Source organism: Mus musculus, chromosome 13, assembly GCF_000001635.26.
Source record: "Mus musculus strain C57BL/6J chromosome 13, GRCm38.p6 C57BL/6J".
In the NCBI taxonomy this organism is placed as follows: Eukaryota; Metazoa; Chordata; class Mammalia; order Rodentia; family Muridae; genus Mus; species Mus musculus.
The window spans coordinates 71432082-71715138 of NC_000079.6; the positions used below are offsets into that span (position 1 = coordinate 71432082).

Here is a 283057-nt window from a genome sequence, read left to right on the forward strand (position 1 = left end):
ATCCATCCTGACCAAGTAGGTTTTATTCCAGGGATGCAGGGATGGTTTAATATACGAAAATCCATCAATGTAATCCATTATATAAACAAACTCAAAGACAAAAACCACATGATCATCTCGTTAGATGCAGAAAAAGCATTTGACAAGATCCAACACCCATTCATGATAAAAGTTCTGGAAAGATCAGGAATTCAAGGCCAATACCTAAACATGATAAAAGCAATCTACAGCAAACCAGTAGCCAACATCAAAGTAAATGGAGAGAAGCTGGAAGCAATCCCACTAAAATCAGGGACTAGACAAGGCTGCCCACTTTCTCCCTACCTTTTCAACATAGTACTTGAAGTATTAGCCAGAGCAATTCGACAACAAAAGGAGATCAAGGGGATACAAATTGGAAAAGAGGAAGTCAAAATATCACTTTTTGCAGATGATATGATAGTATATATAAGTGACCCTAAAAATTCCAACAGAGAACTCCTAAACCTGATAAACAGCTTCGGTGAAGTAGCTGGATATAAAATTAACTCAAACAAGTCAATGGCCTTTCTCTACACAAAGAATAAACAGGCTGAGAAAGAAATTAGGGAAACAACACCCTTCTCAATAGCCACAAATAATATAAAATATCTCGGCGTGACTCTAACGAAGGAAGTGAAAGATCTGTATGATAAAAACTTCAAGTCCCTGAAGAAAGAAATTAAAGAAGATCTCAGAAGATGGAAAGATCTCCCATGCTCATGGATTGGCAGGACCAACATTGTAAAAATGGCTATCTTGCCAAAAGCAATCTACAGATTCAATGCAATCCCCATTAAAATTCCAACTCAATTCTTCAATGAACTAGAAGGAGCAATTTGCAAATTCATCTGGAATAACAAAAAACCGAGGATAGCAAAAACTCTTCTCAAGGATAAAAGAACCTCTGGTGGAATCACCATGCCTGACCTAAAGCTTTACTACAGAGCAATTGTGATAAAAACTGCATGGTACTGGTATAGAGACAGACAAGTGGACCAATGGAATAGAATTGAAGACCCAGAAATGAACCCACACACCTATGGTCACTTGATCTTCGACAAGGGAGCCAAAACCATCCAGTGGAAGAAAGACAGCATTTTCAACAATTGGTGCTGGCACAACTGGTTGTTATCATGTAGAAGAATGCGAATCGATCCATACTTATCTCCTTGTACTAAGGTCAAATCTAAGTGGATCAAGGAACTTCACATAAAACCAGAGACACTGAAACTTATAGAGGAGAAAGTGGGGAAAAGCCTTGAAGATATGGGCACAGGGGAAAAATTCCTGAACAGAACAGCAATGGCTTGTGCTGTAAGATCGAGAATTGACAAATGGGACCTAATGAAACTCCAAAGTTTCTGCAAGGCAAAAGACACTGTCTATAAGACAAAAAGACCACCAACAGACTGGGAAAGGATCTTTACCTATCCTAAATCAGATAGGGGACTAATATCCAACATATATAAAGAACTCAAGAAGGTGGACCTCAGAAAATCAAATAACCCCCTTAAAAAATGGGGCTCAGAACTGAACAAAGAATTCTCACCTGAGGAATACCGAATGGCAGAGAAGCACCTGAAAAAATGTTCAACATCCTTAATCATCAGGGAAATGCAAATCAAAACAACCCTGAGATTCCACCTCACACCAGTGAGAATGGCTAAGATCAAAAATTCAGGTGACAGCAGATGCTGGCGAGGATGTGGAGAAAGAGGAACACTCCTCCATTGTTGGTGGGATTGCAGGCTTGTACAACCACTCTGGAAATCAGTCTGGCGGTTCCTCAGAAAATTGGACATAGTACTACCGGAGGATCCAGCAATACCTCTCCTGGGCATATATCCAGAAGAAGCCCCAACTGGTAAGAAGGACACATGCTCCACTATGTTCATAGCAGCCTTATTTATAATAGCCAGAAACTGGAAAGAACCCAGATGCCCCTCAACAGAGGAATGGATACAGAAAATGTGGTACATCTACACAATGGAGTACTACTCAGCTATTAAAAAGAATGAATTTATGAAATTCCTAGCCAAATGGATGGACCTGGAGAGCATCATCCTGAGTGAGGTAACACAATCACAAAGGAACTCACACAATATGTACTCACTGATAAGTGGATACTAGCCCAAAACCTAGGATACCCACGATATAAGATACAATTTCCTAAACACATGAAACTCAAGAAAAATGAAGACTGAAGTGTGGACACTATGCCCCTCCTTAGAAGTGGGAACAAAACACCCATGGAAGGAGTTACAGAAACAAAGTATGGAGCTGAGATGAAAGGATGGACCATGTAGAGACTGCCATACCCAGGGATCCACCCCATAATCAGCTTCCAAATGCTGACACCATTGCATACACTAGCAAGATTTTACTGAAAGGACCCAGATGTAGCTGTCTCTTGTGAGACTATGCCGGGGCCTAGCAAACACAGAAGTGGATGCTCACAGTCAGCTAATGGATGGATCACAGGGCTCCCAATGGAGGAGCTAGAGAAAGTACCCAAGGAGCTAAAGGGATCTTCAACCCTATAGGTGGAACAACATTATGAACTAACCAGTACCCCTGAGCTCTTGACTCTAGCTGCATATGTATCAAAAGATGGCCTAGTCGGCCATCACTGGAAAGAGAGGCCCATTGGACACGCAGACTTTGTGTGCCCCGGTACAGGGGAACGCCAGGGCCAAAGGGGGGGAGTGGGTGGGTAGGGGAGTGGGGGTGGGTGGGTAAGGGGGTCTTTTGGTATAGCATTGGAAATGTAAATGAGCTAAATACCTAATAAAAAATGGAAAAAAAAAAAAAAAAAAAAAAAAGAAGATATCTAAAATGATTTTAGACATGGGGAAACCATCTTTTACCTGAAGATTCAAAATTAGCACACAGGTTGAAAAGCTCCAAGTACTTACAGTGTTAATAAACAAGATTACTTAGTGGGCTGGGGATGCTGTCCAAGGGTAGAGTAAACTTATGTCATTAGCATGCATGAAGCACTGGGTTCCATCCCTACCACCAGGATATAAGCCAAGTTTACGCAGCACCAAAGTATGCGAACATGGAGCTATGGCTTCAGAGGGTTAAAGACGGCCAAATGCTCTAATGGCCTCTAACTGCTGCGTGGTAAGTCTCCTGCAGAATGTCTTCAGCTCACTTCGGGTATTACAGTGAAGTAGCTTGTCATCTACCAGTGACATGCCTCTTTTGTCCCAACTCATAACTCTGTCAGGAAAGCTACATGTTTGTGTTTATTTTGCTCTCTAGCGCTACTAGTGTGTGATTGCAAGACTTTGCTTCAGTGGGATTCTATCCTGGTGACCTAAACGTTTTTAGACCTGACCATTAATCTACTGCAGACGCTTTTATCTGCCAACTTCACTGTGACATTCATTGTTCCCTACCCTGAGTGACCTTTGACACAAATTTGGAACCAAAAATCTCTAGAATAAGCCCCCAAGGACTCATTCATCCTTAATGCATCTAATTACTATCTAGGAAACTGAGCGGTAGTATGCAGACATTGTAATGGAAGCCAGCCTCTGTAGTGTTCCAGCTCGGTGCTATCTTAATTATTTTAGGCTAAACTGTAAATATTTTTCAGCAAGAAATTTAGAAACTGTGACATTTTGTAGAAAAACAAATCATCTCAATCCAGATGGTGCTACTGTCACCTAACGGCATCAGCGTCCCTGAGCTGTGCCATCCATATGTGGTGCCTACCTTTAGGTTTGTGTGCACTTTCTCCAAATTAAAAACATTGCTTCCTTGATGATATTTCCTTCTTTATGATATCTAGGTAGATGAATGAATATATTAAAATTCCATTGGTTTGTTATTATGGAAATAAAGGATAGATGTACTTCAACGTCTTGTTTCTGGAAATACAGTCTGGTGTATTGCCAACCACTCCTATGTACACTGTAATCTAGATTATGTCTGCCTCCCGAATTCCTTAAAAATTTCCCCACAAGACAGTGGTATCAGTAGATGAGCCATTAGATTGGGAGGGTTCCAAGCCTGGGGATTGGATTGGTGCCCCCTTCCTCTGTACAGAGCAAGACTCCATGTGCCAAGAACACAAGACCTCATCAGACACCAGTTCCTCCGGCACCAAGATACTGAAGGCATGGTACCCAGAGATGTGAGGACTGAACTTACAGATAAATGTACTTAGCACAAGCTGTTCTCCACAGCAACCTCCAAATACTCTCAGATGGTCTGAGATGAGGACTCTGGGAGTTCTTTCCAGTTTTAAGGTAGGAAACTGTGTGATGCATGATGTTGCCGGATTACTCTAAGCAGTTTGGTTTTAGTGGCCAAGATGGAAGTTTAGACACGGAATGTTTCCAGGAACATGTCTTCTAACATCTAGGTATCACTACTATATTGGGATATACAACTTCACATACTATCCCTTCCCCTCCCTGAGGACCCTTTTACTCCTCCCAAATTCAAGTCCAGAGAAACTGTGGGAGGAGGAGGAAGCCCTCTGTAATGCAGCCTTCATGACCGTGGCTGCTATTTACATATTCCGCACTGCCAGGTGCTTACTCCCAGTGGCTGTTTCTACATTCAACACTGATGTCCAGTTCAGAGGCTGCTTCGTGACAGTTCAGAACCTGTAGGCCTCAGAATTCATCAGGTGGCAACCAATGCTAGAGGGTTAGAATAAACTGGATCCTGCCTGTGTGGTGATATGCTTTCTCATTGTGTAGAAAGGCTGTTCAATTATCACCTTTAGTTTTCCTTCTGCAGTTTGTTTTTGAGCCTTCCTGTGGCGTGTAACTCTTACAGCCTTTAGAACGTATGGGTAGAATAGACATATGAGTGTATGTCTTGTGTGTGACTGGCCTTAGCCTAGGTATACACGGGACAGGAACAGAACACATAAGCAAATGCCTTGTTTTTTTTTTTTTTTTTCATAGAAGTGGTGGACAGTGCCCCTGAAGCTCAGGCATACCCTAGGATCTGGAAATCATATGTGCTTAGAGTTTTAAGTTGTATTAGTAGAGTGGGTCTTATAAATTGAGTAGAAGAGGTGATGAAATTTGCATGAAGTTATGTGGAGGAAGATAATTACCAAAACTACAGATTTCAGAGGGAATTTCCTAAGAGGCCAGGGTGGCTGGACAAAGTGTCAGAAAGCCCATTATAGAGGCGTGCCTTAAGAGATGCAGAGGCATACTTCAATATAACTAAGAGCACAGTAGGCTTGGCTGGTTGTCACTTTGAGAATGTCCTCGATAAAGGCAATAGAATGCCTAAAAAGCATTTCAAAGACATGAGGATAATGCAGGCTGAAGCCAGGGAGGTGCAACCCAGCACTGCTGCAACTGAAGTGGAAACCACATTTTAAAGGAAGTACAAACAAGGCTTTGGGAAGCCCAGGGTAGAGAATGTGGGAGAAAGCCAGGACCAAAGTGGCCTTGTGTGTGCAGGCCTGTTAGAATGCTAGGATGATGTATCTGTGTTGTCATCATGGCCTGCTCTTCTCTGATTCTGTAATCCTGAAGAGGTCTCCAGATGGCCACAGGGCTGTTCTGCTCAGAATTCTTCCCTGTGTGTACCCAGATGTACTCACTGTATAGCCTAGACAGCTCACATCCTTCCTCTACAGTCTTCTTTGGTGAGACCCTATTCCTCATGGTCTAGTGATAACTGCTTCCCATCCTCCCAGGGACGTCCCACACAAAAGGGCTTCTTATGCTGCTGTTGTTACAAACTGAAGAAAACTCATAGGGATTACCAGAGAGCTTCGGGCCTTCTGCATGACTTGTGCCTTATGTCACAGAACATTCCAAGGATTTTTTAAAAATTGATAAACAACAGAGCCCTGTGCCTGACTCACACATTCTTCTGTGATGCTTTCTAGATGTGGTCTAGCAACATGCTTTCCCTTAAAGTTTTCAGTGTCACCATTTAACATTCTCCTACTGATGCCAATGCTGTTGTTAGGAAAAAAAAAAAAAAAAAAAAAAAACACCTCTTCTTTTGCTGAGTCAGTCAACTAACTGATTGCTCTATTTTATGCTAAGAACTCAGCCAGCTGGTGTGTTCTAAGGAAGCTGTACCTGCACAGTGCCAAAATCAGTATGATGGGCAGTGAACTCGCTTGGAAAATAAAAGCAATCAGTGGCTTGATTACAATGCTTAAGATGGTGGACAATAGGGATCCAGATGGAGGTTCGTGGTTGATAAAATTGAGTTCTCTTTATTTTGTCAATCAACAGCAAGGCAACAATTGCTAGCTGAAACAGTGTTGTTGGGACACTGTGCAGGTATAAGCTATGCGTCCCACTAGAAGATAGAGAGTTGTAAATTCAAGGTGGTTTCAAACCTCCTCTTTACAGTTTTTAGGGAACACATAATAAAGAAAGATGAACAGTGCGAGGCAAAGCTTAGCTCAGCCTTGGCCACATTCTGGAACTTGCCTTAGGGTTAAGCCCCACTCCTAGCATTGATCAGCAGAGCGACAACTGTGAATGATTATCCTTTGTTTAATGAGCTTCTCAGGATCCTGTGAGTAAGCCACTCAGCTATAAGGAAATCCCTCTTCAATAATTTGGTGTTGGCGTGGTCCATAGCCTGGTTTGTTCATAGCCTAGATGTTGAGACAGCATCTCATTATGTAACCCAGAAGCTGGCCTCCGACTGAAGATGCTTTCCAACCTCTGAAATGCTAAGGTTGTAGGCACGGGTACCAGGCCCAGGTGCACAGGCAGTTTTAGAACCTCAGCTTACTAGTTCATCTTACAGGATGTGTGGACTCAGAATCAATCAGTGGATGTGTGGTTCAGAAATAGTCTAAATCCACAGGGGCAGCACAGCCATTTAAGGTGGACAGGGTCACATAGTTATAACAAAGATTCACATAACCCAGAGAGATGGGACTCACAGGCTCCTTTGCTGTCAGCAGACTAAAGCTAGCCTTCCACTGGACACAGGGGGTGGGGGGTCTGTTCTGTGTCAGTCCCTTTGTTGTTATTGTGACTATTGTTGATACAATTATTTGATTGTATTATTTTTTGATAGTCTGAAGACTTTTCAGGTAGTTAACCTATATGTTAGTCCAAGACAATCCCAGACACATTGACACATTGTACCAAAGAAAAAAAAAAACAAAATGACCCACTTTCAAATGTAGTGTGATCTGTGCCAGCAGCCTTCTTTGCAGGAGCCCCCCCCCCCCATAATGATGTCTTATGTTAGCATTGTGCTTTGAAGTCAGGAAGGATAGTTCATGTGCTCAGCATGTCCTTGTGTGAAGATGTACACCGAGGCTGTGGCTCAGTTGCCTATTTCTGATACAACTGCTTGTTACTCATGACCAGGAAGTGCTTGCTCCTAAGTGATAACAAGAGACCATCGTAGCCAAGGCATGCACTTCTCAATATGTTCATCAATACTCATTGTGAAACCCATTAGTTAAAGTATTTATACTTCATTTTGATGTTGACCCAGTCCCAGGTACTTCAGGCACCAGGCAAATAGCAAGCAGATGCTGTGCACCAGGCTCTGCCTAAACACTCTCATCTGAACTAAGACATGCAGTAGCTATGGTCATCTGTTCTGTTTTCAGAATACAAGCTTTCAGGCAGCTTGGCTATCTTCAACCCAGCTCTCTTCTTGCAGAGTTTTCTAAGATTTTTTTTCCAAACCTACTTGGGTTGTGGAGTCTGCACATTCCAATCACACAGTATAAACTGTTCTATGAGATCTTTGTGAACCATCCACACAATGGACAAGGCCATTTTCCCTTTCTTACGGAAGAAGCAGAAGTGAGTGTGTTCTTTGCAAGCAAAGGCAGTGGGGACTTGCTGTCTTTTGATTTGCTAATGGACTGTTGGGGTCTATTTTGTATAGATGTGCCCAGAAACCTCCCCTGGATATGTCACAGCCACAGAGTAGCCCTGAATTCCAGGATATATGCGTCATTGTGGACTAGCCTTCTTCCATCACACATGTACGCTAATCTAGCATAATTAGGGTGACATGTTCAGGAGGATCAGTTCAGGCAACACCTCTGACTAGGCTGCAGTATGCCCCTCTTCTCCTCAGCCTCCATAACTCTTTACCTAATTTAACATGCTTCACATATATTTATCAGGAGAATGTTAATGTTTTATTTTATGATATCTGCCACCTTCTAATCAGTGGGTTTTATTGTTTCTGTTTAGTGTAACATCATATCCTCACATAAGCAATGAAATTGGGTTTAAAAAAAAAAAGAAAGAAAAAAGCAAGCCCTGCGTTCTAGCACTGTCTGGGGAGCCTGTGGTTTCTTGTGTGTTAATTTACACTAAAATCCATGACCCCAGAGTCTGATTGATTGCCAAGGGCAGAAATTCAGCCCCTGGCCTAGTTTATTTTGTGAACTGTAGCCTCAGATATCGCTGTGAGCCACAATGATATTGATTTGATATACACTAGATGGCTCTTTATGCTCTTTGGGAAATTTATTGTGCGGAGTCAGACGCCCAGCAGCCAGGGAGAAGCTGCTGTTTAAATTGAAGAGAGCTATCACAGTTTGACCCCTGGGCCACTCAGGTTACTGAGTGGCCTGGGCGCAGCTAGGTCGGAGCAGGCCCTGGGGATCAGGGCTCATCAGTTCTGAATGTCAAATCCCTTCAGAGGACCTGAGTTATTGCTAATAGGAACTTGCTGGGGTCTATGACATTTGGATGCCCTATAAGTTAAACATCATAGCACTTTCTTCATGTCATAGTTCTTTAAATTATAGCTGAGCATAGCACCTTTGCTCCCGACGCTTAGCATCCGACTGCTGCACAATGGGAGCAACCTGCCTCCAAGGTGCACAGTCAGCGCTGCTATTATCAGAGAAGGGCTTCAGCGGGGAGGACTTCCCCACCTATAAATTAGCGGGCTTGTCACAATTGCAAGCACATTGTTGCCATCTTGTTTCTGCGCCATGGAAACCCCAGAGGCCTTTGGCAACTGGCACAATAAAGGTTAGGATGCAATTTTGACCTTGATCATTTTCACGATTTGTCTTGGGGGAACTTAGCTTGTGCTGGATAGAAGATGGACACACAGAGAGAAACATCGCTCTCCTGATACATCATCCTCATAAAAGAAAAAAGAAATTGTTTCGTTAGAACAATTTTCGATGGTCTCTTTTCTGTGAGAAGGCTGTAATGATTATAGTTTCTAATTTTGGCAGAAAGAAACCGTCCTATAATGGTCTGGGATGACACCGGTAACAGATGACTCAATCTGTCCTCAATTGGCTTGTTATGACTTCTGAACTGTTCTGGAGGTGGCATCTTGAAATCTCCCTGAAAACTATGTTCCAGAGCAGAGCTCGATAAAAACAACCCAGAAGGTAGGCTGGAATGTTGTCCTGCAGGTCGGATTTACAGCTGATTGGAATCCCCACTAATAGAAACTGAAAATGAGGTGGTTTGTACTAGAATAATAAGCGCAGGAGAAGGACACTCAAAAGTGGTGTCCTAGTTTGATTTCTTTTGCTGTGATAAACACCATGACTAAGAGCAACGTAGGGAAGAGAGGATTCGCTTGGTTTATATGTTCATGTCATGTTCGGTCATTCATGAAAGGTAAGGCAGAGTCTCAAGCAAAGCACGGATTTAAAGGTTCGAGCTGAGGCAGAGATTGTGGAGGACTGTTGCTTTATAGGCTTGCTCACTCTGCTTTCTTATACCTCCCAAGACCCTCGCCCAGAAGGTGTACCACTCACAGTGGACTTGGCCCTCCCACACCAAGCACCCATCAATCAAGAAAATACCCAACAAACTTGCCTCCTGCCAATCCGGTGGAAAAGCTTTCTCTACTGAGGCTCCTTTTCCCTGGTGATTGCTGGCTCTGTCAAGTTGACCAAACACTATCCAGCACTAGTGTTTAATAACAGGGTCACAGTGCAGCCAGTGAGTTCTGAATCGGATCCATCCAAGTGCCATATTCCTGTGTATTTTAAGGTCCTGCCACGGTGGCTCTTCAAGGCATTTTTGATTGGCACTTCAACTTAAACAGCAGCTTCTCTTAGGCTGCCAGGCTTCAGATGCACAATGAATCCCCCAAGGAGCCATGCAAGGTATATCAAATCAATATCAGTGTGGCTTTCAGGATATTTGAGTCTACAGTCATGGTGCCCAAAAGAGTTACAGCTAGATTTCCTTCTGGACATTCCCTGGAGATACAAGCGTCTTAAACAGATAGATGAAGAGATACCACATAAAAACACTGGGGAATAATTTCGTGGCACAGATGACACTATTAGTAGAGATCAGATACAAGAAATTAGCTTTGATAAAGAGTCCGGAAACATCCAGAGAACAGCTGATATGGAGGAGGTTGCTGGCATGTGGCTCCAGGCTTGGCCCTATAAGCACAGGAGGTAACTTGGTGAGTCTACTCCAGTGTGCTCCTGTGTCCTTATCTAGAAAAGGAAATCAGTAAGGAGCCTAAAAATCTCCACTAGGAAGCAATGGGCTTACAGAGGTAATTCGCTAGCCAGCAACCCATTCGTAGAATGCTTAATGAGAATACTTGGGATTCCAGCTACTCAGAAGACTGAGGCAGGAGAATCAAAAATTCAGATCCAGCCTGGGCCTTATCTCAAACTGGGAAATGGAGAGGGTTAGACATATTCTCAGTGGTAAAGTGCATCGGGACCTAAGATCAGCACCCAGTACCAAAACCCTTCTTTTAGCCATGACGATGCTTTTTTCGCAAGTTCTGACGGAGAACAAGTGGATTATATCGAACAATTCACATGCCAGGGAAAGGCAGCCAGGCCATGTGGTCACTGCTATCTGATCCCACTTGCTTCGCAGAGTTCTCTTTACTACTCTTCATCAGGAACAGGCTCAGCCCTCCTGGAGGTGGGTGAGCACAGTCTGTAATGGAGGGCAGGTACCTCATAAATGGATTCATAGGAGATAGTGGGTAAACCCACACCTAACACGGCTTCCTTGAGTGTTGGGTTTTCTTGAGAGCAGTAGGGAGAGGTATTAAAGGCTATGCTTTTTATCTATAAGGCTCCTCCTGGCTGGGGAAGACCTGGCTTTGGACCAGGGAGGATTCCTTACATTTCTCTAAAGGACACACAACATCACCTACCAAACTCAGGATATTCCCCTAATACTCAATATCTACATACTTTTTCTAAAATTTCGATAAATTTTATCTTAAATTTCCTTTTGCTCTCTTAATATACAGTAATTTTGAGGACTTTCTACACAAGGTGGCATGTGTATAAGTGGGCGGTACCAGCACTGGGCTTCCAGAATATTTGAGTTACATTTTTTTGTCTGCATTCACCCTTTCTCCCATTTTGTAGCACAGTTTGCCCCTGGTCTCCTGATTCTTGTTCCAGCTACACTTCTAAAAGAGCTGGAAGCATTTTACAAGTGCTCCCCATCCATCAGAAATGCCTGGTTGTGTATCTGTAGGGATGCACCCAGCCTTCCCTACAGACAGCAGAAGACTGGTTCTGTAAATGTAGAGATCAGTGTATATGATATGATTGCCAGGTTGTGTGTATGTAATGATTGCTTGATTTTGTATTCATAATGATTACTCGGTTCCATATATGTAGTGATCATCTGGTTGTATATTTGTACTGACTTCCTGGTCTCATATATGTAGTGATGCATGCATACAGCCTCGTAAAGATTAGCACTTTGGATAGCTGAGTAAAGGGTAAAAAACTTGCCCAAAGTCACTCAAACAAGTTCTGTGGTCCTGGATGGGGACACTTTCCAGCACCAAGCTGCTCCTAACAGAAATACACTTACCTGGATGGTCTATCCATCCAGGTTCTGTTCTGTTCATGAACTTCATACTAGAGTTTTTTGATGTAAAACCAGGCAGGCTGTTCTTCTTCAATGAATACCACAGAGGCATCAGGATCTGCTTTCTGCCAATCCTTCATAGCCCCATGGGGTTGCATCCATGAACTCAAGCAATCACAGAGGGTAAATATTGGAGGGAAATTGTATGTGGTTGAGATATGTGAACTTTCCTTCTTGTTTTCATTTTCTAAACAGTGCAATCTAGCATTGTGTCGGGTATTTTTGGTAACCCGGAATAGGTTTTAGGCATTTGAAACAATTACAGTGGTATCTGGCATCGGAACTTGGGCATCCTACAACTTCAAAATTCACATGGGTTACCTCACTCAGGATGATATTTCTTGTTCCATTCATTTGTCTAAGAATTTCATGAATTCATTCTTTTTAATAGCTGTGTAAATGTATCACATTTTCTGTATCCATTCCTCTGTTGAGAGACATCTGAGTTCTTTCCAGCTTCTGGCTATTATAAATGAGACTGATATGAACGTAGTGGAGCATGTGTCCTTAGGTAGTTCTATGTCCAACTTTCTGAGGAACTACCAAACTGATTTCCAGAGTGATTGTATCAACTTCCAATCCCACCAACAACCAAACCCAGACACGGTTGTAGATGCCAACAAGTGCTTGCTGACAGGAGCCTGATATAGCTGTCTCCTGAGAGAATCTGCCAGTGCCTGACAAATACAGCAGTGGATGCTCACAGTCATCCATTGTACTGAGCGTGAGGTCCCCAGTGGAGGAGCTAGAAAAAGTACCCAAGGAACTGAAGGGGTTTGCAGTCCTATAGGAGGAACAACAATATGAACCAACCAGTAACCCCAGAACTCCCAGGGACTAAACCACCAACCAAAGAGTACATATGGAGGAATCCATGGTTCGAGGCACATATGTAGCAGAGGATGACCTAGTTAGTCATCAATGGGAGGAGCGGCCCTTGGTCCTGTGAAGGTTATATGCCCCAGTGTAGGGGAATGCCAGGACAGGGAAGCTGGAGTGGGTGGGTTGGTGAGCAGGGGAAGGTGGGATAGGATAGGGTTTTTTTCAGAGGGGAAACCAGGAAAGGGGATAACATTTAAAATGAAAATAAAGAAAATATCTAATACATTTTTTAGAAGCCACAGGAGATCCTAAAACTGATAGTCCATGAACACAGGTTGACAGCTACAGTATAATTTCTTTCTTCTTTAACCACCTACTTTTGTTTTCCATTCCTCTGCTCAATATTTGTAATGAGGGCAGAGTTAGAGATGAAGAAAACGTAAATAGTTTTGATTCTTTTCTTTCATTTTCCACGTATAAGGTTCATAATTCTAATTGATAAGTTTTCTCTTAACCTACCTTCACCCCCGAGAAATAGCACTGAAACACATTTTTTCCAGGAAAATAAATTTCTAGAGTGCTAAAAGTACTGCACATTAAACCGTAGAAAAATATATTAAGCAACTGCTCAGGAGCACCTGGCTTACAACCAGAAAGCATGGAAGTTAAACCTTTAGGCCTAAAAATTAACATAGCCTAGGCATTCAGCATCAGAGTTAGAGTGACAGAGGTTCCCTCCAGCTCAGGTCTACACACACTCCTTTAAGCTTTGAGTTAAGAAAGGGAAGGAAACTGTCCTCAGAAGAAAACAGAACTAGAGCAGAGTAGCCAATTCAAGAGATACTGGGCTCTGTGCATGTCTCGGCTTGCTTTTAAACCAGCTCTGCTTTGAGGGACATCTCCATCTTAAACAGTCAGCTCATTGGAAAGCATCCTGACGGTTGAGGTAACCAGGAAGGCACAGCTGTGCTAGAATTGAGGCCTGGGCCACATCCCTGAATTTATTTTCCTAGCCTTAGCAATGTCAGGCTCAGGAACTCTCTGTAGAAGAGTCAGCATGGGGAGAGGAAAGTGCTGCATCCGGTTCAGGGATTTCTTTCTTGTTCAGATGAAAGGAGGCACAGAAGCTGATGACACCTTGGCACAACGTGGCAAACCTGCTGTGGACAGGACTATTGTCAATACTGATGCCTAGCTCCTCATAACCTACTCTTATTGTGTGTGTGTGTGTGTGTGTGTGTGTGTGTGTGTGTGTGTGTGTACATCTGTGTGTCTGTGTGTGTCTATGCACATCTGTGTGTGTCTGTGTGTGTATGTGTATGTGTGTGTGTATGTGTGTCTGTGTATGTGTCTGTGTGTACATCCATATGTGAGTCTCTGTGTATGTGTGTATGGGTGTAAATCTGTGCATGTGTATGTTCATTTGTGAGTCTCTGTGTATGTGTGTCTCTCTGTGTGTGAATCTCTGTGTATATGTGTTTGTGTGTGTATGTGTGTATGTGAGTCTCTTCTGTATGTGTTTCTGTGTGTATGTGTGTGTCTGTGTGTCTGTGTGTTTCTGTGTGTGAGAGTCTCTGTGTCTGTGTGTCTGTGTGTATCTGTGTGTGTTTCTGTGTGTTTGCATCTCTCTGTGTGTGTATGTATGTGCACATGTTTTCAACTGTGCATGTAGAGGCCAGTTGCATCACTGGTCAGTCACCTTAGTTTTGAGACAGGATCTCTCAATAAGCACAGTATTCATCATTTTAGCTAGACCGGTTGCCCATCAAGCCCCAAGGATTACCTTGCCTCTGCCTTCTCAACATGGGAATTACAGGTATGCATCACCTTGTCTGACTTTTCCACATGGGTACTGGGGATCTGAGCTCAGATCCTCACAGTTGCTTTATCTACTAAACCGCTTTGCCAGACCCACACTCCAGGCTCCTCAAAAAGTACCTTGCCATTTCTTTGCAAGAAGAAATTCTGCTTTATCTTTACAACAGTATCATGAGCTTTAGAAAAGGTAGGTTTTCTGATTAAATGCACCTGTGAAAGACAATGGTGATATTTTCAGCGGTGGAAGACGTGGAAGGACAGAGCCATCTGAGCAATCTGCTCCCTCTGGAGGTACCTGAAGCTCTTTTAAGAGATGACTGCATTCTACCTACAGCAGGCTCCCAAGGCAGAAAAATGTCACTGATGGGAAAATACATTGAGATTTCATGAAGTAAAATCTACCCACACATCCAAGAGAAAGTGTAGAAAGGAAGTTGAATGTTTGAAATTGGTTAGAAACTTGACTATTCCTTCATATCGGCCACAGACATGGCTTGCAGCTTATGTTTGCTGATGAATCATTAGATCTTGTCTGCTTTTGAAAAAGCCACTTCCTTGCTAGATCTTCACCTTGGGATGTACACTTGGCTTTCAAGTCTATTTCCCCAGGATCCATGTGTGACTTCAGATAAAGAATCAGGATACCAAGTCTCATGGCCCAATACAGACTCCTTGATGCTCCAGTACACCCGTGGTATATTGGAAATAACTTAGATAAAAATAATCATAACATTAACCTGTGTAGTCCGCACAACTTAGCAATAGACAAGACCACCTATAGAGGCCTCCTTCCGGTCACAGGGCAGAGGGGTTACAGTTCCCTGATTCTGCCTGGTTTCTCAGAAAATGTCAGACCATCATTAGCCATGGAAGGCTCAGAATGCAGAATCTGAAAAACAGGTTGTGCAATGTATCATTCTGATGCCTTCATGAAGTTGGTCAGCTCTAAGTCCAGGTGACTCAGAGATGGCTGTACTCAGCCTGGCGTTCAGTCAGCCCATCAGTGAGCATTGCCCAGTCACTTTGCAGCTCTGTAGAAGCTGGATGTGGCTTTTTACCACACAGCAGCAGGTATACTGTGATTCTGAGTAAGGATGGGACCCTGAGGTCCCTGGGTGGTGACACAGATGACTGCTGACCATCCCAGAATACTTCCAGAATGTCCACCCTGCCCTCCTTCCTGGCTACTTATGTCCCCTTCAGTAATGAGCAATGACTTCACAGCCCCTGTGAGGGATGACCCTTGAGAACCCTCCACACTATTTGGAATTTGGAAATGCTGCTATGTTTATGTGACCAGTAAAGCCTCTACATAGATGGGTGGTCATCCTGCCCAGGGCTGATTTTACCAAGTCCCTTCCCCAGTGGCAATATAAGCTTCTTGAAGTTAATGGTTGTCATGCAGAGTAGGTCTTACTAACCCACGAGGACTGTGTGAACCCCAGGGTTTCAGGCAGGGACATGTTCCTGCTGTCCAGACAGCATAGCCATAATCATGGCTAACAGTGGCTAGGACAACCAGTTTTTGCAACTTCCTGGGGATCTATTTCCAAACACCATTCTTGTTGCAATAATGTTTCATTCACGGGTGGCAAAATCTATTTTGACCATGAACTTTGAGCCTATGGCTCGATAGGAAATCTAGAAAGTATCAGTTTATATGATGCTGATTTAATCACTTTTGATGAAACTAACCCAAATTTCAGATTCAGTTAAAAGAGCAAAGGGCTCCGAAGGATACATTTAAACATTTCTTACATTTTGCCTAGTTGCTTTGAAAATGAGAATTCAGCCAAAGTGGACCATGCCTAAATACATGCTGTCCCATACAATACCAAAGACACTTTTAGCTCTGAGTAAAAGACCTCTCTCAATTAGCTGGAACGGTTACATTTTTCTACCTCTCTTCTTACACTTAGTGACAATTATTTTTCCAATGTCACACATTATAAACCGAAAGAATTTTTAAGGGATGGAAAAAAAAAAAAACCCGTGATGGGGTACGGACTTGGTTACACCCACTTGTGACTGAGGCACTAGATAATTATTCTGGCCCTCTCAACACTCCCTCCTGTTTGCCTTATAATTGGGGCTCTCTATTAGAAACGAGGCAGTAAAGCTACCCTGAAGAATGGCCAAGCTTGTGTGCCAGAATCCTGGGCTGTAAGGGCTGAGTTTTGTTGGATTGTTATTATAACGTGTGCTACATTAACTCAGTCACCTTTAAAAGGGCTTTTCCCTCTATTTGGAGGTTGCCCAAACATTTTTAAGTTGTTTCCTCATTTTTACTGATTATAGGAAAACCTCAATCATGTCCCCAAACTCACATTTGAATGATAATAAAAAAATCATATTTTACTGCTTCGGTGTTGGCAGGAGGCTAAAGTATCGCTTTGAAAAGCACTAACTCACTTGTTTTTTATTTTTCAGAAATCATCAAGGCTAAACTGAGACATGTGGTTAGTCTTAACTTCAATTTGTTTTATTTGAAAAAAAGGGGGGGGGGCTCAATTTGGGTCTGAGAGAATGCAACTTAGGTAAGTCCATAAAAATAAACACAAGGCAAGCGCTATGGGATTTTTAAGATCCAGGGAAATCCTTAAAGGCAAAAACAAAACAAAATGAAAATCCAAGCCTATTGCTCCTCTGTCGCTTCCAAACCCCAGAGGGTGATGGGTCCATGAGACAAGCTGTGCGGACTTGTCCATTTACCTTGCATCGGTGGGGTCAACCCTTCACAGCTAAGGAGGCACTACTGTATTCCATTGTAGGCAGCAGAAATCAGAATCTTGTGTGAAGTTAGCAACCTGGTGTTGAGTGGCTTATTCTAAGGAAGGAGCTGCAGGAAAATGTCTATTCATGGAATGTAGATGGCAGGCAAAAGGAAAGATTCCAGACAAGTATGGCTTGCCAAACCAAGAATTTAATTTTTTTTTGAGCATGGGTGACTGTACCTGTTACAGCACTCAAACATCTTACCCCGAATGCACGATGGCTCAAAAAAAAATCTTCATAGCCGTTGTGGCGACATTTCTAACCAGTCTTCTATATCATGTATTCCAGAACCTCCAAAGACCAAGAGAGGATGGCTGGAATCTGAGGCACTTGTCTGAGGGCATTTCTCCCCTTTAGGAAAGCCTGCTAATGGCTCTTTGCACTGTATTGTCTATTCTGTTACCAGGAGTATGGGGTCAAAGTATTGTGTTGTTCACCACCACAATCTTTGCTCTATGATGGCAATGGTCACTGTACACTCAGTGAAACAGCTGCCCCTCAACTGAGTGGTACCTAGACCTCCTAGACCTGTGCTCCTCGGTCTCAGTCATCTGTGTAAAAGCATACAACATACATTTCTAACACTGAAGCAGGAAAATAAGAAGACAGTGTTTAAAGCTCTTAGAAATTAGGAAAGAGTCAAGGGAACACTAGAGCCGCTTTTGGGTTTTCTGTGGCTACTTGCATGCCCTAGAGATCAGTTCCTGTAAGTGTGTCTATAAAAACTAAATGCAGACAGAAATTTATTTGAAAACAGCATGGCCTTGAATTTTCAAGAAGCCACTCACAACGGTTGGAGTCTTTCATTCCATAGCAGCTAAACCACTTTATCCCTCCCCTCCCTCATCCCAAGTGGTCATATCCACCCCTGATGGTTAGAAAACTTACCTCTGTAGCTCCTAAAGTTCTCTATCCCTTTATTTTATCTACATCCAGGGTGTGGTCAATATATACCCCAATGCTCAGAACCCCTCCATAGTTCCTAAACCTCTCTGTCCCCCTCTTATGAACCCATGGGTAGTATCCATCCACGACCATCATTCCCCACAACTTTTGTCAACTTAAGTCACAGAACATTTATTGAAGGACGGAATCTTGGAAGAGTAGTCACTTGACTGATTTCTTGCTGGACTAAAGGTGTCTGGAACATGTATTCCTTAGTAAGACACACAGCTCTGAGGTTTCGTGCAAGAGAGGAGCTATTCATCACAGAGTTTGGTGAAAAAGCAAAAGGGAAGTTTGGAATATGTTGGTCCTTGTGGGGGAGTCTATAATTTATGCAGAGGACTTCAGTAGGTTGAGGCACAAGTGCTTTGTAGACTTTAATATGTGATGTGAGTACCTGTGATGGTTTGTGTATCCTCAGCCCAGGGAGTCGCACGATTAGAGGTCGTGGCCCCATTGCAGTAGGTGTGGCCTTGTTGGAGTAGGTGTGGCCTTGTTGGGGCAGGTATGTCATTGGTCATTGTGGGAATGGGCTTTAAGACCCTCATCCTAGCTGTCTGGAAGTCAGTATTCTGCTAGCAGTCCAGATGAAGACGTAGAACTCTCAGCTCCTTTTATACCATGCCAGCCTGGATGCTGCCATGTTCCTGCCTTGATGATGGACTGAATCTCTGAATCTATAATCCAGCCCCAATTAAATGTTTTCCTTTCTAAGACTTGACTTGTTCATAGTGTCTGTTCACAGCAGTAAAACTCTAAGACAGTACCTTACAGCTTTCCATCCTGTCTTAAGACCACTCATATATCCTAATCGTACAAGGCTTTCATCGCATGTGGCCTACCATTCTGCCCTCATAGTAGTGAAAATTTCCATCTGATTACTTCAGCTCTTTGACATATCCTACTTTTAAGAATCTCTTCAGGTTCTCACTGAGTACCCACGAGTCCTGTGAAACCTTTGACTGTGAAGAGTGGGTAAGATTCAGTGGTCACTGGGTACTTAGAATCTCAGACCCATTTGCTACCAGGAGAATTCATGGTACCCATGATGAGGTACTAAGAACCCAGGACCCTCTGCTTTCAAAGGAGATGAGTAACCACTTAGTACTCAGGATGCAGGATCCATCACTGCTTTGAGGGATCAATGGTCACTCAACACTCAGCATACAGGATGCAGATTTCTCAGTAGTCAACATCTCTGTGACCCTCGTACCACTGAGGCATAAAATTCCTGTGTGAGTCCTCTCTGCTCAGTCACAGAGGACATACAGGCCACTGTTGGCTGGACTTTTAGCAAAGTTCCCATGCAGAGTCACAGTTCTCAAAATGCAGAGAATGGCCCCTGCGTAGAGAGGGTGACAGGATCACTTCTGACTCTCTGCTTATATGACCTGGAGCTTAATGTAAACAGCATGAACTCCTGCAAGATGACTGGACCCTGGGATTTCAGGGCCCAGTGGTAGTGCCAAATTATGTAATTATCTCAGAGACTTGCTTAGTGTAGCAGTCTCTGCTCATTTTAATCTTGAAAATAATCATCCAAGTCTTTGTTGTTGTTGGTGGTGGTGGTGGTGGTGGTGGTGGCTTTTTGAGACAGGGTTTCTCTGTATAACCCTGGCCCTCCTGGAACTCACTCTGTAGTCCAGGCTGCCTCGGACTCAGAAATACACCTGCCTCTGCCTCCCAAGTGCTGGGATTAAAGGCATGCGCCACCATTGCCCAGCATCATCCAAGTCTTTTAGATTTCACTCCTATAGTAGGCTACAAGATACCACAGAAGCTCTGAGAAGGAAAGCTGTATGACTTGTTAATGGTCATTCTAAAGTCTAATGGGCATCTCACTGGCAAACACTCAGAGGTACAGATAACACACCTTTACCAAAACGCACTCTCGCTGTTCATTAAATTCTCATTTGGCAAGTGCAACATGAAGGAGCCTTGCCTACTGTAAAATGCAGTTCTAGCATCATCTGTGAGCTGTAGGGATCCACAAACATGACAAGGACACGTCCGCACATGCATCATTGTGTGTTGTACGGTGTGAAGTAGAGTGATCAGCCCCATGAGAGAAACGGTAGAGGATTTTTTCTATCAGGGGCGTGGTCACAAAGTCCTTGCTCTTGGAACAGCAAGGCATACATTGTGCAATCTCTCCTTTTGTAGCAGGAGAATTAGATTTCCCTTTGGTCAGGATTTAGTGTCTAGGAGTCATTGATCTCTCTTTGGCATTTCTCTGGGCATTGTTCTGTCACCCTGGATGGCTTTTCTCCTACTTTTTTTGGGAATAGAATCAGTTTTGCTTTCTATGTGGGTTCTCAGCCTCATTCTACAGATCTCACCTTAAGAGATCACTGTCTGGTTGGGGCTTTCAGAAGAAAGTGTAAGGGCATTTTGGCAGGGAGGACTGTGTGAGTCCATTCTCAGCATCGCCATGAAGGAATCCAGGCTTGTGTAGGATCAGGAGGGTGGAGAAGCACAAAGCTGAGGAAGAGACAGATGCGGAAAGAGCAACTGGGAGAATAGGTAGGACCTCAACCTACTCTGTGTGGCTTAAACATTTTAAACCTAAAATAACATTAGAGAGAGGATTGCTCACCATTCCTCTATTCAGACTGCAAGTCTGATTTTTAAAAAATTATTCTCACTCTGGGGCTCACAAAATGTAAATTAAGGCAAGCTGTACCAAGTAGAGGCGGAGTGGAGAGGGCACGTCGGCCCGTGGAAAGTCCACATAAAACTTATAATGTTAACATGACTTCTTTCACCTCAGGTGAATTCATAAATGAAACTTTTTTTTCCTTTTTAAAGCTACATATTCATTAGTATATCCTTGGGAATGACTGATTCAATGCAAAGGACTTTTTAATAATTCTGGTAACTCTAATCTGAACCATTATTTCTAATTTTTTAATATGAATCCAGAAATATTGGTGACCTAATAAGTTTTATAGCACAGCACACAACCTTCTTTATGGGACTCACACATTATGTAATATGTTATAAAGCAGGCTGAATGTTGTAAAACTCATTATTTTTTTTCTCTTAGTTAAAGTGCCTGATAGCCAAAATTTTAAGTGGAAAGCTATTAAAGTTCCAGAAACCCCAACTTTACATGCCTTTTCAAACGTTCTATTTTGCTCGCTGGGTGCCTTGAACTGGTTTTCTGATGCTTGGGTGTACTGAAAGATGGCCGTCCATTACAGAGTGAGGCAGTCAGGGAGCCTGTGAGCTGCCTACCTTTGTCCCTGTCCTTTACTTCCAATTTTGCTCATAAATCATAAATTGAAAAATATAAGATTTTTAAAAAATAGACAACCAGCATTGAAGTGAAGGTTAAATATGAGGAATTAGAGCTCAATTTTGACAGATTTCAGATCAGTCTAAACTTCAAGTGAGCTCTCTGAACAGAGCATCTCGCTGCAGTCATTAGCTGTTCTCTCAGAGCCGACTTAGCCAGGATTCTGCCCACAGATCCATAAAGAGCTGGTTCTGTGGACATGAGGGTTAGAACAAAAATGAGTTATTATTTACCTGATAGTGTCTCTTCTATGCTCCTGGAAGAGCTAGGACAAATGGCTAAGACCAAGTACAAGTGGATCCAGAAGAGAGAAAGCCGACTTGACTCTAAGCATGCTTAGAAGGCACCACCCTTCCTCTACAGCATGGAGGCTTTCAGGTACCCATCAGTCACTTCTCCCTACCCTCCTGACTTGTCTCATTCTATTACCCTTTGCTTCTACAAGGATATTTCACGTCCAAGTTCACTTTTAGCACTCACTGAGAACTCATTAACTAGATATGTAATTAGAACGCTCTCCTTGTCTGCTTTTGGATCATAGGGAAGTCCTTAGGAGAGGAGTCACTTCTGAGAAGGGGCTTGCCATTGACAGATTTGCACATGTGCAGGGATGAGCACTCCTGAGCACGTGTTCAACGTCATAATCCTCATACATCACAATCCACCATCATTTAGTCCCGTGGCATCTGTGTTCATGGTGTTTATGAAAATGATTGTATCCACATGACAGACTCGTGACATGGAACCGTGTCCCCATTTTCCTCATTCATTTTAGCTTTCCTTCAGATCCTAACAAGGATTCCAATAGCAAAGACATTTCCCACGACCCCTCACAAACCAACGGGAAACCAGTGGACTGTGGGAACGCCCTGGTGGGAGTCCGGAATCCTTGTTCATGATAAAGACTCCTTGGGGCGGAGAACAGGTCAGTTACTGAATAAGAGAGGAGAAGAGTCTTGGACTAACAGCCTCCAGTCTTCTCCGGTTGGAAGGAGGAAAAACCCCTGTTATGGTCACACCTTAATTTAGTCTTACCCCTGTTATAGTCATGCTAACACAATCCTAACCTGTACAGTGGCCAGTGAGTAAAAATACCACCTCCTTTCCTTCAACCCATTCACTAAAACTTAATGAGAGAGAGAGAGAGAGAGAGGAGATGAAATCCATAGCAAATTGCCTGGCACAGACCAGGACATCCTGACATGTCAGTTAAGAAGCTTATTGGATCCTGCCAAAAACATGTCAATTCAATAAAAAGAATCAAAATCATTACTTGACTGACTCAGGAGGTGATCAGTCTGAACAGGCCTGTTACACACAATTTAAATAATAAGTGTCTATTAGTGTTCACTTACAGAGCTCCGAAAAATGCTAACTCTGGGCAAATGGGGCTTAGGATCTCTTAGAAAACACAGCTATGAAGGGATTTGGTCTGTGTGATGAGCTCTTCAAAGGATGCCCTGCCCCTGGTGAAGTCTAAGGTCCCCCCAACCCTGTAATTACTATCAGGACTGCAACAAGGGGGTGATATGATCAGAAACACACCAGACACTTTCAGCCTCTCTTCTCCTTGTGCAAGGAGAAGACAAAGACTGACTTAAAGCACCAGTGGCATTGTTGAGTGGTGAAGGGTCTTCTCAGTTATTGGCCAAAGCCTTTATTTTTTATTTTTATTTTTTTGCCTTTTCTTTTGAGGCATAAATGAAAGGACCCACAATCAGGTCAGTATCTACCTAAGAGGCAGGACCCTAAGTGTTACCCTGCCTGTCAATCACTCTCCATCAGCATCCACGATGACCACAGGCTGTAATGCCAATGACTGGTTCTCCATGAACACAAGGGAAGGACTTCCCAGCACTCTATAGCAGGATGGTCCCTGTGCACAGGACAGTTCTGGCCTCTTCTGGAATCTGACTTCAGAAGCTGAGACTCGCCGTGGAGAACATTCTGTGCCTTGTCCCCAGTTTGGATTTTGGGAGAACGATCACGAGATCCCATGCTCAGAGTTGGGCAGGATTATCCCAACATTTTCTGATGAAGAGATTTTGTTCTCTGGATCCTGTGGATAAGAACACTGGCGAGCTACCATGAAAAACCCTGTAGGCTGGATGGGGTCGTGGAATCCCTTCCCGAGAGAACACTTTATGAAATTGTGAATGAAGTACATATACCTTTTTCACCCACATCGATGCTCAGAACAAGGCTTTCCTCATTACCAGGAGATGCTGGACTCCAAAAGCTTCCTTTGCGCACCAGGACCTGATGGACTCAGCTAGCAGTCATTTTTTTCCTGACTTACAATCTCACACGTGCTCACAGGGGTCTTTGTCAGAATTCAGGACTTTCATTTCTGGATCCTTTCTGCAATTCATTTAGGATTATTTCACACAGCATATGTAATTTGTTTACACTGTCACATAAAACTCCAAGGATGAAAACACCAAATAGCATTTGCACTTATTCTATGATTGGTGAGGGTCGTGCTACTAGCTTTAGGCTGTTACTGATGCTGCAGAACTCTGTTCTGAACACAGGTTTACATAGAGCAGGGGCACGAACTGTGAGACCTTGAATGGGATAATTAGGTTCTATGAGCTTCTACCCACCACTAATATTTTCCAAAATGGTTACACCATTTTGGGGTAACAACTGAGGGTTTGTGGGCAGATATTCAGCCAAGTTATGTGACAGAAACACTGCTTATTTGTGTAGCGGCACAGCCTTTGGGACATTGCTTTGGGGTACATTTCCCTGAGACCTGTGAGGCCCTGTTCTTCACTTGTTGGCTGCCATACTGCACTGAGACTTCCTGTGAGCTATAGTTAGCTATGACCCTGACTTATTTTGAATCGGACATTCTTTGTTATTCTGCTGAGGGTAAAGAGTGATGTGATGAAGCCTTGTCAAGTCTTGTAGTCTCCTCAGTTTCCCTCTTGGCTTAGTCATGATATCCAATGAGAGGAGGTGTCTCTTTTTGCTTCCCTCTTCTAGCTGAAGAAGAGGAGGAAGAGACCAGTATGCTCTATTCTCTCCAAATGAAGTAGCAATTATTCCTATGAGCTGTGTAAAAAATGTTGAGATACTTTTAAGAAAAATCTTGAACTTGAACAAATAGTCTCTGCATCCAGAGCCTGTCCTTGCCTCTGCCTTACTTACACTGAAGTGGTCATGGCCTCTGAGTCTGATTCTGCAACTGTGTCTTTAAACACCCTTCGTACCTCCCTCAGATAACCTGTACTGCTGACAGAATCTGAGATGGGTGGCTTTTCTCATCATAGCATCTAGAATAGCCTCAATGTATACATGGCAGCACACACTCTTCCTGCAAGAGCTACAGAGGAAGTCAGAACCCTGGGTTTCTTTGCAGACCCTCTTCTCTTTTGCATCTCAGGTACGTATTTACCTACAGAAATCATAACAAAGGCATTGTTTGTCTCAAAAGAATGAGTGTATGGTGAGGGAAATGTAATGTTTGTTTGGATTTTTGCAGACTTTCAGCAGGTCCAAGAACCTGGGGGATTTTTTTTCTTCCTTCTTTTCTTTCCTTCTTCCTTTCTTTCTTTCTTTCTTTTTTTTTTAAAGAACTTCTCTGAGTTTAAAATAGAAAGTCACTTTTACAACTATGAAAAATAGGGTTCCCTGCCTACTAAGGAGCATGATTAAACCTCCTGCAGCTTCCATAAAACACTTTATTTAGCTGCTCTTTGCATTTTGAATGCCGTCATTCTTTAGGGGCATAATTTGTTTGTGGAAAATATATTTTTGCTTTATATTGGGTTTTATACATTGTTTTTTATAGACCTTTAATTGCACGAATTTCTGTACAAATTGGTCGGGGCCTCTGCATATAGTTCTCTCTCTCTCACTAGTTCTCTCTCTCTCTCTCTCTCTCTCTCTCTCTCTCTCTCTCTCTCTCTCTCATTGTTGTCCAGAATCTGTGAACAAACACCACATTTTATTACAAGTCATTCTTGGAACACATGAACTTCTTTTATAATCACACATCTATGAATCTGTATAGGCGGGGCCAGAGAGATGGCTCAGTAGTTAAACATGTCTACTGCTATTGTACAAGCAAGTCCTTCGGTACCCAGAATCCATGTTGAATGGCTCACAACATGGGATGCTGTGCTCCTGGGGCCACACTCTGGCCTCTGGTAAGTACTACCTGCTACAGACAGGAAGCTGTGGGGCAGCAGCTCCTCCCCTCTACAGTGCAAATGCAGGTCTCCACAGTTAGAAGCACTCTTGGCCAGTGCTATCCTGTAGGGAGGTAAGGGAAAGGCCAATTTTCACCCATGGCCTGAAGGGCAGGGGAAAGTGTGAACGTGTGGAGTGAAACACCCATGTCTGCCCTGCACGGTCACAAGAGGCCCATCTCGCCTTACTGCATTGCTCTGATTGGGGCACAGGTCCAGCTTAGATTAAAGGGTGACAAAGGTGCACAGAATTATGTGCTTCAAAGCCCAACAGAACGTGGAAAATCAGTTGGTTCTACTTTTAAATATCTTCCTGTGTCTCTTTGTTTGAGACTGGCTTGAACCTTCCCTCTTGGGACAGGACACTTAGCTGTGTTTTACACACACACACACACACACACACACACACACACACACACCTGCTTTAGCCTGGCTTGCTCAACACTAACAGATTGGTGTGGTAGCATCACGTCTGGCTTTGGGCTCAGAGGCTGGCAAGTTTCTGTTACAAGCATCCACACAGACCACACATTTCTTTGAAACAGCTTCTCCTTTTTGTCTTTCTTGACTGTGAGAACCTGATTTCCGGTTACAAGCCGGGCACAGCTTAGCTGTAGGGTAGTAGAGGCCAGGATCCTGCCTTGTTGGGAGAGCCAACAACCAAGACTTACCTGCTCTGTTTCAGGGACTGCCAGGCATCTGCAAATACTCCCAAAAAATTCTCTAGGAAGGCAGAGGGAGGAGGAGCGCCCGCGTCGGGGCCGCATTTGCGCATGTCGGCCTGTAGGGGGTGCAAGCGCTCCACTGCGGCCCTGCGGACGCCTGCGTGCAGGGTCAGACCCCACGCTGAATAGGCCTTTATCATGGAACAGAGCCGGCTTTCTAAGGATCCAGCCTTTAAGAAAGGGATCAAATCAGCATGCGTTTTGACAGTGTAAGCTGCAGTCTTCAACTCAAAGCCCTGAGCGAGAACTCAGAGAAGGAGGGAGCCCTTCCTCAACCGTGAAATACCGTCCAAATTCCCCAGCGCTGCATCTGCAGGATCATTCCAGTAGATTCCAAGAGCAGTGGCTCCCCAGCCACGCATTCACAAGCCGGCTGCTTTTTGCAAGTGGAGGAAACACAGCCAGAGGCTGCATCTTTGGAAAAGAGCTGCTTCAAGATCTCTGGGAATGTGGGATCGTCCTGTTTTTCATCGGGTCAGAGAGGGAGGGACTGGGTTTTTTTGAGTCCCTACTTAAAATGACTAAGCGAGTTCTCTATGGTGAGAACCCTTTAGAAGGTCCACTGTAAGTCTCCATCCTAGCAAGCCAGCTCAGAAGCTAGAAAGCCATTTTGGGGCCACACCCTGGTCTCCAGAGTGGACTCCCAGGATGCTGGGAGTCTGCAGGGGCAGAGTCCAGGTTCACCTAACGCAAGTGGTCAGTGGTGCGTGGCTGATACCCGCATAAGAGGCCGCTGGCCCGTGGGCCACCTCTGCTCCTCCTGGACCCTCCATTCAGACGCCATTACTCAGCACATTTGAAGAGCGGGTACTTGAATAAGAGCACTTAAGAAAATGAAGGAAGGCTTTATCTACTCTTGTCTCAAATAACCAGGCAGAGGGGATTACCGTTAGAGAGGACGGAACAAAAGCAGAAAAATCATTTGTGGTGATAGAAATGGGAACTTAAGCAAAGACTCTTAACGTATGCTTCTATCAGATCCTCAAATTAACTTTATTGTTAGGAAAGAAAGGAAAAAAAAACCCCACCATTTAAGAACAGCCTTTCCACAGGGAAGTCATGAGGTGGGGGGGTGGATGGGTGGGGGAGGGGGAGTGTGTGTGTGTGGGGGGGGGCACGCAGTCCAAGAGAACGTTTGGAAGCCACTGAGACTGGTACTTGAGACTGAGGGGTAACAGTTTCCCAGCACTAAAGGGGTGTGCTTTGAAGCTGTCTTAGCACTGGGGGATTTTCATGGAGATCATGTAAACATACTGCAAATTTTTATTTTCAGAGTTTTCCAGGTTGTAGTGCCAGAAAGACCTGCACAGCAGCACACTGCTAATACGGTTGCTAAGTGCGCCAGAGCACCTGGATGTTTTGGAAATGTAGATATCAAAGTAAAAGCAAAGACAAAGACGATGGCAAAGTGTAATGTTTTAGGTCGCCTGGTTCCCTTGCTTTCTTCTACTTACTGTAATCTTGTCCATTGGTTTCCGAACAGAGAGATGATTACAGAGGGAAAGCATGGCCTCCAGGATCCCTGTGTTCACAGGGGCTTCTGAGCTCTGATGGCCCGACCAAGGGCTCTCTGCCTACATGTCCACCTTCATAGGAAAATGACCCTGATATCCAGCCACGGACTGACACTGAGAGCCCCGCGCCCCACCACAGAACCTTCTTTATATTTCTCATAATCTACGGAGCATTGATCCTCTGGGGACTCCGTACATCATACTGACATTCTTTTCTCAAGCTAATGGTTTGTTTTATTATCTGAGAAGTGTCTCTGTTGAACTGTTATTTTAACCCCACTGTGACCGTGGAATTGCATTTCATCCAGAAGCCAGCAGAGGCAAAACCCCAGCGACCCGCTGGTTCAGGGTGGACACTGGAAGCACGCCCCAGAGAATGAAAAATAGGTTTGCATCTTCCTGCCAGACTTTCCTAATTCCACCTCTTTCAATCCAGTGTTTAAATACATTTCTGTCCCTTTGAACTCTTCGGTGACTGAGAATAACATGGGTATATCTAGAATGGATTCTCTTGGGAGTTGAAATCGATTTTTAGGTTTCCTTTTTTCTTTTCTTTTTTTTTTTGTTAATTTATTTATTTTATTTTTTTATTGGTTATTTATTGACATTTCAAATGTTATCTCCTTCCCAGTTTCCCATTCACTAAACCTCTATCTCCTCCCCCTCCCCCTGCTTCTATGAGGGTGCTCCCCCACCTGCCTACCCACTCCTACCTCAGCACCCTAGCATGTCCCTACCCTGGGTCATAGAGCCTGTACAGGACCAAGGGCATCCCCTCCCAGTGATGCCTGATAAAGCAATCCTCTGCTACGTATCCAGCTGGAGCCATGGGTGCCCCCATGTGTACTCTTTGGCTGGGTTTTCTAAGCATTAGTCTTTTGACTTGTCTTCATTTTTTTTTTTTTTTTGTTGTTAGTTTGCTCTTTTCATACTTACGTGTTTTTTTGTTTTGTTTTGTTTTTGTTTTGTTTTTTGTTTGTTTGTTTGTTTGTTTGTTTTACCTTAGGAAGACTGAGTATTCAGGTATTCCCTTAGCATCTCAGAATGGATCCTGCCAATATCTAAGGAAGAAGTAGGATTAAACATTCCTTTTTCTGAATTTACCTTCAAATGTATGAAATGTTGTGGTGAGATATTTTACCTGATCTCATAAGAAGAATACTAATTAAATAAAAAAAGAGAGAGGGGGGGAATACAGATAAAACAATCATAGAAACACAATTTCTGACTCTATTTCTATTGATGGTTCCCTTTGGTAAAGCCCAGCGCTAGGCACCATGGCACAGACAAGATGAAGTCACCATAACTCGCTAGAGATTATCTGGGAACTAGCAGCTCCAGATGCATCCTTCAGTTGCTGGCAGTGATCAGCTCCTAAAGGAATAATTCATAAAAGTTTGCAAATATTTCCCTGTGTGTTGTAAATATTCACAGCTAGTTTGCAGAAACAGTTTGCAATTAGACTGGAGCACAAGGCGCAGAACAAGGAGGCAGAGAAACCAGACAGGGACGTGGAGGAGATAGCATTTCCTCTCATGACTTCCTGTCCTCAGCTCCTTCAGCAAGCTCTGTCCAGAACTGGGAATGTCAAAAGTCCATCATAGATGGGGGGGAGATCAAAAGACCCAGCTCTCCTCCCTCGGCAGCTTTTAGGAAGGAATGGCTTCTGGGAGAGGGTGACTTCATATTTCTTCAGTGCTATAGTCACTGCCAAGTTCTCAAGTGCCAATAAATACACACCCACACATCCAAGCTGGTACAGAAAATCCTCACTATCCTCGGGAAGTCATTACACAAAGACACTGAGACAGGAGAGGTTTGTTTGGAAGAAGGGTTCAGCATGAACGAGGGGAGGGGAGGCACTGAAGGGCTGGATGCAAGCAGAAGACACTAAATGGCTTGGATTAGTTACCTCTCTATTGCGATAGAACACCAAGACAAAGGAAGTTTATAGAAGAAAGGGTTTATTTGAGCTGATGGTTTCTGAAGATGAGACTCTACCAGAGCAAAGGCAATGTGGCAGAAGGAAGCTGAGAAATCTTGAGTTTCAATCAGAAAGCACAGAGGGACTGGGAATCACACGAGTCATTGAGAGCTCAAAGCCCTCCCGCAAACCATCATGTTCCTATAAAAACCACCAAATAAATTAAAACTAGAAAGTAAAAGGCAGGGGAGGAAGACAAGAGGTGAAAACCCTTGAGTTTCCCAGAGGGTGGCTCTGCTTCTGGGTTTGTTCCATGGTCTCTTGGATACTCTGTCCTTGGGCTGCACATCTCATAGCTTCACTGGGCCTGCAGCAAAGTGACTCCAAATGGTATTCTAAGTAGAGGCAGAGAGATGTAAAGAAAATTCTGAGTTTCATGATTTTCTGTATACGATAGTAAACAAAAACCCTAAACCCTAAGATATTCTCAACTTATGATATTCAGAAAAATTACCTCATTCATAACCCAGTACTATGTCACCTGATCAGAGGCTTGTGGCTACGGAAGAAAAGAGCCTTCTGTCGTTCGGGAATCCTTCTGGAAGATGTGTGCTTACAGAGATGCACACCAAAATCACCACAAGCAAAGAAATCAAACAGAGCCGGTAAAGATGGAGCATTTCGATCAGGACCTCTACCCAGTCTTAAAGGTGAAAGCAGCCCCCTCAGTGCATCCTCACAGCAGATTCACTGGACCTCAGTGTCCAGCAATGGCTTCACCCAGGAGCAGAAACCTTCAGAGTGAAAGATGACTAGGCATACTCAGAATTCACGCCTGTTAGAGGCAAGCCGTACACCTCTACCTTCCCAAGCCCGTATAGCTCCTCGACCCCTCTCAATGCTCACACCCACAGGTGGGACTGCATCCCTCACCCCCAGCAAAGGAGCTTCTCTTTGCAGAAGATGAAGACCGTTACAGAAAACCACAACTGGTCAAAAGGCCCAGAACAGCCGACTATGGTGTGCTTCTCTGCCAGTAGATACATCTCATATACAGCACAATTCTGTACCCGAGGCTTAAGGAATAGGGATACAGCAAGATGGTCAGAGCCAGAGGAACACGAAGTCTTCTGCATAATTGTGATGTGCTAGATATGATCGGGAGGCTTCATCTGTGATAACTGGACAGTATTATCACCTAAGCAAAGCCTGATAAAGGACAACACTAGTAGGCATGATAACGTGGACAAGGGAAACCTCATGGGGCACCATAACTACACAAGGTGCAACAGGCAACTAAGGAAATGCCAAGAGAAGGGAAATTAGCCATACCCAAGGATGGCCTCCTAATTCGTTTCCCAGTACCTAATGGTCAGTCCTAAAATCATATATGTACATACAAGCAGCATTAAATGGGTCCAATGGTTTAGATATACGTATTTATTCATTTCTGTATAACATCAACAGCTAAAGAAAAAGAGACCATTAATTTGAGAAGGGGGTGGGAGAGAGAGGAAATGTTATTATATCTTCATTTAAAAATGCAGTTTGCCTTGTGGTTTTTGAGGGCCCAGTCCAATGCGGTGGGAATGTACCTTGGTCAGAGTGACCGGGCACCAGTGATAGGGTCATTAGGCTGCAGCTTCTCATTTTTGTTGACCAGAGTACAAGGCAGAACCAATGGTAGGTATAACCAGCAGTGCAAGCCCCAAGTGATTCACTGCCACCTGCTAGGGCTAGGTTCTACAGCCTCCCACAACAGAACCTCCAGCTGGGTACTAAGGGCTCAAAAACATGGCCTAATGGGTGACAGTTCACACTGAAACCTGTAACAGCGATACTTCCACAATGAAATTATGGTTATTTTTTTCTGTATGATTTTTTTATATTCTTTAAATGCTCTATAATAAAAACTAACTGCATTATGTGGATAAGACTTACCTAGTGCTGAGGTGTCCCTGTGTGTATGGCAAGGAATGGAAGATGTCATTAGGTAGATTTGGTAAAGAGCAGATGATAAAGCTACGGGAAGGACAGATGTGCCCATCAGAGATTTCCTGGTTGGACTTTGTGAGCACATCCAACTTGTGACCCAAAGGCCACAAGTATCACCAGAATAACAGAGATGGCAATGTTAGATTGCAATATCCAAAGTCTGGATGTCCCTGTTAAAATGGACTTAAAGTAAAGGTGGTTTTCCTACTGGAGGATCCGAAATGAATCTTCGCTGAGGCAGAACTCAATGTTTCAACCACAACATTGAATTATAGAAAAGACTCAAGCACAGAGAAACCCCTGCACGTGGTCTCTACAGTGAAGAAGAGTGATTAACGATGGACACTGGAGCTGTAGAGTAAGAAGCTGCAAGGATCGTTTGCTTGACTGTTAAAGCAATCCAGACTGTCTGCAATTACAGAACTCATCTCGTGACGATGGCTTCACGTTTCATTTCTAGAGCGTCAAACGGAGGCAGTGACGGTGCTTCTCCCCATCTGCTTTCATGCTATCAAGCAGCACAATGAAGGAAAATTGCCTTGTGGCTTTTTTCTTTGGGGTTTCACACTGAACTGATCTGAGTCCAATGGATATTTGAATTAAACTTGAACTGAAACAGTGCCCTCTTTCTGGTATTGGGAAGAAGCGATATCCTGTGTGCCTGTGGTGAACTTGTTGTGTTGATGATCTTGACAGTCGGTAGTGTCTAAGGCTGTCCCCCTATACTGACAGTCACATTCAGCAGCAGCTTATGGGGCTGGGAAAGCACACCCCAAGAGTGTATCGCCCTTCCACTGAGCCCACCTTGCCTTAACTGACCCACCTTTGATCAATTAGATCAGAACACCAAAAGTACTTTGAGTTACTAGTTGTCTCAGATAGAGTTTCCGAGGTTGTAATAAAACACCAATGGCCAAAAGGAGCACAGAGAGGAGAAGAATTGATTCCAGCTTACAGTTCCATATTACAACCCATTGCTGAGGGAAAGCAGTGTGAGAAATCAAGGCAGAATCCTAAAGCAGGAAGTGAAGCAGAGGCCACTGAGGAATTCTCCCTACTGGGGTGCCAAACCTGTTTTCTTTTAGCACCTAAGACCACCAGCCCAGGGGTGGCACCACCCACAGCAAACAGCCCTTTCACATCCATTATTAATCATGAATACACCCCACAGGCTCACCCGCAGCCATAGTGGGGGCATTCTCTTAAATGAGGGTCTCTCTTCCAAAATGACTCTGGCTTGTGTCAAACTGACAGGACGCTAGCCAGCAGAATAATTCAACACACACTTTCTCTCCTCATTGTTACCAATCCTCATTTGCTTTAAGGACAACCATGCCAGTGGAACATGAGGGTGGAGAGGTAGAGGAGTTGTTCCTCAGTGTTGGGACAGATGACAAAGAGACAGAAGTCTGTAGAGGTGAGAGAAACAACCGGAGGGATAAGATGGGCGTGCCACAGCCAGGTTATACCTCCATCCACAGCACCCACTCACCACCCTACATGGCCTGCCATGAAGTTTGCATTCTGAGGAGAGAGCTGTTAGGGTTGTTATAACAAGCAAAGCAACCTGAGTGACTGATAGCTAAAGCACAGATCCAAGAAGGCACATGAGCACTCACCAGGAAAACTCACAAACAAGTCTCAGCAAGGAGATGCCTCCCCCAACCCCACTGACACTTCCTTTGCTTTTATTCCATTAATTTACTTATTTATTCACTTTATATCCCAATTGTAGACCCCGTCTCCTCCCAGTTCCCCCTACACCAGTTCCTGGCCCCTGCCCTTTCTGTTCACCTCTGAGAAGGGGGAGGTCCCCCTTTGGGTACCAACCTACTGTAGCACCTCAAGTCACTGCAAAACTAGACACTCATTGAGATCAGACAAGGTATCCCAGTTAGGGGAGCAGGAACCACAGGGAGGCAACAGAGCCAAGATATGTCTCCCACTCCAGTTGTTACAGGACCTGAATGAAAACCAAGCTGTTCATCTGTACATATGTGCAGGGGGCCTAGGTCCAACACACGTATGCTCTTTGGTTGGTGGTTCAGTCTCTGGGAGTCCCCAAGGGTTCAGGTTAGCTTACCCTGTTGGTCTTCTTGTGCAGTCCCTATCCTGTCATGTTCCTCAGTCCTTCCCCCATCTTTTCCACAAGACCTCTTGAGCTCCGTCTAATGTTTGGCTGTGGGTCTCTACATCTGTTTCTGTCAGCTGCTGAGTGGAGACACTCAGAAAACAGTTATAGTAGGTTCCTGTCTGTGTATCCAGGCTGACAGATACAAGCATAGCCTGAGGCTCCAAGGTAGTTGAAGGAGAAAGGCATGGCCCGTCCTTTTCAACTGAACCATTTCACTAGTCCATCTGAGGGTAGCATGCCTTCAGCTTTTAGAAATAACCTGAATTATTCAACGAAAGAATAATTTTCCCTGTGTACATTCCAAGGGTTGTTATCACTTCATGCTTAGATTAGGTCTGGTATATCACGAGTATTCTCCTGGACTCAAATCCAATATTTTTTCCAATCCATCTGCAGTTCAAACATCTTTTGAAAACACAAACATTTCAGTTTAAACACATAAATTAAATCTTTCTGGCGTATAGATCAGAAAAGTTTACTATTCTTTAGAAGCCTCTATAGACCTACACTGAGTTACAGCTGAATCTTTTGCTTATTTCGTTTATTGAGACCGTCTCTCTGTGTAGCTCTGTATAGCCTGAAACTCACATGTCTCTGTCTGTCAAATGCTGAGATCAGAGACTCGAATCTTGACACCTTAGTCTTCATCACTCTGACCAACTTTTCTTCCCATTGAAATGGCATGATGATTTCTGAGAAAATCACTCTTCTTTTCCACCTGACCTGCACACAGGGCCTTCTTCACTGGACTAGCTTCTTAATTTCAATTAGCCCTGGTATGTTTTTATAAGAGTGCATTGGGGGGTTCTGGGTCCAGCAACATTCCTTTGCTAGAAAGAAACCATTTCTAATGTGAACATCTAGAAATGCTAAGATAACTTAGCCATGGTTATAGAATTCCAGGTATGGTTATAGAATGCAGGACATGAAGGGGAATCTGTCAGTATCTGAGAGGTTTAAAATTATAGTTTATACACACACACACACACACACACACACACATACACACACACACACACACACACACACACACACACACACACACACACACACACACTTCAGCATGAGTAGAGGCTCTAGAATCATGGAGAATGCCAAGGATATGATAGGAAGGCCACAGAGTCCTCACAATCAAGATAAGTTAAAATGAGGCCCCTATTCCAGGTCTGGACTTTTGACAATCTGCACCTCAGACAGAAGTCCAACAAAACAAAGGCCAGGTAACTGATCAACTTTGCATCTGTGATGGTTTGTCAATGCTACAACCAGGGAGTGGTACTATTAGAAGGTATGGCCCTGTTGGAGTATGTGTGGCCTTGTTGGAGTAGGAGTGTCACTGTGGGCATGGCCTTCCTCCTAGCTGCCTGGAAATGAGTCTTCTAGCTACCTTTGGAACAACTTGAAGAACTCTCAGCTCCTCCTGCACTATGCCTGCCTGAATATTGCCATGTTCCAGCCTTGATGGCAATGGACTGAACCTCTGAACCTGTAAGCCAGCCCCAATTAAATGTTGTTCTTATAGAAATTGCCTTGGTCATGGTATATGCTCACAGCACTAAAACCCTAACTAAAACAGCATCCTTATTAAAATGTTCATTGAGGATGGAATACAAGAAGAACTAAACTGATCTCATCAAGATGGACAGTTGAATAATAAGTATTTCATCCTGTAGATAAACGGCATTTTCTTTATCCATTCTTCAGTTGAGTGACATCTAGGCTGTTTCCAGCTTCTACTTATTATGAATAAAGCTGATATGAACATATTTGAGCAAGTGTCCCTGTGGTAACTTTTGGGTATATGCCTGGGAGTGGTGTTGAGGTAAAACTATTTATCTCATTTTTCTGAGAAACCACCAAACTATTTTTCAAAGTCATTGTAAAAGTTTACACTCCCATCAACAATGGGGGAGTATTTTCCTTTCTCCACATCATGGCCATCATGTGCTGTCACTTGAACTTCTGTTCTTAGCCATTCTGATGGGTGTGAGCTGAAATCTCAAGCTTGTTTTGATTTCCATTTCCCTAATGAGTAAGGACTTTGAATATTTCTTTAAGTGCTTCTTGGCTACCTGAGATTCCTCTGTTAAGAACTCTGTTTAGCTTTGTATCCTGTTTTCAAATTGGGTTATTTGGTTTGTTGGTGTCTACCTTCTTGAGTTCTTTGTAAATTTGGATATTAGCCATGTGTTGGATGTAAGGTTGGTAAAGATCCATTCCCAATCTGTAGGCTGCCATTATGTCCTGTTCTACACAATGGAATACTATTCTCCTATTAAAAACAAACACATTATGAGTTTTATAGGCAAATATATGGATCTTGAGAGTATTACCCTGAGTGAGGTAACCCAGAGCCAGAAAGAAACATATATGTACTCAAGTATAAATGCGCATTAGCCATAAAGTGCAGGATAGCCATACTATAATCCACAAACCCAAAGAAACTAGTAATAACAAGGTCCCAAGGAAGGATGCCATGAATCTCACTCAGGCAGGGAAACTAAATAGTTATCAGAGGTGAATGGAGAGAGGGAACTGGCCAGAAGAGAGGGGGTTATGGGATGTCTATCAGGAGAGAAGGAGACAGAAAGGGCTAGAAGTGAGAATGTAAATTGCAGGGAACTCTCTCATGACTAGGTGAAGGCCTAGGACAGGGGAGGCTAAGGGGAGTCTATGGGGGTTCCTCCAGCTGAGATTCTTACCAGCAGGGGATACAGAGACTAAAGGGGCCACCTCCTGTAAGACAGGCAGGACTCCTAGAGAAGAGAAGAGTCGTCAATAGACACACAAAACCTTCAACCCCAAATTTGTTTTACCTACAAGATGTACAGAGATAAAGATGGAGCAGAGACTGAGGGAACAACTAACCAATGGCTGTCTCAACTTGAGACCTATATTATGTGAGAGAGCCAACCCTTAACGCTGTTAATGATACTCTGCTATGCTTGCAGACAGGAACCTAGCATGACTGTCTTCTGAGAGGCTTCATCCAGAAGCTGATGGAGACAGATGCAGAGACCCACAGCCAAACATCAGTCAGAGCCTGGGGAGTCTTGTGGAAGAGTGGGAGATAGAAGTGAGCAAGTTAGAGGGGTCAAGGACATGAGAAGAAGATGCACAGAGTCAACTAACCTGGTACCATGGGGGCTTACAGAGATACTGGGCCACCAACCACGGAACATGCAGGAGCTGGACCTAGACCCCCTACAAATTTGTAGCAAATGCACAGATTGGTTTTCATGTGGGTACCCTAACAGGTGGAGTGGGAGCTGTCTCAGTCTGTGTTTCTTGCCACTGGATCCCCTTCCTACTAACTGGACTGCCTGTACTGGTTGGGCCTCAGTGGGAGAGAATGTGCCTAGTCCTCTGGGACTATGTGTCCTATGCTGGGGTGGTACCAAGAGGGATCCCCTTCTCTGAGGATAATGGGAGGGGGCAATGAGGGAGGGATTTGTAAGGGTAGGATTGGGAAGAGAGGAGGGAGGGGTCTGTGATCAGAAAATAAATTGAATAATTTTTTTAAAGATGCACAATTGATGCAATGGTCAGTAGTGTTAACTACTGTGCTATAATCTGATATCCAAACAAACATTGAAGGAAAACCTTATCAAGACAATGACTAAATGGGCTGGGGTATTAAAAATGTTATGGAATGGACAGGTGATGTGTAATCAGAGAAGTATGTAAGGATATGACAATCTGTGCAGAATTTGTATAGCAGAAATACTGAGGGGCTTTGTCCAGAAGGTGAGCTCTGCTCACATCTGGAGTAAGTAGGAGGTCGGACATGCTGGGGGCACTGAGGAGATGTCTTCAGTTTCCCACCTAACTCCTGCCATAAGTGATGAGAAACACTTATCCAGTCTAAGCTAGTTCAGGGGATTCCCTCAACTGCACATGGTCAGAAGAAAGTCCTCTGATGTGCTGGCTTGTGTTCTACATTGGAAAGGAAGCAGGAAAGGTGAGGGAAGTCTAGCCAGGACACCAAAGCAAATAGGGAATGGAAGTTCAGATCTGTGCCAGTCACTAGAAAACAGCACAGTGGAAACAGAAAGAGATGCAAAAGGACTCTAGACAACCTTGAAGGGATGCTAGTTTGTTTGTACATAAAGAGGATTAGGGCTGTTATGAAAGGAAGAAAGAGACATGTCTTAAAAAAATATATGGCATGCAGCTTCCAGAGGTATGAACACGGCTGGCTGATAGAGAAACTGAAGTTAAGAAAGCCAATGCATAAAGGGCAATGTCTGGGAAACATGCACACAAACTCAGACATACACATACATGCCCACAGAGTTATATTATATACTTATGCACATGTATTTCAATGACAACCTATCCCAAGTGATTCATTTGAATTCTCTACCCTTACTAATTAGACATGGGAGCACATGACATAAAGTAGAGTGACGAGCAACAGACAGAATCCAGAGGGAACGCTTATTCTAGGAAAGAATCCATCACATCAAAGCAAGACACTGGGCACCCCCTACCAAAGCAACACCACGGAAGACAGGCAGAGTAGTGGAAAGCATGGTATCCTGCTGATACACACACAATGTATATAATGTAAGAAGTGCATCAGACACAGCACTTTGACAAGCAGAACCCAAGATCCCCTCTGAATATATAGTACTGACTTTTAATGGATGAAGAGAGGGGAAGGGAAAGAGAAAAGCAGGGAAGGAAGGGTAAAGAGAGTACAACAATAAATCCAAGTATCATGGGCTCTGCAAACAGTGACTGGGGAAGTCAGAAGCAATGATTTGTGGGTAAAGAGTTCCCATTGTGCTTTGGTGCAGGCAAAATGAGCACCTGAATGTGTTACGTGGAAGAGAAGAGGACTGACTCCTCCAAGTTATGCTCTTGCCCATACATGTGCTGGGCTGCGGCATGATCTAACATAATGAATAGATAAACAAGTAAAACATGATTGTAAACTTTAAAGGCTTTGTGAAAGTGTTCCTGAGTGATTAGAAGTAGCTTTGTTTGCAAAATCAAGAGCAAAGCAGCAGAACCCAGGATAGAGCTCAGACCGGGACTGGACATGGCTGAATCCTTAGGAACTTGAAGAGTTCCATGATCCAAGCTTTACCAAGTGGAACCCTTGGTCTTTGAGAGCAGTCAGAATAACCCTCAGTCCTCAGGGGCTGACAAACCCATTTCAATGCATGCCAAGGAATTCAGGAGTGTTAATTTTATAAAATCAAAATGAACAAATTGTGTTTAATGAAAGAATACTGAGACCAGAAGTGAATTCTAAATGAATATTATATATATATATATACACATATATATTATAAATATATTATATATATTCACACACACATATATACATATATATGTACATACATACATACATACATACATACATACATGGAGGGTAATCTGGCAGGATTACAAAATTCATTTGTTGAAAAATGGTGTACATTTAAAATCTTGAAGTATAGCCTTCAAATACAAGGAGAAAAATAAACTTGAAAGGAAGGAAAAATCCTTGAATAGACACAGCTAAGGAGAGTATTAATAAATGTGAACAACAGGCCCAAAAGTGTGAAGTAAAAGTCGATCAAGCAAGGAGCAAGTGACACCCACCATTCTGAAACATTGATGGACATGCAGTTTTCATGTTTTTCTTGTTGTTGTTGTTGTTGGTAGTGGTGGTAGGGTTGTTGTTGTTTCAGACTTTTGGTTCACACATAGTAATAATAAGATTAAAAAAAAAACCTGCCTTATTAGGTTAACACCATGACATAAACTGAAATGTAAATAGAAAAATCTTAAAATAAGTAAAAACTTTGGAAGAACAAACTCATAACTGCTAAAATGAATCAACAGAGTATTTCAAGAAAAGCAGGAATACCCAGCTTCAAGTACATAGAACTCTCATGACAAGGCTGCATCTAAACAGAAACGTGGGAAGGAGGTGGGGCTGCAGAGAAAAGCAGTGGTTTGGTCAGTTGGTGATGCTGCACTCAGCATTCCCAGTACTGAACCAACAAGAATAAATTGAAGGTAAGATTTCCTGTAGTAGAGAATGCTGCATAATGCACTGTTGCCTCAACTCTTCTCACCCTGAAGAATTTGTGGGATTCTGGGCATTGCTGCATAACAGTGGCCATGGAAAAGAAAATGACTCAAAACCCCATGGGCTGGTGATAAATGCTTTTAAAATTTGGTAACTTTTTAAAAGATTTTTTTTCTATGCACACATTTCAAAAAATGGGGTAAGTGCATAATTGTGAACATTCCACTTGGTTTTAGGTAATGAACCATTGTTATTGTATTAAGTATTTTTCATGTATAATTACGATTATTGTTTAGTATGTCATCTTACAACTCCAGTTCATTGATAACTCTGTTACTGGACATTGGACAGTTTCTATATACTACATTGAACCAATACCATATTTATTTTTATAAAGTACATGTATCTTTGTGTCCTTAGTGAAAAAATTTTAGAAAAAAATGTTTTCTGAGCTAATAAATACACCCATATTTTGAATTCTATTATATTTCCCTGGAATTTATTAGTTATTATCCCATCAGAAATGAAACAAGTACCAATTTTATTGAACCTGACTGCCAGGCCTACACCCTCTTCTGCAATTGAAGGATTAGATTGTGTAAAGAAACAGGTTTAGGTCCTAAAAGTGCAGTTGCCATGATCATTTCAGATCAGTTCAGCCCATAGCACTTCCATAATAACAAACATTAAGAAACCTGCAGTAGGGATGGTTTCCATGGAGTTCATTGCTAAGAGTACGTCCAGCACTGAGTGAAAACAGAACAAGGCATTTCCAGATAGAGAAGAAATAAAAGAAGAAAAATATACAGAGAGTGATGGGGATAGCCAATTCTATGGTACATGCAAAAATCTGGGAAAAAATAAACATATATCATGAAATATTATAATTGAAAACAAGGCCAATGGGGACCAACAACTGAGCAGCATTGGGGACCAATAACTGAGCAGTAACAGGAACCAACAACTGAGCAGCTATGGAAACCAACAACTGAGCAGTAATAGGGACCAACAACTGAGCAGCATTGGGGACCAATAACTGAGCAGCAATTGGACCAACAACTGAGCAGCTATGGGAACCAACAACTGAGCAGTAATAGGGACCAACAACTGAACAGCTATGGGGACCAAAAACTGAGCAGCAACAGGGAGCAACTGTGCAGTAATGGAGACCAACAACTGAACAGCTATGGGGAACAACTGAGCAGGGAAAACCAACTGAGCAACTATGGAACCAACAACTGAGCATCTATGTGGACCAACAACTGAGCAACAATTGGGAACAACAACTAAGCAGCAACGGGGACCAACAACTGAGCAGCAATTGGGACCCACCTTGCACATAGGGGAACACCAGTTACTATACTTCAACATTTGTATGATCTCTTGATTTATGGATTTCCCACACAGCATATTTGTGCATACAGATGTTCTGAGTGGTCTACTGAACTGGAAATTGACCGATGATGTTAAGTATAAGCAAAGATACCCAAGAGAAAACCCATCTTAGCTCTATCAGAAACAGTTTGCAAACACATTCCAAATAGCTACCTATTCCATGTGCTGGCTATTTGTGTCTGTCATAACTAGCCCCTTTTCACAACAGATGCATCTGTCGTCCTTTCTCATACCTCTTGCGTGTATAGATGCAATGTCCAGTGGCAGGTAAGTAGAATCTGGCATAATGGTCTGTTGGTATAAGGAATGGAGTTGACTCTGATGCTTCCAAGCAGAACACTGCGCTAGAGATTGTGGTTGGCTGTGTGTCTCCATGTTGAATATGAGGACCAGCAGAGCTGGACTTGCCATGAAAGGGGACCATGAAGTGGGTCCCAAGCATAGTGCTCTGCCCCTGTACTTGTGAGGCTACTGTTTTTCCTGCAATGCAGCGAAGACTAATTCTGTCTAGTTTTACTCTGTGAGTCAGGTCTGGAGAAGACGGGGTCATGTGAGTAGTCTACCTCTGAAGGTAAAAGGCCTTTGGGCATAAGGGTAAGTGACAGAGCAAAGACCTACTGGGCAAAAATGACTCTGACTTTAAGCTCCTGGTTCCTTTATTTCTCTGCCAGAAGAGATTAGTGTGTCAGTATAACTTGGGGATGAGGGTACTTGGAACAGCAGAGCATGTGAGTTCAACAAGGAAAGGCTGAACCTTGGGGTTTGACAAGTGTGCTGTTGGAAAGATCCTGACTCCATTGAAAAGTACTACACTTGTGATTGAAAATATATGTGCTTTGCTGTCATTATCATGTGTGTATGTGTGTGTGCATGCATGTGTGTGCATGTGTGTGTTTGTGTGTTTTGAGAACCAACACATATGGAGTCTACAAAAATGGGTTAGTAACACTTTTCTAAGGATGAAAAAGTCAGGCAATCTATCCGGTAAACCCCACCATGATTTCAGTGTCAAGTGTGAGCATTACACCCCATATTTAAGTCAGACCTTAGCCCGCTGTTCGGCACCAGAGGTAGAACATTACAGACTTAGTAAGCAGCCCTGCCTCTGGCTGATGGACTGCAGGAGCAAAGCTCATTTTCTGCTTCTTTGCCTTCACAGTTTATCAACTGAGATTGCCACACATTGGAACATATTTTGTGGTTCGTTGGTCCACAGTGATCTATGGTGCCTACTGCTAAGAATTTGCTTTTGGGTTCTGAGAAACCCTGAGGTAGAGAAGAAAAACGCTACTGGGAGTGGAGTTAACTCCTTTTCACCTTCAAGATATGATATGTGAAAGTTCTGTGCGTAAGTCCTACCTCTATGTGCCTAGAAATCACACGTAATCATTCTCTGGAAGCCAGCCCTTAAACATTACTACTGATATTTCATAAAGTAACATTTATACAAATGTAGAACGCATCTAGTTGAGTTTTGGGGTGGAGGGGACAACCTGCCTCCTATCGTGCATTGTGCATACACTTGCTGTTCTTTGAAAAAACCAAAAGTCATCATTGTCCTGAAGTTCAATGTGACTGACCTTTATCAAGTGAGACCTTCATGCAATCTCAGAGTCAGGTGTCTCTGTTAGACTGTTCTAGTTCCATGTGTACTTTACCTATAGGTCACTTTTCTTCCAGTTTGCTTTATAAGATTTATGCTTGTCCATGTATATGTATACTAATGTTGAAGGAGAGGCAAAGATGAATCGTATGGATTCTCAGAGGTGGCTTCACTTTCAGCTAAGCCCACTATGGTTTACCTCCATGGAGTGGATGACCCTATCCCCAGTGAATGAATCTATGGCTTTAAACTGAAGCTCACCTCAGGAGAACACCGAGGTTGCCCTGCACTTCTCTCTGTGACTCTCCATGAATGTCCAGTCCTGAATGCTAGGGATTGATTAGGCCTGTGCTACTGTCTAATGCCCAGTGATGCTTCTAAAGATACATCTACCAGATTCCATGGGTAAAAAATAAAATAATAAAAAGATTTCCTAAGAGATCTGTGGGTGTGTATTGTATATTATCCACACTAGGGAGGACCCATTAAAAAATAAAACAAGAACATAATTCACATGATCGGTTAACTGAAACAATAGGCCAAGATATATCATTATGGTCTTGCAATCGGTACAGGGACCCATTCTCTTGCAAATATCTGTATTTCACCAAGTGAGTGAACCTGCTATTGCCCCACCCTGGAGCCTCCAGACCCAGTGGGGACTTTTGTTATTTTTCTCTATCTCTCAGTAGGGATGCTGTGCACATCTAATGTAAGCTGGAAAATAGGGTGCTATCAAATATCCTATCATTAACAGAACAGTACTCACCACAGGATTTGAACATTCAGACAGGAATAATTGTGTAAAAAATATCAGTATTTTCTATCTTATCAATCACATCTAGACATTCTTCCAGGTCACTTGAAGTACCCAAGAAAGATATCATTTTCCTAGATTTATGTGTGTAGTTTTGTTTTCAACTTTATGTATTTTTAAATATTAATTTTACACACAATGTTTCATCATTCTCACTTGTAACTGTTGTTCCATGTTATCCTCTTCTTGTTTGTGTTTTCACTGTAATATATTAGTCAGCAAAATTTGTTACTTTTGTGGGTTTTGTTATAATCTTTTAGTTAGTAAAAGCATCTTGTTGATGGTTTTCTAGAGAAGAATCAATGTATTCTTTATGTCAAAAAACAAAATACAAAAAAAAACCAAAACAACAAAAACAAAACAACAAATCCAAAAACTGAGGATAAAATGTACAAAACATCAAATGTTCTAGCACTTGGTCTATAGATTCTCGAATATCTGCACATTGCTTGCATGATGAAGAGTTTTTCTGAGTTCTCTGTTGACTTCAGTTTAAGATTATAGAGCCATGGCAACCTCATGGATGCCCAAACTATGTTGCTTTCTATAACAAAATACCTGAAGGCAGATAACCTTTAAAGAGTGGAATTTTTCTCAGGTCATAGTTATGGGATTGGGAAGTCCAGAACACAGAGCCAGCCTTTGCTCAAAACTAGTACCACCCTTCTGCCACATCATGCCATGGCAGAGAGTATGGAATAGGTAGATGGAGCAAGCTCTAATGCCTTCAGGTTTCTCTTCCATGTCTTAGAAGGTTACCTATATCATCATGAGACCATGAACTCACATCCTTACATAATCCAAGTCATCTCCCAGAGATTCTACCCCAAACACCTTCAGTGGGTGTTTGGGGTAGAACTTCATGATGAAGTTTTCAAATGCGCTTGGCAGGGAACTTCCAAAGGGCATTACCCACTGAGACACACCACACACCATGGCTTTTCCCACCTTTCTGGAGAAGGCAAAAATAGACAAGGGCCAGACTTCCCAGTCTTAGAATACATAGTCCAGAGGCAGATGAAGCACTTATGATCAGTAAGTGAATGATTGGTTTATTTGCATATTAGTCCCATGAAACCAACATGAAATATTTTATACAGGAGAAATTTTGTCAAAGAATCTTTCCATTCTTTTTTTAACTTACTTTCTTTTGCTTCATCCTTAATAGAGAACAAATGAGTGAGAGCATAAGAGGACATGTATGCATGACATGGCACATGCAGAGGACATGTGTGTATGTGACATTGTGCATGCAGAGGGCATGTGTGTGCATGACATAGCACATAAGGAGGACATGTACGTATATGACATGGTGCATACATAGAAGTCAGAGGACTTGTATCCATGACATGAAACATGCAGAGGACATGCATGTGCATAACATGGCTCAAACAGTGGACATGTGTATCCATGACATGGCTCATGCAGAGAACATATGAGTGCATGACATGGTGCATACATGGAGTCAGAGAATGACTTTTTAAGCATTGGTTCTAGTTGATGCAGAGGCTTTCTTGATGTTTCTGCCATTGTACAGTGAGTTGCAGTCCAGCTGGTCCACAGCTTCTGGTTGATTCTCCCATCTCAACCACAGTCTCACTGTGCAAGTCTGGAATGGTGGAGGCAAACTACATTTGCCTTTTTGAGTGACTTCTGGGGACTTAACTCAGGTTATTGGTCCTATGTGTCTGGCTGAGGACAAGCAGTGAGGGAAACAGAGTCCACTTCCTTTGAAAGCATGGCATCTAAGGTACCATTAACTTAATACCTGGAACACATTGGCAGTGATTACCAAATAATGAGTCAAGGTCAACAGGGTTGGATCTAAGAGATAGGATTCTGTGTTGCACACAGTTCACAAATATTTGTATAAAATAATTCTCAAAGTACCTTATAAGCTTAGCTTGTGGCTTGCCGGTCTCTGTTACATAATATCCATTAGTCTTTTGGTAGTGGCTGCACCCCGAAGAAATGTCTTGAGAACGTTATCATTTGGGGAATATTTAAACAAGAACAAATGCCAGCCCTAATGTAACTGCTGCAATCGCCATTTTAATTAAAATAAACTTAGGAACTGTGATTACATCTGCAAACCTAGACAGTGATGGATGGGGCAAGCCCTACCACACAGTTTAGAAAAGGTTAATACAACAATGGGCAAAGTCTCATCAAGGTTTTAGGCACACCTTCACTTTTTTCCCTGTAACATATACACTCAAAATTATTTTAAAAAACAATAAAAAAACATTTAGAGTAAGTGCAAAAACTATAGAATATTCATTCTATCTACAAGTTTGAAAAGTGTCAAATGAATTTAGCACAATTTATCACAGATCTTAGTAGGATGTAGAATTGCTGGTATAAATAGAAATTGTTCATATGCTGGAGGATTGTATTAATTCCTTTTTGTTTTGTGAATAGCAGGATTTCCATGACTGTTCCATCAAAATGAAGCAGTCTTGGGGCTAGGTTGGTGGCTTAATTGGTGAAGTGTTTATGTGTAAGCACGAGGACCTGACTCTACCCCTAGAACCCACCTAAAAAGCCAAGTGCAGAAGTGTTCACTACCAAGAACTACACTGGCAAGGCAGAGACAGGAAGATTCCCTGGGGCTGTGGAATGCCAGTCTGGCCCAATGGGTGTGATCCAGGTCAGTGAAAAATATCATATCCACATACTACGTGGATCATTCTTGAAGAAGGGCTTTTAAGATTGTCCCCTCTGCTCCATACACATGGGTGCACACCGACATAAGCACACAACTACATGTGAGCACACAATGCATACATGGGCACACACATTAATCAACACCTATGTATTTCAGAACCCAGGAGTTGCATTCCAAAGTATCCCACAGACCTCTCTCTGCTGCAGTACAGGAAACGTAAGCTAGAGGTGCAAGCTCACCACCCGGGTGTCTGGCTTCATCAAAGAGCAAGAGATTTAAATTTTCTGCTAGATTTTACATTGCTGCAATTTTAAATTTTCTGCTCTCGAACCTCCAGCCTCTCAGTAAGAAGTCAAGAAAACTAAAGGCATCCAGTTTTCTTGGTGAAAAGAAAATAAAACCAAAATCATATGCAGACCCCCTCCTTCCAGCCTGAGGCCCTTCAAGGGGCTTTGGGGCTGGGCTGGGTTGGGCTGGGATTGTAGCTCAATGGTAGAGCACTTGACGGATCACACAAGGTCTCTGACTGATAAAAGAAATATGGCTAAAGGGAGGAATCATCCCCCTGTTCCCTCCTACTCTCTCTGTCTCTCTCTCTCTTTGTCTCTCTGTCTGTCTGTCTGTCTCTCTCTCTCTCTTTGTCTCTGTCTCTCTGTCTCTGTCTCTCTGTCTCTCTCTCTCTGTCCCTCTGTCCCTCTGTCTGTCTCTCTCTCTGTCTCTGTCTCTTTGTCTCTGTCTCTTTGTCTCTGTCCCTCTGTCTCTCTGTCTCTCTGTCTCTCTCTGTCTCTCTGTCTCTCTGTCTCTCTGTCTCTCTCTCTCTCTCTCTGTGTGTGTGTGTGTGTGTGTGTGTGTGTGTGTGTGTGTGTGTGTGTCTGGATTTCTTAGCTGTCATTCTGAACCAGGAGAAAGTCAATGCAGGCAAGTGTTTCTCATCATAGAATGATTCCTGGTTGTAAAGCTTGGAATGGGGAGTGCCAGGCATCCTGGGTCTACTCAGAGCCTGCAGCCACCACTTCTGCAGGAACCCTGGTGTGCTCTTGCTCATGGGTACTGACATTGGATTCAGGGCCCAGGTCACAAGTGTGTGATGGGGAGGTGGGGCTAATTGCTCAGGTCTACAGTGTCACAAAGGAAGGGGTTGAAAGCACCATGTCACCAACTGTCACTGATGTCACACTGTAGCTGCACACTTGAGCAACAGCAGCAAATTTGTCACAGGTACCACTTTCTTCCTTCAGCACAGATTAACAGTGATGGGCTGGGAAAATACCTTTGTTTCAGGAAGACAAAATTGGTTGCATGGAATGTATTTTGTCCTAATGAGGTCTCCAGAAGTTATTTTAGATCTGACCATCTCACCTGTAATGCTGTCAAAGAATATCTTCTCCCCGGCTTAGCCAGTCCCATGATCCATGAGTTTCCACTGCAGAATCTGCAAAAATGCATGAAAGACTCTGAGAGCAGTGCCACCTTCGGAGTCTAATGATCTGGAGCCCAAAACGAGCAATGATTGATTGTTTATTCTTGGTTTTATCCAATTACACCTAATACGATTTTCCATGAAGATAAAGAAAAATTCATTTCTCATTACTCTACTCAACACATTTGGCAATCACTGAGTGGCTCACAGAAAAGAAAACCCCAGCAGAGAGGCAATTTACATAGGCGGTAATTCTCCAGGCACTGGAGAGAACTCTGGGAGATTAACTGTTTGTGGCAACCTCCTTGCCAGCCTTAATTAAAAACAAAACTAAATTTTCATATTCCTCGAAAGCAAAACTACTTTCTGAGTTTGATAAATAAGACACACTAAAATGATTTTTACTAAAAAGCATTGCTGTGGTATTTTTTCAAAGAAGTAAACTTAAAATGCTACCCCACAACCAGGGTCCACTATGTGCTTCCTGGGCCAGATCTCATTTCCCAGGGTGACAATCTGTGGGAACAGGGCAAGAATTAGACAGTGTGTTCATGTTAGAGAAATCTAGAACACAAGCTCTGAGCTCAGATCAAGATGGCATTTTCATTTTGCTCACTGTGCCCAAGCAAAAACACCACCAACATTTTCTAATTCAGTTAACGAACCTACTTTCGTATAGGCTAGTGTCTAAAATCAGGCAGTCAGTGTGATCCAACTCTGACAAAGTCCCCTTCCCAGAATGCTGTGGTCCACCTTCTTACTGTATGCTAACATGGGAGAGAACTTAGCTAGCATCTCTCCCCTTATATACAGTTCTATCAAATTAGGGTCCCATGCTGATAGCCTCATGTATCCATAATCTTCAGACTCTACCTCTGGATAAAGTTCTAGAAGGTGTCAATTCAACATATAAATTTGGGGAACACGGCTTAGTTTACAGAAGAGAGTTATCATACAGTGCATGTCTGTACTTGGTTTACCCAGTACACAGGAAGCCACTTCCCTGTGCTAACTAGTTTGTTAACTCCAGTACAAGACTTGAAGCCTTTATGGAAGCGATTCTGATTCCTATGTCAGGCTCTGAATTGAACATCTTGAACTGTTCACTTGTATGTCAGATTAACATGTGTTTGAAATTAACAAAATACTAGAAATAACAGAACAAAATTTTAAAAATATTCCTGCGTAGGATCAATCCTAAAAGAGCCCATTCAGTTTATCAGGCAAGGAATCTTTGGGAAAGAGTTCAGACAAACAAATGAAACAACTTTCTCACATTTTGAAAATCTGGCTGAGAAATACAACAAAATTTTGTAGTCTTGAGTGCACATGCAGACCCACAATGAACATGTGAAAAAGAGAAGTGTGACAAAGGTCAGGTTGGAACAGCTGCCTGTATAATCCTCTGGGGCTGTGGGTATGCAGAGAGTTTCCACTAGAGCTGGATAAAGACCACAGCATCTCTGTGCTGTTGTTATAATCTCAAGTGGATCTACCACTCTTCCAATAGAATAGAGTGCACAACACAATACTGCTTGACTGAACAGCCCCTGTAAGCCACTATCCATCTGCAGCCAACATGGCCATTGCTGAGCATACCTTTATTTTTACAATTTTCTTTTCTTTTCCAAATGGCTTGATTTTCTTAATGTTGGTCATTTTTTCCAAAGATGAACTTTGCCAATAATCAAGTCAAGCAGAATGGAGTAAATGTAAGGATTTGCTGTCGCAAAGGTGTGTGTGTGTGGGGGGGGGTACTGTAAGGTGCAGGGGTTCTGCATGAAGCTGGGTCCTCAGAGATGAGTATGATACCTGCAAACAGGCGGCCTAGTAATCCACAGGACTAGTTCAGCTTGATAGCTGGCATCGCGCCACTTTTCCACTTGTGAATTTGTACGTTTCGGGTGAACTGAGTTGAGATAGTTGCCTTTTTAAAGTCTATGATCCAAAAGAGAAGAAGGCAGGGTTTGCTGGTATCCATGCTGAGCTCCAGGCTGGTATAGAAACTACTAAAGGCATAGTATGACCCAGCTTATGAGTCTCAGGATTAAGTGTAAGGAGGGCAGAATGGATGCCTGTAGGCAAGTGTGCATGGCTAGAGCAGTCTGCAGAGCTGGGCAGCCTATCTAGAAATTATACTTCCTCTGACTTCCAGCCCCACTCTGGAGGTTGCCACCCTTACTCTGAAGGAAAAAGTAGTGTTCTGTGGGGACCTTGAACTGGGGGCTTGAGATAACAGGGAAGACTGTCTAACCTCTTTTGTGCTCAGAAGTCATCTAGCTGGGGCTTTATGGAGGTCCATGGAAGATGTTGATGCTGTCTTCAGTACAGAATCCTTGATTTCTAGGGATCTGATACTCAAGTTACAGGACAGTGAATCTTTCAGACATTATGGCCAATGTCAGAGGGAAACTACTTAAGAGGGAGGACTTGTCTGTGCTCACAGTTTCAGAGGTTTCAGTCATCATAGTCAGACATAATGGGGAAGAGCATCTCCATTATGACAGCCAAGAGTAGGGGAAAGATGACACACACATTCTTATTGGGATAATTTCTGAATATTTCTACCCAAGAATCCCATAGAGAGCCCACCTTGTTGAGAAGCAACTTCCTGTGTGGGAACAGCTATGCCCTCGGTACATGGAGCTGGTCAGCTGAGAAATCCAAGGAACATATGGAGACAATCCAGGCAAAACAGGCTAACTCTAGGTCTCCTTAAGCTAGCTGTTTTGACCCTTGTGGATCTGTTATTTAGCTCCAGACCTCAGGGACTGCCAGTCCACACAGCTCATGGGAGCAAGCAGAAGCCAGACTTACAACCCCATGTCACTGTTACCCAAGCTATAAGGAGAGTTCTCTGCCAAGGTTTCCTTCTGTCCTTTGTTAACATGGTTTCGGTGTTTAAAGTTCTTGATTGTTTATGAATGGAAAACACTTGCTTACATAGCTGTCTCCTATGTTACTGTCTATTTCCTGCTCAGACTGAGTGAATATTCCCTCAAGGGATTCCTCCTTCAGCTCCCCAGCAGAGTCTGAGTCTCAGAGAAGCCACAACATTGTCTTCAGAGGTAGCTGGTATCTGTCTTCAAAGATAATAAGATAACTCTGTTCAAGTGGAGTTTTTATTGATCTGAAAGAGAAAGTTTGGCCACACCGAATGTGTTAGATCTGCTACAAGATCAAGAAGAACCTCAAAGAACTGAGGGCCCCGTGAAGACTGGGCCTTCTCTCCTAACCATGAAGAAAGCTACTCCAGAAACTAGAAGATTTCATCAGACTTCACTGCTTCCTGCCACTCCTCTAGTTCTGTGCTGTGACACTTCCTGTCAGATGAAAGAGATAAGAAGTGGAAAGAGATTTCTCCCTGGAGATCATGAAACTAGCAAAAGCCCAATGGTCACACCCGCAGGGAGAAGCTCTGCTGATGGCTGTGTTCTATGTTGACCAGTGGTAGCTGGTGTGTGTTTTTTTCTGATCCACGTGTCTGGTAGAGGGCGAGTGCACAGAGGCAGATGGATGCAGAGGAGGATGTAGAGTCGGGGCACCTGGAGCTGAGGGGTTCACTCCAGATGCCATAGGCAGACAACATCCATGGCTTGAATGTCTCTCTAAGGGCATAATACTCATGAATATGGCACAGGTACCATGCATGAGAAAATGGATTTCTCAAGGCCTAGCCTATGCCTGCTCCCAGCCTCAGTCTTCCTCCAGGATCTGGGAGACACTAATCCTTTCTGAATAAACCATGTATTGTCTTTACCTATAGTTCATATGCCTGTGGCTTTCACTCCCAGCTTCGTGCCCTCCTTTCTAGGGCTCAGGTGACAAGAGCCTCAGGAGAAACATGAACATTTCCCAGGGCTTTAAGAGTATCCTGGTCCTTACAGGTATGAATGTCTGTACTGGGAGTAAGGTGGGGTGTCCTTCTGTCTCACAACAGCCCTTGAGGATACTTTTGATTTCCAAAGACCAATATTCTCAATCCCAGACATAAATAAAAGTTAAGCAGGAAAGTTCATTAGAACTTGAGATGTCAACACTACTTCCCCAGATTCCTGATTCAACAATGTGGGGTATAGCCAGGAAGCTCTCTGCCCACCAGCACCCACTGGTCACACGAGGCATTGAACATCAGGTTGAACATGGAAAATACAGCTACAGCTATAGAAAAGGCTGAGGCATAGACATCTCCAATTCTTCATGGTTGGAGCGCTTCACACATCTGAGGGGTATTTTAACAATTTACTCATTTAAAGCCATATTCAAACATAACTATTTTGCCATGGGGATTGCAGTATTTAATTTTATAGAAAAACTTCAAAGATATTTATTGCAACAATAAAAGGCAGTCGTCCATGTAAGCATCACCCACATACCAATATTTACAACTCATATGAATTCCTAACCCTCTTTGAGACTCTGAAGATAAATCTACTCTGAGCTATAGAAAAGTCTATATGTTTGGTGGAACAGACTAAGCCTGGTGCATATGGAGGAGAGATGCCAAATACTTCCAAGTGAGAAGAAGAGAGTTTGGGAAGATGGGGACTGAAAGATAACAACTATAGCTACCTATAGGCAGATGATGGAAGCCAGTGAAAAGGAATTTATTGGGCAAGATCCTTCCTGAGTGATATAGACACTTAAAACTCACTGTGGAGGAAGATATATTTTCTGCATTGCTGTGGCCACTGCTAAGGAATCTGTGCTCCTGTATGCAAGTCCTTACCTGTGTTCATGTGAGAAACACTAATGAAACTCAGTGAGTTATTAGAATTCAATAAGGAAAGACAAATAGACAGGTAGGCAGACAGGCATGGAAGTAGAGAGACTAGATGGGAAGAAGAAGAAGAATGGAATGGGAGGGGAACAGGAGAGAGTGTGAATAGGAAGGAATATGATGAAATATATTGTAATGTAAAAAAAACACTATAATAAAAACTATTGCTATGCATAAGTAACCTAAGATAACATAGATTTAAATTAGTACACACACATGCATAATGCATGCATACATACATACATACATACATACATACATACATACATACATACATATTTTGGGGTACCATGTGATGGCTCATATGTAAATGGCATAATATTAAATTTAAGGCAATATACTTTTTGTCACTTATATTTCAATAAAGCTGAAAAATAAACCTAAATATCTAAATAAACCTTGAAATAGATGAGAGAGAGCGAGAGAGAGAGAAAGAGAGAGAGAGAGAGGAGAGAGAGAGAGAGAGAGAGAGAGAATCTAAGCATTATACAGAGATACTTCGTGTGCATTTATGGGAACCCCATCCACAAGGCCAAGATGGAGTCCATTGGACAAATTTTAAAAATGTGGAATATTTAGCACAATCTGGTTTTATCCAGCTGTAAAACAAAAACAAAAGACAAACAAACAAACAAAAACAAACAAACAAAAAACAAAAACCATTGTATCTTTTCAGAAAAATGGAATGAAACAGAGATCATGTTTTAAGTGACTCAGACAAATACCTTTTCTTCTCTCTTATGTGAACCTATAGTGTGTGTGAGTGTGAGAATCTGTGTGTGTGAGAGTAAATGTGTGTGAACTAATAGTGTATGAGTGTGAGAGCAAGTGTGTGTGAGTGTGAGAGCATTGTGTGAGGTAAGTAATGTGTGTGTGTGTGTGTGAGTATGTGTGAGTGTGTAGGTGAGTAGTGTGTGAGTAAATTTGTGTGAGTGTGTGTGAACGTTTGTAAGTGTGTGTGTGTGTGTGCATGCATGTGTCTGTATAACATATAAATAGAAGAGGACATGTTTGAGATGAGTAAGAAGAGTAACAGTGGTGGGAAGGAGCGAGGGAACAGGCAGGCAATGGATACCCACCATTCAAAGACACAGTGTCACTGTGAACCCGCTTGAAAAGAACTTAGAAAAGGAGAGCAGAAACCACCTTAAAAACATGCAAGTGCTAGAGACTGCCATATCCGGGGATCCATCCCATAATCAGCCTCCAAACGCTGACACCATTGCATACACTAGCAAGATTTTATCGAAAGGACCCAGATGTAGCTGTCTCTTGTGATACTAGGCCGGGGCCTAGCAAACACAGAAGTGGATGCTCACAGTCAACTATTGGATGGATCACAGGGCCTCCAATGGGGGAGCCAGAGAAAGTACCCAAGGAGCTAAAGCGATCTGCAACCCTGTAGGTGCAACAACAATATGAACTAACCAGTACCCCAGAGCTCTTGACTCTAGCTGCATATGTATCAAAAGATGGCCTAGTAGGCCATCACTGGAAAGAGAGGCCCATTGGACTTGCAAACTTTATATGCCCCAGTACAGGGGAATGCCAGGGCCAAAAAGTGGGAATGGGTGGGTAGGGGAGTGGGGGGGAGGGTATGGGGGACTTTTGGGATAGCATTGGAAATGTAATTGAGGAAAATACATAATAAAAAATATTTAAATTAAAAAAATCTAAAAAAAAAAAAACAAAAAAACCAAAAACCAAAAAACAAAACATGGAAGTGGGTGGGATGAGACCAAAGCCTGCTAACATTTGAGATCTCGGAACCTGCTCTAGCCACTTAAGAGGTGGAGTTGGTTTGATCTGTAAAGTGAGCGATTATTGAGGACTAAGAAGGAGAGGTGTGACCATGGAGACGGGCAAGCCCGGAAAAGTACAGCCTGGAAGTCAACCCTGTCTATGACCACATTCACCAGCAGGGTGTTGGACAGCTTCCTGGGTAGACTGGAGTCTGCTGTTGCTGTTTTGTCTTTCAATTCTGTTCCTTTTGCAGGAGAACTGAATTCAGCCATAGTGGCATGCTCTGGCAATTAATAGAATCAGAATTATAGGAAGGATATTTCCATCTATTTTTCCCTCCGTTTTTCTATTAACAACTAAATAAGTAATCAGTACTGAGTTAGAGCTTCCTCATTTCAACATATTCTCGAATTCATTTGAATTCATTTGCCACCCACTGGCTTAGAGTTATTTGGACAGGTTAAATATTTGAGTTTGAATGGAGCAAACCAAATATTCAAAGTATAGCTCTGCTCACTATATTTGGTATCATTCACATTCCATAGCTTCCATACTGGGTTGCTGTACTACCACTTTCAAGATGAATCTCTTCAACTGATAAATGCAGTCAGCTTTGGCCTTATCTGGAATAGGTGGAGACAGTGTGACTAGATGCCTGGGCTCCTCACTTGCTAAGTGTATGCCTTGCTTTGACTTATATATGCCTCATACGAGGCAGCTATAACAGGGTCCCTTCAGCAAAATCTTTCTGGCATTGTGCGATAGTGTCTGGGTTTGGTGGCTGAATCCCCGGGTGGGGTGGTCTCTGGATAGTCCATCCTTTCATCTTAGGCAAGCAGATTTCTGAGTTCAGGGCTAGCCTGGCACAAAGCAGGCTCTAGGCGAGGTCAATAAATGGTTGTACACCCCTTTAATCTAAGCATTCAGGAGACAGAGCTCATGTAGATCTCTGAGTCTAAGGTCTTTCTACAGAGCAAGTTCCAGGACAGCCAAAGCTTAGACAGTAAAAGATTTGGAAAACAGAACAATGGTGATGATGTAATAGAACAATGGAACTCGGTTCCAGCTCCAGCAAGCAGCAGATCTCAGAAGCTTTGGCAATGTGGCTCTGTCTTTAAAGTCAAGAGGCTAAGGTCATAAAATGCTGATTCGTGGGATAATCGAAAGGAAACCTGGTGTAAGTGATCAAATTGATATGTAATTCTTAAGAAATTACCTTATGCAAAATAAAAGACTGGGCTTTGGTCTGCAAGAGAGAGCTATCTGGAGCAGAGAACCATCTGGGGCAGAACTTAGAACTGTCAGCTTGCATCCATCACTAACTCTGAGTTGTTCTTCTGCCACTCCCAAACACCCCTTCCTCAGGACCTTCTCCCAAGTGAAGGCATGGGCTTGGCAAGAAGAAGTTTCATCTGCCCCTAAGGAACTTAGAATTAAGAATTGAGAAGAGACAGAAACCATCCCTGCCTAGGAAAAGACTTGATAAAAATTGAGACCAGCTCAGTAAAGACTTGTAGATTAGATGAGGAGGTGGCTGCACAGTCCAGGTGGGTAGGAGAGAGAAAGGGAGCATAGGAAAAGGGAATAGAGTGTGTATAGAAGTTGGCTCACATGTAGGGATAGTCTCAAGGAAGGTTTTGGGCCAGCAAAGTACAGTGGAGATATGTCTGGTGAAACTTCAGAAACTCAAAGCCTGTTTCATTTAGTTCAGGGACAGATTACCAAGTGGAGAAAGGCCATTCCAGAGGACTGAATAGTCTTGAAGCCTCAGGACTATAAGATGATATGGTGGTGTAGGTGGCAGATCTTGGAAGGAGATAGCCATAGTGTACAACAGAAAAATTTAGCTCTTATCAGTGTAGAGATGACTGTCTATGGAGAGTGACTGACATAAATACTGCTAGAAGAGCTTTCCCTTCCCAGGATGTGCCACCCAGTGGTTTTTGCATTATGCATGAACATCCAACCCAAGGAATGGACAGGAACACTAGAACAGGAGAAGGCTGTACAGGGGTCCTCAGAGGTATCTTTAAACTTCAGTTGTTGACAATAGGGTCATGCAGGGCTTGCTTGTCAAATCTGACAATTTAGAATAAGTTGGAGCAGGTAGCCTGGGAATGGTACCAAGCCTGTGTTACCAATCTTGATGTTTTTCTCTCTGAAGACATATGGTATTTTGTCTTCATTTGACAATAGACTCATACTAGCTATGTCAGACAGACAATGACTACACTGCTACTGCTGGACCTCACAATCTCTGTCTCTCTCCATTACTGAATTCCTCCATATTTTCTCCTTGTTGGAAAAAAATGGCTTCTATCTCAAAGTATTTGCAAAACAGCTTGTTATCTGCTTGCTGACATGTTCTCTGGAATACAGAGAACCACCACCAGTTTCCACCATGTGTATTGTCTGAGTAGCTGAAAATCTTATCACAGATCAAGATGCCCAAAGCTCTGGGTAGTGCTTTAGGCAGAATTTGACACAGCCACCATTGAAAAGGCTCCAGGAGTAGAACTAGAGCTAAGAAGAACTTTGCAGAATCAGTACAATTTGATATGTTACATGTGTATTAATTACTTTCTGGGCTGTGATCAATCACCATGACCAAGGCAACTTACAACAACAATAGTTTATTTCCACTTACTTTTAGAAGAAAAGTCCATAATGGAAGGACAAAGGCAGCAAGTGGCAGAAAGCTGAGAGATGATATCTTCCACCATGCAGAAAGCAAACATGAACAGGACATAGGACAAGGCTATAAACTTTAAAGGCCACTCCCTGTGAAGTACTTATGTACTTCCTCCAGTAAGTCTCTACCCCCTACACCCTTCCCAAATAGTTTAACCAATCAGGGAAAAAGTGTCCAAATATGTGAGCCTCTGGGGAAGATTTCTCTTCTTACTCAGAGTAATACAGATGGCTATTGCTGATCTTTAAATAGAAAAATAAAAATAAGGAAAGCCAATTATCAGCATTAATTATGCTAATCAACATGACTGACTTCATACATAGACAACATTTCTGATGTTTTGCAGTTACATGATCCAAGTGTGTGATGATGGTTTATGAAGGAAATGTGGTCTTCTCTGGCAGCAGCCACCTCCAGAACATGGATTCTGTGGGCATAAGGGCATGCTAGTCCATAGCCAATGCTATGTTCATAAGTCCAAGATTCATGAATTATCCTTTCCTAACACACACCTTAAAGCAAATCAGCTCACATGTAGTTCACACCCTAGTCATTGACCATTGGATCCCCATTTCAAAGATGGCAGGTGTCTGCTTTCTTCATGTGGGCGTGCAGGGAACGTAGATTAAACGCTGCAGCATTGAATTGTTGAATTGTGTGAGAGGAGCCATTGGGTTGCTTGCTACCTTCCTCTGTCTGTGGCTGTTATAAGTAAGTTGAAACTTACCCAGCAGCTTTGGCATCCTGCCTAGACTGCAGGTCTTCAGTGTTTGGCCCAAAGCTTTGAACTGGTTGGGAGGCTGACAGTATGTGTTTATGCGAGCTCCCCTTGACCTCCAGAGAAATGTCAGAGCAAAGATGATGACGACAGATTAGTACTTACTGCACTCCTCGAAATCTCTGCTTAAAATCTGTCTGCTTGGTGTTTATTTTCATTCTCCCTGAATTTGCTTTTCAAACTGGAGTCTGGGTTCACATTAGTGCATATAAATTATTCTAGTCTTGAATATATATTTACCAGGAGATCAAATCAAACCATGGAATATTTATGGAGCCACTAATAGGGGCAGGGCAGCATGCTCCCAGAGGTCTCTGGAGGGTGTAGGATGGTTGCTGCTCTCCAATGCAGTCCTACTGGTACTGAAGGAGAGCAAGATTGAATAAGTCTTATCTACTGACCTGGCCAACACCCCATTTTCCTTGATTGGAAACTGAAATCAATTACCTTGAACAAGAGCCTTCTTTGAATTAATGAAGTGAAGTGTGGTACAAGTACTTGTGCTTTGCAATCCCTGGCATCTCTGAAGGGTTCTACCACTTGGAAGTCAGATGTCCCTTATAGGCTCTTATTGGAGGTCCTTGTCACAAACAAATGATGGTGATATATTAGGAAGTGCTGTGAGTTTTGAGGTCTGGGGGCTTACTAGAAATAGCAGGTCACTCAATACATCATTGAAACAAGTATGGTGTCCCAGACCTTCTCCACCCCATCTCTCTGCTCCCTGGTGGCCATCAAGTGATGAGCTTCTGTCATGTGCTCCCTTGGCCACAGAACTATATGCTCCCATGGCCACAGAACCAAGTTCTCATATGGCAACAGAATCAAGCTCTGCCATGGCCACAGAACCACACGCTTCTGTGACCACAGCACCATGTGCTATGGGTTTTGCTTTGATGATCTTATATGTAAGCACCAACAATATTTTTTTCTCTCACTTGCCTTACACCCCAATGGCTCCTCTCATGCACTATACATTTCCTCTCAAATTCAAAATCTTTTTTATTTTTCTGAGACAGGGTTTCTCTGTATAGCCCTGGCTGTCCTGGAACTCACTCTGTAGATCAGGCTGGCCTCAAACTCAGAAATCTGTCTGCCTCTGCCTCCCAAGTGCTGGGATTAAAGGCATGCACCACCACCACCCGGCTCAAAATATTTTATTTCATTACTGTTGTTATATATATTTGTAAAATCATTATTATGCATGCATACACAATAATTATCCATATAATTATTATTTTTATACACATACTCATAAACAACTGAATCCATTTAAATGTCGCTTCTGTATGCATGTGTTTAGCACTGACTACTTGTGATCGTATAACCTATCAGAGCCTGGTGCCTGGGACAGATTGATTCTCCCTCCCCTAGCAGCAATTGATTGCCCATAGCTCTTCATCTAGGTGTGGGATCTTGTGAAATATTCCTGTTCACAATGGCATGTCAACTGGTGTTCCCATAATACAGGTCTTTCTTAGTCATCTCATAGTATTGAGACATCATGGGTGCAGCTTCCCTGTCATAGATGTAGCACACTATCTAGGAGTGGAAAACCTTATTCTCTGGCTCCTACAATCTTTTTCTACAATCCCACTTCCATGTTTTCCCTGAGATTAAGGTGTAAAGGTCCCCCGGCTGGGGAGGCGACCTAAGCCACAGCAGCAGCGGTCGCCAATCTTGGTCCGAGACCCGCCGAACTTAGGAAATTAGTCTGAACAGGTGAGAGGGTGCGCCAGAGAACCTGACAGCTTCTGGAACAGGCGGAAGCACAGAGGCGCTGAGGCAGCACCCTTTGTGGGCCGGGGACAGCCAGCCACCGTCCGGACCGGAGGACAGGTGCCCGTCCGGCTGGGGAGGCGGCCTAAGCCACAGCAGCAGCGGTCGCCAATCTTGGTCCGAGACCCGCCGAACTTAGGAAATTAGTCTGAACAGGTGAGAGGGTGCGCCAGAGAACCTGACAGCTTCTGGAACAGGCAGAAGCACAGAGGCGCTGAGGCAGCACCCTGTGTGGGCCGGGGACAGCCGGCCACCTTCCGGACCGGAGGACAGGTGCCCACCCGGCAGGGGAGGCGGCCTAAGCCACAGCAGCAGCGGTCGCCATCTTGGTCCCGGGACTCCAAGGAACTTAGGAATTTAGTCTGCTTAGGTGAGAGTCTGTACCACCTGGGAACTGCCAAAGCAACACAGTGTCTGAGAAAGGTCCTGTTTTGGGCCTTCTTCTTCGGCCAGGAGGAGGTCCAAATACAAGATATCTGCGCACCTTCCCTGTAAGAGAGCTTGCCAGCAGAGAGTGCTCTGAGCACTGAAACTCAGAGGAGAGAATCTGTCTCCCAGGTCTGCTGATAGACGGTAACAGAATCACCAGAAGAACAATCTCTAAACAGAGTCAACTATAACTACTAACTCCAGAGATTACCAGATGGCGAAAGGTAAACGGAGGAATCTTACTAACAGGAACCAAGACCACTCACCATCACCAGAACCCAGCACACCCACTTCGCCCAGTCCAGGGAACCCCAACACACCTGAGAACCTAGACCTAGATTTAAAAGCATATCTCATGATGATGGTAGAGGACATCAAGAAGGACTTTAATAAATCACTTAAAGAAATACAGGAGAACACTGCTAAAGAGTTACAAGTCCTTAAAGAAAAACAGGAAAACACAATCAAACAGGTAGAAGTCCTTACAGAAAAAGAGGAAAAAACATACAAACAGGTGATGGAAATGAACAAAACCATACTAGACCTAAAAAGGGAAGTAGACACAATAAAGAAAACTCAAAGCGAGGCAACACTAGAGATAGAAACCCTAGGAAAGAAATCTGGAATCATAGATTTGAGCATCAGCAACAGAATACAAGAGATGGAAGAGAGAATCTCAGGTGCAGAAGATTCCATAGAGAACATCGGCACAACAATCAAAGAAAATGGAAAATGCAAAAAGATCCTAACTCAAAATATCCAGGAAATCCAGGACACAATAAGAAGACCAAACGTACGGATAATAGGAGTGGATGAGAATGAAGATTTTCAACTCAAAGGTCCAGCAAACATCTTCAACAAAATTATTGAAGAAAACTTCCCAAATCTAAAGAATGAGATGCATATGAACATACAAGAAGCCTACAGAACTCCAAATAGACTGGACCAGAAAAGAAATTCCTCCCGACACATAATAATCAGAACATCAAATGCACTAAATAAAGATAGAATACTAAAAGCAGTAAGGGAAAAAGGTCAAGTAACATATAAAGGCAAGCCTATCAGAATTACACCAGATTTTTCACCAGAGACTATGAAAGCCAGAAGAGCCTGGACAGATGTTATACAGACACTAAGAGAACACAAACTGCAGCCCAGGCTACTATACCCAGCCAAACTCTCAATTATCATAGAGGGAGAAACCAAAGTATTCCACGACAAAACCAAATTCACGCATTATCTCTCCACGAATCCAGCCCTTCAAAGGATAATAACAGAAAAAAACCAATACAAGAACGGGAACAACGCCCTAGAAAAAACAAGAAGGTAATCCCTCAACAAACCTAAAAGAAGACAGCCACAAGAACAGAATGCCACCTTTAACAACTAAAATAACAGGAAGCAACAATTACTTTTCCTTAATATCTCTTAACATCAATGGTCTCAACTCGCCAATAAAAAGACATAGACTAACAAACTGGCTACACAAACAAGACCCAACATTTTGCTGCTTACAGGAAACTCATCTCAGAGAAAAAGATAGACACTACCTCAGAATGAAAGGCTGGAAAACAATTTTCCAAGCAAATGGTATGAAGAAACAAGCAGGAGTAGCCATCCTAATATCTGATAAGATTGACTTCCAACCCAAAGTCATCAAAAAAGACAAGGAGGGACACTTCATTCTCATCAAAGGTAAAATCCTCCAAGAGGAACTCTCAATTCTGAATATCTATGCTCCAAATACAAGAGCAGCCACATTCACTAAAGAAACTTTAGTAAAGCTCAAAGCACACATTGCGCCTCACACAATAATAGTGGGAGACTTCAACACACCACTTTCACCAATGGACAGATCATGGAAACAGAAACTAAACAGGGACACACTGAAACTAACAGAAGTGATGAAACAAATGGATCTGACAGATATCTACAGAACATTTTACCCTAAAACAAAAGGATATACCTTCTTCTCAGCACCTCATGGTACCTTCTCCAAAATTGACCACATAATAGGTCACAAATCAGGCCTCAACAGATTCAAAAATATTGAAATTGTCCCATGTATCCTATCAGATCACCATGCACTAAGGCTGATCTTCAATAACAAAATAAATAACAGAAAGCCAACATTCACATGGAAACTGAACAACACTCTTCTCAATGATACCTTGGTCAAGGAAGGAATAAAGAAAGAAATTAAAGACTTTTTAGAGTTTAATGAAAATGAAGCCACAACGTACCCAAACCTTTGGGACACAATGAAAGCATTTCTAAGAGGGAAACTCATAGCTATGAGTGCCTTCAAGAAAAAACGGGAGAGAGCACATACTAGCAGCTTGACAACACATCTAAAAGCTCTAGAAAAAAAGGAAGCAAATTCACCCAAGAGGAGTAGACGGCAGGAAATAATCAAACTCAGGGGTGAAATCAACCAAGTGGAAACAAGAAGAACTATTCAAAGAATTAACCAAACGAGGAGTTGGTTCTTTGAGAAAATCAACAAGATAGATAAACCCTTAGCTAGACTCACTAAAGGGCACAGGGACAAAATCCTAATTAACAAAATCAGAAATGAAAAGGGAGACATAACAACAGATCCTGAAGAAATCCAAAACACCATCAGATCCTTCTACAAAAGGCTATACTCAACAAAACTGGAAAACCTGGACGAAATGGACAAATTTCTGGACAGATACCAGGTACCAAAGTTGAATCAGGATCAAGTTGACCTTCTAAACAGTCCCATATCCCCTAAAGAAATAGAAGCAGTTATTAATAGTCTCCCAGCCAAAAAAAGCCCAGGACCAGACGGGTTTAGTGCAGAGTTCTATCAGACCTTCAAAGAAGATCTAACTCCAGTTCTGCACAAACTTTTTCACAAGATAGAAGTAGAAGGTATTCTACCCAACTCATTTTATGAAGCCACTATTACTCTGATACCTAAACCACAGAAAGATCCAACAAAGATAGAGAACTTCAGACCAATTTCTCTTATGAACATCGATGCAAAAATCCTTAATAAAATTCTCGCTAACCGAATCCAAGAACACATTAAAGCAATCATCCATCCTGACCAAGTAGGTTTTATTCCAGGGATGCAGGGATGGTTTAATATACGAAAATCCATCAATGTAATCCATTATATAAACAAACTCAAAGACAAAAACCACATGATCATCTCGTTAGATGCAGAAAAAGCATTTGACAAGATCCAACACCCATTCATGATAAAAGTTCTGGAAAGATCAGGAATTCAAGGCCAATACCTAAACATGATAAAAGCAATCTACAGCAAACCAGTAGCCAACATCAAAGTAAATGGAGAGAAGATGGAAGCAATCCCACTAAAATCAGGGACTAGACAAGGCTGCCCACTTTCTCCCTACCTTTTCAACATAGTACTTGAAGTATTAGCCAGAGCAATTCGACAACAAAAGGAGATCAAGGGGATACAAATTGGAAAAGAGGAAGTCAAAATATCACTTTTTGCAGATGATATGATAGTATATATAAGTGACCCTAAAAATTCCAACAGAGAACTCCTAAACCTGATAAACAACTTCGGTGAAGTAGCTGGATATAAAATTAACTCAAACAAGTCAATGGCCTTTCTCTACACAAAGAATAAACAGGCTGAGAAAGAAATTAGGGAAACAACACCCTTCTCAATAGCCACAAATAATATAAAATATCTCGGCGTGACTCTAACGAAGGAAGTGAAAGATCTGTATGATAAAAACTTCAAGTCCCTGAAGAAAGAAATTAAAGAAGATCTCAGAAGATGGAAAGATCTCCCATGCTCATGGATTGGCAGGACCAACATTGTAAAAATGGCTATCTTGCCAAAAGCAATCTACAGATTCAATGCAATCCCCATTAAAATTCCAACTCAATTCTTCAACGAATTAGAAGGAGCAATTTGCAAATTCATCTGGAATAACAAAAAACCGAGGATAGCAAAAACTCTTCTCAAGGATAAAAGAACCTCTGGTGGAATCACCATGCCTGACCTAAAGCTTTACTACAGAGCAATTGTGATAAAAACTGCATGGTACTGGTATAGAGACAGACAAGTAGACCAATGGAATAGAATTGAAGACCCAGAAATGAACCCACACACCTATGGTCACTTGATCTTCGACAAGGGAGCCAAAACCATCCAGTGGAAGAAAGACAGCATTTTCAACAATTGGTGCTGGCACAACTGGTTGTTATTATGTAGAAGAATGCGAATCGATCCATACTTATCTCCTTGTACTAAGGTCAAATCTAAGTGGATCAAGGAACTTCACATAAAACCAGAGACACTGAAACTTATAGAGGAGAAAGTGGGGAAAAGCCTTGAAGATATGGGCACAGGGGAAAAATTCCTGAACAGAACAGCAATGGCTTGTGCTGTAAGATCGAGAATTGACAAATGGGACCTAATGAAACTCCAAAGTTTCTGCAAGGCAAAAGACACTGTCTATAAGACAAAAAGACCACCAACAAACTGGGAAAGGATCTTTACCTATCCTAAATCAGATAGGGGACTAATATCCAACATATATAAAGAACTCAAGAAGGTGGACCTCAGTAAATCAAATAACCCCCTTAAAAAATGGGGCTCAGAACTGAACAAAGAATTCTCACCTGAGGAATACCGAATGGCAGAGAAGCACCTGAAAAAATGTTCAACATCCTTAATCATCAGGGAAATGCAAATCAAAACAACCCTGAGATTCCACCTCACACCAGTGAGAATGGCTAAGATCAAAAATTCAGGTGACAGCAGATGCTGGCGAGGATGTGGAGAAAGAGGAACACTCCTCCATTGTTGGTGGGATTGCAGGCTTGTACAACCACTCTGGAAATCCGTCTGGCGGTTCCTCAGAAAATTGGACATAGTACTACCGGAGGATCCAGCAATACCTCTCCTGGGCATATATCCAGAAGAAGCCCCAACTGGTAAGAAGGACACATGCTCCACTATGTTCATAGCAGCCTTATTTATAATAGCCAGAAACTGGAAAGAACCCAGATGCCCCTCAACAGAGGAATGGATACAGAAAATGTGGTACATCTACACAATGGAGTACTACTCAGCTATTAAAAAGAATGAATTTATGAAATTCCTAGCCAAATGGATGGACCTGGAGAGCATCATCCTGAGTGAGGTAACACAATCACAAAGGAACTCACACAATATGTACTCACTGATAAGTGGATACTAGCCCAAAACCTAGGATACCCACGATATAAGATACAATTTCCTAAACACATGAAACTCAAGAAAAATGAAGACTGAAGTGTGGACACTATGCCCCTCCTTAGAAGCGGGAACAAAACACCCATTGAAGGAGTTACAGAAACAAAGTTTGGAGCTGAGATGAAAGGATGGACCATGTAGAGACTGCCATATCCAGGGATCCACCCCATAATCAGCATCCAAACGCTGACACCATTGCATATACTAGCAAGATTTTATCGAAAGGACCCAGATGTAGCTGTCTCTTGTGAGACTATGCCGGGGCCTAGCAAACACAGAAGTGGATGCTCACAGTCAGCTAATGGATGGATCACAGGGCTCCCAATGGAGGAGCTAGAGAAAGTATCCAAGGAGCTAAAGGGATCTTCAACCCTATAGGTGGAACAACATTATGAACTAACCAGAACCCCTGAGCTCTTGACTCTAGCTGCATATGTATCAAAAGATGGCCTAGTCGGCCATCACTGGAAAGAGAGGCCCATTGGACACGCAGACTTTGTGTGCCCCGGTACAGGGGAACGCCAGGGCCAAAGGGGGGGAGTGGGTGGGTAGGGGAGTGGGGGTGGGTGGGTAAGGGGGACTTTTGGTATAGCATTGGAAATGTAAATGAGCTAAATACCTAATAAAAAATGGAAAAAAAAATTCAAAAAAAAAAAAAAAAAAAAAAAAAAAAGGTGTAAAGGTCAGAGGTCATGCTATAGATGTATCAACTATGGCTGCCCAAATCACTTACTCACTAGACTTGGACTAGTTGTGGATTTCTGTAACAGTCTCCATCTGTTGGGAAAAAAACGCTTCTTTGTTGAGGAATGAGAGATATCCGTATCAGAGTATATGAAGATCACTATCAAGAGCATGGATATTAAGGCCCTTCCCTAGGCCCATTCTGTGTTTATATTTCTCTTTGTTTTCATAAGGGTTGACATGAAGCATGAAAAGAAGATTCATGTAGGCTATGAATTGGAAGCCCTGCCAGGCACCAGTGCTTATGTGTGTGTGTGTCTGTGTGTATGTGTGGGTGCATATACATGTGTGTGTACATGTGCATGTGTGGATGTGTTTGCACACACATACATGAGTGTACTTGGCTTGTGTGTGCCTGTATGTTCCTGCCTGTGTGTTCTCTATTCCAAAATAGGAAATCAATGGTATGTCTAGTTATGAGTACCAGGAGCTGAAAAGAAGGACAATTTCCATACAGATTCTTTTTTTTCCTTCTTCTTCTTAATACGGCCCTGGTTTCATTTCTGCATGTTGACTTGGCCTTTGTGAGCAAAGTAGAACATGGCTGTGTTGTTCTATCCAATTAGCCCAACCTCTGCCTTGCTCATAAAACTTTATGAAAACTACTGTTCACAGGCTTGCCAGTCCAGAGAAACAATGACAGGCTTATAACTCTTAAGAAATTTTTTTGGCAAATAGTTAATAAGAGTTCTCTCTCTCTCTCTCTCTCTCTTTCTCTCTCTCTCTCTCTCTCTCTCTCTCTCTCTCTCTCTCTCTCTTTCTCCTCGCTCTCTTTCTCTTTGCCTTGCTCTCCCTTCTTTGTTTTCACAAGACTTCAACTGATGGAAAAGTTAAAGAAGAAAACAAAACACAAAGCCTGCAGTCTCACTCAGGCAGTGAGGATGGCAGCCCCATTAATAACACGGATCATTAAAATTTATAAAAAGCTATTCTTAATATAGGATATAAGTACATTTCTCAGGCAGAGCTATGAAATTTATACCCGTTTTATTGTCACCAGAGGACTTTCTTACTGTTCCGCCCCCACCACCGTCTGCCCTCTGCCATAAATCACCGTGTGGTTAATAACCTAGATTACAACAACCAGTTGCATTTACGGAATTAAATATTGACTATGTGAAAATGTTATTACATTTTTACTGATCGGAAGACCACAGCACAGCCCTGCAGGACATGTAGCTGGACAGAAATATCTGTGTAATCTTTGTGGGAAATACAGTTACGGGGTGCTCATGAACATCTGATAGGGTTTGGAGCGATGAAGAGGGAAGGGAGAAAATGTGGGTTTCTTAATTTTACACCAGGCCAAACACATCAGGAGGAGAGCATTATATTGAAGCATTGCACCTTATTTTCAATTTAGGAGTCTCCGGGCCAAATGCACGAAGTCATTACTAAACTGTGTGTGGTGGAGCAGGGTGTTGAAATTACAGTTCCCACATGGAACAAAACAGATTAAAAATATTGGAGGAGTTTGGAAAGGATCAGGCATGGCACAGCACTGAAGTGAAAGCACTCAGGTTTCTCATTACAGGGGCCTCTAAACATGTCAGCAGCATCAGTTACTTACAGCAGAGACACTCAGAAACAAACTTTTAATGGTAGACAAGAGATCCCATATTCATAGCTAGGAATGCTAAGCACATCCCTGCCATGTGGCATAGTGTATTGTGAAGAGCTCGCACCTTGACATAGATAGTTCAGATCTGCCTAATAATGAATCACAGTTGGGTTAAAGTCTCCTGTGTGCATGTGCACATGTGTGCATTCACAAGCACATACAGCAAACGTTTGCAAAAAATAAAGACCTACTTTATACACACTCCACACATACATGTTGCATCATGCAATATGTGGCAGTTTGAATGAACTTAAAACGTACATAGAAGGGCTTAGTCTGAAAGATGCCTTCCTGTGCAATCTTGAGACTCAACTCTGGCACCAAGCAGAAGCAGGATGCCCAGGTAGTATAGCTGAATCAGCAAGTGCCAGATTTGGTAAGAGACTCAAACAGTAAGATGGAGAACAGCTGTGTCTGCCATGGGAACACACATCCTTACAGTGTGCCTACCCTGCATGCCCTCACACACGCATGCCATGCTCATAATGAAACTCTGATTGAGACGCATCAGAGTCCAGTTTTGTCCTATTTTTGTTTTCTTAAATTGAGGGAGGATAATTTATTCACCCCATGCACCACATGGCATTTAATTTCATTTTATATGTGGAATAATTCTGATACAGAGTTATTTCTACTTTTTGAATAATTGCAATTTTATTTTATTGAAACTGCCTTGCTTGATTTTTTAGTCTAAGAAACTTTTACTGGTTGTCACTGTGACTAACACGTTTTAATACATACATAAAATGCCTATGCTTATGAAACTTAATTTACAAAGTTTTAAGCTTTACAACCTTGAAAGGAAATGCTAGCTAGTATATTAAATTAAGGCCAATGTGTTCAACCAGGAATCAAACAATGGCCATGTTGTAAACCTAATATTCTAAGTACTGTACACATTAGTACAAAGGGAATCAAGGACTCTCACAGTTTTCTAGTTGGTCCCATCAACACACAGGAAAACAACAACAACAAAAAAGGCTCTCTGAAATCCAAGGTTGCCACAGAGCTGGCTTATCTGTCCAGAAATATTGTTTTGATTGTGTGCACTTATTAAATATTTCTAAAGATATATGGGCACTTGAGGGAGATGTAGCCTTTAGTTGATACTCTTATTTTAATTGGTAATATAAATATTGAATATTTACAAATATTGAAACTCAGTATATGTGTTGGGAGGTACTTTTAAAAAATAGCAATATTCTCTATTCCAGCCCTATCTTCATCCATCCAAAAATATCTATTCTATTTTTCCTTCCTATGGAGATTCACACCTCCTAGTCACTCAACATAGGCTCTGTGGTTATGCAGATTTTAGAATTATTATCTTTTACAAGTATGCTTGCTTCATAATGAAACACAGAAAGGGTATGGATTCATATCAAAGGTACTGTGGGGAGGGAACAGAAATTAATGGTGAGGCAAAACCATATCAGAACATGTTGTATGAAAAATAATCATGTTTAAGAATAGAAATAAAGCTAACAAATATAGAGAAAAATAACAACATTAAAGTTACACTAATAATTTTTTAATGAAAAGAGAAGTATAGAATGGAGAAGATCCTATTATAGCAAGTTTATTTTAAAATATTCCTTTTAAAAATAATTTTTATTTTATATGTAACTGGTTGGTCTGTGCATGTGCCCTGTCAAGAGTGTGTGCTAATCCATTCTCTATTCTCTTGAAAAGGCCCACCAGAAAGGTCTCCCCTACTTTCTTAAGATGGCCTTGAATCTTTAGATGCTATGTTGCTGATTCTGATCAGAGACATGGCACTTTGGTGTTTGTTCCTAAGCCACCTACTCTCCTTTCTCCTTCTCCAGGGCCCCTAAGGAAGTAGCTCCTCAAAAGATCCTGTTAAACTTTTAGTTGTAAGTGAAAGTCTATCCTGGAGACAGAGCGATGGATCAGTCTGTAAGAATAGGAGCTGGGCAAGCAAGAGGATCAGCGTCAGGACCCCAGCACCACATCAAGAGCCATTTGTGTCTGCTGCTAACTCCAGGGCATTAGAGAGCTGAGACAGGAGGGTGGCTGGGCTCTCTGGTTACTAGTGTACCATGTTCAGTAAGAGAGCTGGGCTTAAATAGATGAAGCAGTGATAGAGTTGAACACACGCACACACACAGGAGACTTTATCAGCGTGAGCATGGGCAAATGCTCCAGCACACAGAGCACATGTTCACACTAGCTTCACCCACCAATAAACACACCACACGTGTATCACATGCTCGTTAAGCACACACAAACACACACACACACATACAGAGGCCACATACACACCTCACACACATTCAGTTCTGTTTCCCATCAGAAAAAAAAAAGGTAAAAGCATAAAAGCGTTGGCTTACAAAATCAAAAAAATTTCTATTATATTAAATCTAATTGACAATGTTCCTTTCTAGAATTATTTGTTTTATGTGTATGAGTGTTTTGTCTGTATGTGCATATGTACACCTCATACTTGCAAGTCAGAAAAGAACATGGGGCCTAGATCTGGCTACATAAGGCTCCAATCTGGCTCTCTGATTTTATTTATTTATTTATTTATTTATTTATTTATTTATTTATTTATTGCTATATCTGCATCAGCTCCCATGTGGCTACAAGCTTCATGTCACAGCCTGGACCCACTTCCCAGCCCATGACTCACCGGTGTAGACATAGTCCTACTGTAGATTTTTGCCTAGCCACGGCTGCCTGTAGACTACAGATTGGGAGAGATTCAGAGTCAAGGGTAGATGCTACACCCTCACAGCTGGGAAGGATAGTCACTTGGGGAAAGAAGACTTGCTTACCAGCCCTTGACAGACCTCGGTCCATGCTGCATAGAGGCCAGGAGCAAACAGAGACTGTTGTGATGTTTGTCCCCTCGGCACCCCTGGCTTTTCTAATGGGCAAAGAATATTTTCTGATCTGGAGATTATTAGTCAGCAAAACTCAAGTCAACCAAGAGTCAATCATGATTGTTCCTATTGTCCTTTACCAGTGAGTGCTCTCTCCAGTGGGATAGGAAGTACACAAAGCCCACACAGTGGGGACATCACAGAGTTTATTGGACATGCCAGAATGCTGTGCCCACTCCAGTGAAGTCTGCCTGTTGGGGTGGAAAAGCCGGGAGGCAGTCGCGAGGCAAAGAGTTTCAAGGAAACTCAGCCTCCTGGAACCTTGGCATTCTCATAGCCCATATACTCAAACCCGATCCCCAGGTTAGTATGGTGTATGCTCTCTTTCAGTATTGTTTTATTATAAGTGCCTTTAAAGATTGAATTCTAACATAGGCAAGCCTTCACCAGTGTTCCAATGTCCTACAAAATCCTTGAAGCCAATGAGCTAGGAATTCAGTAAGAATGTTACCTAACATTCAAATTCACTTCTAGTAAAGACAGTGAAACTAATTAGGGATTACAAAGAACAGAGCTAGAATAACTCAGGGCTAGTCTGCAGAGTGATTACTTAAGACAATATCGGAGTCTCACCCAAACAAGGGAAAAAACAATGGCCTAGGGAATAGGTGGGTTAACCATGAAAGAGTTAGGAAATCCCCCTGGGACAGGTTTCTTCAATAGGCCCAAAGGAACAGCATAATCAGGCATTTATTAAGAACTCCTGGTGGTGGTTTTAACAATAGACTAGCATTACACCTGTCCCCATTTTAAGTGGTAAATGCGGCCTGGTCCTCACCATCTTTTGATGTATGCATTCCTTTTGTTTTGTGTCACTGTAACTGTGAGGATGTGTTCGCCTGGCTTTTCTTGTTTTTATTCTGTATAAAAGTCTGGCATTCGTTTGGACAGAAGTCTCAGATTCAACACACTCTCTCGTGTCGTGTCTGTCACTCACCGACTCTATGCCCATCTGTCCTTGATTTGCACGGATTGAGGAGGGCCCATTGTGCCTCCATCCGTGGCACCATACAGCATGAAGCAGACAAAAGCCTGGCTATTCCCTCGTCTTCTGCAAGATACTGTCTTAACAGGCCAGGAGTTTAAGGTGGTAGGTGTGCATGACCAAAAGGCTGTGGACATGACTGACAATGGAGGACTTGGGCCACAGCAGTAACTTCTACACAACAATGATGGAGATGGAGATCAGCAACAGGTGCCACCAGCCCTTCAATCAGGCTTATAGAGTCTGGTCCCCTAGAAAGGCTGAATGTCTTCTCATGTGAGCTCTCTGTGTAGATCCTTGATAGGTGGAAGCCTTGTGCTAGAAACTCTCCTGGATGTACCCTGTGGGTTCTTCCTTTTTTTTTTTTTTTTTTTTGTTGTTGTTGTTTTGCTTTTTTTGTTTTTTGTTTTTTTGTTTTTTTTGTTTTGTTTTTGTTTTGTTATTTATTTATTTACTTATTTTTGGTTTGGTTTGGTTTGGTTTTTTAGTTTTTTTTTTTGGTTTCTTGGGTCACACAGATTGACCTGACACTTACCATGTAAGTCAGGCTGATTTTGAACTCAATGATCCTACAATCTCAGCCTCCCTAATGCTGGCAAGTGGAAGAGTATCCCTGGCTCTCCTCTTCATAATTTGAACCTCTGACTTCTCTCTGCTTGAGGACCTTACCTTGAGTATAGTAACTCCCACCCATTCCCAGAGAATCTCAAAGCCTTTTCTGGTGTATGGTCAGGGCTAATTTTTCGGGAACCTGAAAACTGCCATTGATGTCACCTGTGTCCTGACATCTCCCTCATGGTTGACAGAAGTCTCAAGGAAGTATAGTTAGGAATTCCTTAGGTGCTGAGACTTGTTCTCCATTATTTGTAACCCAACTACATTAAATAATGCACATGGATTTTAATCAGTTCAAAAGGTATGTCCCAAATTAGCAGTTTCTTAACCCTATATAGACTTCACAGTATACACTTGTTATTGTCAGACTTTGTGGCCCACTGCTTGTATATCTTAACAGTGCAGATATGTACTACTAACTTTTCTCCGGAGACTTTACTCTTGTTTTCTAGGGAAATTTGCCATATTTCTCATGTCCACACCCTATCCACCCTTCACCCCATAATCCTGATGTATACTGCCCACAAACTGTATTTTAGACTTTGACTAAAGGTGAATTTGTAGTTTAACGTGTTTCCTTCCCCTGTAAAGAGGGTGAGTTTCTGTTTATTCTGTATTCTTTCCTCCCATCTTCCACTCTTACCTCAGTCATCAGGTTTTTTTTTTTCCTTTCCAAGTACTTCATTTACTATGTGCCAATTTTAAAAGATTTACACAAAACTGTCTCATCTTCCCTGTCAGTTTCTTTGTGACCTTGATGGCCACCCCAGTTACCTTCTTCGGAATGCCCATGGAATGTTACCACCCACATTAAGGATGACTCTTTCCACTTCCATTAGCCTAATCTAGATCATCTCTTAGTGGCACGACCATAGATTGTTTTCATGGTGATTCTAAATCTCATCAAGCTATCAAGATTGACCATTATAAGAATATTCAATAGGGAACTTGGTCAGTCAGCCATGAAAATGACCCAGTAGGTCTAGTAGGACTAGACTGCCCACCTCTTGTACCTGATTTTCACATTTGCCTGGCGCTGAAGACATTTATGCTTGGCCCCTGTGCCTGCTCCATCTCTACATGCAGGGTTCTGTCTTCCTCACCTACATCCCTGTAAGAGGAGAGCACGTTCTCCTGCAGCATCAGATGGAGAAGCACAGTAGGGTTGTGCTGCCCACTGAGAAAGCTTTTCAGTCAGACCCTCCTAGCTCATTCTCAAGCCTGGTGTCAAAATGTCAGTGATGTCAAAATCCTCCCCTTAAACTCAACTAGACCTCCACGTCAAGACTAACTCCCAATAATTATTTACTTATCTTTTCACCCTTTTTAATTGGTGCATCTTTATATTGGTGGGTAGGAGATAATGGAAGTGAATACTTGCTTCTGTCTCCCAGGTTAGTTCCTTGTCTGCCTGTACCTCTTTGGAGGACAGTGTATACCAAGCTAGTCTACAAAAATCAAAATTTGGTATAAGAAGGAGGAATGGCAAACAAAACAAAACAAAACAAAACAAAACAAAAAAAACCAAACAAACAACCTCCTATGCCTACTTAATTTCAATCCAGGAGCCATAGCCTGCTCTAAATGAAATAACAGGAATCTATGCTTCAGGCATGCTGTCTAATGAGCTATTTAATTAATCTAAAGTCTCCTATTAGGTCAGATTATCCCAATTCCCTGCCTCACCTTACTAATAAGCCCTTTGGAAACAGCACTGAACCTAGCTTCTTAACTTTGCCATCTAACGGTAGATTAATGTAAACAGATGGTCTCTACTGTTTGATTTAGCACAACCACCAGAGACAAGGTGCCCAGACTCTACTCCCCACCCTCACTGTGGTCCTTGATGGATGGAGCCTTTGACTGACGGGTAGAACTTCAGTCATCAATTTCAATTGTGAAGCCTGACAGTAGGGAACAATATGGACCATGTGGTCCAGGAGATGATTGGCTTCACAGTTTGTACACAGACATGACCTTACACCCGGGTATTAACTTACATGCTGCAAGAACGTGGTTGCTATTAAATTATGTCAAGTGTTTGGTCTGAGTGATATGTTACAAGGGATTTTGACTCCTTCCTAAAATGCACGCACGGTAAAGCAGCCTCATTCTCTCTGTACCATATGTGTCAATATGTCTTTAAATAAAGTGCAAGAGCTCATAGGGTCCCATTGATACTGCACACCTAGATGAGCATGATGAGAGAGAAAGAGAGAAGAGAGGAGAGGGGGAGGGGAGGAGACCAGGCACAGTTGGAAAAGAAAGCCCATGTATCCAGCAAAGCATTGTAACTGTGACAGAGTTGCTAACATTGTGGTATATTTTTTTCCTAACTAGTAAAACATAGTTACAAAAACCCCATATTTAAAGTTTGTTTGCATTTTCTGCACAACTGAATAGCAGACCTGTGGTCTGGTCCTTGCTTCCTCCTTTCTTGTTTGTTTTGAAGGAGAGAGGGGTCCTGCAAAACCTAGTGAATGATGGTGCATTTTCTAAAATGATCACCTATCCCTACTCACAGCCCGTAACAAACGGAAACTCCCAAGGAACTCTGCCACAAGAGACAGAATGTCTACGTGCCTCTAGAAGCTCCTGGGGAAAGTGCCACATTTCAGTCGTGCTGAAGGATATTTAACTATATACTCACGTTCCCAGAGCCAGGGAGACACTGATGTTGTCACCCTACCGGGTGTGAACACACCCAGCCAGGGACATGTGGCTTACTCACTGCAGCTTCAGGGACATGATGGGATGTTCCTCACATCCCGGTACCCAACAGAGCATTGATAGAACCATGACTACAAATACCAAGGCAAGTGACTTTCCCAGAGGCTTGACCTTCACCATCCCTCCACGCTCAAGAACTGTGAACGGCACAGGGTGCAGAGTAACCTTCCTAAGTTTAGTGAGGGGCTTATCAGCACAGAAAACCACAAACAAAATCTAGCTTGCAATGAGAAACAGGGCTTTCCTGACCTTTATCCAGTTTTAAATCACCCCGAATCCATGTACAGTCTATGAAAAGGTGTTTGAAGTTTCCCCGTAGCTACACGTAAAAGTTCAGAGTCAGCAGCACAGGTAACTTTGGAGGCGGAGTTTGTAGGTTAGTGGTGTTCACTCTGCAGTATAGTATGTGGGAAGGGATGAGAGCCAGCGTGCTCAGTGCGCAGGCGCAGAGCCACAAGGCTGGACAAAACCCAGAAGCCACTGCCCAGCACCCATTTCTTTACAGTTGGGAAACCAGAAGCCCCAGAAATGTTTGCGTTTAAGGAAAAGCCCCAGTAATAGACCTACTCTGTCTGCGTTCCCTCTCTGCTGGGATAGAGTCCCGGAGCCATCTGCCTTCCCAGTGACAGCATGCTGCTTATGCAAATGAGGGCCTACACAAAGGTGGCTTCAGTGGAGGGTGTGACTTGTTTCCCTGGCAGGATCCCCCTACTTTAGGGACTCAGGAGAGAGCTGATGGGCTGAGCACAAAAGGTTACAGTGTAGTCTAATGTATGCGCCTTTCCTGCGGAACCCTAAGAGTGCCCCACTAAAGAGAGTTTACACCAGCCTCATCCGAATTTAAAAGAGACATTTATTGCATTCAGAGAATGTGGTGACTTCCACTGTGTGTCCCCCAGCAAAGGTCTGCTTTGAAAAGGCCTTTTATCATGCAGGAAGAAAGCGTGGTCAGCCAGGGGATAGAGAACTCCAGGGGGGAGGGCACCACTGAGCCCCAAGCAACTTTGGCTGTCAGGTTTTCCCAGTGCCCTGGGCCTGGCCTTTCCATCGCTCCTTAATTGATTGGGTTAATATAAACCCCAGCGTTGCCGAGTTTGTGTGGCCCTCATAATAAGGCTGTTGTGGGCTTCTCTCTGCTCTTGTGTCCCTCGCTTAAGAATGCATCACTCCACACAGTTCCAAAGTGTTAGCAAGTGAAAGGAGGTACAATCACTTCATTAATGATTTGTAAACAGAATAACCAAGCCGCCACCACCTGCACGGGCTCCGGAGTAGGAGACAGCTCTGTTCAAGCTCTGCCCAGTGCCACAGCCGGAATTCAGGCTGCAGAGTAAATAAATGGCCTAGCCAGCCCTTTCACACTGTTGCCAAAGGCTGTGAGTCAAGGAACGACCATGTCTTCATATTTGGAGAGGCATTTCAGAAGGACATGAGATTAGGATTTTTTTTTTAAGGAAAGCAAAGAAGCCTGCCATGAATACTGATAATTTTAGAAACAGAACATGAGTATAGATGAAGCCCAAGCAATGTGGCTGTTCTGAACAGCAGTGTATGTGATAGCAGCCTGTTTCAGGTTTGCTTTTCTCCACCCTGACCACACCCTGTCATGATAACATCCCCTAGGACGTGTCATCCTTCAGGGAGAACACAGAACTCGGGCTGCTGAAGGTGGTAGAGTCAGGGCTAAGTATGAACTCCTCTATGAACCCATGAGAGGACAAACTTCATGTTGTATTTGAAGTCATGACACATCATGGTCATGTGTTCATGGATCATTTCCATCTCTGGCACCTGTGGTCTTTGGAGGGTCAGGAGCCAGTGCTCTATTGTTTGCTTTCTGTGTGGTCCTGAGAACCCAGCTCTATGGGATACACCTACCCTCCTCCACGGCCTCAGTGGATAGGATGGCTAAAAGAGACCGGTCATCCTGTGAAATTAACACCTTCACAGGAGGAGAGTGTAGTAAAGGCGGGAAGGTTAATACCATGAACTTCCAAGCTATGCTTGTGTTAAAGCCCCACCCCACCCCACCCTTGCTGTCCTGATGGCTGCTTAGAACTTTGTTGTTGTGTCTAGAGTGTTGAGATGCTGATGGTCTAGAGGCAGATAGATTGTCTTGAGCTAACTTTAACTCCTTAATTTGGTCACTTGCTGCACACCTCTGCATCTGACTTAGCATCCTTCTTACTGTCACAGCAAACCTTTTTCAGAAGTACCAACTTAAGAGAGCATGTCTTCTTATCCAACAACGAAGAATGACATCAGACTTCATCTTAGGCCTATAGCAGAGATCCTTGCTTTCTGTGACTTGCCTACCTGATGTCCCCATGAACGTGGGAACTATTTAGATTATGACTTCTGCTTTTGTTCTATAACTATAAAAGTGCCATGATTCTGTTAACACATTGGAGAAGGTATTTGAGGCAACCCGAGTCCATGTTTCTTTCTCAACTTGGACCACCAATATTTGACTCCAGAAAAAAATTGTCTTTCACTTCTTCTAGGGAGTGAGCTATGTTTTGGCTGATAAATCAGTGAAATCAGACAGTGTGAAAGGAGGCCTTCTAAGTGGCTGTGAAATTACCCCCCAAAGGAATACAAACTAGTGTGCATTGTAGGAGACTTATGCATTGGCTGGTCACCAGTGGGACTGGACCTGAACAACTGAGGGATTTTTTTTTTAATCAAGGCCCTACCTTGGGCTTGAGGTGTCAATAACTCAGATGTGGCTGTTGAGAAATACCTTCTCTGCGGTCCCAGTAGACCCTCCATTACTGTGATGGTCACCTTCATCACCTCCACACAGCCTAGAATCACTTGGGAAAAGAGTCATTGAGGGATTGTGTGCCTTGGATTGGACTGTGACGTATCCATGGGGATTGTCATAATGAAGTTAACTGATGTGGGAAGGTCAGGCTCACAGTGCATGGTACCACACCCTGCCTTGGAGATCCTGAATTATATAAGAAAGGATAAGGAGAACCTAGCAGGAACAAGTGAGCAGTGAGCTCACCTGTAATTAACTGTATGTAATTGTCTCTCAGGTCTCTACTGTGAATGTCATGTGACCAGGTGCTTCAAGCTCCTGCCAATGGTGCTCCCCTCAGTGGTAGAATATAATTTGGAATTATAAATAAACCCTTGTTTTCCTAAGTCCTTTGTGTCAGAATATGTTACCGCAGCAATGGAAGTACATCTAGAACACTCTGTGATCTGGGTGCTCTTTGATCTGTTCCATGCACAGATAGCACTAATGTCACCCCAAGCCCCTTCCCCTCCCTCTCAGCACCTTACACTTCATGGTACTACAGGAGTATCCAGGAGCAAGCCTCACCCTTCCAGATCACAACACACTCACAGAAAAGATAGGCAATGTTTCTGAAAGTATAGCTGGTATTTATGTTGGCTTTATAATTTTTCGACATAGATCAAGATACTGTTTGTGTAGAGCAATGGTGGTAGTGGTGTGTGTATATGTATGTTTGTAGGTGAGTGTGTGTGTGTTGTGCATGTTGTGAACATGTATGTGGAAGTCAGAGAATAACCTTACTTGCCATTCTTCCTCTAGCACTGCTTATTTTGTTATTAATTAATTTATTTTTTAATGTGTAACAAAGTATCTCCTTATTACCTGGAACTCGGTAATAAGGTTGTGCTAGATAGCCACAGGGAATACCTGTTTTACCTCCCCACAGACGAGACCACAAAAGGGTATCATCACATATGGGTTACCAACTGAGCCATCACTGCAGCCTTCTGTACACTGCTCCCCTGAAACAAAAACTCCCTTTGCATGTAGTACATTATCTGGTTGAGTCTGTGGTTGTATTTATTTAGCAGAGTGAACCAGCCAGGCACTGGCATAGGATGCCCTGTTCAGAGACACCATGCCTTAGGAATTTTTTAATGCCAAGCATGTGTGTGGGCAGTGGGGGGCTGTGTTTGAACACCAGAGAAGCACATGGTTCCCATGTTTCTTCTTCACAAGGGTTCCATCTTTACAGCATCAAAGACACACTCTGTGGATACATGAAAGAGGAACACAGACAATAACCAGACATGGTCTCTGGTCAGAGACACTTGCAGCATATTCTCAAAGGTATGATGAATTCTGAACTCAGAGAGCCACTGCCGATGGTCAGTTTGTAACTTGGAGCCAGCTGATCCTCATTGAGAAATGATGCAATGTGTGCTTTCAACGTGTCTGTATCCTTCACCATGTTACTGGCAAGGAAGAGGCCCCCTTCTCCATACCTGGGAACGTCAGACTATGCAGATGAAGGCTGGAGTAAATCATAGGCTCGCTACCCCTTCAGTGAGCACTGATCAGACACCATGTCCTTAACAATCCAACCTGTGACATGAAACAACAGCCTAGAATACAGCCACCAGCCATTTCCCAGGGGCTGCCTCTATATACTCTGTATGCCCTAAGTTTGGATTCTTTACACTATTTCCATCAAACACATTCTCCATGGATGCCACTAGGCTACCATATCTAGAAGGGGAGGGTGTGGTCATGGTAGGAAGAAAAAGTTCCACCATTTGCTCCACAGAAGCCCACAAAAGACTTCCTCTATACCCCATGTCATTCTCAGGGAACCAGCTCTCTTTGTGCATGGGGCCCTCACTTGCTCTTCAACTGCCATTTAGTAGAAGAAGGGTCCAGTGACTCAGCTGGGGCTTAGGCCCTCAGCAAGCCTCAACCAATCTGGTACAATCACTGAGCCAAACTCATTAACTTAGAATATCCCATCTGGGATCATTCCTAGGACTGAAGGGAGAGACTCAAGAAAGAGTTCCTTTCCATCCCAGGGCAGACATGACCAGGTGGCTCTGCTGAAAGCTAATTTAAGGTGTGAAGTTATGGGAGAGAGATGGACCTTTCTCCACCTGAGAAAGATGAGTCAGTCTAGAAGGGGAGAGCAATCAAGTCAGATAACAGCCACCCCTTCCTCTCGCTAAGTGTGAGTTGTCTTTCCAGAAAACTTTGAGAGAATGAACTAAGCTTTGGAATTTTATAAAATTTAAGCTAATGACAGGGCAAGGAGAAAAAAAATAAGAAAGTTTAAATATAAATGAGTATTTGAAGCTGCCTGTCCAAGTACAGCAAAGTCCAAGGAAGGAGCTATTGTCACTGTGTCACACTCACGAATGCTTACAAGGTTGCATTTAACAAATGTCCCTTCCCTGAACAAATAACATGAAACCTGGGTTTTCACATTTATGCTCCCGGTAATTTCATATTTAACCAAGTCACCCTGGTGCCCTTTAGCCCTTAGCCTGGAGCACTTCACTCCAGGAAACCTTCCCAATTCAGGCCAGAGGGCACAGTACCTCTGCACAGATACAGGGACAGTACCCCTTCACCAGTTTCAGTTTTAGAATCCATTTCATTGGATAACGCTGAGTAAGACGTCTGTGAGCATCCACAGCTCCAGGTCCATCCACCATGACGATTCCTTTCCTTGAATAATCCTTTCTCTAGGGGCAGCTTGGGCGTTGTTTAATTGAGTGTTCCATTTCCTTTACACGTCTGCATTTGTTGTCTTGGATATTTCAGGCTTATATTAACCAGCTCGGAGTATTGAAGTTCTCACCATCTGTAGGAAGAATTTTGAGGCCCACCTCAAACACGGAGCCTGAAATTCCTGTGAGCCTTATTTAAATTTCATCACAAGAATTATCTTCTAAGTTAGCCCTTTAATGATTTGCAAAGAGTAGTAGCACCCGTCACTTCAATCGATATTTTAAAGCAGACCCCCTGTTACACTCAATTATATCCTAAGGACCTGCCTGCCAAAAGCATCTCAAAAGCCAGGGGCCTTTCTCTTCGGGAGAATAAAGGATGTGATGTCTGAGGTTCTTAATAAAGTGGGTGGTAATTGTTAATATAGTAATTCTTATTAGTTTAAATGAAACCAGAGATAGAACTGCTTCAGAATTTAGACATATAACATAAAAGCCAAATTAAAATAAGTCCAAGAAAAAGTCTGTGGATTTAATTTAGTTGATTTCTACATTTTCAAAGCAGAGTGGGTGGTTATTGGTACTCATGGTTGCTTAAAACAATTTTTAAAGCGTGCTAAAATTTGAATTTCTGGAATTATTAGTCTTTCATTAAATCCCCAAGCCAAAGCCAGTGAAAACTGCTCAGAGTGCAGAGAGGAGTTCTGCACTCATGTCACACGCAGGGAGCTTGCCAAGGCCTCCTTCCCAGCTCAGGACAGGCTGTAATTGTGGGCTTTCAAATAACAGCAAAAGGAAATTGCATGCTTGCCTTTCCTAAGGTGCTGGCAATTAGCGGAACACGTAAATTTCAGTTGGGAGTGAAAGGGTCTGGGACCAAGAAACAACACAGCTTTGGTCTGTGCAGCCAGAGTCCAAAGGAGTGTGAAAACCTGCCTTGTTCCCATCAGCTCAAATGAGGGGTGGGGTAGGAAGTCAGGGGAACCGGCCCTTTCTCCAGGAGGTTGTCAGGGTTATCCGTGGAGCACAAGGCACCACACCTAGGCTCAGAGAAGCAGACGTCCCTGTTAGCACTGGCTCAAGATGAAATGCTCCAAACTTTTCACCCCTTTCCACAAAGTGAATTAAAATTCTCTGTGGGGAGATTCTCCTTAATATCCAGTTTGATGTAAATGGAAAAAGTATTGGTCTTTCCATTCACGTTGTGAGCCATGCAGTTGTTTCTGATGGCCATGACAAATCTCTACCTGAACCTGGTACTATGCTAGGGACCTGGGATATCAAAGCTTGTGGACACCAAACATGGCAAAGTGAGGACATGACCCATGCCCCCTCCTTTGGCGGCATCTGGCCGTCAACGCTTCAGAAACTGCTGCTCCTCCAGTCTCAAGTGGGGGCTTTCCCTCGTGACATTTCACATGAGAGATTCTTTCTCTGCCTATCAGAGGGCTACTGCTCAGTGAGTGTCTTGCGCCTTATTCCTCATCCTGTCTTATAAACCAAGCAGGCCAGTGTACTAAACATTAGGCAAACAGAATGAATGGTGTGAACAAACTAAAGTTTTCATGTAATAAAATGTGCTTTGACTTATTAAATTGTTAAAATTATATAATTTTATTTGTTATTTTATCTGTAACAAGTATATATATATATATATACATATATATATATATATATATATATATACATACACACACACACACATATTTAGGGAATATGTGCAACACTACTGTGTATGTATGTATGTATGTATGCATTCATGCATGCTTAGGTACTTTTATATGTGTATGTCCATGTTTGTGTGTGTCTGAGTGTGTATGTATGTATCTGTCCCTACATGTGTCTGTGTATAATGTGTGTATCTTCCTGTGTGAGAGCATGTGAGCCAGCCTGTGTGTAGGAATTAAAGTGTTCGGTTTTGCCATAATGGGGAAACACGTCTGAGGCAGAAGGTTCTCTACATTTGTCCTTCCCCTGTTGTGGCCCCATGAGGATGGGACTGGAAGTAGATGAATCAGAACCATATAATGGCCTAGAGTAGGAGAGTCACAGGGGATCTGGTCTACTAAAAGTGTTCTCTGAGCAGACGACATCCCTCAGTAAAGAAAGAATGATTCAGGCAGTAGCTGATGGACATGAACTTGGGGGAAGCTCACATGGAGCCCGTGATCTTGCCTTAGAGGAACCATCTTTCAGATGCTATTGAAAGCTGCCTCCTAATGTCGACTCCAGAGGATGCTTACAGAGATATATTTTTTTGTTATTTTTAGAATTCACATAGTTTCAGACAGCCTTGCCCAAGGTGGAGTGAGATAGTAGCTGGTTCCTGTTGCAAAGTCAACCAGTAGGGCTCTGGCCCTCTCCTGTCCAGTGGTTTCTCTAGATGGTGTGACTTTTACAGATGTGCCCATTGTGTATATATGTGGAGAAACGATCTCCCTGTTGGTGCTTATATTGTTGGGATGATCACACAGAGTTTTCTTTAAAATTGCAAACTGTATTAGCTCTCTATAACTTCTGACTTTTGCAGAGAAAGCCTCACTTCATCATCAGGACAACAGTGGTAACAGGGCCTGGTGGCTACTTCTGTTTTAAAACCAAAGCTCTTCTCAGGAAAATTTGTAACAAACTTCCAGCAGCAGAAATGAGAACCCTTAAAACCATTCCAGATCCACTCATAAAGCAGGAGGTGGGAGGGGGTTCTCTATTGTCATCAAAAATGATCTACCATTAAAACTGCAGGGACCATACGTAAAACATGAAGAGAAGAGGTTAATAAATTCTGAGGGAAGACATATGTGTCAGAGATGTCAAAAATGAGTAAGCCAGGTAAACATACAATGTAAAGGGAAAGCCGTTAGCAGAAGAAGAACAGGTATGTATTGGGCAGGCAGCATGAGGTTTAAACTATGTGAAGCACACAGGTAGAGGGGTGGGGTACTCTGCGTAAACCCAAGAAAACAGCCATGTGAGAGTGACACAGTTTGAATTGGGACTATAATCTATCATTTAAATGTTAGCAAGATCAAAAGGAATATGCCTATCTTTCTGTGGTTCACATGGCAGGATAGACATAGACTATGCCGAAGATGCCCACACCAAGTTTATGATAAGATTCCAAAGACTCTACACTTGCCCTATGAATAGAGATAGACAGACAGATAGACCAAGAGGCATTCTTAGCATCCAGGGAAGCACACACAGTATGCGTGAATAAATGAATAACTTATTAATCAATTAACCTACCACCTTGGCACAATGAATTGCATTTGGACAGAAGTTAAAACATTTGCCACTTGTTCCTGAAATATAGCAAGTAGCTATATTTCACAAGGTGGCAGAGGCCAATATAGATCAAATGCCAACACTGACATTTAAATGTTTACGGATAAATGAAACATAATTCACTGAAGATTATTGTGCCAAACTTTTAGACAGCTTAATTCAGCTTAATTTAACATAAGTGATGTTTTTGTTTGTTTGTTTGTTTTCAGCTGAGAAGTATTTGTAGGTGCGAGTAGAGAAAGGGAGAGGCCATGAAAGGATTCTAACATAGTGCTTCATCTCACTGAGTACTGGGACATCAGCTGAGGTTTGAGAATGCAGTGGCTGACGTGAGGATGTCACCCAGAACAGAATAGTTTATTCATGTTTCAAACCAGCAGAAGTTGCCATCATGCCAGGTGTGATCATAGGTCAGAAGATCCTCTCTGGTCACGTGTAGTGGTTTGAATATACTTGGCCCATGGGAAGTGGCAATATTAGGAAGTGTGGCTTTGTTGAGGTAAGTATGGCCTTGCTGGAGGAAATGCATTACAGTGGGGGTCGGCTTTGAGACACTCCTCCTTGCTGCCTGTGAGGCAGTCTTCTCCTGGCTGCCTTGAGATCAAGATGTAGAAGCACTTAGCTTCTCCAGAGCCATGCCTGCCTTGACACTGCCATACTTTCTTCTGTGATGATAATGGACTGAAACCTCAGAACCAGTAAGCCAAATCCAACTCAATGTTCTTATAAGAGTTGCCTGCGTCATGGTGTCTATTTATAGCAGTGAAAACCCTAAGGTATCACGTTTCTTCATAATCAATGTGACTGGATTTAAATCTCCTAGGAGACACAGCTGCTTTGGATATATCTGTTAAGGAATTTCTAGAGAGTTTTTAAAAAGGAGAGAGACCTATCCTGACTGTTTTTGGATCCTTCCCATGGGTGGGTCCCAAACTGAATAAAAAATGAAGAGAGTGAGCTGGGTACCAGCATCTATTCCTCTCTGCTTCCTAACTATGGACACAATGTGACTAAACACCTCACACCCCTGCCACCATGCTTTCTCTTCCAATATAAAATGTATGAACTGTGAGCCAAAATAGATCCTTCTTCCATTAAAGTGGTGTTTATTGGAAATTGGACACAGTTCCTAGGAACTTTCTTGGTAGAGGTTCCCTGGAGCCACAACTTGTAGACACAGCAACAAAATAGTGGGGACCATGTAGGTTCTAGAAATGTGCCATAAGTAGTCAATACATCCAAAAGAACAGCCCTTTCTTTATCCACTCACATCCTGCCCTGGGAATATGAGATTTTATTGGCTAGAATATCTTTTTCCTGTGGGATTGCTGACTACCCATCGATTCCCATGTTCTTTCACTAGAAGCTTATAACTGGTCACCCCCTGGTGTCTGGCCTTGGGACATTTCTTAACTTTTGACTTTCTATTCCATTTTCTATAACCCACCATGCAGCCCTCCTTGGACACCTGAGCTTGACTGGCAACAGCTAAGCAAAGGAGAAGCTGTATTGAGCTCAGCCTGCTGCCTTCTGCTGTGCTAGTTCCAGTTGGAGTTGTCTTCCTCCTTTTAGTACAGTGCTCAGTCCTTTCTAGCACCATGGGGCTCTGCTGGCTCTACTAATGCTCTAGAAAAGCTTTGTTCTCAGCTCAATGTCCAATGTCAAACTGTAGATGAAAAGAAAAAAATTGCACAACACTACCTGTAATGGCTATGCCTGGTTGTCAACTTAACTATATCTGGAATGAACTACAATCTAGAATCAGAGGCCTCACCTTTGATCAAGATCATAAGGCACAGTGGCTATGAAAAGCTTAGACCGAGGCAAGGTAGTACTAAGAGATGCCCTAAGGGATATCCTTCTTACCTCTATTGTGGAGAGGCAATCCAATTTTCCCATGGCAATCTGGATCTATCACCCCTTCCTAACACTGTTATTCTTTTCTTAGTCTATTGGTTTAAGGGCATCAGAAGTCCAAAATGACCAGGGGGAAGTCTACCTTTGAGTATGGATAAGGAAGTTAGAGTGCCTTTGGTTTTATACCAACGTTGGTGGATTTGGCTTCTTTAGCTGTCTTCTTGGAGAGTTGTCTACACTTGGTAAAGCATGAAGATAAAGGTTAACTCAATGTTGAGTCTGTTTGTCATTGAGTGGCTTCAAAACCTTTCAATGCAGTGGGGCATGAAACCCAGTACTTACTGTGCTCTGAGAAAACTTTCCATTGAACAGTATGACAAGCAGTTGAGAGCTCATGTGCAGTGGAAGACTACCAGGGAGTGAGCAAAATCTTCTCTAAACTTGATTTTTAAAAAGAAATTCATACCTTAATAGGTCATGTGATCCTAGGAGGAAAGTAGAAAACCCACCAAATCTGGTGTTCTTTACATGTCTGGGGTTGCATGTGTAGGGACAGGAGGCAAGAATACCCATGGACAGTATCTCCATCCTGTGTATATATATCTGCTAATGGTCCAAAATGATTCCAACAGATCCTTGTGCTCCAGGAGCAAATAAAACATATACACCAATGGAAGTTTGATTGTAGATGAGAGATGTATCCCATTCTTCATATACATGTGCATCTATCACAAGTGAATTTTCAATAACCTAACAAGGAAGACACTCCTTGAACATACCCACTAACTGCCTGCCAATATATCTTCTGAGACCTAACTTCTGTCACTATAGTCTAGATCCAATATGATCAGCTCAAGTTCACAGATATCTAGACATGCTCTCTAATTTTATTTCCTCTCTCCAGAATTTGAAAAAGAGAGCACAGTCACAAAGCCATGAGAGAAGGTCAGTGAAGTAAGAGACTAACTTTTCTTTATCAATGTTTATCATCTAGATAAAAAAATTCACCATTACAGACTAGGGTTGTCAGATGACAGCATGGCAGATAATTAATGTTTCTTCAGTAGAAATAAGTATAACCGCATGTCCTTAAAATCACAGCTTTCAATCCAAACTTACTTGACATTGATGCATCAGTTGCTGGTTACTATCTATGCTCACTGGAAAGATCCAGTTGAGTAGAGCCTGTTCACAGGGACACCCTTAACCTCCATAATGCCTGTATTAGAGGAATAGCCTGCCCAAGTGATTGAGCTATGATCCTTTGCATAAATCTGAGAAGAATATTGAATTACTATACTTTTGGTCTTAAAGAAAGGAATTTTTAAAGCATACAGTTAGCCATAGCAAAAGAATAAATAAGCAAGACACATGATAGATAGGCTGGTAGATAGACAGACAGATTACTAGATATGTGATAGATGATAGATAGATAAATAGATAGATAGATATATACATAGATACATACATAGCTAGATAGTATATAGATAGATAATAAACAGACTTATAGGTAGAAATAGAATTTAGATAATAGATGATAGCCAGATTTTAGATAGACAGTAGATTGAATAGACAGATTTATAGATATAGATGGTAAATAGATAATAGACAGATTTACAGATATAGATGATAGACAGACAGACAGACAGACAGACAGACAGACAGATAGATAGATAGATAGATAGATAGATAGATAGATAGATAGATAGATGGTAGATAAATAAAATAGGTAGGTAGATGGATGGATATATAGATAATAAGTGATAGAGACATGAAAGGTAGCAATGCAACAACAAATCAAATACTTAAAATTCTTAGTAAAAATCAACTGACAAAAAGTTGTGCTAAAGGAGTCATATGGAGTTCCTCCTGAAAATACTGGGCTGAGCGGAGTTCTCCCCAGATGGGGAACTCAAATCAAAGATCAGATAGCAATAACTAGAGATGGCATCATCAAATCAATGGCTCCCAACATGCAAGAGAAACTCAGTGCAGAAAGTGAGGCAGTGAGCTGGGAGGAGTCCCAGTCAAGTTTTCTCTTAATGGCTGGGCTTCCCATGGCTAGCCTTCCTGCTTTGCCTTCCTGCTTTGTACCATAAACATGTCTTATAACATGAGCTAAACTATAGTAATTCCTGTTGGAAAGAGTTTGGCTTCTAACCATTCTTGAACACAGTGATTTCATCCTTGGGCTGTTCTGCTATTCTCTCCTCAGTGTCAGAGTTGGGGTGACTAAGTCTTCCCCAAACAAGGAGTCTGTGAGGTAAATATGCTTGTGTCTGGAATGGCAGGGAGGGTAAACCCACTTCCTGAATCAGTTTCTGAGTGAGTTCAAAGAGTACAATGTGCCAATGTAATATATATTACATGGCCACACCTCTCTGTGGCTCTCACTAGACTTCCAGGAAAGGAGTGGTGCCCTTTAACTTCTAGAAATTTATTCCTGATCAATCTGCAAGTGGCTGTCTTTATCATTGAATAGATTTCTGTAGGAATTCAATAATTACTAAAGAAAATTATTAAATGTAGCCCCTAACAAACAGCTTGAACAGAAAGAATACTGGTGATAGCTGGGCTTCACGGTTTTAACTCTATCCCAGCACTTAGGAATCTGAAACAAGAGAATTGACACAAATTTAATGCCGACCTGAGCTACGTAGTGAAATCAAAATTAAGTAATTTAAAATTACAATGAAATTCATTCTTTCTCACCCAGTCATAATGTTTATCTTAGAGAACACACAACCAAAAACAAGGCAATTCCTACCAATGATGTGGGAGAGGCAAACCCTTATTCACTACTGGAAGGGGTGTGCACTGATGCAGCCACCATGGTGGCTGGTATCTAGGTTATGGCCAATAAATCATATCTGAGTATCAGCAGAATTTTTGTGAGAACCTCATGAAGAATACCTGCCCATCTATATTTATTACAGTGTGACTCACAATGGCAAGATATGGAACCAGCCTCGGTGCCCATTAGCAGGGAAGAGAAGGAAATGTGATTACACACACACACTGCATTTCGACCATACAAAAGGCTGCATTTACATCATGTGCAAGAAAATGGACGGAACCAAAGATCATCCCATTAAATGAAAGAAGGCAGATTCAGAGAGACAAGTACTGTTTTCTATCATGCATAGAAATTCATCGAAAATATATTCATGTGTACATAGATATACATGTACACACATATGACATGAAAGCAAAAGGAGGAGTCAAGAGGATTTGAGAACAGCAAAATGCCACAATGAAACTCATGATTGTGTGTTCTAACTTACTTAAGTAATTATCAAAAAAATAAATAAATAAAACACACAAAAAGCCCCAGCCAATTTAGCTGTGAAAGGCCAGGCTCTCCAGTAGCAGTGGAGATGTCCAACACTGCAATATCACAGGAAGTACAGATAGACAATTCACTCTAAACTTGTTCGGACTTTAGAGAAGCTGTGATGCTTTTGGGTTTGGGCATCTGCCATGCCTCCTAAGGAGGAGCAGGTGGAGGAGAACTCACCCGAGGTCACTGCCTGAGTAGCCTGATGCCAAGTTACAGAGCCGCCTTCAATGTGAGAATGTTGGTATACCTGTTGAATGCTTAAAAGTACAACTTGTGACTTCCTTAAGACCTACTGACTTTCAGGCTCAACCTCATTTTCTGATATACTTAGATCAGTATTTTCATTCTTATAATGAAATCTCCTAAAAACAAGTGCTATTTTTCTTGGTCTCTTACTCCTTTTTCCTTCTATAACAGAGACTTTCCAAAGACTGTGGCTCAGGACCAGATTGTCTGACTTTGTGCAGGGAAGCAGATGACCATTTTTCTCTGTAGCTATGATATCTCCTTCGAAGGAATCCGGAAGAATCCCTAGACACCAAAAAAACCAAAAAAACCAAAAACCCACCTTCTCTTCATTCAATCAAAGATAAAAAGTATGTCTAAGAGAGGGACATCAAAAGGCATTGGGTTACAAATCAGGCTGATCCATAAGCCCCACATTAAGCTTGTGTCCCTGGGACCATGGCTGAGGTCTCTTTAACTTTTGGTTATTGAAACCCTGTTCTTCTTTGAGAAGTGGCATTTCCCCCCCTTGTTCAAAGGCTAGTCCTGAAAAGCCTCCATGATTTAGTCTCTACTTTGCTAAAAAACAAAACAGGAGAGAGGAAACACTGAAAAAGAAAGAGAGGGCTGGAGAGTTAAATGGATTAGTCATCTTTGCAGCATAAAGGAAGCCAGAGAGGAGGCTGGCCTTGCTCTCTGACTCTGGCTAGCTGGATACTTTCAGATGTTCAGGCCCCTTTAATGGCTTAATCACCTAATTGGCTGGCTCTCCAAGCCTCTGTAATAGTCTGCCTGCCAGGAGGAGTAATTCCACTTTCCTTTAAGTGATTAGGAGAGAGGTTCCAGGGAGAAGAGAAGCCAAGACTCAGCACAGGAGGACTAAATTCCAAAAGGGACTTAACCATCAGGAAGTAGGAAGAGACTTTTATTTTAAGACATTTCTTTGAAACCTAACTTCAAATGGCAGCCATGGGTGCTCAGGCTTTTGCAAGGGCCAGGGGCTTTTCAGGTTCTCCTCTTGGTGCCTTTATTTTCATGCTTTGATACTTCTAATTAATCTTAAAGACTCTATCATTGGCTTCCTAACCTTCTAGCAGACAAACTTTCTTCAAGAGTTATATATAAACCAGGGACTCTGTGGGACAGGGCACGAGAAGCTGGATAAATCCTTTGCTGTCTCACCCTTGATAATTCTAAGTGTAATGGCCTCTATCAAAACTTCAGGTCCTCCCCTCATCCTCTGGGAGTACGCTGGAGGGTGATACAGATTGAGGTGGAATGAGTCCCAGGGACAAATGTTCATCACACAATGGTGAGCTTGTTAGTTCTCCTGGCTACTGTCAACTGAATGCCTTGGGAAGGGGAGCAGGAGGTAGGCTGTCTTCTGTAACAGAACATGTCCAAGGGACATATAAGGAAGAGTGCAGAGTCCAGGAGTAGGCAGAAAGCAGCAGGAACACAGCTGAGTCTTCCATAATGTCTGCAGCAGAGAGGGGCTTGGGAGCTCGTGAGTGTCAAGCACCTTGGGACCAGAAAGCTCAACTAGGCTTGAGTACAATAGGACACACTCACCTTAAAGGAACCTGATTATGGCTGCTGCCTGCAAACCAGAGTCATTCCAATGGGTTCCGGGTAGAATGGGCAGAGAACCTGGACTCCGTTGGTTCTCCCACCAGGCTCCCCAGTCCAGGGGTGTGAATGGTATCCAGGGAGGTTGAGTGCAAACTGCTTAAAAGGGGGAAATTTCCCCAAGGTTGGAGAGAAACTAAGGCCACTTATCACCAGAGGGGACAAAAGGGACTAATCCAGGAGCTTTGGTGACTAGAGACAAGATGCTCAAATAGGATGCACTGGGCAAGAAAGCCATCAGATCAATAAGTCCAGTCCTGATTGACTGGGTCAATCAAGACTGCATGTAACTTAGAAATATTAGGACCTCTGTACTCAGATGAACAAAGCCAATTTTTAAAAAAAAAAAAGCTCAAAGTCATGCCGAACCCATCATTAAGAATATTTTTATTTTAATGACAGGTTGATTGTTTTGTTTTTCAAACTGCTAGCCAGTATTCACTATCTAAAGCCAATATGGACTTTTGGTGACCTAGTGAACTTGCCTGGGTATCCATCCATACAAATGCTTAATTTCTGAAACTCAAGAAGTGGTGTGAATTTTCTTCAGCATGTCAAACGTTATTCTCACCAGAAAATTTATGAAAATTTAACTCTCTCAATTCAGTTTTTTTTCCTAGATGAGTTCTACTTTGTAATATATGGAGCTATGAAATACGTGATAGTATCTACTTCATTTTTAGTACCCATAGGAGCTTCACATACATTCATATATATTTGCATGTGCACACATGCACAATCCTGTGCATAGTGACAATTTATTTGGTTTCACTTATTTTTAAATTGTGTGTGTGTGTGTGTGTGTGTGTGTGTGTGTGTGTGTGTGTGTTTGGGTGTGCCTATGTGCAGATGTGTGCAAGTACCTAAGAGGATAGAAGAGTGGGTCAAGTCCCTTGGAGCCTGGTTATAGGTGGATGTAGACCCTTCAATATCCATGCTGAGATCATAAATGTGGTCCATTGAAAGAACTGATCATTCTTTTTTTAAATTAGGTATTTATTTCATTTACATTTCCAATGCTATCCCAAAAATCCCCCTCCGACTCCCCCACCCACCCACTCCCACTTCTTGGCCCTGGCATTCCCCTGTACTGAGGCAGATAAAGTTTGCAAGACCAGTAGGCCTCTCTTTCCACTGATGGCAGACTAGGCCATCATCTGATACATATGCAACTAGAGACACGAGCTCTGGGGGGTACTGGTTAGTTCATATTGTTGTTCCACCTATAGGGTTGCAGACCCCTTTAGCTCCTTGGGTACTTTCTCTTGCTCCTCCATTGGGGGCCCTGTGATCCATCCAATAGCTGAGTGTGAGTATCCACTTCTGTGTTTGCTAGGCCCCAGCATAGTCTCACAAGAGACAGCTATATCTGGGTCCTTTCAGCAAAATCTTGCTAGTGTATGCAATGGTGTCAGCATTTGGAGGCTGATTATGGGATGGATCCCCAGATATGGCAGTCTCTACATGGTCCATCCTTTCGTTTCAGCTCCAAACAGTGTCTCTGTAACTCCTTCCATGGGTGTTTTGCTCCCAATATTAAGAAGGGGCAAAGTGTCCACACTTTGGTCTTCATTCTTCTTGAGTTTCATGTGTTTAGCAAATTGTATCTTATATCTTGGGTATTCTAACTTTCTGGGCTAATATCTACTTATCAGTGAGTACATATTGTGTGAGTTCTTTTGTGATTGGGTTACCTCACTTAGGATGATGCCCTCCAGGTCTATCCATTTGCCTAGGAATTTCATTATGAAACAAATGGATCTAAAAGATATCTACAGAACATTTTATTCTAAAACAAAAGGATATACCTTCTTCTCAGCACCTCATGGTACCTTCTCCAAAATTGACCACATAATTGGTCACAAAACAAGCCTCAACAGATACAAAAATATTGAAATTGTCCCATGCATCCTATCAGATCACCATAGATTAAGGCTGATCTTCAATAACAAAATAAATAATAGAAAGCCAACATTCTCGTGGAAACTGAAAAACACTCTTCTCAATGATAAGTTGGTCAAGGAAGCAATAAAGAGAGAAATTAAGGACTTTTTAGAGTTTAATAAAAATGAAGCCACAACATACCCAAACTTATGGAACACAATGAAAGCATTTCTAAGAGGAAAACTCATAGCTCTGAGTGCCTCCAAAAAGAAACTAGAGAGAGCACACACTAGCAGCTTGACAGCACACCTAAAAGTTCTAGAACAAAAGGAAGCAAATTCACCCAAGAGGAGTAGACTGCAGGAAATAATCAAACTCAAGGGCAAAATCAACCAAGTGGAAACAAGAAGAACTATTCAAAGAATCAACCAAACGAGGAGCTGGTTCTTTGAGAAAATCAACAAGATAGATAAACCCTTAGCCAGACTCACTAAAGGGCACAGGGAAAGCATTCTAATTAACAAAATCAGAAATGAAAAGGGAGACATAACAAGAAGAAACCCAAAACACCATCAGATCCTTCTACAAAAGGCTATACTCAACAAAACTAGAGAACCTGGATGAAATGGACAAGTTTCTGGACAGATACCAGGTACCAAAGTTAAATGAAGATCAGGTTAATGATCTAAACAGTCCTATATCCCCTAAAGAAATAGAAGCAGTCATTAACAGTCTCCCAACCAAAAAAAGCCCAGGACCAGATGGGTTTAGTGCAGAGTTCTATCAGACCTTCAAAGAAGATCTAATCCCAGTTCTTCACAAACTATTCCACAAAATAGAAGCAGAAGGTACTCTACCCAACTCATTCTATGAAGCCACAATTACTCTGATACCTAAACCACAAAAAGATCCAACAAAGATAGAGAACTTCAGACCAATTTCCCTTATGAATATCGATGCAAAAATCCTCAATAAAGTTCTTGCTAACCGAATCCAAGAACACATCAAAACAATCATCCATCCTGACCAAGTAGGTTTCATCCCAGGGATGCAGGGATGGTTCAATATATGGAAATCCATCAAAGTAATCCAGTATATAAACAAACTCAAAGACAAAAACCACATGATCATCTTGTTAGATGCAGAGAAAGCATTTGAAAAATCCAACACCCATTCATGATAAAAGTCTTGGAAAGATCAGGAATTCAAGGCCCATACCTAAACATAATAAAAGCAATCTATCGCAAACCAGTAGCCATCATCAAAGTAAATGGTGAGAAGCTGGAAGCAATCCAACTAAAATCAGGAACTAGACAAGGCTGCCCACTTTCTCCCTACCTATTCAACATTGTATTTGAAGTCCTAGCCAGAGCAATTTGACAACAAAAGGAGATCAAGGGGATACAAATTGGAAAGGAAGAAGTCAAAATATCACTTTTTGCAGATGATATGATAGTATATATAAGTGACCCTAAAAATTCCACCAGGGAACTCCTAAGCCTGATAAACAGCTTCAATGAAGTAGCTGGATACAAAATTAACTCAAACAAGTCAATGGCCTTTCTGTACACAAAGGATAAACAGGCTGAGAAAAAATTAGGGAAACAACACTTTTCACAAGAGTCACAAATAATATAAAATACCTTGGCGTGACTCTAACTAAGGGAGTGAAACATCTGTATGATAAGAACTTCAAGTCTCTGAAGAAAGAAATTAAAGAAGATCTCAGAAGATGGAAAGATCTCACATGCTCATGGATTGGCAGGATCAATATAGTAAAAATGGCTATCTTGCCAAAAGCAATCTACAGATTCAATACAATCCTCATCAAAATTCCAACTCAATTCTTCAATGAATTAGAAAGGGCAATCTGCAAATTCATCTGGAATAACAAAAACCTAGGATAGCAAAAACTCTTTTCAAGGATAAAAGAACCTCTGGTGGAATCACCATGCCTGACCTAAAGCTTTACTACAGAGCAATTGTGATAAAAACTGCATGGTACTGGTATAGCGACAGACAAGTAGACCAATGGAATAGAATTGAAGACCCAGAAATGAACCCACACACCTATGGTCACTTGATCTTTAACAAGGGAGCAAAAACCATCCATTGAAAAAGAGACAGCATTTTCAACAAATGGTGCTGGCACAAGTGGCGGTTATCATGTAGAAGAATGAGAATTGATCCATTCCTATCTCCTTGTACTAAGGTCAAATCTAAGTGGATTAAGGAGCTCCACATAAAACCAGAGACACTGAAACTTATGGAGGAGAAAGTAGGGAAAAGCCTTGAAGATATGGGTACAGGGAAAAAATTCCTGAACAGAACAGCAATGGCTTGTGCTGTAAGATCGAGAATTGACAAATGGGACCTCATAAATTTGCAAGGCTTCTGCAAGGCAAAAGACACCGTCAATAAGACAAAAAGGCCACCAACAGATTGGGAAAGGATCTTTACCTATCCTAAATCAGATAGGGGACTAATATCCAATATGTATAAAGAACTCAAGAAGGTGGACTCCAGAAAATCAAATAACCCCATTAAAAATGGGGCTCAGAGCTAAACAAAGAATTCTCACCTGAGGAACACCGAATGGCTGAGAAGCACCTAAAAAAATGTTCAACATCCTTAATCATCAGGGAAATGCAAATCAGAACTGATCATTCTTAAGCAGTGCGCTATCGTTTTAGCACCTAAAATTTCCCCCTTCTATAATTAATTTGACTCCATGGAATCAAAGCGACAAACCCTAGTAACCCGGCTACATCGTCTGTGCTGTGAGTATCTGGCCTCCAGCCCTTCTCCATGCAGCAAGTGTTCTCTTAAGCGGGTTTCTTTCTGACAAGCCAGACTAGAAACATTTCCTGTGTGGAGAACCCTACATGATCACTGCAGGTGTTTAGATCACTACTCCCCATTAGTTGTGAACTGTGCCACAGGCTGTAGATATAAGGAGAAACCTGGGGAACTGTCCAGCCAGGTGATGAAGGTAGGTAACATTAGTGATGAATCATGTCATGGAGCCTTAAAAAGAGTAATGGGGATAGCATCTAACCCTCGAGCTCTTCCTCCCAGGAACTCCCCAACTCCAATCAAGTCACAAGTAAGACATTACACAAATCTCAGCTGAGTGCTGCTTTGTAGAGTACTTATCTAGAAGTCCTGAGGACTTCAAAGTCATCCAAAAGGATGTCTAAGGAATGTTTCCCCGAGACAAGCTTCAGGCCATGACAACTAAATAGGATGTGAATCTGGAAGAAGAGAATAAGGGATAGAACAGACCTCTGCAAGTTCAGAAGTGCTGTGGGCTTTGAAAGATGATGGTCGGAACATTCTAGCCCACTCTCTTTAGGAAGCATGGCAAGTAATGCTTCCAAGAGAGAAACCAGATGTGAGCTGTAGAGCACCTGGGTGGGACTTTTCCATTGAGGGAAAATGATTCTGTTTTCAAGAAATATATTCTATTATAAAGTGTTAGAGAAGTTAACATTCCCCCCCCCGTATGTGTGTGTGTGTGTTTGTGTGTGTTTGTGTGTGTGTGTGTGTGTGTGTGTGTGTGTGTGTAAGAGAGAGAGAGAGAGAGAGAGAGAGAGAGAGAGAGAGAGAGAGAGAGAGAGAGAGAGAGAGAGAGAGAGATTTCCTTGCATCCCTTTGTAACATAACTCAGACTTTGCATCTCTCTGCATCTCTCTTCCTGAGCTCTCTGGTTCAGTGTTTCTAACATCTCTTTAATGCACTCCAGTCAAGTTGTGTCTATACCAACCTTATCAGCATCATAAGTAACAGCTGTGTTTACATGATGGTTGTAATAATTCTCTAAATTGTGCCAACGTGGCCCATACTTTATTTGTATAATATCTCAGTCCTCATCCTTACTCCTTAATAGCAGACAGCTTCTCTCGTGTCCTTCTGAGTCAGTGTATCAGTGTTAACATGGGCCAATCTAACACAGGCTGTACTGCAACAGATACAGTATCTGGGCAAAATGAACACTTCTCTCTCTCTCCCTCCTCATCCCTCCATTCCTCTCTCTCTCTCTCTCTCTCTCTCTCTCTCTCTCTGTGTGTGTGTGTGTGTGTTTTGCATACTTCACTACAGCATGAAAAGATGTCATTTCAGTAATCCATGACTTGATTTTCTTGTAGAGCACTAATTTTTAGACTTTGAACATAGCCTGCAATGATACAGGCAGAGGAACTTCTGGAGGGACTTCTGAGAAGTAACTATTCTTGCTGTTGAGGCCAACTTGACATAAAACTAGAGCTAAAGTGTGTGCTGCCAGGGCTTGTACATGATTCAAACAGGAGAATGTAGCCATCAATCAATCAATGGATGAACAGGCTCCAAATGTACTGTGCTTCGTAATGCATCTATTATGGTGGCTTCAGTGTCATCTTTTAAAATCTAAATGAGGGGAAATCACTGTGGTGTTTTGGGTGTCACTCACACCTACATTTATCTTTGAATTCTGTAACACATCACGGGCCAACTTAAAAGCTGGGTATAGCTTAGTACCCATTAAAATGAAAACATATATGACCAGGGGAGGCTAGCAGATGAGTGGGATCTCAGGTTTAAACAAAATCTGTATTTCTTTGTTCAAGAAAATTCTCTTAATGTTCACCAGAGGGCTGGAGGAGGCGTCTCAAGATCAGGAACCTAAATAAAGTTTTTCTTTTGTGAGGGCCTGGGGTGACACCCTGAACTCTGTCTTCTTTGTCACTATTGAAGCTCTTTGTACTACGAATGGCCACTCTTGTTTGCAGAGTCTGATATCCGAAGTGAAACAAGAGATACGCCCACTGTGCCTGTCACCAGTGGCTCTATTAGACACACTCAAAGCTTTTACAGGACTACATGGTGGGTGTTGTAATTCCATTTCCCGCATGACCACAGGAAAGGGAAATAAGTAATTAAATATAAGAAGTCAGAGGCCTTTGCAAGAATCTTTCTGCTCAGCGAGCTTTCTCAAGGAGGTTTGCCCAACAAGGCCATCCCAGGGGGATGGTACCAGGCACACAAAGGCTGGACACACTACAGCGCACGCATGGCTCGTTGTCAGGATCCAGCAAGCCAGCCATGTCCTGCTTAAGTGTCACCACTTCCTGTCAACCCAGAAAGCTCCGGTGGGAGTGTCCCTCTGTCACAGGGACATGCCTCATGCTCTGAGACTCCATTGTCCTGGGCAGATGTAGTGACCCTGTGGGTGTGGCTCGGGACACCAAGTGCACAAGAGAAAGGGCGTGGGGTGGGTGGCATGGAAGCACGGAGGGAGGAATGCTGGAATGTGAACCGTTTCTGAGCAGGAGTGTGCTTTGTATCTGGGACTGGTTATTTTAAAGACATTCTCTCTGCACTTGGGAATCAGCCCTGCAGTTTTTAAGAGTAAAGGTAGCCTGGGAACTCTGGCAAGGTGTGAAAGTCACTGGGCTCTGGAATTCTGACTTGAAAGAACAAGGCCTCAGTGACCTTCATGAGCTATCAAAGCTCAGGGAACCAAGTCTGCGGGAGAGGGTCCCACAGCAAGGCTGACAGCTGGAACCACCCAAAGGAACAAAACCATCTTCTTCAGTTGGCAGAGACAGCGTGGGAAGGTCCATCACCTGTTCTGCTAGGTTACGCTGGGTTTAATATAAATAACTATGTTTGACATTTCAATTTAGTTCTTACAGCTTTTAATACATTTTTGTATTATAGTCTTCTGCAGATAATTTACTTCTCAGTGTTTCTTTATAATAAGAACTACGGTGGGAAGAAAACCATCTCATTTATGTGTAAATTCTGTTAACAGAGTACTTTGCATACAGTGTCGTTTCCCCTCACCACCACCACCACCACCACCACCCACACTGTTGTTTTTAAGTTGGCATTTTTTAAATTGTGAAAGTGATCATCTATATCTTCTTGAGGAAATCCATTAAGTTGGAATGGAATGTGGCATCATCGTTATTTTTTTTCTCCCTTCCATGTCAGACACCTTCAGAGATAGCTCCCCATGATGGGATGGAAATGGGATATTCGATGCCTAGACCAATACAACAGTTATGCTTGGAGATATCACACCCACATTTTACACAGAGCAAATTTTGCCCCTATGGACTCTTGCCCTACCCCAGGACAGGTCTTATGTATATACGTTACAATATGTATAAGCCAGGAGTAGCCCTGCCACACAATGCTACTTTCTAAGCAGCAAGTTTGAATGCTCTTTCTTGCCATGTCCTCAGAACCAAGCTCACATTGCCACTACACTGTCCCTGGGCCTCCAGGCTGGTTGCTGCTACTTTGCTCAGGCATCTTTCTGTAGCCTATCACCTGACTGGACACTGTATCCCAGTGCAGAGTGGTCCTCAAGGTTGAGGAAAACAGAACAGTTACAACTGGACTCTGCCCTCCAGAACCCCAAATGTTTGAAAACAGGCCACACTACATTCTTGCCTTCTAGCTGCTATGGGGGGATGCCCTTCCCTGAACCCTAAGCCTAGCCAAGAGGTGGGATGGGAGCAATCTATACATGTCATCCACAAGTGAGCATTCTCACCGATTAGCTTTCAACTGATGGTGTTAGAGAAGTGAATGGCCATTCATTGACATATGGTTAAGGGTTGATTTTCTGGGATCCTTGAAGAACATCGTGAATGGTTCCATTTCGGTGCTACGAGGTAGTCAAGTGCTTTGAAAAGACAAACAGCCTGTTTCTGATATTATTAATACAAGGTGTCAGCTGTGGGCTCTGCTCTAAGGTTGGATACAATTACTTCTTCCTGTTTGACTCACACATCGCAGCTCGGAGCCAAATTTGGTGGAGAAAACAAAACTTCACGTAGTCTTTCCTGACATGAAGTCGGAGTCATCCACTTATGAGAACTGACTACTTGTTTCCACTTGTTGTACATAGGAAGCTGTAGTTCACATGGTAAAGTTCAGCAAACAAAATGCACAGGCCAGGGAGCAGGCAGCACCCACCTTTAGCTGACAAAGGTGTCAATAACTTTACTATGCCCTGCTCAGGCACGAGTTGGCTTCATACTCTCTAGTGCAAACAAGGACCCCTGTGGGTGACTAGCCCACTGCCTTTTCATTCAAAATGACAGCAAAACAATACCTTTAGGACAGTGCAGATATTTTTCTCACCCTTATATACTTTAAAAAATTATTTCATTTTATGTGTAGGCATTTTGACTGCATGTATGTCTCTGCACCATTTACATGCAGTCCATACAGAGGCCAGAAGGAGGCATTTGGTCCCTGGAACTGGAGTTAAGAGCTACCACACGAATGCTGGGAATCAAACTATGTCTTCCAGAAGTTTAGCCAGTTTTCTTAACTACTGAACCACCTACCCCCACCATCTCTTCCTTTCTTCTTCTTCTTCTTCTTCTTCTTCTTCTTCTTCTTCTTCTTCTTCTTCTTCTTCTTCTTCTTCTTCTTCTTCTCCTTCTCCTTCTCCTTCTCCTTCTCCTTCTCCTTCTCCTTCTCCTTCTCCTTCTCCTCCTCCTCTTCCTCCTCCTCCTCCTCCTCCTCCTCCTCCTCCTCCTCCTCTTCTCTTCTTCTCTTGCTCCTCTTCTGCCTCCTCTTCTTCCACCCCATTCTTCTCAAGGTGATATATTTGCTAATGTACCAACATTGTAAATTATATATATGCTACATTTTTAGATGAGATTGAATTTGGTTGTTCTCAATATATAACAAAATCATCACTGTGCCTGAGGTACTGAAGGGCAGACACTGTTTCATTCTATAGTGTTAGTACTGGGATATTCCTTTTAAATGGATTTTCAGTTCAACTACCTGTTTATGAAAAGATTGAAGCTGGAAACCTCATGCAATCCACTGTGACTTAGGGTAGTTCAGCCAGCTCTGGACAACATGCTTCTGAGATGATGCCCCTCATGACTTGCAGCAAAAGCTGAATATATGACTATGATGTCTGTTGTCTCAGGGCAGGATGCTTCTTCTTACAAATCTTCCTAAAGGGAGCCGATCCTAGAGGAACTAAGAGAAAGGGACAAGGTGACTGACAGTGGCTGGAAGGAACTACGGTCGCAGGAATGATGTTGGGGATGTGAGCCCACAGTTGGAAATGAACTCTAGGAGAGCAGGGGGTAGGGCTTGCAATGGAGTTCAGAAATTAACACCTGCCACAGTCAGTGGTCATGGCCTGGAGTACTATAGGACTATGGGTAAGAAAACTCGACCATAGAGCTCTCATGGCCTGAAGGAGTACTTGGAAAGTGTTGAAATCGCACTTGACAGGCTGTGGTCTGCACAGAGGAGAACACGATCTACTAAGTGCATGCTGGACTGTAAGTTCCCTCTGAAACTCCCTTGAGTCTTTACCGGGAGGGGCATCTGCTGGCTGAAGAGGTTTAAATCACCTGTTATCAGCAGCAGCTGTCCATAAACTGCTGTGAAGACACATGGTTGATTCAAGACACCCAGTCACATGAAATTTGATAGATGTACCAAGACAGACAAAGGCAAATTTGGATTACTACCAACATCATCACGAGACAGACACAGAGAAAATATACTACTTTACAGACAGGAGTGACATGTGGTAACAGAGCCCAAGTAAAATCTTGGCTGCTTATGATTTGTATAAACACATCTTAGTTTTTAACAGCAATTTAAATATTTGATAATCTCATTTTATTTTAATAGCTATGCTGCTTTATATCAGATCTTGGAAAAAAAGTGCAGTATTTTTGGTGTGATGGGTGATCGAGGGAAATGAATATACACCTAACTATAATATTGTCTGTCTGTCTGTCTGTGTCTGTGTCTGTGTGTCTATGTGTGTTTTGAATGGCAACCTCCCTCATTGCATAGCGCAATTCTAACTGGAAATAACATATTTTCTGATGTTCAACTTAACTAAGAATATTTGAATGAAAATCTAATAAGCATGCTCGCTGATAGAATAGAAAACAAAAGAAACTTTTTCAGGTGATTTTTATTGGGTGAGTGACTGCTATTTTTGTGGTGTGTGTGGTATGTACCTGTGTGTGCAAGGGTGTGTTGTCACACACTCATGTGTCCCTTTGTAAGGCCAGAGGTCAACTCTGGGTGTTTTCCTCAGTATCCTTTTATTTTTAAGATTTATCAATTTTTACTCTCTGGATGAGTGTTTGGACTGTATGGAAGTATGCATTTGCAGCATGTGAATGCCTGACATTCATGGAGGCCAGAAGAAGGCATCACATCTCCTGGAACTGGAGTTACAGATCATTATAAGCCACCATGTAGGGACTGGGTACTTAACCCATGTGCTTTGAAAGAGCAGCAAGTGCTGTTACCTACAGTCTCTCCAGCCCCTTCTACCGTTTTTTCAAAAAAAAAAAAAAAATCACAGAATCTCAAGCTTAGAGGTTGGCTAGGCTAACTGCCCTCATTGCTCCTGGGAGCTTTCCCAATCAGAACGTTTATGTTCATTTCTTCCTCTACACCATCTCTTCCTAACATGTCAAGTATAATGTAATTCCTTTTAGTACATATGAAAACCCAGGAGTATTGAATACTGTTTTTAAAAGAATAAAGTGATGTCACACGTTAGAAGTGTGGCAATGGTGTTAGATGTCATGGTTGTAGATAAATGAGACAGACAGATACCCCCCTGCTTGACAGAACAGGAAGACTTTCCAGCCCTCCCTGACTCTCCTTTCTGTAGATGTGTGCCCAGACTATCTCTTCTCCATTTCTTTGTCTGAGCCCTCTTCACTTAATTTGTGGCTTCAATTTGGAGTTGGGATCTCCTTGTGTCTCACAGGTTAGGGCTATTCTGAGTGATTTTCTGGGGTCTAGGTGGGGTTCGCATCTGGAGTTCCAGGGAACCTGGAACAGTTGGGTTCCCTGAAAGTTCGACTCTAGCTTGGCTCCCTCTTCTGTACTTTTCTTTGGGGTCCTTCCCAGATGTTGTGGACATATGTGATTTCACCACCTTCTGTGCAGTAGAGTTCAAAGCTGAAATCTGATGGGAGAGCAAGTCAGTGCTGAAAAGTGAGCTTGGTTCAGCAAAAGAGAAGGTGCTGGGCAAATTCCCAGCTTCTGGAGCCCACGGGTGAATTCTGTAAACATGGCTTTGTTGCTTTGCCCCTAAGATTTATATATATATATATATATATATATATATATATATATATATATATATATAACATATATGTTCACATACATATACATCATATATGTACACTTATACATATATATGCACAAGTGTATACATATAAATAGAGCTATGTATATGCATACACATACATGTACAAGCACATATACATACATGTACACAGAGAGAAATAGAGACAGAGAGGCAGAGACACAGAAGGAGATTAGAACAATCTTCCCTTTATACTTCATCCTCATTCTAGACACTTGGCACTGTTGGCAGCCATGTTGTTCACATGCTCTGGTATGGATACTGAAGGATCTCCAGAACCACAGCTACTCACAGTATCTGGTGAAGTGAAGGGAGCCTGTACCTCTGGCCAAGGCCAGGTCAAGACCAAGGCTAAGAACCAAAAGATGACATCTGAACTCCATACCACATGTCTCCCTTCTAGGCCTTGGAGAGTCAGCTCAGCAATGTCTTTGGCAGAGGATCCCATGAGAGGAGTATAATGAAATTATTTTAATCATGTTTACCTAAAAGAAGTTGCGAATCCACACTGTACTGAGTTTCAGGAAACAGAGAGCCTGGCTTCCTTCCACGCTGGGGAGAGAATGGTTTTCATAAGATACCCAGGCATTACTGATGACCAGGAGAATTTCAAATAGACTGCAGAAGGACCATTTGTATGTATCAGGTATGGCTGTGGGCTGGGTGCCTAGAAAAAAGACTAGGACCCTGAATGAGAGGGGCCCTGACCAACCAGAGGTCAAACTTTCCTTCCATTCATAGCTGATCTGCAGGAAGTTCTTCCCTTCTCTGAACAGAATCTGACATCATGCCAAGAAGACATGCAGTCCTGTGTACTGCGACTCACCTGCTGTTTCATCTTTGTATTCATCCATAGAGAAGCCCGGTCCCTGTTGTATCCATTCTCTTACATTGAAAATATGTTCACATATGCAGCTAGAGTCAAGAGCTCCGGGGTACTGGTTAGTTCATAATGTTGTTCCACCTATAGGGTTGCAGATCCCTTTAGCTCCTTGGGTACTTTCTCTAGCTCCTCCATTGGGAGCCCTGTGATCCATCCATTAGCTGACTGTGAGCATCCACTTCTGTGTTTGCTAGGCCCCGGCATAGTCTCACAAGAGACAGCTACATCTGAGTCCTTTCGATAAAATCTTGCTAGTGTATGCAATGGTGTCAGCGTTTGGATGCTGATTATGTATCAAAAGATGGCCTAATCGGCCATCACTGGAAAGAGAGGCCCATTGGACACGCAAAATTTATATGCCCCAGTACAGGGGAACGCCAGGGCCAAAAAGGGGGAGTGGGTGGGTAGGGGAGTGGGGGTGGGTGGGTATGGGGGACTTTTGGTATAGCATTGGAAATGTAAATGAGCTAAATACCTAATAAAAAATTAAAAAAAATAAAAAAAATAAAAAAATAAATAAATTCAAAAAAAATAAAAAATAAATAAATAAAGTAGTGGCATTTAAAAAAAGAAAAAAGAAAATATGTTCACATGAGCTTCAGTATTTAAGTCAGTCTAAACCAAAGCATTTTATATGCAAAAGTATTTGCAAGGAAATCCTCTGTGCATAGGGGCTTATCACTTTCCCCATCATCTGGAGAATTATGGTGGTGATGCAAAGCTCTTCTGAATGGTGGGGATAGATATGTGTATGTGCAGTTTAGCAGCCTTTCTCCTCTTAATCTCCCTTTCATGATGATTTGTGGCTACCGGTATACCAAAGCAAACTCACACTTACCCAAATATAAGACCACCATCTGTCCTTATCCTCCCTAGGCTGGAAGCAGCACCCTGACCTGGGTACCAGATCTTATTTAAAAGGAAGCAGTCCCCGACTTACATCCAAGTAGCCTCAGGAAGGCAGCAAGTGTTTTCCTGTAGACTTGACAGACCCCAGGAAAGATGGTAAAGGAGTATAGCCTCCTAACTATGTGGCTCTCCTAGCAGCCATTTGTCCTCATGAGTTTACCAGTGGAGCATCTGAAAGATGCTTAGGCCAGCATCACTTTTCCCATATGTAGATGTGACAGCTTGACTGGATTTCGGCATGTGTTTTGAAGCCTTTGCCTCCTTCTAGTATATGAATGATGCTGACATGAGGAGTCTTCCTGTCCTTAGCCAGGGCAGAGGGTAACAGCTCTTCTCCAAGACAGTCTCACATTCAAAAGGGACACTGTTCCTGTCACACATGGGAAGTGAGCAGGAAGAAACCAAGTTGTAGTAAGTTCTTCTGAATATTTCCTTTTAGGGCTATGCCTGGTTGAATTGGTGTTTTACGTGTTTGTGCGCAGTCCGTGATTGCTGGTTTATGTTTGCAGTCAGCACCTGCTTCTCCCAGTTCGTCATCTACCTCCTTACTCCCATCTCAAAGCCACCGTTCCCATTTTACAGCAAACATTTACACCTCAGCCATGTTACAGCTCACTGTCCTTACAACTTAATGTCATTAATTCAGATCCAATCCTTTCTGAAACAAGGCTGGGAGAATATTAGTCTGTCAGGTCCCTTTGTATTATTTCTGCATTAATGTCCTTTCTTACAGTTATACCTGAACAATATTAGAATTCAAACCCCAGGCCAGTCAGTCTATGTGGTGGGAATTTAGGATTCTTCAGCTACTAGCCCATGGAGATTCACTCTTCTTAGGTTCTGTGATGAAAGTTTTGTCAAAAAAAAAAAAAAAAGATATTTGGCCCTTATCTGGCTTGCTGGGATGCTTGCTTGCTTTTATAAATGGGGCATGACAAGAGTTCCAGAAATATCTATTCTAGGCAGATTGTTTGAGTTGGTAGACACTGGTAGACACTTTTTTCCTCAGTGGTTTTCAGTTACCCATACGAATTCCTGTGTGTGCTTTTAGAGAATAAGGGACTCTGAGGAGAGGACTGAGTGTATAAAGTTCTTGCCACACAAGCATCAGGAGCTGAGTATGGATCGTCACCATCCATGTACAAATCTAGATGGAGTTGCTCATGCATCTAAAACCCCATTGAGCTTACAGGCCAATTTCACCACAGTGGAGAACTCCGGGATCCTTTAAAGAATTCTTTCAAAGAGTAAGGGAAGAAGTGACTAAGGGAGACACATCCTTCTGGCCCCTGGCTTCACACACACACACACACACACACACACACACACACACACACACTGCACTGTGTGTCTTTCTGACTGCTTTTACCCTTATTTACCCAGCACCCTGCAAGGCTCCTATACCCAAACTTAAAAACATCTGTGCACAGTGAATGTTATAAGCCATCTATTTTATCACCAAACTTGTACTAATAGAAAAATCCCATCTTGTATCTCATGAATTATTATTTTTTCTCTTCCCATTCCTATTCTTCTGAACTCATCACACAAATAATCAAAATGAGGAGCTTAAAATATTATTTAAAGAGGCTTTTCACTGACGTAGATGTTTGGAAAAGAATGAAAACGGTTCCAATCTGCTCTGTGAGGCTGCACTATTGCTTCCTGGAAGGAGGCTCATTCTTCTAAATTGGACAAGTGCCACCATCCCTTGATTACTCCCAAGCCCATCCCTGTCTCGACTGTTGCCTGCAGAGAGGTGTCGGGCATATCAACAAGGCATCCTCTGGCTTCATTTGGCTCAGCTTCCTGAATCATTATCTGTAGTTGTCAGGCTACTTTGGAATCATAATTCATATGTTTAGAGTTGCTTACAAGGAGTCTAATGGACAGTCATCAAAGCACATATTGTCCTCAACATGAGCGTTGTCTAATTAGAAATGAAAGAGACCTCTTGCAGTGCCCAACAGTCAGAAAGCTGAGTATAGTCCTCTTTGCTTTTACATCAAGTTAACTGCTTACTTGGTATAGTTTTTGAAATGAGTAATCTCATTTTGCCTTTTTAATTTCATGGGAAGTCTTAAGACCTAAAGCTGAAGTGTGTTCCTCTGGACATACCCTTCCTCTTCAGCTCTTGATGATTGATCCCCAGGAAAGAATCCATGTCTTCATATTCTTTCTATCTCAAAGATAAACTATGCTGAGAACCTATGAGAGGGAGCAGGTGAGCCACCATCTGTATGTGTCTCTGACCGCTTTTGCCTCTTCTTACCCAGCACCCTGCAAGGCTCCTATACCCAAACTTAAAAACATCTGTGAATGTTATAAGCCTTCTATTTTATCACTAGACTTGTACTAATAGAAAAATCCATGATTGGATTTTTGTTGTAAGCTTGTTCTCTTAAATGGAGGTGTCTAAAAAAGGAGAAGGTGGAGGAAATGAAAGGAAGGAAGGAAGGAAGGAAGGAAGGAAGGAAGGAAGGAAGGAAAGAAGGAAGGTAGGAAGGAAGCAAAGAAGAAAGGAAAAAATAAATAACCATTGATTAGAGCCAAAGACATGAGCATCTCATTATGATGTCTTTTTTTCCTGAAGGGACAAGCTACCCCTGTGCATGTAGTGGCATTTGCCATCTTAGGTTTTGATACAGATCGCTTTTCATTTATCACTAAACCCTGACCCAGCACCCATGGACCACTTCTTTGCACCGAGAGCAGAAAGCTCTCATCCTTGTCACTCCCAGGACAGAGCCTGCTTTATATGTGGTCCCCAATCCATCCACACAGGCACAGAGCTTTCTGGAGACTGGAGTCTAATGTAGAGAGCCATTTAATTGTTACCTTGTGGTCTTCGTGTAGCATCTGTCGACATTAGAAATGTGGCTGCAGCGATGAAGATAATGAACTCATTGACTTCGTATCTGAAGTACTAATCAGTCAGGAGATCACATTTGTCTTGCTTTGCCTGACAGCCCCTCTTCCACAGTGAACAGAGAGCAATGTTGGGAGCAGACCATTGTCTCAAAGAAGCAGGCAGTCTAGCCTGAGGTGCTCTCCCACCTCAGCCTCGATACCCCTCTCCTCCCAGGAGAAGTGATTGGTTCCATTTGACTGTGTTTGGACATGGTTAGAGGTCACACAGAGGGTGCACAGTGCATTCTGCTCATTCTTTTCTGCTGGTGCTTCCTGTGTGTGCCTCTGACAACTTCAGCTTTTGCTTTGATTAAGTAAAACCCAGAAGACATGGACTGGACACTTGAGGTAAATTTTAAGAAGACCAGAAACTGACAGCAGAAGAGCCTGGATGCTCAGGTCTGCTGTACAACCTCCTGTTCGCCCTGAAGAATTTGTCTGTAGAAAAAATATAATGGAAGTTTGTTTGCGAGGCTCAGAGGTCTTACTTATAGCAGGCTGGTCTGTGCACAATACACTTCTTTCCTATGATAAATGAGACGTGAGTATCAGAAAGTAACAGCATTGTAAGTCACACACAGTGTTATTTGATGCAATTTCTTCTTTCCTCTCTTCTGCCTCATGCAAGTGGTCAATTTGACATCTTTTCATACAAAGGTTCTGCCCCCTGACATAAAGAATCTCTTCCTCCCATGGGAGCCTTGGGGCTCATGAACAATGTTCTAGGAAAGAATGTTTAGCCATCAGCCAGCTTCATTTGCCCATTCCACATTCTGTGGAGTCTGATGGGTTGTCTAATGCCTCTTGACCATATAACTCCAAGGGAGCCATTCTCCTTTACACTAAGCTGTCCAGAAATCAGATCTATTCCATTAAAATATGCACACACACACACACACACACACACACACACACACCACAGCCTGTATAATTCCACAAGCCAGTCAACCAGTTGCTGTCTACCAATTCAGAACTTCTTTTTAAAAAAATAAAATTGGTGCACATGTTTTATTTATTATGAAGATGTAGACATTTTATAGCAAAGTTGAGTCTAAGACCACAGACATACATGTAGCAATGGCTGTGGAGGTTGATATGTGTGTATATGTATGGGGGGGGCAGGGAGCACACATGCATGCGTGTGTGTGCATGCATATATGTATTTATTGTTTACAATGTCACTGCAGGGACCTGAAAACTAGTGATTCTAGTGATTCACAGTAAACAGTAGCATCAATATTGTCACTTGTCTGTCACAATCACTAATCGAGTCACATGTCCCATGTTCCTCAAATGATGACTAGGAAAGATATTTTCAGACTCAAGAAGGCACCTGGGATCCAAGGGTTGTACAAGAAGAGTCTAGAATGAGTGAGGTCCAGGCCCATCTTATCCTGAGGGGAGAGATCATCCTCTGAGGTGGTCAGTCTTCCTTGTCAACTTGCCTGGACTTGGAATAAGCTACAAGACACACCTTGTGTGTGTCCCCACCTTGGAACTACGTGGCACCGTTTCCGGAACTGAACTCTTAAACTGAATAAAAATGGGAAGAGAAGAAACCAATCTGAACTAACACCACTGTTGATCTACCTTTGCTCAGCTTCCCACAGCCATGCCTTCAACTTCATCATGGACTGTGCTCTCTCAAACTGACCTCACATAACCTTCCTCCTTGGATTGCTGCAGGTATTTAGTCACACTGGGGTAAAAGTATTATGTTCATTCACCAATCCCTAATCATGTTTCAGTGGAGAACCAGACATATCTTAACCACTGACTCTGCCACAGGAGAGACTCCACACTCAAACGAAGAGCAAGAACAGAGAAAAGGGCACACGACATTCTCGGCACATCCAACTACCCATGTGACTATCACAGAAAGATAAGTTTAAAACACGAGTTGAAACTTGAATCATTTCCTAAGGGTTCTGAGATTCCGTCCTAAACTTTGAAGTTGACTTTGAGGCAGAGCAATTAGAATGTATGAAGGCTGTGAGGTTCTGCAACAGCCAAAGTCTTCTGAGAGATTAAACATCTGGTAGTGCTCTCAGGTCACCTGCGGGTTAAACTTTGATAGTTGGCGTTTTAAAGACAGCTGCCATTTAGAGGTAAGTCATGCCTACTCAGGACTATTTACATGTAGAGGAGAATAGGTAAGATTTGCAATGGTTAGTGTCTTTCAAATAGCAACAGTTGTTGCTTAAAAAACAGCTGAGTTCCACTGGCATTAGCAAATGCTGATAGCAACTCCAAGTTCCATAATGCTATGAGTTCTTCTCGACAGCCCTGCCACCAATCACAGGACAGCTTTATATGCCTGGTGCTTGGGTGTTTGAAAGCTCATCTATGTATATTATTTATATTTATATACTAACATGTATATTATACATACTTTTAAGTATGTTAGTTAAGAGCTTGATTCTATATGGCCCTCTCAGACATCTTTCCTTTTCTGTCCTCGCCATCTTTCTGTATTTACCCACTTCCTCATTAGAACATGCCTCCATCTCTCCTTTTGCCATTTCAGATCACTTACATCTATTCCCCTCTCTATTGTCCACCCCAGAACAGAAAGAGGCCCCTTTAACTTTTCTAGTTTCTGTAATCACTCCATGGTAAGCACTCACATCTGAAGATTTGGAGCTAAAGGCCTTCAATGACAGAGAACATCAACATTTGTCTTTCTGAGTCTAGGTTTCTTCACTCAATATGATTTACCTTCCAAGTTCATGATTTCATTTTTCTTTACATCTGAATAGTATACCATAATGTGCATATACTACATTTTTTTAAATTTTATTTTTTACTAGGTATTTTCTTCATTTACATTTCCAATGCTATCCCAAAAGTCCCCCATACTCTTCCCCCCACTCCGCTACCCATCCACTCCCACTTCTTGGCCCTGGCATTCCCCTGAACTGAGGCATATAAAGTTTGCAAGACCAATGGGCCTCTCTTTCCAATGATGGCAGATTAGGCCATCTTCTGATACATATGCAGCTAGAGACATGACCTCTGGGGGATACTGGTTAGTTCCTATTGTTGTTCCACCTATAGGGTTGCAGATCCCTTTAGCTTTTTGGGTACTTTCTCTAGCTCCTTCATTGGGGGCCCTGTGATCCATCCAATAGCTGACTGTGAGCATCCACTTCTGTGTTTGCGAGACCCTGGCATAGCCTCACAAGAGACAGCTATATCTGGATCCTCTCAGCAAAATCTTGCTAGTGTATGAAATGGTGTCATCGTTTGGAGGCTGATTATGGGATGGATCCCCGGGTATGGCAGTCTCTAGGTGGTCCATCCTTTCATCTCAGCTCCAAACTTTGTCTCTGTAACTCCTTCCATGGGTGTTTTGTTCCCAATTCTAAGAAGGGGCAAAGTGTCCATACTTTGGTCTTCGTTCTTCTTGACTTTCATGTGTTTTGCAAATTGTATCTTATATCTTGGGTATTCTAAGTTTCTGGGCTAATATCCACTTATCAGTGAGTACGTATCATGTGAGTTCTTTTGTAATTGGGTTACCTCACTCAGGCTGATGCCCTCCAGGTCCATCCATTTGCCTAGGATATTCATAAATTCATTCTTTGTAATAGCTGAGTAGTTCTCCATTGTGTAAATGTACCACATTTTCTGTATCCATTCCTCTGTTGAGGGGCATCTGGGTTCTTTCCAGCTTCTGGCTATTATAAATAAGGCTGCTATGAACAGAGTGGAGCATGTGTCCTTCTTACCATTTGGAACATCTTCTGGATATATGCCCAGGAGAGGTATTGTGGGATCCTCCAGTAGTACTATGTCCAATTTTCTGAGGAACCACCAGACTGATTTCCAGAGTGGTTGTACAAGCTTGCAATCCCACCAATAATGGAGAAGTGTTCCTCTTTCTCCACATCCTCACCAGCATCTGCTGTCACCTGAATTTTTGATCTTAGCCATTCTGACTGGTGTGAGGTGGAATCTCAGCATTGCCTTAATTTGCATTTCCCTGATGATTAAGGATGCTGAACATGTTTTCAGGTGTTTCGTAGCCATTTGGTATTCCTCAGGTGAGAATTCTTTGTTCAGCTCTGAGCCCCATTTTTAATGGGGTTATTTGATTTTCTGGAGTCCACCTTCTTGAATTCTTTATATATATTGGATATTAGTCACCTATCTGATTTAGGGTAGGTAAAGATCCTTTCCCAATCTGTTGGTGGCCTTTTTGTCTTATTGACGGTGCCTTTTGCCTTACAGAAGCTTTGCAATTTTATGAGGTCCCATTTGTTGATTCTAGATCTTACAGCCCAAGCCATTGCTGTTCTATTCAGGATTTTTTCTCCTGTGCCCATATCTTCGAGGCTTTTCCACACTTTCTCCTCTATAAGTTTCAGTGTCTCTAGTTTTATGTGGAGTTCCTTAATCCACTTAGATTTGACCTTAGTACATTTTTGTTATCAACTCACCTCTTGAAGGCCATTAGGTTGTTTCTAAATCCTAGTCATTGATAATGAAGCAACAATGAGCATGGCTAAACAAAACCTTTAGCATAGGATGCTGGGTTCTTTGGTCATATGCCTAAAAGTGGCATCAATGGGTCATCTGAGAGATTTACTTTTAGCCTTCTGAATATTCTACCCACCGATTTCCAGAATGATTGGGCTAAATTAGAATACCCCCCCCAACAGTGAATGAGAGTTCTGTTTTCTCAAATACCCTTTCCAGAATTTGTCGTCCATTGTTTGTTGATCTTTGCTGTTATGACTGGAATACAATAAAATATCAAAGCTGTTTTAATTTGTATTAGCCTTTACTGGTGAAGAAACTCTGAAATCAAGGCACAGGAAGCAGATACCCCTGAGCTGGAACTTAACCCGCAAGCCTCCTCCCTGAGGACAAGCTTCCACAGGACCAAAAGGCACCATGGAAGCTTTCCAACTATGTTGCGAACATATGTCCCAACCGTCTTCCCAGGTATGATGTCCATGAATCGCAACAATGACCAGCATTACACAGTAACCATAGGGTGCAGTAGTGGCATATATATTGTGCTGGTCATCAACAACTCTATTATTGATCTTAAGAACTACTTAACAAATGCTAAATCATACCTGGTACTGAAAACCTAAGCAGTAACTCAAGACTAGTAATTAACCTTGGAGGAAAACCAACAACCACCACTTAACTAAACCAGCATTATCTCTAACTTACATTCTAAATATTTGTTATTATATCCACATATAAGTTAGTCCTTACTCCTTATCAAGGAAATCAAGGAAACTTATATTTGCACAACTGATCAAATTATAGAGTTATGAAGTCCAGCCCTGGTACCTTTATAAAACACTCCCTCACCAAAAACTCAAAGAGTAGCATAAGATGGTGTGAAAAGACTGTTAGAGCCAAAGGTCAGGGAGTTTGCTGTGTGACTGTGTTTCCTAAAAACATCAGAAGCTAAACGCATAAAGTCTCACTAACATGATTGTCTAAAGAGGATCTGAGCAGGGACAACAGTAGACAAGCCGAAGTGAACACAAGAAAAAACACAGGCTTCAACCCTGCACAAAGAGCCACAGTTAACTAAGGGACAAAGAATGTTTGAGAAATAGTCTTGCCCTGGGAAGAGAGCACCAGTTGGTTATCCAATACCAAACAGTCATTCCTGAAAACACGCATGCAAGTAACATCATTTAGACTGACCTGGTTAAAGGAATATCTATCTATCTATCTATCTATCTATCTATCTATCTATCTATCTAACTATCTATCAAAGTACAATTAGAGATAGAGATGAAGTCAACAACATAGGATGGGTTGATAGGAGAAAAATGAATGGGGATATAATTATAATTTCAAAACATAGAAATAGTATAAAATAAAAGGTAAAAGTTGTAGTATGATTGTTTTCCTCCAATGACCAGAGGAGCATGAATCCATATGAATGCTCTGAGAAAATGGTATATAGCCCCTGCAACTGGGAATATTGGCTGTGAGGCTGTGGACAAAGCTACAACCAAGTTCTAAACAGGGATATTGTCTTGAGACCATTAACAAAGCAGATCTTCCTGATAGTACAGGATGGTAGACTTGCCTTAAGTACTCCAAATGCAAGTTCAATACTGAAGTCAATTCTGAAATCAATGACAAATAATAAACTTGGGATTGGCGATTATTGAGTGTCTCCTTTGAGACACTGTACTCTTCAATCAGTAGGGAAAGAGCTCAACAGACATTCTGTGGTAGTTTGAATGAAAATGGATGGCCCGGTAGGCTCATAAGGAGTGGCACTGTTAGGAGGTATGGTTTTTTTTTTTTGGGTTAGGTGTGGCTTTGTTGGAGGAAGTTTGTCATTAAGGTATGGGCTTTGAGGCCTCAGATGTTCAAGCTAAGGTCCAGTGTAGCACACGGTCTCTTCTTGCTGCCTGCAGATTCAGATATAGAACTCTCAGTTGCATCTCCAGTACCATCTCCAGGTGGTTTGCCTGCTGGCCATCAGGCTTCCTGCCATGATGAAAATGGACTAAATCTCAGAACTGTAAGCCAGCCCCAATGTAATGTTGTCCTTTATAAGAGTTGCCATGGTCATGGTGTCTCCTCACAGCAATGAAAATCCGAACTCACACATATCATAAATTCAGGAGTATGTTTCAGAGTGCTGTTACAGATGTTGTTCAGGTAAGATTTTCTTCATTTTCACACACACACACACACACACACACACACACACACACACCTTAAAGCTAATGAGATTAAAGTCAAGTAATTTTAACTGAAATGTAATTGCTACATTTAGAAAGCTGGAGAGGAAGCCAGTCATTTTAATCCAAATTCTTAATACCTGATATTCTTCAGTAACTAAAATGAAAAGATTTTTTTTTTTTTGGTGGTCATTGTAAAGTGTCATTTTAATGAGATTGTAAAACTTTCGTTTTGTTTGTTTGTTTGTTTGTTTGTTTTTGGTATTTATTTATTTCATTTACATTTCCAATGCTATCCTAAAAGTCCCCCACACCCTCTCCCACCCACTCCCCCACCCACCCACTCCTACTTCTTGGCCCTGAGCTTCTGAATAAATGTTTGACCTTGTCCTGGTGAGAACAATCTGTCCTATGTTAGTTGGAATCACTGTGTTTTCAGTGCAGGCATTTCCTGAATTCCAGAACCACAGAAGAAATTCTTTAAAATGTTTCTAACCACTCTGTTATGACTCTGTGGGTCACTGAGAAGCAGGGTAATGACATCAGACATAAAGATAAATGAACAAGAGTTCAGGGTTCTGGTCCCTCTATATAGTGATTAAAAACAAAACAAAAAAACAAAAACAAAAACAACAAAAAAAGTCCTCATTTTCCTACCCACTCCACTTCACACTCTCCCTCCCCTCCTCATCTTCTCCTGTTCCCCAATCCCTCCCCTTCTACTATTGAATTAATATTTACTTCATCAATCTAGGTGGTGAGTTTGATACCTGCCCCAATGGTTTATGTTCCTGTATGAAAGAAACACACAGAACCTTTATATTTTATTATACCTTAATCAGCACAATAGCTGGGCCACTGTCTAAACTCCATGTGGTTAGTCCACCTCTTGTAGATAATCCCGTTATTACTTACTAAATTCTATATTATATTTAGGCTGCTTTGGACCCAGAGGACTTGCCAACTGGGCCAAGCTCTGGCCCACACTCTCCTGGCTCCTTCCCATGATGGCCATGGTTCTCTGTCCTGCACTCTTCTCCAGGATCACATCACTCCTCCTTTCATACCCTTCCAGCATGGGACGTGATAAATCTCCCTTCTCCTACCTCTCCTCCTAGGGCCAAGCCCAGGAAATCTTAAAAGTCCCTAGAAGTCCCACCTCTGTCTCCCTTCCCAGCTATTGGCTGCTGGCATCTTTATTTACCAATCAGAACCAACTTGGGGCAGGGTCCCTCAGTGTCTTGCTTGTGGACTTGCAGACTTTCTTGTGCAAACATTTTGCGGAACCCAAATTAACATTAGAAGACAAGCAGCATTAGGCCAAATGCAGTGCACTCTTCACCCTTATTATCTTTCTTCTCCTTTTTTTTTTACCCCTTTCACACCCCTTCCCTCCCTCCTCCCTGATCCTTCTACCCCCATTTCCCCTTCCCCTTCTTTCTCTTCTCTCTCTCCTCCTCTTCCTCTCCAGTTTTTCATTTCTCCCTCCTCTGCTCCCTCGTCTCTCCTTTGCTCCCGCTCTTTCCCTTCTTTCTTCCCCATCTTTCTCCCCATTCTCCTTTTCTCCTTCCTTCCCTTTTCTCCTCTTTCCCTTTCTTCCTCTCTACTTTTCTCCCTCCTCCCTTTCCTATTCTGTCTTTCACTAATTCCTCCTACTTCTTCTTCTCTTCTTCCTCTGGTAATTTATTTTGTCACTTAATATGATTTAAAGCTTTGCAGAACCATCAAGACATAAGTATAAGTAATACTCCAAACATTCTTTATTAAAACTAAAGTCCCATTTGGGGACCCTTAATGGACCCAGGACCCTCGTGTCTGTGCCTTTTTGCTTCTCCTTGTCTCGTGTGAAACAGAGAAGTGAGAACACCAGGAATCCCCAGGAATCGTATTCCTTTGTAGCTTTCCCAGATTGAGGGTGCTGAATGCTGACAGGTATAACCCTCTGCACGAGAGCACAATTCAGTGGTGGGGTCCTATAAGGAAGCAGGGGCTGGTGATGTCTGTCTTCTTTAAGATTTAGTTCTTGCCTATCTTTGCTTTCACCAATACATTAAGACAATAACTGACAAGGCACACACATGATACAGAAGAACCTAATGCAGCTTGTACCTTGAAGACCTACAATAAGTGACTCTGTCCTCTCTCCAGGGCCCTCTGTCTATCTTGATATAGTCCACAATATAACACAACAGACTTTATTGTAAAGAAGTGTAGATTGGCATGAAATCTAAATGAAGCATATTGCAAATAGCTTTGTATAACCTGTCACATTGTCAGAATTGGTGAACATCAGGTCACCCTTACGGACCACTATTAAAGACCTTTCAGGATAAGACCATTTCGGAAAGAGCTACCCAATTCATGAACAACAACCTTCATGTCATGTGAACTGAGTGAGGATGGCTGATTAATCACAAATTTGCAGATACAAAGAACAATAAAAACAAAACAAACAAACAAACAAAAAATGTCACTGGACCATAATTCCTACTGGACTGATCTGAGACTGGCTTAGTGAGGGACTCTCAGTGTGGATATATGTCAGACCTACTTGGAAACCAAACATGGGGATTCAGAAATCAATGAAAGAGACATTCCTTCTCCATCTTCACAAATAACTCCCAAATTCAAGAAGGCTGAATTAATGACTTTCTTTTGTTTGAACCAGTCAGCAATATATGTGCATTGCCGGGGGAGGGCTTAATTTCAGGGTTTGTAGTTCAGAATAATGGCAAAGGCAGGGTACTTCCACCAACAAATTCAACAAAGGAAAGGTGGAGAAAAGCTGAATGCAACTCTCTAGGCAGTGAACTCCAAGGTCTTTGCTTGAACCAGCTACCTTTGGAGCCATACCTCAGCGTGTTTACCTCTACAGAACGCTTTATGGAAGGGCAAATGGAGTGTCTGGCAGCAAAGGCTGCCTTCAGTGTATGGTTGTATGGAGGAGCTTTGAGTCCAGATTCTTTTCATTCCAGCTAGGTGCCTACGGGAAGTTCATCTAACCTGTGAAAGATGTGGCCTCTTAACAAACACATGTCTGGGTTGCTACTTGGTCCCAGCGTACAACATGGTAAGTTGTCTTAAACCGATCACACTGGCCGGCTAGCAATACTTCCCTGTTCTCTGTGTGTTGTCTGGGCTCAGCCAGTCTGTTATTTGATAGCATGACCTTAAGTTTTCTCTTATAAGAACTCGATACTATTTCCTATCATTTAATGGCAGGAATTTTATTCAAAAGCCACAGTGAGGCTGAGGATTACTTCGAGTGGTTAGAGACACTCATAAACGCTCCTGGCAGGTGGTTGAATGCTGCGGTGAGCTAATGTCTCAAAAGTCTTTCAAAGAGGTGAAAATCATTCCCTAGGGTGTTTGCAGTGTTTAAAGTCAGTATCAGCAGTAGTGAGCTATGGAAGTTATACCTGGGCCTCTGATTATACAAGTTAATTACAGGTTCTGACGTCTCCATCATAAACACAACTTGGCATTGTTAAAAATGAATTTTCATAAGCGTCTACAATCTCCTCCTTTTTCTAATTTCTCTACAATAAAATCCAGGTAATGAGAGTGTTCTTGTTAAACAGGACTGGCTGGAACTACGGGATAGTAAAGTTTTTTTTTTCAGACTCATTATATGAATGAAAGGAATTTTAAATTAACATTGATTATTCAGCTGTTTTGTTTTTTGTTTTGTTTTTCAATTTTATTTTTTTGGACAAGAATGTCTTTAGGTAATAAAACAAGTTAAAAAATTCTCCCTTTAAATAATTTGTCTTAAACAGTTAGGACAGAAAGATGTTGGCACCAGGAAACTTGTGTTTTGTGGTTCTTGTAATTAATGGTCCCAGGGACAGTGTCACAGGGGCTAAGGAAGACATTATCCAAGGTCAACCTGGCCAAGGACTTTTAATCAGAAACTAAATACAAACAACTGACAGCCGAGGCCAAGTCTCTCACTGGCAGTTCTGCCCAATGGGCCATAGACCTGGAGGTCAGGCCTTCTGCCCAATTCCTCCCAGTCCCTTTGTCCTGACACCTGACTGCCTCAGTCATGTGACATTGCAGATCCTCAGTGCTGTTTCTCTTCCCATCACTGCCAGCATACATCATCCTGTGGCATCCTGGGATTCTCATTTTCTGCTCCTGCCCCTCCTTAGTCTCTGTTCTGTTTTCTGTTAACTCCTTGGAGGTGCTTAGTTATGCATATTAATGACATTTTCCTAGTTAATTAACAGCCTTGTCAAATAGGCAATTCATGTAAGAAAACATAGCAAAAGATTTCTGTTTAAAGACTCACTCATTTGTGGTGATGAGTAACAAAATCCTCATCACAACCAAGGTACATTCTAGCCTAAGTAGAATTAAAAACTGGGGCCAGTTAAGACATTTTGGGGAGTCATTTCTAGATACTTTAATTCTTGGGGATTTCTTGTACAAAACCACACTACAGTCCCACCTCTATTGGATTGGTGTTTTCTTTCTGAATTTAAATGCCACATACTATTTCCCATGTTCTAAGACAGTTACAGGTACTGTGTGCCACTCCAGTCTTGTGATTCCAAGGACATTGAGGATGGTGATGGTGGTGGTGATCGTATTGGTAATGATGTGTGTGATGAGACGCTGATGACAAGTGGACATCATTGTTTCCACTAGTGTTGAGAGTCTATAAAAACCCCAGATCTTGTCTGCTATTCACCCATGGTGCTCCTGGCTTCCTTTCTCTGGAAGGAGACAGTCCACACGCATTTTGCAGTTCAACATGGAATCTGCTCTCCACCTTTCTCTTTGTCTGCCTCTCCCAGTGTGTGCAATACCAGCCTCTGCTCACAGGTCCAATTTCCAAAGCTGGTACCTTGAGATCTTGGGATTATACCCAGATGGTATAATGGTACCCTCAAGTAGCAGCTGCCCAAGGACTTCCTGTGAGTTCACATTTGGCTGGCAGGAAGCTGACTGGCAGTATGACCAGTGTTGGGATTTTGGGGTTCAGGTATCTGCTTCTGGCCTGATCAGCTGTACAGGAGGACTTCCAAGTGTCCCTGTGTCAATACTCAGGCTGCAGCTGATCCTCCAGTCCAAACACACTGCTCACCTCTGAGACATGGCTGTCTTTAAGTCTTCACATCTGGCTTGTTTCCTAGCTGTTTGGTTTAGGCCACTGTAGATGCTTCATGGATTAGTCTGGGGGAGGGACTTTTGTTTGGCATTTTAGTTGAATTTTTCCACTTAGTTGCATCTTTCTATAGTGTGATAACACCTACTCATTCTTACGTACCAATACATAAATCTGTGCTTGTATTCTCAGCTGAATCCCACCTCAAATACTTGCCATCATCCTGGGGGCCCTGCCATGGCTTCACTGAATTCATATTCCTGTATTCCTTGTCTTCCTCCATTCCGTTTCTGGTATAACACACCAAGCTCCTAGATAGAAATGCTCAAAACCATACTGATTCATTCCTTTTGAACTCACCCTAAGCTCCATCTCTAGATCAAGGAGTTGCCAACTGGTAACACTCCAGCTGAAGTCTCTCCTGAATCTATGTTGTATTGTACCCATCTGGGTGGCTGACTTTCTTACTTCTTCTGAAACACGTGAGTGATTTTCAGCTTGTCACATCTAGGACTGTCATGCAGATCAAGGGACTGGCACCTTTGTGGCTTCACTCACTTCTCAGGGAGGCTAAGAAGCTTCAGAGTCCAGCATCTCCAGGTTCTTTCCTGCTTTTTCCAGGTTCTGCCATACCGCCTGCTTCCATTCAAAAATTCTAGGTAGGGTATGAGCCCCACTGCCTGCTTTCATCCTGTGAAGCTAGGGTATGAACACCTATATCCTGCATGCTCTCTACATACATGATATATATGATGATGGAGACAGGGAAAACAGTCATGCATGCAGACTCGCTGCCTTCATTCCTGAAGTAACACCAGTCGGATAATTGCCAACCATTTTCCCTGTACCACACCATGCAGTCCTTCTGTCCATGTGACAAAATGGCTGTTTGTCTCCTAATGTACAGCTTAGAGAACATGAAGGTTCAGGGAAATCCCACTCTGAACACAGGGCCATACAAATGTAAATTATTATGAGGAGGTCAACAAAAAACCTTCATAGGACTGGGCTCCTACAGCATTGTGCAGATGCGATTGGTAGTTCGCATCCAGATGATGCTGGCTAAGTCTAGACAAATCAACTGTGTATATTATACTCTTGGAAGAGACATTTTGATTGGCTTATGTCATAGTGAAAAGGGGGCACTAAAGCAGAGACTCAAGTGACAGCAGATGGTATTCAAGGTACATCGGTTGCCTAAGAAGCATGCCCACTGTCCATCTTCCCCAGGTGACCACTTAATGCAGCAGGTGCCCTGGAATTTCTCTCCTGAGCAGCTGATTCCTTAATTCGTATATGCCCTGTATTCTCTTCACCTATGATGATGCAGATGGGTCAAGTACTTTTTAACCTTCCCTCTGTGTGTTTCACCTCTGACTTCCATATTCTTCCAGCTGATTTCTTCTGAGCCTGAGATCCTCTACACCTTCGCTTATGGTCCTGCCTGTAGCCTCCACACATGCTGAGGTCAGCAATCCCACCCATCTGCTCAGAGCTTCACTAGACTAGCCAACCCCAGACCTTGTTCTGCTTGGCAGTATACACTGTGCTCTCAGGAGAGATACTACCCCACATCCTCCTTGCCTGACTTCTGCCACTGCAGAAGTATTAGGTCCATGGGTTTGTGTCAATACTAACACATCATTGTCTATAAAAGGTTTACCTTTTTAACTGAATTACTAATTCCTTTGTATTTTAGGAGCTACACTCTGTACCAGGATACAATGATTAGTCGTGTATTAATGGTAATACATGAAATAGTAACATTGTCAAAGAGAACTTTCCTTCAGTTTAATTTTTTTAATTTATTTGATTTGATTCCTTTTCCAGTAGAGTCTTCTACTGTAGTCATAGAATCAGGAAGTCTTCCTGCCTCAGCAACAATCTTGCTAGACTTCTGTGTAGGAACCTTCACTGCTGAGCTTCCCCAGCTTCCTGATCAGTAAAGAGTAACAAACAAATCTGTTTATGATGTGGTGCCTGGAATACAGAACATAAATTGCATGTGAATATAGACAAACATTCCAGAAACCCAGTGGAAAGGAAAAATATTGGAAACTTGGCAGTTGTTTCCTGGCCTGATGGACAGAAAGTAACCTTAGAAATTACAAGAGCCCTCTTCTTCAGTGTGACGGAAGAAATGAGAACTCTGCCTCAGTGAGACCATGTTCAAGATCAGGCAACCATTATGACTTCCCCCTTTAAAATTACATATTAAAAAAAAAAACACCAGACAATGTATTTCTGTGAGCTGACCCTTTTGAGGAGTTTGTTACTGTGCTCAATGGATAAGGCACTCAATACTTTACTGCAGTTCAAACTGATTTAGTACAACAACAACAACAACAACCAACAACAACAACAACAACAACAAAAGATGATTTTCAAACTTCAAAAGTCTCGGTACCATGGGAAATCTCTTAATTTTGTTTCGAAATTTAAAAACAGGTCAAGTAGCATTACAGTTTATAGTTTCTAAAATAGAAAATAATTCAGCTTAAAGTGGAGTGAATGAGACTGAAGTGTTGAACCATGCTACTGCTGAGCAAGAAGTCAATCCTTAGCCAGAGCTGACCTGGTGCCTCCTCAATGTGCTTTTGTAAAAAAATATTTCTCACCATGCTACATTTCCTAGGATCCATTTATAGTAGAATTGAGCAGAGGAAGTGTGCTGACAGGAGACAGTTCACAGGCACGTGAGTGAAACATGCAGATGGATGTATTAAGTTATTGCTGGTAAAATGGGTGTAAATTTTAAATGAAGTTAATTTAGAGGGTATGACAGTTATAACCCATGCTCCATCCGATGGTTCTATATATACACACATACAAGCAGCACTGAGTGAACTCAGAGAGAGGGGGGAGGGAGGGAGAGAGAGAGAGAGAGAGTCAGAGAAAGATAGACACATAAACAGAGAGAGAGACAGACACAGAAATTGGAACAGACACATACACAGACAGACAGAGAGACAGACACAGAGAGAAAGAGAGACAGACAAACAGACAGATAGACACACAGAGTGAGACTGACATACAGAGAGACATATAGAGAGACACAGAGACAGACAGATACAAAGAGAGAAAGACAGAAAGACAGAGACAGAAAGAGAGACAGACAGAAACACACACACACAGAGCAAGAGCGAGCGAGCGAGCGAGAGAGAGAGAGAGAGGGAGTTGTTTTGGAAAGTAATAGAAAGAGCATTGGAGAAACAGGAGTGGAGGCAATGATGGTGAGTTTAATCAAAGCACACTATGTGCATATTGTGGTGGTTTGAATATGCCAGGGAGTGGCACTATTGGGAGGTGTGGCTTTGTTGGAGTATGTGTGTCACTGTGGGTGTGGGTTTTAAGACCCTCATCCTCACTGCCTAGAAGCCAGTATTCTCCTAGCAGCCTTCAGATGAAGATGTAGAACTCTTAGCTCCTTCTGCATCATGTCTACATGGATGCTGCCATGTTCCTCCCTTGATGATAATATACTGAAGCTCTGAACCTTTAAGCCAGTCCCAATTAAATCTTGTCCTTATAAGAGTTGCCTTGTTCATGGTGTCTGTTCACAGCAGTAAAACCCTAACTAAGACACATATATAAATTCCCAACAAAAGATGAAACGTGAAGGAATAAACAACAACAAAAATCTCCTGACAGCAGGAAAAAGGTGGAAGTGGAGTGTTAGCAAGAGTGACAATATTGAGAGAGGATGGTTGGAACTCACCAGATCTGGTCATATCCCAGCTGAGGGTTAAAGGCCAGCATGTCCCCAGACTTGGGCACTCCCAGGCCCACTTTGGGCTACTTTCTCTGGAAATAAGCAACTAGTAAATACGAGGCACTCAATTAGGAGCTGTGGGTGGAAAAGTAACAAACTATATTTCTATACTCAAGGTTACTAATAAACCAAGTAGTTAGAGAACATAAGTAAATGAACAATGCCCTCAAGATACAACATGGAAGGTTCAGCATTTCTTGGGAGCAGACAGATTCAGAAACTCGTGTCACCAATATTGTCCCATGGACTCCCAAACCTGTCTAGCACTCAGAAGCCCACCAAGTTCTTCTCTTCCCATCTCAGCATCTCACAGAGCCCTGTGTTGTGGAAGCAACTCCACAGTCAGAGCAGCAACAGGGATTGGCTCAAACTTACAGGAGGAAGGAGGAGTCACAGACAAGCTCCCAGCTCCAGCTCTCAGCGAAGACTCATTCTAGGGAAACTACTTGTGATCTTGCCGGCCCTTTCCCTAGTCTGTAAAGTGGGGCGCAGATGTCACATCTGATGTTGAGGAGTTAAAGCGGAAACAGATGTGAAGGCTCCGCTGGACTTGGACAGCCTATGCTGTTTGTTTCTCCCTGCACTCTGCTCTCAACAGTAAGTCTTCACCTGATGAGCTCATCCAGATCTACACGGTCTAAGTCTGTGACACAATAAAAATAAATACATAAAATACAGCACACAGTGACAGACTCGGCACCATCATTATCACTATATGCAGTTGACACTGACTCACTCAGTGATTGCTTTTATTCTTGATGTTTTGTAGCTACCTTGTAACATAGATTCCGCTGTCCCCGTTGAACAGTACAATGACCCATGTGAGCAAATACAGGGAAAGGACCATGTTCTGGTCCCCACACGTCTGTAGCATGTGCTATAAAGCTGGGCAGCACTGGGTGTGTTCAACAAGTCAATCCTGACCTCCATTGCACAAATCACTGTAATACATCATATCTTAGTAATTTAACTTCAAAACAAACCGTAAGTGCCTTACACTAGGGCTCTGTACCTGGAGATTCTTAGGAGAATCATAAACTGGAGAGCCTAGCATAGACACTGTGGGAGGAGAACAATGTGAAAATAAATGGCTTATGGGGTAGGCAGATTCTGTAGAGGGAATTGCATCCAAGGGTGGCACTTGTCACAATGGGAGCTGCATGACATGGATTAAGTTCTGCTTTTCAAACCTTTTTAATGTGTAGTCTGGGTAGATGAGTATCATGGGACTGACCGTGACCATACCTGTCAGGTGCTTCTGGGTACAACTCCACTGCTGTGATGAACCACTCTGAGCAAAAGCAGTGTGCAGAAGTGAGGTTTTATTTAACTTACTATTCAAGGTTATATTCTATTATCACAGAAGCAAGAACAAAGCAACTTGTCAACACCACATTCATAGTAAAGAGCAGAGAGAAATAAATGTGTCCATTCATGATGCCTGCCTGCTCGCTTTCAAGGCAATCAAGCCAATATCCTATAGATATTACCACAGATAGAGGTAACTCCTCTGTTGAGACTCTCTTCCCACATGGTTCTAGACTGTGACAAGTTGAGATTTATAACTAATCTTTACACAGGACAACAGGCAATCATGTTGAGAGTTAAAAATACATTTCAGAACATACGGAGGCCGCTGAAAATCCCACCAGTGAAACTAAATGTATTAAGTCATGACCCCATGTTGAACTGATGTCTGTAGGATGTAGTCCATTTGTTCTGTGCACAGGCATTCAGGTACAAAATCTCCACTGCACTCACTTCTCACTATTGCTCAGACACTAGCTGTGCCTAAGCCCCAGCAACTTGCCACCAGGGAGACGCTATGCCCAACAGAGCTCTCTCTGTAGGGACAAGTAAAACTCCTCAGAGCCAGAACACACAGAACCCACTAATCACAGGAGATACTTATTTCAAGTTAAATAATAACAAAACAAGACACTAAGTTTACTGTCACAATCACTTTTAAATGAATGTGCCCCTCTATCACACTAAGTACACCAATACTGAACAACAGCATCTTCTAGCACCAGACTTTTTATATTGTGAAATTGAAACGTTGCAGTTATAAAACCATAGCTATGGGGGTCTGATGTAAGGGGAGCTGGGCAGTATTTGTCTTTTCATGGCTAAGTTAGTTCAGTCAACACATCTCCCACTTTACTCATACTGTAGAATGTCATATGTATGTCCTCACATTTTACTCATGCTGTAGAATGTCATATGTATGTTCTCACATTTTACTCATACTGTAGAATGTCATATGTGTGTTCTCACATTTTACTCATGCTGTAGAATGTCATATGTCCTTACATTTTACTCATACTGTAGAATGTCATATGTCCTCACATTTTACTCATACTGTAGAATGTCATATGTATGCCCTCACATTTTACTCATGCTGTAGAATGTCATATGTCTGTCCTTACATTGGGAGGCTGAACCACATTCTGGGCAATGATTTACTTTGCTTCTGTCTTCATCCCTTGACTATAGAAATGACAGGTCTTTAGTCCCCAAGGAGTTATTCTGTCCATATCATTTAAATTTAATTACGCTAGATGCCATTGTCTATATATGGTTGGGAATGGCACAAAGGAGAGTGGTCTGGGTTTTTTGTTTGTTTGTTTTGTTTTTGTATTGTTTGTGCTTTTCCAGGGCTGAGTGTAGATTTTCAGTGGCTATGTCTTGCTATATAAATGTCTGTCTGTCTATCTATCTATCTATCTATCTATCTATCTATCTATCTCTATCTATCTATCTATCTATCTATCTATCTATCTATGTATCTATGTACATCCATATCTATGTGTATATATATATGTATATATACATATGTATGTATATATGTATGCATCTATTCATATCTATGTATATATCTATATACATCTGTGTGTATAAATATAACTATGTATAGATATATGGATATATGTATATTTATTTCTATATCTATGTCTCTGTCTCTATATCTATGCTCAGGCTGATAATACAATTCTTGTACCTCTGCTCTCTGAGTTTTGGAATATACCTGGCCCCACACCTGGCAAGCACAGAGACCTTGATTCGATCACAGGCATCCTCTGAGTTTCTAGTCCAACAAATATCATCTCACATACTACAGTGTGGAACAGGAAGGCAGGGACAGCTTAGCTACTGCATATGTTAGGTCTGGGTCATTCAGTTAGTTGCTTGTATATTGAGTTGCACTGTAGACAGATTTGACTTATGACTAGTGTGGGGCTTCACCGTGTCGAACCAGGTGTGGGAGAAAGGTAGCCATCCCTTTGTTCTTCACTGTCATTGTGGCTGAGGCCTCAGGAACCTCAGCTCCAACCTGTCCTGTAGGGACCACAGGAGAGGCCTGCAACTGCATCTTTGCACACTATGAGGATCAATAGCCTGGCCATTATGCAAGGAAAGGAGGCAGCAAATCCCATTCCCAGGGCCTGCCAAGCTCATTATTACAAGCAGATGGCAGTTGGTGCGCTGCAACATGGGCCGAGAAGACTGACATTATTTCAAATTAGAATCTATAATGCTAATCCACATCCGCAGCCTCTGTGCAGGTCGAGTGAATTAATCTGAATGACTTGCCGACGTGCACGCTGTGTTCGCATGAGTGCAGCTCAAAGGAGGCCTTTTAACTGAGGGTGGTTAACATTTATTCATGCAGATTGATAAAAGCTAACACTCCATTTTCTTTGCTAGTAGCTCCTTAATAGGAGTTAATGGGACATTTTAAAGAGAAACTCCAACTTCGAGGGACCCAGAAAGAAACAGTCCAGCAGAAGCGAAACAGGGCCTGCTCCACAGACTCACTCACTAAAGAGATGCAGTGATCCTGGCGGGCAGACATAGATGAAGAACACCGTGAGGGCTGATGCTCCGGAGTCTTGCTGTGGTTTAAGATGGACTGTTCATGGGTGATTCTGGACTGTGTGCTTTCAAATAAAGAAAGTCTGTCATTAGTGGCAAGACTACTATTGTCTTTTATTTTCTCTATGGAAAGTGACAAGTTACGCTCTTAATTAGTTCACATTTTAACCATAAGCACATGAATGGTTTTTTTTTTGTTTGTTTGTTTTTGTATTAGAAAACAATATATGTACTCTATTTATAAATACTGGAGCAGAAGAAACCTTAATAGTTAGCCTTAGGGTTATTATGGTTTGGATTATTCATACGTTTCCCAACAGTTTAATAGGCTCATAATCATCTCTATGTGGAGATACTGTAGTAAATATAATGCTCCATTAGGAGACTTTTCCCTTTTTTAAAAAATTATTTCTTTGATTTCTGAGATTACAATATAACACCATTTCTACCTATCCTTTCTTCTCATGAAACTCTCTCCTGTATCCTTTTTTTCTCTTTCAGATTCATAGCCCTTGTTCATTAATTGTTGTTACATGCGTATGTGTATGTGCATATACATATATACTCACACATAATCTCCTCAGTCTTTAAAATGTTGTTCATGCGTATGTTTCTGGGGCTGGCCATTTGGTCTTGGATGAGCGATCAGTGTGTTCTTTCCTGCAGAAGACTGTTTCTCCATCTCCCAGTATTCCTTACTTGCCTATAGTTCTTGGAATCCGATTGAGTCTGCAGGGTCTTCCTCTCATCCACCGTTGCAGGTCTATTGTTGTTGTCTTGGTTCAGCTCAACTTCAGACCATCATGATGGAGTAAGAGCGTAGCTTCTGACATTTCTAGGAGATACAATCTCACAGCAAAGACTTTGATTCTCCGATTCTTAACACTTTTCCTGCTCCCTTTTCTGCAATGATCCTAATCCGTAGGTATGAGGGTTGTTTTGTTTTGTTTTGTTTTGTTTTGTTTTGTTTTGTTTTATCTATTGGGACTGGTATCCAGTTGCTCCACAACTCTGCATTTTGATTTGTTGTGGGTTGTGGGGACATAAGACCCTCTCCACAAGAAGGAAACCTAGCCAACTATCCAGGATGAGTGACTTCATGAATCTTAGAGAAAAACAACAACCACCATTTTACAGAACCTGAATAAAACCATAAAACTATAAACATTTGTTTTGAATTGAGAGAGAAGGAGCCCCTACCCTTCAAAAAAACAAAAACAAAAACAAAAAAAAACTAGCAAATACAGAAGTGGATGCTCACAGTCATCTATAGGATGGAACACAGGGCCCCCAATGAAGGAGCTAGAGAAAGTACCGAAGGAGCTGAAGGGGTCTGCAACCCTATAGGTGGAACAAAAATATGAACTAACCAGTACCCCCCAGAGCTCGTGTCTCTAGCTTTATATGTAGCAGAAGATGGCCTATTCATCCATCATTGGGAAGAGAGGACCCTCGGTCTTGCAAACTTTATATGCCCCAGTACAGGGGAATGCCAGGGCCAAGAAGTGGGAGTAGGTGGGTAGGGGAGCAGGGTGGAGGGAAGGCATAGGAAACTTTCAGGATAGCATTTGAAATGCAAATAAAGAAAATATCTAATAAAAAAAGGCAAAAAAGAAACCAAAAAACCCTCCTCTTCCCCAGAGCTCGTGTCTCTAGCTGCATATGTAGCAGAAGATGGCCTAGTTGTCCATCATTGGGAAGAGAGGCTGCTTGGTCATGCAAACTTTATATGCCTCAGTACAGGGGAACACCAGGGTCAAGAAGTGGGAGTGGGTGGATAGGGGAGTTGCGGCGGGGGGGGGGGGAGTATATGGGGGACTTTTGGGATAGCATTTGAAATGTAAATGAAGAAAATACCTAATAAAAATATTTTTTAAAAACCCTCCTTTTTTGCTTTGAACATGAAGATGAACAGATCTGTAGAAGGCACATTTGCTTTAATTTACATATATGGAAACTTGGGGGGTATTTTCCCTATAGACTGAAAATTCCATTTGGACACAACTCTTTGGCCCCTTCAAAAAAGTCTTTAAAATGCTGGAATATAAGTGTAAGTGTAAGATATAACTTATTTATTGGAAAAATGATGATAGAATTCAGAGAATAAGGTGATTTTATTCTAAAAATATTACATTTTTTATCTTTCTAACAGTGCAAGACAGAGCCATACCTTCAGTGCAATAGGGAACTGTCTAAATGACATCTATAAAATAAATTAGCAAGCACTTCTTGGCATCCACAATAGTGTCTGGGTTTGGTAATTGTATATGGGATGGATTCCCAGGTGGGGCAGTCTCTTGGGGAACACCCTCATAGAAGCAGGGGGAGGGAGGATGGGATAGGGTTTTTTGGAGGGGAAACCAGGAAAGATGATAATATTTGAAATGTAAATAAAGAAAATATATAATAATAAAAAAAGAAATTTGACTTCAAAAAAAGAGATAAATTCGCTTGTTCGTAGCAGCATTAAAATTCCTACTTTTACAAACACTCAATTAAATAAGTAGGTACTATTCTAAATTTGGGACAATTAGTTACAAGTGCACCCAGCTACAGAACCACCAAGAAGGCATACTGAACACTGTGTTACATAAAGAACAGCTTGGAACAAGTTTCCACAGAATATTGCAGAAATAACTGGTGCTGGCATTTAGGTAACACTGCAGCGTTTTGGCATCAGTCCTATCATTTTGCTGATGAGATGAACTGGACTACATACACACAATGGCTTGTTCCTATGACACATCTCCATGAGGCCATCTCAAAAGTTCCAGGGACATCCAAACCCATTTCTGCAGGGATGTGTGCCTAGTACCTAGAGAAGGATGCACAGAGCGGGCATGGGGAGACTCTGCAGTGGCTCAACATTTCCACTCCCTTTGTGTATGTTCTGTAGGTTCAGACTTTAGCATGTTAAGTCCATACTTTATGGTGTGCACTAGCATGGAATGGTGGACGTTTTGCTTCTGCTGTGACTCTGGGCTTTATGTGTGACACTGGCTTCAGAGAATGATGTCATTAGTGACAGCAAAACCACCTCAGCTCTCTGAAGGTACATCCTGGGACATCCTATACTAGAAAAATCTCCTAGTGAACCTCTTACACTGTGTGTCTCTCTTGGTGTCATCTGACTTTTCTCTGCAGAAGAGCCCTCCTCTGGTCTGAGACAAGCTGGTAGCCAGTGCTGGCCTGTCCCGTTGGTAAAAATGTTATCTGGACTGAGATAATCATTATTAGAAAGAAAAGAATACCAATGTCTACTTCTCATTCTTCTGTTGCAGGAAGCATTAAAAGTGGGTGGCAAGTTTCTGAGCTATGCCCTGCTACTGCCAGGCCCGGTGGTCTGGCAGGCTAGTTCTTATCTCATGGAGACTCTCTGACTCAGAGCTCCTGAAACATCTCAACCCAGCTTGATACCTTACTGGTGGGTCACTACCATGTCAACCCCATGTTTCAAATCCCCCACAGCCTTTATGGTACACCTCAGGCAAACCCATGCCTTGCAACTGTACCTTTCTCTCTTGAACCCAGAGGAGCTGTCACGTGAAGGAAAACACAACACAAACTTAGTTCAGAAATGAGGGTAACTCAATCGTTGGGTGCAACAACTAAAATCCTAATCTTGTAAACCTTATTAAATCTAAATCCTCTAGTGGCAAATCCTGATGAATCCACCAATGAAATCGGGAGACACTTGTAGCTACATCTTTTCCTCATGCTATCGCCATTCAAAAGGACCTAACTCTCTCCTGCTTCCTCTCTTCCTCTGTCCAACCAGAACTCCTTCCTACTCACCCAATGATTGGCTCCTTTATTCATTAGGGGATTGGTTCACAAGAACAGCTCCAGGCCCATCTGCAACATCCTTCCTTCAACAGAAAGTAAAGGGATGAACATGGTGACTTTCTGTCTGACCTAAGGAACTTGAGTTTATATAGAAAAACCTCTTATTACTTCTTAGTATAAAGGTTTTGTTGTTGTTGGAAGATTTTCTGCATTCTGATATGTGTCTTTGTGTGAGTATGTACATGCGATGGGACGAACTAGTGGGGGCTGGAAGCCAGAACTGAGTGTCTGGAAAATACCCTGGAACTGGAGTTATGCCTGAGTGCTAGGAACTAAACACACCCTCTGAAAGAGCAGTACGCCCTCTAATCCCCCAAGCCGTCTCTCCACCCCTAGTGTTAAGTTTTGTTCTGTGACAATCTTTAAAATAACACTTTCCTTACTAAAGGACAAATATAATCTTTTGCTTTAGATATCTGTGAACTACTCAAATACACACAACAGGTGTCAGACTGGGGACTCAGTGCAGCCCAACATCATTAATACCAAGGAAAATCAGGGCTTCTCCTTATCTACTTTATTCTGTCTTCCTTTTTTTTTTTTCTTATGTTATGGAACCTTCAACTCACTCTCAGAATATCTGCAGGTTTGGTTGTGATTTTAAACTGGGAAACTTGTTGGTCTGAAACCGAAGTAAATGGTGGGAGGATATGGAAAATCAGAGCAGAAGCAGAGATTGTCTGCCTAGATCCAGGGGAATGCAGCACGTGGCTCTTTCAGAAGGACCTAGGACCTAGGTCTTCTAGCATCTCTGCTCATCAGGAATGCTATTCCTCAAACCCCTCAGAACAAACTTGAACCATCTATCTCCTCTATAGCTATCACCCAAAAGACTCAAATCCTCAAAAGTGTCTGTGTCTATCCTTAGCCCTTCTCTGGGTACCGTTTGCTCTATCTGCTGAGTGTACTGAGTGGCGTGGGTGTGCTGGTGGGGCTGTTGAACTGAGGCCATGGTCAAACCTGCCCTCCTCTAATGAGGAGTTGTTACCTGTCAGTGCAATAAACATCAAAACCTCAGCCAGCCACAAGCAGGTGAGCTTCCGCCAATCTCTGTCTACAGCTGACCAGGTCACACCACCGTCTGCCTGTGGGCGGTGCACTCTGGGCTTCTCTTGGGATGAAGGCTGACAGACTCATGAATGGCATTTGCTCACATAAACTGTCAATAGGATTTAAAACACATCCTTACAGTGAAAAGGCTCTTGCTGGAGTCTTTGTGTGGTGTGTTACACATCTTCATTTTATTGGACCTGTTAACTCATCTCTTATGTTTGAGCAGAGCAATCCTTGCTCCTATGTTAACAGCCCTTCATTCAAGGGTCAGAGCACACCCCTTTCTTGCCCTTGGAAGGACGAAAAGCAACTTCATTCATATCTTTCTTTCATGAGTCCAATCTCTTGACAGTAGGTCAGTGTGCCTCCGACTTCAGACCTTAACTGCTCTGAGTTCTCCCTTGCTTGTGCCAACACCGATTAGTTTGTTCATGGAGCAGATAACTAGCCAGGGTAGGCAAGGAAGGAACATCTGTATGGTCCCAGTCCCATGATAGTAGCTGAGCCATTTCAGCATGCCCCCTCCCCAAGGCATCACTCTCATGAGACAGAGTCACCTAAAGAGCCCTCTGTTTGCTTAGCATGGCTCTTATCTCTCCAATTCCTTATTGTGGGATAGTTAACACAAACTGTCAACTTGATGGGATCTACAATTACCTAGGAAACAAGACTCTGAACATGCCTTTGCAGGTGTTTGTAGACTGGATCAACCAAGGCAAGAAGGCCTAGCTTCACTGTGAGGGTACCATTCTGTGGGTTTTGATCGAAGATTGAATAAAAAGAGAAAGTAATCTAAGAACCGCCTTTTGACCCTGCTTCCTGACTGTAGATGTCAAATGACCACTCCTGCTAACATGGCATCCCTGTTGTGGCAAACTATACTCTGAAACTGTCATCTTTATAACATAAGCTCTGCCTTCAGTAAGTGTTGCTCAAGTATTTCATCACAGCAATGCGAATTGTGAATCAGGCACCTATGTATATCTTGCTGGCCCTCCTCAAGGCTGCCTGCCGAGCTTGCATCTTGACTGATAAGTTCTCCTCCAGCTTCCAGGATGGCTATGTCTTCGGGACATCACATTCAAGGTTCCTGAACCTGAATCTACCTGTCAGTCCATCTTCTTCAGCCTCTCACACAGTCAGTCGTTTGTTCTCCCTGTGTGATAAAAGCAGAGCTGAGAGACAGAGGTCTCCATACTCTCAGTATCCACAGGCAGAAGTCACCTTAGGACTCAGGTCCCATGGATACTCACAGGAATTTTACCCTGATGACCCCAAGGGCTATAATCCCCATGTAGTGGAAGTGAAATTCTACACTGCTACATCAGATACAGCTTTCAACCATCCAACTCAGCTACCAAGTAATTATTCCATTTTTATTTTTAGAGTGAGAACAGACACAATCAATTTAATTTCAATGCTGTGATCATAAACCTCCAGGTTAACACTGCCCCTTAAATCAAGTTTTTATGAGACCCGTAAGCACCACCTGGATTGTCTACCTTAGGGTCCCACAGTCATTTAGCTACAAATTACTGAATGTTCTATAGCACCTTTCCTCAGTCTGGACTTGATTATTTCTAATTATCATAAATGCCTGTCTACATTCCAGACATGCACGGCCAGAGTCACACCATCCGTCCAAAGGTTTGTGTTCATGATTAGAATCAAAGAAAGCCAAGTTCCCAGTCACTCACGTGTTCCCAGCCCTGAGCTGAGACATTTAACAAGCTTCAAACCCACTTGCAGGGCAAGGGAGGCGATGGCGAGGTGCTTGCTCTTGCCATCGTATAGAGTGAGAACTCACAATGCACTCCTTTCTTTCCTTTTTGGAAGCAAGGGCTGACCTCACTCAATGCCCGAGCGGCATCTTTTTAGTATCTTGGAGTTAGGTTTAATGAATGCGTTTAAAAGTCACATGTTCCATAGTCCTAAGTATCGTTTTGGGATGGCTCTACCTTTATAAATTACAGGGCATGATTTCTTCTGGACCCTGGTGGCTCCACAAAGGCTTTTGTCAGTGGCCTGGCTCTGCATAACATTCCTGTTGTGGCACTGAGGGCTCAGGTGTCCATCCCAGCTCCTCCCCTGACATCCAGTCATCCCATACCCCATCTCACAGGCTGTGCATTCCAGACCCTGCTGTCCGTGCTGTCAAAAGGTGTAGGCTGTGAAAGTGAGTCCCCGAGTTACGAGTTACCGGAAGTAGGAGGAGGGAGGCAGACGGCCTGACATGATTCTGACCTTTCTTTCTTTGAGGGCCTGTGCTGTCTTCCAGAACAGGGAACCTGACAGGGCAGAGGCCCAGACACGGTCTCTCAAGTGTCCTTTCCTTGTATTTTCACAAACCCAAGGCATGCATCTTCTACTCTGAGTTCCTTTCAAAAACACTGACAGGCCTCCGGCTTGAACTTGACAAACCCTTCTCTGCCCGAGACTGCTTGTCTCAGTGTACAGAAGGCCAAACCAGCAGGACAGACAGCCTTTCTCCTCCCTCATCCCAGCTGTCTGTGCATGGGCACTGTCCAGGCAACATTTTGGTGTGGCTTATATCTACTTCATCTTAAAAATCTAAAAAAAAAAAAAATAATAATAAAAAAAATAAAAAAATGACTAGGGTTAGAAGAAAATTGTTCCTAAGACACAAAAATATGGTACATAGAGTATTTCAAGCATCCCACACCCCTTGAGAAAGGACATGATGGTTAGAACTGTAAATCAAACTTCAACATTACTCTTTAATGTTTCCCCATAATAATGAAAGACTGCAAAAAATATCTCATTGCAGTAATAATCAGAGATTTATCTTTCAATAAGTATATAAGTATAATACATATATATGCATATATTAATGAGAACTGAAGATTAAATTTAATCTTTCATCAATTCTATGCATACTAATAGTAATTTGTTAATAATCTTTTAAGTGATTGTGATAGCATCATGAACTAAAAAAAAAAACAAACCTTTATTTGCTAATGATTTTTTGATGAAGTTTCAAAGAATCATTATTTTTCTTTAAAAGCAAACAAACAAACAACAAACAAACAATAAACCCCCGAACCAAACATATAAAAAGGTGCTGGAACTGGGAGTTCATTAGCACTATGACTCTGTAAAGGCAGAGACAAAAACCACCTGTCCCAAGGAATGAGCCATTGGAGGCCCTTGAGGCCAACTACCAGCTACCCCAGTCATGTGACCTGGAAAGGCAACATGGCCACGAGAGGAGTAGTGAAGATGCAAAGAGAAGTTCTGTAACACCTCTTATTTCAGGAAAGGTTCACATCACTGTAACTTACCTAGATGGCATCACAGACTCAACTTTCTCATCAAAAGAATTCTAAATGTTCTCCTACAAAAACAGGATGCTTCCAAAAACAGCTCTCAAGAGCTGTGAGGCCTTGTGGAGATATGAGGTGGGCCACGACCACGTGCATGTTGTCCTTTTAACTCTGGCACCACACACATTCTATCTATCTATCTATCTATCTATCTATCTATCTATCTATCATCTATCTATCTACATATAAATATACACACACATACACACACATATATCTTTATCTATCTATCTATCTATCTATCATCTATCTATCTATTTATCTATCTATCTATCTATCTATCTATCTATCTGTCACACTTACATACATATGCACATGCATACACATACATATTCACATGCATACATATATAATATACATTACTTCATACACACTATGAAGTCTCTTCCAATCAATTTCCTTCTGTTCTGTGCCTAAAGCATGTTGGCCATAGAGCAAATAGGTTTTGGTTCCAGGTTTGCTTACAGAAGACTTTTAGAAATGCTGGAATCTATCAGCAACCCCTTCCTTCCTGGTTCTCAACTAGATGTACATCTGGATGTTCTTCAAGGAACTCTGTGCCTATCTGCTGTGAACACTAGTTGACTGTGGTTATCTGGAGGGAGACCCACAATTTATCACCTCCTGCTTCCAGTATTATACTAGGGGTAGCCATGACTTTGGAAGTGAACTCTTCTTAACCATCAAATAAGTTGGAGGAATGAGCTCTGAGGTTAGAACATGCCTAGCTCTCAGCTTGTGACCGTCCATGTTTCCCCTCCTTTCTCAGTCTATTGACAGCTGATTCACTGGTTCCTTGTTTTCTTATCTTCTGATGGATTTCAGCTTTTTAAGGTTAATTATATACAACTCATATTGAAACACAGTCTTTTGATCCACTCTGGATATTCTTACTTTGTTATTGTTTCTCATAAACCCACCACGAGAACACAGGTGTGGCTTCTAGGATGATGTCTGAAATGTCAAGCACCTCTTCATTTCCCTGTATCCATCTGTATTTAACAGTCCTTTGTCTGATGCTCTTTATTTTTTCTTTGCTACCTGATTTTTTTGTAACTATAATTATGCTTAAGATTTTATGGCCATATAGGGATGTAAGGATGCTTTAATCATTTAAAAATATATATGGGCATATATGCATGATAGATACATATGTACATACATGCATGATAGATAGGTAGATATATGCATACATATGTATATACATAGATGATATATAGATACATACATATGTACATATATACATATAGATGATACATACACATAGATGATAGATAGATAGGTAGATAGATAGATAGATAGATAGATAGATAGATGATAAATAGATACACACATATATATGTACATAAGTTACAGGCAAATACATACATAAATCTAGATACATCCATACATTATACATGTGTACATATATAAATGATAGATACATACATACATATGTACAAACATAGATGATAGATACATACATAAATAGTATACATACATATATAGATAATAGATGGATAAATACAAACATATGTACCTAGGTACATATATAGATGATACAAACATACATGCATACATGATAGATGCATGCATACATACTACATACATGCGTACATATATAGATGATAGATGGATAGATACATGGATAGCCTCAGTCTTTTGTCTTAAGGCTGGCTTATGTTTGAAGAAGTCCACCTATATCATGAGGAATAATCCATTTTATGGAATTAAAATCTCTTCATGACACCTAAGAGTGATTGTCATAACATCTATGCTGAAGTTTGACTGACTGCTGGAAACAATAAATTCTGTAGTTTAATTAACAACAAAGGAGGAGAGAGGCTTTTCTATCAACCAAGAGCTCATTGCCTTTTCTGCTTTGAGACATTCTGTTCTGTCATGTGACACCATTCACCTGATCAGAACTTTGAAGGTCTTTCAGATTATGTACTCTTCAGTGTTGCTGTGAGTATTCATATACACATCTCCTTCCAGAGTGTCCTGAGGAGGGATTCATCAATACAAAAACATAGCTCAAAATCTTCCAAGAAGTAGCATCAGTTCCATGGGTCTTAGTCATGAAAGAGACACTCTTGCTTAGAACTGAGACTTCCAAAGGACTTCTCAAAGTCTTTGCAACATCAGCAATAAAGTCTGTTTAAGGTGATGGCTCATCCAACTGTTGGTTTGTATGTGCTTAGCATGGACACTGTTCATCTGTTGTCAGCCATTTGCCTTTCCCCTCAGTGAAGTGTCCAGTCACATACTTGGTATTTTAAAGGAAATTGTAGATCCTAGTTTTATAAGTTATTGGTTATTGATTTATTTATTACAGTATTGGGTATTGAACCCTGCAATCTAAAGTGCTATATAGAATAAGCAAACCTAAGGTCTCTGTAGATGGTGATGGTTCATTTAATATAGGTTAGATATAGATATAGATATAGATATAGATATAGATGATATAGATATAGGTGTAGATACTTTTTGACATTTTAAACTCTACTTAAGAATCGTTTGATATGTAAAAATCTTAATTTTTTTCTCAAGTGGTTAAATTGACTGTATATTATTGGGGACTACTTTGTTGTAGTGAGTTTCAGAAGATAATTCACATTAAACAATCTGAAATTCTTTTGGGGGATTTAAATTCAACTAATTTTTGCATACAGGAAGATGTATAAGATCAAATTTACCAATTTTATTCATGGAATATGAGTGTTTCCATTTGTTAACTAGTTCCTCCCACTTGTCTGAGAGGCTAAAATGTCCACTTGAAGAGTGTGTTTTGGAAATCCTTTCTGTTGTGCTGATGAATAGTGTTCAGTGCATCATTGAGTATGTTCTCTTTTGCAGCACAGTCAGAAGTAACAAATGACCAAGGTCAAAGTGGAAGCTGGCAAATAGCCAGTGAATCCTCACATACATGACTGAGCTTTCTCTGGCTGCATTGACACACCTGCTGAATACTTTTATGGGATGATGGGAGTCACATAGCAATGCTTACATAGATCATGGGCTAGAAGAACCTTTCATTGTTAAATACTGATGTGACATTAGCATCCTGTAGTCACACCTCATCTGTCACATTACCTCTGTCCAGGTGAACTCTCACTGAGCACTCAAAAGTGAGTTTCAGCTTTGGACAATGTATTATAGTGCACATCACAAAAGAGGATGGCTCCAAGAACACCATTTTTGCTCTAGTGTGATTCTTGCTCACCTTCAGTCTGGGCCTCATGAGTCCCTGTGGTACAGGTGCTAGAAAGGGCTAATGTATGTGTGTAGAGCACAGAAGCAGGAAGGCAAATGTGTGAGAGAAGAGGAACCATCAAAGATGACTGTAGAGCCCATGTGTGCACTTCCCTTTTCACTACTCCAAGTGTTTAACTTCCTAATAGCTTTTCCTTTACATTTTTTTTCTGGATGATTTTAAATCTTCTCAATGCTGTGCAAATTGTGCTTTTTTTGTTTTGTGCTTTCCCGAGTTTCCATTAAGAAGTGTCTAGCTGCTAGTGTGCCAGTAGGCTATCATTGAATATAATTAATTGCCTACCTGGCGCAAGTATTGTGTCTATGCTAATGCCATACCACTTTAATGACTTCAGCTTTAGAATGAAAATGAAATTGGTAAGCTTACTTACAAATCTTACTTTCAGATCTTCATATATCATGACAATACATTATAAAATAACCTTAAGCTTTCATACCAACAAAGGCAGTACATACATTTATGCATGTATATCTCCTTTGATGTCTCAGTAAATTTTTGTATTTTCTTAGAGAAACCTCCCAAATCCATTACTGAGATGCTAACTGATTCTAATACTATTGGCAATGCTATTTTTTACTTTAATTATAACTTCTACTCACTTGACACTTAGACATAGCAACTTGATTGCCTTTGTATATTCAGACTATATCTAGCAACTTTCTTAATTTATGCTATTTCTTCTACTTCTAATAATCTGTCTGAAGATTTTAAACATTTCCAGTATAGTAATTATCCTCTGAAAATAATGAATGATTAATTTTCTATGTTCTAGTCAGTATTTTCATCTGTAATTTTCTTTTGTTCTCATTACCATTGAGAGCCTTCTATACAAATGTAATTAAAAGCAGAGTTACTGGGGATGTATGATTTTTATTTTAAGGTCCATGCTACTAGGGAGAAATGATACCAGCAAGAAAGCTTGTTGGAAACATCTAGAGATATTCCGAAAACTGCCAGAAAAACTGAAAGAAGTACATATTGGGAAGAGTTTTTAGATGACATTGTTGGTGAACCTCAAATAAGGAATGGCTGCTTTCCAGGGTAGAAATCCAGGGGTTCACATAGTATTCAGGACACAAGCACATGGTCTTCTCTACCCCATTTCCACAACTACCAGCTTTACACTGGAAGGGGACTCTTTCTGTTATGAGGTATAGACAACAGGACATTGGAGCTCCACCAAAACCTTGGGCGGCAATGATACGTTCTACCTGAGACTTCTAGTGTTTATGGTACAAAACACATCTGGGCATATGGCAAAGAGTCCCTACACCTGAGCTAGAGCAGCCACCAGCATACATCATAGACTATGACCAATATGGGAACTATTGCTAGAGCATGTACAAGTCCGGTGACATGGGGCCATGGTATTCTGCCATAAACAGTCTTTATGCTGAGGTACCATCTGCATGGGGTCGCCATGTTACCCCTTGTTAGATTACTACAGATTCCTATCCTTGAGCCCAGGAGTATGTAGAGCTAGTGCAAATGTTCTTTATAGGCACTGCTGTACCTCAGGGTCAGAGCCAAAACTGTGCACTGGCTTCTGGGAAATAACATTATGTTTACACAGAGCAGCAAGATGCCAATGTCTGAGTGAAGCAATGCATCACTCCCTGGGGCTGAGAAGTTGTGGAACCTCACATCCCCAGGAGCAGCGCCCTGGCAGAGAAGCTGTGTGACCCCAAGTTCTCAGAAGCAGAGCACTGACTGAGATGAGGCAATTCCACATGCCCACAAGGATAGGACCGGCTTGTCTAGACACTGAAGTGCTCAGACACTCTCTTCCTGGAATCAGAGTCACCATGGTGCTTCTGTCTCCCTTCTATTGTAAGCTTAGCATAAGATGTTATCACAGAAAGAGGGTGGAGGATACTAAATCAGGCACTTTGTAGAAGCCCAAGGCTTCCAGAGTCACTGCAGCAGCATCCTCTAGAAATGGGAGATATTGAGGTCTAAAGGATCCACCCAGGGCAGGTTCTGATATGGGCATGGGCCAAGAGATCATGTGTGCAAGAGAAGTGATATAAACCTACATGCCATGTTTTGATAGTTTAAAGTTAAAATTGCCTTAGAACCACAGGCTACAAGCCTCTGTAATATCAACCTAAGGTAGTCCAGTGCCTGGTGAGAAAATCTCAGTGTTCTGATTCACTGCTGGTTTTTTGCCTACTTGCGTGTCAAACGAAATCTCAGCATAGAATGCAGCCAGCCTCCTGATCCCAAGAACACTCTCAAGAGAGAGAAAGATGGCCCCACCTCTATCCATAACAGTGACTGTCTACTGCATCCTAGAAGTCACAAGGTAGCACACATTTGCCCACACAAGCCCTCCACCTGTAAGATGCAGAATAAGGTGAGTCAAGAGTTGAGATCACAGATGAGGCTGGTACCTAAGGTACCTACGTACCTTAGGGTTGCTTAAGCACCCACCTACAGGATAAAACCAGGTAGGAAGGCTCTGGACTGCTTGCTAACAGGAGCTACAGTGATTCTCCAGAACCAGTGTAGCATTTGCTACATTTTATGAAGCAGCTAGTGGTCATTCCATGTGACAACTTCATGATGCTAAGGTGGGCAAATAAGATTCAATAGGCTTTAATTAACAATAACTTATTATGTGGACTGTGAGTTTTCCAGAACTGTGACTTATGAGAATATACTCCCCCACCGTAATCAATGCTGAAAAACCCAATACCCATCTCTAGTGGAAGCAAATCTGCAAATGGAAAATAGTGGGGGACTGTGGGCTCAGCACAGACTTTATGTATCCTCCAGACTGTCTCCAGGATGATAGTCAGGTGTGGAGAGCCTGAGCCTTCTCTCCAAGAAGCACTGCTTGCCTCCCAGGCTTTGCCTAATCCCAGCTTTCAACAAATCTAACGCCATGCTGTGAACATTCTGAACCACTTGATACAGAGATGGAAGCTACCATAGGGGCCGATAGCTAGGAGCCTGCCATCTAGATAGCTAGGAGCCTGCCATCTAGAGCTCCCTCTATAAAGGCTGGATTTGCTCATTTGCGATTTATCTCTGCGCGGTTAAGCCCTTAAATTAATGTAATTTTTAAAATGTATGTTAACCAGGCTGTTACTTGAAATAAAAACCATCGCTTGGCTTACAAAGTAAAAGTCAGTAAATTCTCAGTGAATATTCTGATATTCCTTAAAGGGAAAAATCCTTGATCTCTTTCTCTCTGGACAATGTCTTATGGAGTGAAGATTTAAATGAGTTGGAGGCTGTGTGCAGTGTGTGCACATTGTGCTATGTGCTGTGTGCTATGTGTTGTGTGTTGTGTGCTCTGTGTACTATGTTCTGTGCGCTGTGTGTTGTGTGGTATGCTCTGTGCACTGTGGTCTGTATGCTGTGTGATTGTGTTCTGTGTGTGCTATGTGCTCTATGTGCTGTGTGCTCTGTGTTGTATGCTGTGTGCTATGCGCCATGCACTATGTACTAGAAGTTGAACTCACTTGCCTATTGGGGCTGATAGTGATAATTTGTAGATTGTATTTCTCCACCAGAACAGCCATAGATGCTTTATAAGGAGGCTTGGTTTCCAAAGTCCAAAACCCAGATACTCCTTTCCTTAGGCATTGTAATATATTATGCAGAATGTCATTCAACTTATGGAAAGAACTAAAAATATATGCATCAAATTTAATTCATACTTTTGTTTACCAGTCTGTCTGTCTCTCTGTTCTATACACTATGTGTGTGTGTGTGTGTGTGTGTGCTCGTGAGTGCAAGATGCATATGAAGGCCAGAGGACACATTGCTCAATCACTTTTCTATCTTTTATTTCTGTTTTGTTTTGTCAGGTCTCTCTCTGAATCTGCAGCTCACAAACTGGCTACACTGGCTGACATCAAGCCTTTATTCTCCTGCCTCAGCCTCCTCAACAGTTGGGTTACAGACATGCGACATGTTGCTTTTTATGTCACATGAATTTTGTGGACCTGATCTCAGAACTAAAGATTCCCATGGACTGAGCTTCTTTGCCTACTTTCTGTGCAGCTAGGTTGTATAGCGTTTAAGTTCCTCGTGGAAAGACAGGGTAGACATTGTGGTGTTGTTTAATTGGATATCTATAATCCATGAGCTCTTTTCAAACTCAACAGATTTTTTAAAATTAAATGTTGATCTCTTCAAATATTTAACATAACATCTTAATAAATAAAAGATTATAGTCCTAACTCCATGAAGGCCATATCATACTTCCAGCTAGCTATGCTTTTATTCTTTATTGCCCATCTGGCAACTGTCAGTATGATTGCTTTAGAAGCTAGAATAAAGTAAAATTCAAGTTGAAAGAACCCCAACAACACTGTTAAATCATAAAGCCTCATAGTCTTTTCTAGCAAGTGAGTCACGGTCTTCCAGCTTCTAACACTATTTACTTTGAACCACACAAATCTAAGCACTAGTGCCATTATGAAATTACCCATGAGCTCTGCAATGGTTAATGATGTTCTTTTTCCTTCTGGTTAGAATGGTCATCGTGATAATGAACTTGCAGGTTTCAGGAGAGGAAGATTAAGTCATATATTTGTGAATTATCTTAAAAGATTTGTGTTCTGCATCTCAAATGCTGGGATGGTTCTGATACACTGGGATGAAAGTCTGACTGGTTGAACGAGTCTTCACGTCAGGGAGTCGTCACTATAGCTGAGTACCCAAATCCCTAAAATTCTCCAGGATTCTACCCAAGAAGTCATTCCACCCACCACCCCTCCTGGGGAAAATTGTTCCAGAGTAACAGGGAGACCATGGAGTTAGAAACAGAACCTGTTGTACTGTGCACCATGGTAACAGAGAAACAATCTGCCCCTCTCATCAAACTGCAGGCTAGATGTCACCAAGATAACCCATCACTGCCAGGACATTCCTGGTCCAGGATTGTGGTGATGCCACCAGGCTGTAGTCCTTCCAAAATGTAAGTGACTTCCTAGAGTGTTTGTGGTGAAGATCACACAGTATATTTTGCATTCATTCACACTGTAACTGAAGGCTAGAAATTATAAAATACTCGTGCAAAAATCACTTATTAGGGTAACGCTTTTAAGAACATTTATGATAAAGCCATGGTTCACAGAGTTTCGCATGTATTTCATGCAATATAAGAAACATCCCTAATGTGATGACCTACCTGCTTGCCAATACACAATGAATGCAGCATGTATGGATTTCTTAGTCAGTCTTTCTCGTCAGTAATCCAGAGATTCACTTCAAAATCTTCCCATCCCCTGAAAGTCCTGTCTTGTACCAGGAAGACATGGCAAACATGGCACCATCAATTCTACTACTGAACCATGCCAGAGAGATAAAATGGGATGACTTTTCATTGGTAGGCAAGGAAGTTCAACCAGCAAATACAGGGCCCTGCATCCCAAGCTAGATATGCCAAGAGAGCTTTGGTTTCTCAACCATAACACAGAAGAACAAATCTCCTTTTGTCCCTTCTGTCTTCCTGCATCTGGCTTTCCCTGTGAATGGAAAGTTCTGTCCAAGACGGCCATTGACCTCTCTTGCACTTGGTTACAGTGTATCGTTCTGCACTGACATCTCTGTTGTTCACCCTCATCTTTATATTGTGGCCCTGAGACTCCCCAGTACCTTTCCAAAGTCCTAAATCAACTTCTTACCTAATGGAATTCTTTATGTGTCTGATTTAGGGAGGATTCTAAGGCACAGTGGCTTTGATAGATGGCTAGAGACCAGACACATGCTTCAGTATTCACAACAACATACTCATGGCCATTGTCATTAGTCCTGGGAAAAAGAGAGGAGTCCAAAATAAAGCCAAAGAGAATCTTGTCTTTGTGGTACTCATGAAGAAGTATGTGTGGAGACGACAGAGTTCCCTCACAGCTTTTCAATCATCCAGTCACTTGACTTACTGACCTTCAATTACTCATACTGATGCACCAGAAGCTCTTTGTAATTCTTGGCCCAGGACGCAAAGATTTGAGCACTAGAGGGTTGGTAGGGGGAGACTCCCACCCCCACTATTTCCTTTACACAAACTACACAGTTCATGTTCTGCCTTTCCAAAGTATGTGGCAGAACCATCTTATTCTTTATGACAGCTTTAACCCAGCACTCACTTGGGAAGCACTGTATGCCCGAAGCTCTGCTCTTCTGCTCAATTGCCCCTGGTAACATCATGGTTCTTTCCTTCCTGGAAATTTTCCCAACTGATTACACATCATGCCTTAAGATAGATGTTCTAATTTTTATACCGTCATACCAATTTATATCCATCTATACCCATTGTCGCCTGCCTATTTATTATTCATTTATTTTACCATGTGCTAATCTAACCAGGCCTGAGTTCATGGCAGACAACTGTTTCCATGCTGTTCAAGGCCTTCCACCATACCTTTGCCATTCCACAGCATCCCTTAGCTGCCCATCACCTTGGGACCGACTCCTAAGGCTGCAATAGTTTTTCAGCACTCCAATGATCTTGACTCTCTTGAAAGGCTATGAGAGAGAGACATTTTATTAATGTCCCTTAGTAGAGGGTTTATTTTCTGATTTATATATGACTGTCTTGAAGTTATAGGCTTGGGAAACAAGATCACAGAAGCAAGCCACTCCTTTTCTTTTTTGCAAAAATTTTTTATTAGATATTTTCTTTATTTACATTTCGAATGCTATCCTGAAAGTCCTCTATACCCTCCCCCCACACTGCTTCCCAATCCACCCACTCCTGCTTCCTGGCCCTGGCATTCCCCTCTACAGGGACATATAATCTTCTCAAGACCAAGGGTCTTTCCTCCCATTGATGACTAAGCCATCCTCTGCTACATATGCAACTAGAGACACAAGCTCTGGGGGGTACTAGTTAGTTCATATTGTTGTTCCTCCTATAGGGTTGCAGACCCCATCAGTTCCTTGGGTACTTTCTCTAGCTCCTCCATTGGGGGCCCTGTATTCCATCCTATAGATGACTGTGAGCATCCACTTCTGTATTTGCCAGGCACTGGCATAGTCTCACAAGAGACAGCTATATCAGGGTCCTGTCAGCAAAATCTTGCTGGCATATGCAATAGTGTCTGGGTTTGGTGGTTGTTTATGGGATGGATCCTTGGGTGGGGCAGCCACTGGATGGTCCTTCCTTCAGTCTCAGCTCCGAACTTTGTCTCTGTAACTCCTTCCATGGGTATTTTGTTCCCTATTCTAAGAAGGAATGAAGTATCTACGTGTTGGTCTTCCTTCTTCTTGATTTTCTTGTGTTTTGCTGATTGTGTCGTGGGTATCCTAAGTTTCTGGGCTAATATCCACTTATCAGTGAGTGAATATCATGTGTGTTCTTTTGTGATTGGGTTACTTTACTCATGATGATACCCTCCAGAACCATCCATTTCCCTAAGAATTTCATAAATTCATTACTTTTAATAGCTGAGTAGTACTTCATTGTGTAAATGTACCACATTTTTTGGTATCCATTCCTCTGTTGAGGGACATCTGGGTTCTTTCCAGGTTCTAGCTGTTATAAGTAAAGCTGCTATGAACATAGTGGATCATGTGTCCTTCTTACCGTTTGGAACATCTTCTGGGTATATGCCCAGGAGAGGTATTGCTGGATCCTCCGGTAGTACTATGTCCAATTTTCTGAGGAACCACCAGACTGATTTCCAGAGTGATTGTACCAGCTTGCAATCCCACCAACAATGGAGGAGTGTTCCTCTTTCTCCACATCCTGGCCAGCATCTGCTGTCACCTGAATTTTTGATCTTAGCTATTCTGACTGCTGTGAGGTGGAATCTCAGGGTTGTTTTAATTTGCATTTCCCTGATGATTAAAGATGTTGAACAGTTTTTCAGGTGAGAAGCAAGACACTCTTGTCACCTCATTCATAGAGCTAGATGCTGTCAAGTGTATGGACACCATGGATCCTGGACTAGGCCCCCTAAGTGCTTTCTACTTTCCTTTCACACTGTTCTTCTTGGAGATAAGTTAGTCTGTGGATTACAGTACAGAGTCAGAGGCAGCATTCAGGTTTGCTCTCTGGATAAAAGTAGATGCACAAACCCACTGAAATTGTATACCACAGGGGCATTTGTCTACTTCTTCCCAGGCACTTTGTAGGATGAAGTCACCGCTCCTCCTGGTGTCGACCCACTGCACTCCGAGGTTCTTCTGACTCCTGTGGTCCTCACACCTCCTCAGCTGACACCTTGACCTTATATGCACTTGATTCTACCAAGCCTATCCCTTCCTAAATCTAAGTGTTAGATGCTCATTTCTGCAGGTTGCTTTGCTGTCCTTCTTTGCAACAAACTTCTCCAGAATGTGAGAGTCACTTTTGGTTTACACATACACAGTGTTTTTTCCAAAAATTCTGTCAACAGTGATGTGGATGGTTGGATACAACTTTTATTTTTCACTCTCCACTAGAATATAAATGTAAAAATCAAGGCTTGATTATTAAGTTGAGGCAAACTTATATGAATAAATTTGCATATTATACAAAATGTATGATAACCCAGATAACATGCATATGTGTTAGTTCTTGGGGGATGCGTAGATGGCAGACAGAATCAGAGGCAACTTTTCAGTAGAACCAGCTCATGTTGTTACACTAGCCAGTGAGATGCTCAACAAACTGCTATCCTGGAGAATGCAGAAAGTGGTGACATTTAGCCATGTCTGAAGCCCTTAGGACAAAGGAAGGCAACACCAATGGTCTGAACGTAAACTGAATAGCTGAGAGTACAGGGGACTCTGATGCCAGTCCAGGATACTGAAGGTCAGAAAAGCCAGGGCTCTAATGTCCAGGGATAGGAAGGAGTGCAGTGCTGTCTTTTAGGAAAAGAACTCATCTGCTCACCTGTGCCCCTTGGGTTACCTCTGTTCACAGAGAGAGAGACCACTGAATCCAGCATCAATGTCTTCCAATAGCAGCCCCCCAAGTACACACAAAGGAGGCTTTCATTTTTCTACATAGTAAGTTCTGTTTTAATTGACATAAAACTCCTCTTCATTCATTCTCATCTTCATTCTCTCCTCATCTTCATGCATGAGATGAGAAATTATAATTCAGTGAGTATGACCAGGAAGTACCAGTGACTCAGGTCAGTAGCATCTCTGTGTTTGTTTGCTTTTGTTTCATTTTTATCTTAGTGGGTATTTCCAATGGATGAGCTGAGGTAGAGTTTAGTCATCTTATTTTACTACGGAAAGCTTTGAACTGCTCTCTCTCCTACTGAATTTTGATAAGAATTACCCACTCTTCCAGTGCTCCACACTCTTTCCTGTTCTCTAATGACTTTGAGCCTATAGACTCTACCTTATGGGTTCCCGCCCATGAGTGAGGACATGTGGCAATTGTCCTTCTGTCTCCAAAATGTATTTCACTCAGCATTGCCACCCCCACTTTCACCCATGTAGCTGCACAGGGCATGATCCCATTCTTTTTAAGTGTTAACTAATGTTCTATTTCATATGCATATCGTGTTTCTTATCCCTTCATCCAACAACAAACATCTTGACGGATTCTGAACCTTGGCTGCTGCAAATGCTGCAGCAGCAAATATTAGCATGCAGATGTGTCTTTGTTGGTGTTTTTCCTTCTGATATATGCTCAGAATGCTGTAGCTGTACTTTTGGTTTTTTGAGGAATGTTGACAATTTTCCCATAATGCTAAAGAATAAGTTGCAGGGCATGTGGAACCATGTCACTGGACAGAAAAACTGGTACGGTGGAGCAGCTGAAGGAACTCTGACAACTCTCATGATTGAGAATGGTAGGTGTTTGAATCTGCTCCAGACTAGATTCCTGTTCTGGAACATGTACCATGACACTCCACTAAGAAGATCATGACACCTGGTCACGTAGCATAGAGCCCAGAATTCTCCATGCTAAAGAGGTATCTAGATGGGAAGGCCTGATGGTTTAGCCAATATGTTTTCCTTCCAGGGCATTCTTTCCTGCAAAAGGTATTTAATCTCTGGTTCACCCTGAATAAGTCAAAATCAACCATGTTTCCACCACGAGTGAACAATTTGCACTATCTCTCTCATCAAGAACTGCCATGGGGGGAAGCCTTTGTTACCAGGCAGCGCCACCTAAGTCTCCCACAGAAAGTCTCTCCTCACTCCTGACACTTACCCCTGAACTAAGTCGGATTCTCTCTTCCCAGGCCTCAGGCCCAGCTCTCAACTCTTCAAGGTTCCCGGTGGCATTCCTGTGCCATTTCTTACCCAAGGGAACATGGGCTGGAGCCCCTTCTTAGGCAGTGTTTCTCCTCTCCTGAGCAGTGAGTGGGTGTCATATGAGCTTGGCACCCTGATGGTGGTAAGGAAAGAACATACCCTAGTGCCTCTATGTTTCGTCGCCCCAATAGCATCCTTGTAGTGAAATACAGACCCACAATAAGTAGTATGTGAAGCTAGTTACCTGGGCATCCCATGCCCCAGTCAGCCTGACACCTGGTTTGCATTTGCCTATCCACATATCAATCAATCACCCCTGTGTATCCATATTTACTCAGTTCACTTATCTGAGTTTCAGATGACACAGTAGATTCAGAAGACCCTCTCTACACACATCCCCATTGATTTTAGTTATTTAGTTATTACCTGTGTGAAACTCTGTTCTTTGCTTCTGATTTGATGCACGAGTTTGAGGTAGTCATACATGATTCCACTAAGTATCCCTCAGACCTATTCCATATTATCACATAGGAACCCTAAAGTATACAGCTTGGGCAAAGAAATGACTCTAGACATATTGGTGATAAAATTAGTCAGTTATGGTGCAAATGCTATATTGGCCACATATGCAATTCATATTGATAGAATGTTTTCATTAACAAGAAATTCAGTTTCTCACTGCCCTATAAGAGCCAACTTAAAGACCATGTATGCCCTCCTAGGAAAGGTTTGACCGTACCTTTTTTCATTTAGTTGAAAATCAGCAGCAGTGAGGTCCTGAGCAATTTTATTACACTTAAAATCATAACAGGCAAGGTAGTATCACCAGATGTCCCAATGTCCCTTCTGGGGGAATACCTGACCCAACCTCAACAAAGAGGTAGGCGCTTGCACTCTGGCAACTGCCATGAGCTCTCCAGGAACTGCATGCCAGCATCAATAAGAAACCGTTTTGTAAAGGAACAAAAGTGGTTTTCAAGTTCACTTTGGTCTCCATGACGGAATTTCTGTTCGTTTTGGCTTACCCATAGCTGGTTTTTGTTTCTTCTTTAGAACGTATTGTGGGTCTGGAAGATTTTTAGCCCAAGATTCCATCAGCCCATTCTAGGAGATTCTCCTCTATGCTCTGTGTCAGGACCACAGAAGGGCCACGGCTTGTGTATAAACCATGCTTCATATTATTCCAAATAAGTCTGTCAGGATAGATTTCTTCCTGTCTTCTTATGTGGACAAGCCTAAATCTGAATGTTGCTGTATTAGTTACTTTTTCTTTCTTGTGGCCAAATACCTGACTAGAAACATTTTAAGGGGAGAAAAATTTACTCCAGCTTGACTGGTGTCTCCTGGCTTTGGGCTCTTCAGGTGGGGAAGGCAAGAGAGCCAGTGGCTCCACAATGGTAGATATGTGAGACTTGTTCACATTTCAACAGACCAATATGTACAGGAAATGAAATCACACTGTGACCTACGAGGCTCATTTCCCACCGATAGACTTCCTCCAACTTCCCTAACCTCCTAATGGTCTACAGCATTCCAAAACAGGGCTAGCTGCAGGGGACTACGTGTTCAATGCACTACGAGTCCATGAGGGACATTTCATATTCAAAAACGCAACAGCTGCTAAAGAAATCCTTCAGATTCTGACTGGAAACGTTGTCACTAACTCAGCCATTGCACTCTAATTAAAGGTAGGAAGTGGAAGTGGATAGCCTGTTACCACAGAGATGAAGGGAAGATAGCAACGAGAATTTGAGATGGCCATCTACCCTGTACCAGGTATGCACAAGGCTCCTCTTTCCTTTTCTCCATACTCAGCCTCATGTGCATTACAGAGCTACACAGATTGAAGCTCCCCTGTGGGTGGTAAACAGGGCTGTAGACAAAGGTTTCCTTGCCAAGAAGAAATGAGCGTGGAATGAAGTATAAAGTTCAAAGCATGATGGATGGGATGCCAGGCTGAAGGTCACACTGTCACTGGTAAACCTAGGAGGACCGTGGAACATCAACCAGTTGAAATGTATGAGCCAAAGTGCTGGAATGTGACAGCCCATCCAGCTCTCAGGCCTCAGCGGAGGCTGGGTGTATCCAAAGAACCCAGGCAGGTCAGCAGGGTTGTCATACATAATCAGAAACACGAGCTGGGATAGAGATGTTTGTTTTCCTGGAGCCCACGTGGTGAGCCTCTGTCTTTTTGTGTGCTGCTATGACTGCTTTGCTGAATGATAATGGGTGGGTCCAGCTTTGGGATTTTCCCTGTCATTTCCCATCATGTCCTGATGGGAATTAAGCATAGTAATCTATCAGGATATAGCCAAGATCTTAACAATGAAGGGAAAAAGATTTGGCCAGTGTTAGTGGATAAAATATTAAATAGTAAGAGGACACATTCAACCAAAGCAGGTGTGACCTTCATAGTCTTGTTTTGTTAACATACCACATTATTTTCCAACTCTGAATTTGGCTCAAAACAAACAAAAGTCTGAAGACATGATGTTTTAGGAGAAAACTGATCTTATTTGCCATTCAATTTGGTGGGTGAAGACGTAAGGTAGACCTTCAATAAGATCCAAACAACCTCAGAGGGGCTATTAAACCTCAAAGACCTGGAGCAGAACCACCAGGGAAAACAGGCCATAGTGTCTGACTGTGATCTCAAGAGTGAGACAATCTAGTGTGAGGCAACATGGACCTTAGTGGTCCTTCAGTTGGGAAATGAGCATCAAGCCCTTAGCCTTGTCAAGCAAGTGCTCAACTTATGGACATTTCCTTTGTGACAGATGTCCATGTGTGGTAGGTGTATGGGAGGGTTCATGGAGGACTGATGGGAAGCACGGGAGAGGAATGTTTCTGCAGTGGTGGTCAGTGAGCTTTCATTATTCCCTGTGACACTGGAGCTGTAAATCTGTTCAGTGCTCTTTAATGCTCAAGCCCGACTGAAAGATAACCTGGAAGGTCTGACTCACATTAGACATGAGGCAAAATATGCAGGCAGGAGATGAGTGTTAGCTGGGAGGGAAGGTTGTGGAATTGGGAGGGATGCTGAGAAGCACAAACAGGACATAGAGGCAGAGGATAGGTTGAACTGGATCTCTATGCCCTGTATTTTGAGTTGCTGCTGGCTATGCAGGGCTTCAGTAAATGACTACTGAGTAAGGACCAGAAGAGCACAGGCTCCCTGGCTTCTCCAGGCTCCACCTACTTCTGAGTATGGGGTACTTGCTCCTTATTGGCACAATAACAGGTCATGAACAGAAGGGCTGGGTGTGGAGGGTTCACAACCTCCACTATTCTGCAGCAGATTTGCTGATCACCACTGAAATCTTCAGTGGAACTACTTGGAGTCACACCGGGTGCATTATGTAAAAAATAGAGTATGAGCTTTGAAAACTCCCATCCACAAAGAGGAATGAGTCTTCTGTGATGTCATAGAAGGCTCTGGCGCTATAACAGCACCATCAACATTTCTTGAAATTTATGTCAATGACCTTGGGGTTTGCTAATGAGCATTCTGATTGCCTTAACAATAAAAGCATAAATATTTATATTTTATAGGTATAGATGATATATAAATGGATAGCATATTGATAAATAGGTACTAAATAAATAAGTGGTTTATAGATGATAAATATATTGATAGATCATATATAAATAGTAAAGTAAATAGATGACAGATGATACAGAGATTATAGACGATAATGACAAATAGATATATAGACAGAGACAGACAGATATGCTAGATAGATAGATAGATAGATAGATAGATAGATAGATAGATGATAGATAGATAGATAGATAGATAGATAGATAGATAGATAGATAGATAGATAGATAGATGAAAGGTAGGTAGGTGATAGTTGGATGGTGTAGTTTTTAAACTATTCATATTTTAGGAAAATTATTGCAAACTAAATGCAGCACCAACAAAACTCTAAGCACACAAAAGCCATGTCTTTGAATTCAATATTCCATAAAATTTGAGGAAAAATTTTAATTTTTTATTAGATATTTTCTTCATTTACATTTCAAATGCTATGCCAAAAGTCCCCTATATCCTCCCCCCACCCTGTTCCACTACCCACTCACTCCCACTTCTTGGCCCTGGTATTCCCCTGTAGTAAGGCATATGAAGTTTGCAAGACCTAGGGGCCTCTCTTCCCAATGATGGCCAACTAAGCCATCTTCTGCTACATATGCAGCTAGAGGCATGAGCTCTGGGGGTACTGGTTAGTTCATATTCTTGTTCCTCCTATAGGGCTGAAGACCCCTTCAGCTCCTTGGGTACTTTCTCTAGCTCCTCCATTGGGGGCCCTGTGTTCCATCCTATAGATGACTGTGAGCATCCACTTCTGTATTTGCCAGGCACTGGCATAGTCTCACAAGAGACAGCTGTAACAGGGTCCTTTCAGCAAAATCTTGCTGGCATATGCATTAGTGTCAGGGTTTGGTGGCTGATTATGGGATGGATCCTCGGGTGGGGCAGTCTCTGGCTGGTTCATCCTTTTGTCTTAGGTCCAAAATTTATCTCTGTAACATGTATTTTGTTCCCTATTCTAGGGAGGAATGAAGTATCCAAGTGTTGGTCTTCCTTCTTCTTGATTTTCTTGTGTTTTGTAAATTGTATCTTGGGTATACTAGGTTTCTGGGCTAATATCCACTTACCAGTGAGTACATATCAAGTGATTTCTTTTGTGATTGGGTTACCTCACTCAGGATGATATTCTCCAGATACATCCTTTTGCCTATGAATTTCATAAATTCATTGTTTTTAATAGCTGAGTAGTACTCCATTGTGTAAATGTACCACTTTTTTCATATCCATCCCTCTGTTGAGGGACATCTGGGCTCTTTCCAGCTTCTGGCTATTATAAACAGGGCTGCTATGAACATAATGGAGAATGTGTCCTTATTACAAGTTGGAACATCTTCTGGGTATATGCCCAGGAGAGGTATTGCTGGATCTTTCGGTAGTACTATGTCCAATTTTTTGAGGAACCACCAGACTGATTTTCAGAGTGATTGTACCAGCTTGCAATCCCACCAACAATGGAGGAGTGTTCCTCTCTTTCTCTACATCCTGGCCAGCATCTGCTGTCACCTGAATTTTTGATCCTAGCCATTCTGACTGGTGTGAGGAGGAATCTCAGGGTTGTTTTGATTTGCATTTCCCTGATGATTAAGGATGTTGAACATTTGTTCAGGTGCTTCTCAGCCATTCGGTGTTTCTCAGGTGAGAATTCTTTTTTAGCTCTGGACCCCATATTTTATTGGGGTTATTTGAATTTCTGGAGTCCAGCTTCTTGAGCTTCTTGTATATATTGTATATTAGTTCCCTATTAGATTTAGGATTGGCAAAAATTCTTTCCCAATCTTTTGGTGGCCTTTTTGTCTTATTGACAGTATCTTTTGCCCTACAGAAGCTTTGCAGTTTTATGAGGTCCCATTTGTTGATTCTTGATCTTACAGCTCAGGCCATTGATTTTCTGTTTAGGAGTTTTCCCCCTGTGCCCATATCTTCGAGGCTTTGTCCCACTTTCTCCTCTATAAGTTTCAGTGTCTCTGGTTTTATGTGGAGTTCTTTGATCAAGGAAGAAATAAAGAAAGAAAGTTTGAGGAAATTATGCAACAAGAGTGACCAGTGACAGGAAACATATGTAAGAAAACCACTTAACTTGCACCAGCACTCTTGCACAGGCTACCTGTAGACTGTGGCCTGAACACCATATTTGGTCATGAGGAACCTGGGGCTGTCAGTGTTGTGTAGTTGCGCTGACGTCAGTCAGGGCATCTGTGGCTACAGTACTCAGGACAAAACCATCTGTTGATATCTATCTACTGATACTTAAATTGCTAAATCAACCACATATCAAGTGTTTGGAAAAGGCTGGACTATGATTAGGAAGAACTCTGGTGCATTGAAGTTCCACTATCCCAGAGCTGAGCAAAGGGAAACATGTGGGCCATGGGCATCTGGCCTCAACATGGGGATGAGGAGGCCAAGCAAAGGCGAGATGAAACACAGTGAATGATTTCAAATATCAAGAGAAATCATTTGGCTAAGAATATGGTACCTTTGCCTCTTTCAAAACTTTCCACAACAGATGGATAATATTCCTCCCAGGAAGCTGGAGACAGTGGGCCAATCTCATCAACATCATTGGGTCCAATGCTGAACAGAAAGCATTGAATTTAAAATCTTCAGCATGTAGATGATCCCCAGAAGCCAGCTCTCAGACAAGGTGAACAGCAGATGGTCGGTATACCTGAGATTATGAGGAGGGACAAGCTTAACCAGCCAGAGTAAACTTCTTCTAGAAGATGCTTTTCCAGACTCAGAAATGCTTGAGTTCCCCCAAAGACCCCTTACAACATCATTTACTCTTTATAACAGGAAAAAAAGGCCAAGAATCGGCAAATCAAGAGTTTGTGATTTAAGTTGATGAAAGCAAATTCCAAACTCCTCAAAATGAATTAATTAATCAACAAAGGGCTTCTCTTATATTTGAGCTTAGAAAGTCAATACCACTCTGCTCTCCTTCACTGGGAGTAAGCATGGCCTTTGCCTAAGGCTGATGTGCCCCATTGGGTGATGGAAGAATTTTAACGTGGTTCTATTACAGATCTTATTGTCATGGGATGGTATCTATTGAACTGTCCCTTCAGGAGTATCAGCATCCATTTCAGCAGGACGCCTTGCAGGCAGCTCAGGTGTTATTTTGCTTCCCTTTCTTTGGAAGCTCTGGGAAGATATAAATAGAGTGGGGGAACACAACTATTACAGCAGGGGGATCACCCATCACAGGGATTACCCATTACAAGGAGATCACCATCACAGGCAGAAATACTGATTAAAGGAGGACCACCCTTCACAGGGGGAATCACCCATCACAAGGGATCACTCATCAGGGGGTGATCACCCATCACAAGGAGATTACCCAGCACAAAGGGATTACTCATCACAAGGGATCACTCATTACAGGGGAACACCCATCACAGGAATCACTCATCACAGAGGGGACACTCATTAAAGGAGGATCACCCTTCATAGGGGGATCACCCAACACAAGGGATCACTCATCACAGGGGAATGCTCATTACAGGGGAATGCTCATCACAAGTGACTCATCCTTCATATGGGGGCACCCATCACAGGAGGAACAACAATCACAAGGAGAAACATTCTTCACAGGGGAGGATCACCTATCAAAAGGGGTTCACTCATTATAGGGGATTTACCGATCATATGGGGGCACCCATCACAGGAGGGGCAATCATTGTAGCTGTCCCCATAGGCTCTTTTTTTCCCCATGACATCCTTTTAAAGTAGTAAGAGCTTTCCAGACTGCTTGTCATATCTACTACCTTTTCCACACTGAGTTTCCATGTGTTAAGCAGAGGGTTTGTGGACCTCTCTGACTGCTTCCAGAATACACATAGTGCTGGCACAGAGCACAGGAAGCAACAAGAAGCCTGATTTGAACATTTGTGGCATTTTTAAGAGTATTTATCTTGTGATAGTATAGTTGCCTGCGACCAGATGGGGCAGGAGTGGTCCTGGGCCAGGTAGGGAAGCTAAATGGGGCTCTAATGTTCCTGACTTGTTTGCAAGTTTGGAGACAGACATCACTAAATATCCTAGGCTGACCTTGAAGTATGTATTCCAGACTGGCTGCAAGTTTGAGGAGATCTTCCTGCCTCAACCTGCTGAATACTGGGACTAAAGGCTTGTGGCACCATGCCTGGTTTCACTTTCTTGACTTCTAGTGCCCTGGATGGAGGACTGTTGCCTGGTGGTTAACAAAGTGGAACAAGAATGTTGGGATTAGGGCTGACTGGGGACAGGAATGTAGACATTCTTGGGGTCTGTCATTTGAGGACTTCCTGTCATGTTGCCCATTCTTCAGGTTTCCTTGCTGCTGTAGCTGTTTATTTAGCTCTTATCTGTTAATGTGTCTATTTACTCAAAAGACTCATAAAAATGTCATACCTGCCTTTGATCTCATATGGTAGAAGCATGGCCAACTATTTTTATAGTGTTCCTTCCAAACATTTCTTTTTTTCTTTTCTTTTTTAAAAGGATTTATTTTATTTGTTTTATGTGTATGACTACACTGTAGCTGTACATATGGTTTGTGAGCCATCATGTTATTGCTGGGATATTGAACTCAGCACCTCTGCTCGTTCTGGCACTGCTCTCTCTGGCCCCACTCACCCCGGCCCCAGTCACTCCAGCGTAAAGATTTATTTATTATTATATGTAAGTACACTGTAGCTGTCTTCAGAAACACCAGAATAGGGTATCAGATCTCATTACAGATGGTTGTGAGCCACCATGTGGTTGCTGGGATTTGAAGCCAGGACCTTTGAAAGAGCAGCTCGTGCTCTTAACTACTGAGCCATCTCTCCAGCTTGTTCCAAACTTTTCTATACATTAAATATACTATCTGGGCCTGGGGAGATGGTGCAGCAGCTCAGAGTATGTGTTGCTTTTCCATGGGAACCAAGCTCTGTTCCTAGTTACCATATCTGGTGTTTATAACCACCTGGAATTCCAGCTCCAAGGAATCTGAAACCCTGCTCTAGAGTCCATAGGCATCTGCACATATGTGAACACCCAGCAAGGCTAGCTACACACATACCTATATGCACAAGATTTAAAAAATAATAAAATAAAATATTTATGTTGTATATCTATATGTATAATATTAAACTGGCAAACAAGAAGAATGGAAACAAGAAAAAGCAAGATACAACCTCATCCTTTCAGCTTAGGACTGGCCTGTAAAGCTGTAATCTTTGGCATGTTAAGCTTTCGATTTGGGCTTACTCTATAATGCATGGAAAGATGGCAAATGGCGACTGGGTGTCCAGAAAGTTTCTTCTGCACAAAAATAACCAAGACAGTTCTGCACACAAATACATAATGAGACCAAGAAACTTACCAGACTTCTGACTGTTGTTCCTCTACTAGATTGTAGGAGGAGAAAGCAGTTTCTGGGATGGATGTTGCTGTTAGGGGTGGGATTGCTATGTTTCCTCAGTGACCCTTGGTGATATAATTTTCCAAGAGCCATCATGCATGCAGGGGTAAAGTTTTTGATGAAGTATATATCTTCCAGTCACCATTTCTCCCGTAAGTAGATCCCACTTATGCTCCTATAAGTAACCCCAATAATTCCACAGATTCACTGAGATGTAATAATTGTTTTGGTGATGTTGCCTAGTCTGCCTGAAGTGAATGCATATTTCTGAGAATCTCCATGGAGAGAGTAACACAATAATATTTTCCCTTGGACCATTTCTGTGAGAATGGCTGAAACCACAGCAGTCAAGAAGGAGACTATTCACAGTATCAAAATGTCTTAGTATAACCTCTCAAAAGAATAATACACTGCACATCCAATTAGGTAATGTCTTATAACCTCTACGTTTCTTCTGCCATCCACCAGCAACAAGCACAGTGAAGGAGCATCTCCCTTGGAGGGGTAGGCTGTAATTGAAAGCTTGGCCTCACCTGCCTCTTTAGAGAGGTGATGCTGATGGACAGGTGTTCTCCAGAGAACCCTCTGAAGATCTGAGCTTCTCAGTGAAGAATCTTAGCTTCTCTGGCTACTATAGGGACTTGTTAGGCAGCTGAAACTGGTGATGTTCAGAGAAGTATCCTGCATAGACACAGACTTCTGGCATTTTTCAAATTCAGAGGCCAAACAGGTCATACCTCTTTGTATTACATCTTGAGCTTCCTGGCATATGTGTTCAGAATCGCAGTCTCTGAGTGCAGCACAGAGACCTTCCAACCACACTATCACAAACCTCAGTTTAAATTCCCCATCAGTGGGAGGGTAATAGCCAACACAAACAGATCTGTCGGAATGTCCAGCATCAGTTAAAAGACCAGAATGAGCTGACAGTCTATGATGTTTTCAACACACTGCATGGAGTCACTATTGAGAAATGTATCATTCTGGAGCAGGCAAAAATACTGCACAGACTTCAAATGTTTCAGGACAGCAGGTTTTTGTTTCTTTCTTTGTATTTTCTGCAGATAACTATATTGTTTAATGGAAAGGAACCTTCTCCTGGCACATTTTGAAATTCTCAAATATATATATTTGAGATATATATGTATATCCCATAATAAAACAATGCATAATTTTTATTTTCATGCAGACAAAAAAAAAAAACAATCACAAAACCCAAATGTCTCAACTCTTTTCTCCCAGCATGTCGCTGGTTCAGATACTTCGACAAGCTTGGAATGATGATGTCTCATGTCAGGAATGATCTACTTTATCATTACTAAAGTGAATTTGTTTTTTATTCTCAGATACTCTTAAATCAAGAAAGGCAATATGTTCTGATATTTCACTGTTACTCTGCACATTTGCAGCCAGTCCTATAAGTCTATGCTCTTTATTCTCTAAACTTGCCAGTGCAGGCCTCTTGAGTGCCCAGTCTCCATCTTGCCAGTTCTCCCTCCCTCCCTCCCACAAGGTTTCCCTTCTGAGACATGCTCATGAAGCTTGCTCAAATCTGGACTTTCAGGGTTCTTCCCGTTAGATATGTAATTACATATGTAATTCATCAAAGCCATATGCTGTGCTTCTGCCTCCAAGTCAAGGGCAGATAGGCGAGTGCAACTGTGTGGGAATAGATAGAGGCTGCCCTGGGGCCACGCCATTGGACTCGCCTTTATGCTGAAACTCAGATGTTTCTAACATTGGATACTTAGTTATGTGGTCCAGTACAAAAATGAACATCTGTTGTCTGTGCCCTGGATTACTTGATGCTGACCCTAACTCCACTTGCGGGTTGGACGTGAGGTGTCTCAGAGTCAATGACACAGACTCTGGGAGCAGGTGAGAAATGACACAGGAAGCTCATCTAATCGTTGTTGTAAGCTCCTTTAATACCTTCTACTAATGCCCCACTGATCCCAAGAAAGTATCTCTTCTAAACAGCAGTTCTCTATTGGCTGGCATTGTCTGTGCCAGCAATCCCTGGTCTCTCAGGCAGTCTTCAATTAGGTCGTCCTGTAGGTGATGTCTTTGTGGCTGTGTGGCCCCCCACATTTATGCAGAGGTGGCTGCTGCCATTCCTCCCACATTCATCCATAAATGCACAAACACACTATACTATCTTTCTTAAGCCAATGTAGTTACACTTTTGTGATGTGTAACTGAAGGTGAAAAGAGTTCATTGGACACTCCACTGGCCTGACATAATCCTGCTATAAAATAGCTGCACTGTCGTGATAGCAATGAGCCGTCATCAAGGAGGAAAATGATGAATGAGCCAGGATTTCAGCCAGATGTTTACACCCATAGACTCCCTTGCTTTGGACACGGAAGCCCTGAGAAGTCTTACATGTTAGCATTTGGCTCCTATTACAACCTGTAAACAATCCAGTATCACCCAAAAACATTTATGAGGAAACAAAAAGGAGAAATCCCATTACTTCACCAGCACAACATGACAACAGAGACAGTAGAGCCTGGACTGAACAACTTGTTGCTTGTCTTCCTTGCTCAGACTCCCAGCATATCCCATCTGGGCCTCCTCATTGGCTGCAAGAGAAGTGACTCTCTGTGTTAAGATTGCTGGTGATGCTGGCTGCTGAGAAGGGACTTCAGATGGCCTTATTCAGCTGTAAAGTCAAATTTGATTGACATCTGTTGAGTCAGTCCTTTGCTTATGAATGGCCTTTCCCTCCATTCCTAATATGCATCTGGCATTAAATATGGCTGCTACCTTCCAATTCTCCTCCCTATGGAGAAAAAGTCAATAGAGATTAATGATTGTGCACATTCACATGTTCCCATTATTAAAAAGAAAGACCATGATGCAGTGTGAGTTTTCTGTATTGAAACTCAATCAGAAGAAAGCCCATGGTCCTGGTCAAGATGTTGTCCACCCTACTTCTAAGTGTTACTTTGTAGCCTTGTTTATCTATCAGCGAATAAACCTCTTGGGGAGGCATTGTGTAGCCCTATGAGCCTTGTTTTTTCTTTCTTATACAGAACTAGGGCAACCCTTCCCCAGACCCCTAGGTATAAGAAGAAGGAATATTTGAAAAAGATAACTGAAAGGAAGACATAGTGGTGGGGGTGGAGGTGGGGGAGTGGTTGAGGATCCTGCTGGCAAGGTGAGCTGCGGCATGAAGCTCTTGGGTGCCATGAGAAGTTTCTCTCTGTCCACTGCACAGGACTCTTCCAGTTTGTACTTTCACCTTCAGCATGTACCTGTGATCTCCATGGCTACCTATGCCATATGCATGGACTTGAACCAAGTGCTTTCTAAAGATCAACAGAGCAAAATCACCAACAGAGTGGCTCATGGTATGCCCAGAGCAGAGAAGACTTTTCAACATTAGTCGTGTTACTTGGTCACAAGAGAGCATAAACATATCTAGAATAAATACTGTTGGTGCTGAAAGCTGTGTGTGTGTGTGTGTGTGTGTGTGTGTGTGTGTGTGTGTCTAATTGTTAAGTATGACAAAACTTTGATTTTTTTTCAATCAGCATGTGACACTGGGGCCTATAGTGCTTCCTTGTTTTAGACTCAAGATCCCTATTTGATCATCCAAGTCATCAAGACACATAAGGCAATAGCTGGCTGCAGGCTCTGGGATTTATGTCACTTTATGGGTAGATTTAATGAGGATAGTGTTTAATCAAAGAAGCAGTTTGTCATAGGTAACAGCTTCATAAGGCGCCCGTGTGGATAACGGATAGAGGTGACACTTGCTCTTACTGTATATTTTAGTGGCTAGTCCTCTAAATGTATTCCTGACCCTCAATTTTGTGTAAACTGCTATTTCCCCCTCTATATAAACTTTAGAACAGATTTGGAAATACACACAAATTTACTTACTAAGATGTTGACAGGATATCATTGAATTTGTGGTAAAAATAACATCTGTTATTTTTTTTAATTCACTTTTGCAACTAAATATTTAACTCAACCCCCTGTTTTACAAGGGAACACTAGTTAGATGCATCAAAAGACACAACTCTCCCTCAGAGACAGAGATGCTAAGGAATGCTCTTTAAAGGCTAAAACATTTCCATGGTGTCCAGAAGAGACACTAAAGGTTCATCATTTTCCAGCACCAGGATTCCTCTTCAAATGCCAATCAAATTCTAGTCACAGACGTCAATGTTCCATTCTCTTTCTGAGACATGAGATAATAAAAACAACAGTACTCGGGTTGAGAGTACAAGCTGAGAATGTTAGCTTATACCTGTAATTCCAGTCACTGGAGTGCTGAGGCAGGAGGATAGATTGAACTAGGTGTAAGATGCTGTCATGCCTCAAAAGAAAGAAATGAGGAGAGAGAGAGAGATAGAGACAGAGATAGAGAGATAAAGACAGAGACACAGAGAGACAAACAGAAAGACAGAGATAGACAGAGACAGTCAGAGAGAGACGCAGAGACAATGTAAGATGTTACTTAGATGTTGTGTCATGTGCTTTTGCACACTCTGTGCCATTAGACTTTAGTACCTTTCTTGAGGATGTTATATTTAACTAAGAAGGTTAAGAAGACAGAATCTTTCCCACAAAGACAATTTGGGGAAAGGAGTACATCAAATAGACATGTGCGATCATCTGAGCAATTATATGGTATTATAGAAATTCAGAAATTGGAGACCCACCCAGCCCAGAAGATACAGATAATTCTGCAAACCTATGAAGTACAGATGCTGGCTTTAAGGACTGAGGTGTGGGAGAACAGGCATCCATGACCGGCACTGGAGCTTGTGTATCCCTGTGGTGACAGGATTTGAGTTATGAGGAGAATCAGGACCAAAGTCCAGAGAATGTGAACTAAAAGATTTGTCTATCACTGTCAGGTGGTGGGTCCTGGAATGAGTCACTCTGTGCCTGTGCACATCACACTTCTCAATTACAATGCCAGGGACCTGCATCTGTGATATTTCTAGTTCTTAAAGAGGGTGCTTCGAAGGGTTCCCTTAAAGTTTGTCACGGGTACTGCAGGAGAGCAGCCTGCAGAGTCCTTGTGTGGCTCCCATCACAAATGGGAGACATCTGTCTGCCTTGGGAAAGGCATGAGACCCAGGAATCCTCAGAAAGTCTCTACAGGAAACAAAGGAACTGGCTGTACCCAGGAGAGCAGGTGCTGCCTCCTTCCTCTCTGCTGTATTGATAAAGCAGTAATTATGTTTCCACCAAGGTAGAAAATGTTTCTCTTTGCCTAGTAGCTGAGCCCAAGTGTTTCCTTGAATATCTCACCATTGACTTGAGAGCACTCTGATATTTTTCCTTTAGTGCTCAGAACCCCAGAAATCCTGCTGAGATATTTCTTCTGTCTTTATAATGAGAGAAAGGGCCTGTTTTTCACTGTATAAGGTAGTGTCTTAAGGATGTATGTGGGTGTGTGCTTCCTTGCATGCTATGTATGCAACAAATGTAAACATGTCTTCAGATTGTCAGAGGAGAGCAGGAGTGTTTAGGAGTTTTTGCTCAGACTTTGCTCAAAGGGTAACACTTATCTTAGAAATGGTCATTGCAATCAAAGCACGAGTGCACACGGGCACACACACCAAACATACACATACACACACACACACACACCAAACACACATACACACACACATACACACACACCAAACACACACACACACACACACACACACACACACACACCAAACACACCAAACACACACACATATACACACACCAAACACATATACACACACACCAAACATACATACACACACACCAAACACACACACACACACACACACACACACACACACACACACACACACACACCAAAGCAGTTATTTTTTTTTAAAGATGAAAATCCAAGAATTGAAAATAAAACATATAGTTTTGAACTGTTTCAGAAGGAACCCATCCAGGAACGATAAGTAAAATACCAAAGCCAAACCCAGGTTGAGGATGAGGAAGCTATCCATGCATGAGCACAATGTCCTTGCAATGGCTTCCTCCTTTTCTGTCTCCTTTTCTTATGTATTAGTCTGGTGGTCATGTTGCTGCTGAAGTCAGCACAGATGCTTGTTGTCCCTAAGGCTGCAGTAGATAGTAAAGACTCTCGAGTGTTGTAATTTTCCTATGTGGATCCAGTTGCCTACACACACCACCCCGATACTGTACAGCCTGTAAGGATGAACTGTGAGGGACTTGGTCCAAAGCTGCTGCATGCACAGGTCAGCACAACACCTGTGCAGCTCACTTGTTCCTCTCTTCCCTCTGAGGAGAAGATCCAGGAGGCCAGGGATCCAATCTCTCTCACCTCCACTCAGGATCCAGAGCTTGCCACATACTGCTCAATGCAGACTGGGTTCTCTGTGAACTGAACCAATGAATGTCATAGCACTGCAGGCTAATTTTATCATGAAAGAAAAATGGGGTCTATTGGGTTAAAAAAAAAGTTCAAAACTGAAGAGATGCTCATAGATTATTGTGTGGTCACAGTCACTGGTCAAGGCTGTGCTGAGGACACATGATCTTCCCTCAGATAAACCCCAAGTTGGAATGTCACGCTCAGCTTGATGACCGAGCAGGAGAGGCCTCTGGGATACTTATGTTAACCTGACTGCCATTGTTGTTCGAGTGACTCCTCTCTCCTAGTTACTTCTTATTTCCTGAGACAAGAGACTGCCAACAGAGGAGACTTGAAACTCAGAAGCTAGTCTAACTTTGCTCAAGGAGGCAACGAGGTGGAGGCCTGACCCTGCAGTCTACCTTCAGAGCTATGCCTTCCCATCATTCTCGCCATATGGCTGTGCTCTTCTTTCCTGTGAGAAGGGCCTGCTTAGATTTCTTACTCTCAACCTGCCCTTCCCTTCCCTCCTATCATCTTCAGATAAGTTGGAAAAGGTGTCCCCACTGATAATTCTGGACCTTTGCTTTCCTTTGTTGTTACCCGAAGCTCATGGAAGACCATTCTTTTGACTAAATAGCACAGTGCATTTTTCCCACAAGTGGTTCATCTGGGTTCCAGAGGTGGGCACTGTACATTCTGAGGCACTGGAGTGCTTTGTTCCTCACAGGTTGTTAGTGCTCTAGCACCTGTGGCACCAGCTCCCATGTTCCTCACTGTGGTGCTTTGAATACACTTAGTCCATGAAGTGACACTATAAGGAGATGTAGTCTTACTAGAGGAAGTGTAACCTCCATAGAGGAAGTATATAACTCTGCAGGCATGGTTTGGGAGCTCATATAAATGCTAAAGTCTAGCCAGTATGATCCAGACCCTTCTCCTGGCTGACTGCTGAAGACAGTCTCTTCCTGGCTGCCTTCAGATCAACATATAGAACTCTTGCCTTTTCCAGCACCATGTCTGCCTGCAAGCCATGTCTACCTGAAAGATGCCATGCTTCCCACCATGATGACAGTGGACTAAACCTGTGAGACTATAAGGCAATCCCAGTGAAACTGAGATGCTTTGTAAAAGTTGCATTGCTTATGGTGTCTCTTTACAGCAATAAAACCCTAACGAAGACATTTGCTGACCTGGGCCAGTGTTTTGTGTTGCCTGCCACTCACAAAGCTTAGCTTCTCTCCTAAGACAACCAATATTCCTTCATGACTTAATTGTGTGTGTTCTCAATTGAATTCTAAGACATTTCCTCTAAAAAAAAATCTGATCTTCGAAGAGAATGAAACCAAATGGCTTGTGGTCCTGATCATAACTGGACAGGCTCCTGCCTCCGCCTCAGTGTCTGAGGCAGAGTGCTATCAACCTCCTAATGTAAGGAATTATGAAAGAAGGGATGGGGCAAGTGATAGACAATTGAGAGAAATTGCAAGTTAAGTGTGTGTGAATGAACAAATGCCTCATAACTGCTTAGGAAATCAAGAAATAATATATATAATTCATATGGGAGTATGTCATAACTATACTTATGTATGTTTGTGTGCATATATATATATATGTATATATATATACATATATATGTATATATGTATATATATATATATATATATATGTATATATATATATATATATATATATGGCTGTGCAATTTATAATTTCTGGGAAATAAAGCAAGTTTTCCAGACATGTCTTCCTTCAGCTCAGGCAATGTGAAGTTCCACGGTTTAATCTCAGGGGACTTGTAGAAAGATTGGAGACCCCTATAGTTTGTGCCTGGTCAAGTCAGAGCCCATGGCAGAAAGAAATGCTTACAGTATCCTGCCTGCATGAATATGCTTATATTTGGTTCATCATAGATACCTTGCTACCACTTTGATTTTTAGTCATTACTGATTTTCTCAGCCACTACACTTTGAAATGAGTTTGTTTTCTCTGCTTAGTTCTAGTCCTGTTAAGAGATTCTGTGTGTGCCATGCCCACATGCCCACATGAGAGCTGGACACAGAGACCACAGAAAATGTATTGATGCCCTCATGACTGAATCCATACACTCTGACCAGGTCAGTGCTCGTAGCACTTGCTCTGACTATTCTAATGCTTGGAAGATCAGCATATTGGTGAATGAGGTCTGAAAGGCCACAGTTCTTCTGTCAAAGAAAAGCCTTGGAATACTTCAGAGACATGAATGAAATGTGAAGCTACACCCTGCCCTGTTGCCACAGTGTGCATAGAAAGCCCTCAGAGCAGACAGCCCAGAGCAGCCTCTCACCCCTTTCAGGAAATGTGTTTCCCCACGAGAGGCAGTTCATCGCCAGGGACAAGCAACCTCCCAGCACACTGCTGTCATCCATTATTTTCTTGTGACATGTGCTGCACCTGGAGGGTCTCCATGCTCTAACACCTTAGTGCTGTCGCTTGGGGGTGGGGTAATATTTTGTCTTTAAGGAAGAAAAGGTCAGGCCTGAGAAATTTTAGATAGCTTTGATAGAAATCAATACAGTGAAGGGCAAATTTTTTACAAAATATTTTTGAATGTTTTATTTATCGGACATTCAGCTATACAAATTAGACACATGGGACTGAACACTGGAATTCAGGGCTGTGGCTTTTATAGAATGTCGGCACTAACCTCCCATGCACCCCCATGCTGAAACTAACTTAAGGTGGGCCACAAGTGTGTAACTAAGGTAAAGGAAAGGGAAAGAGGAGAAGGAGGGAAGAGAAGAGGAGGAGAGGAGAGAGGAGGGGAGCAGAGAGGAGAAGAGAAGAAGAGGGGAAGAGAGGAATGAAGGGAAGGGCAGGGGAGGGGAGGGGAGAGAACATGAGGAAAGAAGGGAGAGGAGAGGAGAGAAGAAGATAAAAATGGGGAGGAGAGAGGAGGGGAGGGGGAAAAGAGATGAGAGAGGAGGGGAGAAGAGCGGAATAGAGGAGAGAAAAGGGAAAGAGGAGAGAAGGAGAGAAGGGAGGCAGAAGAGAAGAAGGGAGGGGAGAAAAGAAGTGAAGGGAAGGGGAGGGGAGGGGAGGGGAGGGGAAGGGAGGGGAGGAGAGGGGAGGGGAGGGGAGGGGAGGATCGAGTCAAGTTGGGTTAGGGAAGGGAGAAGAAAAGCAAGAAAAGGAGGCAGAGTGGTAAGGAGAGGAGCCTATCCTATGTAGCTGGAGCTGATAAATCTATTCTTATATAAAAACATCTGAATTGACATGCACGGTTTGGGGATGTAGCCTCATTTTTTCCTGTGATTCTTACAGACTTAGCTTTCTGCTAAGGTGATGCTTGTAAAATCTGAAAGTTTCCTTTTTTTTCCTTTAGAGATAATCTCCCCTAAATGGAGTGGTTAGGGCTGTCTACAGCTGCAGAAAACCCATGCTTTCAAACAGGGATCCACCTAGGTGAAGCAAAGGCACAAGAAGCATCCTCAAAGTGACGTCAATCAGACCAAGAGAAGTCTCAGAAAAAGTCTGTTTGGGGACCCATAATTAACATGAGGCAGAACTTCTAAAATTGAATTTCATGCATAACTGAGGTTGATAATTACCATTGCAAACTGTTCACTCTTATATTCATGTGGGCACAGAAAGGGTTAAAATTATCCCTTAAAATGTGGTAGCAAGGGCTACAGGTAAAAAACGTGTTATAATAAAGAGGTGTGTGTAGTTTTGTCCCAGGATTTTATAGATATACTACACAGACACACACACACACACACAGACACACACACACACACACACACACACACACACACACTTTTTATCTGCATTTGATAGTTACAAGGAAAATGTCAGAAAGACATTGTGGACTCATGAAAGGGCAGAATCCTCAGAGGGCTGTTGACTTTTACAGGCAAGAAGGTCTGATTGCTGTCATTCAAATGAATACCTCACCATGTGTTTCAACCATGCAAGGAGCAGGTCAACTTAATAAATATGTTTTTTTTTCCAAGCTAATTCCCTTTCCCTGTTTTGTTTTATTATTTGTTTATGATTCTCTGGTATTATCAGACACCTCTCCATAGCAGAATTTGTTTTTTCTTTCTTGCAGTGCTCATATAATGAACTTGAGAATGGGCCTACGTTCTTCTTGGCTATTATGAATAATGCAGCAACTGGAATCTTATAACTCTATCTTCATACACACACACACACACACACACACACACACACACACCAGATTTGCATATATTCCAGAGGTGATGAGCCTCTGGGTCTCAGGTGTTTTAACCATGGCAACCAAGCTTGATCTACTGTATTCCTATCAGTATACCAGCCATGGCTTCCTCGTTCCTTGTGGGTATCAAGGCTGTGTCACCTCACCAGACAAAAGTGCCACTGTGTTCATCTCACTGAGGTTGAGTCACTCTGTCTCTGGTCACCTGTGAAGTTGTCCACACCTTTTCAAGATTACTAGGAATTTAACCATCCTTTCTGAATGTTGCCCTTGTTTCTCCTTTGGGTTTGCCTATCTTTGGGTTTGTCACCTTGATGGCTCAGTGTTTTTATCTGGAGATCTGGGGCCACTCTGCCCATATTTCCTCTCTTGGTGTGCTCTTCCCATTGTGTGCCCCTACAGCTCTACTTTAGGATTTGGTGGGCAATATAAGGCAACCAAGAAAACATTTCACTTGGAAATGAGCCACACTGAAAGAGAAGGAAATTGGCAGGTTGACTAGAGACAAATTCCTTTCACAAGACCCTGCCTGGCCATACTATCTCTATAGGCTTCCCTTGTTGCACCCATATCCTGGGTTTCTCTTGTCCCAAGTTAAGGAAGTACAGGAAATCAGTCAGATATAAACATGAATTGGGTCAGCTTTTTACAACTCATCATGGCTTTGTGTTTCTAGACACTGGAGAATGCTAAAGCCAATTTGGAGATGTAATTTTGGAGCACTGGACAAAAGCTGTGTGGGCTGGGTGTCAAACTCCTTCTACTGATAGTTGCACATGATGTTTGTCAAATCCAAGTTCAAGTAGATTAGCTTCATAAAGATACAGAAGGAACACAGCTAGCCTCCATGGCTGGCCTCCTGAGATGAGTAACAGGACACAGTACTCACAGTATTGTCATGACATGACCACACAGCCCACAAGCCTGGCAGTACAGTTGCTACTGGATAGTGATATGAGCTGTCGAGGGCACAGCTTTGATGGAGGAAGGGTAAAGGGATCATGGGCAGAAATCACCCTCTGATTAGCAATGCTGTAACCTGCTCATCATCACAATATTTAAGTAAGTCACATTTCTCTATATTAGCTTCTTCCTATCTTTAGGTCTATATTATAGAAAAAATCAAAAGGAAATAAAAGAAAGCACAGGGATTTCAGGGAATGCAAAAGTCCGATTTTATCTAAAATTTGTGAATTTGTTCTAGAAACTCAAATATGTGAGCGATGTTGTGGTTAGAACTGCATGGGTGTTAGTGTTGGCAGCAAGTTGAAAGCCTGCCATGTTACCCAGATCATTTTCAGAATCTGAGGGGATGTTTGATGTCTTGTACTGCTATTAAATGCCTGGCTCTATCCTGCTACCCTTGCTTCTCAAGTAGGAAATACAGCAAATATCTAAGGACACCAGGTGATTCCACCACAGTGCCGGCAACCACAGTAGCTTCTAAGGATAATATCCATATAGGCAGTGTAGACAGTGCTCAACCCTCTCCATGGAAGAGCATATGGAGTTCCCCTAGGTGAGGGAGAGGGATGGTGCATATCAGGGCATGCTGAACATTATAGTGTGGTACATAGACAAAGGTAGTGATGAATGTGCCCCAACCAAAAACCCCACAAATCTACATCAAATCCTATTAGAGTTCTTATTACTTGATTGTGTGCCTCTCTTGCTCCAGGTCAAGGAACTCCAGGAGATCCCAGAACCCCATTTGGATCTAGAGGAGCATGGCATCAGCTTACAGAACTCCTCATGGCACACTGGGAAATGCTAAACAGAGTCTAGGGGTATAACTTCTTTAGAGGGCAATGATGTATCATAAGTTTTGCAGACGTCAATGATATCACACAGTTGCAAAAAAATTGAACTCATCTTGTAGGAAAAAGAGGCAGAAAGCAAGAGAGGGAGAGGGTTAGAGCGATTGAGGGAGCAAGCCCAGGCACTCTAGAAAGAATAGGAAGGAATGAGGAGGGAGGGGGCTCACATGGTTTGACAGACACCTTTGGTCATTCCAATCACTCTTCTCACCATGGAGACCCAGCGCTGAGTCTGATTTGGGACTCCCTGGGACAAGAACCTATTTAACCAGAGTGCGCTGCCCAGCATAGCTCTTATTCTTTCTCCACTCTCTCCCTCTCTCTTAATTTTACATTTTCTGGAGGAACAACACAGCTCTCTAAGAAAGTGCTAATCAACCATCTCCATGTCAAGTTTCTCCATATCACCATAGTCAGTTGCTTCTTCACTGTTGAAGTTCTTATGTAGGCTACGTGAAGAACCAAGTTGCCAAATTCTAGGATCCGTAGGATCCCTGTCTAAATTCCCAGTGGAGCACACTCTCCTTGGGCACCCTTCATGGTGCAGCTTTTATGGGAAGAGAAAGGTCAGTTCCACTCTCGTTGAATCTCACTTTTGGGGGAAGGAGTTATCTAACTAGATAGTCCCCTCCAGGGAAAGTAGGGGAGAGCCTTGGTGAACCCGGAAACCCCAAAGTAGGGAGCCTCACAATCTGTAATGAGTTGGCCTTTGGGGAATATCTCCTCAGTTATCCCAAGAGCAACATGAGGAACACTCTAATTTAGCATTATCATAGTGGCCCTCACATAGTCTACACTGTCAACATCCAGCTTACCAAGATCAGCCAGTTTGGATAAAGATCAATAAGAACCAACCCAGCTTCTCTAACTCAGACACTTTTTCTAGATGCAGAGCTGTAATGGTAGCTTCCTGCTGAAATTCATGGAGCATCCTAAGGCTGCTGTGACCACAAATCGCAATGAGGGCTCCAGACAGGAACTATGTCTGTCAGGAAGAATTCCCTGTAGCCATAGAAGAAAGCAAAAACAAATGGGTCCATCCATGTTCATTAATACATTGCATATAATCTAATGCATCCAACAAATATTACTCTTTACTGGAGGTAGACTCTTATTAATAAGGAATTTTTCACACTTTCCCTTGGCACATATATTTAAAATCCACTTACAGTAGCACATGTCAGTTTGATGGTGACATCTCCAGTGTGCAAAAGCCATACTTGGTAAGTGTCAGGCTTAGCGTCCTTTCTTCTGTAAGACCTAATGCTAAGTCTGTGGTGCTTGTCTGGCCTCTTGACTGATTTCCAAGGCTACTAGGAATTTTGAAGATGATGGATCTAGAACTCATTTAGAGCATTTTTCATTGTGGTGAAACATCCCAGAGAGAAAGTACCCAATGATCATTGGCTATATGTAAATGAATAGGTACATCTGAATTGTAGCAGGTTAGTTTTTGACAAGGCTGGTGGATGGATGTGGTTAGCTGACCTTTGGCCTATGGTGTAGAGCAGCAAAATCTAGTGTCTAATTTTTGACCAAACATCTTTGGTCAAGATGACCATCAATGTAGAGTAAAAACTTATTGCTCTGTAATAGTAGTGTTATAAACTAAATTATTTTTTACACGAAAGTGAAATGATCGGCTGAGGGGATGTGTTCAGTACAGAAAGAGTTTGTTACACATGCATGAGGAATGCACTTCATATTCCCAAGGTCCATGTAAATCTGAGGCAGCCAAGAGGCCACCTGCGATCCTAGAGGCAGAGACAAGGAAGTCCCAAGATGAGATAGATAGCTAACTAGTGAATGAGAATATACTTCTGGTTTACTGAGATAGACTAAGTGATTGAAGATACCTGAAATCAAGACTTGTTTTACATGCTTGCACACACACACACACACACACACACACACACACACACACACACTCAGCATGCATATTCATGACCACTCCTCCATACATATTTAAGTCCACATGCATGTGGACATGCAATCATATGATGAAGCAGCATGACTTCCCCTGAGATAATATTTGAAAGGAAGGGTCTGTAGAGGTGATCCGAGCTTGGGAAGGGAAGCTGTTAGATCAGGGTCTGTAGAGATGTTTAGAGCTTGGGAAGGGAAGCTGTTAGATCAGGGTCTGTAGAGGTGGTCAGAGCATAGGAAAGGGAAGCTGTCAGATAGAATCAGTAACCTCGAGAGACTAGATACCAGAGACTATACCCCTCTCATGACCTCAGGAGAACTCCAAGAAGACCTGAGTGCGACTTTCTATGCTCAGCCTCACTCTGTGGGGAGGAGGCAGATATTAAGCCACTCTGTCAGTACACAGCTACAGAAAGCATTGCATACAGTAAGTTATAAAAAAATATTCATTTATTTTTATTTTAAAGGGAAGCTCAAGAATTAATAGATTCTACATCTCCTGATTCCAAGATGCATTCTTCTCCAAATATCATAGCAAAAGATTCATTTTAACCTCTAAATTAAACACACACCATCAAAAAACAAAAAACCAAAAACAACACCAACAACAAAACAGAAAGGCCTTGGCTGTCCTGACTGCAGCTTCGTAGCCAGGGCATGAGGCACAGTCAGTTCTAGCTCTCGCAGCTGCTCTGGTTCATAGGAACTTAACTGAATATGCGCATCCTGCATCCCAAGTGGAAAGTATATGGCGTACACATCCTGCTGGTCGACCATGGCTCTCCTAGAGTCCTCTGCACGTATTTTCCTCCACATCAGAGGATATTTCTTTCCCTCTGTGAACTTTTAGCCTTCCTTTATACTAGAGAAATTTGTTTGACACAATGATTATGTTTCTTTCATGTTATTTTTTTTTTGCTCAGTGCCGTGGTGCGAAATTGTTTGTAGTTAATTCTCAGTGCCCAATTTCTTGCTTTTTTTACTTATATTTCTTCTAATAAATACTTTGCTTTAATATTTCTTCATGTGCTAATACTTAACACATTGTAAACTCAAACGAGATCAACCCTCTGCTTGAGTCCTACTCTATCTTTCTAGTTATTTCCCCTTTCTTTTATAGCATTCTTCTCTCCCCTGCCAGATCCAATTCTATAAAATCAGGAAGGAATCAAGGCTGCTCTTTTGCCTTTGTGTTCAGAACTGAAGCTCCTTGAGGGCTTTAAAACGTGACCACATGCTGCAGAAAGACTCCCTTTCCAGGGCTTCTTTTGGTCACAACTTGAGTGTTATCAAAAGAGAGTTTTTGGCTTCTTTTTTTTATTTTCGGCTTTTCTGATTTCAACCCAGAACTATGTGTGTCACAAAGTACATTACTTCTTCTGCTCTTTCATGGGACCTTGGATAAGCTGTAAAATGATACATATCCCTCAGTTAATAACTTAAAAATTTAATAAAAAGGAAGGGAAATGAATATTATTTTTTCTTTGAGTGTGTCAACAAGGAACATACTTCATGGTGTTTTAAACTTTCCTAGATATTTTGATAGAAATGCTTAATTTATTGGACACAGGTATCACTTTCATTCCCTAGCGAGCTTTGATTTCCCAGTTTCCTTGTCCTCTGCCTGTGCTGACTACCCTTTCTAAGAAATCCCTCCAAGACTCAAGTTTAAAAGCAGCTCCTTGGGAACTGATATCTTTCTCTCTCCTTGCCCTGAACCAGTCAACCCTAATTAGTCTCATTATGTCCGGATATGAAAGTACACGTGGTCATCTCATTCTCTTTCCTGGGCCAACTCTTTCTCTGATATGGACAACTCCAAGTTAGTAGGAAAGCCAGCTGCATGCACACATTCCCATTCAACTGCTGGGAAAGCACCTACACAAATACTATAATGTCTCTCTTCTTTGAATACGATTGAGAATACAAAGTTTGTCAACTACTTCAGTCCTCTTACAAACTGCTCTACTTTTTTATTATGTTTTTTTTTTTTTTGGTAATTTTAGGCAAGAACGTGGTGTGTTTAGATTATATCCATCTCTACTTCCTCTGTTCAGTGTCTCTCAGAATACCTCCAACCCCATATCCCACACAACCAAGGCATTCTTTTCATAACTCATACTGACATTACTATGAGGAGCACATTAACCTTAGTATCTCTTCCTTCTGTGTATTTGCAAAAATGGCATCTTCCACTGGTTTACTAGACATTTGTGGAAAGCCTGCATTAGATTTTATAATGGTTTCAACTTTCCATACAAGGAATTGTCTTACTTTGCACTCTGGTGAGAATCACAGATTATAAAACCCTTTACTTTTTAGAATGCATGGGTAATTCTTACCCACCTTACCAGTTACATAGCATTGCCTAGGATGCATTTCTCATTTTTCAGAATATGAATGTGCTATGTAACATCTATGAGTCCATGTCTTACTGCAGCAATTAAATAGGGAACCACTGACACCATCCTATTACTGATTAAATCCTCAGGAATGTAAGGATTTAATCAACCGGGTTGAATTAAAGACCAGGCAGGAAGTGAAAAGATCCATAATGGTTCCATGGCCAAAGCACCTCCCTGAAATGGCTGGCTCTTAACCATTTCATGCTACCCCTACCTCATGCTGGGGATATGGTGGGTAGAGATAAGCTAACCATACCACACAGCCCTAAAAGGAGTTTCTTGTTGCAGATTCATATCCATATGCTGAGGTTCCCATCCTGATCCCAGAGCTCCACCACTTCAGGAGACAAAAGGGAGACTTACATAAAGGTACTGACCATAAAAAGAATGCAACTTGAACAGGGAGAAAGACAGATGTGAAAGACAGAGTATTAAAAAATTAGTTTAAAAATGTGCCCAATATTGCTGAGAGACCTGTCCAATGATCCTCCCAACCTTCTAAAGCACATTGCCTTGGTTATTGGCTTCTGCTTCAGAGACATAAGACCCTTGTTTCAAACTCAGGCATTTGGTGTATGGACCTTGATATACAGGTCTGTCAAATCTCATAGCTTCATCCTCACCCATCTTGACAAGCAGGAGGACTTGGCTTTGAAAGTTTATCCATCCTACATATAGTAAAGGTCTTCTGTCACTAAAGGAACCTGACTTCTCAGATATGTGGGACTGGACTGCAATGAGTACAGAGATCCTAGAAAGATCAGGAGGCCTATGTAGTCTCCAACTTTCCCAGCTTTGAAGAAGTAGCTACTCCTTATGCCTAGAGATGTAAAGAATGCTTTGGGAAGAATTTCATAAATCCTGCTGGTTGTGGGACCATTTCCCCTGAAATAAGCTGTCAAGATGCTTTAGGCTATGGTAGTAAGTTTTCGGAGATCAGCTGAGTGTGGGTAGCTGAGACACGATTATTTAGCTGCTGCTTCTTCTTCTTCTTCTTCTTCTTCTTCTTCTTCTTCTTCTTCTTCTTCTTCTTCTTCTTCTTCTTCTTCTTCTTCTTCTCCTCCTCCTCCTCCTCCTCCTCCTCCTCCTTCTTCTTCTTCCTCCTCCTCCTCCTTTTTATTCTTCTTGCCTCTTCAGTTTCTTCTACTTTCCTTCCTCTGCCTTGATTTTATTTTGAAGTGTGTGTAGCACACAACTATGTATATGTAGATACTCAAAGAAGGCAGAAAAGAATGCCTGATCTCTAGGAGTTCTGAAATACCCTTTATAGGTGCTGGGAACTGGCTTGATTCCTCTGTAAGAGTACTACATGTTCTCAATGACTGATCCATCACAATAGTCTCTCATTCAACTTTTAAAGGATGGGTTGTGAGGCATGAAGTTGGACTTTTTTGTAGAGAGGAAATGAATCCTTTCTGCTAACCAATGACAACAGTGGATGTTGGGTCTTAAGGTGTACCTGATGAATTTTCTGAGAATGGTTCTGTTGGAGTTCAGAAAGCTGTGGTGGACCAGACCCATGACAGACAACTGAATATTTTATGTGTGCAAGTTCTTCTTTGGGAAGTGCTTTGGAGCTCATTCTTAGTCAAGCCTCTGAGTTCACTACCTTTGGCTATCACCTACATTCCACTTTTTGTCCCACATTGCAATTTCATGAAGAGTAGTTCATTGTTGTGCAGAATAAGAAGATACATTTCAAAATGATTTTAATTTTATTTTTGGTTGTTCATGTGGCTCCCACTTAACCATTTGCTTTCACCTTCCAATTTACATCACATGTAGAAAGATAGTTGAATGCCCGAATTAAGTACTTTGGCTATTTCTTGTGTAGTCATAAGACGACTCTGTGGACTCTTCTCACTTTGTCACTGTCAACTTCTTATGGCCTTAGCCAGTCACTATCAACTTCTAATGGTCTTAACCAATCACTGTCCATTACTAATGGTTTTAACCAATCATTGTCAACTTCTAATGGTCTTATCTAGTCACTGCCAACTTCTGATGGCTTCAACCAGTCTCTGTCAACTACTAAGGGCCTTAATAAGTCTCTGTTAACTTCTGATGGCCACAGGCAACTTCTGAAGGTCTTGACCAGTGACCATCAAGTTCTGATGGCCTTAACTGGTCACTTTTAAATTCTGATGGTCACAAATGGCTACTGTCAATTTCTGAGGGCAGTTTTCTATGCTGCTGCTCAGTTTCAAGTCTCTCTTCTTTAACCACCACTACATTGTACACTCATAGGTAGGTCTTGTTGATATTGTGGATTGTGGTTTATCTTCGCTGCTTTATGAGTTGTTTTGAATATAAATAAGAAAATACTTGAGTGTTGTCTGGGGGTGTGTTTCTTTGTTTCTTTGTCTAACATATTTTCATAGTATAAAATAAAAATAAAATAAATGACAGTAGTAAGTCGTTAACATAAAACTGACAAGATAGGGCATACAAAGGTTAGCCACTGGCTCTGTCTGCTGCAGAGAGTCAGGGTGCCCCTAGTACAACAAATCCAAAGCTGTCATTCTCTCTGCTGGAGCCTGATAAGCGCCTTGCTTGGGGTCTGTATTCATTTTTATCCTGAAAATTTCCTGATCCAGTGATGCCTCTGTATGGATAGGAGGCCTTTGAGAACTATTGCTTAAGTCTTTCTGCATCAAGGCCTTGGACTGGCTACCCTGACATTCTGATACATCAATGTGTCCACGGCTATATCATCTTGGACTGTAATGGACTGCAGCTTCTGATACAGCATTGAAAGTAACTCCACACTTACACTTAAAATACTCCCATTTGAGGTGGTGGCCAGTAAACATTCTCATGCCTGACAAAAGGCAGAATGAAAGGAAAGGAATGGGATTTAATGACAGCATGAAGAATTTAGGTTAGATATGGGGAATGATTCTTTGACATTGAATTATGACTCAGTGAGATAGGTTACCAGGAAAGATGATACACTTTAAAAACACTAATATTCACATATCGCTCGACACAAAACACATGTTATGGCCTGGCTATTATTATTATTTTTTATTTTTTTAGCATTATAAAAAGTCATGGCTTGTTCACCGAAACTGAGACACTAATTCAAATGCTCAAACATGAATGATTGTTATGCCAATGAAATATGTTACACTATATCTAAGTAAACATCACAAAACAATACCCAGCATAGCTCATATATTTGACAGGTCTAGATTATGATAGACAAGTTCCATAATTTGAAATATGCTTTTAAGATAAGCTTTCTTTGAGTCAGAGAATGAAAGGCCAATAGAAGAATTAGACAGGAACTGGCATTGTTTTGTAGAATGGTAATATTGGGAACACTCTGATGCTTTAATTTCAACTTGGAAGCTATCTTATATTTTCTCACTTAATATTTTAGTTGCTTTTTGCGGTTTCTTAATTCCTTCTGTTCAAAAAAGAATGGTATGTGTATTTATGTCTCTACACATGTGACATGGTGTGCATGTGGAAGTCAAGGGATGACTTACAGGCAACTGTTTCCCCCTTCTCCATGTCTGTTCTATGGATAAGAGACAGCTTTTCTGTCTGGAAAGCAAGCACCTCAAATGAGTGAAGAACCTCACCAGTCCTTCTTTGGGTTTAAAAAATGTCTATTTACTTGGAGCTGTGAAGCAGTGCATTTGCCAATGTCTAAGTGTAGAAGTCAGAGGAAAACTTGTGGGAGTCATGAGAGTCTCCTAGGGACTGAACTCAGGTCATCAGATGTAGCAGCAACCAACTTAACCCACTGAGGGATCTCTCTGGCACTCGTTTTTATTTCTGGAATAGTGCTTATGAAGTGTTATGAACAAGTGTTTATGTTTGGTCCTCAGAATAAGCTAACAGAAATCAAAAACTATAGATGGATGGACAGATGACTGTCATTTTCGCTTGCAAATCAAATATATTGTTCTAATTATCTAGTGTTCCAGGATCCTTGGATAAAAATATTGTTTTGAACATTTTTGATATAATATTTTTTAAATTTATTCTTTTATCATATACTACATCTCAACTGCAGTTTCTCCTCCCTTTTCCCCCAGTCTCTTCTTCCATCTCCTGTTTATCCCAGATCTACACTCCCTTCACCTCCCCTTAGAAAAGAGCAGGCCTCCCAGGGACATCAATCAACTACATCATAACAAGCTACAAGAAGACAGACATATATTCTCACATCAAAGCTGCACAAGGAAACACAGTAGTAAATAAATAAATAAACAAATAAATAAATAAATAAATAAATAAGGGCTTACAGAGGCAGGCAAAAGAGTCAGGGACACCCTACTCCCCGCACACACACACACACACACACACACACACACACACACACTCCCACTGCTAGGAATTCCTCAAGAACATTGAGCTACAGGTCAGATCCATACAGAGTCCCTGATCTCTGTGTGCTCACTGGAGAACCAGTCAGTTGATTCTGCAGGCTGGATCTTGTGGTGTCCTAATCCTTCTGCCTCCTTCAATCCTCCCTCCCCCTCTTCTGCAGTACTCCCTGAGCTCTGCCTAATATTTGGCTGTGGGACTCTACATCTGATCCCACCAGTTGCTGAATGAAGTCTCTCTTGATGACAGTTATATTAGGCAGGCAGGAAAAACTGTAGGTAGGAGGTTTCATAGCTGGCTTGGTGTACCAATCCCTCCACTTGAAGCCTTGCCTGGTTACAGAGGGTGGCTGGTTCAGACTCAGCATCTCCCATTACGAGGAGTCTTAGCTAGTGTCACCCATAGATTCTATGGAGTTTCCATTGCACTGTTTCTACCTCATTTCTCAGTATACCCTCAAAATCTATTCTACTACTTCTGTCTCCCTTAAGCCCTCCTTGTTATTTAGCCTCTCTAGGTCTGCAGATTGTAGCACGATTGTCTTTACCTACAGCCAATATCCATTGACAAGTGAGTATATACCATATTTGTCTTTCTGGGTCTGGGTTATCTCAGTCAGCATTATTTTTATCTAGTTCCAACTATTTGCCTACACATTTCACAATGTCATTTTCTTTATAACAGATGAGTAATACTCCATTGTGTAAATGTAATACCTTTTCATTACCCATTCCTTTGTTGAGGGACATCTACTTTGTATCCAATTTCTGTATATTATGAATAAGGCTATGAACACAGTTGAGCGACTAGAGATAACATTCTATGGGCCAGGCACTACTCACATTTAGTGGATATTTGGTTAAGTTTAATATTTTTATTAATTCTTTCAGAATTTCATGCATAGATGCAATCTATTCTGATCACATGCATACTCAACTCCTACCCCTAACTTCCTGCCCTTCCCCATTCCCTCCCAATTTTTCTGTCCACAACTGACTGATTTTAAAGTTAGACTGCATGCAACACTCCCCACTGTCATGCATGAGTCAATATGATAGTGACAGGTACAGAGGAAGAGGTCTTTATATTACTGTCTGATTGTAAATGAGAGTCAAACACCAAAGGGGGTGCAGGGTGGTCCTTCCATTGTGTAGGTGTATATTCCATTCCAACAGCACTCCTTTCCCTCAAAAGCTGTGTGACCTTGTTTTTCTCCACCAACTTTTCCCATGGAAATGCTGTGGCATCCGGTATGGAGCCTATGACTCAATGACTGTTGCTACAGCACGATGCTTGTCTGTGAGCAAGATGGAGGCATAGTGTAGACGTGCCTCTTGGCGGCCTTCAAATGGAAACTGTCATAGGAATTTGTGAGTGAAATACAATTCTGCACATTTCTAATCTTGAACCCCATTTGATTTGTGACAGATGAATGCTGGTTTTGTTCTTGTGGAGGGCTCAAAGGAGCATTAAGGTTAAGAACCAACCAAAATGCCTTCTATGGCTTCTTTTAATCGCATTAACATTGGTCTTCTTCCCTGTTTGCTTCTTTACAAAACTGTTACTTCAAGTTGTCCTAAGAACTCACAACTGAGGGACAGAAAAATAGGATGAACTTAAACAGAATAGTTCCGTGGTTACCTCAGGCTGACAGGGTTTAACGAGCTCTAACTTGGTGACAGCTACTGTGACCCTCAAACATTATGTCCTCTCTTCTCCCTTTTCTTCATTCTCATCAACAGAGGACAGACAGTGTTTGATAGACCTTGGCCCCCACTTGAACCCTGCAGTCTGCTCTTCCTTGGAAAGAATCCCATTTCAGACAGACACTTCTGGCAGAAGGTGCTGACAGACGTGGGATGAGGCCGGAACTCGTGTCCTGTGACAATCACCAGCTTTCTGAGGCCTACTCATGTGTCTGTGCAGAATGGCCACTTCTGGATTCTGTTTTCAATAAACAACAGTGATCCCAAATGTATTTATCGTGTTTTGTTTATTTGTCGGCTTCTGTTTGCTTTAGCTTATGAATCTTTACAGAAGAGTAAAAACAATGTCTTGGAAATATGGAGGAATATAGGCTGTTGGCTGAAAAATGAAAACACAAGCCTTCTGCAGACAGATTTTTAGAGCGGGCATGGGATTAGGAGGGAATTCAACTCAAAGCCCAGTCCAAACATGGGCCACTTTCATCTGAAACTCTCAGAATCTAAAAGGTAAGGTTTCTTGGCACTTACCCTACATACACATCTTGAAATGAGTCCAGAAGAAAGAGGTAACATGAAGGTAAGTGGTCTGACTTCATTCTCCTGCCCCTGGGAGAAAAAAAAAAAAAACACTTCCCTTTGTTGGGTAATTTACAACTATTTTAGGCTATTTAAGTTGCAAACAAGTGAGCAATGGATCTCTCTTATCCAAATCACTTTCAGATGGGTTTCAAAATAAAAACTTAAAGGAAATTAAGGACTCACTGAAATCACACGTAAGGATGTTGGGAATGGTCAGTGTTTTTCCCTCTCCATCTTAATTACCTCCTAAGCACATTACTGTGGAAAGTGACTAAATGCATAGATACATACTTGGAATGAAAAATAAACTCCTGAGTCAACACGGTCACACCTGACATATTTGTTTCCAAAATCAAATACTAAGGAGGCAAAAGCATCAGTTATCCAACCTTGGCTTCTAAATCCAGAGTCAGCTCTAAAAACATTCTGAGTCCATCTATGAGGCGTGCTCAAGTGCTGCAACTCAGGTGTGAAATCAGTGGGAAGAACAGAGATGGCGTGGGGCTCTAGAGATGACAGGGCATCAGGCAGGACTAGGTCTTAGTCTGGAGTTACAACTGTGGGGTATTGGGAAAATTACCTGATCTGCTGAGACAGCTCCCTCTGGGTCATAGAGATCAACACCTGACTTGCAAAATGGTGAGGTGTGTATATAGTATGCAAGCATTTTTACACATGTGACTAAGCTTTTAGACGATCCAGTCTGGTCTCATGATCTACTGGCCTCGGGTGTACTCTATTGTCTGAAAGGGACAAGGACTTGGATTTAAACTAGAGGTTAGGAATGTTTACAACTCACAATAGGTATCTGCTATCTCCCTGGCATCCTGCCATCTGCTGCATTTTAAAGGGGACTGCTGTGGGCTGGTTTGAGATCTTAATGGTCACCAGGCATACACAAACCTGTTGTGCCTGTTAGCTTTCTCATCATTAGGATGGAACATCTGAGAAGCAGTGCTTAAGGCAGAATGTGTGTTATGGTTTAAAGGAACATGGTGTGTAGCCCCTTATGGTAGGGAGGCAGAGGCAAGGTGGCAGGCACGAGTCCTCTAGTCAGATTGCATTTATAGTCAGAAAACAGGCAGAAGATATACAGTGATTCTGGACCAAGAAACCTCAAAGACCACCCAGCAACCTATTTCCTCTAGAGAGCCTTACCTTGAGACTTGCTCTCTGAGGACTGAAAATTCAGGGTGACTCTAGAGTTACATTGAAACCATAACATCACTGTAATCATTGCTCTTGCATTTGAAATGGGGTCCTGGGAACCGGGGAAGTATGTATTTTATGTGACTAAGAACCCAATGGGTGAGAAGAGAATTCTTTTTTTTTTCTTTTATTGGATATTTTCTTTATCTACATTTCAAATGTTATCCCCTTTCAAGGTCTCCGCTCCAGAAAATCCCTATCCCATCCCCACTCCCCTGCCTCTATGAGGGTGCTCCCCACCCACTCCTGCCTACCTGCCCTGGCATTCCCCTACACTGGGGCATTGAACCCCCACAGGAACAAGGGCTGCTCCTCCCACTGATATCCAACAAGGCCATCCTCTGCCACATGTAGCCAGAGCCCAGGGTACATCCATGTTACTCTTTGACTTATAGTCCAGTCATCAGTAGCTTTGGAGCTCTAGCCGGTTGACACCGTTGATTCCCCACAGGGCTTCAAACTCCCTGAGCTCCTTCAGTCCCTTCTCCAATGAGAGGAGAATTCTTATCTTGTGATTAAAGTTACTTCTAGAATGTCCCCAAGAGAAAAGCTTCATGTGACACTGCACATCTTTATGCTATTAGTTTGGTAGGGTTGCCTTAACAAGCTGTCACAGACTAGACACTTTTAACAGTAGGAATGTGTGTCCTGATTCCTGGGGAAGTTGGTTATCTCATCAGTGAGATGGAGCCCAGTAAAGCCTCACTCCAGAACCAGCACATGATGTCTTCTTCTGTGCCTCACAAGCTTGTCTTCCCTGTGTGTATTTGTGTCCTGATGAGTGAGGATAAGTTAGCTCACCCTACTGTGACTGTTGTGTTCCTTATGTTCCTTCACATCTTATATCATAGAAGGCTAGTCTGACTCCATGACAAGCTTCAAATTGGCAGTTTTTAGGAGACTAAGAGAAGCCCAGGCAAGACAATTACCAATACAACAACAACAACTGCTGCTACTGCTACTGCTACTGCTACTGCTACTGCTACTGCTACTGCTACTGCTACTGCTACAGCTACAGCTACAGCTACAGCTACAGCTACAGCTACAGCTACAGCTACAGCTACAGCTACAGCTACAGCAACAGCAACAGCAACAGCAACACAACCCAGGCTTTAGCCTCCATGCCCTGGTAATGGTTCCGGAATGCCTTCAGTAAGATAAAGCACATGAACTCCAGAACTCCAATGTGCTTTAAATGGAGCCTTCGAGCTCACTTGATTGTCTCTCTGCTTTTGTAATAGGAGACCCCAGCTTGCTAGACTTTTGCAGAATAAAACACTCTGCGTTTACATACGATTTGAGTCCTTGGTGTCTCTCGTCAGTGAATCATGGACCCTTACACTTCCAAACACCATCATTTCTGAATTGCTGGTGCTTAAGCTTTCATAGAATTTGAGGAACTATGTCTCAGCCCAGCTCTCTCACCTGCCCTCTTTGAGTTTACATTTCAGCCTTGGTTCATCTAAATATCTAAGAAACTGCCTTGTCTGGGAGTTTCAGATTCTCCAGAATTCAGGAAGTGAAGAATTTCCTTTCCTGGAGCATTCTTAGTAATGCTAATGTAAATTTCCCAGGCATTAGTCTAAGAAACATGGTTCTAAAGTTTCCCTACCCCTAGTGAAGACCAGTTCCTTTCAGTGTCTTACATTCAAGGAATACTCAAATATAAGGCATTGTAAGACAGCCCTTCACCACCTGCTAACACATCTCTGTAGCTTGATTTCCACAAAGTATAATTTTGTTTTGCTCCTGGTATGAAAATAATCCCTTCACATTATATGGATATCCTAATTCCTGACTGTCTCTTACCTAATAATTGGCATAAAATAACCAAATTTCAGAACAAGCAAAATCAAGAAAAGAGACTTTAGCCCAAAAATGCCAGATAGGTATGGACTGCCCAGGAATCTTGGATCTAGACCACTATGACCACTATGTTCAGTGGGATGCACTGAAGACCAGTCTGTAATCATCATAGCCTTCCCTGTGTTTTTCTAGTCCCTACCTTCCTTTCGACACGGGTCCATCTTTGGAAAGGAAATCTGCTTTAGCCCATGACTCCTGAGCCAGAAGCTGGGCTTTGTTGGTGGTTCCTGGCAGTTTGAAGTAATCAGAAGACAGAAAATATGTAGCTATTCCTTCCCTTTCTGGGCTGGTATTTAATTACAAAGTAACTTTGTCACCCATTACAGGACAGCAAGAATCATTTTTCACTGACTTATTCTTTTGTACCCATTCTGAAGCTACAATGTGGCTGGTGTTCATCTATCAGCGACTCAAGAGCCTCTAGCATTAACAATTAGGCCTCCAAGTGTTTCTTACAAACAAATAGCTCAGTTGGCATAAGACTGAACACCGCTCAGTCTGAACTGAACTGAACTCAGTCAGAGCTCGGAGCTCCGTTCTATAAACATGTGCTGTTGTTGTTGGATGCCATGCACTCCACAGTAAAAACAAGCAAGGGCTTAGCAAGACACTGGAGGCCACCAGTGCATCCGATTTATTTAGTTTAGTTTTCTTTTTTTTTTCCTCTGTGCTAAAAATTCATATAGACCATTTAAGGTCTCCCAGAGAACAGAAGCAAACACAGCAAAGGGAAATTTTAAAAGTTCAGCAACATTCTCCAAAGTCCCCTTTGATTATCTTCACCTTGAAAGGAATGCCCCAAGCTAAAGTGACATGCTCTGCCCGACGTCTCCAGGTCTCTGTCTGTCTGTTTTGCAGTTGTTCACTCTTAGATAGAGGGGCCAGCATTGATAAGCCCGGTTAGGTTAGCATCAGTAAGCTTACCTCGTCAAAGGAAGCTTACAATATGGTTAGTCTTTCCTATGATAAACAATCTGTGTTTGTGCTTTTGATTAAAATTTAATAAAAAAATATTTCAGCAAGGCAAAGACTTGTTAAAAGCAGGTGAGGAAAGATCAACATTTGCTCCTCACAAAACTAATCCCTCCTTCTCCTTGGTGTCTCAAGTTCCCCATTCATCTGGCAGGAGCCTTGTGTCCTAGGAAACAGGCTCCCTCCTGGCAGAAGCGTCCCTTTTCACTCTACCCTCAAGCCCTGAAGGACTCTAAAATTTGATCCCAGATACCTACCTCCTCAGCTCACCTCCTGAAATCAAACTCTTTCTCAGCAGCTGCAGAGGCCAAATTCCACTGGGCGGGGGGAGGGAGTTCTGATGTAATCCTTGTAGACTCTATTTGCACAGCTCAACAGTGAAAGGCAGAGCAATAGGAATATTGTATGACTGATCCTGGGACCCTTACAGTAAGCTCACTTCAGCCTGCAGGAACCAGGCAGGACAGAGAGGCAAGGGCTATTGAAAAAGAAAGTTGGGGTGGAAGGGTGGTGCTCAGGTAATTGACCTGTGCACGTATATCATAAAAATCAAGTGATTCCCTGGGAGCTCTGGGGTACTGGTTGGTTCATATTGTTCCTCCTATGGGGCTAAACCCCTTCGGCTCCTTGGGTCCTTTCTCTAGCTCCTCCATTGTGGACCCTGTGCTCAGTCCATTGGTTGCCTGTAAGCATCCACTTCTGTATGTGATATCACAGCCATATCAGGCTCCTGTCAGCAAGCACTTGTTATTATCCACAATAGTGTCTAGGTTTGGTAACTATATATGGGATGATGGATCCCCAGGTGGGACAGTTTCTAAATGGCCTTCCCTTCAGTCTCTGCTCCAAACTTTGTCTCTGTATCTTTTCCCATGGGTATTTTGACCCCCCTTTTAAGAAGGAGCAAAGTATCCACACTTTGGTCTTACTTCTTCTTGAGCTTCATGTGTTCTGTGAATTGTATCTTGGGTATTCCGAGCTTCTGGGCAAAGAGTTTATATGATGGCTTTGTCTGTCATCAATGGGAGGAGAGGCCCTTGGTCCTCTGAAGGCTCAATGCCTCAGTGTAGGTGAATGCCAAGACAGGGAAGCAGGAGTACTTGGGTTGGTGAGCAGGGGGAAGGGGATGGGATAGGGTGTTTTCAGAGGGGAAACGAGGAAAGGGGATAACATTTGAAATGTACGTTTAAAAAATATTCACTAAAAAAGTTTGAACATATTTTAAAAACACTGAAAAGGTTATAGTTTTCCGTGAAACTTTGTTTTAATTTCTGAATAAACATTAAGGAAGATTCTCAAAAAATAAATAAGTAAAAATCAAGTGATAAAGGAATCTCAGAAACTCATTCTACACACACTTGTTGGAGTAAGTGTGTCATTGGGAGTAGTCTTTAAGGTTCTGAAAGCCCATTGAAGGCCCAATGGCACCCTGCCTGTTGCCTTTGGATGAGAATGTAGATGTCCCCACTACTGCTCCAGCACCATGCCTGACTGAGTGTCTCCATGCTTTCCACCATGATGAGATAGGACTGTAAGGAAGCCCCCAGTTAAATGCTTCCTTTTATAACTTTGGTCATGGTGTCTCTTCTCAGCACTAGAACAGTGACTAAGACACACACCACACAGACAACCAAACAGCTCATAATGATACTTTGGTCAGTGAAAGCTCATATGCTTCGATGTGGTCCCATGAGATCATATCTCCTAAGAGTGTGGTCATGATCGTAATTTGTATAAGTTCATTCCGATGCTATTGTGATGGTGACGTCACCTAGCACAGTCAGAAGAACTTGTCCTTGTCCAGAACACCTGACTGTATATAAAACCACAGCTTTATACACTGTGGGGTCCTGACCCAGAGGAGATTCTGAAAATTTGGCAACAATGGAAAGCGACTGACTATACAACAAAAATAATTCCAGATTGCATAGGAAATGGCTCTGGGGGGGGGGGGTTCTGGGGCTGTCCGGTGCTGCATATCACAACTTCCCAGCACACACAGCATACACACATTGTACTGTGTGTGCTCTCCTGCCTCACAGTGCATCAAAGCTGCCTGGAACATCATCGTTCAAATTTAGAACTAAGGTATGCTGCATATCACAGTCCCTTATTACACAACCAAAGCTTTCTGCTCATAGAAATATAGCGGTTCAATTACATATAAAACACCGTAATTTTAATATTATTTGGCATGCAAATGTCAAGTTAGTCCATCTTTGTATTATATATAATTCAAATGTTTGATTTTTAAAATGATGTTGTGTTGCTTTCACAAATAATCATCCAGGTGATTTTAGGTTGGAAATAGGAAAGCATTTTTTAACAATTTCTGGAATGTCCCTAAACACTGTGAATATTTATGTGGGAAAGTGTTCGCAGTATTACTGATTATAAAATAAAAAAATTATAATTATTATAATTATATTAATATTTTGAAATTGATATATTAATATATATCTTAAAATGTTGAAAAACAAAATAAATGCGAAGAGAAGGAGGAGGGGGAAGGGCTGAGGGGGAAGGGCTGAGGGAGGGAATATCATGGAATAATTTCCATAGCCTTATCCTGGCACAAAGCATTCTTGGCCGGATCCTCAATTCTGAGTTTGAAGAAGCACCCACACCATAACAGAGTCGGACAGAACTTGTTTTTAAAGACCTTGAGGCAAGAGGACTTCATCCCCTTCTGAGGTAACCCAGTCCAGCCTCAGGACGTTCTTTATATCCCAAATTATTACCATCTGAAGCAGTTTAAGCTCATTTCCGTCATGTCTCCTCCTCTGACTGAAGACAGGGAACAGCTGGTCACTTTCTTCCTTACACCCATCCTGCTGCTGCTGCATGTGACTCCCAGGTTGGCCGTCAACCCTCCCGTCAGCAAACCAGATATGTGCAGTTCTATAGCCGTCGCGCATTCTTGCCAGCCCAGTAATTACTCTCATGTTCTGGAGCACAGCCTGAGCATGGGGCTTAGGAAGACCCCGGTCCTCCCATGGAGGGAAAGGTGCTGTTCACGAGAGTCAGAAAGCTGCTACCTAGCATCTGTTACATCTCAGGGATGCTGCACCCTGCCACAATCCCATCTAGAGGTGTTCCAACATCCATCTCTTCTATAACGTGCATTCCAGTAGAACACTGATGTTTCATAGAGCTAACCTCTTAGGCTATCACAAGCTACATAAGACACCACACATAACTTGTAAAGTAGAAGAAACTTACCAGGACTCATGATCACTGCCATAAAAGTGTCTGAACCCCACTTTAGTTACTAAATTAAGTTGTCACTGGCAGGCAAGTAACTATGTCAACCTGGTCTCTCACTTGAGGTGTTAGAAACTCTGTGCTCCTTCAGGAATACAAAGTAAAATAAGCTTTTGTTTCCTCTAGTGATTTTACTCTTCATGTAAAAATTGTGTTACCGTGTGTAGGTATGTGTGGCTTGTGTGACTGTGTGTGACTAGGGTCTGTATTCTTGTGTGTACATATGCGTATGTGTAGTTTTGTGAGATGGATTTTTGATGTGTGTATATCTGTATGTGTTTACGTATCTGTATCTGAGTAGTGTATGTGTTGACATCTCTCTCTCTCTCTCTCTCTCTCTCTCTCTCTCTCTCTCTGTGTGTGTGTGTGTGTGAGTGTGTGTGTGTGCCTGGTTAGTTTTACATGTGTGTAGTTCACTGTGAAGAGATAGGTTTCCTCCATACCACGCTGTAAGGAACTTCACACCAGAGCCTTGACCCATGTAAGGAAGATCCTCAAGGTTGATATGCTCCTTGATAACATGTGGTGACCTGTGATGCAGGTACTTTGGAAACACATTGGAACTAATAACTCCTGGGTCATGGAGTGACCAGCCTTGTACATGGGGTCAGCAGCAGTGCTTTCTTTGAGCCTTGAGCTGCCTTTCAGCCTGACTGTCCTCTGGAGGATGCCCTCCCCATCCACACCCCCAATTCCGCATAACAGAATAGCTGATGTTTACATAAGCCTTTGTTCTTAACTCTGGCTCCTGTACTTCACCAGCTCATAGAGTCCAGCATTATCATGCTCCATCTCCCTCTCTCTTATGTTTTAAAAAATTTTTAAATTAATTATTTTATTTATTTACATCCCAAATGTTGCTCTCTCTCTCCTGGTCCCCCCTCCCAGAGGTCTTCACCTCATCCCCTCTCACCTTTGTCTCTGAAAGGGTGTTTCCCACCTCCAAGGCCCCTGGGCATCCCCCATCTCAAGGGCATCAGGTCTCCACAGGATTAGGCGCATCCTCCCCCACTGAGACCAGATGTCTTCTGCTGCATATGTGCCTGTGGCCTCACACCAGCCAGTGTGTGCTCTGTGGTTGGCAGCTTAGTCTATGGGAGTTCCCAAGGTCCTGGTTAGTTGAGATTGCTGGTCTTCCTATGGGGTTACCATCCCCTTCAGCTCCTTCAATCCTTCCCGTAACTTCCATAGAGGTCCCCAACTCAATCCAATGGTTGGCTGTAAGTATCTGCATCTGTCTCAGTCAGCTGCTGGTAGAACCTCTCAGAGGACAGCCATGCTAGGCTCCTGTCAGCAAGCACAACATAGCACCAGGAAATAATGTCAGACAGGGTTTGGTACCTACTCATGGGATGGATCCCCAGTTGAGCTTATCATTGGTTGGCCTTTCCTTCTGTCTCTGCTCCATTTTTGTCCCTGTCTTTCTCCATCTTTTAAATAGATGTCCCTGAAGTATTTGCTATGGACTGCCCTAGAAATCAGTCATGCATGACATTACAATTCTATCCTCAAGGACGTGTCTGGTGGTGTGATAACAAATAAGAGCCCATCAGTTGAGGGGAAGCAATAGCCAGGGAACCTAGAGTAGCAAGAACACATGATTAAAAGGATAATGGCCAAAAGAAGAGACAGTCAGCTCTGGGTGCATTGGAAAGGGACCTAACATGTTAGAGATTAAGCTAGAAAAGCAAGCAGAACCCTGTAGATCATTGAACTCTAGCCTGAGAATGAAGCAGACTGAGAGATGCTCCCAATAGGGGAGAGATGTTACTGCAATTGAAGAAGTTGTGTTAGTGTGAGGAAAGGACCCGTGAGAAAGAGCTGGGGTCAGACATGGGTGATGACAGGCTGCAGCCTATTCCAGGCAGATACTATGAAGGCAGGGAGTCTCACAGTGGCAAGAATCCAGGGAACTTGAGGATGACTAGAATTCATGCCATAAGTGGAAAGGACACTAAAGGCTGCTGTGGATCCAGTCAACCACACTGTACTTAAGTGTGAGCCCAATGGGACCTGATGTGGCTGACCTGCATCAGGATACAGCCTGTGGCAAGACTTTTTCCCCAGTCCGGAAGAGTCTTTTCTATATGTAGCTGCTCCCATAGGAACTCATGCTCCTCAGCTTCTCAAGTTCCTCTTGGAACCCTGACCCCCTTTTCTCAGTTATACCCAACACTCCAGCATTCCCACACCGGGTGGGCCACACCCAGCAAATTCAGGCTGATTTCCCATACATGCACACACCCATAAGCTGTTAGCCTTTTCTTTCTGACACCTTGACATTAAATAATCACATTCTTCCTTGCAGTTTAAACACAAAGTGATGAGCTACTGTGTGTGCATGTGTGTGTGTGTGTGTCTGCATGTGTGCATTTGTGCAAATGCGCAAGGCAGGAATGAGGGCACATATATTTTTGCATACACATGGAGGACCAAGAAGAATGCTAAAGTTAATTCTTTATTTCACGTGGGTTCCATGGACTGAATCCAGGTCATCAGGCTAGGCAGAAAGTGCCTTTTCCAGAGAAGCCACCTGCCATCTTCTGAGCTGTCACTTCAAAAATAAAACCATTGAGACAGGCTTTGTAATCGAGTAATGGAAATCTCAGAGGAATGCTGCTAACAAGGAACTCATACTTGCCTCCAGTGAGCATGTTCCTAGCGCTGGGAAATGGAGCTCTGGGAACTGTTGACTCTATATTCATGCCTATGCTGGGGAACATTCTGGAGAAAGGGGCTTGAACCAGATCAGACCTTTAGGAGAAGAGGAAAAGTTTCCCTTTTACCACTTTTTGTATCACTCCCTTCTATGTTTCTAGAAGACTGTGGGTCTTGCATTGTAGCAACTTACATAAATAATTTCATGTAACCCTACAAGACAGACACTATAATTGTTATTAAATATTTATCATTTCCATTTTCACCACTCAGATTTAGAGGCAGGAGTCTCAATCTCAAGCCAAAGCAGAAGCTTAAAAGATAAATTTATCATGAAAACAAGTTGGTATCACATTTAAATGCTTTCTGGACACCAGTACGTAAACTTACCCAGCCACTGATGCCAGGAAATAATACCAGGAAATACTTTTATTTTCTAAGTACATTGGAAATAGGAAAGTTACCATCCTATTTTGGTTTTAACAAGGAGCTAGCATTTCAGAAAGAATGAACAGATCCTGGAAGATGGTGCCCATTTCAAACACTGAGCAGTGTTTTGTTGATTTGGGGACTTTTTCATCGGCACTGTGGGCATTAGGAGCTGGCATTTTGTTAGATTTGGGGGCTTATCACGAGCTGGCAAGCAGAACCACTGAGCTTGCAATTTACCCTGTAAAGTCCTGGAGACACCTAGAAAGCCATAGCAGTGCACCATGAAGGAAAGAAGCAGTTTCACAGGAGATCCCCAGTACTTAGCTTTCTGTGGTTGCTCAACTCCTCAGAGAGTAGAGAGAAATTACTCAGAAACACAGTGTTTGCAGGCATTGGCCCAGGGATTCCCCTCAGCCTTCTCTTGCCTCAAGTGTGTCCTGCTTGGAGCTGGAGCCAGTCAAGCCTTCTTGATACAAAGAAACACATATAGTCATGCAGAACAACTTCTTCTTCTTCTTCTTCTTCTTCTTCTTCTTCTTCTTCTTCTTCTTCTTCTTCTTCTTCTTCTTCTTCTTCTTCTTCTTCTTCTTCTTCTTCCCCCCCCTCCTCCTCCTCCTCCTCCTTCTTCTTCTTCTTACAACAGAGTCTTTATTGACAACTTCCCAACATCTGTAAACATCAGGTACAAAAATATGCCATTCAGCTGTTTTCTAAGGTGACTGGCCAGCTCCTAGAGGTGCCTGGTGGACCTTCAAGAAACACAGCTCCCCACAGTCAGGGCTCCCTCTATCTCAAACCTTCTATTCCTCCAGAATTCAACACAACAGGAAAAAAGTACTCCACAGAGGGCAGGGAGCCCAGCATTGAGTCAGCAGCTGCCAGTGGGTAGGAACATGCTCAGCCCTCCTGTGCCCACCCAAGGTGTGGGGGACAGATGATCTGGCTTTGGTCTCTGGGGCCCTCAGAAGCACTGTTCAAAGCTGGCCCAGGCTGAGCTCAAGGTTACCTGTACTCAGCTCTACCACCCCAGCTGGGGCACACATGCTGGCATAGGGAGGTTCTGCTCTCAGGGGAGATGGCAGAGATTAGGAACCCTGCCTATGAAAGATTGGAGCAACCAAGCTGACTGATTATGACCCTAAGAGGACCACGGCTGCCCTGAGCCTTTCTGGGATGCTGGGAAGGAGGCTATTCTTCATGTGTCTCTTCCTTATCACCTGACTGGCTGGGGCCGTTGATGGAAGGAGAGCCAGGTTGAATGTGTGATAGGTTCTCCAAGCCAGGACTTAGGGATGGCGAGACAGTGTCAGGGCTGGTGTCACAGGCGCCCATGCTCTGCTCTTAGGTGGCAATGGTTGTGGTGGTACTGGGGGAGATAGGATCTTCATCTTCACCCTCTAGGAATGAACCCTCTGGGATGTGGCTGAAGGTCTCTGGGTGCTGCTGGGCCAGCTTCCCCTTCAGTGTCCTGATCTTTCAGAAAATACTGTCCAGATCCCGCTTCACATCCACCAAGGTACAGGTATGGTGCATGAAGCACTCACCCATCTGTTGCAGTCACACGGTGTGAGCCAGGCTACCAGATGTGCAGGCATTGGACGCAGACAAGACCCCAGACTCAGTCCCAAGGGTTTTTGTGGCCGCTTCCTCAACATGGTGAACACTGATGATGTCAATGCCATAACCCTGGCCCAGAAGAATATGCTGGACCACTTCGAGGAGAGCTGCTTCTTGAAGGCTGAGTCCCACCCCTCATGCAGCCCACTTGAGCACTGATGTCACATCTGTTCAGTTGCCATAGGTTAGCCCCTAACCCTGAATATAAATGTGATTAGTAGCTACACCTGGTGATTCAGGTTCTCCAGCCTGCCTATCTGCCTGTCATCTAAAGAGTAAACGAAGATCCAGAATTAGGAAGATGATGTAGGATTTCTTACAACAGATGTGCTGCCTCCTATGAGTTGTGTTTTCCAAAGCCAAGCCTTAAGTTGCCTGTGTGCTACCTGAAGATGACATATAACTAGGTCACACATGTGTTTTGTAGGGTTTAATGTAACTGATGCCTGGTAAGACTGGCCTGTTCTGCTTTTCTGGAGGCAATATCGCCTGGGTGGGGTTCCTATGAGGATCTTTGGGTCCCTCTTTTGGAAGAGAAATGAGACCTAGGTCCCTGATCTTGTGTCCATTGAGCAGCTGGAAACATCAAGAGTCTGACTTGTGAGTTGTTGTTGGGAAGAATATAACATTGCCTGCCCTCTTATTGCCACTTAGAAGGCACTGCTCTTCCCAGGAAGTCTTTATAGTTTTTCCCATTTACTGGTCATTTTTTTTCTATTGTCTCAGATTCCAATTTTCCAGAGAGATGAACAAATATTTTTTTCAGTAACTTTTAAAATCATCAACCAACTCAAGGGTGAAGCTGTGATACCCCTCAAATGGTGTGCCTTCTATCTAGGCTCATTTAGACTCTGGGAGAAACTCACAGCTAGAACAGAGAAGACACCTCTGAATGCTACATGGCAGGGTAAGAGTTAAAATTCTGGTCCATATGCAATAGTGCCTGCATTTGGTGGCTGATTATGGAATGGACCCCCAGGTGGGGCAGTCTCTGGATGGTCCATCCTTTCATCTTAGCTCCAAACTTTGTCTCTGTAACTCCTTCCATGGGTATTTTATTCCCTATTCTAAGGAGGAATGAAGTATCCACATGTTGGTCTTCCTTACTCTTGATTTTCTTGTGTTTTGCAAATTATATCTTGGGTATTCTAGGTTTCTGGGCTAATATCCACTTATCAGTGAGTGCATATCAAGTGACTTCTTTTGTGATTGGTTTACCTCACTCAGGATGATATCCTCCAGATACATCCATTTGCCTAAGAATTTCATAAATTCATTGTTTTTAATAGCTGAGTAGTACTCCAGTGTGTAAATGTACCACATTTTTTTTGTATCCAGTCCCCAGAGCTCATGTCTCTAGCTGCATATGTAGCAGAAGATGGCCTAGTCGGCCATCATTGGGAAGAGAGGCCCCTCGGTCTTGCAAACTTTCTATGCCCCAGTACAGGGGAACACCAGGGCCAAGAAGTGGGAGTGGGTGGGTTGGGGAGTAGGGCAGGGGGAGGGTATAGGGGACTTTTGGGATAGCATTTGAAATGTAAGTGAAGAAAATATCTAATAAAAAATTTAAAAAAATCTGGTCCATGTACTCAGTGGAATTCTGGGAATGTTCACAACCATCCACAGCTGTTCAGACTTGTCCTGGTCATGGCAAGTAGGTTCTTTCTAACAGAACGTGTTAGCTCATTACAGAACCTTCTAGTTTTGTAAGCAGAGATTTCTGACTGGCATGTCACCTCTGGAAGAGGGAGATTCTAGATGTGACCTGCGACAGAGGACAGAAAATGGAAAGGAGCCCTTCGAGCAGAGGTCTGGAGGGCACATTTAGAGGGACAATCTGCTTTAAGATTATATTCCCTCTCCTTTTCCCCAGAAAACAGAGATTGTTTGACAGTCACTCTAGAATATTCCAAGTGTTAAAGAGAATTCTGTTGCTGAAGACTGAGAAGGAGAGCATGAGTGACCACACCATTCTTTCTTAGACTCTGCCTCCTGAGCCTTGGTATGACCCTGGGATTGTGTGCATCTTGATGGGTTAGACTTCTGCAGTTTAAACCAAGCCCCAAGCCTCCATGCCAGGACATATATGTCAAGCCTAGGAGAGTCCAGTCAGGCTAAATGCAAGACTCCAGCCCCAGTGGAAGCACAACAGCATCCATCACAAGGAAACTATGAGCTCTGTGGGCCTGGCTCTATCCTTGGGGAAGGAGCAGTATGCTCAGTGGGGAGGGGCATTGTATCATATCCTAAGATAACTGTACCACTCTCCCCTACACTGCCTCTAGGAAGTCTTCCACCATAGGGGTCTGAAAGCTGAGGAGAGGCTGGTGAGAGGCAACTTTCAAAATTAAACTCATGTAGAATGAGAAAGCAATGCATCCCTCATCAGCAGGAACCTGACCACCAATCAGGAAACACATGCTCCATGCCCTAGGCAGACATGGCAGACTTCTCCTGCACAGCAGCTTCACAGACTGGCTTTATAACCAGTCGCTCATCAGAACCATGTGTTTCCAAAAACAAGGTGTCAAAATCAAAGCTACATGTGCCAGTGTTGTGTGGTATAGAATCTTAGGCTTTTCTTTCCTCGTTATGGCCGACGAAAAGAATGGAACTCAAAATTAGATCTACTGTTTTATGAACATGTAGCATTCTGCCAAGCCAAGAACTTTTTGCTTCTGAAAGAAAAGGTTTTGTTCAGACTCAGGATCCAGCTCTACAGTGAGAGACCAGTCACCTGTGTGGCTCCCACTGTGAGCTCACAGCACATCAAAAAGGAAAGCTGTCAGAAGACACATCCTAAGAAATGGAAGACATATGGGGCTCTGAGTATGGCTAACCAGGACGGAGCAATTGAAGGGATGTTCTATGAAAACATGATTCCTATTATGAGCTCAGAAACCACAGGAAGGTCTTTGCACGCACAGTGAAGCGTGGTTCTGTGGAACAGACTAAAATTTGGAGAAAAAGATGCATACAGTCCAAGAGGTGCCTTGGCCTGCAGGAACCATCTATCTAGGAAGATTGCATGAGGGTGTGGTCTTAGTGCCTTAAAAGATAAGGTTCCTAGGGCTCTGGACCTGGCAGAGCTCCCAGAGAATAGAAACTCTCCCCATGGAACAGGGGTTTGCCACCATCCATGCCTGCAGCCAGCTTCCAAGAGCAGCCCCCCGTATTCCATGCCCTTTTTGCAATGCACTTCGGTCCATGGTTCCCAAACTTCAAAGCCTGCTGGCATGGACCTGGGGAAAGAGAAAGCTCTAGGTCCCTTTCTTACCATGCCCATTGTGAAGTTGTCCCTTGTTGACAAGTAGCCTCCAAGTGCTGTGACTCCGGGAATGTGGAGATAGGATCCCCAACACTGTGCCTTAATAAGCCACTGTCAGTCCCAGAACAGCAGGAATCCTGTCTAGAACTAAAGAGGAGCATCTTAGCCACTGTTGCTTCCAGGAGCCTGCTACTATACCTGGAAATTACCATCTTTAATAAGTACTGGGATGATAAGTTGTGGCTAACTAGATACTGCATTTGTTATTTTTAGTCAAGTACATGTCATTAGAGGTTTTTTGCCATGGTGTCAATTAACGAGTCCCAAAGTGGACAATATTCCCTCAACTTTTTTTTTTAATAAGAGAGAAAGGAAAACATAAAACCATTTCAATTTCTTATATAGTTCAGACTGTAGCTACATTTTGGATGAATATTGATCACCTCCCCAGGTGCACATACGTTAATCACTGTTCCAGGCAAAACCACCACCCCCAGCCCCCCAGAGCCTTGGCTGTTCATTAGGAATGTTGTTTGCCCATCTCATCTGCTCTGAGTGTGAAGCAGTCAGAGAGCAGAGAGGACTCTAACACAGAACTGTGCTTTCTTTTCTTGCCTTTGACCAGAGGGCACATCAGAAGATAAAAGTGTCACCGCATTCTGAAGAAGGGTGAGCACAGACCTGCCATGTGGAAACATGAAGGAGTGACTGGGCTCTGTTGCTTAGACAAGGAGTTCTTGCAGGCAAAGCTGAAACCCAAGGAGCAGCAGGCAAGTGGCTCCACAAGCCCAGCCCCTCTCACACTCAAAGAAAGGGCTACAGGAGATGGCGAGATAGGATCTCCAGATTTCTTCTGCACTGAGGGAAGCCAGTCTACCCCCATCAAAGGCTCTGGGGAGAGAAGCAAATATCTAGGCGCTGGGAGCCAGTCCAGGAAACCATGTGGACCTTTCCCTGTCAGTGAAGAGCAGATGACACAGAGGTCAGGCACATGGCAACTGCAGTCTTTGATGAACCTAGACAAACCTTATGATGAACGAAGCATGCTGTTTCCTACGTGCATGTCTTGCTCTGGGTTTTGTTAGGAAGACAGTCTGGGCTTTGAAGTGGATCAGTGTTCATTCAGCCAAGCAAGCAGATTCAAAAGAAGTCAGCAACATACGTACTACTTGTATATCTTTAACTGTTAGAGAGAATCTCACATACACACACACACACACACACACACACACACACACACTCAAACTTACCCACACACTCTCTCACATACATACACAAACACACTATCACATACACACACACACTCAAACTTACCCACACACCAGATCACTTACTCAGTCACTCAATCAGTCAACAAACCAGTTAAATCTTTAATTTCATCTTCAATTCTTTGACACTGGCTAGAAAAATCATTAATTCCATTGCTAAGATGCTTTTGTTTTAAATTCTCTTCTCAGCCATGTCTTTGGAATAAACACCCTAATTATACTTCAGGAGTGAAATTTCAACAGCATAAATTGAAGTTATATTGAAATATTTCAAATTCTAAATAAGGAATTAAACTGGGGTGAGTAAATAAGATGCTAATCTTTTTTTCTTCAGGATTTTGTTTTCCTGTCCAGACAGACTATAAACAGTTTAATTGGCTGAGGGCTAAAATAAAAAAAAAATTACACATTTGTTGAATACAGTAGACAACTCTTGTTGGACATACACAGCTAAGTTTGGTGACCTAGAAGTCATTTTGGCTCTTGCAGCACCTAGAGATGGATAAAGAAGAAATGAAAATTTCACAAGTTGTGTGGGCCGAGGACCAACAGGAAATGGGTCTGTAACACACCTTGTTCCTGGCTCCAGGAAGCCTGGCCAGGGGGACCCTCCAGAGGGGAAGCAAAGTCCCTTGTTGGCTACTTGCACCGTTTGTGTATGTTTGTTTTATGGTGCTGTAGTTTTATTATTATTTTATAGTAACGAAAGATAAATGGCATTTACTCACTTTTACTAATATTCGCCTGTGTTTACGAGGTGCCTGGTGCCCGGCACCACATGGCTCCATGACCAACTGAACACTTCTTAGTTCCTCAAATTGGGCATAAAATTCCCTGCCAAGAGGAAAGAAAAAGAGGTCAAGGCCCTGCCAGTCAAGATCCTCTGATCTTGTCAGCTGAGACTTATACCACCCGCCCCTTACTCAAACCAGCAACAGAACACAGATATGGGATGGTCACCTGGTCCTTTCTTCACAGATCACCCCCTGCCTCAGACCACTGCCTCTTTCATGCCAGCATCCTGGGTTAACCCTCCTGACAGTATTCAACCAAGCTTCTCCCTACTCCACTGCAGTTGCTCAGACTGTGGGAACAGACTCACGGTTACTTCTAAGGGCTCTTCCTAGAAAAGGCAACAGTATTTCCCAGACAGGAAGTGGGAAGAGATAAGATGATTGTGAGGATGCCTAGCTTTTACATTTTTATTTTATATCATTCAAATGAGTGAGTCTTCTCGGCATGTATGCTTATGCCCTAAATTTTGTATGCTTGGTTCCCATTGAACTCAGGTCTTTGATTCCCTGAAACTGAGCTTCCAAATGGCTGTGAGCTGCCTTGTTGGTGCTTGGGATTGAATCCTGGTCCTCTGCAGGAGCAGTCAGAGCTCGTAACAGCTGCTCCATCACTCCACCCTCAGGGTGAGTCCTTCAGGACAGGCATGAGACTCCAAGGCTTAAGAAACAAAAGGAAGTGAGATAAAGAGAAAGGCCTATCTTAAAGGATGCCAGCATTAGCTTTATCAGTCTTTGGCCTTGGCTATGTGTCCATATGTGCAGCTGTGAATGCACCTGTGGATGACCACATGTATGCATGTGCCTGTAAGTGTGTCTGTCTGTGTGCTCACACGTGTTTGTGTGTGACTGTGTGTATCTGTCTGTGTGTGCCTGTGTGTTTGAGTGTGCCTGTGTGTGTGTGCCTGTGTGTGAGTGTGCCTGTCTGTCTGTCTCTCTCTCTCTCTCTCTCTCTCTCTCTCTCTCTCTCTCTCTCTCTCTCTCTCTGTGTGTGTGTGTGTGTGTGTGTGTGTGTGTGTGTGTGTTTAGGTGCCAGAATGTGTCTGGCACTTGTGTACAGGTCTGTGTGCTGCAGAAAAGACACAGAAATGTTTCTCTTGGTGCAAAAGAAAATGAAACCTCATTGCAACTGAAGTCTCCTTTCAGAGAAAAACAGTTATAAATTCACCTTTAAAATCCTGATTAAGGCTGTGGACCTGGGTTTATTTGTACATATAGAAGCAGACTCCAGGACAAACCTCAAACCTACCCATTGTCTCTAAGCAGGGAGAAAGATGACTGCCCCCAGTGGTTTCAAAAAGAAGAGAAGCGTTGAATTGTCAGACCAGTATTGCAGCAGCACTCAGGGAAGTAAGCCACCCAGCATATTTCTACAGAGTCAAGCAGAAGGTCCCTATCAGTCACTCGATGAAGTGCTGTGCCTCTGCAAAAATTTCTACCTCCAGACTCAAAGAGCTCCTTACTGGGGCTCATACCAGCCATCTCTGACAGTGCCCATCTTTCCAGCCTGCATGAATAGGGCAAAGCCTACAAGTAAAACTTATAGAGCTTTTGAAGAAATGCTGGGTCTCTCCAGGGTCATGGCTATCGGAACCATCTGGGGTCACAAGAAAGACAGACAGAAAAGAGACACTATGTCCACACCTAAGGTCAACTGGGAGCACTGGCAGAGGCCACTGTCTCTTCAGGCACTGACACTGACATAAGTTCAGAAATGTTACCAGGAATGAGAGAGAGATCATGATTGCTTCAAAATAAACAAATAAAGCTCCCATGTCAGACACACACACACACACAATCTATGAGAGGACCAGAAAAATAACTTAAACACACCTTTTAAGTTTCCTGAACTTAAAGAATATATACATACAAATTTTATGAAATTTGCAAAAAATACACAAATAGATAAATTTGACAAATATAAATTCAAGCAGAACTCTTTTTAAAATGATTTATTCTTATGTGCATTTATGTTTTATCTGCATATATATCTGTGTGAGGGTGTTGGATCCCCTGGAACTGGAGTTATAGACAGGTGTGAGCTACCATATGGGCACTGGAAATTGAACCCAGGTTCTCTGGAAGAGCAGCCAGTGCTCTTAACCACTAAGCCTTCTCTCCAACGTCTCAAGTAGAGATAAGATATTTGAAATTATTTAATCAAGGGTACAAAAGAATAAAAATAATTAAGATCATAAATTATATGAAATCATTAACCCACCTAGTTTAATATGTAGGAAGAACCTAAGAAGGGGATGAAGTTTTCAAACAAAGAACTAGAAAGTATATATAATGGAAAAATTACCCCAAACTTTTTAATCCAAAAAATTCTATCTGTACCTAAATATAGGAATCATGAAGTCTCCAGGGAATGTAGTCTTAGGGAGCATTTCTCCAAGATACATATTAATCAAAATATCAGAACTCAAAGACAATGTAAAGCATTTGAGGGCTGTAAGAGGCAAGGAACAAATTTACAAAAGGTTATCAGCATAATGATCAACAGATTCCCCAAGGGAGAAAAAATAGGCTGGTAGGTGAGATGACTACTTTAGTTCTAGAGGAAAATCAAATGTTGTCAAAGAAGAGAACGTTGCCAGTCAAAAGAGTTTTTCCAAAGTCATAGAGAAATAAAAAGTTTCCCAGGGAAATTAAAAAAACAAACAAACAAAAAAAAACAAAACCGAAACCAAAACAAACAACAACAACAACAAAACCCAGAATTTATCACCTTTACTTCTCCCTTATGTAAATAAAATAATAAGACTTCTATTTAGCAAACGGAGCTGCAGCTCAAAACTTACAAGCAGAAGCGATAGAAAGCCATGCTCAGATTGTACAAGAACATCGGTTCTCAACCTGTGGATCTTGACCTCTTTGGAGGTTAAATGAGCCTTTCACAAGGGTCACCTAAGATCATCAGAAAACACAAATACTTACATTTATATTCATAACAGTATCAACATTACAGTTATGAAGCAGCAACAAAAGTAATTTTATAGTTGGGGGGGTCACAGCATTCGGAAAGTTGAGAACCACTGCTCTAGAATGTAATAGGTCGAAGACAACAACTAATAACAAATATGGTGCAGACAAACTGTTAAATGATATAAGGTTGATATCAAAACATGAAACATGGGCAGGATACAAGTGTAGAGTTGTTTTGATTAAATGAGTGGAGGGCATTCTATGTAAGCTTCTTCATAACTACAAAGTACAAATCCAGGATAGACATGTTGCAGAACCGTAAAGGATAATCAGGTAGTGTTGAACACTAATAATCTAGACAGCTAGAATAACCAGTAAGTTCACAGGCACCTTTTTTTTTCAATGCTAAATCACGAAGAGCTGAAAATCTAGATGAAAAAATAAGATCGAAATACCAAATACACACTCCTTCAAAGAAAACCCAAGAACATACAGCCACCCTGTGAAATTTTATGAAACCTTTAAAGAGCTTACAGCACTCTCTCTCACTCGCCTTCAAAAACTGAAAAGGAAATGCGCTCAGTATCTTCCACGGACCAAAGAAATTGAAGCCACAGACCAGCATCCTTTATGATCACAAGTACAAGCATTTTTGTGTGTTATGCCATACTCACAGAATAAAGAATTGAGCCCACAGGATCATTTCAGGAGGAGTAGAGAAACTTTTGATGGAAGCTCAACTTCTCTTTATAATGAAGCCACCCAATGAATTAAATATGTAAACAGCACACCTGAGCAAAATAAAGGCCTCATATAGTATACCTGCAGCTGAAATGCTCAGTGTGGAAATGCTGAAACACTTTTCTCCCTAAGATCTTCAGCAAGGCAAAGACGCTGTCCTTGACATTTCTACAAAAATTATTTCTTACAGGTTAGTGACGGAACAATAAGACAATAAATTAAATAAGTGACATTCATTAAACAAACTATTTCTGAGTAAATATATCTATTTCAAAGTATGCCAGGATAGTAGCACCAGGAGATTTATTCTTTTTGAAAATTAATTATTTTATATAGTTACACCCCATATTTAGCCCCCATTCCTGGTACACTCTCCCAGAATTCTTTACTCCCCCCCTTCCCTCCCCTTTGCCTCTGAGAGGGTGTTCTCCCCCACCCCCGCACCCTCCCTGGAAAATTGCTTTTCCCTGGGGCATCAACTCTCTATATGATTAGGCCTATCCTCTCTCAAACCAGCCAGTATATGTTCTTTGGTTGGTAGCTTACTCTCTGGGAACTCCCAAGGGTCTGGGTTAGGTGACACTGTTGGCCTTCCTATGGGGTTGCAATCCCCTTCAGCTCCTTCAATCCTTTCCCTAACTCTTCCATAGGAGTCCCCAGCCTCAGTCCAATGATTGGCTGTAAGTATCTGAATATGATTCAGTCAGCTGCTGGTAGAGCCTCTCATCGGACAGCTATGCCAGGCTCCTGTCTGCAAGCACAACATGGAATCAATAATAAAGCCAGGGCTTGGTGCCTGCCCATAGGATAGATCCCAACTTGGGCAGTTCACTAGACCACCTTTCTTTCAGTCTCTGCTCAATTTTTGTCCCTCCATTTCCTTTAGTCAGGAACAATTCTGGGTCAAAATTTTGAAATGGGTGGGTGTTCCCATCCTTCAAGTAGGGACCATGCCCATCTACTGGAGGTAGTAGTCTCTTCAGGTTCCATCTCCCCACTGTTGGGCATTTCAGCTAAGATCACCTGCATTGTATCCTGAGAGCCTATCACATTTCAGGTATTTGGGAATTTCTAGAGGTTCCCCCACCCATTACCCCCTGCAGCTGCCTATTTCCATTCATTCTCCTGGCCCTCTGGACTCCTCTCCTGTCTCACCCCATATCTGTTCCTGTGGGAAGCCGTGAACAATTGCCATTACAAGATGGCGCTGGCTTCCTCAGTGCCTAACTAGTAAACAAACAATGTGTGCAGGTGCTGGAGTAAATTCGTGCCAAGTCACTGCCCATCTCAGGGCATAGCAGTGGGGTGATGAGTGATCAGCTAATCAGGAGCTGACATGTCACACAGAGGGGTATTTAAGCAGCTCCATTTTCCGGGTTCGGGGTCTTCCTGAGAAGTAAGCAATAAAGCTTTGCCATAAAAGGATCTGGTTGTCCGAGTGTGTTTTGCTGGCAAAACATTACAAGGACATGTTCCTGCCTCCTTTCCCCTCCTGCTCACCTCTCTCCCACCCAACCAGGTCTCTCCCTCTCTCTGTCTCCTATGATTATTTTGTTTCCCCTTCTAAGTATATTTGAAGCATCCTCACTTGGGCCTTCCTTCTTGTTAAATTTCTTATGATCTGTGGGTTGTATCATGGGTATTCTGTACTTTTTGGCTGATATCCACTTATCAGTGAATACATACCATGCATGTCTTTGGGGTCTGGGTTACCTCACTCGGGATGATATTTTCTAGTTCCATCCATTTACCTGCAAAATTCATAATTCCCTCATTTTTAATAACTGAATACTATTCCATTGTGTAAATAAACCACATTTTCTGTGTCCATTCTTCTGTTGAAGGACATTTGGGTCGTTTCCAGATTCTGGTTATTGCAAATAAGGCTGCTATGAACATAGTGGAGCATGTGTCCTTGTGGTATGGTGGAGTATGTTTTGGGTATATGCCTAAGAGGGCTCTAGCTGAGTCTTTAGGTAGAGCTATTTCCAGTTTTATGACAAACTGTCACATTGATTTTCAGAGTGGTTGTACCAGTGTGCAATCCCACCAACAATGGCTGTGTTCCTCTTTCTCCACATCCTTGATAGCATGTGCTGCCATTGAGTTTTTTATCTTAGCCATTCTGACTGGTATAAGGTGGAATCTTAGGGTTATTTTGATTTGCAATTTCCTGATAACTAAAGATGTTAAACATTTTTTAAGTGCTTCTAGGCCATTCGACATTCCTCAGTTGAGAATTTTCTGTTTAGCTCTATACCCCATCTTTAAATTCTGTTATTTGGCTTGCTGATGGCTCTCAACAGAGCTGTCTCGAATGGCCAAGTAGCACTTGAAGAAATGTTCAATGTCCTTACTCAACAGGATAATGCAAATCAAAGTGACTCTGATTTTTCTATCTCACACCCATCAGAGTGGCTAGGATGCAATACTCAAATGCCAGCACACACTGGCAAGGATGTGGAGCAAGAGGAACACTCCTCCATTGCTGGTGGGATTGCAAGCTGGTACAACCACTTTAGAAATCAATTTAGTGGTTTCTCAGAAAATTGGGAATAGATCTAGATATAACACTCCTGGGTATATACCCAAAAGATGGTCTATCATATCACAAAGACATCTGCTCAACTATGTTCATAGCAACGTTATTCACAATAACCAGAAACTGAGAACAACCTAAATGTCCCTCAACTAAAGAATAGATAAAGAAAATGTGGTACATTTGTACAATGGAATACTACTGAGCTATTTTTAAAAGGACATCATGAAATTTGAAGGCACATGGATGAAACTAGAAAATATCATCCTGAGTAAGGTAACCCAGGACCATTATTTATAAACGGACATTAGCCATAACATACAGGATAGCCATGCTACAGTCTACAGACTAAAGGAAGATAAGTAAGGAAGACCTAAAGAAGGATGCTGGAATCCTACTGAGAAGGGAAAATAAAATAGAGATTGGAGGTGGGGGCCGGGAAGGAAATGGGTAGCTAAAGGTGTGTGGAAGGGAACTGGGGTACGGATCAAGTGTATGTGGGGGAAGAGAAATGGCTGGAAAAAAGAATGGAAATCTGTGAGCAAAGATATCTCTTGAAGGATCCAGAGACCTTGGACAGTTAATTCTCCTGAGGGGACATGGGGTTGACCCTAGCTTTGATTCCTAGGAGTGGATGGATATGAAGCCTTCTATAGCCAGGTGGGATTTCCAATGGAAGAAGCAAGATAATAGTCTACCCACAAAAACATTGGCCCAAAATTTCTCCTGCCTACAAGATGCTCAGGGATAGAGATGGAGCAGAGATTGAGGGAATGAACAAATAATGATACCTCCCCCAATTTGAGACCCACCCCTATTGGAGATAGCCAACACCTGACACTATTAATGATACTCTGTTATCTTTGCAGACAAGAGTGTATCATAACTGTCCTCTGAAAGGTTCTGTACAACAGCTGATGGAAACAGAGACAGAATCCCACAGCCAACAATAGATAGAGCTGGGGAACAATAGACAAAGCTGGGGAGTCTTATGGGTGGGAGAGGAGAAGATTGATGGAGTTGGAGGGGTCAAGGACAGCACAAGATGATAGACAGAATCAACTAACCTGGGTTCATGGGGCTCACCAAGTCTGACCCACCAGCCAAAGATCCTGCAGGGGCTGAACGTAGGCCCCCTCCACATATCTACCAGATGTACAGCTTGGTCTTCACTTGGTTCCACTGAACAATTGGAGTGTGGGCTGTCTCTGACTCTGTTGCCTGCCTTTGGATCCCTTTCTCCTAGCTGAGCTGCCTTGTCTGGTCTCAGTGGGAGAGAATGAGCTTAGACCTCCTGGGACTTCACTTAGGAGAACAGTCTGGTAACTATGGGGGCATCTCCTTCTCTGAAGAGAATGGAAAAGGGTCAGGGAGGTGATGTGAGGGTGGGACTGAGAGAAGAGAGAGGCAGGGGAGGAGATGCTGTGGTCAGGATGTAAAAGCAATAAATAAATAATAAAAACAATTGGAAAAGATACAACTCAGGGGAGCTACAGGCTATGTCCATAATATAGAAAAATTAAAATTGTTTATAGCTAAACACAACTGCATATGTGTTTGAGACGATGTCTATGAAAAGTCCGCTTTTTCCATAGAATAAAAAGTAAAAAAATGTGAAATCCACGTGGAACTTCAAATAAGAGGAGGAAGAAGAGGAAAAGGAAGAGAAGGAAGCAGAGGTGGTAGAGGAGGAAGAAAGAGAAGAGGGGAGTCAGGTAGAGAAGAAACAATGGAAACAGCCAGCTGTGATAACAAAGGTATGAAGTGAAACATCACACCCTTAACCTGGAACAACAAAAGGATTGTAAACAGAGTCTGAGTGTTTGGAACATAATTAAAATTATGGAAATGACCCCACCATGAAGAGCCACCATATTCTGAGAAAGGAACCAAGCAGCTGCCTTGGGAGAAGTACAGTCTCACTTGAGAAACATGTTAAGCAACCCAAACATCCACATGCATAAGAATAAAACTGAGCCTTATCTCGTGCTAAATACACAAATAACTCAAATGGATTAGAGGATTTAAGATAAGACCAGAACATATAAAAACTAGCAGAAAATAAAACACAGCAAAAGCTACAGGGCAACGATTTATTTTTCGATTCTCATCTCAAGATTACAAACACAACGAAAGCAAAAATAGACAAATACGATGGCATCAGAAATTGAAATTTTTTACAAAACAAAGGAATCAGCAGAGAACAGAGTCTGCCACTTACTGGGGAATATAGGCAAGGCCTTGAATCAGATAATGGGCTTAGTTTCCAAAGTTCTAAATAACTTGGGAAAGCCAAGCATCTAGATAGTGCGTGCAGGGTACTGCTGCAGCCCTCAGCTTCCTCCTGAAACTTGAAGACAAAACCTTATCTCTGAGGACACCACACTTCAGATAGGGTTGGGTGGCATGAAGCAGGAAACGGACTGGAAGCATCCTCCTGAAGACTAGCCATCTTAGCATCTCAAGATATAAGCTGCTCATGGAGAGAAGCAAAGACAGTCCTCCAGGGTTAATAGAGGCTAAAAGACTTCTTCACTTCCGTGACAATGGCAACACAGTGCATGACAGCTAATACACAAAATCTGCAGGGCAGTGGGTTGCACACAGACAGCCTGGTCTCCAGTTGAGCAAAGATTTAGAACCCCGGGGACCCGATGGGTGGTGATTTCCACTTACATGTGATGGAATGTGTTCGATCATATCTCCTGGACCCCTGGCTCCTGTCAAAGTTATCATCCCACAGTCCTCGCAGGAGATGTATGTGACTATCAGTCACACAGACAATGTCCCAAGCTCCTGGCATTTTGGCTAGACTCTACCCCAACAGTTACCTGACAATAGCCAGGTATGCTCCTCCCTACAGTTACCTGATAGCCCCGTCCACTATAAAAGAAACTGCTTGGCCCCTCCTTGATCTCTTTAGCTCTTACCTTTCTTACTCTCCTCTCTAGCCCACCCTTGTAGGAGGTGCCATCCTTGGGCTGGTAGTCGTGCCATCCTTGGGCTGGTAGTCTTGGGTTCTATAAGAAAGCAAGCTGAGCAAGCCAGGGGAAGCAAGCCAGTAACATCCCTCCATGGCCTCTGCACCAGCTCCTGCTTTCTGACCTGCTTGAGTTCCAGTCCTGTCTTCATTTAGTGATGAACAGCAGTGTGAAAGTGTAAGCAGAGAAAACCCTTTCCTTCATAACTTGTTTCTTAGTCATAATGTTTGTGCAGGAATAGAAACCCTAAGACAAGCACAAAGAGGAATAACATAAAACTTAAGTATATTTTCTGTATGTTGCCCAGCATAATGGATATAGAAATTATATGGTACGGTATATTTCAAAACTGCTGAGAGAAATTTCAGATGTCTTCAGCATAAAAGCACAAGTACTGGAGGGAATGAATAATTTAATTACCTGGATGAAACTATTTTTCTTTTGACTCATAATTCACACGTTATTTTGCCTTCCTAAGTAGGGGCCATTATGGGCATTAAGTTCATCATTTCAAAAAACATTTTAAATTTGTGGAGAAATGGCACATGAAAATATATATATATAACTTGTCTGGAGATTTAACTTAGCCACCAGAAAAACTGTTTTATGAAATTATGAAGTTAATTCAATCTTTAAAAACAAGCCCTGGTGCTAAAAAGGTAGCTCAGCAGTTAGAAGCACTGTGCGTTCTTCCAGAAGACATGATGACTTGAAACTTTCCATGTTTAAATGCTTTTGGTAAACTTTCTGGCCAGGAAATTGTACAAACAGTTTCAATATGGTTACCAGTCTGTGACTGAAGAAAGCAAAAGTACAATTTTTGGTGATAGTAGGAAGTGGGGCTTTTTTCACCCAATAGAAAAAAATCATGAATGTTTTTCCTATTTCCTTCTTGTTTGCCAAAGGGAGTGCTGACCTGCCATCAGTAAACAGAAGGTTCTATCCTCTATTTTAAATTACCAGATAAAGAACATTCTTTGTGGGCTGGAGAGATGGCACAGTGGTTAAGAGCACTGATTGCTCTCCTAGAGGTCCTGAGTTCAATTCCCAGCAACCACATGGTGGTTTACAACCATCTATAATTGAATCATATTCTCTCTTCTGATGTGTCTTAAGATAGCTACCGTGTACTCATATACATAAAATGAATAATTCTCTCTCTCTTTTTTTTTAAAGAACGTTTTTTTGTTAGACCCCTCCCAGCCTCAGCCGGCATCAAACTTGTTTCCAGCCTTCAGCCTCTAAGCCACAGGATATCAAATATCCAAGCTCTAGGGCTGTGAACTTCTGTTGGCACGCCAGGAAACTCATCTACCTATGCAGTTTGTACAGCTAGATAGCGCTAAGTCCTGGGCACAGCTCCACGCTTAATATGGACTCTGGGGACAAGTGAACTTAAAAGCTAGAAACCTCAGTAGAGGGTCTAGCAGTAAAGGATTGAAGAAGGAACACAGTTGTCATAGTGCTATGGTCATCTGCATTAGCTCTTAACACTCAAGATTTGCTCATGCCAGAAGCTGAGGGACCTACTAATAAGCCTCAGAAAGGCCACAGCCACAGGTCAGGGGAAGTGGAACTTTCTACCTACTCCTACCAGTTAGCCTCACTCAGTTCTGATTGACAAGAGTCAAAAGTCTCCAGGCAAAGCTGTATGGACGTTGGTGTAAAACCTTCATATCAGGTCTCCATGAATGGCTTATGACCCTTGTGATACAGCAATGGTATCTGGCTGATACTCCTGTGCTTCTGTTAATTACAGAAGACAGATGGATTCTTCAGATATCATTTGTGTCCTTCCAGGATGTGAGTGTCCGTGTGCTTTCAAAACTCATCCTGAAACATAGTCCATGTTGTGGTGGTATGAAGACATGAAGAGCATGGTCCTGAGATGTGTACCCTGACATTTTAATCTATTCCAACTGATGCTTGGGAGCTCTCTGGCTCATGAGTCCCTTCTGCCTTTTGTTGACATGTGGATCATGCTGCCACCTTGGAATGAGAGTAAGGTATATCTTTGAAGCGAGACAAAGACCATGCAATGGCTAGTAGAATGCGAAGACTCACTCGGGGTGTTCCTAGTTCATCAAGGACAAACTGAGTGGCGTGAACAACAGGTGGGGATGGAGGGAAGCTAGAGTGAAGAAGCTGCACTTGGCAGGGCCTACAGGGCAAGCTGATCCACTCACCTGCAGACATTGCTGTTTGTCAGGATGCTTTACCCAGAAGTCACAGAAGAACATTTGCAGGTGGGCTCTTCACCCACCCTCAGTCTTCCCACCAGGTCAAATTTGCTTTTACTTAATGATGGTGTTTAATGAATATTTTCAAAACATGAGTGAGACCATCAACTGCACATGATAGCCTTTAAGAAAACTACAACTAGAGTTCATGCTTCACAATATTGTCTCAATAGTCTAGAAGATGCAGTGGCCTGCAGTTGGTACACCGCAGGATATTTCCAACTGTTCATTGTTATTTTTCCCTTATTTTGTCTCCCAATAATCTTTTGATATTATTTTATTCCTTGTGCATTTCCCCAACTGTTGTAGGCTGGCTTATCTCTCATGTCACCTTCATGATTGGATTGGTCTCTCAACATCAAAGGGGTGTTATTGTTTGTTGTTGCTATTGTTGTTTAACATGTTGGTTGTATGTTTATGCATGTTGTCATGCATTTTTATGTGCCACAACATGCATGTTTCAGTCAGAGGAAGCTTACCACAGTAGGTTATATACTTCCCTTATGTGGATACCAGCCGTTAAATTAAGAATGGCCTTTATCCACTGAGCATTTTGCCAGCCTAGGGTCTAGTTTTTAAGTATACCTTATAGTTGTCTTGGCCTTGTAGGCTCTAGCTCCCCAAAATCACTCTGGGAGTACATTGCTTTGAAACAATGAGCGGAACTTCTTGTCAGTCACTTTCTCCTTTGACTTGACCCCCTTTTTAGGCCTGGGTATGGCAAGAAGCCAGGTGTCCTCAGAGGCAATGCATTAATTTAACAAGATGATTTATACATGCAATAAGTACAGAGAAACTAACAGAAAAGGGGAAAGTTGATAAATGTGGGTGACCATTTGCAAGTCATCTAAGGGAGACTTTTATGTATTTTGCCATCATTGGGCTGAGTGGGTCTATCTGACCTTCAGTCAATAGGAATGAGCCTCCAGGCTGAAATTATTACATACATCTAATACATATGCTACAACAATCTCAGTGATAATGACCTGCTAACTAGTGCATAGTCCTTGTTTGGCACTGATGTACTAACATTAACCATGGAACAGGTTCAGTAGCAGGTATTTCAGACCATCATGTCCTGCATAGTCAGCCCTTTCCCTTTCTCTTAGTGGATGAGTGTGTTTCTTGGAAGGCCACTTGAGTCATGAGCAACTGAGTTAGGATGAGTTTGTGAACTTATCTCACCGAGGAGCAAACAGGTATCAAATGCTTGGGAGTTGAACTCATTTTAAAACAATGTTGTGACAGGTCCCCACTGTCAGACAGAAGTGTGTTAATCACACAACTACCTGGAGAGAAGTGAGGAGGGGGTTGGGGGAGCCTTGATGATAACACGTGCTAACTACATCCCTCCCCAGATTCTCACTGAAATGTATGGCTCCAGTGGGAAACTGCTTTACATTATTGAGGTTCTGTCCATGTCTGCCCTTTCCCAGGCCTAATGCCTTAGAAAGGTGGAGGCGACAAACAAGTTCCAGCATCCTGGACTTGTCAAAACCACTTTTCTCATCAGTAACCCTGTTGGCTCAGCAAAGGGATGTGTGTGCCTTGCTGTAGTGAGGACTGATTAAGTAGTTGTCCACACTTGACTTTCTGGTGATTTAAACAGAAACATTTCTCCCTGCTCCTGAGTGCTTCTAAGTCAGTTCTAATAGGGTGAACCACGATACCTTGAAGCAAATCAGTAGCCACAAGAGAGCCTATCCTGGCCACCAGGCTGTAGTCATCAGAGCCTGGGCTTTTGACAACAGGTTTATCGAACTCAGCACTCTGGACCCCCAGCTGTATTTATTTTCTGTGTAACAGTAATTCCCTTATATTTGCAGTGAAGTTGGCTTATTTCCTCAGGCATCATCGCAATGTGCAAAATGTTCTGCCTTCCATTCTCCCTCAATGCCCTTTCTAACATTGAAGATTGAGTTCTATGTTCCTGGCTCATGGTGCAGGGACCTCATATTAGGTCATCCGCAGCTGTGAGAATGCAGTACATCTGTATACGTTTGTTCTTCTGGCCAGAGAGGATGCGCCATTCTCACAAGTGCTTCTTCAAATGTCAAGTGAGGTAAGAACCAGGATATCACACTTTGGAACTGATGAGAACAGCACCCGCAGAGACAACAGCATGATATCAAGGCTTCCTGTGAGCTTTGTGTATCAATGTGCAGATCGGAGCACCATAAAACCCACACTGACCCCCAAGGGAACCATTCCTACCACTTGATTAATATAGAAATGTCCTCCTTACAGGTAACACTAGTTGTATCTTCCAGTATGTAGGTGTAACTCTATATTCTATGTAAGTCAATTAACTCACCTGAATTGTCTACCAAACTCACAGATGGATTCGGGTCATTTAAGAACATGGCTTGGAAGAACAAGGCTCAGAAATGATGTTATAACTTCCCAGACTCCTATCTGCTCCTTAAAGTTCTGAGCAATGTATGCAACATATTCTGCAGGGTAACAGTAGGATCACTGTCTCTCTCCCCTCCTGGCTCTCCCAGTTCCCAGCATACTAAAGAGAAGTAAGAAAGACTGCATCATTATCCCTGTTCAGCATCAGAGTAGCCCTGTTCTTTATTTAAATAACTGGGTGTGAGTGAGAACACCGATTGTGGAGCTTGCCTGAGAATCAATTAGGGCCGGAATAGAGACTAAACACTTAGCATCGTTTCTGTGTGAGTGCTTAACACCGCATGAGGCAGACTGTACCACCTTCCAGAGGAAATCCAGCTTCAAAGACGCAGCGAGGAATGCAGGCACATCAGAAGAAAGGCATCTGCAGCTTCCACTCACTGGGTCTGGTCTCCAAATGGTCATAAATTATAATTGTTTCCTCTTTGGAACTCTCACTGTGTCCTGGCTCTGTGCTATACCATCTTAGAATAAAGGCAAGCCCATCTTCCCTCATGATATGACTATCTCTGCATCAAAGCCGCTAAAGCCCAACATATGAGCATCATGTTGTGCTCTGATCATGGGGTATGAGCACAAGTTCTTGAGTGTTCTTGAAATTTACCAGAATGGTGAACTTTTGGACCTGACCCACACTCAGAATTATTGCCAAACATGAAATGATAATAGATGTGTTTATGAAGTCTGACATGTTTTCCACATCCTGCCTTTCTCTGCAATCCAGCCAGAAAAACCAATTGCTGCAAAACTATGGAGAAGACTCTGGTTGATCACATAACCTGGAAAGCCATATGGTACTACTTCAAGTAATGAGCACGGACAAGCCTCAGAACAGCAGCCATAAAGGCTCTTGAATGAAATGACCATTATCACTGTGGTGGAGAAATGGAGGTGATTATTAGAGTGGGAGCACACCCCTGTGAAAACTACTCAGGCTTTGGGAGTAGAGTGGCAATGGTGGCTGTAGCTCCCAGAAGAGACCTACCTAGAGTTTCAGGAGGTTCTAGCTGTTGTTCAACCATTGGGCTCAACATAGGGTACAACTTCTTCACGCTGTGCCTTTTATGGGCAACAACATGAAGGGAAACTGCTGCATGACCAGTAACTCTGAAAGCTGGCTTCCTTTAGGTAGGAGACCCCGACTATAGACTAGGTGTAGGGCTCTCCATCTCTGCACTTAGACTTGGCTGGTGTCAGGAAGTCACTTGTGTTGCTAGTATAGGATGGCCTGCAGACCCCACCTTGACTCGGGATTCTGGTCATCTGGTCATCTGGGCCCTCTGTGTCATACAGTGAGGTCACAGCTGAGGAAGGCTCCTCTAGCCATTGTTTACACTACAGCCACAAATGTTATGAATAAAATGAGGTGGGGGGGGAATAAAGAATACCTCTAATATTATCTTTATCTTATGCTCAGACAAAATACACCTGACAAGATACCAGCAAATACATCTAAAAGAGGAGATGAAAAAAGCATCCAGCAGGCAGTTAGACTCTGATTTCTCCTCAGGTTGGGAAGCACACGACAAGATTTGATTTAGCTGTGCCTCCTCGCAACAAGCATGAGACAACCACAGGTTCATCATCACATTATGGGATGCCATTACTCCACCTCATACAACTAAGGGAACTTTCCACGTCAGCCATGTTTTTAGTTGGCAAGACTTCATGCTTGAAGAGCACACCAATTGGTTATCCAATGCCAAATGGTCATTCCTGAAAACATAAGTACAAATTACATTAGACTGTGTGTTTAGAAACATGTAATAATAATAGCTAACGGGAAACAAGGTCATGAATTTGAAAGAGGGCAAGATGGAATAACGAGAGGAGTTGGAAGAAAGGTAGGGAAGAAAGACATAATGTAACTGTATTATAATCTCAGAACATAAAATTGGCACTTTAAGAACATGAACACATTCAACACGGGATGCCTTTGCTTCTAAAACTGTCATCCACTAAAGTGAGGGCCCAGTTATTCATGTTCACCTTTCACCCTGACAACGTCAAGATAGTTACATTACTTTCCTCCCCTCCCACCTCAGCCAGGTACCCTTTCTTGAAGCTCTCTTTCCATGACTCCTAACTCTTCATATCAGCCTCTTCGTCTTTGACTATTATTGTTACATACATGCATGTATATGTGTATATCTGTGATTATGTGTATGTGTGCACAAATACATATCAATGCCACCTGTTCAGCCTGTACTGCTCTTTGTGTGCATGTGATACTTGAGCACTCGGACTTGAGTACTGTACTAACATTTCCACCTCCTCCTCTCTCCTTCCTTACTTCTCTCGTGGTGTCACCCTGCTTCTGTCGAAATTCATGATCCATTCTTTATTACTCAGACATGCACATGTACAGGCATATGTATACATGTACACACACACACACACATACACACATACACACATGCACACACACATGCACAGATACACATGAGTGCACACACAGACACACAGGCAAAAAGACACACAGACACTATATACACACACACATGCACAAATAAATAAGTCTAAAAACAACTACAAAAAAAAAGACCTAAGTCTCTTTCACACAGCAGTCTTCCAACATCTGAAGAATTCCTGGATGGGAGAAATTTTACCAGGGCCAAGTAGACCTTCTGATTCTTTTGCCTGGATTTGTTGATGACTGAGAGCATACAGAACAGCAGGAAACTACTCTGTGGTACGGAATACAACCTATGACTGTCAAGATGCTTCAACACACAGAAGCCACCAGGATGTCTTAATGCTACATTGCATTCTCAGCTTTGGATGAGAATTGAGCTTCATGAAACGCACCCACTGATCTTGAGATGTGCTCCCAGCCCTCCTAAACAGGTATGTTTATGCCTGCATAAGTCTGCCAACATAAGCACCTCAGGCGCTCAAAGATCCTCACACAAATGTACAGTTGGGTCATGTGCCCGGGTGACATCTATTTATATTCCTCTCACCCAACCTGCCTTTGGATGCTTACCTTTTTAAAGTGATACTCTAAGAATTTTAGTCTAATTTCTCTCTCCAGGGAAAGGTGTTGCAAACTCTTAAGACTCAGACTGGTAACGATCCCTAAGCCCAGTCTGGAGTTTCAAAGCTTTATGCAAAATGAAGTAACTGCTTATTTTCTATTGCGGCATGTGTCTTGAGTGGATGGTTTAAATACCTCTGTCTCCAGAGAACCAACCTCAGGCAACTTCACATAAGAGGTGTGTGTGACTGGCCTGCAGGACCCAGCAGGCATTAGATGTATATGACAGCTAAGACACTTTCTTCAGACTTCAAAGCTGTCCATAAAAAAAATGCCTTTTAAAGCATAGGAGAGAGTTGTCTTGTTTTGGGGGAACTCACATATAAACATGTTCCAAACATTTAAGTATTATTGGACTAACCTTTCAGCTTCCTCTGGTTAAACCTCCTCCCGAAAATATGCACCCCAGAGTTTTCTGATTGCAGTGGCTTTGATCCGCTGGGACATGAGTGCTGAGTGTCTTTGACACTCTTTCTGATAAGCATTTTCAATAAAGCTACTCTGGCGGTATCACTCCAGCCTGGTGTCTCAAGCCATTCACTTCATCTTTAAGCCACATTTAGCTCTCTTCATAGAAGTGGGCTCGTCAGGACCAATTACATACACAATGCAAATAAATGAGACAGGAGCAGGGAAGATGGATTCACTTTTAATCTTTATTCCCTTTCACTACAAGAGCTGTGTTTGCAGTGAAATATTGCAGAAAGATGGATGTGAAGGGAGAGGCAGAGGTGGAGGAGGCCTAATGTTAGGCTGAGCATCGACCTTGCCTGCCTGAGGACTGAGGAGCCATGGTGACTGGTCCCACACCTCAGTCTGTGCTCCTGCTGAGGCTTTGTTAGAGAAATTCTCCAGTCAGAGCTGACATCAGGCACAGTGGAGTTCTGGTGCTCCATCTCAGGTCATCCCAAATCTTTTGAGATAGGAATTCTGTGGCCAACCTTTGTCCAGAGACACAACAAGTTTGCTAACACATACAAGTCTGTAATAGCACAGTCAGGTGATGCTTTTTATATAGACTGCCTCACAGCCTCATATTCAAAAAGGGCTCTCTCTCTCTCTCTTTCTCCCTCTCTCTCTCTCTCTCTGTATGTGTATGTGTGTGTGTGACAGAGAGAGAGAAAGAGAGAGAGAGAGAGACAGAGAAAGAGAGAGAGAGTCTCTCACTAGAGTTTGCCAATTAGTCTAGGTTGGTTGCAGGGCAGGACTCAGAGATCCATTTGACTTTGCCTCCCCAGTGCTGGGATATGCCAGCAAGTCTAGTGTTTTGTGTGTTTGTATGTTTTTAATGGATGCTGGACATTCAACTCAGGTCTTCAAGCTTGTGTAGTATATATGTTACTAAGACGTCTCAGCCCCACCCAAGGGCAGCTCTCTGATTATATTTATGCAGAAGGCTTAAACTAAATTCTTCTTGGATTCTTTTGGACTGAGCATGTTCCAAATATGCTGTGGTAAACTGTAGCTATTACAAAAAGCAGTATCCCCTATTTTTCTGTATATTGATGAAGTAATAATTTAGAAGCTAACTACGGAAGCTGAGTCATTTTCAGAAAGAAAGAATTCACTCCTGAAATTGAATAAAATGTCATAAAGACACATGTTGAGTTTAAGGACATTTATCTCAAATATTGTTAATCTCAGTGGAATTTCAACTATTTTAGTTAATAGATATAATCTTGAATTTCTCTATGTGGAGCAATTCCCTAGACATTCTGATTTCTTGAATACACCTTTGAGAAGGTGTGGAGCTATTTTTTGGTGGCCTGCTTTGCACAAAAGCAGCCCATTTATTTGCAAAGCCATGCAGAGAAGTCTCATGGTCAGGGTGTAGTGTGCTGAGGGTATTTGAAAAAATAGTCTTGTGGTGACTAACAGGAGAGTGTAACATCATAGCAGACATGGATAAAAATCTCAGCAGGCCCTGACAGGCAGCTCTCCACGTGATGCCTTTGGCACACTCTCATGCCCAAAGTGTACGGGTCACAGTGAACCCCACCTCCTTACAAGTCTTAATTATTTTTGCCTGATCACAGTGTTCCCAGAACCAGTTGATGCAATCCATTGTAACAGCAGATACTGGGGATGAGATAGATATCTTCAATACTTTAAGATGGAGGAAGAAGGCCTACAGCATGTTTGGGATGCCAGAGATATTTATGTCCTGCAGTCCCCACACAGCATGGCTGCTGCTCCCAACTGGCAGTGCAAAGTCTTCTGTGTATTGTGAAGTCAGAAAGGCTGCTAAGCCTCCTTACCACACACCGTGAGGTCAGAGGACCGCCATCCCTCCTCTCCCCATACAAGTCAAATGTCTCATCACTAACCCTGAGAGCTGATGCTTCACATCCTAGCCATTTGCTAGCATGTTGAATTATGAGCATGGGGTTGTGGAGGGAGCTGGGGAGATGAGCCTTGAGAATGGGGTAAACACATCAAGGACATTGCAGTAACTTTGAAAGTTAGAGTAAGGTAGGGAAGGAATGAAGCACAGATTAGCCTTAGTATGCCTTTGTTACTGGTTTTGTTCCCTTCTGATTCTCAGAATTTTAATGGGTCTTAGGTGGCTCATAGCACACATAATTGAACACTGAGTGAATTAAGCAAGGTCTGCCTGCTCTCAGGGTTCCTGTGTTTCTGTCCTAAAGCTGCTGTTGGCCTAAAATATTCTCCAAAGTCTCTTAGAGCCTTTGAGTTCCTCATTGCCCTCTCTGCTTTGTCTGGCAAGAGAGCTCCTGCTCTCCTATCCTACTAGTCTGCTCTGATTGGTTGCTTGTTGCTCAGTGTCCGAAGCTTCCTGGGAATCTGTACCCCACTGTGAAGCTCACGACCTTTCAATATTAGATGAGTCAGTGGAGATCTGCCAGCCAAGCTGCTTCTCACACCAGTCATGCCCCAGTGGCTTCATTTAAATTTGGTTCCTCCCCTTGTTGTACCATCTACCTTGGAAGATGACATGGCCTGCATGGTTTTTTTGTTTTTTGTTTTTTTGGCAGAGAGACAGAATATGATTAAGATCCTAAGATACCCACATGCTAATAAAACACAGAGTGAAAAGGTTTTTTTCTATTTTAGCGTTTCTTGATTTGGGTCAGAACCACCTCAGTTTATACATTCTACAACATTCAAAACAGAAGACTGGAAGATAGTAGAATGAATCCCTTTGGATTTTGAGATGTTAAAACCGCTCAGTGTCACCTAAATGGTTTAGAGTGATACAGTCAGAAGTCACTCCAGGGGCAGGCTGCTCCTCCCCTGTGAAGGCTTATCAGCTAAGAGCAGCATGGGAGTAAATCAGAACAGACCAAAGAACTAGCTTCAAGAAGGGATACCCAGATCAAGTGGCTGACCTGCAGGGCAGCTTTTTAGCTCAGTCCGTCCTGCCTAGCTGGGCTGCAGGCTGTGGGAACAGAGACATGCAGAGGTGTAGAAAGAACTTGGTTGTGAATTGTTCAGCTTGACCTCCAAGTATTTTTTTTCTTGACATGTTGAAGACTCATGTGAGTGCCCCATCTCTGTTTTAAGTTTTCTTTGTCGACAGTCATGTTTTGACCTCATACACACATAATGAACTTTGGTCACTTCCACTCTCTCTTATCCCCCTCTGTTTTCCATCAAAATTACTTTTCCTCCCACCAAGTCCCCCTCTGGGGTTGTTGTCTACTGTGACTATTTAGGATCGCATGCATGAATGTGTATGTGGGGTCATTTACCAGAGCATAGGTAACTTACAAAGACCACACCTTTCAGTGTGGTTACGGGAAGATTACAGTAAATAGCACTCCCCCTTAACTATTAGCTGTCTACACTACCCCAATGAGTAGAGAATGAAGTGGTGGAATGAAGCCTCACACCATCAGTCCTGTTTTAAAGGTCATCTTTTGCTTGCTGTCCCAATAAGTTCACATATTTGTCTAGACTCTAATATACATTGGGTTTCACTTATTCCTTTGCACTCTTGATTCCTAGTGTACCTCATCTCATGGAAAAAAGAAGTAAATTATTTATTCCTGGCTAGGCTCATATATGCCAACAATAATACTAAGAATAAAGATCATAAAGATCGTTCTCACTCAGATGAGCTAAGTGGCATGGCTCAGTTCCCACTGGACAGAGGAGGGGCATGGCTAGGCAAAGCCTAAGAGTCTAGACCAACAAAGCATTGCCTCTTGGACAAAGCAGTTATGGAGTAGGATAGCAGCAGGTGTGTGTTTCAAGAGATTAGAAGAACGGAGATTTGAAAGGGAGAAAATCAGATATGAAAAGATGAGGCTGAATCCTTAAAATATGTGAGGGGACTTAACGTGGTGGTATTCCCTGTCCACTGTTATCCCTCCTGAATTGCCTTTTCTTTCTTTCTTCCCAACCATTCATATTAGTGTTGGTCCCTCATGAAATACAAGGGAGGATGTAGGTGCATAAGCACCTGCATGCAGAAAGATTGGTGGGATGCTGTACATGTGCATGCAATGTATTGCCAGGCTGTATCAGATAAGGAGAGTGAGACTTTGAAGAAAAGAGCACTTCTGAACTCAATGTATATCTTGTGCTGAGCCTGTGGCCCAGTGATGCCTGATTGCCCAAGTGAGAATGTGGTAATCAACAGACCACAGAAAGCTCTTTAGGTCCTGAAACGAGTACACTATAATCGAGGCCCAGTGCCTACCCATCCTGGATGCTAATAGCAAGGGCAGGTCATTCAATTAGTCCAGAAGATGAACAAAGCAGCAGAAAAGAACCTTTGTGTGTGGTGACTGAATGACTAAGAAGATGTTAGTCACTCTAGAAACAAGGAAGACCATGACACAGCAAGGGTGTGGATTATCTAAGGAGAATGTTTCTCTTCACAATAAGGCATGAAGACTTGGCATGGCAATAGACCATGACAAGATGTCCAAGATGGAGATGAAGTTATAGAGTTACAGAATGGAAGGAGTTTGTCAGAAGAGTCAATGAAAAGAGACAGTGAGATAGGACACATGCATGGTAGCAAGAGTCACAATGTGTCTAGGATATGGCAGGACAGAGGAGAGGAGATAAGGACAGAAAAGACATAGCGGATTCACTTGTGGATCTCCTCCCATCATCCACCCTCTCATGATACCTTAGAGTCGCTCATGGATATGGTACATCAGACTCTGTGAGGAAGAGCAAGAGGATCCAAGTTTTTGTCTCCCCAAATACAACTTGTACAGTTGGTTAAGTGAGGCTGTCAAGGATATGACACCCTGGGCTGAGTAAAAGAGATGAAGTTCATGCCAAAGTTGCCAGAGCTGAAGTTTACCAAGCCCTACCAAGTGACACCAAGACCCATGAACACCCTCAGAGCGAGCCCTGATGCTGAAGCCATTGGCCTCTGCAACAAAGTGAGCAGGAGAAACCCTGAAGGGAGGTGGGAACTGCAAACTCAACTTGGCTGAGTCTGGCTTTCCCCACTTTATCCTGCCCCACCTGCCTCAACATATCCATCGTGGAATGGAGGTGATATTGGGGAGAGGGTAGAACTCACCTGACAGCCAACCTCACCAGACTAGGAGACAGGGGAGGTTCAAAGTAGAACGAAAACTCTAGTGCAGGCTGAAGATGACTGGGGTATCATTGGGTGACAGTGATGGATGGTATTCAGTGTACTGGTTCACATCAAAGCTATGCTGACAATGTCCAGGACCACCATTGTGTCAGCACAGCGCCTTGGTCATCCTAAGAGATTGCTCAGTGTGACATTATTCTTTTAAACCCTGCTGTTGTGAAAAGAGCTTGTAGATGCTTCCAGGAGGTGGTTGCAGTGCATGGAGCCTCCATCCATGAATTCTGCAGTCTTCTGTCCTACCAAAAATGTGCCTCCCATACCCCTCATACACACTAACACTCCTCGAGTCTCTAGAAACTGTTGGCAGGAGTTTGGCTAGGCTTGTGAAAAATCACAAGGAACCTAGGATTCAGAAGGATCCCCTGTCAGGGGGTGTATAGGCGGTGGAAAGCTGTCTGCTGCAGCATGCAACTTGACTTTTTTTCAGAGCCTCTCATATTGCAAAGTGAACATAGGCTTTGTGTGTGTGTGTGTGTGTGTGTGTGTGTGTGTGTGTGTGTGTGTGTGCTTCCTATGAACATCAATTAGAGCCTACATTTGGTAGGGCTTGTAGAACAACACCTTGTCAGAAGGGCACTGCCTCACCCTGGAGGTTGCCACCCAGAAGTAGGTCCCTTATCAGAAGCTTAGGCAAACATTTTCATTTTCCTGTCTCATGACTGACTGGTCTTTTATCAAATATGCTCTGGGAAGGTTAAATAAGTAAATATAAGAACAACCATTTGTAGCTGCTGCTGCTGTACCCACCAATGTCTGTCTAGCGATTCACCCTCTCATGTTTGTCATTTCCTGTGTGTGAAGGTTACAGCCTGAGAGTTCCACCAATCACGCTCATTATTTAAATGAGACAAATGAGCTGTTGTCAGGGAATGTGATCTGAGTGACTTTATTATTCTGACCTAGTGTAAATGTCATGACCTGTCTTGGGTTTCCAGTGGCAAGAGAAAGAGGCAGGCTGTCGAGGTGACAGCGGCCTCTCCATAAATCAAGAGTCCCAGACGTTATGATAACTTTTATTAAAGAGCAAATGGATTTCTTGACATTAGGCTTTTATACATTCCAGTCGGTGAAGTAAATGGAACCGCTTTTCCCCAAAGAGATGAAACTGATTCGGCTCCTGTGAGGGGAGAAAAGAAATGCTTCTCAATTGACTGAACTTGGCTGGCATCTGTTATGCATATGTAATGAGTGTGACCACAACAGACAGCTAGGAGAGAGTAGAGAGGGGCCCTCCTGTGTGACTCCTGTAGGGGACCTGTGGCCAGTGATTGTTGACATGAGGTCAGGTCAGCAATATATCCAAATGGTAACATTTACAGCAGGCTATTCCACTGCAAATCCTTATTAATACGTTTCATAACATAAGGAGGTGAAGCTAATTAGGTGACAGAGATGTGATGGATGGTGCTTCCAATCTGCTGCGAATGTCTTCCACCCACTCCCTCCCAACCTCCCATTAACCACAAGGTGTGTGGCGTTTTTTTTCTGAGCTCCGTTGCTTTCTTTGTCATATTCGTGGAGATGTGGGAAATGGCTCATATCTCTGAAAATAGCCATTGTAAAAGCCTATGATAGTTCATCTCCTTTGTGCAATGTTACAGAAAATAAATGTCACTGCTGAGAAATCAGAAGCTACACATTAATTAATAACTTGGAATGAAAAATACATTCCTACAAATTATAAAATATTTACAAAATATTAGAATTGTCATCTAATTACAAAGAAAAACATAGTTTAACATTCCTATAGAGACAAATATGTTATTTTAAATTCAGCTTGATTGGGGTGCAATTTCACTTTTATGTTTCTGTAGGGTCTTCCAAAGACAGGAAGATGATTGACTTAAATCAATATAATATTGGGCCTCTCTAGGAAAAGTGGCTGGATGCTCCGCTGTTTTCACATTTCTGAGACCCCAGAGAGGACCTATTAGAAGATTCTGCTAAGGGCCAGGAATCATATGTTCTTCCAGAAGATCCTGCTTCTCCCAAGGATCCTTGACTGAGATATCCAGGAAAAGAATTACCAGTATCACAAGGCTTCTTGCCTATGAAGAGGTCATGATCTGATGAACAAGTGCAGCACACCACTCTGTGGGCTGGAAAACAAACCTTTGGGTTGATGTGAGTGAGAACTCTGTACATCCTAAGTTTCAGTTTGATACTTCACATTTCATACTGCGACTGAAGTGGTGGAAAGTCTTGTCTCACTATACAATCATAGAGCATAACTTTGGCTCAGTCTACAGGGATTTTACATATTTTATATACTTTTCCTTACTTCCTGTTTCTTTGTCTGACACACACACACACAACTTTGGCTCAGTCTACAGGGATTTTACATATTTTACATACTTTTCCTTACTTCCTGTTTCTTTGTCTGACACACACACACACACAAACACACACTGAATTGGCCAAAGGATCTGATCTAGTGGTAGCATGGGGGAGGCTAAATAGTTCCAGGGTATAATGGGGAATTTTAAGTACATGAGATATTTGCAAAGATGGGATCCCTTTGGAAAACCATTGGGAATAAATTGCTCAAGATTACATCTAGAATGTTCTAATCTACCCAGTGTAACAGCTGTATTTCTTTGAGAAAGTTGACTTCAGTCTCGAGACACTCAATCCTTTCTAGTGATTAACTTTGGAAGGCTGCTGGACCCTTTTGTGGATTTGTCTTCCCAGGATATTCAAAGCAGGTGATCGTTGGGACCTTCTGATGTCATCTGCAAAGGTTTCTAGACTGAAACCCTGGTGTTGAGCATGCCCAAGTTAGGAACTCATGATGATGTATTAATGTGTTGTGACACCCCAGGATCCCATGAAGATTGGTAAGACACAAGTGTTTATCTGCAGTCAACTTATCATTAAGTCATTTATATTGTGTCTTAGTTGCTGTAACCCTATCCTTCCCAAGGGTTGTGCATGGTGCTTTTCTTTGAAGGACACAAGGCTTAGCTTCCCAAGGCAGGGCCTGAATACAGGAAAGAGGGGTGTTGCCTGCTCTCCCAGCAGTGGCACCTGCCTCACCTGCTCCAGGCAATATCCACTGGAATTGTGGGTAAATTCTGTCCCTTTGCACTCCAGTGTAGTTGCTGAAGGAGGGAACTACAAGTAACATGCCAAGTGTGCTGAGCCAGGTCTGATGGCATGTCAGCAATCCTAGACCATAGGAAGGCTGAGGCAGGGTGTGGTCTTGAGCCCAGGAGGCTATTGCAATACTTCCTCTCAAGAAATAGAGAAAAATTTAAAAAGTGTTCATCTCCATGGAATCTATTGCTTTCCCCCAATCATGAGCTCCATTGCCCTTACTGAATGGACACTGTAGAAAAGGTAAGGACAAATTCCTCTTCTTGTGCCTGTTTATTTTTCCTGTATTACATGGAAGAGCGGTGCTATTTCTCACTCTGTTCATATTTAATTATAAATCAGATATCTTCCGTCCTGATGGTGAATAGCCCTGTTGTGTCCAAGGCCCACAGTGAACCCTAGAACAAGACAGACACCGGGACAGTCCCTGAACAGATTGTGGTTTATGATGTTGGACACTCATTTCTCCACCACCAAGCACCACTGTGCTCTGTGCCCTCTCTGCTGAGACCCCCCCACACCACACACACACCTCTGTCCATTTTTCTCCTATCAGGCTTTGTAGCGGCCCGTCAGATTTCTGATGCTCAATTTCAGCATCTCTGTTTTCTGTGTGTTTGGCAGCATCTACCCCTAGGTATTTTGCTCTATATATCCCCGGAAATACAGAGTTAGGACTGCCAATACCCCATGTGTTTTGTTAGTATTTTCTTAATTTTGTTACTTTCAATATCCCTATCCTCACAGAATCTGAGTTTTAGAGATTTAAAAAGATTAAAATTTGAACATCCCCTCACCCCCCAGTTAAGTGTCTTCAACTAGCTATATACACAAAACTCTAGTTTTTGCCTTTGCAAAGCCTTTTCTATATTCCTACAACAGTGAGCTATTTCAAGAAACACAGATGCTATTTCTGCTCATTCAGTGTTAAAACCTAGCCCACCAACCCTCTCTGTACCAATGGAACTTGCTGGTGGACCTTGTTCTGACCATGTGCTTATATGGCTACAGCTTGGCTGTGGCTGGCAGTGGTGTTGGAGAACTGTCAGGAGAGCCCTTCTCTAACAGTGCTTGTGAACAAGGTCCTCAAAGGCCACCTTCCAGTCCCATGTGCTCACCTGTAGGGAAACAGACATCCCATTTGTTTGCTGGTATAAGTATCTCATACCCATAACCTGGGCTTAACCTATGAGGGACTCAACCTCCAAGCTGTTTATTTATCTAAACCCCATCCATCCTTCCTAGGTCTGAATCTATCGCACACTTCCTGTAGTACATGGAGTCCCAACAAATGCCACATCTGCTCTTCAAGATCCTGCTAGCACTTTCCCTTTAAGTTCTTTGGCATGCACTTTAAAATTTACCTTCTCACTCCATTGCTATTGTTCACTGTGGACTAAACTGAATAAAAGATGGTACCTCCACTCTCTGTGCTCAGCCAATCCTATCTCAAGTGAGCTCTGCATGGAGTGTGTTCCATGGCTAGCAGCTACGAACATGCTTGGAAGATGTGTTTTTCATTGTTTGTCCTTTTTTTTTTTTTTTTTTGAGCTGATTTTGAAACATTCATAGGACCTGATTTCCATACCTTTCAGAAACTAATGGGATTAAAAGAACACGTACTTCATCCTCATGTGTTAATAGAGTGATTTTAGTGGAAAACTCTTTGTCAGACATAAATGCCATATTTCTAGTTCTGTATTTTTCAAGGATATTGAAGCTAAGTTTTGTCTGTAATTGAGAAATACTTGTCAAAACATTTTTAGCATAACTATGGGTATTAGTCATAGAAAAGAAACTGATGATAAGGTCAGAAAAGTGATCAATTTATTTCATCAATATTTATTTGTTCATTGAACAGAGGTCTACCAGCAAGGGACTGTGCATTGCCTTGTACTTAAGTCATGAATGAGGTGCTCCAACGGGGTCTCTCCATTTCTAAAGATGCTTATCACAGTATTTTGTCTTAGGAGTTTTTATAGAAAGGGTCTTTGGTTAATTTTTTTTCTGAAAATTGTATAATCAGTCTTATTTGCTTTCTTGCTACTGTAATAAAACACCAGGGCTAAGCCAAATTATTAAAACAAAGAGTTCATTTATGGCTCATAGTTAGAGAGGGTTAGAGTTCATTTGTTGCAGTCAACGTGACAGTAGGTGTCAGGCATGACCAGGAGTGAGAGTCTGAGACTTCACATTATGAGTCACAAACACGAAGCAAAGGGGACACCCTGGAAGTGGCTTAAAGATTTAAACTCCCAAAGCCCACTCCCAGTGATGTACTTCCTCCAGCAATGCACACCTCCTAAACCTCCCAAAGAGCACCACCAATTGGAGATTCAAATATCTGAGTCAGAGCCCTGCTTAGGTGATTCGGTGGGGGGTGTTCTCCTGGTGTCTTCAGACCCTCTGGATCCTACAATCCTTCCTTCCTCTCTTCTGGGGGACTTTCCTTGAGCTCCTAGAGAAGAGATCCGATGGAGATCTCTAATTTAGTCTCTCTCTCTCTCTCTCTCTCTCTCTCTCTCTCTCTCTCTCTCTCTCTCTCTCTCTCTCTCATGTTTTATGAGGGAAGGGTGTTCTCATTTTCTTTTGAAAGCAGACCTCTGGCAGCACTGACCCTTCTGGAAACACAACATTCAACAGACATGGTTGTGTGCATGTGTGAGCTTTAAGTTTGGAAAGAATGAATGACTATGAGATACTTCGAGCTGCTCTCCCAGAGAGCTGGGATTGTGAGAGAAGGAAGAAGTGTGTTCCCAGAAATGTAGAAGGGGTGCAGGGAGTCTGTGCCAGAGCTAGAGAGGCTGAAAAGCTCAAGAAGCACAGGGAGAGAAGGGGAAAGGGTTTAACCAATAACCATTGGTTGAGGCTTGTATCAGCAAACGAGGGCTGGGAGTTACAGATCTTGGAACGGAGACTTGAACAAAATATTTTGAAACACATCTTTCATATAGACTGAGTGAATTGTGTCCTGTGGGACAAGTCCAGAATCCAGTCTGTCTCTGGGAAGAGAGTTTCACTGACCCACACTCACACAGTGCATGCTCATTGTTTTTGGCTGTTACAGGCAAAAACTGGATTCACTTCCACATCCTGGCCTTTTACAAAACAGGGTTTCCAGGCCGCCATCTTGACTGCCTGGGTTCATGTTACTCTCCTCTGTCCCTGTGCGTCACGCCCATGAAGTCTTGCCATCTTTAGTTCACAGTTCAGGAGCGCAATTGAACCCAAGACAGTAAGAGAAGAAAATCCCATTTGCCACCTCTCCAGAGTTGTCACACAACACCTCCAGAGCTGTTACTCACAAGTCCTGGCCTCTAGGATGAGTCAACTGTGAAGGAACTCAGAAACTCCCTTATGTAGCAAGATCCTGACCCCAAGTGAAACCAGGCACACAAGCAGCAAAAGATACTAGACACAGACAGCAGGCAGCTAACCGTTGTCAACTTGAATAAAGCTGGAAGACCCCTGCCTGATTGATGGGCAAGGTGCCTGTGATAGCTGACTGGGATTGGTCCCAACAAGAACTCTCTACATTTAGTGAAATAACCCACCAGGTGAGTATCCCCACACGGTCATCCTGAGTATCCCAGAGCAACTCTCTAGTCAGGCAGGCCTTCGAAGTGGTTAAGATGGATTCTGCCTTTCGACACTCATGTCACACCCCCCCCCCACTTTTTTTTCCTTCTCAGAGAAAAACCTGTCACAAGGATACTGGAACACTAAGACAAATTTCAGGCTGTAATTTATGGAATGTTGCATACCATTTAGCTAGCAGATCTCTGCTGCTCCATTATAAATGTCAGAAGCTTCAACTACACTCTACAACCGTGTAGGAAAGAAATTTCAAAACATAAATTACAAGGTCCTTTAAAATATATAGCCCTGTACGGGCAGCCTAGTTTTACCAGGTTGTCATGATCTTTCACGTAAATATGAGGCTAATGTCTTTTTTTAAAGTACTATTTTGTCTTCCTGGCTGATGGAGACATCTCTAAAGAAGTCAGTTTTTAACATTATATTTAGGAAAGAGTGAAGATGAGGTTCTGTCCACAGACTTGTGGAATCACCCTTGGCCTTAACGCCTGGAAATGGCAGTTGGTGGAAATTATGCTGATTGTCATCTAACCAAGGTAGAGCAGCAACCCAGGGACAAAGGGACAGACAGATACCTGGTAATAAGCCTCTTGCTACTGCTGCCCTGCAGTGGTTCCTCTGTAGAAAAGCCAGCATCTCCTGTAGCTGTGCACCTCAGTAGCCCTCTGCTCTGCCACTGGTGATGAAACACTCCTGCAGCAGGACCTGGAACTCCCACAGGACTACCACAGGACCTGGAACTCCCTCCAATTTTCCTCCCCAGACAGCAGGGATCCTGAGGTGAGTATTCATGTTCCTGTGAAGGTAATACTGAATAGAAAACCCAGACAGATATATACAGAGAGAGAGTCCTCCCTCTCCCCCAAAATAAAGGCTGCCCAAGGAGTATGGAGTAGCAGGATCAGAATATAGAAGAATGCAACCGTATCACGACTGAGGCCTGAAGGCTGCTCGGTGCCATCAAGGGTCACACTGATTTCACAAACATGATGTAGATGCCCTTTCACCCTCTTCCCAGGATGCACCATGGCAGACAATGGCTGTCTGTCCTCAGCTTCTGACTCCACTAGCCTAGTGACCAGGGCTATAAAGGCAAGCAGCAAGAGATGTAGACCTCCCTGTGCAACTGGAATCAAACCTCTAAAGCTTTGCGGGAGTTTCGAGAGCCTTCCATGTCAGCTGAAGTGAGCAGCATTAGAGCGGCTTCCGGAAGCTTGCCTGAGCTCTGCTCAGCCCACTACGTTTATGATGCCTCTGCCCTTTGATGAGGTTCTGGAGCAAAGGAAGCTCAATTCTCAAGGGAAGATGATTTCAGAGTAACTTCCTTTTCTCAAGCACTGACTTTCTGTTCTCAGTTACACCAGAAAACTGCCAACTGTGAAGAGTGTAGACTTCCCGGAAGGAGGGCATGGGGTTTTAGATTTTTATGGCCCTCTCTCTGATAATTAAAATATTCATTAATTTCCTCGTCCTGAGATGACTCACCCCGTTGGTTCTTGGGCTGCAGCTTCTTTTTTCTACTAGACTGCCTTGCATTTCATGGTCAAATATCTCTTGTTCCCATGTCTCTTTTGGGGTCAGAATACATGAATCCTTTGCTACTCCCAAGATTGGTGTGTTGCCAGAAGTGTGCTCCTGGCATCCTGTAAGCCTTTTGTTGTTCTTTTTGTTCTTTTGGGATATACCACCCTCCATCCAACCCCCTCAGACATTTTTTACAATCTCACTTTAGACTATCTGGGAACCTCCTCATTTGGAATTTTCCGACACACCCTGTCATTATATAGGCTGGAGCTTTTGTCCTCAAATTTGTTGATAATCTCTTAAAAAGTCTTCTCAGAGTACAAAAGCAAATTTGAAGAAAGGAACGAAATACCACTGGTCAAGGCAGTCAGGTAGATGAATAATCTTGGGCGCTTTGGATGCCCAGTCCGTAGTCACAGCTTATGACAACCTCCACAGGCAATAGGGAGGATGTGTTCTGACATACCACAACCGAGCAGCAAATTCGAGTTAACTTTTTAATAAATATCAATTCCTTCCCAATCATTCTACCCTGCTGTGAGAGCATATTCCAAAGGCTTGGAGGCAGGGGAATGCCAAAAGTCAAGTCACAGAATCAGGGCTGTGAAGTGAGAATTCTCAAGTCCTGGGGAAGTGCAAAGAAGAAAGACAGCATTTTCCATTGCCTGCTGGGAGTCCCTATTCTGGTCATCAAGGTGGAGGACAGCTTCGCTCCCAAAATTGTTTCTGAGTTAGCAAGCACATCTTCCGAGGTGAAACTGGCATGATAAAGTGCTGCTCTTTCACCAGGAAGAATGTTTGTTCACGATGCCACCATCCCCTAGGGGCACAGAGCAAGAAAATAAGCACATCAGTTGTCGTCCTGACAGGATAAAAATGGAGCCATCATATTTCAATAACACCATGCGATGAGCAGATCCATCCATGATGAGTTATGGACTCTCCTCTCGCTCCGACTATAAGTTAATATTCTCTCCCCAGGATAATTAGAGTAAAGTTCAATTACTGACCTTGGATTGCCATGCGGGCCACACCATGGGTTCTGACACAGCGCTTTCCACATTTATCTTTTCACCTAACATGCTAAATCTGCATCACTGTGGTGATTAATCTTGCTGTGCTCCTTCCAGCTTGTACTATTCTTCTTGCATGACCTGGCAGGTCCCTGGAGTCCCCTTGAGCACTTTGTGAGCAGGCCTATTACATTGTGTTTCTATGCCAACTTATGTCCCTTTTTTGTGTGGGTTATTGTGGTCATTTGCAAACTTGTGTCAAATATACCTTCCCATTTTGATCACCCCCTGCTAAGCACAGCCATGGCTAGCTGCCTGCAACCTGTGCCTTTGTGTGTTGTGGTCACACACAAAACCAGAGGCCCCTTATGTCCATGGATGTGGCAAGGGAGAATAGTTTATTTAATCTTTAGAGTGCTTATCTTGTGGAAGCCCAACTTCCTTGATTCTCGTGGTTACTTTTTCCTCTCAGAGAAGCAGAAAGGCCAGAAAGAATGACAGCACACCACCTTGGCCATATTCAGGGTTTTTTGTTTTGTTTTGGGGGATTTTGTTTGTTTGCCTGCTTACTTGCTTGTTTTCTGATAAGAAAGAGGAGGCTGAGACTAATAACTAATAGGGCATTATATCAGTGAAACCTCTCTAACAACAGAAGGCCACTAAATCAAACAAGCCTTCATTCTGAAACCAATCATATACTTCAATTTGGGATTTATAGGGTCTAATTTTTTTAAGTGTATTTGGCTATTTAGTCCTGATAGCAGAAGTATCAGGAATTGAGAGGATTTCAGGGGTTCTGTCTCACAAGAGCACATGAGTACAATAGCATGGGACCAGAAAAGTGTCACAGGAGTTTTTAGACCCCAGATCTTGGGGGCTGAGACCAGGTCTTCCCAGGACTGATGATGTCACTTATGAGATGTTCCCATTGGAGTGTCCTCTCTGTAATGCATTAATTGATCCTTTGTTTGCATTGGTATGCTGTGGACACAGGACCTGTGTGATCTGTTGGTGGGGGAGGGAGGTGATGTGTGAACTAGACATCTCTTCTGTTCATGATGTCAATGGGAAGCGCTGCCTAGGAAGTTGAGAATGAGACTCTCCCTGCTGATCTGGACGAATCTTGGTTTGAACCTCTGAGACAGTCTTAGTTTGTTTTCTATAGCTGTGATAAAATACCATTTCAAATGGAATGTGGGGCTTAACGTGTTTATTTAGCCTATAAGTTACTGTCCATCATCAGGGGAAACCAAGGTAAGAACAGAGAGGCAGAAACTGAAGCAGAGACCGGAGAGGAATGCTTAATAGCTTGCTCAGCTTCAATTGCTTTTATGTGCTTCAGACCATCTGGCCAGTGATGGTGTCACCCATAGTAGACTAGACTCTTCCATAATCACCATTTATCAAGAAAATGTCTCAACGATTCGCCCACAGTCCAATCAGATGGGGCATTTTCTCAACTGAAGCATGTGCCAGGTACACATAAAACTAACCAGCACAGACCCTATCTCTCAAGTTCCTCATCCATAGAAATACTTGAGCTGCTTTCTACTGTCCCTGTCTGAGGTTCAGTGAAACAGTCCACAAAACACAGGCCAATCCCATGGCAAATGCTTGATTATTTCAGCCCGGTTCTTTCTCTGTGTTCATCCATTCTTTATGGGTTCCCTGTTCTAGTCACCCCATTGCATACCAGGCCTTTCCATTGACAAACACAGATACTTGACATTATCTATTGGATAGCACTGTGGCTAGACGTCAAATGTCATTCCAGAAAGTCCTGTGAACTTCCTGACTTGTTTGGAAGTTGGATATTTTCATTCTTATATTGAGATTTTTTTAAAAATAATCATTCAATGCCAGGAGGTGGTGGTGTATGACTTTATTCCATGCACTCACCAGGCAGAGGCAGGAGGATCTCTGATTTCAAGGATAGCATAGTCTAATAGAGTGAGTTTCAGGAGAACATGGCCTACACAGAGAAATTCTGTCTTGAAAACAAAGAATAAGTAAATAACAGAAACAGTCAGTTAGGGGCTGGAGATGTGTCTCAGCCATTAAGAATAGGTAATGCTCTTGCAGAGGGCCCAAGTTTGATTTATAATATCCATATTGAGTAGCTTACAACTGTCTGTAGCTCCAGCTCCATGGTTCCAATCTCCTCTTCTAGCTACCATGGGTACCTGCACAGATGTGTGCATACCCACAGACAGACAAAACCACGTATAATTAAACAAACAAACAAACAAACATAAACAAGTAAACAAATGAACAAATATCAGTCATTCATTGTCCTACTTCTGTGGAAATATCATAGCAAGATCATATGTCTGAATTTCTGGCCTCTACAGAATTCTTAAGATAATTTCTTTTCATTGGTCTTGCCTAAGCTCAGGGCTGTAGGTCAGATTTGGGGTATACACCACTTTTCCAGAAAGTAGAAGGTTTCTCTCCACAGAGATAAATACTAGTGTAGTGGGTGTGACAGATCAAAGCCAAATGAGGGTAGAGCAGATGAGTGGGGTAGAGTAAGGACCTGTATCTTGAGCCTGAAAGACAGAGCCTGTATGTATGTATATATATATATATATATATATATATATATATATATATATATATATATATATATATATGTGTTTTTTCCCCCATGAGGGGCAGGACTGAGAGACCTGTTGTCTTTCACTTGCTCACTTTTTCTGCTTTGTGTCTCCTACACCACCAGGGCAGAAACTGAGACAATGACCCAGATCCTAGTTTTGAAATAAACTGGCCCCTTTATGGGAGCTTGAAGGAAACCTGGGCAAACTGACTAAGTTCCTGGGTGTCAATCAAATTCTAAGAGACAGCAAAGATGCACATGAAATCCATCATTGGCCACAGTCTGGAGGATGCTGCAATGTGCTCACCACCTGGCCAAGCTCTGAGCCTCTGTAAGCCCAGCACAGGTCCTCAAACTCTTCTCAGAAGTGCTCCCAATTGCCCATATCAGAAGCCAGCTCTTGCTTTAGAAGCAAATGAACTAACTGGAAATGTTTGTGTCTAACTCTTTCTGGAAGCAGGGTTAAAAACAGGCCGCTCTTAAACCTCTCCCTTGGGAATCTTTTGTTTGAAAATTACACTCGGTATCAAACGATTTTTGACGTGGATGGGATAAAAGACCTTAGTAAGCACACCGCGCTCTGCAGGTGAAATACCATAAGCACCGATGACAGCAGTGACAGATGAGTGAAGGCAAAGAATCTTTCAAACTGGAGGGAAAAAATTGCCTGCTTGACTTGACATAAGCCTGGGAGAGTTTATGCAAGAAAGAGGCAGGATGTGTGTCTCAGCCTCCAGAACTTGTGCATAAGAATGAGCTAGCATCCCGGCTGCCCCTCCAGTGTGTCTTCCTTTGCCATTTGTCTTCCAATCATCAGATGAAATGAGAGCCTCATGGGTTGCCTTCTCCTGCCTAGCACTGTGAACCCTCCTCCTCCAAGTCTCCTGTTACTCAGCAAGATTCAAGCCGCCTTTTCTCTCCTGCTCCTATTCTCAAGAAGAGATAAAATTGGGCTTCTCCTGCATGAAAGCCTTTGTCCAGGTGCTAGCCTGCTGCTACTTTGAGCAAAAATGCAAACTTTTTTTTTTCTTTCTGGCTTTGTGAAGAATAACATCTGTTTTCATTCTAAAAGTATACTCACTCCATCCCATAATCTCCCTGGGGTTTGCTCCAGCTCTGCTTTGAGTTTTCGCTCAGCACATTTCCTTTCTGAATCAATAATGTAATATTTGTACTTTTTAACATGAAGCAGGAAACTTTTCTTCTTGCTCACGTGGTTGTGGGTTTTACACTGGCAACCAGACCAGCTGAACAGAGAAACCTAATGTCTGCAAATCCAAATGTCTTTGATGCAAAAGGCTCTTCCTGGGGATTTGGGAAAAGGAAAACGTGTACAGTCTCTGGCTGACCCCTGAGGTGGGCTCAGCCCCTGTATTTTTGTCGCTGTGCCTGTGTGGGCTTCTTATTTTGGGAGTGAAGCACAGGTACTCTTAAGCAACTGTGCTGTCTACTGTGAGTGAAGTAAAGGGCAGAAGGGACATCAGTTATGGTTGGGACATTTCCTACAGTGTTGGCCCCACACAGATGAAATTTGTATGTCACTAGTAGGCCATGCAAACCTAAGGAGGAGAGCAGAAAGCAAGAAAAGGAAAAAGAAAAGGAGAATAAAATAAATGAAGGATGATGGAAGTCAGGAAAGTTAGTCAGGAAAGAGGAAGTAAAGGAAAACACAGGTTCACAGAGGATCTTGGGAACAAGGAGGACTTCCTAAGGCAGCTGGAGGTAGGTGGACATTATGGACAACTCAAGTGTCCCCAAAGCACCAGAATGGACTATTGCTTTCATCTTTCCTGGGCTGCAGCTCGCCCACCTCTGGCCCTTCTCCCTTTATTCTGGCTACCAACCAGCTGGATCCCAGAGTTAGTCATTCAGCTGCAGACAGGGTGACCCTGGAAGCCACATTTGAACAAGTTTACTGTGTGAAATGAGAACATGGACCTCTAACCCAACACACAAATTACCACATGACACTTGTGAGTGTAAACAACACAGCCACAAACTCAACCCTCAGACACTCACAGAAGCGGATCCGGGCAGCTGATTAAAGCAGGGTTTCCCACACTCAGTGGCCTCTCTTTTCTTTCTCTCTTCAGAACCTCACTCTAGTGGGCACTCTCAAGGAAGAAAAACACTCTGAAAGCTATCTTAGATAATTCTTATTTATTTATTTATTTATTTTTCTTTGCTTTAGGTTATATGAGATAAAATCTTGCTGGTGCCCTGGCTGGTTCTGAACTTGTGACAATCCTCTTTCCTCTGCCTCCAAGACGCCGGATTCCAGGCATGTACCACCACACCTGGCCTTTAACAATTTGTTTTTAAATGTATTGTCTTCATTACAAGCAAGGTAATTAGAGGGAAGTAAAAATCAAATCCTAAAAACAAATTGGTAGAATCAGCAGAAATCAGAGTTCAACTTTTAACTGAAGTCTTCTTTTATCCTGATTTTATAAAAAGTAGAAACATGTTTGTTGAAGTTTTGGCAAAAGTAAAAGACACAGATTTAATGTTCTTCTTTGAAGTCATAACATTAAAGAATTACAGAAACACACATAGTTGACCATTTCCTGATGTACTTGAGAAGATAGAGATCCTAAGAGGGACCAACACAGGAGGGAGCTTCAAGATAAACTCCTATATAAACAAGTTATGTCCATGTTAGTGACGAGACTATTTTTACAATAATGAGAAGTATGGTTAAGGTGGAATCTGATAACACAATGCTGTATGTGCACATTGGGAAATACTGTTCAGCAATGAAGAAGACTCTGACACTCCATGCTGAGTCTATAGGGCACAATAACAAATGTCGAGCCAGACACAGAACCAGAAAGGCTAACTGGCATCCTGACATGGGGTCTCTGAACATGGGTACCAGGGCTGAGAAAGGGGTTGGCATAGAATCTGAGTTTTGAAAGATCAACAATGGGGGAGGAAGGAAAGGGGGCTGAAAAAAGAACCAGAGGACCAAGGAGTTTGCTGTGAAATTGTGTCTCTTAGTAATGTCAGAAGCTACGCCCATAAAGATTTAACATGGCTGCCTAAACACACCCTGAAAAAGGACAACAGCAATAGTCATGATGAAGTGGGCAGGGGAAAGCCCAGGAGATCCCAACCCTACTCAAAGAACTACAGGAAAGTAAAGAATTCTGGGAGCAGGGGGAATTCTCTTTCCCAGGGAAGAGCACAGAAATTGTTTATCTAGTCATCCTTGGTAACCTACATACAAATAACGCTATATAAACTGACAGAAAGATAGATAGATGGATGGATAGATAGATAGATAGATAGATAGATAGATAGATAGATAGATAGATAGATAGAGATATAATACACACACATATACATATACATACATACATACATACTTTAAACGTGAGCAAGGATAGGTACGTGGAAGGGTTTGAAGAAATAAAAGTGAAGTGGAAATGATGTAATATGTTACAGTCTCAAAATAATATTTGAGAGATGAAAGCATTATAGAGATGTTTGGGCAATCATGTGAGCATGTGTGGGTGGAACACTCAGGAAATATGCACTTTAAATGGTCATGATGAAGAATTGTGTGTCTGTTTTCTCGTATTAAAAATAAGACATGTGAAGTAAACATGGCCAGTTATTAAGATGCATGCTCTCTTGGGGGTGGTAAGTCATTCTGTGATTCATCATTGTTAGAGGGAAGCAAACAGAATCCAAAGGAGGTTGGGGTTTAGGGAAACTACTAGCTCTTCCAGCCCATGCCATCTCCTCCTTCACAGGGCCTCCCGGGTCATAACCAGTTTCCCGGGTATTGTCTTGACTCCATAACATCTGGTTGAGCTTGGCCCTCTCTGTGTTCCTCACTCAGGATAATCTCTTGCTTCATGTTTATTTTTCTTTATTTCCAGAGCATGGAAACCAACAACACAGAGGAGGGGCTGTCAAGAAATAGTTGCTGGCTGACTTAATAAACAAATAAATAGATTATCTAAACTAACATTCCAGTCTCTGGAGATTGGCAGGAGACGCTTCAGAAAAAAAAAAAAAAAAAAAAAAAAAAAAAAAAAAAAAGAGATGAATCTAAGGCTTTTCTAAAGCCTGTGTGTGTTTTGAGTTTGTTTTTGCTTAGTTTTCCCAAGTCCAGAACCAGAAGTGAAGTGCCAAAGCTGCTTCCAGGATGCACTGTTACCTGATTCTGGGGTCTTGGGGCACATGGAGTGAAACCTTCTCCTCTCCTGAGTCTTCGAGGTTTTTTGGAATGAGTTTTCCCAGAAGATGTACATGTAGGGAGGCTCTGGATAGCCATGGGCAGCTCTGAGAATGAACCAGCTGTTGATTCTACTGGGCAGCTCTTGGCAGGGTGAAATGTTTCTCTAGCTGCTAGAAGCTCCATTAATGGGAACGACCTTCCCGAAGGTTCTCATCTCCGGTTCCCTGTAGGTGAGGCTCTGTCCAACTGTGGTGGCCTATGGACACTTGCTGAGGTCCTACCTTGTCTCTTCCAAACCAAATTGTTCTGCCCTTGTGTACCTCCTTAAATGGCTCCACTGTGGAAAAGAGCCAGCCTTGCTTTCCAGACATGTTGTTGATCTCCACTGACTCTGGGACACCCTTGCTGGATGACATGGAGCAAGTGCGGTTCTCTCTTCTTTCTTGTAGCATGAGCTTGAGCTTTACTGTACAACTCTGCATGTCCTTTGGACACAATGACGGCATCAGACTTGAAAATGACACAAGTTAAGTTCAAACCAACATGGACTAAGGAGGATGGGCAGGGCAGGCATGACTGACTGGCATCCACCTGACAACAGGTGATCTGGCCTTAGAGAGAGAGAACAAATGTATCAGGATTAGAACAGACTGCAATCACTAATTTTTTTTTTCACAGTAGTGACAAGGTGAAGGTTCAAACACTTGCTTAGCCACAAATTTTCTTGTCCTGAGAATCCAGCTGTGCTGGTGTCTATATTTGCATTGATCTGAGAATAAAACAGAGTCCCTGGGACCAGAGTCCTAGGGTTTTGGAGAGGGTGTTGGGAGGCAGACATAGGTAAGAGGGTCCACCGGCCTTATCTAGGAGTTCAGATATATGACCTTAGAGCCCCATTCACCTTCTCTTTCACAAGCATCCACTCAATCTTCTGCTGTAGATGAGATGCTGGCCAATTTTAGGATCTGGGGTTGGGGAGAGAATGCCTCAGAAGCCGGAAGGATTAGACATCTCAACCAAAAAAAAAAAAAGAGAGAGAAAGAAAAGAAAAGGAAAAAAAAAAAGAAAAAACCCTGCTGGTGTAATTCCCAGAAAGATTTTAGAGCCCGAAGAGGTTTATAGAGTTGGCTGAATTTGGAGTAAACATCTCCAAACTGTTGGGAATGTTTCCAAACTGAGATGAAATTTGAGGTCCACCCATTTCACTAGTCATTAAGATAAAGAGAAATCCCCTGTTGAAATTGGATTACACAATTGCTATTCCTGCCATTGTGGAAATGGATCTACCCACAGATTCCACGCCTGTCTTCTCCCAAGCCCAGCTGCTGGCAGGAAAACAAACCCTTCTCTTTCCTCTGGCAATTTGTTTAGTACTGACACTTCTGAGATGGCCTGTGTCTGATAATATCAATGTGCAAAGACAAAAATGCTTTGGAAGGAAGGGGGAAAATTGAATGGGTCATGACAGTTCATATGGCGAGGCTGACCTTAGACCCAGTGTGTGTGTGTGTGTGTGTGTGTGTGTGTGTGTGTGTGTGTTAACAGAAACACATACATAAATAAAAGAGACTTTCCCACTGAGATTGCATACCAAGCTTCTTTAGAATTGGGGCACACCAGAGGCTCCCTGCGTGTTGCTTCCGCTTCACAGGCTCTTGCAAGATTCTACATGGCTTCCAGCCATTTCAACTCCTAGTGTGAGATGACCACACAGAATCACCAGCTTTAGCACCAGTGCAAGGCAGTACCGATAATGTCTGGAACTAGCATGTGAGAACATCTGGGAAGCCAAGCTTGGGGAACTTCTAGCCCAATCCACAGATCTTTGGACCCCATCCTTCACTCCTCTTAGCTAAGGAGCAGGCCAATGGAATCCCTTCTTCAGACTGGGAGTTAAATATCCTGTGACATCAATGACAACATCCATAGCCATATAACCCATGACATCATCTTTTAACTGTAATTTAGTCAATGACGTTATGCAGTAAACATGATGGCCTATGAGATGCTTCCACAGTCCAGGGTGACCTGACGTCTATCATTGAACACCCCTACAATGACTTGCCTCTCTGTTGGTAGAACAGGAGGAAGGCAAGGGTCACCTATGCTGTAACACAAGTTCTTGGAGCTTCTTTCTCCTTCCTTGTACAGCTTTACACCAGATGTATGGATAAGACATGGCTGCATCCCCAGCTTATGCCTGTGGTCAACAGGTCACTATGAGCAGCCTGAATTACCCCATGTCAGTTTGGCAACACAGCATATTCACTCAAACATAGTTATAGTCTGGGAGAAAATTATTTAAGTGTTGAAGACCAGCTCGCTACTACCTACTCACAGTACATAAAATTCCAAGCAAAGAAACATCAAGTGTATACAGGTGAGAATACAGAACACAGTTATTGATGTCTATGTTAACCCCCTGCAAAGAATAAAGTTTGGGGCCCGTGAGACAGGAGAGATCCGCAATTAAGAATGCTTCTTGGTCTTGCAGATGACCCAGGTTTGGTCCCTAGCTCCCACATCAGGCAGATCACAATGACCTATAATAGCCCCAGTTCTGGAGTTATTTGATGCCCTCTGACCTCCACAGGCATATGATATATTTGAGTTCATACAAGCACATAAGTAAAATTAAATATGTAAATATCTATAAAAAGTAAATAACACTAAAGACACTTAAGAGATCTTGTGTAAATCTACTACGGTAGATGTTTAAAATACACATGCATATAGGTCTAATAACATTAAATAGAGTTATCCTATACTGGAGTAACAATACCCCAAATAGACACCATGTACTAGCAAATGAAAACCCCAGTGTCTGGAATAGCTTCTTTCCTTTTGAATCATTGGCCAATGGGATCCCATAAAATCCTCAACATTATAGGCTATTGTCAGTGTTATTGATAACCACCCAGAACTTGACAGTTATGACACCATATACATGAATCATTTTTAAAAGTGGAGAAATCATGTGCTGACCAGGAACTTCGCCCACATGGCTAGTTTCTGCAGTGCTGTGAGGTGATGTGCACGTTACCACAGGAGAAAGGTGGCCATCAATCTTACCTAGCTGTGAGCTCTGAGAGCCACTGTCATGACTGGCCTGGCAAAGCAAGCCCATAGGTGTAGCAGCATCGCAAACACCATGGAAGTAACCAGGCATTCTGACTGGACTTAAGACCCTCTCCACCGGGTGAAGCACATATATAGCACCAGTATGGGCTCAAGAACCTATGGATAGACAGGTCATTGGCCATAGTGGAGAAATTACTACCATTATTCTACTAAATAGAGTATTAGACTGACTCTTTATAACACATCACTACGCCTATAGATCAATGCACCTCCCATCTCTCTACAGAAACGCTTCTTAAAGTAGGTAGCAATTAACACAGAGACCCTTAACTGAACAAGGTACAGAGAGTAAGAGACTGCAGAATTCTCAGCCCTAAATGAGCTCTTACATCATACCCTCCTATCAAGATTGAGGGCTCACTCTTTAAGAGGGATAGAAATAGTGTAAGAGCCAATATTGTAAATGACTTCAGAGAAACAGTGTTTCCCACACATAACAAAACACCTGCACATATGGACCCACAGCCATCGTCCCAGCACATACAAAGCTTGTGCATACTCAAGCCAAGCAAGATCACAGCACAGAGTCAGGGAGGTAGGTACAAAGCCCCATCACTAGCTGAGAAGTTATGGATTTTGATACCTTCTCTGATAGAGAAGGGGAAGGGGAGAGGGAGGAGGAGGGGGAGGGGGAGGGAGAAGGAGAGAGAGAGAAGGAGAGGGAAATAGATCAATTATCTTAACAGAGTGATTCCTTATAGGCTGAGTGACTCCTGGTAGGTTAAGCAACTCCTGATAGGTTGACTCCAGGGCAACCCTACCCACTATAAGAGAAATTGAACAATATAAGTTACATTTGATGGATTTAGAAATTTATAAGATAATTCAAAATTGGGTGGGTATGAAAATTAGGGTGTACCTAGGAGGAATTTGGGGGTGGGTGGATATTATTAAAGCACACTGTACAGATTTTTTTTCAGAGAATTACTAAAAATGCAAAAAGATTCAGATATATAGATAGGAATAAAATTAAATTACCAATATTCTAAAGTAGATCATGCTATAACTTTTATTTTAATTTAATTAGTTCTCTTAATTTAAGTATGAACTACATTAGTTAGTTTTAAGTAAATGACACTGGCTATAGTCATTTGAGAGGTGAGGCTCTCAATTGAGAAAATACCTCCATAAGATTGTCTATAGAAAACCCTGTAGCGCATTTTCTTAATTAGTGATTTATGAGGAAGGGCCAAGATTATTGTGCATGGTGCCAGCCCTGGCCTGGTGGCGCTTGGTTCTATAAGAAAGCAGGCTGAGCAAAGCCATGGGAAGCAAGCCAGTCATCGGTACCCTTCCATGGCCTCTGAATGAGCTCATGTATCCCGGTTCCTGCCCTGTTTGAATTTCTACCTTGGTTTCCCCTAATGAACTATGATTCAGGATATGTAAGCCAAATACAGCACCTTTTCCCACAAGTTGCTTTTGGTTATGATATCTTATCACAGCAATAGTAACTAAGAAAGTAGCTCAATAGTTCTCCACATCAGATAGATTATGAAACCTAGCTCCCAAAGTATGACCAGTCACTAGGTTAAAAAAAACGTAAAACGCAGAGGAAAAACTGTCCGTCCGGAAAAGTGAATGCAAAGTTAGTGTCTGGAAGCACAGCTGCTCAAAATAGTGCTTGCATGTGTGTGGAGCACCCTTCATGGAGGACCAGGGACAGAGTCCAGAAGGGAAGGACTGATAGTTTCGCTGCACCAGGATGGGATTGGGATGGGGCACCCTCTACTTCTCCTGGCTCTTGGCTTATTGCTAAGTTCAATGGGTCTGTGTCCTATGCTGACACCGTGTGCATTCCACTCTTCTGAAGCTCTTATAGCCACTGGTGACCAATCACTGTGGCTCTCTGCTCATTTCCTTGCAGGCAGGGCCATCTTCCCACTTAGCCTCAGCATCACCTGCACCAGGTCACCCTTTCTAGTCTTCATGTCATGGAGAAGTGACTCCTGCCCTCAGCAACAGTGGCAGATCCCCACATTTTCTTCTCCCTAGAATGTCCCAGACCTTTGGTGTCACTCATAGAAGAGGCATTTTCGGCTAGAGTAGTGTGCTCTTTCTTTCTTCCTTTCTGAGTCACCCCTTTAAATACATAGTTCATTTGTAAAACTTCCCCCTCCTAGAAAGAAACAAGAATTAAAACTATATTGGAATAAAATTCAGACCAGTGGCCTTGAGTCAAAGGCCACCAGTTACTGCTGTCCCACAATGGGACCCTCAGGCCACAGAGAAGCTGGGGGGTGGGTGGTTCTCAGCAGGAGGAATTAGGGAATGTCACTCAAAGCTTGAGGGGCTGTGCAGCAGTGGAGAATCACAGGCTAAACCAGGGGATTGCTGAAATTGCCATCCATCTTCTCTCAGAGAGCAGACTTGTGTGTATTTACTGCAGAAGGCTTCACTGTGGTCTCTAAGCACAACATGGGTTTGGATTTGTTGATGTTGAGTACTGCAGCTCTCATCTGCAACAGGCTGTGAGGATGTGTTGGGTGTGATTTCTCTTCTGGTACTACATTGTTATCGCTCAGTCAGATTTGAGGAAGGAACCGGCAATTTCCCACTCTACACATTAGATTTTGGGTTGTCTTTCTGTGTTTGAGGTTTTGAGGAGTTGGAGAGTCTCCTCCTCCAGCAGACTGCCACAACACACTTTCTAAGTTCAGGCTCTTCCTTGGATCCTTATCAGCTGCTGGCCCTTTGCTTCCTCTCTCTGACTGAGAGTTGTTAAAGGTCTCTTTGTCAGTGGCTCTTCCAGTCTTATTATTGAATGTCTCCTGGAACCCCTAGAACTGTCCTTCCAGAGTCTGTCCTCCTCAGTGATATCAAAGACCTTTATAATAGGTGGCTTTCAAACCCCCATCTTGCAAAGAGACTTAGAGAATTCTCCTTTTGTGTACTGCTCAACAACCCCTCCTGATCACTATAATGAATGGATAAAAAAGAATGTATGATTTGATTTACAGCAAATGTTTAGCAACCTACTTTATGTAGATGTCATTAAAATCAATCAGAATTTCGAGTTAATTGTGGAAGCTAGAAACACTAAAATATCACCTGTATACCATTTAAAACTTGTAATTTTCAGGACCTCTAATTTCCTGAATATATAAATGCTCCTTGTATCAATACTGCATATAATAGACGTTTATCTATCAGTCAAACCACCTGATTCATGATTGAAACCCTGGTTAAAGAACCACCATTAAAGAGTCTAGGGGGTGCTTACATGCCAGATAGGCTGAAGCATCCCTCTCACATTTCTGAGATTTGTTTTGTTTTGTTTTTTGTTTTTTGCTGTTTTTTTTTTAATCTCAGCATAAAAAGTATCCAGATAAGAAAGGACATTCAGGTGAGAGGTAAAAGAGCCTTGCCTCTTGCACACACATGGCTGACCAGTTTGTCCAACACCCCATTAAACATCACTCCTTCCTTCTGAAGTTCCTCACGCAGGGAATCAATACCCCAGTTATTTCAGAGACAGTTTTTTAAAGGAACATTTCTTTTATTGATTTTTTTCAACTCCTCATAACTAAGGAGCATCCGTGGCAATCTTGCTAACAATGGTTTGCTCAGCCTATAACACAAGATGACTTTTTAAGGATGCTTGGTATGCACAAAGTGCACAGGACCAGGGCAAAATAGATGGAGATTTAAAACCCAATGGAGCTTGTCGGCCTCCACGCAATGTCCACTGCACTTGGAGAAACACCAGCTGGGCTCAGCTCCTCTCAAGAATCTTTAGCTACTCGGTGACTTTGTGGCCAAGGTCCTGAGCTGAAGGACAGTAGCTAGGCTTCCACATCATCCCTCAGGGTAAGGAATGGAGCCTTCCTTCCTTGAGAAACTCTACACGGGACTACCCAAGCCGCCATCAATTACCAAGACCTCTGCAGGATAGCTCCAAGTAATCAAGCTATCTCTTGATTTTACACTTCGCCAAGTGACTGGCATTGTCAGATTTCAGAAAATTGAATTCAGCTTTATGAAACATATGTTTAAAAGCTGTACACTTTCAATAATTATGCTATAACAGCCCAGTTTTTATGCAAAGCTAACTAGATATTGTCATATTAAAATAGCAAATCCAATTCATTTCTTATGAAACACATGTTTAAAAAAAATACACGGAATACTTTAATTATTTCAGAAGTGTTGAGGCCAGCTCGCCAGCCTACTGCATATTGCATTTGTTTAAAACTCAATCATGCAAAATGAAGACTCGATTTGAAAAATTTTAATAAAGATAACCAGCCCATCATGATATCATTTGAATGCTAATGGGCACTCCCATTCAGCCGGGGAGACTAGTGTCAACTTCGCTGGAGGCTCTTTATTCTGCAATAAAAACATTTACATTCTAATGATTTTATTAAAGCTCGGGAGCTGTCAGCAGCCCCAGATGACTCCCTGGCAAACTGTATCAGTTATCAACTCATATTGCCTTTATCAAAACCACCCAGCGGTGAGCCCACCGCCACAATGAGATGTCTGCTGCTCACAGAGGCAGTATTTAATCATTTCTTCTCCAGCATTGTTCTGCTTATAGAGCATAAATAAGAGCTTCAAATAACCCCAGAGTGCTGCTGACAAAGAAACAGAGCGCCGGCCCTATTTATCTTCCTCACATTCTCCAGGAGCCCTTTCTCCTGTACCCACCCCGCCTTTTATTTTGTTGTTGTTGGAGGCACTTAATTTTTTTTTTATTTACCACCCCATCATCATTCAATAGCTGTGATTTCCTTCTTCACCCCAACAGTAGGGCTTGGAGAGTCAGGCAGAGAGGTGACCCGGTTGGTGGCAGGAAAATGATAGCATGGTCATTGGAGACAGAGGGATGGGCGCACCCAATGATGATGGGCGTACCCGCTGATGGTGCGCACCCGCTGATGGTGCGCACCTGCTGATGGGCGCACCTGCTGATAGGCATACCTGCTGGTAAACAGGCTAGGGGCCTTTTCTTTATCACACAATAATGATCTTTAGGTGGGAGAGAAAGAGGGGAAGAAGGACTTTGGACAACACCTGTGTCCCCTGGTACACTCTGAAGACTGAGAAAAACGTGCTTGCTGAGCAGAGTAGTGTGTGATGTCTTCCCATGTTCTAGTCTTTCCTCTACTTAAAGGTGCTTTGCACAAATTGAAGTATGAGTAGCTATGACAAAAACTTGGATTGATTTTTTTTTTTTTTAAGCGCACTTACCATAGCCCTTATTTTACTCTTCCCGAACAAAAGCAAGAAGTTACAAATGAGTGCAGGAAAGCTTTTCCGGGACAATGATCAGGACTAAGCAGAAAGCCTTCCTCTCCCTGTCCTGGCAGGAAGATGCTGCTTCTCAGACTACTAGACGTGGATCTTGATTGGGTATTCATTTTTCCTCTCAATTTGCTTCTGAGTGTATAATAAAATTCTTTCCAAGGTATGTGGTCATATTGCTGAATAATCAGCCCCACTTAATGGAGCTACATGAGTTATTGTGGCGCCCACTGCCTGCCTGGCACCCAGTAGGTACACATGATGTTTAAGGGGGAAAAAAAGATGGTTGCTTGGATATGAAATCACATCAAAGCTTGCCCAGTGACTTTGAGATTATGCATTCTACTCTTGCTGTGCTTTGCTGCAGAGGGATCAAATCTGGATAGGAGTGCTGGTGTTTCATGCAAGATTGCCTAGCTGAGCCATGATCTAATCTCTACATAAAAGGAAATATCTGGATAAGTGGGCAGACATACACAAAGAGAAAGAAAGAAAGATTAAAGGAAGGAAAACAGAAGGGTAGGAAGAAAGAAATGAAATAAGATTACTAAAATGTCGAAGAGAAGGGACTCTGTTCTCAGGGCTGAGATTGATGAGGCCAGCCAGGAATGGCTCTAAGTGCTTGCAGGTGTCACAGGGGGAGCAGAGCTCACTGATGATGTCCGTACACTGGGCAGATCTATGCTATGCCCTGCTTGTCTGCTCTCTGTGGTTCCCTGATCTCTGAGCTCAGAATGATGAAGCTACCAGGAGTGTTAACACTCACACAGGTAATGGTGAGGGACAGAACCGTTTTTGACCACCCATGCTATTATAGAATTAAAAGGGATTATTTTTGTCAATTAAAGCACAGTGAAAGCTGTACTGTCCCCACCATGGAGGTTCCATTCTGCATCCAACTGCTCTGCATTGTCCTGCCTTGTGCCAGCAGTCTGCTTCTAGTGGTCACCAGCAATCCACAGCCATGTCTGATGGTCAGTAGCAATCCACAGTTCATTTCCAATCACCTCACAGTGTGTGGTTCTGCTACCACCTGCTATTTGGACATCTTCCGAAAGGTTAGAAGACCTTTGTATTTCTGTATGTATGTATGTATGTATGCATTGTATGTATATACTGCATGTATTTATTGCTTGTATGTATGTATACATTGACTGTACATATTGTATGTAGGTATTGTGTGTATGTATTATATGTATTTATATTTTGCATGTATGTATTGTATGTTTTTATTGTTTGCATGTTTGTATTATATGTACTTATATTTTGTATGTATGTACTATATGTATTTAATGTTTGCATGTGTGTATTATATGTATGTATTCCATATATGTACTGAATGTATTGTATGTATGTATTATATGTATTTATTATATGTATATGTGTGTACATATGTATTGTATGTATTGTATGTATGTATTGCATGTGTTATATTGTATGTATCTATTGTATGTATGTATGTACGTATTATATGTGTTTATTGTATGTATGTGTGTACATATGTATTTATGTATTATATAAATATATTATATTGTATGTAGGTTGTGCATGTATGATATTGTATTGTATTATGTACTGTATGTATTATATGGGTTTATTGTATTTATGTATTGTATGTATTACATGTCTGGTGTGTATATGTTGTATGTATTTTGTATTGTATGTATGTATTGTATGTATGTCTCTTTCTTTTTCAAATTTGAGTCTGGCCTTTTATTACTTTACAACACACAGCTTTGCATGTGCCAGGAGAGAAGAGGACTATCTATGCCTCATCAATCCATTATTTCCCTATCTCTCTCTCAGGAAGTCTATATTAGATCACATCAGAAATAGATCTTCAGTGCTGAGAAGGCATTTGACTATCACAGCACTGCCTGTTTATGTGTCTTTGTTCAAAGGCTTAAAAATGCCATCATTTGGTTCAAGCTAGAGTGGGAAGAGGAAGGGTCTGTGCAGCATTAGGCAGCATTATTATGAGGCACTGAGGAGACTTGAACTCAATGTGGGTATGCTTCATGATATCAAATTATGCTTTTAGATTTAACTTGTCATTAAAAAAAGGTAACATAAAAGTGAGTCTAGGCATGTATCTGAGTTTTCATACTGACTCAGTGGAATTTGGGTAGGGCTTGGCATCTTTGTGAGTAGGTCACCCATTTATCCATCTCTTCTAATTATCTGTCATCTATCCATTATCTATCATCTATCAATCACCTATCTGTAAGTCATCTATTTTCTATGATCTATCCACTCAACTATCATTTATTTATCCACTGAAGTCTTATTTTTCTCCTGAACTCTTATTTGTTTAGTTACCTCAATAGCCTTGAATTTCATCTCTGTGGCTTTTCCTGTCACCCACTTGTTTCTTATCTACACTTCTATCTACCAATCTATGATCCTCCATCTTTAGTGCTTTCACCTTGTCATAGTCATGAATATATTATACAGGATAAAATAGAAACTACCTTGGTACTTTGTACAAATCAGTATTATGAAGCAACAAAAACAAGAGAAATACATACTCTCCATCCAGATACTATGAAGTTGACAAACTTTTAACACTCTGTAGAAAATATTAGAAATATTGGGTTAAATCTTTAATAGTTTCAAGTCACAGACTGTTTCTATAAGATTCTGTAGAAACAATATATGTACATATGTGTGGCTCAGATACACACATATATGTTCATATATGATATAGATACAAATATGAAAATGAACATAGACATATAAATAAACATAAATATAGACACAGAAAGACATAGAAATTGGTATAGATACAGACATAGTTTTGGGACTACATCTGGACATAGACATAGATATAGATATACAGACATAGGTCCAGGTATAAATAGAACACACACATAAAAGTGAACATAAATGTAGATTCAGAAATAGAGATGGAGGTGGCCCAAGATACAGCCTACACATAGGCAGACACACAGACACAGGCATGGGATTGACACAGAAGTCAATATCTCTTTTTCCAGAAAGAGATTTAAGAATTGACTGAAGAAATTAAAAGATATCCCAAATCATAAATTTGTCTTATGACAGGCAGAATTCCATCTTCTCCAGGCAAATTTCATTTTGATCGTTACGAATTTTCATCTTGTTGGGTAAGGCCCAACCATACAAATGTCAGTAATTGTTCTGAAATGGTATCCTCTCTATACCTCATAGCCATATCTAGACCAGTGCTGATTAAATAATGGTCCACTGTATCCTAATGAGCTGCCATGGAGTTAAACATTACATTAGTTTAAACCTCAAGCCATATTCCAGATGACATTGGGATTTCCAGTAAGCAAATATGCATTAGTTTATCAATTTTCAGGAATTAAGGAAACTCATTTTGTGCATGGTAGCCAGGAGGCACCACTTGGGAAAAGAGACAGTTGTTTGAAAGAAAGTACTGTTAAGAGTGGGAGAGGTCAGCCATAGAAGGAGTTACAGAGACAAAATTTGGAGCTGTGACAAAAGGATGGACCATCTAGTGATTGCCATATGCAGGGATCCATCCCATAATCAGCTTCCAAATGCTGACACCATTGCATACACTAGCAAGATTTTGCTGAAAGGACCCAGATATAGCTCTCTCTTGTGAGACTATGCCGGGGCCTAGCAAACACAGAAGTGGATGATCACAGTCAGCTATTGGATGGGTCACACGGCCCCCAATGGAGGAGCTAGAGAAATTACCCAAGGAGCTAAAGGGAACTGCAACCCTATAGGTGGAACAACAATATGAACTAACCAGTACCCGGGAGCTCTTGTTTTTAGCTGCATATGTATCAAAAGATGGCCTAGTCGGCCATCACTGCAAAGAGAGGCCCATTGGACTTGCAAACTTTATATGCCCCAGTACAGGGGAACGCCAGGGCCAAAAAGGGGGAGTGGGTGGGTAGGGAATTGGGGGTGGGTGGGTATGGGGGACCTTTGGGATAGCATTGAAAATGTAAACGAGGAAAATACCTAATTAAAAAAAAAAGAGTGGGAGAGGTCAAGGTGCTCACTGAAGAATACACAAGTGAATGTTTAAGTCTCAGTCCAACTTTATTTTTCCATATATATTTAACCCAAATCTCTAAACACAGAGTGGGTCTCCCTGAAACTCTGTGTTCAGACAAGTAAATCAATAATTAATGTGATCCTATAATTACCTTTGACCTACACTCTCTAATGAGAATAGGACCCTGGTCTACACATTTCCCTGGGTGAATGGGCATACCTAAGTCTTCCTCAGCAGAACTGTTGCCCTGGAAAGGTGAGAACTTGAAATGTCAATCAACTTCAAAACTGACTTGGAAGATCACTGACCTGTAGCTTGAGTTTGGGTTGCTTTATGTATCAACTCTAATTTGGATTTTGCACAACTCTAGAAATACAAGTTCATAGTGAATTAACAATAAGATTTATAAACTTTCTGTGATCAATTGGCTAAACTGGGTATGATTCATGTTATGAAACATTAATCAATCCATAGCTCTGTGTGAAGCATGTACTTCCACTTGGATTGAGGCCATACATTAGGCCATATCTCAGACATGAGGCAGGGCATCACACAGATGAATATAGGACAACAATTATTTAACTAGGATGGCCATGTGTGATCAAAACACTTGATCTCCTTGTGAACAGTATCACAGATGAAACACAAGTCAAGAGTCAACATGAGTCAAGCGTGGGAGGTAGGCAGGAATAGGGTGATCAAGAGGGACTTGTGTGGACAAATATACAGCAACAACTCTTGTAGCTAAGACAGAGCACAAGGGAGGCCATGTATCATGTATTGTAGACCAGGGTAGACAGTGTTCACTCATGACAAGTGAACTTGGGACAAGTATTTAAATAAGATATCTTAGAATATCAAGAGCTACATTGACACTCTTTGTAGAAACTCATTTCACTGGAGCAATTGGGATTCTTATAGAACTGGTTCTGTAAATGACCTATATCTAGGTCTAGATCCTGTAGAGGAGCATGATGGGAAAGACAGCTGATAACTTTCAGAAACTGAGGTCTCTCTCCTGTAATGCTGTCCTAGAGAGCCAGCAATAAAAATAAGAATGTCTGACTCAAGCCTTCAGACTGTGTGAACCCCAAGGAAGCAGAGTGAATGCATGGCATCCACTTAAGAAGTTTCTGCAAAGCTCAGAGAAAGAAAACTCAAGATAGAAGCCTGATACTTTATGCTGTTCTAGGGCAGCATGGGGTCCTCTGTGGAGGTATAATGGGCTATGATCCACCTTATCACACATGCTAACATGTACTTATAAGGCTGAGTGCTCATAAAAGTGAGCCCACTGGGGATCCGTGCCCAAACTGGAACTTCTAGTATGGTAGAGATCCAGTCAGAGATTTGCACATGTGTATGGAGGGCCACAAAACTCCCAGCAGGTCTCCCAGCATGCATGTTGCCCTTTGCAGATAGAGGACGCTTCTCTCACTTCAGGATCTAGATTAGTGAATTTCCCTATGGATATCCATTGCTTCCACCTTGCCTCTTCTGCTCCAACACAGATCCTATTGGGCAGTCATTTGCTATCCCTTCCTTAGGACTCTACCACCTGGGAGCATTCTGAACATCCTGTAAGAATTCTCTTGGTTTAACTCAGTCCCACCACTGGGTGCTTCTTTGTGGAAACTGAATGATGAAACATGGGTGGTTTCTTCAGGGATCTGTCTACTTAGTTCCTCTTCTCAGTTTGTGAATGCTAAAGTCATTTCACCTCTGAAGTATTAATGGCCACAGATTGTCTCTGACCTATCCAAATAAAAACATATAAAAGGTGAAAGAAGTAACCTTGCTTCCTATCAACCCTTCTTGGGGGCATACATTTCTCTCTGGCCCCCACAGCCTGGAGAGTGTGGAAACTTACCCTTTTCACTGCATGGGTGGTACTCCTCCCTTTCTCCTGGTTCATCCCGCTGGTGAGCAATGATGATAGGTCTGCATCTGCCAGAGATTGTCAGACAGGGATCCCAACCCTCATGCTTTGCTCCTTCCTGCTATTCAAATGAAGACATTGTCATACAGGAGCACATTTTTATAATGTGAAGTAAATGTCAAAATGGGAAAAAATGTCTTATGCACATGAATAATAGAGAGGAAACTTCAGAACCAGCATAAATCATTATTTTGGCAGGTAATTTTTTATATCTTCCTGCAGTATCTTTTTTTCTATTGATAAATTTATCAGTATAAAATATAGACCATATTTATGAAATGAATACATATGAATTTAAAACAAGGTACAATTACGGGAGTGAAGCTTTGCAGAGGCATCTCTGGGAGGGAGTCGAGTGAGACCCCCGTCTTCCCACTCATAAGAGTTTATTACTTTTGCAAAAAAAAATTACTTTAGGGCTTATAGGCTCTGACAATTTTAAGCTGAGTGGTAATTTCATGTGGACAAAAAAATGACATAAAGAAGGCAATTGTGGTTGTTTCAAAGCAGAGCCTTGGTGTTCTTGGGTTGATGAATCAATGAGAAAATGAGAACTCACCCTATAAAATTACAAACACAGAAGCTAGGAGTCAGCTGTTGGGGAGAAGCTGACCAGACCATGTCTTTTCATTCTCTTCAGCCTCGTTGAAGGGCAGAGACAACCTCTCCCTCCTACTCCTCCCTCTTCTTTGGACAGCATTTCCCTGGATATCTTTCATAGAGATATTCAGAATCTTTACTTGAGCATCTCAGGGACCATGAGATCGTTCATTCACTTTCCTCACACACACTCTTGTAGCCAGCTTAGGCATCCTTACAGGCCTATGCACACATGCATGTGCACTTGTATAATAATTTACTTATACATGTAAACATGCTATGTTTCATGTGTTTCGTGTGTTCACATTCTGCCTCTGCAGCTAAAGTCTATGAGTCCGTTGCAGCCAGCACATAACCAGTACTCCTTGCCTCAGTAGTTAAACTCATTCTTGTACCCCTCACTACCAAATCTGTTTCTCTTTCTCTATTCTACATTTCAGATCACGATAGCTGACTGAAGAGTCTCCTCCTATGGCTTTGGACATCATAAAGCTGTGTCTTTCTAGAAGATTGAAAAAATGCTATGATAATCATGTCAGCATTCATAATTCAACAGCTAGAACCTCCACACTTTCACCTAGACATCTGTTATATTGGAATCTTCCTCTCACTAGTTCTCCCCAGTGACTCCCTTTCATCTGTATTAGATACGTATTCTCTCCTGCATGGACACCAGCTGAGGACCTGTGTCTTAGTCAGGGTCCTGCACAAACATCATGACCAAGAAGCAAGTTGGGGATGAAAGAGTTTATTCACCTTACATTTACACATTGCTGTTCATCATCAAATGAAGTCAGGACTGGAATTCACACAGGGCAGGAACCTGGAGGCAGGAACTGATGCAGAGGCCATGGAGGGATGCTACTTACTGGCTTGCTTCCTCTGGCTTGCTCAGCTTGCTCTTTTATAGAACCCAAGACTACCAGCCCAGGGATGAAACCACCCAAAATGGGCCCTCCCCTCTTGATAAACAACCAAGAAAATGTCTTACAGCTGGATCTCATGGGGGCCACTTCCCCAGTTCAAGCTCCATTCTTTATAACTCCAGCCTGTGTCAAGTTGACACACAAAACCAGCCAATACAACCTGCATAGTACAGCACACTTGACTTCATATGACATTACATGACCCATTGGGTAGTAATCACACTTTAATAACACATTCTCTTCTCAGTCTGCATTCCCAGATGGTAAATAGTTGTGCGTTCATAAGTGCCAATTATATGAACCCATACAAAGTGCCTGGACTTAGAGCAGAAACGAGAACACAAGACCACTGTCCTAACCTACTGCTGGGTTAGTGGACAGCCTGGCAGCTCTAGGCAGTGGCTTATCTTTCCCAGATTTTCTGGAAAGAGCTTCCCATGTATTGTGGTTTATAAACATAGCTGAAGACAACACCACTAGAAGGCCACACAAGTAGACTTCCACCATTGCCCTCACCTTGCTGCAGCCTATGGACAAGTCTGACTCCTTCTATGCTTTCATCTGTACTGTGCACAGCAGTATGCTTGCCTCATGGGCTATTCTGAGTCTACTATTATCTGACTAACTTCTAGATCAGTATCAATTACAGAGGAGCCTTTCCATGTCAGGCAATCTCCGTGGCCCTGTTAATGGGAAAAAGATCAAAATATGGTCTAATGTGAGTATGAAAGAAAGGAATTAAAATATTTAATGGTTATGGAGCATCTTTTGGCTATCTAGGTCCCACTTGGAATAGCTACCACCCACATGGAGAATATTGGTCTTTTCCTATCTATAATTTCCTATTAAGCACTTGCCCACCCAGCTCATGTGTTTGAGAATGAACATATTCCCGACTGATTTAAGATGTCATATTTGACATTTCCCGCCATTTAAATTTCATTTGATATATTCAATATTTAGAATGTAAAACTTTATATCTGAGATAGAGCCAGACAATGGGAAATGAGCAGTTGAACTCACTGCACCCAAGCACAATGTGAATTCCCCTAAATCAGCCCATATGAACAGTTGGTTTAGACTACGCACTAGTTATGAGAAACTGACACGTACCTGTGGAAGGTAAAGTGAGTATGGATGGCCAGCTCTGTGGAAGGAAGAACATGCAGAATGGTCTGGCTCTGAGCTTGAGGATCAGACTTCCCATCAGGTCATAGAAGGAAACCAGTAGTAGAATCACCAGCCTCTGCCAGAGAGGCTGTACTGCTCAAAGTAAGAGCTATAATCAAATATGATTCATTTAACAGGATGGATACCCAGAGGCCAGGTGTGATAGCTTAAAAGACTTAGAAATACCCCCACGATTCCAGGGCATAACTCTAGGTGGTGGGTGAAAACAGCCTGCTCTTTGGAGCCCAAAGAAAGATGATCTGCCATCTTGAAAAATTGGGAGAAAAAAAAATAGCTAATGAAAATAGAAAGAAGCAGAGCTCGTGGTATTGGTCAAAGTTTAAAAAATAAAATAAAATAAAAAAGCAGCCTTCAATCAGCAGCTTCTAATTGACTCCTGATGAAGGAGCACATCCAGGCATCATGACCTGGGATAGTTTTCTGAAGACCTAATGATGTAGAGTTGATAGTGAGGACAGATGAGAAAGGGGGGGGGGTTCTTACTTACTCAGGAATTCTTGCCTCTGGCCCCAACCACCACCAGGAATAAGATTGAGCAAACTGACAAGGAGCCACGAGGTAGTAGGTATGAACTAGGAAGCCTGAAAGAGTTAGAGCAGTTGGGGCTTCTGTGATTGATACACTAATTCCTTCTGTGGGTATCTATCATCTTCAGGAGCCCGTGCCTTTCGGGTTTTAATTTGTTGGTATCTGTTCTCTGAAAGGTTAACGAGGCTGCTCCACACGTTCCAGTTTAATATTTTAAGTACCGAAGGGTTATCAGTGCAGTTATCATGGTGCTTTCTTGTATGTGGCTTGACGATAACCCCTCCAGTCAGGCTTTTTCCAGCCTCTGATAACTGGCCACAATTGTTTTTCTCCCACATAGTTTATTAATGGTGCTAAGGTCACACTGACTGTTTGGACCCGGCCATATGTCCAGTCAGCCCTTTCTTTATACCACTGCCCCTTCCAAGGCACAGGAAGAAAAATGATGCATACGCGGTACCCCAGTGTTGGCACCGGTACATGTCCAGGGGAGTGTCCTGAAGCATCTGTGTGGGCTTTTGCGTTAGGAATGAGTCCTAGCCACAGAATGCTTCTTCCTCCCTTTACCCCGCCCCCATCTGCATCATCATCTTTCCTAGGTCACTCCTACTGATCAAACAGAGGGACCCAAGATGCCCCAGCTACCTTAATCAGGAAAACACACACACAGGGTAGAAGTTGAAGGGAGATGAACTGTTAAATGGAAGATGGATCAGTGGGAGAGAAACAGGGTCGTGGGCAGGTGATAGGGATGATTCAGCTGCGTCGCACACGTGGAGGAAAGGGACGGCTGAATCTACTCTCTTGTATAATTACCTTCTTCCTATAGAAAGGGTTGCATTCCTCACCAGCTCCCCACTTTGCCTCTGCTGCTTTCCCTTCCCACTGTTCTAGGTCAACGTCTGCCCACTTCTCTGCTGTCCACTGACTGCTTGGCTCACTCCAGGCTGGGGTTCAACTGCACACAAGTGCACAAGTGCACAATGGCTTACACCACAGCCCCCAAACCATCGTGTCTCCATCTTGAAACAACCTTCCGGTGTTCCATTTTGTTCCATTGGATGAGCTGATTTGCCCACTGGGTTAACTCTTCTATGTATTCTCCCAAACTCTAATAGTCAATTATTTCACAAATCTATGCCGGCTTGAGGATCTTTTGGCTGACTCAGTGTGATGCCCAATTACTAAACACCAAATAAGCTAGAGTTTTTTGAAATTCTTCTTGATAACCAATAATGATTGAATTTTATTTTTAATTTTTAAGATTTTATTTATCTTTATTTTACTAATTATTTTTATTTTTATTATATTTATTTTACTTTTATTTTGAGAAACCCTTTTGACTATTTTATATTTATTATTTTTATTATATTTATTTTATGTCGTTTTGTTTTTATTTTAAGAAACACTGTTGACTATTTTATTTTTATTATTTTTATTACTTTTATTTTTTTTTGTTTTGTTTTGTTGTTGTTGGTTTTGGTTTTGGTTTTGGTTTTTCTGAGACAAAGTTTCTTTGTGTAGCCCTGGCTGTCCTGGAACTCACTCTGTAGACCATCCTAGACTCAAACTCAGAAATCTGTCTGCCTCTGCCTCCCAAGTGCTGGGATTAAAGCCATGCACTGCCACTGCCTGGCTCTTTGTTTTTATTTTAAGAAACACTGCTGGTTATTTTATTTTTATTATTTTTACTACCTTTATTTTATTTTATTTTATTTTTAGGAAACACTGTTGACTATTTTAATCACTCTTATTGTATTTATATTATTTAATTTTGTTTTTATTCTAAGAAACCCTGTTGACTCTTTTTTGTTATTATTATACTTATTTTATTTTTATTTTAATGAACACTGTCGACTTTTCCCCTAGAAGTGACTGGCACAGGGCAGAGATGGTCATCAAGCCTCATGCAGTCACTATAGTCCTAACAATGCTGCAGTGGACAGGTTGATGCCTGGCCTTCCTCAGCATTTGCCACCTCTGTGTGTTTATAATGGGATTGATGCAGCTTCTCTGTGGCACCACATCCGATCCCAGAACAAGGCAAGGCGCTTCTGGTAGATGGGTTAACTCTGCAGGTTCCAGACTGTTCCTGTGAAACTAGTCATTATGGTGGGGCAGCATGGCTACTAAGTATCTATGTATCCTGGGGGTGTTTGCACAGGGATAGATATGTTACCCCCAGAAAATACAAGCATCATAGAAAGGCACATTTATTATTGTCCAGTCATTGTTAGCTAATCAGATGAAACCAAGAAAATGTCACCAAATCAGAATGTCACCAAACCAGAAGTCTATCTGCTGAATCTGCCGTACCAAGAGGCAGTTGAGTGCTATCCTGGGTGTGGCACATTTCATTGCATGCTTGGTGCTATGTGTGTGCAAATTTGCTGAAGATGGCAGGTACCATCTGTCTGTCTGATGGCAGGACCATCAGTGCACTGTCCTACAATGAGAGCTGCACCAGAAAGAGGGAGGAGAGATTTTGATCTGTTCTTCAGATTTAAATTTTTACCTGTGAAGATGTAAGTGTTTTAACTTTAAAATACTCACTTGTTGAATGACTAATCCAGGAATAATCCCTTGAGCTATCACAGTGCTCTCCCTTGCTCACTGAACTCGACCCACCATTGAGAGGAAGCCTTATAAATTTTTAAAATTCCCTATGAGTTGGACATTTTAATGAACTCCTCTCTGCGGTAACCTGTCACTGGCCAGTGTATCAGGGCAGGCAGGGAAATTTATCTCACTGGGACAATATGGACCTCTGTTTTCACCAGGGCCTGTGCTAATTTAACTCTGCAGTTCCCTGAATTTAACAAGGCTTGTCTTCAAGCCTGTTGACATGGGCCACTCTGTTCCGATATTATTTTATTGTTTGCCTTCTGTCCTCCCCGGGGACTCGCTTGATTCAGTCCACCTGGATTCGCGGTAACCAGGCAATGCGCTGCTGCAGCCGCTGACCTCCGCAATGCATGCCTCACTCCCACAGGGAGCCGCTTCCTTCTCCAGGGGCACCTACTCTGCCTCCAGTCAAGTTACAACCTTCTCATTTTAAAAAGGCAGTTAGAATAAACTTCTGACAAGTCATCTGTTTGGCCCAGAAGCTTGAACACATCTGCAGTTAGAGGGGGTTGTACCAGCTATTAAGGCTAACCTCAGTTCTGTCATTGGCTGTGTTTGGGTCAAGGACTAGGACCCTGGTAATTTTTAGTCCCCCCCCCACCCCTATCCGATTCAAGTGCATCAAAAGAAAAGACAAAAATTTTTCAGGTGTTAAGCCAGGTTGGCCATCATTTGCATACTGATGCTCAAAGGGAAAGAAGAAACTAACACAACATTGTTAACATTTCTAACCCTTGGTTAACTTCCCTATGAAATGGGATGTCTTAAAGAACAGGCTAGAGAAGTTACCTGTGAAATGGGAATTACTATAGCCACAGCAGCAAAGTCCTGTCCTCTCTTCCCTTCCTGGAACAAGGTAGACTGTGGTTCAAGTAAAACCTAGACAGAGTTAAGCCATGACCTGTCCTTCCATGGTCTAGAATAAGCCAGACACCCTTCACTGCAAGGATAAAATTTTACTGGCAAGAAAAGGGAATGCCCCACCCCACAGCTCCCTATTATTCCCCAGGAGCAACTCCCTAGCAGCAGTACAGAAGCCCAGGACTCTGCCAACTTCTTATAACTACACCCTGACCCAGAGGTGGCCAATGGAGTCTCTAGGTGTGATGAGAACTGGAGTAAAAACAAAGAACCCAGAGAAGTCAGAGGAGAGAGGGAGGCAGGGAGGGGGAGATTTGCATATTGCTCCTTCCTTTGGGAAGCACCCTTGTCTCATCACGTGATGAGGCTCTGTGTTCATAGGCTTCTTATCAGATCTCACATTTAGCTCCCCTCCCCCACCCGACGCCTCACAATGGCGCTGATAAAACGCGAGCAAATTTCTTCTATTAGTGACTGACAGCAATTTGAGTGAAATGAAGTTGTACCATGATATGGTTTATACGTACGAGGTGCAAATATCCTAGTTTGAATAATCACCGCCTGTGTCCTTTTAAACGATTTTTCTCCCCATTTAAAGGCAAGCCTTTGATGTGATAATGTTAATTCCCTCCGTGCTGGAAGGAAGAGGGGGAAAGCTCAGAGAAACGGAAATTAAATGAGGAATGCGATGTCAGTCAATCTTCTAAGCCAAGGCCTTATTAACTGCTAATCATTTTGTCATTTTTGTCGCTCAAAGTAATGAATTTGATAGGAAGGGACAGGGCGTCTTGTGTTTACCTTTATTAGCTTTAAACAGAAACAGTTGTGCAGATTTTCATCGTGGAGTCGCATGGCGTTTAAGTGGTTTCTGCTCGGCGTATCCCATTCATCTTCCTCACCAGTGTCTGATTGCTGTAATTTTGGATAATCTGAATGATTTTCTTTTTAAACTTCTATATAGATCTTGTTCAGAGTTCCATCTCTAGGGTGTCATCGGAACTACATCTTGGGGTTGACGTGTCCAGTGAGCAAGGTGCTACCGCGTCCATCCGAAGGAAGGAATTATGCTCCAAAAAAGGGACTCTCAGACACAAGTGCCAAGGAAGCTGCACTCCTCTCTTGTTAATGAGGCTACTTCCACCACCATCAGCTGTAGGAAGTAGTAGGAACTTTATTGTCACAAACCTGGGATGGCAGTTCTGTGCAGGAGCCTTGGGATCATTGTCACAGGGAAGTTATCCAAGAAGGCATCAGACACTGCCTTATTTGGGAGGGAGGATGATGAGGTGTGTGCATGACCCTGTATAGCATGCTCACACATATAAGATTGTGTCTCTGGCTGACCCTGCACTGCACGTGGGTTTGGAGCTTCATGGTGTCCTAAATTGGATCTGACACTGCAAAGTCTCTGCTGACATTATTCAGATGGTGGAAACTGGGACCGACCTGTGGTCCCCATCCAATCATCTTGCCTTTGCGGTGCTCCCAGGGGAAACAATGTCTTATTAGAAGCACATTCAGTATAACAGGTGATTAATTTCCAAGCCACACATGCTGTAAACGTCTGTGTGTTCTAGAAAATGGCCACATCTCTGACCAGCCCTGGGCATTATGGCTGGAGTTTCAAGAATGGAAGTACTGTTATTGGATGCAGACAGCCAGGGACAGCCCTGTTCTAATATTCACTTGACTGATCCCTTGGGATTCCCAGGGGAGACTGTGTAAACGGGCTAAAGGCTTCCTAGACAGCTAAGGGCTCAGGGCAAGTGGTCATGGGTTGCCTGCTGGTCAAGTTCTGTTGCCAGCCTCCTCATTGTTCTCAGATGGCTTACAACATTGAGAAGTTTCTCTCTCTTACTCTATAGTGAGGAATCTACAGGAGACATTTCCTCAGGAAGTTTCTAGTGTTTTTTGTGAATGGTCCAGCTCAATAGCCAAGCTGAAAAAAACTAGAGTTTCTGTTAAGATATGAGATATCTTTAGAGACTTCTTTATTTCTTAAGAGATCGTTCAAATGATCTAGAGTGGCTTTATCTCCTTATTCACAGGGCGGGGGGAGGGGGGCAGTTGCTGATAGTTTCATGCATTTTCATCTTTCTCTCAGCATTTGATAATCATCAAAAAAGTAGCAACTGAGTCTCACCAGTGAGAAACACCAAACTGGAGCTAAGAAAACATCCCAGAGAGTAGCTCATGAAATGCTGGGTAAGATCCCTGCATGCTGGTGGAAGTACTGAGTTTTCCCAGAGTCCGTCCTGATTTCACCATGATCTGATGGGTGACCCTATCATAGTTCAAAACCTCAGATACCCCAGCTGCAAGATCATAATCTTTCACTAGGAAACTATAAACTATAAACAGAACTAAGGGACAATTATTTATCACAGCTACCTATCATAGATGGTTCATTTTAGAGAACAATAACTTACGACACACTGGCCATTTGAATTTCTTCAGGTCCTATATTCCCATTAGCACCGGAAGTGAATCACAGCACAGAGATAGTTGAAAGCCCAACATTTCCATCAACTAGAGTTGTTGTTGTTGTTCTTGCTGTGGTTGTTATTCCCGTTGTTGTTGCTGTTCTACCATTACTGTGTAAACAGAAGTCTCATGCTTCCTCGTGTGAACATCAGCTTGTGTAAGCAGTTGATGGGGCTTCAGGCGCCATAGGAACCATGTGGATAACCACACTTCCTGTGCTAACTCACCTGGCCTCTTTCCTTCTTCCCTTCCCTCTTGTCCCAATGGCCAAAACTGATCCTGTGAGCAACCATGTAAGTAAGGAGAAGTTGTTCTTTTCTGAGAAGGTAATGTTTTAAAGACACCATATGTTACACCATCAATGCTACACTAGGTATAAGAGACGGGCCTTTGAGTCAAATACCTTGGGAAGTGCTTCTGAGATGTCCCTAGCTCTGAATTCTCAGCATAGCCTACATGCCAGACAACCAGAGCTTATCCCGTGAATCCCTTGTGACAGAATATGTGAAGGTTACTCTGTCCCTCTGTCCCATCCTTGAGCATCTCCAGTGTACACAGCTCAGTTTTTGACATGCCCTTACTCTGAGTGACATTTTACCCAGACCTTTGCATCCAAGGATCTGCTTTGGGAAAGTGAGACAAATCATCTAGAGATTTTCTTCTATGTTATTCTTTGTTGGTGTATTAAATCATGGAGGAGAGAGATGAGAGAGAGAGAGAGAGAGAGAGAGGAGAGAGAGAGAATAGCCTGATATGTGTAGTCTTCACTCCTCAACCAGAAAGCTTCCCTTTGCTATAGATAGAAACCACTACAGAAACCATAACCAATCAATATGCACAGTTGTTGAGCCCAGTCCCAGTGGATACATCTACAAATCGCTCCTATATTTAAGGCTTATGGAATAATACAGAAGAGTGGGTAGAAAGGTTTTAAGAGTCAGCCCAGGGAATTTGACATGAGATTGTGTCTCTTACTATCCACATAAGCGACACCCATAAAGTTTCACCAACATGACCTCTCAAAAATGAGCTGAACAAGGAGGACAGCCAGTGTACATCTGGGGAAAAAAGCCCATGAGTCCTAACCCTACACAAAGAACTAAAAGCAACTGAGTAAAGATGGAAGCAGGAGAAGCAGTCATCTTCCTCAGGGAAGAACACATCCAGTGCCAAATGCTCAGTCCTGAGACAAGCAACGTTATATGCATTTATCATGTTATATTTGAGAATATATGCATATGCAAGGAAATATATACCTACAATAACAATTGATATTAAAATTGGCTGTGGCTTTGAAGGAGAGCAGGAGTGGGCATATTGATTTTGATAGAGGAACGGGAAGGGACAAATGCTGTAATTAAACTACAATTATAAAAACAGACAAACAAAATTGAAAGATGAGATTACATCAAACTGGAGAGCTTATACAGAGCAAAGGAAACAACCAATCAAAGAAGGAGACAACCCTACAGGATGGGAGAAAAAAAAAGAAAAGAAAAGAAAAGAAAAGAAAAGAAAAGAAAAGAAAAGAAGAGACAATACAAGACAAGACAAGACAAGACAGGGGATAAAGGAAATGTCATGACAGAACTCAGTAGAGTAGACTCAAACAGAACAGAACAGGGAATGAAATCAGGATGTTGTGTGACTCAAATGTCACCAAAAGCCTTCTAGATATCCAAAAGGAGGTGTGCAATGTAGCTTCTACATTGCCAGGAACATGGCCGTGCACGCTTAGGGTTAGGAGTCACACCTTCCTCTTGGGACTTAAGGCCCACACCTGCAGTTTGACCCTCAAAAGTCCCCATCACCTGTGAGGTTTCCTTCTAGATGGAAGAGAGGTCTAAGGAAAAGCTGTTTAACCTCACATGTCAGGCTTACTTGACAGTGTGACCATAGATATGTAACAAGGAGGCAGTATGCTTTGTTCACCTCGCCCACTGGCTCCCACAGGACCAGAGCAGCCAGTGATCAACTGTCAAGAGTCCATCCATGAAGGACAAAACTGTTCATGTTATATGACCAGGAAGTCCCTAGGTGCTTTTTGACTGAATATATCTGAACCTCACCATGTATACAAAATGAGAGTTGTTATGGGAAGAAAAAAAAATGTGTTGATAAAGGAGAACTCTACCTTTCTGCCTATTTTTGGAGTCCAGCTAGACTCTGACCCACGTTCTATCAGACATGCTCTCCATCTTGGTCAGAGGTGGGTATAGCTCTGGAGTCACAGGCTGCTCAGCACAGTGGGTAGGACACGAGACTCTGAGGCTCAGGAACTTTCTGTGTTCAAGCTGTGCTCGAGCACAGACCTTCAGGCTGAGCAGTTTCAGAGAACCCATCCCAGCCTCTCATACTTTTGGAGGTCTGGACTCATTTTGAAAATCTTTCTCCTTTGTTCTTTTTATTGGTAATCAGCAGGTGAGAGACTAGCATTTAACTACATCCTCATTCATAGCCTAAAACTTGATCAATATTTACAAAATACCACCCTTAAGGGCATTCTCTCTCTTTTAAGGACCTTAAAAGATGTAGAAGAGGTGAAAAACCACATTTTTAAATATTATGGGGCAAATGATGCCCTGTTTGTGTTGGTAATTGGAGCTGAGGCTGAGAAGAAAAGGCCCCCCAATTAGCTGCTTTATTGTCTTGCATCTGGGCTTTTGCCCATTATCATGTTTTAACTGAATCAACATTCCTCATGGGCTCTGTTTTTCTGACTTCTTGAAACAATGATGTATGGACTGAATTTGGTAATGATGTCAAGTGCCCTTTTAAATCAATTGATGATATACTTCTAACTGACGTGGGTACCCTCAGTGACTAAGCCCTAACCTCAGCCTCGGTGTCTTACCCCAAACCATGGCGATTATCTTTGCCCCATTTCTCCCAGCTGCTTCAAGGAAGTGATGTAAAGGCAACAGACCTTTGCATCTAGGCTGACAGCTTCTAAGCTATCTGGGTCATCTGAGAAGACATGTTATGCAGGGCTCGATCTGGAAGAAATCAGACTGGTATCAATCAAGACAGAACTGGCTCTTCAGCTCTCATCTTCAGTTCTGCCTTGTTTTCATTCTCAGCATCAGTAACCTGTGGTGCTACACCTGGCACAGGGTACTTGAGGTAGTGGCCTTTCAGCATCAAGGACAAGGCTAAACCTGTAGCATGTGGTTTAAAGAGTTATCTAACATGCACCCTGATCTCCAGGACACAGCCTGATCCCTGATGATGTTGCCTCCAGAGGAGTATTACTGAAAGAAGAAAGAAGGAGCAATGTATGCACTACACCACAGCTGAACAGGGTGCCATGGTCATGGTTTTGGCTCTGAGCACTCCATGGAGGAGAAAGAGCTTTGATTAGGAAGATCCAGCTCTGTTATTTTCAGTTGAATCCTCATAAACCTCATCACCTGTCAATGTAGCCATTTCTTCTGGGCTGTTTGTTTATCTCTGCCATGGGTAAGACAATAAGCTTGCAGAGTAAATAACCTTTAGGTAAATCTGATTGTAAATTCCTTTGTATTTGTGCATTAATGGATGCACGGATGGATAAATGGAAGGGTGTTTGTATGTATGTATATATGTATGTATGTGTGGATTGATGGGTGACAGATCCCTGGTGTCTCTTATCCTGATATGTTCCAATGTGTTCCTGCCTTATCACTATGGAGAGACAGTGGCTAGCTTCCAAGCATGAACGTCCTGCCATTGAACTGAAACACAGAGTGAATTGTCCCTACTGAACAACAGCTTATGTCCTTTGAGATGCCAGCAAAAATCATGTGTCCATGGCTCTCCACCTCCCAATTTGTTCTGCACCCAGTTTCCCCCCAATGCTTCCCTCTCTAGAACTGTTATGGCTCAAGTGGTCCAAAATGAGTTAACACAATGAACCCATTCCAAAAGAGAGCAGATATTTAAAAACAAGAACCATGAGAGACATATTATACAAGAGAAACACAAATTAAATACACACCAGCATTGCTGCAAATTTAAAATTGTATAAGGAAGAAATATACTTTCTTATGACAACCGTTATTCATTCTCAAACTACTTGCAAAGAGTAGCAGCAATTTGCATTTAAATGGTGAGTTTCTGATGAAGAACTGACAGCCTTGGTATGTTTATTCACACACATAAACTATAGCTATTAATACTGTCCTAATGTGAGAATAAATAAGTTCTACTTATGGAACGAGTTGATAGCCATTATTGCTCTCATTCATACTTTAAATAGTGGAATTCCTAGCCTCTTGGCTTTACCCCAGTCTACATTCTGTGTCCCAGGAAGAACTGGACATGGGAATGGGGCTTGCATTTTCCCTTCCATGTTTGGGGCTGCCTGTTCCAGTCTCTAGGGGAGCTTTGCAGCCTGACAGCAATTATGGGACTGAGAGGAAAGACGCTCTGTTACCCTGCTTGCACAAACCTCCCAGGAATAGTTTCTCTTCCCTGATGCCACCATACCTTTTAACTATGAACAAAAGTCACTATTAGTCACTAAGTGTGATGGTTTCTATATGCTCTGTCCAGAGACTGGCACTATTAAAGATGTGGCCCTATTTGAGTTGGTGTGGCCTTTTTGAAGTAGGCGTGACACTGTGGGTTTGGGCTTTAAGACCCTCATGCTAGCTGCCTAAAGACTAGTTCTTCTACTAGTAGCCTTCAGATGAAGATGTAGAACTCTCAGCTCTGCTTGCACCATGCCTGCCTAGATGCTACTATGCTCCTACCTTGATGATACTATACTGAACCTCTGATCCTGTAAGCCAGCCCCAAATATATGTTGTCCTTTATAAGACTTGCTTTGGCTATGGTGTCTTTTCACAGCAGTAAAACCCTAACTACAACACTAAGTGTTTGACAATGCGAATTAAAGTAGGAAGGAACTATTCTGAGCTCACAGTTTGAGGGGAAACAACATATGTCAGGGAGACATGGCAGCAAATAGCTCATGACAGATGCAGGGAATGAGTAGCTGGGACTCTTTATCTCCTCAAATCTCAGCAGAATGGGAAGCAGAAAGAGGTCAGGAAGTTAGGGACTAGTTGCAAATTTTCAGACAGCCCCACAGTGACCCACTTCTCCAGCGAGGTCTCACCTCTCCACTGTTGTGCAATTTCCCAAAACAGCACCATCCCCTGGACCAGGTGTTCAAACACTGGATGCTGGTGGGGATGTTGCACATCTAATTTTAACAGAATTCTTCAGCAATGACTAGTTTGTATAAGTACCGCGCGCTAACCGATTGCGCCACTGGAGCATCCGCAATGACTAGTTTGTATGAAGCAACAAGTATTGATTTCTTCAGCTACATTTGTAGATCTGAAATGTTTCTGATTATCAAAGCCACAGAAATGTGCAAGTTTTCTAGAATACTGCCCTTTCCACTGGCAATATATAGACAGCATGAGGTACAATTTCTTTATGTATCACCCAGGCATGTGGCCAGTATGCTATTAGGAAGCAGTTGTCTTGAACATACTATGAGACCCCAGATAGCATCTTTCTCCTGCTGAGATGCCTCTGGGCTGGAATTCTCACCTGTGGTCTATTAGGCTTTACTTCCCAAGAGGCCCAGGTACTATGAACAAGGGGACAGTGGCTTTGTTGTGAGGTGGTATCTGCCGCCATCCCCAGCACTGACAAGAGAATGCCTGAGTTCTCCCAAGACTCTTCCTTAAGTTTGACTTCATTGTTTGTTGGGACCAGAGACAGAAATATTACCAGAGCTGACTTGATGTTCAGGTTCTGTGACCCACAAGCTGTGTACTTTATTGGCACAATAGAGCCCAGGAGGTTCTCATGGAGACATAGGGCATTTTTCTAGCTCATGTCCCTGCCTCACTTCTGAGACCAGTGAATCTGAATTATACACTTATAGTAGAATTCTGTCCCATGTATTCAAATGCCATTTTGGAGACTGCGACTTTCCACTAGGAAAAGCAATTATGCAGTCAGGAGACTCAAGTCATCTGAACCCACCCAACCGTAGGACCGACTTACTTCCGAGTAGAGGGTGTTGGGGGCCCATCACCCTGGGCATATGAAGCGTCCACTGCTGCAGCTTCAGATGGACTCTGCAGCTCATGTGTTCGCTTGTACAATTACTAGCTGGTGACAGGTTGTGCAACTTGATCAAGACCAAAGTTGCAAGCTTTGAGTATGACTGGAGATAGCATATAGCAGAGGCCCATGGAGAATGGCAGACTCTCTGACATGTGAAACATGTTAATGACATACATGGCCATGTGTGTGCCTCTCCTCGGGAGAGGTAGTACATTCTCTTTCAGTCTGTCTCTAATATAATCTACACCTCAATTCCACACCTGTAGGGAGAGGCTGCCCAGCAGCTTACAGATGATAATTAACAAATATTTACTCCCAGTTTCTCATTTGAGAGATAAGCCTGGAACAGGACACAGAATGGGCAAATGTGCAGAAAACTCGTACCAGCATTTAAATTTTGCCCTAACACACAGAAGTCAGTTTTATCGGATGATCTTGAAGAACAAAACATGTACAAGGTGCCCTACTCCACTCAGAGCTTTTCTCATCAAGTATCCCAAGGAAAGGGAAATGTTACACATCTGTAGTCCTTCCTTACCATGAGCATGGTGGTTAGACCAGTTTTTAGCAGTCTAACAGCATTGGGAATAGAGTGATATAGCACATAATGACACAGATTAAATAGCACTTATCCTACTGTAATAATTCCTAAATCACTAATGCATGCTCCTCCCCAAAGGCCAGTAAGACTTAATTTATAATTGCAACTATATATGCAGTCACATATCTAAGTGATTTTGACTTTTCTGCAAACTGTTGGGGGAAAGTATTTTCTAGGCTGAGAGTATTTCAGCTGTAATATCAGTTCTTGATAGTCAGTGTGTCTTAGTACACACACATACACACACACACACACACAGACACACACACACTCACATACACATACACATTACTAGAATGGATACACACATGAATTCATATACACATATACACCCATACTGATATATACATATATGTGTGTGTGTATACTCATACATGCACATAGATAATACATGTATGCATAAGTGCACATAGATAATACATGTATGCATAAACACACATATTTGCATACACACATGCATGAATCTGTACGTGAATGCACACACAGGAAGGAATACTGGACATCTACTGGATAATGCTGGTGCTATGGACTGATGTCTCTATAGACTATGTCTCAAGTTAGCCACTCTGAATAGTTGTGGCTCATCCTGTTTGAGGATTCTGCCAGGCACAGAGAATTCACCTTCCTGTCCTCTCTCCATCTCCACCTTCAGCATACTCCAGCCCCTTCCTTTCTCTCTCTGCCCAGGTATCCTGTGTACCATCAGCAAATGCTTCGTTTCAAATAAGGGAAAGACTTTGCTATGGTGTGTGTGGTTGCTGTCTTCAGTAGATTCTCCTGTGAACACAGTAGGTTTTCGAAAACCATGTAATTCCGCCTGTAATTCTTTGACTTAGTAAGAAAACTACTCCATGATGAAAAGAATGATAGTTATGTTTTAGATACATTGTAGACCCCATTTAATTAACTATTTGACTACTTGATTGTAGAATTAAGAATTAAGAGAATTAAGAGAGAAATAGCAATGTTTCCAAAGGAGAGGATATTTGATTTGTGGATCAGAGGGTTAGAAATGGAGAAGAGAGTCCTTGTTTCTGGTTATTTATCATTATGTGACTTTGATCCTCCCACATTTGACATCAGCATCAAGCAGTATGTGGGGTTGAGTCATTCCATGATAAAGGGTAGATAGAAATGATCTCACTATTCACCTCTGCACACCACACTCCCTCAAGTCCCATCAATACATCAGAAATACACCTTGTATCCGCTAGAGTTCTCTCAGATCTTTCTCATTGACCCAAATCCTTACCTTACTGACCAATGGCTTTGGTTGAGGATGCACATTTGATCAAGCAGCCACTTAGGGTTCTGAGAACTGCTCACTGTCTTAGCAAGTAAAGAGTACCAGTTGGAACAATGCATTGGAACCATGTTAAAATTCATAAGTTTAAGATCACCATCTTGGTAACTATATGGAACCCTAAGAAGTGGCCCAATATAGTCACTCTCAACTGTTTCCTGAGGCCTGTAGTGAACAACAAACTTGAAAATCAAATTTGGGCTTCACTAGTCAGAGCCCAGAGAATGACTTGGAATTACACAATTGAAGGACCAAGGTGACCCAATCATTACAGTAGGACTTGAGGAACAGGCAAGGTAAGTGAGCTGTTCAATACAATCAGTCTTTACCTGGAGATAAGATCCAAGCAAGTTTATTTAAGTGGCAGAGATGCCAAAATTAAATCATGCAAGCACCATGTACCTACAACTCATTGATCATCCTAGGGAGAAACAGGCTCTCAGGAAGAAACTTGCAATGGATCTCAGAGGCAAGGGTACTTTGCTGGTCACAGCTGAATAGAAATCACAAAATCAAAAGTGAATACTACCTGTGGAGAAAATGTCCATGAAAATCACACAGCGGCCTTGACATTAAAAAAAAAAAAACTTTGCTGCCCCTCAGGCTTGACCATCACAGGGGTTTAGGAGTAAATTGAGAAAACCACAATTAATACAAAGTTTTCAAAGTAAAAAATTAACTCACGATTATAAAATATAAGCTAACACAATACCTTTCAAAATATCAAACCTACAAGACTGAAGAAGATTTGCTAATCAGACAACTCAACAATCACAATCACTACTCTTCACAGAAATTGGCTCAATATTCCACTACAGCTATTGAGCAATATATTGAAAAGATAGATAGATAACCCATAATTTTTAATCAATAATTCTACCTATAAAATATATTTGGGGAATATTAAAGAAAAATTTGTATTGGTTGACTTAGATAAGATAAATATTTTAAGAGGAATTTTAAAGAAAATATTGAAGTGTCAAAAAGATAATTGTTCATGAGTGTGCAGTTGACACAGTGGCTGTTGCGGGAGGGGGATTCCCTGAAGCAGATGTAATAGCAAGATACAATTGGTAGCATCCTGTGGGGCAGAGCTTCATCGGAACAACGCTTGGAACATGTCTTCCACAATACAAACACACATTTCAAGGGAGGAATACATAATCTGAGAACCATTCACCATGAAAAATAAACTGTTATGTAGTTGTGCACATTTGGGAAGAATAGCTTTTACCTGCTCAATCTTACCTTTTGCTGGTATTACTATGGGTGATTCACTGGGCCAATTGCAGGATGGGTGGTAATACTTTCATTAGAGTTTGAACATTTTGATCGAATAAGCTAATCTTTATGTCAACCCTTAAGCGGGAGGTCAAGTAAAGGCTTACCTCAGTGCCAAGACTAAGCCACCCTATAATAAGTTAGTCTGGTCACTGCCTCTTGCCCATGCCTTCTGAGAGACAATCACCTTCAAATCCCTCTTCTCTGTAAACCTTCTGGTCTACCTCAGGTGTCATCACCCAGGACAGCTCTGCTTATCCATCCTGAGTGGTATTCCTCCTGGGCTGCTAGCTCTAATTGCTATCTGGCACCCAAAACTAATACTATGACCACTGACTCACATCACCAATAGAAATCAAAGTGTGTATCTAAGTACAACTTCCCCTTTCTCTCTTTCATTGGACCATGATACCCTTTTTTCTCCAGGGACCTTCATATCAACCCCACATTTTTTCTTCATGTCTTCCTTCTATGCCATCCTCCTCCTTAACACCTCTAACCTCAGGTTGCTTTGGTACTGACAATATTACCCAGCTGCATGCCCTGTGTGTGAGCTTGGCACTTTGCATATTACTTTAAAAGTTCCACAAATTAGTGCTTCTGTGGATGTCACTTTGGATCTAAAAACTTTAGAGCATGCATGAGTGAACAAGGGCCCTGTGACCTGGGGGAATAAAATAAGCAGTTGCTGAACTGAAAAAAAAGAATGATGCGGTAATGAAGAAAAAAAAAAAAGAATGCTCTTGAAACACAGGGATTCTCTTGAAAACTATTTTCAAAGCTATTATAAAACATGAAAATGGCATTACATGCGGCACATATACTTAGAATGCATTGCCAGCAGACTCAAACAACCATTCAATTTTACAAAATTTATTCACTATCTAATAATAATAATAACTTCAATGAAAAAATTTATGAAGTGTTTTGCATTTTGTAGAGAAGTACTTATTTATAGAGAACAGACATGGTTTGCCCTCAGGCTAGAATGGGTTTAGTACTGAGAGTCCTACTTCCTTACACACTGGGTAGGACAGCCACCAGGGCTGACATGAGATGAGTTTGTATGGAAATACTGGTCAGAAGCCAGACCTGGAAGCATGTTCTTTGTGTGCTGAGGCCCAGTTTGCCATCAAAGACTCTGGAGAATCTGGCCTGTGTTTGGAATGAAATGAAAATTAGTCAAAGAGAAGGTGAGCCATCAACTTCAGCAGCAAGAAAACAGAGAGAAAAGCAGCTGGCAGCACTTGCCACCCAAGCAAGAGGGGCTGAATTCAATCCCTAACCTCTTCCCACAATGGGCAGGCATGGTGGCACACACTCATAATCTTATCAACAGGGAAGTGGGAGCTAGAGGATGGCAATTGCCCCAGGTTCAGTGAGAAAAAAATCTGTCTCACGAAATAAAGGTAAGAGTGACTGTGGAAGACACTCATGGTGACGTCTGATTTTTGTCCAGAGCATGCAGGTGCATGTGTGCACACACACACATATACACACAATGAGGAGCTGGCAGTACATAGGAGCCACACACGGGAAATGTGCTGGACGGTTGTCGGCCAGCCTGGGTTAAAGATACAGCCCTGAAGTGCAGATCTAGGTTCTAAGGAGCAGGAGTAGAGAACTGAGCCTCTGTTTGGTAGAAGCTAGAAAACATCTGAGTAAAGGGTCTTCATTGGCTCATCATGCTCCAAGGTGGGAAGCCAGGGAGCACAGCCTGACTCTACAGGGAGAATCACAAAATTGCTGTCGGTGGATTGACAATTATAGCTTTTCTGGTCATCCAGGCAGACAGATTCAGCAGACAGAAAGCTAGGGAATATATAGGAGTATGTGTTTGAAATAACTGTAAAAAAAAAAAAAATCAACTGAGTGGTTAAATTAGCTACTACTACTACTACTACTACTACTACTACAGAGAGAGAGAGAGAGAGAAAGAGAGAGAGAGAGAGAGAGAGAGAGAGAGAGAGAGAGAGAGAGAGAGAGAGAGAGAGAGAAGGAGGAGGAGGAGGAGGAGGAGGAGGAGGAGGAGGAGGAGGAGGAGGAGGAGGAGGAGGAGGAGGAGGAGGGATATGGAGACATCAAATCCTTAAGGGCCCGACTGAGTACAGAGCAGAGCCCAGTGACTGGAACCCACCACAGCCAGGGTGGAGTCCCTCAGCAGCTTTGGCTGAAGGGCTGTATCCTGTTACTCCAGAAAACCTGACTGGGCAGCAGGAAATCGGTGCTTGCTCAGGAGGCTGAATAGAGAGGAGATAAAGGAACATTTCTTAGAGGAAGCCATGGAGGCTGAGAGCATCCACAGTGAATGAGGAACATGCAGCCCAGGCCCAGGCCTTAGCTTTCTGCAGGGAATAAACAAAAAAGAATGAATACCAAGAATCAGCCCAGAGCATGCTGTATATTTAAACATTTTTTAAGGCCTCATAAAATCCCATTCATGGCTGTGTTTGGAGTATAACTTGGTTTTCTTCCAGCTCATGGTGTCTGTGAAGGAGGTGCCCCTTAAATACTTCTCTCCCAATAGGACTCTACACAAAATCCCCAGATTTTACAGACTAAAATTTAAAATAACCCATATAAATAAGGCAAGGAATTTATATGAAATCGGTTAATTAGTACTGCATATTTTCTTTTGTCAACGGACTAATACTTTCTCTGTGGAGAGTTCTGTGGAGCTCCATATCAAATGCAATGTTTAAATTCTGTACCTTTTATTCAATATACCCCTTAAGGAGCAATTACTCTATGAACGCCTTTCACCTATACATATTGTACTTAAAATCAACTCAGGAGACTTTAATTTAAGGACAAATCAATTGCTAACTCTCCTTTGCTGAGGAGGTTAGATAGTCTTGAGCATAAGCTGTTCTGTTCACAGACGGCAACAAACTTTTACATGCTGACGTGACCATTTTGAATCCTATTCAGGAGTTTATAATTAGGTTCAACTCCATCTCTGCGACAGGGATCACAAAGTCTTTCTATGGCTTATGTCATGAATCTGAAAACCTTGACAGGTTTCAGCAGATCAATGTACACACGATGAAAACTAATATTTATATTTTGAAGCTTTAATATAAGAGTGGCCATGAAGATTTAATTTCTTTAGAGTATACCAAAATATTTTGAAATAAAGATTTATTAAAAATCCAGCCATGAGTGATAGTAGCTGGTTTGCCTTTTACAAATGGAGATGTCTTCTCTGCAGATAAAAGATTCAGATGGCTGGAAAATCAAATGCTCAGGGCTTCCCTCTTGGAGCTCTTGTAAATAAACACTGTCACTAGCTCACTTTAAATGGATTAAAAGCACATGCTCAAGTTGTCCCTAAAACACAAAGGACTTATATTTAAAGGATAATATATTCAGCAAAAATGCATTTTAAATTAGACAGAGCCCTCCTAACACTGGAGCAGGGCTGGGATTTTTGAAATATTGGAACCGCAACTGCATTTGCAGATTCAACACTGAAAGCTTCAGAAAACAAACGCATGAATTGATGATAGTCGTGAGACAAAAGGAGACATATTTCCTCAAGAATGTTCCACGGAGCCTCCTGCACCAGGGCATCCACAGTAGCTTCTGTGTGCACTGGACTTCTCACATGTCTAATCTTCTTGTGTATACACAGAAATTTAATTGGTTTAAAATTGTAAAATTGACATATTTTATGACTATAAATAGTAGATATCATTAATTGTTGTCCAACATAGTCAACAAAGAAAGGCAGATGAACCTACAGAAGGCATCTCTTATTGTTGACCATAAATTCTCATAGACTTTTGCTGAAAAAGAAAACCAACAACAAGGCACTTGTTCTCATCCTATATGAAACTTTTGAGATTATTTAATGTAATATAGAAGGTATTTTCCTAAGATATAAAGTAGTTTAAAACATTGATCTGTCCTGGATAATTGCTAAGGATTTCCTACTGACAAAAGCAATGATCAGAGACTATGAGATTAGCAATGACACAAAACTTTTCCCAGAGGTTAAAACTTAATCTAATACCTTAATATTAACCACTGCCCTGTGCCTCTAAGTAAATGGATGAAGCTCAGGATCCCAAAGGAACATTCCAGATAGCGCACTGGACACCTTTCCTGTCTTTAGTCTCCTCTTTGGAGTTCCTCAGGGCCCTGCTGCACAGCAAGTGCACACCCAGAACAGCCGTGCCCACATAGCTCAGCACCTCCCCAGCACTGGGAAAAAGAGAAAGGCTAGACCCGTTATGAATTTTTAATGAAATTACCGCAAAGCAAATTTCAATTATCACACCAAGTGCTAATGATCGCTTCGCATATTCAACTTTATTGGCTCACCCGCCCTCTCACAAGCTCCTTAATTCTAATAATTTGACATAATATGAAGGTTTCATATGTCTTTATTAATGATATATACTTAAAGATTTATTTCATTCACCAGCAAGAATACATTAGCAGATTATCTCTGCCTGCAAACATGAAATTAAACGTGCAGTTCCTTCACTGGGAAAAAAAAATGAGAACCTGCTCTTCACTCTGATCCGTTCCACCCAGGAAGAGAAGAAATAGAGAGATAGAAGGCTCCACAGAGAAAGTTCCTCGGTCACCAATGGCTGCCGGCAGCCCCTATATTCTGGTGTTGACATACCATCAGCAAGCTAGGATCATGAGAAAAAATCCATAGCAGTTGAAAATTTTTCACGATAATTAGACACATTTTAAAATTGTTTTCCAGCATGGTTCCTCACATACACATTCATGTAGTGTGTGAGTGTGTGTTTGTGTGTGCATAAGCACTGGACAGGAGCATAGTCCTTGTGAAGTTGCCTAGGACAGGTTTGTCCCATAGAGATGGTGCCGCTATGCCAATGAGTGCTACCAGTCATCTGGTGTCAAATTGCCTTGCTGGAGTCTCTCTGTGTGTTAGAGGATGCCACACTCCAGCCACTATGACCCACAGAAGCAGTTAGCTCAAATAAAAAGGTGTCTGTCTGACAGGCATTTGTCCAATAGCAGGCATTCCTCAAGATTCATAATTATTGGTTTTTAAACAAACTTTGCATCTTTCTTCTCCCACACAGAGACTGAATCTCACTTCCTGTTCCATCTTCATACTGATGTAGGTTTCTTTCTCCTGTGCCAGAGTCCCCATGGACATCAGGGAGAATGCAGGACCTTACCCACCAGCATGAGGTAAACCCTGGTCTGAATACAGCTGGACCTTAGAGATGCCAACAATACTTCTGAAAATGGATAAGCCCTTATGGAAAGCCAGAACCTGCATGAAATTTGAGTTGCATACCTCAAACTTAACAACAACATGAGAAGGCTGGAGAGACCACTTACTACTCTGTCAGAGGATTCGAGTCTGGATCCCAGCACCCATACTGAGTGCCTCACAGACACCTACATCTCCAACTCCAAGTGGGCCAGACACCTCTTTCTGGCATCTGTAGGCAGCTATACACACACGTGTTCACACACACACACACACACACACACACACACACACACACACACACACACATACACACACACACACACACACACACACACACACACACACACACACACACATCAGTTTAAGTAAAACACAAACATAAGGGGTATTTCTTCCTGTCATCTAGCATGTCCTTTATGTGTATATTACTGAAAGATGCAATTTTTTTAATGTCTTAAAAGTTTCGGTTTGTTTTATGGAAATGTCTTTCAGTGAGCTGTGATGTGGCTAAATGGTAGTGCTTCCTCCCACTCGTGCAAGATGCACAGATCACCGTGCACTGTGTTCTTTACCCTCCATGCAGTCCTGAGCCACCATCAGCTCCTCTATTCCCAGTCTGAAGAACTTCCTCTGTCTTCCTAGTTCAGGAGTGCTGACACACAAGTACAAATAGCCTCTGTCTTAACCTCCTTAGGGATAGTATTACCTGAACTGGATTGGGGTTTGCAACATTGTGTTTCAACACCTTAAACGTTTGTTTCGTATTTCCTGATACAGTAACATTTTACTCTCCCAACTGCAGTCAATTGATTTACAGTTTCCATGTCAATTGCTACAGTGATCTGCATACTGTGGTTCCCTTCTAAAAAGCACAAGATGAAGAAAAATGAAACATTCCTCATGAAGGAAACCAAGGGAGGGATTCCCAGCAGGGATTCTAGAATAAACTGACAATTCCAGACCACCTTGTACAAACGCCAGCCTTGTCTGGTGAGCATGTTCACTTAGCAACAGAGACCAAAGACATTCCATGGCTGTATATAGGGTTTAGTCTGTTTGCTTGTTTGCTTGGTTTGTTGGTTGGTATTTTGTTGTTGTTGCTAATTGCTTTTTCTCCTGGAACACTTCACTAACTCTTTGAACCAAACGTTGTGCATGACTGCTACCAGCTCTGACAATTATGGTCAAAAGGACTTTAACCAATAGTATTCCATGATTCCATGTTTGTGTAGATACAGGGTTGAATGTTTGTGGGGGTCTTTGACATTTTTCTCCTTTATACAATACATCTGTGAGGACAACACTGTAGTTCTTCCCTATTTTTCTATAGTTAGAGTGGATCTCCTGATGAGCAGTAGCTCCAAGTATTCCCATAGACGACTGCCACCTCTTTCTTTCAAACTTATGGCTATATATATATGTGTGTGTGTGTGTGTGTGTGTGTGTGTATTGATATCTACATATCCCTAAATATAATCTGTTCAGTTTGTATCATGTTACTTCTTATTGTACCTAGGACATAACTGATTCTATGCTTTTTACGTGGATTCTGAACTGGGATCTCCTTCCAAAGAGTTATGTTTTTAAATTCTGGTATTTATTTTCATCTCTAAAATTTCCATTTACTTCATTTTACATTTTCCCTTCTCTGCTAGGCTTGCTTGCTTGTTTGTTTGCTTATGTGTCCATCTGTCGGTCTGTCTGTCTGTCTGTTTGTTGGGTGTCAGAGATTGAATCCAGTCCTTCCTATGTACCTTGTACAGCCCCCCTCTGCGATCTTTATCATCAGTTATCCAGGTCCTATTTCTATGTAAATTTTCAAATACAGCCTCCCAAACCAGTCTCCCAGGTCAAGCATCATGACCCATTCAGTGCTCCTTCAGTAAATTCCCCTGTCCTCCGGTGCCCACAGTCTCCATTTCTCCCCTGCCCACTGATGGCTTTCATATATCTCATAATAGACCTTGGGATTGGTCTGGTTTGTACCTTCTTCCTCTAATCAGTATAATTCATCTCTTGAAGACAAACACATCACCGAGGAATCATGGCCATTCTGCGGAGTCTGGCTTTCTTCTTTTTAGGGTAGTTTGGGAGAAAGTGACTAGTAGGATTTTATAGGATCTGGAGTGAATATGAATTGACCCCCCCCATTCCATAGAAATAATTGAAAAGTAGATAGACAAGCATTAAATATTTTAATAAAAATAAAAATATGATGAAGTCTACACATCGAGTTATGGCTGCTTTGAAGTTGAACAGTCATGGTAACTTTGAAAAATGATTTGACATCTCCTTGGCAAACCAAACATGGAGTTACCATGTAACATCAATTTTAGGGCTGAGACTTAGACTAGAAATAAAGTGTATAGTTCAGTACAGCCTCCAGAACCTGTATGCATGGTTACTCTGAGCAGACAAAATGACTTATACTGTCATCTGTGGCTTCATCATCCACAGTACACCCGATAGCACTGAGAAAAGTCCTACATATTCCATATGTATCTATGGAAAGTCCTGTATTATTCCATTAACACAAAGCTAAGGATAGAGCAAAACTAGAGAAATGGAGAACAGATTTGTCACAGAGAGCAATCAGGGCAGCAGAGGGAGGATGTGGGTAATGTGAGAGGACCCTGTGGAGGGATACAATAGAGTCTTGACTGTGTCAATGTCAAGATTCTGGCATGCTGTGACACTACAGCTCACCAGGTCTTACCCAAGACAGGCAGGGGCAGAAACATGACGACCCTGTGAATCATTGTTCACAACTGCACACTAATCTAAACGTATCCCCAATACGACATCTGAAGGTTAATGAAGCATGAGAGTTAGTTTTACTCATAAAATTGCTGACCTTTGAAACTTTAAATTTTGTAGCAGGGCTGGATAGATAGCTCAGTGGTTAAGAGCAGCCATGTCCTTAGAGGGAATCTGAGTTCAGTTTTCAGCATCCATATTGGGTCAAACACAACCACCAGTAACTGCAGCTTGGACGAATCTGACACCTTCTGTCCCCTGTAGGCATCTGCACTCACATGCACATTCCCACACATGTATACATAATTAAAAACAAAGTTATGACAGTACCTGTTTTGTTATGGCCATGGAGCAATGGGTATTTATTGGTGCAAAAAGGGCTAAGTTTAGATAGTGTGGAGAGAAACTTGAGAATATGAACCGTGTACCTTGAATCAGAAAAGTTCTCCAAAAATTATCCCAATAAAGGAAGAACACATAGGTTAAGCTGGAGAATTTTAAACCTGGAAAAACTTCTAGTAACATAAGTATTAGAGGTTGAGATTAGCTGGGGAAATACACACATATATCTGCATATGTTTATATGCCACAAAAATGTAAAAGTCATTTTAAAATATGATTTAATATGAAGCTTAAAATAGCACATGCATATACTTACATATAAAAATTTCAATACGTTTATAGAAACATTAATTTGTGTTATTAACCACACTCACCTTAGAGGGTCACTGTTTGCAATAAATGTGACAGACACTATGTGCAAATATTATAATACACAGATACTCGAAGCACACTCATTAGCTACTCAATTACTTCAAAATTGAATGAAAACTTGAAAATGGGTTACAATATCAATATCGTGGGCTAAAATGCTAAAATTAAATTTCTTCCGATTTTCTTCAAATTAGGTCATTTTATAATCAATTAAAAGCTTAGTTTAATCAGGAAGTTACAAGCAAAGCAGGGACTCACAGAGCCACAAAGTCCTGTCAACACAAAAGCAACTGGGCAGGCCTTTATTGTAGTCATTAGCGGATGCCTAGGGCTTCCAGCAAGTTCCAGTTTTCAAAACATTGTTTTTCAAAAAGCTATTTAGAGAAAAAAAAAAAAGAGGATACAAAAACCCGCTCAAATAAAACCCCCACCACTTCATGCATGCACGAGGTCCTGTGAAAGAGCAAGCTGTGTCCAGGGCATTTGCTCTGCTTCTCAGGCTCGGAGATGAGTAAGCCATGACTTCCTGCGGGTCTCTGACAAATTAAAACCATTGTTTCTGTAAATGTTCTGGATTACAGTTTCCGAGTTTCTTCTTTTATTCAACAAGTAATACGTAACAGGCTCTCATGTTATCCGAGCCACGATCACGGTCAGCTTATTAGAAGAGGCTTTAGACTGGCTCCCTAGGAAATGCTTTAAAAGTAACCTCCTTCATTGGGCTGTTGCCTCTTCAGCTGCTCATCTCTTTCCTTAGTTCAAAACAGCTTTGAGCTTAAAAGAAGAAATATTACACAATTCGGGTTGTAAGTAAAATTTGACCTTTAAAAATGTTTTTATCCTTTCTAGAATGGTGCTAGAGACTCCAGACCCCTCAGTTGCACCTGATTTCTTCACTCCCCACCCCCCAACTCCTACCCTCATTGCCACTTTGAGTCTGAATTAGGCTCTCATTCAGCAAGGAGCAGAGAGCTGAAGGAGGGGTTGCTTTCAAAGGTCAGTAATGGATCTGTCTAGGACTGAGTCAATCTCACAGAGCACATACTTGGTCCTCGGTGTGTGGGTCACTCAAACGCCCATAGTGGTTTCCCCACAGGTGTGGGTGGCTTCTTTCAGCCAGGTAGCCAAAGACATTATTATCCCTGATGCTTTTCCCAGATGTAGCACTCAGCATCACAGCATTTGATAAAGAACCTAGCATAGAATAAATGTGCTACCTGTCTTGTCCATGAAAGTAAAAGCCTATCCATGAGGCATTTGCGATCAGTGAGACTCAGTGCGTTAATCTTACCTCCATCCACCAGAAACTACAGAAGGCACAGGCAAAAAATAAAGGCAAGAGATGCCACTGTTCTGCCAAGGCGATGTGATTCTGTTGTCCAGGGCATGAAAAGGACCCCAAATCCGTTCTGCTCTGGAATTTGTTGACATCAGAAACTGTTCTCCCTTAGAAAGGTTTCCATGTGCACACTCAGCAGAATCCAAAAAGACAAACTGTAGAAGCAAGGACCAGTGCTTCTGATAACAGCACAGTTTGGGAATTTCCATCCAACTAAGATTGACCCTTGAGTCTAACTCATTGCATGTCCCCATTTGCTTCTGGTTCAGGCTATAGGAGTGTGAAGCACCTTTTCACAGGGACTCTGTGTTCATGGGGAGGGGGGTCAGAGTCAACCACAAAAGCCAACCAGTTTGCATGTTAGAGCCATAGGCTATCCACACAGTGAGAATGTTTCGCCAGCAGCCTCACACAGAATGCCTGGGGAGTCTTTTCCAGTGATTCTCACCAGGTGATGACCTTGCCAGAGATCAAAAGGATGATATTGAGTATCATCCTGTGTAGCTCTCTATCGTATTCACTTGAAGCGGGATCTCTCCTAGAACCTAGAGCCTGTGAGGTGCTGTGGTAGGCTCTAGCAATCATCCTGTCTCCTCCCCCAGATGGTGCTGGCTTGTTAAACAGCAGCTGAGATTTGAACTCAGATCCTCACGGTTGTACAGCCAGCACCCTTAACCATTGAGTTTTCTTTCTAGTCCTCACCCAGCTCTTTGTGTGTTTTATGTGCTTGGAATTAATGTCAGGTCTTTGCCCGTGTATGGAAGCAGTTTACAGACTGAGGCATCTGCGTCTCCTGTATCCATGGGCATAAGCACAGTGGTACTGCCCCATCCAGATGCAGCAAAGGATGGGGTGGCTTGAGTACTGCACTCACCAGAGTAGCATTGTGGGCTCTGTGAGAGTGTTTCAGAATTACTGGCTGTTGAAAGCATAAATGAGAGCTCCAGTCTGAAACGAGTAATAACTGCAATAAGAACTTCAAAATCTGATGTTTGTTTATGATTGGCCTGAAGTATATATTACCTGTTTGCAGTTAATATTTAACAAAGGACCTAAACATGCATGGTGTCGCTTACCAACACTGCTGACTTCTTCTCCCATCTTCTAGCTCTCATGACTTTTCCCCCAGGCTTAAAATCTGACAAGTTTTTATTTGGTTTTGGTTCTATGCCAAGGTAAGAAAAGAGAAGGGCTCCACAATGTGGCATCTTCCAGAATTCCTCTGCCTGGTAATTTCTGTGTTTGTTTTCATACAGCTCTATCAACTAGACATACATGTGCAGCTCTTACTCCTCCCGAGGCAGGCTGGATCACTGCGGGGCCTTATCAGGGTTCTCTAGCAGTCTTTGAACGCCCCTTTGATAGGCGTAATCTAGCTCTACCTCATTATCTACTTTAAAAGCCAGTGACACAGGAATTGTCATTCCCTACCTTCATGCAGGTGTCATTTTTATAAACACAGGACTTGGGGTGATAGTTTGTGGTCCAAAGAGATTGCGTTAGGAGGTGACTCATGTATTTTCTGCAAGCACTGTGGGACCTGAAGCCCTGAGCAGAGGCCCAGCACCCACCCTCTGTTCTCTGAACTCCCAATAATTCTTAAAAGGCAGTGTTGCTCCCTCTGCCCTGCCAGAATGACTGTCATCACATTGAGATTATCTCACCCTAAAAAAGGAGAGCATTGGGCAAAGTATTTGACATGTCTACAAACAAGATAAATCACCCCTCTCCACTTCCACTAGATGTGTCCTCTGAGAGAGGGCAGATGGTGAGCAAGTAGTGGGTCCCAGTGTCTCACTGATAGTTTAAACTCCTGGGAACAAAGTCAGGGTTTGGTAGGCCTCCATTTCCACCTGCCCAGAGAAACCGTCTGTGGGGACACTTGTGTCTTCAAGGGGTAGAAAGCTTGCCCTTTCCCTGTGACCTTCCACTTTAAATATTTTATGAAGGGCTTCTAACTCGAAAGCCAAGGCTTCACCCATTTTTCCAATCCTGGCATCACAAAAATGTCCCTTCACTAGATGTACAGTGGGCCAATATGAATCTAAACATGCCTGGAACACATCACATTTGGAAGGAGATTGGGTGGGCTGGAATGAAGCACAGCTCCAGCTGGATCCTGGCCTGGATTCCAGTCTTCTCTGGTTGCACCTAGGCTCGAAAATCCACACTTGGTCATCTGGTAATCTCTTCATCTCATCTTCATTCTGAACCCACTTCTGAGCCCCTTATTACCCTGGTTTTAGCTTGTGATAAGACACAAGAGGCATGGTCTTCAGAGCTGATGTGAGGGTGCTCAGAGGGTGATTATGAAACCCTATGACTGGATACCTCTGGGACTGTACAATGGGCTCTGCTGGGCTCTGTTCCTTCCTCAGGCACCGACATGGCCCCCTGCCTAATGTACTTCATGAAAGGGAAGCTTTTCCAGACCTGCCCAGATATACCTTCCTCACAGTTGCCTTTCCAGATCTTGATGCAAGGAAAGGCTGGAAGGATCACTGTCAGGTCTTATCAGAACACGTATTTACCTTGTCTTAATTGGGGCACAGGCAGTGTCAGCCCAGACAGCTAAGGTGGCCTGTATACATACACAAGACAGCACAGGATGTTCCCCATCCTGAACATGGGGCCAACTGAGAGTTGTGCCTTGCTGCCTCGTACAGCATCAGCAGATGTCTCTGTAACATAGGAAAAAAATATGAACTTCAAATTGTGGAACATGGTTCGTACTGAACAATACACTCTTGTACCACTGCAAGTTTGTTTGTTTCTTAAATCTTCAGTGAAACCATTGCAGGTAAGTGTGTCTGTATTTCTTTTGACCCTGTACTCCCTGTAACTGCTACACTTGGCTCTCTACTGACAAAAGACAGAAGAATGCAGCCAGACCTTTTGATTTCTCTACAAACCACAGTCAACCCATCACTTTCAAATCAACAATATTGTTTAGGCCTTATCATTTAAAAATGGCCACCAGGAGGACTGTAATCCCCACTGCCCAGAAGGATGAGACAGGAGGATCACAAATTTAAGCCCAGCCTGGGTTACAGAGTTAAGTTCTCTCTCAATAATTATAAAAATAGCTCAGGGACATGAGGGCATAAGGCCTTACCTCTTCTCCAGAATCTTGAAGGAAGGTTATCTTAAGACCACGTGGCACATTTGCAGGATAAGGCATTCTCTGGACAAAGCCGGTTGGCTCAGACATAGTTAGTGTGGTCATTTGGGGTGTAAAGAGGTAGACCACATCTAGAACGAGAGTCTACTTTAGCATCAAGCCCTAGCAATGCACAAGCATTCAACCTGGATATATAATTAGCAATAAATTCAGTGAGCTGAACTTCAAAAAGACTTGTGGCCAGTGAGCTGGCTGAGTGAGAAAAGATACTTGCTGTGCCAGATTGGCAACCTGAGTTTGATTTCTGGAACCCATGTTAAGGTTGAAAGA

General features: G+C 42.4%; 1 long non-coding RNA gene across 5 annotated transcripts; it reads left to right on the plus strand.

Moving 5' to 3' along the window:
* The first annotated feature begins 55531 nt into the window (after window positions 1–55531).
* 1700112M02Rik lies at window positions 55532–180629 on the plus strand. Of its 5 annotated transcripts, XR_873658.1 has the most exons (7): window positions 55532–55638; window positions 117188–117282; window positions 150322–150409; window positions 174599–174679; window positions 178360–178517; window positions 179160–179221; window positions 180394–180629. It is a non-coding gene; the product is annotated as an RIKEN cDNA 1700112M02 gene (long non-coding RNA). The 5 variants fall into 5 exon arrangements; XR_873657.1 differs by lacking the exon at window positions 178360–178517; XR_382643.2 differs by lacking the exons at window positions 178360–178517; window positions 179160–179221.
* The last annotated feature ends 102428 nt before the right edge of the window (window positions 180630–283057 follow it).